At 34.1% G+C, this 266,636-nt stretch overlaps 38 protein-coding genes, 4 long non-coding RNA genes, 3 other non-coding genes and 1 pseudogene across 88 annotated transcripts; 24 read left to right on the top strand and 22 right to left on the bottom strand.

Annotated features, from left to right (window-relative positions):
* The first annotated feature begins 2,759 nt into the window (after positions 1–2,759).
* On the top strand, positions 2,760–6,925 carry LOC140823229 (phenylalanine ammonia-lyase-like). Its single transcript, XM_073184459.1, has 2 exons — positions 2,760–3,252; positions 5,102–6,925. Exons 1-2 carry the CDS (start codon positions 2,912–2,914, stop codon positions 6,852–6,854), a joined length of 2,094 nt encoding a protein of 697 aa, XP_073040560.1. The 5' UTR covers positions 2,760–2,911; the 3' UTR covers positions 6,855–6,925.
* A 1,754-nt stretch (positions 6,926–8,679) lies between these two features.
* On the top strand, positions 8,680–13,470 carry LOC140823227 (transketolase, chloroplastic-like; annotated as a pseudogene).
* A 4,418-nt stretch (positions 13,471–17,888) lies between these two features.
* LOC140823219 (endoglucanase 12) lies at positions 17,889–23,022 on the top strand. Its single transcript, XM_073184432.1, has 6 exons — positions 17,889–17,979; positions 18,156–18,639; positions 20,476–20,783; positions 20,998–21,595; positions 21,858–22,030; positions 22,535–23,022. The coding sequence occupies exons 2-6, from the start codon at positions 18,264–18,266 to the stop codon at positions 22,934–22,936; spliced, it is 1,857 nt and encodes a 618-aa protein (XP_073040533.1). The 5' UTR covers positions 17,889–17,979; positions 18,156–18,263; the 3' UTR covers positions 22,937–23,022.
* Positions 23,023–23,505: 483 nt separating this feature from the next.
* Positions 23,506–36,553, bottom strand: LOC140823210 (acetolactate synthase small subunit 1, chloroplastic-like). The gene is made up of 12 exons (XM_073184421.1): positions 36,234–36,553; positions 35,650–35,863; positions 35,331–35,414; positions 27,548–27,616; positions 27,363–27,446; positions 26,941–27,108; positions 26,182–26,265; positions 25,671–25,775; positions 25,420–25,542; positions 24,264–24,416; positions 24,062–24,127; positions 23,506–23,775 (listed from the first exon to the last, which is right to left on the bottom strand). Exons 1-12 carry the CDS (start codon positions 36,317–36,319, stop codon positions 23,692–23,694), a joined length of 1,320 nt encoding a protein of 439 aa, XP_073040522.1. The 5' UTR covers positions 36,320–36,553; the 3' UTR covers positions 23,506–23,691.
* On the top strand, positions 28,928–30,949 carry LOC140810490 (uncharacterized). Its single transcript, XR_012113256.1, has 3 exons — positions 28,928–29,148; positions 29,513–29,569; positions 30,379–30,949. It is a non-coding gene; the product is annotated as an uncharacterized lncRNA (long non-coding RNA).
* Positions 36,554–42,769: 6,216 nt separating the features above from the next.
* On the bottom strand, positions 42,770–48,472 carry LOC140823203 (leucine-rich repeat receptor protein kinase HPCA1-like). The gene is given in 20 exon segments (XM_073184408.1): positions 42,770–42,935; positions 42,937–43,341; positions 43,414–43,649; positions 43,736–43,955; positions 44,046–44,191; positions 44,276–44,413; positions 44,514–44,983; positions 45,067–45,198; positions 45,281–45,352; positions 45,474–45,548; positions 45,632–45,700; positions 45,790–45,861; positions 45,987–46,058; positions 46,142–46,216; positions 46,292–46,453; positions 46,545–46,616; positions 46,693–46,767; positions 47,187–47,258; positions 47,380–47,500; positions 47,981–48,472. Coding segments are annotated over 20 exon segments (2,880 nt in total). The 5' UTR covers positions 48,066–48,472; the 3' UTR covers positions 42,770–42,824.
* A 3,817-nt stretch (positions 48,473–52,289) lies between these two features.
* LOC140823189 (V-type proton ATPase subunit H) lies at positions 52,290–57,662 on the top strand. The gene is made up of 11 exons (XM_073184388.1): positions 52,290–52,444; positions 52,642–52,767; positions 53,356–53,458; positions 53,561–53,633; positions 54,073–54,138; positions 54,226–54,337; positions 55,050–55,211; positions 55,437–55,562; positions 55,779–55,904; positions 56,654–56,833; positions 57,179–57,662. The coding sequence occupies exons 1-11, from the start codon at positions 52,334–52,336 to the stop codon at positions 57,425–57,427; spliced, it is 1,434 nt and encodes a 477-aa protein (XP_073040489.1). The 5' UTR covers positions 52,290–52,333; the 3' UTR covers positions 57,428–57,662.
* Positions 54,216–55,052, bottom strand: LOC140823198 (uncharacterized). Its single transcript, XR_012116164.1, has 2 exons — positions 54,925–55,052; positions 54,216–54,394 (listed from the first exon to the last, which is right to left on the bottom strand). It is a non-coding gene; the product is annotated as an uncharacterized lncRNA (long non-coding RNA).
* Positions 57,663–58,000: 338 nt separating the features above from the next.
* On the bottom strand, positions 58,001–62,450 carry LOC140823170 (uncharacterized). Of its 3 annotated transcripts, none has more exons than XM_073184367.1 (8): positions 62,177–62,450; positions 61,263–61,332; positions 60,960–61,119; positions 60,263–60,344; positions 59,339–59,555; positions 59,149–59,213; positions 58,308–58,573; positions 58,001–58,137 (listed from the first exon to the last, which is right to left on the bottom strand). In XM_073184367.1, exons 1-7 carry the CDS (start codon positions 62,282–62,284, stop codon positions 58,319–58,321), a joined length of 957 nt encoding a protein of 318 aa, XP_073040468.1. In that variant the 5' UTR covers positions 62,285–62,450; the 3' UTR covers positions 58,001–58,137; positions 58,308–58,318. The 3 variants fall into 3 exon arrangements, with proteins under 3 accessions (XP_073040468.1, XP_073040476.1, XP_073040460.1); XM_073184375.1 differs by having other exon boundaries at positions 58,001–58,127; XM_073184359.1 differs by having other exon boundaries at positions 58,001–58,573; positions 62,177–62,444.
* A 516-nt stretch (positions 62,451–62,966) lies between these two features.
* LOC140808688 (F-box protein At5g65850-like) lies at positions 62,967–64,058 on the bottom strand. The gene has a single exon (XM_073166249.1). It carries the CDS (start codon positions 64,056–64,058, stop codon positions 62,967–62,969), a length of 1,092 nt encoding a protein of 363 aa, XP_073022350.1.
* Positions 64,059–71,224: 7,166 nt separating this feature from the next.
* On the bottom strand, positions 71,225–74,942 carry LOC140823154 (uncharacterized). 2 transcript variants are annotated; one of them, XM_073184340.1, is made up of 9 exons: positions 74,314–74,942; positions 73,497–74,017; positions 72,727–72,777; positions 72,546–72,653; positions 72,235–72,330; positions 71,986–72,084; positions 71,863–71,922; positions 71,702–71,770; positions 71,225–71,520 (listed from the first exon to the last, which is right to left on the bottom strand). In XM_073184340.1, exons 1-8 carry the CDS (start codon positions 74,810–74,812, stop codon positions 71,705–71,707), a joined length of 1,500 nt encoding a protein of 499 aa, XP_073040441.1. In that variant the 5' UTR covers positions 74,813–74,942; the 3' UTR covers positions 71,225–71,520; positions 71,702–71,704. The 2 variants fall into 2 exon arrangements, with proteins under 2 accessions (XP_073040441.1, XP_073040448.1); XM_073184347.1 differs by having other exon boundaries at positions 71,225–71,466.
* Positions 74,943–77,702: 2,760 nt separating this feature from the next.
* Positions 77,703–77,790, bottom strand: LOC140814813 (small nucleolar RNA SNORD24). Its single transcript, XR_012114172.1, has one exon. It is a non-coding gene; the product is annotated as a small nucleolar RNA SNORD24 (small nucleolar RNA).
* Positions 77,791–77,873: 83 nt separating this feature from the next.
* LOC140815368 (small nucleolar RNA R12) lies at positions 77,874–77,950 on the bottom strand. The gene has a single exon (XR_012114361.1). It is a non-coding gene; the product is annotated as a small nucleolar RNA R12 (small nucleolar RNA).
* A 281-nt stretch (positions 77,951–78,231) lies between these two features.
* LOC140814776 (small nucleolar RNA SNORD14) lies at positions 78,232–78,353 on the bottom strand. The gene has a single exon (XR_012114158.1). It is a non-coding gene; the product is annotated as a small nucleolar RNA SNORD14 (small nucleolar RNA).
* An 831-nt stretch (positions 78,354–79,184) lies between these two features.
* LOC140823144 (uncharacterized) lies at positions 79,185–84,670 on the bottom strand. Its single transcript, XM_073184329.1, has 14 exons — positions 84,535–84,670; positions 83,959–84,075; positions 83,541–83,675; positions 83,269–83,465; positions 82,690–82,893; positions 82,387–82,479; positions 82,209–82,247; positions 81,799–81,888; positions 81,618–81,720; positions 81,367–81,447; positions 80,963–81,039; positions 80,134–80,214; positions 79,919–80,010; positions 79,185–79,486 (listed from the first exon to the last, which is right to left on the bottom strand). Exons 1-14 carry the CDS (start codon positions 84,557–84,559, stop codon positions 79,363–79,365), a joined length of 1,458 nt encoding a protein of 485 aa, XP_073040430.1. The 5' UTR covers positions 84,560–84,670; the 3' UTR covers positions 79,185–79,362.
* Positions 84,671–86,819: 2,149 nt separating this feature from the next.
* LOC140823099 (uncharacterized) lies at positions 86,820–87,676 on the top strand. The gene has a single exon (XM_073184242.1). It carries the CDS (start codon positions 86,925–86,927, stop codon positions 87,501–87,503), a length of 579 nt encoding a protein of 192 aa, XP_073040343.1. The 5' UTR covers positions 86,820–86,924; the 3' UTR covers positions 87,504–87,676.
* A 59-nt stretch (positions 87,677–87,735) lies between these two features.
* LOC140823135 (chromatin assembly factor 1 subunit FAS1) lies at positions 87,736–94,199 on the bottom strand. The gene is given in 15 exon segments (XM_073184316.1): positions 87,736–88,212; positions 88,307–88,352; positions 88,524–88,661; positions 88,815–89,228; positions 89,587–89,724; positions 89,794–89,875; positions 90,569–90,880; positions 90,977–91,344; positions 91,605–91,619; positions 91,696–91,804; positions 91,878–92,025; positions 92,724–92,823; positions 93,348–93,395; positions 93,397–93,480; positions 93,482–94,199. Coding segments are annotated over 15 exon segments (2,511 nt in total). The 5' UTR covers positions 93,845–94,199; the 3' UTR covers positions 87,736–88,066.
* A 2,251-nt stretch (positions 94,200–96,450) lies between these two features.
* On the top strand, positions 96,451–102,174 carry LOC140823087 (phosphoglycolate phosphatase 1A, chloroplastic-like). Its single transcript, XM_073184219.1, has 11 exons — positions 96,451–96,787; positions 98,058–98,125; positions 98,481–98,573; positions 98,656–98,727; positions 99,165–99,236; positions 99,348–99,407; positions 100,034–100,086; positions 100,697–100,794; positions 101,341–101,440; positions 101,727–101,830; positions 101,913–102,174. Exons 1-11 carry the CDS (start codon positions 96,490–96,492, stop codon positions 102,017–102,019), a joined length of 1,125 nt encoding a protein of 374 aa, XP_073040320.1. The 5' UTR covers positions 96,451–96,489; the 3' UTR covers positions 102,020–102,174.
* An 838-nt stretch (positions 102,175–103,012) lies between these two features.
* Positions 103,013–107,942, top strand: LOC140823106 (ycf20-like protein). Of its 6 annotated transcripts, none has more exons than XM_073184265.1 (4): positions 103,013–103,233; positions 103,368–103,454; positions 106,964–107,140; positions 107,382–107,942. In XM_073184265.1, exon 4 carries the CDS (start codon positions 107,420–107,422, stop codon positions 107,780–107,782), a length of 363 nt encoding a protein of 120 aa, XP_073040366.1. In that variant the 5' UTR covers positions 103,013–103,233; positions 103,368–103,454; positions 106,964–107,140; positions 107,382–107,419; the 3' UTR covers positions 107,783–107,942. The 6 variants fall into 6 exon arrangements, 5 of the variants coding, with proteins under 5 accessions (XP_073040366.1, XP_073040379.1, XP_073040374.1 ...); XM_073184287.1 differs by having other exon boundaries at positions 103,014–103,233; positions 107,017–107,140; positions 107,385–107,942; XM_073184256.1 differs by having other exon boundaries at positions 103,014–103,233; positions 107,385–107,942.
* A 309-nt stretch (positions 107,943–108,251) lies between these two features.
* On the bottom strand, positions 108,252–114,084 carry LOC140823080 (phospholipase A(1) LCAT3). Its single transcript, XM_073184206.1, has 11 exons — positions 113,793–114,084; positions 113,544–113,635; positions 112,904–113,031; positions 112,612–112,747; positions 111,560–111,611; positions 110,616–110,716; positions 109,810–109,989; positions 109,485–109,642; positions 108,986–109,040; positions 108,646–108,699; positions 108,252–108,516 (listed from the first exon to the last, which is right to left on the bottom strand). Exons 1-11 carry the CDS (start codon positions 113,998–114,000, stop codon positions 108,343–108,345), a joined length of 1,338 nt encoding a protein of 445 aa, XP_073040307.1. The 5' UTR covers positions 114,001–114,084; the 3' UTR covers positions 108,252–108,342.
* A 2,565-nt stretch (positions 114,085–116,649) lies between these two features.
* LOC140823128 (large ribosomal subunit protein eL38z/eL38y-like) lies at positions 116,650–118,269 on the bottom strand. Its single transcript, XM_073184304.1, has 3 exons — positions 118,143–118,269; positions 117,107–117,290; positions 116,650–116,861 (listed from the first exon to the last, which is right to left on the bottom strand). Exons 1-3 carry the CDS (start codon positions 118,143–118,145, stop codon positions 116,839–116,841), a joined length of 210 nt encoding a protein of 69 aa, XP_073040405.1. The 5' UTR covers positions 118,146–118,269; the 3' UTR covers positions 116,650–116,838.
* Positions 118,270–119,425: 1,156 nt separating this feature from the next.
* On the bottom strand, positions 119,426–126,750 carry LOC140823095 (uncharacterized). The gene is made up of 12 exons (XM_073184233.1): positions 126,600–126,750; positions 126,423–126,478; positions 126,280–126,313; positions 125,111–125,209; positions 124,864–125,012; positions 124,236–124,274; positions 122,294–122,386; positions 121,910–122,008; positions 121,245–121,325; positions 120,625–120,708; positions 120,193–120,258; positions 119,426–119,811 (listed from the first exon to the last, which is right to left on the bottom strand). Exons 1-12 carry the CDS (start codon positions 126,700–126,702, stop codon positions 119,725–119,727), a joined length of 990 nt encoding a protein of 329 aa, XP_073040334.1. The 5' UTR covers positions 126,703–126,750; the 3' UTR covers positions 119,426–119,724.
* A 3,349-nt stretch (positions 126,751–130,099) lies between these two features.
* On the top strand, positions 130,100–133,195 carry LOC140823073 (acyl carrier protein 2, mitochondrial). The gene is made up of 2 exons (XM_073184193.1): positions 130,100–130,410; positions 132,800–133,195. The coding sequence occupies exons 1-2, from the start codon at positions 130,195–130,197 to the stop codon at positions 132,974–132,976; spliced, it is 393 nt and encodes a 130-aa protein (XP_073040294.1). The 5' UTR covers positions 130,100–130,194; the 3' UTR covers positions 132,977–133,195.
* Positions 133,196–135,996: 2,801 nt separating this feature from the next.
* On the top strand, positions 135,997–140,919 carry LOC140823066 (calreticulin-3-like). Of its 2 annotated transcripts, XM_073184174.1 has the most exons (14): positions 135,997–136,181; positions 136,689–136,796; positions 137,482–137,674; positions 138,099–138,357; positions 138,618–138,674; positions 138,762–138,809; positions 139,028–139,114; positions 139,208–139,265; positions 139,360–139,427; positions 139,737–139,829; positions 139,923–139,979; positions 140,060–140,158; positions 140,235–140,264; positions 140,660–140,919. In XM_073184174.1, the coding sequence occupies exons 1-14, from the start codon at positions 136,070–136,072 to the stop codon at positions 140,669–140,671; spliced, it is 1,281 nt and encodes a 426-aa protein (XP_073040275.1). In that variant the 5' UTR covers positions 135,997–136,069; the 3' UTR covers positions 140,672–140,919. The 2 variants fall into 2 exon arrangements, with proteins under 2 accessions (XP_073040275.1, XP_073040281.1); XM_073184180.1 differs by lacking the exon at positions 140,235–140,264 and having other exon boundaries at positions 140,060–140,188.
* Positions 140,920–141,932: 1,013 nt separating this feature from the next.
* Positions 141,933–149,542, top strand: LOC140823055 (U1 snRNP-associated protein usp106). 3 transcript variants are annotated; one of them, XM_073184156.1, is made up of 13 exons: positions 141,933–142,160; positions 142,588–142,640; positions 142,752–142,920; positions 143,001–143,064; positions 144,550–144,629; positions 144,721–144,868; positions 145,347–145,408; positions 145,612–145,674; positions 146,020–146,078; positions 146,385–146,466; positions 148,197–148,240; positions 148,333–148,563; positions 149,320–149,542. In XM_073184156.1, the coding sequence occupies exons 1-13, from the start codon at positions 142,014–142,016 to the stop codon at positions 149,336–149,338; spliced, it is 1,221 nt and encodes a 406-aa protein (XP_073040257.1). In that variant the 5' UTR covers positions 141,933–142,013; the 3' UTR covers positions 149,339–149,542. The 3 variants fall into 3 exon arrangements, 1 of the variants encoding a protein (XP_073040257.1); XR_012116139.1 differs by lacking the exons at positions 148,333–148,563; positions 149,320–149,542 and adding an exon at positions 146,206–146,252 and having other exon boundaries at positions 148,197–148,246; XR_012116136.1 differs by lacking the exons at positions 148,333–148,563; positions 149,320–149,542 and adding an exon at positions 146,203–146,252 and having other exon boundaries at positions 148,197–148,246.
* A 1,548-nt stretch (positions 149,543–151,090) lies between these two features.
* Positions 151,091–152,833, top strand: LOC140823052 (uncharacterized). The gene is made up of 2 exons (XM_073184144.1): positions 151,091–151,763; positions 152,447–152,833. The coding sequence occupies exons 1-2, from the start codon at positions 151,227–151,229 to the stop codon at positions 152,507–152,509; spliced, it is 600 nt and encodes a 199-aa protein (XP_073040245.1). The 5' UTR covers positions 151,091–151,226; the 3' UTR covers positions 152,510–152,833.
* A 905-nt stretch (positions 152,834–153,738) lies between these two features.
* Positions 153,739–162,528, top strand: LOC140823047 (membrane-associated protein VIPP1, chloroplastic-like). The gene is made up of 11 exons (XM_073184136.1): positions 153,739–153,955; positions 155,798–155,922; positions 156,018–156,128; positions 158,920–158,984; positions 159,061–159,142; positions 160,422–160,496; positions 160,699–160,769; positions 160,857–160,939; positions 161,560–161,624; positions 161,907–161,981; positions 162,329–162,528. Exons 1-11 carry the CDS (start codon positions 153,826–153,828, stop codon positions 162,443–162,445), a joined length of 999 nt encoding a protein of 332 aa, XP_073040237.1. The 5' UTR covers positions 153,739–153,825; the 3' UTR covers positions 162,446–162,528.
* A 3,742-nt stretch (positions 162,529–166,270) lies between these two features.
* On the top strand, positions 166,271–167,073 carry LOC140810472 (protein TIC 20-II, chloroplastic). The gene has a single exon (XM_073168325.1). The coding sequence runs from the start codon at positions 166,350–166,352 to the stop codon at positions 166,953–166,955; it is 606 nt and encodes a 201-aa protein (XP_073024426.1). The 5' UTR covers positions 166,271–166,349; the 3' UTR covers positions 166,956–167,073.
* A 558-nt stretch (positions 167,074–167,631) lies between these two features.
* Positions 167,632–171,398, bottom strand: LOC140823037 (biotin carboxyl carrier protein of acetyl-CoA carboxylase 1, chloroplastic). Of its 2 annotated transcripts, XM_073184129.1 has the most exons (8): positions 171,240–171,398; positions 170,890–171,064; positions 169,636–169,689; positions 169,408–169,574; positions 169,004–169,322; positions 168,686–168,757; positions 168,003–168,068; positions 167,632–167,911 (listed from the first exon to the last, which is right to left on the bottom strand). In XM_073184129.1, the coding sequence occupies exons 2-8, from the start codon at positions 171,058–171,060 to the stop codon at positions 167,888–167,890; spliced, it is 873 nt and encodes a 290-aa protein (XP_073040230.1). In that variant the 5' UTR covers positions 171,061–171,064; positions 171,240–171,398; the 3' UTR covers positions 167,632–167,887. The 2 variants fall into 2 exon arrangements, with proteins under 2 accessions (XP_073040230.1, XP_073040222.1); XM_073184121.1 differs by lacking the exon at positions 171,240–171,398 and having other exon boundaries at positions 170,890–171,233.
* Positions 171,399–173,557: 2,159 nt separating this feature from the next.
* LOC140823027 (disease resistance protein RGA2-like) lies at positions 173,558–177,343 on the top strand. The gene has a single exon (XM_073184094.1). The coding sequence runs from the start codon at positions 173,696–173,698 to the stop codon at positions 177,179–177,181; it is 3,486 nt and encodes a 1,161-aa protein (XP_073040195.1). The 5' UTR covers positions 173,558–173,695; the 3' UTR covers positions 177,182–177,343.
* A 4,509-nt stretch (positions 177,344–181,852) lies between these two features.
* On the top strand, positions 181,853–185,482 carry LOC140823032 (disease resistance protein RGA2-like). Its single transcript, XM_073184108.1, has one exon. It carries the CDS (start codon positions 181,993–181,995, stop codon positions 185,374–185,376), a length of 3,384 nt encoding a protein of 1,127 aa, XP_073040209.1. The 5' UTR covers positions 181,853–181,992; the 3' UTR covers positions 185,377–185,482.
* Positions 185,483–194,262: 8,780 nt separating this feature from the next.
* LOC140823019 (salicylate carboxymethyltransferase-like) lies at positions 194,263–196,926 on the bottom strand. 2 transcript variants are annotated; one of them, XM_073184082.1, is made up of 5 exons: positions 196,776–196,926; positions 196,467–196,619; positions 196,203–196,370; positions 195,842–196,099; positions 194,263–194,773 (listed from the first exon to the last, which is right to left on the bottom strand). In XM_073184082.1, exons 1-5 carry the CDS (start codon positions 196,848–196,850, stop codon positions 194,417–194,419), a joined length of 1,011 nt encoding a protein of 336 aa, XP_073040183.1. In that variant the 5' UTR covers positions 196,851–196,926; the 3' UTR covers positions 194,263–194,416. The 2 variants fall into 2 exon arrangements, with proteins under 2 accessions (XP_073040183.1, XP_073040174.1); XM_073184073.1 differs by having other exon boundaries at positions 196,203–196,619.
* A 3,030-nt stretch (positions 196,927–199,956) lies between these two features.
* Positions 199,957–202,135, top strand: LOC140823017 (uncharacterized). Its single transcript, XR_012116105.1, has 2 exons — positions 199,957–200,079; positions 201,435–202,135. It is a non-coding gene; the product is annotated as an uncharacterized lncRNA (long non-coding RNA).
* A 941-nt stretch (positions 202,136–203,076) lies between these two features.
* LOC140823007 (dihydroflavonol 4-reductase) lies at positions 203,077–205,179 on the top strand. The gene is made up of 5 exons (XM_073184059.1): positions 203,077–203,264; positions 203,398–203,762; positions 203,978–204,137; positions 204,236–204,428; positions 204,643–205,179. Exons 1-5 carry the CDS (start codon positions 203,144–203,146, stop codon positions 204,884–204,886), a joined length of 1,083 nt encoding a protein of 360 aa, XP_073040160.1. The 5' UTR covers positions 203,077–203,143; the 3' UTR covers positions 204,887–205,179.
* Positions 205,180–206,040: 861 nt separating this feature from the next.
* Positions 206,041–210,017, top strand: LOC140822987 (calcium-dependent protein kinase SK5). Of its 2 annotated transcripts, XM_073184042.1 has the most exons (7): positions 206,041–206,785; positions 207,728–207,871; positions 207,971–208,123; positions 208,238–208,353; positions 208,683–208,850; positions 208,944–209,168; positions 209,593–210,017. In XM_073184042.1, exons 1-7 carry the CDS (start codon positions 206,149–206,151, stop codon positions 209,743–209,745), a joined length of 1,596 nt encoding a protein of 531 aa, XP_073040143.1. In that variant the 5' UTR covers positions 206,041–206,148; the 3' UTR covers positions 209,746–210,017. The 2 variants fall into 2 exon arrangements, with proteins under 2 accessions (XP_073040143.1, XP_073040138.1); XM_073184037.1 differs by having other exon boundaries at positions 208,683–209,168.
* On the bottom strand, positions 209,974–212,619 carry LOC140823000 (uncharacterized). The gene is made up of 3 exons (XM_073184050.1): positions 212,359–212,619; positions 212,128–212,271; positions 209,974–210,349 (listed from the first exon to the last, which is right to left on the bottom strand). The coding sequence occupies exons 1-3, from the start codon at positions 212,530–212,532 to the stop codon at positions 210,206–210,208; spliced, it is 462 nt and encodes a 153-aa protein (XP_073040151.1). The 5' UTR covers positions 212,533–212,619; the 3' UTR covers positions 209,974–210,205.
* Positions 212,620–218,411: 5,792 nt separating this feature from the next.
* Positions 218,412–224,838, bottom strand: LOC140822972 (protein SUPPRESSOR OF GENE SILENCING 3). The gene is made up of 6 exons (XM_073184025.1): positions 224,688–224,838; positions 220,778–221,784; positions 220,382–220,676; positions 219,963–220,207; positions 218,902–219,059; positions 218,412–218,801 (listed from the first exon to the last, which is right to left on the bottom strand). Exons 2-6 carry the CDS (start codon positions 221,780–221,782, stop codon positions 218,597–218,599), a joined length of 1,908 nt encoding a protein of 635 aa, XP_073040126.1. The 5' UTR covers positions 221,783–221,784; positions 224,688–224,838; the 3' UTR covers positions 218,412–218,596.
* Positions 222,598–224,259, top strand: LOC140822980 (uncharacterized). Its single transcript, XR_012116084.1, has 2 exons — positions 222,598–222,893; positions 223,547–224,259. It is a non-coding gene; the product is annotated as an uncharacterized lncRNA (long non-coding RNA).
* Positions 224,839–227,439: 2,601 nt separating the features above from the next.
* LOC140810454 (uncharacterized) lies at positions 227,440–229,804 on the top strand. 3 transcript variants are annotated; one of them, XM_073168320.1, is made up of 6 exons: positions 227,440–227,804; positions 227,895–228,134; positions 228,467–228,550; positions 228,940–229,069; positions 229,243–229,438; positions 229,544–229,804. In XM_073168320.1, exons 1-5 carry the CDS (start codon positions 227,563–227,565, stop codon positions 229,411–229,413), a joined length of 867 nt encoding a protein of 288 aa, XP_073024421.1. In that variant the 5' UTR covers positions 227,440–227,562; the 3' UTR covers positions 229,414–229,438; positions 229,544–229,804. The 3 variants fall into 3 exon arrangements, with proteins under 3 accessions (XP_073024421.1, XP_073024414.1, XP_073024410.1); XM_073168313.1 differs by having other exon boundaries at positions 229,243–229,461; positions 229,544–229,803; XM_073168309.1 differs by having other exon boundaries at positions 229,243–229,803.
* A 1,807-nt stretch (positions 229,805–231,611) lies between these two features.
* LOC140822915 (PHD finger protein At1g33420) lies at positions 231,612–235,215 on the top strand. The gene is made up of 5 exons (XM_073183893.1): positions 231,612–232,243; positions 232,703–232,829; positions 233,126–233,341; positions 233,494–234,111; positions 234,222–235,215. Exons 1-5 carry the CDS (start codon positions 231,913–231,915, stop codon positions 235,048–235,050), a joined length of 2,121 nt encoding a protein of 706 aa, XP_073039994.1. The 5' UTR covers positions 231,612–231,912; the 3' UTR covers positions 235,051–235,215.
* On the bottom strand, positions 235,146–238,738 carry LOC140822922 (probable calcium-binding protein CML13). Of its 14 annotated transcripts, none has more exons than XM_073183977.1 (6): positions 237,514–238,738; positions 237,279–237,350; positions 236,980–237,131; positions 236,851–236,907; positions 236,676–236,778; positions 235,146–235,551 (listed from the first exon to the last, which is right to left on the bottom strand). In XM_073183977.1, exons 3-6 carry the CDS (start codon positions 237,058–237,060, stop codon positions 235,469–235,471), a joined length of 324 nt encoding a protein of 107 aa, XP_073040078.1. In that variant the 5' UTR covers positions 237,061–237,131; positions 237,279–237,350; positions 237,514–238,738; the 3' UTR covers positions 235,146–235,468. The 14 variants fall into 14 exon arrangements, 13 of the variants coding, with proteins under 13 accessions (XP_073040078.1, XP_073040085.1, XP_073040060.1 ...); XM_073183984.1 differs by lacking the exon at positions 237,279–237,350 and having other exon boundaries at positions 237,514–237,552; positions 237,647–238,738; XM_073183959.1 differs by having other exon boundaries at positions 236,980–237,552; positions 237,647–237,762; positions 238,519–238,738.
* Positions 238,739–240,546: 1,808 nt separating this feature from the next.
* LOC140822878 (ribosomal lysine N-methyltransferase 3) lies at positions 240,547–244,970 on the bottom strand. Of its 14 annotated transcripts, none has more exons than XR_012116060.1 (7): positions 244,865–244,970; positions 244,403–244,787; positions 244,120–244,316; positions 243,227–243,485; positions 240,986–242,950; positions 240,795–240,934; positions 240,547–240,587 (listed from the first exon to the last, which is right to left on the bottom strand). XR_012116060.1 is itself a non-coding variant. In XM_073183870.1 (7 exons), the coding sequence occupies exons 1-6, from the start codon at positions 244,876–244,878 to the stop codon at positions 241,541–241,543; spliced, it is 1,479 nt and encodes a 492-aa protein (XP_073039971.1). In that variant the 5' UTR covers positions 244,879–244,970; the 3' UTR covers positions 240,547–241,130; positions 241,497–241,540. The 14 variants fall into 14 exon arrangements, 4 of the variants coding, with proteins under 4 accessions (XP_073039971.1, XP_073039982.1, XP_073039963.1 ...); XR_012116059.1 differs by having other exon boundaries at positions 240,795–240,916; XM_073183870.1 differs by having other exon boundaries at positions 240,547–241,130; positions 241,497–241,561; positions 242,348–242,950.
* A 2,422-nt stretch (positions 244,971–247,392) lies between these two features.
* On the top strand, positions 247,393–252,505 carry LOC140822872 (uncharacterized). Its single transcript, XM_073183805.1, has 4 exons — positions 247,393–248,496; positions 250,340–250,749; positions 251,994–252,063; positions 252,154–252,505. The coding sequence occupies exons 1-4, from the start codon at positions 247,844–247,846 to the stop codon at positions 252,236–252,238; spliced, it is 1,218 nt and encodes a 405-aa protein (XP_073039906.1). The 5' UTR covers positions 247,393–247,843; the 3' UTR covers positions 252,239–252,505.
* A 487-nt stretch (positions 252,506–252,992) lies between these two features.
* Positions 252,993–255,759, top strand: LOC140822866 (uncharacterized). Its single transcript, XM_073183793.1, has 3 exons — positions 252,993–254,172; positions 254,268–254,416; positions 255,415–255,759. The coding sequence occupies exons 1-3, from the start codon at positions 253,248–253,250 to the stop codon at positions 255,628–255,630; spliced, it is 1,290 nt and encodes a 429-aa protein (XP_073039894.1). The 5' UTR covers positions 252,993–253,247; the 3' UTR covers positions 255,631–255,759.
* A 286-nt stretch (positions 255,760–256,045) lies between these two features.
* LOC140822855 (uncharacterized) lies at positions 256,046–262,272 on the bottom strand. 2 transcript variants are annotated; one of them, XM_073183772.1, is made up of 6 exons: positions 262,029–262,272; positions 260,553–260,656; positions 259,952–260,029; positions 259,732–259,803; positions 259,029–259,123; positions 256,046–257,283 (listed from the first exon to the last, which is right to left on the bottom strand). In XM_073183772.1, the coding sequence occupies exons 1-6, from the start codon at positions 262,050–262,052 to the stop codon at positions 256,700–256,702; spliced, it is 957 nt and encodes a 318-aa protein (XP_073039873.1). In that variant the 5' UTR covers positions 262,053–262,272; the 3' UTR covers positions 256,046–256,699. The 2 variants fall into 2 exon arrangements, with proteins under 2 accessions (XP_073039873.1, XP_073039881.1); XM_073183780.1 differs by having other exon boundaries at positions 260,553–260,667; positions 262,029–262,259.
* Positions 262,273–263,715: 1,443 nt separating this feature from the next.
* LOC140822845 (uncharacterized) lies at positions 263,716–266,296 on the bottom strand. The gene has a single exon (XM_073183763.1). It carries the CDS (start codon positions 266,093–266,095, stop codon positions 263,789–263,791), a length of 2,307 nt encoding a protein of 768 aa, XP_073039864.1. The 5' UTR covers positions 266,096–266,296; the 3' UTR covers positions 263,716–263,788.
* Between the last annotated feature and the right edge of the window lie 340 nt (positions 266,297–266,636).

Below are 266,636 nucleotides of genomic sequence, written 5' to 3'. Positions count from 1 at the left end.
AGAAAAAAAAAAGCGAGGCTAAAACATAAGAGAGACAATAAATTATTAAAATTTACGTGTACCGATCACGAGAAGACAAAGAGATACGAAAATGTTTTTTCTTTTGAGAAAAATCTCCATAACATTTCATGCAAAATTCCCTGTTATATTAATATGTCATTTATAGTTTTTTTTTTATTCGTGTGCAAATTTACTAACATAATGAAGCTAGAAAAACAGTTGTAATTTGACATATGTGTCAATCAGTTGTTAATGTAACATGAAATATTGTAGGCGATTTTTTTTTTCCCGTTTCTATTATACATGCATAGGCGGATCTAGAATTTCGAATCTGTGGGACCGCTTATAAAATACAGACAAAATATTAAAAGAGGAAAGACAAAAAATACATTAGTTATATTCAACTAAACATAAACAATACGTTTTAAAAAGAAAATTTCTAACCAAAAAGAATTTGACATTCCTTAAAATTTTCAAACTCTTCAATAATAACATCTATAAAAATATTTTTAAGCAATTTCTCTTTAAATAAAATATCATCAATACATCCGAGAGAAATCATCATTCATTTTGCTCTGAATCATAATTTTGACGATATTCATAGTTGAGAATAACCGTTCTATAATAACGATAAAAACTGAAAGAGTCAGGTATAAAAAGCTTTTCATAGATGATGCACTGCAGGCCAAGGTCTGCAGTGAGCTTGGCCAGACCTTGGCCTGTCGGTTTGAATATATATACTCCAAGCATGCATGTGGCAGCACAGGAATTCTAGGCCGAATACTTGTATAATCCATCGAAGTGGATCTCAGGCTACTTACATACATGTTGGGTAGCTAGCAATCTCCTTGAGCCTTGTGTAAAGAAATTTATAAATATTAAACTGAATATACAGGCTAGAATTATCCGACCATATTTCCAGGGTTGATCCAATGGCAAAAAATGAATCACATATGTATTTTCACGGATATTAATACATCGCATTACATGAAAAAAAGTTTCATTTTTTTAACTTTGGATCGATCTAACGTTGGTATACACCAAAATGGAGTCGAACTAACCATATAAGCTGGTATGTCTAAAAGCATTCCACAGTTAGGTATCTCCTGCTTGGGTAGAGGATATATAGCCAGTTGTCTTATTTAGGTCTCTTGGCTAGTAGGGTAGTTAACTTTTCCACATGCTCCAACTGCCATTACAAAATTGAATGACCAATTTGGTCGACCAAATGACCGTCGACCAACAATTGGTCACCAATGTTTTGTTTTGGTCGACACAGTTTAGGTAGACCCAAAACAGTAAGACCATAAATATTTGGTTGGTGTGATATTTGATTGTGAAATATGAGATATTTGAGTAGGGAGATATTTGATTGATGATGTGGATTATGAAGTCCACAAATATTTAAAGGAAATATTTTTATTATTGTAGATAACCTTATCAACGAATTAACCAATATGTACTTTGGTTTAATACCTCGGGATTTGATGTAAAATTCGATCTGTTAGATTTTGTTTTTTTTAAAAAAAAAACAAAAATGCCAAACCCGACATAATTCGGTAACCGAAAAGAAATGGCAATGCTCACAATGCCTTGTTGTTGCGTGCATTTAATTCTATACACTATAAGTAGAAACATTTTGATGTAAAATTTGATCGGTTCGATTTAAAAAAAAAATACAAAAAGGCCAAACCCGAAAAAAAAATACAAAAAGGCCAAACCCGACATAATTCGGTAACCGAAAAGAGGGCAATGCTCACAAGTCACAATGCCTTGTTGTTGCGTGCATTTAATTCTATACACTATATATTTAATTACAGATTTTTGACTATGGCACAGAAAAAAATACTTTATTTACTAGAGTAGTTCTTATTTAAGAAAAAGGCACATAATAAACCTACAACTTAAAGAAAACTTTATTAAAACAATTTTTTAGAGTATTTTGTTAAATAAAAATAAAGTAGTTCTAATATTTGATAAAAAAATAAAAAAATAAATTTTCTTTTTGAATTTTTAAGAAAAGAAGCTCAAAATCTGTCTTTTAATAAAGTATAAAATGCACAAAAATACTAGTTTTAATTTGTATAAAATTTAATAAAGTCAACATTAAAATTTATTTTAAATTTAATATATGTATATTTAACGTGTGCCAAGAAGATGAGCAAACAGTCAATGTTTCCTACTGCTAATTACTGCCTAGGCTCTTCCTAACAACCACCCACGCACTTTTATCCCTTTCCAATAGTAAATGAATAAATATAATATCATACTTAAAGACAAAAATTTGTGTGAGACGGTCTCACAGATCATATTTTATGAGAGAGAACTTTTATTTGAGTCCTCCATGAAAAAATATTATTTTTTATGGTAAAAGTATTATTTTTTATTGTGAATATAAGTAGGATTGACCCGTCAGATAAAGATTTGTGAGACCATCTCACAAGAGATCTACTCCATATTTAAACTTTAGAATATTCTTTTCTTCAAAATATAATAATACCATCTATAATATTTTCTTCAAAGTAATTTAAGAATAATAAACTTTGATATATCATCAAATTATTAAATTAACGATCATATCAACTCTCATTCACAACACTTTTAAAAATAATACATACACGTGTCGCGATAGCGGCACACGATTCCTAATCTCATCCAACGGCTTGGAGTGGTTTTCAACTAACGCATAAGACACCACTCCATGTCCAAATTTGCCTCTATTTATACATACCAAAAGTTAGCCAACACTCTCAGGAAATTCAGCTGCTCAGCTATAATATTTCATGAGCTTCGCGCATTTCCTAATTCTTGCGACATAATCAGCTAAAAATTTACTGTTTTTAATAAATTTTTATACAAAAAAAATAAGGGTTCTAGCTATTCCATCAAATTTCGTAACATAACATCGAGTATGGATTGTGTTGATCCCTTGAACTGGAATGCGGCGGCGGAGTCGCTCAAAGGGAACCACCTCGATGAAGTGAAGCGCATGGTGGAGGAGTACCGGAGGCCGGTGGTGCGGCTGGGGGGCGAGACGCTGACGATATCTCAGGTGGCCGCGGTGGCTGGCAGAGGGATGGGGGTGACGGTGGAGCTGGCGGAGACGGCGAGGGAGGGGGTGAAGGCCAGCAGTGATTGGGTTGTGGAGAGTATAGAGAAAGGGACAGACAGCTATGGGGTGACCACAGGGTTTGGCGCAACATCGCATAGGAGAACCAAACAAGGTGGTGCTCTACAAATTGAGCTCATTAGGTCAGCACGTAATTATATCATAAATAAGTTTCTGTTTATTTATTTAATTTTTTCTTTTATTAAATTATTGATCAAACATAAATTTATTGTTTTATTATATAATATCTACATATATGAAAGTGTTCCCAATATCAATATATATATATATATATATATGCAAAGAATTTCACATATTGTCTAAACCCAACTGTTGTTTTTAAATAATTGTTATAACGAACGAAAATGGATTTCTCGGTGGCCAACTCAAGATCACACGTGCCAAGTTAGGTCCATGCATGCATGTTATTTTCCGGCACCTCACGTGTACGGGAATAAAGCACATCAAAATTAAATGCGATAGAGGAATATGATTTTTGTGGAGAAGTTTCAATCGAATTTTGATAGAGGAATATGATTTTGTGGAGAAGTTTCAATCGAATTTAAACAAATTTGTGTGAGACGGTCTCACAGATCGTATTTGTGAGACAAATATTTTATTTGAGTCATTCATGAAAAAATATTATTTTTTTATGCCAAAAGTATTACTTTTTATTGTGAATATGAGCAGGGTTGACCCATCTCACATATTAAGATCTGTGAGACGGTCTCACGTACATGAGACTCGCTCTTTAAACAAATATATTTGAACTGGTTTAAATTGAGATGATGAATTTAAATTTCTTTAAAACAAAATCGTAATCAAAAGCAATTACATTTTTTTTGAGATCGTGATATTGAAATTCTTGATTTCCACCAGTCAATCTGAACGCAGAATAATAATTAATAGGATTGAATTAAAAAAAGATATATAATAAAATATTAATTTTCTAAAATTTTATACATAAATATTAAGAAAATAATTTTTTTTAATAAAAGTTAGTCGAGAACTTGAAGAAAAGCATTTTTTTTTTTTGTATTTCATCTTAATCGAGTGGTTATTATCACCACATTATGTAGAAAGAATAAATTTTTTTTTTGTTAAAATGTAAATATATCGACATATAATTGCTTTAAAAATATTATATATTCAGGGAAAATATCAGATAAATCCCATAAACTTATCTAATTCATTGGGACTGCTCGAGGAGGTGGATCTGATATATAAGTGATAATTTGTAACGATAATATATTATCTCGATCTTTGGCTTTCTCTGTGGCTCACCCCGTAAACGGATCTTTTTGGGTTTTCTAATACGACGTCAGTCATAAAATATCGTCACTCATATAATTATGGCAAAAACTTGTGTGAGACGGTCTCACATATCGTATTTTGTGAGACAGATCTTTATTTGGATAATCCAGTAAACAGTATTACTTTTTATGCTAAGAGTATTCCTTTTTATGCTAAGAGTATTACTTTTTATTGTGAATATGGGTAGGGTTGACCCGTCTCACAGATTGGGATCCGTGAAACAGTCTCACATGTGACCTACCCTATAATTATATCTCACAACTGAAAGGTTGTTTCTTTTTCTCTCCCAATACTGGAATATTCCACACCTGAAACTGATTTCTTTCGCCCCCAACACTCGAGCATATGATCTCCAAACTTAAATATCTTGATTTCTATTTCATATATGTATGTATATACTGAATTTTTAATATAAAAATATACTTTTATGTACAAGAACTTAGCTTGTTTATAATATATAATTAAACTAAAGTGTTTTTTTCCTTCTGTTTTTAATTTTGTGTTTAAATATTTATTTGACCAAATGTATGTAAGATTGTTTAGTTGGACTTGCGAATTTGAATTTTGAGGGATATATTTTCCACACACACCAAGATTATAATATCAAACCAAACAAATTTTCTTCTGAGATATCTTTCTTTAATCTGCTCAAAAATTGTGTGATTTTTTCTGCTTCAGGTTCCTCAATGCTGGAATCTTTGGCGATGACACTGAATCATGCCACACTCTGCCTCACTCAGCAACAAGAGCCTCAATGCTTGTAAGAATCAACACTTTACTTCAAGGCTACTCAGGCATCAGATTTGAGGTTTTAGAAGCCATTGCCAAATTGCTTAACAGCAACATAACCCCATGCTTGCCCCTTCGAGGCACTATCACGGCCTCCGGTGACCTAGTGCCATTGTCGTACATTGCCGGACTTCTACTGGGGCGTCCCAATGCCAAGGCTGTTGGGCCAAATGGGAAAGTCCTTGACCCCGCCCAAGCGTTCGCCCTTGCGGGTATTGACACTGGCTTCTTCGAGTTGCAACCGAAAGAAGGCCTTGCATTAGTGAATGGAACTGCAGTGGGTTCGGGCTTGGCCTCCGTAGTCCTTTTCGAGGCCAATATTCTTGCTGTTTTATCCGAGGTTCTGTCTGCTGTTTTTGCTGAAGTCATGCAGGGAAAGCCGGAATTTGTGGATCATTTGATACATAAACTAAAGCATCATCCCGGTCAGATTGAGGCCGCTGCTATAATGGAACATATTCTTGAGGGGAGTTCATATGTCAAACAATCACAAACGTATCATGAAATGGACCCTCTGCTGAAGCCGAAACAGGACAGGTACGCCCTTCGGACATCCCCGCAATGGCTAGGACCGCAGATTGAAGTCATTCGGGCAGCAACAAAGTCCATTGAAAGAGAGATCAATTCCGTGAATGACAATCCATTGATTGATGTATCAAGAAACAAGACCATTCATGGAGGAAATTTCCAGGGTACACCTATAGGAGTGTCTATGGATAATGCTCGTTTAGCAGTTGCCTCAATTGGGAAGCTCATGTTTGCACAATTCTCAGAGCTTGTGAATGACTTTTACAACAACGGGTTGACATCGAATATATCAGGCGGACGTGACCCAAGCCTGGATTATGGATTCAAAGGCGCTGAGATCGCCATGGCCGCTTACTGTTCCGAGCTGCAGTTCCTTGCCAATCCAGTTACTAACCATGTCCAGAGTGCTGAGCAACATAACCAAGATGTCAACTCTTTGGGGATGATTTCTTCGAGAAAAACAGCCGAAGCAGTCGACATATTGAAGCTCATGTCTTCAACTTTCTTGGTGGCATTGTGCCAGGCCATTGATCTGAGGCATTTGGAGGAGAATCTGAAAGTTGGAGTAAAAAATGCTGTCAGCCAAGTGGCTAGAAAAGTCCTGATCGCAAGCCAAAATGGTGAAATCCGTCCATCAAGATTTTGTGAGAAAGATCTGCTAAAAGTTGTCGACAGGGAGCATGCCTTTACCTATATCGATGATCCATGCAGTGCTAACTATCCATTGATGCAAAAACTAAGGCAGGTACTAGTCGATCACGCTTTGGCCAATGGCGAAAATGAGAAGCAGCTTAGCACATCTGTTTTCCATAAAATCAGTGCATTTGAGGAAGAACTGAACGCGCTTTTACCGGACGAAGTCGAAAGGGCTCGACTCAACTTGGAAAACGGAAAACCAAACATTGGTAATAGGATCAAGGAGTGCAGGTCGTATCCATTGTACAAGTTTGTGAGGGATGACTTGGGGACTACTTTCTTGACCGGCGAAAAGGCGCGGTCGCCCGGCGAAGACTTTGATAAGGTTTTTTCAGCCATTTGTGAAGGGAAACTGATTGATCCTTTGTTGGATTGTTTGAAGGGATGGGATGGTGCTCCTTCCAATTTGATCTTGTAAACATATATATGATCACTAACTTATTGTGCATGTATGGATTTTAGAAATTAATAAATATTTCCTCTTTTTTATTTTTATGTTTAATTTAAATTAGAAATCTGTTTCACCCATTCTTTTGTCAAATCTTATTCTTCTTTCTTTCATCTTCTTCTTCTTCTTTTTTTATTTATTTATAGATTAATACAATGAATTTTTCAAATCTTGTCAATTTAGAGTGGCAGTACAATTAATTGGAACTAATAATATTTTTTTAAACTCATGTAATCCTTACAATGTACGGTTCGATTTTTTGTCGTAAATTGAAACTAACTTGAACTACAAAAAATTATCAAACAGTATATTTTCTTAAAATTTTAGCTTAAAATTGATTTTTAATTGGATTTCATCGCTGCTTTATGGGACAAATATCTTGTCAGACGAGTTTATATGTGTGAGACGAATCGATCTGGTCTATATCTATAATGAAAATTAATACTTTTGTCATTAAAAATAAGAAATTTTCATCGGACAAATCTGATAGGATATATATCTCATGTAATTGACAATAAAAGTTTTGGAGAAACCACGAAGGTAACTCTTATAAAAAACATGTTGTATCGGCTTTTTTTAATTTAAAAAATAACAATGTGTCGGCTTTTAAATTTGTAAAGTCCATAAGGCCACGTCAATCTCCAACCACAAAATCTATTTTGGTATAAATTTTACACTAAAATAGTGCGATTTCTGCACCAAATACAACATTCATCTCCAATTCATTTACTTCAAATCTTAGAATATTATCGAAATATTCTTTTTATTTTCAACATATTTACTTCAATCTTTGTATTTGTATTGTGTTTCAAGTTGTATTTGTATTTCGATTATCTTTTTCAATTTATTTATGAAATGTACTGTTCTATTAATTTTTTTGCATTTGTATTAAAATTATATTAATTATTAATCATTAAATCAAATTAGTTCTTAATTAATAATGATTAACATAAATAAATAAATATTTTAAAAATCAACAATTATTATTTTAAATTTATATGATTAAATATGTAATTATTAAAATAATAAATATTATATAATTATTTAAATAATATTTATATTTTTAATACAAATATTTATAATAAATATAAATAAAAAATTAAAAAGAAAAAGAAAAAAAGGGGAATTTGGCGCCGGGAGTGAGGCTGCGCAGCCTCGCCCAATTTGGCGCAGCGCAGGGGTTTGTTTCTTTTTTCTTTTTTTTTTTTAATTTTTTTTTTAAAGGACAACTCAAAGGACAGCCCAAAACTTAACTGTCAAAATAAATTATTCGATTTTTTTTATATAGTTTATAAAATTCAATTGAATCATCCTTACATTTGAGTGAGTCTCATGTGAGACCGTCTCACGGATCATAATCCGTGAGACGGGTCAACCCTACCCATATTCACAATAAAAAGTAATACTCTTAGCATAAAAAGTAATACTTTTTCATGGGTGACCCAAATAAGAGCTCCGTCTCACGAATATGACCCGTGAGACCGTCTCACACAAGTTTTTACCCTTACATTTTGTTACACGTATGCCAAAGTTTATAATAATAATATTTATTAAAAATATTACTATGATAGATATGAGATATTATAAAATTTAAAAATTTCAAATAAGATCTATTTTTTAAATAATAAATTAGTTTGACATCTAATCTTATATATTTAAAATTTATAACCTTCGGGAAGTGATCTTCCACCTGTATGAACCACATCGTATTCAGACAAATTCAGTAAAATAAAAGAAATCCTTCATTTTGCTCTCTCGCCACGTACCTCTTTTCGTTCGATTTTCTGCTACGTAAACCTGCTACACTCTTCTTTCTATAATATAATATATGTGTACATACATATTCGCATAATCTTCTCTCCGAACGAAGATTTCAGTCTTGAATCTTGATCAAGAAACACTGAGTTGAAACCAACATGGCAATGGCTTCTAGCTCCAATCCCCTCCTCTTTCCCACAAAGTCGACCAAACAAATCACCAGAACCCCACGATTTTCATGCAAAAGCACTCTCCTCCACAGCAGCAAAACAACCCATCTCTCCACAGACCAAAACTACAAGCTCCTATGGAAGCAGGAGCTCCAAACAGCTTACCCGTCCCATTTCTCAGCTCTGGAGAAAGAGATCGAAGAAGACGACGAGAGATTTCAGGAGCTCGTGGACAGCAGGTGTGTGGACAACTTCAGAATGCTGGTGGTTGATTCCGTGCAGGAGGCGCGATCGGGGCACCCTGGAATGGCGATGGGGATGGCGGAGGTTGGATACTTGCTGTACAGGCACGTCCTGAGGTACAATCCCAAGGATCCCGGGTGGTTTGATCGGGATAGATTTGTTCTCAGTGCCGGCCATGGCTGTCTGCTTCAGTATGTTTGCCTTCATCTTGCTGGGTTTCAGTCTATTCAGGTTTTTTTTTTCGTTTTCTCTGTGCTTCTTGCTTTGATCTTCCTGGCCTTTTTTTTTTTGATTAATCATCATGATTGATATAGTGTTACGAATACATTGATTCACAGGAAGCTAATATAGAATATAGATAATTTTTAAAAGTAGATATTGTGAATGTTGCTGAAACAGTTATTAGTGTTATCGCATTCAACGTGATCATAGATGCATCAGATTTGGATGAAAAAGTAGTGTTTTTTGGGGTGGAAAGGTAGCAGAGGGCGTGATTTCGCCACAATGGGTCGCCTTTTTCCGAGTAAATTCCATCTTTAATACATTGAGAATAACGTTTTTTTTTTTTGCGTTTTAGTTACTTTTGCTTCAGTAATAGTTTGATTCAGGGATTTCGGAATTTAATTCTGATGTGGTTCCACGCTCCTTAAAAGAAGTCATTCTCCTTTATGCTTTCGTTTTGGGTAAAATGGTTTGTCTTGATTGTAATATCGTCTTACAGATATGGACATAGTTTTGTTAATGGGGCAATGAAATTCAAACAAAACATTTTCGAAATATATCGCTCTTCACTGCTCTTCCCAGTTTTTGGTGTTCCGTGTGTGTGAATTAATGCATTTTGAAGGGGTTTTCTAGCTATTCTATCTGGACTACGATGCTTACACCATGTGTGCAGTAACCTTTTTTAGGATGTACCTATTGAACAGTGGTGGCCGGTCCTGTTCTGCGTGACCTCTCTGTTCATGATAGTCGCCTTCCATTCAATCATGGAAATAATCACGACCATCGAAGAAGTGAGCCAAAGAATTTAGTTTAGGATCGAGTGTCTAAATCCATTATAATCACGACCATTGAAGAAGTGAGCCAAAGAATTTAGTTTAGGATCGAGTGCTTAATTTATTTTGGGCGACTCTTATATTTTTTCAATAGAGTGATTCCATCTAGCTAGGCCTTCATTTTGGAGTTTGGTAATCATGGTTTCTCCTGCGTTTCTCTCCATTTATTAATCTGATTCGGTGCTTTTCGATTTTATGTATTACCGAGAGGAGTTGCAAAAGGATATATAGTCTATTAAGTTGAGGTTCACCTTGATTAAAAAATTTGACTGTCTTATGGGCAACAACTATTGTACATATTAAGGATTTCATGAATTTTCGGATATTAGCACTGTTTTATAGGTCTTATTGGTACATATTTCTTTCTTGAAATGACTGCAACCTGAGGCAGAGTGATAATGTTTTCTGGTTACTTTTTCATCAACTTGTTTATTTGAATATCTATTTGTTCATTCTTGAATTGTCCAGATTGAGGACCTCAAACGGTTGTGTAAACTTGGAAGTAACACGCCCGGCCATCCAGAGAATGTAGTGACAGATGGAATTGAAGTCACCACTGGTAACGATCTAAGATGACCTAATTTCCTTAATTTTTCAGGCCTTGGGGTGGGTAATGATGTCGTGTACCAAGTACAATAATTAGAGTATTCTGGAAAAGACTCAATTGTTGGATTAAAATATGGTGCTTGAGTAATTGCTAAAACATCCATCTAGACTCATGTAAAAGTTTCTGCTTTTTTCTAAAAGAATGTTAATGTTCAAGAACTTGATTTTTGACGTTGATAGTATTGAAAGTAATAGTGAAAGTGAAGATCTGAGTGCAAACGGTAGGTTCGAAAACATTAGCTGTTGGAGGGGACGTGACGATTTCTTTGGCCATCTGAGGATTGGCCCTTGAGTAAAAAGGCAGAAGAGAATCTGTCTGCAAGAACCATCGGTCAAGCAGAGATGAAAGTTGAGCTTAGTGATTTATGGTGCTGAGGGCCATTTTTTTTGTTGACAAGTGTTTTTTTATAGAATTATATCAAGTTAAGTACAAAACTCTGCCTAATTAAAGTGTTTCAATGTTTTTTGTTAAACAACAGGGCCCCTAGGACAAGGAGTAGCAAACGCCGTTGGTCTAGCGCTTGTTGAAGCCCACTTAGCAGCCAGGTTCAACAAACCAGATATTACAATCGTAGACCATCGAACGTAAGCTTAAAACTAAGACAAAAACTAAATAATTTTGAGTACAAGACAAGTAGTATATTGCATTTGTTATTACAGGTATTGCATCATGGGTGATGGCTGTGCCATGGAAGGAATTTCACACTGAAGCAGCATCGCTGGCAGCACATTGGCGGCTTAATAAGCTTACATTAATTTATGATGATAATAGTAGCACAATTGATGGTTCCACCAACCTTGCGTTTTCTGAGGATATATCGTTACGATTTAAGGCACTGGGTTGGAATACAATAACCATAGATGATACACGTGGAGACATGAAATCCCTTAAAAACTGCTCTGTTGGAAGCTTACAAGGAAAACCGAAGGCCAACTTTTATACAGGTATGTGGTCAACTGGAAATCTTGAGTATATGTAAGAGTTCTTATCTTCGTCTTGAATCGACCATGGTTTCTTTTCTTTCCTATTTTTGTTTGATTCTACTGGTACCAACGGATAAACAAATGAATTTAGGTGAAGACGCGCATAGGAAAATTGTCGAAAAAGGAAGGAACTTCAAAAGCACACCATGGTGTCTTTGATGAAGAAGATGAGAAACAGATGAAGCAGAAGATTATGTGGGAGGATCGAGACCGGTTCCATGTGATTCCTATGACATATAGGTATAAATTACTGCGCCTAGTGTTACTTATGATGTATAAACTAAGATAATATGAACCCATCTGATCTTGCCTGAAGAAGCAGGGTATGCGATAAATGTCAAATTAATATAGTAACGTCGATTGTTTGAAACTGTGTGTATGCATTTGAAGGGAAATGCAAGCCCAAGGCGATTATGGAGAAGCATTGGAAAAGGAGTGGCATTCTAAATTGAGTTGTTACAAAAGCAAATACCCTGAAGAAGCAGCAGAGTTCCAGGTTCTTCTAAATGGAGGATTGGTGCCGGGTTGGGAAAATTCGTTGCCGGTATGAATGCTTGGATCCAAGATTTTGTCATGCTGAACGAAAAAATTAAGTTTTGAAATTATGTTGTCCTTTGCGATCAATTGAAATTATGTTTTATTTCCTTCAAAACGGTCCCTTAATTGAGTGTTGAATTTGTTCAGACATGGTCTGCATCCGACCCTCTCGATGCAACACGGGGCTACTCCGAGAAGTGCTTAAACCATCTTGCAAAAGTTCTCCCAGGCTTTGTCGGTGGAAGTGCAGATCTTGCTTCCTCTAACAAAGCCTATCTACACGGCTACGGTGATTTTCAGCTGCCTGCCTCTCCATGGGGTCGAAACATCAGATATGGTGTGAGGGAACATGCCATGGCCGGAATTTCAAATGGCATCGCATTGCATGGTAGCGGTCTGATTCCATTTGCGGCAACCTTCCTTGTCTTCTCTGATTACATGAAGAACTCGATCAGGCTATCTGCCCTAAGTCAAGCCGGAGTCATCTATGTAATGACTCATGACTCAATTGGGTTGGGAGAAGATGGGCCAACACACCAGCCGGTTGAGCAGCTCGCTGGCTTACGAGCTATTCCACGGCTTCTAGTTTTCCGCCCAGCAGATGGGAATGAGACCTCCGGTGCATACAAAGTAGCTGTTGCGAATCGAGACGTGCCAAGTCTGATTGCCTTGTCAAGGCAAAAAGTAGCGGCACATGTGGAAGGAACGGATGCTGATGCAGTAGCAAGGGGTGGTTATATAGTGAGTGACAACTCTGGGCAAGATTTACCGGACATCATATTGATCGGTACGGGATCTGAGTTGTGTCTTTGTGAAAGTAGTGCGGATGTTCTGAGGAAAGAAGGGCAGAAGGTGAGAGTCGTTTCGCTAGTGTGTTGGAGGCTCTTCGACAGGCAGCCTGTCGAGTACAAAGAGCACATCTTGCCGCGGAGCGTAACTAAGCGCCTTAGTGTCGAGGCTAGCTATCCTCTGGGATGGAGGGAGTATGTTGGACAAGAAGGTGTGATTCTTGGTGTGGAGGAATTTGGTGCCAGTGGAGCTTATTTGGACACTTTTAAAAAGTACGGTTTTACAGAAGAGAATATTACCAGGATCGCTCGGGAACTTCTGTCAAAATAATGGCCAAATTTTGGGTCTTCTAGTAATAATATCATCACTCATATACGTTGGATTAGGGAAATTAAGAGTGTTCAAAATAAATAAATTGCATGGATATATTATTCTTTTTGTCAACCGGAAATAAGGAAAGTGATAATATATACTGAAATAATTGTCATGCATATAAATTGTATATTTTGATTTAATAGGAGAATTATAAATGCAAATAATTATATTTTCAACCATATTAAAGTCATGGAAAATAACTTTTGTTTTTTTTTATTAACTTTTCTTACTTTGGGTGGAAATGGTTTATTAAGTTTGGTTTTGTTGTATTAACTTCGAATTTTAATTTTAATTGTCTTTATGTGTAATAATAATGGATCCAAAAACCCAAAAATTTATTTATTTCGAAATATGATATTCCATTCACAGTTTTCCACCCAGTGAAAAGATCGGTATACCAAAGTAAAGAAGCCAAAAGATGTGACACAGGACACAATAGGTTTGATTTATAAATAATATTACATGCATGTGGACTCTCGAGATTCAAGTTCGGATTTGGATTTTCTTGAATTTCATATTACAATAATAGTAGGTAAAATATTGATTGAAATCACAGATTTCGAAAATTTTTATTCGAATTTACATAGTCCAGATGCTGCTAAATGTGGGATATATATAATCAAATATTTCCACCCATGATCTTCATTGTTTAGGTAATCCGTAATCCCAAATCTTCTCTTGGAATTTTGGCCCCCATATACATATACATGCACATATATATATATAGATGATATTAATTTCAGATTTTCTGACCATCATCCCAAATTAACGTTATTTTTCCCCGCAATTTAAAAAAATCAAGGCGGTATGTAATAAAAGTTTAAGAAATCCGATTTTCCATATAAAACCCTATTATGATAATTCAATATTTGTCATGATGGTTGACTACATATTTCATTTTCCCACTTATTTATTTGAAGGATGTGCATGAAACAAAGTTAATTCAATACATAAACAAATAAATCAAACCTCATCGTCGTGGTATATATATACAACATGATCAAACTCGCTTTACTATCGCTCATCCTTTACGCAAATCTTGTCCAGACGACGACACTCGAAAAGGCGGCGACATGTTCTTCGTCGCATATGGTCACGGTTCATGTCGTCAGTCATCTTCCTCCGAATTCTGAAAAACTATTCGTTCATTGTGCCTCCTCGGACGACGATCTGGGAAACATTGCATTGTATCCTAACAAGGAATTTCACTTCAGTTTCTGCGTGATACCGTTTTCTACCTTGTTTTCTTGTGATCTCCAGTGGGGATTGTATTACAAGTCTTTCGACGTTTTTAATTCGGAACAGTCCGGCGGTCCGTGTAGTCAGGGGAAGTGCATTTGGTCAGCGGTGAACGATGGTATTGCTTTAGCAGGAAACCTAGTTTATCATTGGGATAAGTATTGAGAAGTGCTGATTATACATTTTGATTATCTTTGTATTCCATGTTACATACATAAATAAAATTTAATAATTTGGTGATTTTATGTTGCTTCTCCTGTAAATTCATGTTTCTCGTGTAATATCATTGTCCCACCTGAGTTAAAAATAAAAGTTTAATTCTTTATTTTAATTAATTTAATAACCTTTCACAATATTTTTTTTTTTGGTCAGGGATACTAGTATACATTAGTTATACATGTTTTGGTCAAATATACCGATTTTGGTTTGGGATTTTCTCCATGATATTGATTGATTATATATATATATATATATATATATATATATATATATGTACCGTGATCAAACTAGCTTTCCCATCGCTCATCCTTTATACAAATCTTGTCCAAACAACGACATGGATATTCGAGAAAAAGGTAAAAACTTGTGTGAAACGGTCTCACGGATCGTATTTGTGAGACGGATTTCTTATTTGAGTTATCCATGAAAAGGTTTTACTTTTTATGCTAAGGCATTGTTTGGTACATGAGATAAGAGAGAGATTGATAAATAATCCTTCTTATCCCATGTTTGGTACATTTTTAAAAAGCTCATGATAATATCATGGGCCCTTGATAAATAATTTTTTAGAAGGATAAATTATCCCTAATAGAAGGTGTGATAATTTTAATTTAATGATAAAATACACTACAAATGACTTAATTACCCTCAATTTATAATGATTTTTTATAAATCTATGCTAGTAGGTAGAAATTTAAATCAAATAAATATTTTATTTATTTTTATATATTATATAATATGATAATTATATAAATGAATTCGAGATAATTATATAAATAATTTTTATAAATCTCAATAAAATTATTAGTATCACTCGATTAACCTTAAAAATTGATATTTGACTTGACTCAAAAAATCAAGGGCTCAATTATCATATTATATAATATATAAAATTAGGTAAAAATAACTAAATCATGCAAGTACTATCGACACATGAACATATAGAAAATATGAACTCAAACATCAACTTTGAAATTATAAAATTTATTATGATAAGGTTAATTTTGTCATTACAATCTAATATATAAATTTAATCACTCTTATTAAAATCATACCAAACATTAAATATAATATCCTACATCTTATTTATCTTTTACTTATCCTTATATTATCTATCACATGTTTGTCTTATCATGTGTACCAAACTATGCCTAAGAGTATTATTTTTTATTGTAAATATGAGTATGGTTGACTCGTCTTGAGAAAATGGTTATTTTTTAAAAAAATTAAAAAAACATGAAATTTACAAAAAAATGACATTTTTTAAAAATTTGGAATCTCGAGATTATTTTTAAATTTGCGACGTATATAAAAAAAAAATTAAAGATGGCAAAACGAGTCCTTCCAAACCGATCAGCCACATCCCGCCATCAAATGGGTGGGCGAAACGAAAATCTTGGCCCAACCCAACCCTTAACGAGTTAGGTTGGGTTAACTCGTCAAAATGTTTTTTAATGAAAAAAAATATAAAAAAGAAAGTAAATGTTGTATGTACAAAAAAACGTTGGCATAAAAATAATATTTTCATGGGTTTGGTCGAGTAGGAGATGTGTAATGAAATTGACTCGTGTGACAGTATCACATGAGTTTTGTGTATAACACACATACACACTCTATATTATAAAGAGTAAAGACGAAGCACCTTAGAAAATTACCTTGATATGATCACTTCAAAGTTACAAAACCACCCTTAATTTTATTAATTACTAATTATTTATACGATAACTTATCCAAAAGCGAATGCTGCTATTTTAAATAGAGTAGATCTCATTTGAAACCGTCTCACGGATCTTAATCCGTGAGACAGGTCAACCCCACCCATATTCACAATAAAAAGTAATACTTTTAGCATGAAAAGTAATACTTTTTAATGGATGACCCAAATAAGAGATCCGTCTCACAAATATAACCCGTGAGACCGTCTCACACAAGTTTTTGCCATACATATAATAGATGAGTGACATAATGAATGAACATCATATAAAGCTGTATATAAATTATCTTATTTTACATAATTATCCTGACAAGTGAAATCTTACAAACTCCTATATCTGAAAGATTTTTCAAATATGGTGGAACCAAGAGTTTAAACCAAAATTTTCTAAAATGTGGAGGCAAACAAATATTTTTAGACAAAAATATACTTTCTTCGTCTCAATTCCCAAATGTAAACAACTATTTTTTTAATTATCAAATATATATTTCAGTTTCCATAATTTTTTACCAATCTATATCTATCGTTAAATACTTCGAATTTTTTTATTCTGTTAAAAAACTAAATACATAAAGGTAAATGATTTTTTTATATTATTTTTCCAATAATTTTTTAAACCTCCAAGAGGATATATTATAATAAGAAACACATTTATGTTTTTTAATTAATTATAATTTCAATTTAATAACATACCAGACCCTTATACAAATCCTGCTGGTGACAAGTCGAGGGGGCTTGGGTAATATCTGGTTCGGGAAGTTTTGGGTTGGGTTTACTTAATTTTGCTTTCGGATTTTGTGCTTTTTGACTCCTTTTCTCTTCCCCATAAAACTTAATTTTTATTTTATTTTTTCCCAATACTTTTGTCTTTCTAACTTCCCTTTCCTTGAACAAGGAAAACCTAGCAAAAAAATGTGAAAAATAAATAAATATGGTAAATACAAATTCAAAGCAATGTTCAATATTTTTGGGGCCATTTCCCATTTCATTACTAAATTAAGGATGTTTTCGTAGGAAAGTTCCTATCGACCCCCAAAAAAGTTTTATTAGCTGACAATTAATGTTAAATATTAGCTGTTCTACATTAATTCACAGTTCATCATCACTCCAGCTTTCAGTCAATATCCCAGTCTAGCACAAAACCTCATTAAATTTAATTTAATTAAAAAAAATCCACTAAAGTTCATATATATTATTGGTACAAATCCCATAGAAATGTCAACTTTCTACTATTATTTTATTATTATTTCTAATAAATATTTATTTTCTTTTAATTCTAAACGCGGGTTGTCTCTATATATAATGGTTTCACACACATATATACATATATATTATATATACACATTTACATGGAAGAGTAGCACATTGAAGAATGATGGATTCTCTCTAGATCATCAAAAATCCAGGTGATTGTATATATATACATATATATATGTATGTATGTATGTATGTATATTTCTCTGTGAATTTTACGTATATCATTAAGTCGATTGTATGCATGAATCTGCATTCATTATTGAGATCCAATTCATTTGATAAAATAATTAACAGTCAATTATTTCCTTTGTGTTCTTGATTTTAGGGGATCCCTTTTCACATTTCTCTTCACTCCTATGATTTTTCCATAGAAAAAAGGTGAGTCTATATATATATATATATATATATATATATATAATTTTTTTAAAAAAAAATGCAAAATCATTGGGGAGGAACGTTGGAGATCAACGGCGGAGATTCGACGGTGGCGGACGACAAGAGCAAGAACTTGGATTGGGACAGGGCTTCATATGCGAACCAACATTACAACAATCTAGATGAGACGCAACAAAGTTGGCTATTAGGACCGAAGGAGAAGAAGAAAAAGAAATATGTCGATTTGGGCTGCATCGTGTGCAGCCGAACCGTGTTGAAATGGACATTATTGTCATTTCTCATAGCCTTCGTGGTGATCGGGCTCCCGATCATCATAGCCAAGTCGTTGCCTAAGCACAAAGCCAAGCCTCAGCCGCCGGATAATTACACGGTTGCCCTTCACAAAGCCCTGCTCTTCTTCAACGCCCAAAAATGTACGTTTTCTCATCTCTCTCACTTTAATTCCTTTCTCACTTATAAGTCAATGTTAGATTTCCGTAATTTACTTAATTGTGCAACTTTATTTATATATATATATATATATATATATATATATATATATATATATATATATATATATATATATATATATATATATTAGACACATATATTTGAGTATCGATGAGATGATAAAGATCATTTTCTTGATCGATTTTAGAATTTATATTGTATGTACACGACAAAATAAAGTCTAGCCTTTTTGATCAAAATATATTCGATTTTTAACCTTACTTTGGTCCTTGTTTTAATAAATATTTGAATATTATTTTGTGATAATAAAAAAATAAAATATGTAAAAAAAGAATTGACCAAAATTATAATATACATCCAACTAACCCTCTCAACCTTATTTTCTCAATAAGCATGTCATTATCATAAAAAATATTACCAAAAAATAAATTGTAGCATGTAGTTACAATTTGAGCTGAGAATTGTATAATATTAATTTCAAAACAAGAGGTCGGGAGTCAAATTTTATATAGAAATTATTATTTATTTGTCTGTTTATATTTTTTTTTGAAAAGGATAGTTGACTTTCACTTGTTTTTTTAATAGAAACTTTAATTAATATTATTATATACATTCTACAATATATTATAGTTCTACGTGATAGGCACGAACAATTTAAAATGGATTGCTCACTTTGTACAATGCATTTGGGCTAGCGATACAGAAATGAAATCACCGATGGATCTGTTATATGTATCTATTATAATAATAATAATAGTAGGTCTTTTGTGACATTTTCTCACGAATCTTTATCTGTGAAATGAGTCTATCCTACTGATATTCACAATAAAAAATAATATTGTTAGCAACAAAAATAATATTTTTTCATGGATGACCCAAATAAAATATTCATCTCATAAAATCTGACCCGTGAACCGTCTTACACAAGTTTTTGCCTAATAATAATAATAACTGAAACTGCTAAAGGGTAATGTGTCGACGGGAAAACAATTAATGATATAGGGCGAAAATATATGTTCAGAGTTTAAAGAGAACATAAGAAATAGTAAATGAATTGGTCAAGAAACTTATACTACAATAATCTGCACCAATATGATTTAACTGTTAATTAATGTAACACAACATATATTCAATCATAATACCTTAAAAACCACACAAATCTATCAAGTTGTGCGCGTAGGACTATCATTTTGTTCGAGAAATGGCCGAGACCTTAGACCATCCCTATTGACACTTCGGATAGAAAGCCAAAAGCCGTGAGCTTACGAGGGTACCGATACAATAGTAGAAAAGCCCACCATACTATATTATATTATATCATAATTGATTGTGAAAATCGTATTAGTTTTGATGAGATGTTACTAAGTTCCTGTCATTGTCGGCCTAAACACGCTTTGTTTTTACTATCTCTCTTAAACGGATCATAGAAGTTAGTATGGGAAATTCTTGATTGATCTTATTACATAAATCAAACTGATCATTTAGACATTATTCAGTTGTCCAAATGTAATTTGTCACATGTCCCGATCAACTTTGGACCTTTAGATTGTATTAGGACATTACTCTTATGCAAACAAGAACTTAACCCTCCTTTTCCTGATAGTGTACGAGGTTTATTCAGTGTGTACTAAGACCACGACTGCGGTATATCAAAACAATAAATAAATAGTTCTTATCATAGTTTGTCCAGGCGGTCAGGCTCTTAAAGGATCTCTTGGTGTAAAATTTGTTAATATGTTTTTCAATAGTTAAAAAATCTAGGTAAAGCGATCATGACAGAACTTATAATTTGTTGGCAGCCGGGAAATTACCGAAAAACAACGGTATCCCATGGAGACGAGATTCCGGCCTCCAAGACGGATCCGATGCAACGGACGTGAAAGGTGGACTAGTGGGTGGGTACTATGACGCCGGAGACAACACCAAGTTTCATTTCCCGATGTCGTTTGCGATGACGATGTTGAGTTGGAGTGTGATCGAGTACGAACACAAGTATCGAGCCATCGGCGAGTATGACCATGTCACGGACCTGATCAAATGGGGCACCGATTATTTGCTCCTTACTTTCAACTCTTCGGCTACCAAAATCGACAAAATCTACGGCCAGGTAATTACTATGCGCATTGTGATGTATTTGATTTGTTAGAATATATCTTTGGATCTCCAAATCATATTTTAATTTGACCACGAGCACTTAATTCCCTTGCATTATCAATCTAGTAACAGACCAACACCAAACCAAAAAATTAAAAAATATGATATAATTCATCGTATACTTCAATTATGTCACCATAATTTCTCACTACATGAACTGCATACAGGTTGGCGGATCCCAAAACGGGTCCCAAACACCAGACGACCACTACTGCTGGGAGAGACCCGAAGATATGGACTACCCTCGTAAGTCCATATCTATCAGCTCCGGCCCTGAGGTAGCCGGAGAAATGGCCGCCGCACTCGCCTCTGCCTCCATCGTCTTCCGTAACAACCCCACGTACTCGAAGAAACTCGTCTCCGGCGCCAAAACCGTCTTTGCCTTCGCCCGAGACGGGGGCAGAAGGACAGCTTACAGCCGAGGGAATCCCTACATAGCGCCATACTACAACTCGACCAATTACTACGACGAGCACATGTGGGGCGCCGCGTGGCTGTTCTACGCAACTGGGAATAGCTCTTACTTCTCGTTGGCGACAAATCCGGGGATTCCTCGTAACGCCAAGGCATTTTACATGATCCCGGATTTGAGTGTGCTGAGTTGGGAGAACAAGTTACCCGCCGCTATGCTTCTCCTGACCAGAATTAGGCTGTTCCTTAGCCCGGGGTACCCGTACGAGGATATGTTGAGGAGTTACCACAACATTACTGGGCTCACCATGTGTTCTTACCTTAAGAGATACAATGTTTTTAACTGGACTCGAGGTACAATATTACTTCCCCATGCACGCTGTGTTATGTAGGATTCTTCGATACTGGCAGAAGGATAACGGATTGATTTGTTCATATGGGACACATCACGATTGATTTAGCTATCCATCTGTCAATGCTGACAGAGGGGTTCATCGAAAAAACCGTGTTATGGTTACTTAGATCCTAGCAGAAAAGTAGTGCCCTGCTGCCGGGTACAAAATTTCCGTGTAATATGTATTCTTGTGGAGATTTACTTTGAAGCGTGTGTGTGCAGGTGGAATGATTGAACTGAATCATGGAAGGGCGCAGAACTTGCAGTATGTGGCGAATGCGGCATTCTTGGCTTCTGTGTTTGCGGATTACTTGAATGCCAGCGGGGTTCCTGGTTGGTATTGCGGCGGGGACTTTCTTCCTATCTCTATTCTTAAAGACTTCGCCACTTCTCAGGTAATTTTTTCTATATGTTTGAGTTATGCTTATAATAATATCTATTGTTCTTGTACTTCATTTTTTTTTTCTTATTTTTTTGTTAGTAGTTTAATTTATTAAACTTTAATATCTAAAATTACTAATAACCTTTTACATAAAAGTGATGGAAAAAAATAAGTCAAGTGCAAACGTAGTATGTATTTTAGTGGTGATCAGTAGTGTCTCTCGTGACATATATAGACACAACCTGATATATAGGTGGTGGACGATGGACCTCCATAAAAATAGGCAAATTTCATGTATTGTGTTGTCAAATAAGAGTCATCGGCCAATTTAATACGAGGTTTGAGGTCTAATTATAACAAATATCTGTCCAATATGCCATTCGAAAACTTCGGATTCAATCTTGAAAACTCATTGCTTTATTATCATGTATTATTATCTTATTTTATATTTGTTATTGTTATTATTGTTGCTAATATATGTGTATGTTTTCGTGTTTTGATATGTATGTACACATAGTTGAACTACATATTGGGAGCAAATCCCATGAAGATGAGCTACGTAGTGGGCTACGGAGACAAGTATCCTAAACACGTCCACCACCGTGGTGCCTCCATCCCCAACGACAAAACTAGATACTCCTGCACCGGCGGAATGCGGTGGCGCGACGCTAAAACTGCCAATCCCAATAACATCGTAGGCGCCATGGTGGGCGGCCCCGACCGCTTCGACAACTTCAAGGATGTCCGCACAAATTACAGCTACACCGAGCCAACTGTAGCTGGAAATGCCGGCCTCGTGGCTGCGCTGGTTTCTCTCACTTCGAGCGGTGGCGATGGAGTGGATAAGAATACCATGTTTTCGGCAGTGCCGCCAATGTACCCTGCGAACCCTCCACCCCCGCCGCCGTGGAAGCCTTAGTGATCGAGAGAAATATATATTTTCTGAGGAGACGGATTTATAATTTTATAAATTCTCAACAAATAATCATCATTATATTATTATTACTACTCTTTGTACAAAAATACATTTTCTTCATGTAAACATACACGAACAGATTTTTTAATTTAAATGTCTTTTCTCGTCTACTGAGGATTTATCCAATTTATAAGCTCTAAAAAAATGTCCTATAACAAAATGTCGACATGAATTGTTTAAGAATTTGTGAACTACTTAAAAGAATTGGGTTATCATAATTTATTTTTTTAAGATTTTATTTCAGTGCTTTAAAGGATAAAAATATTCCATCTAGCTAAAATTTAACTATGAAAAAAGAATGTGAAGCATAAATCTGGATAGCGTTTATATTTCACACATTTAGATTGTAATAATTTAAATTGCAGCCAAGGAAATATTTGAAATCACTCAATAATATCAAGCTGAATTTAGTATGACTCCAAATTCAAAAAATAAATATTCGAGAATTTTTAAAAACTATAATCAAATTGATAGTCAATCAAACAAATGGATTAGATATTATGGATTCGATATCAAGATGCAATCTTAATTATATTTGTTAAGGCAAAAAACTTCGTAAGAACTACATTTTGAGATTACAAATATCAGACGTTCAAAGTTCAAACTCTCCAAACATAGGTAAATACTATGGTACGACACCAAGATTTCTGGTGGCCACATTACTTACAGATACAAGCTCTATATATGACCAAGAAAGCCTACAAAGAAAGAGAATAACTCCTGAGGTACCGGGAATCTACACCCGATTCACGCACCAGTGCCACTCTCCCTGTTCGTGCAACCTTCAAATAGAATGGTCTTGGATCAGAAGAATCACAGCACATAAAATGGTTCCATTCGGTATGGGTTTATTCGAAAAAATTAGTCACCATTATTGTACTTTATTCTTCTCATATGGCGAAGCAGCTAGAAATCTTACACCCAAACATGCCAGATACAACATTACACTAGTTCAAAGAATACTTTATATTCTAGATATAAGGCTCATACAGGAAATGTCTGAATGGAAGTAGGATAGTAGTAAGTTATATATTTCCTGCCAACAATCGCGTTTATCGGAAAACAAACCTCACAAATGCCATATGGTTCCAAAATTTTCTGGAGTGCAACCATTTTGTTGAAATCTCCAGTGACCTGGAAGTTAAAAGATGAGCAAATCACCTAAGAAATGGATTACAACATTGCATACTGCAAATGGCTGGAGCAAAGAGACAAAATGCAGAGAAACTAGGTGTGTGATGAAAAAGTATAACGTCCAGAGAGAATATACCTGTAATGTTATTGTATGATCAGACACATCTACAGGTTTAGCTCGAAAAATATTGGCAATGTCGAGAACATCCCTTCTAGCAGTGGCATTTACAGCAACCTTGATAAGCATCAGTTCACGTTCAGCAAATGGCAAATGCGTCATGTCCAGAACCTGAAGAATTTGACAGCATTTTCTTGTTAGCCTTTTTCATCCAAAAATGCATGCCCACAAAATGATGTTTTCCACAAATATATTGATGCTATCTAATCGATATGATGAAAACTCAGCATCTCAATTTTCAAATTTCGTTCCACTATTTTCATTGGTAGAATAAAAAAAAGTAATTCAAAGAACTATGGAAAAACGTATAATGATACACCCATAAAATGAGTGTCCGGCATCCCAGATAAGTCTACAATCACCCCAGTTGGTAATATCATGACCATCTTTTCTGTTCAATCATAGTAATACTTTTGAAGAGACGAGGCTGACTTCTTGTCCTCTCATCAGTCAGCTGCAGTGGTAGAATACAAGGCAGAATTTGTTTCCAAGCTGCCGAGTGCGAGTGAAAGAGAATAAGGCCTTAAGTTTAACAGACTTGCTGAACTGACACAACAGCTCGGGCAGTACTTGTATATTTTATATACAAGTGGCAATTCATCAAAGGACTTTTAGGTTCACAAAGATTAAGAAAAAGTCATCCATCCACAAAGATTAAGAAAAATCTAGCTGTGTATTATCCCTACGAAACTGTAAATCTTCGATTCCCAAAATCATCCTGCAATCAGCCAATCACTATCACTAAGGCTATTCTAGAGAAAGAGAATTCAGCAGCTTCATTATAAAAATACCAAATGTGATTGAGTTATTGATGAAGCTCCAATCAAACTGCCACAATGAACTAAACATCAAGAATAGGTTGCAGACGAGAAAAATAAGGAGAAAAACAAGCCAAAAGAATATGAAATGCTCCAGACAAATGATTCACGAAGAAATAAGACATGGCTGTTCCTAACACCAATTAATAAGCGGTGTCATACATAATCTTCCCCATTGTGTACTCTATCGTACATTGATCAATTTTTTAAAGACAACTCATGCGATTCTTACAAAGCAATAAATCTAAAGATGCAACAGAATGAAGCAAAACAATGTTGGAATCAATACCCCTGACCTCGTGAACATCCACCAACTTGTAAAATTGTTGAAGCAATTTGCCTATGGATTCATCAGTCCCAGGAACAACAGTAGTAATGCGTGAAACCCCTTCTCTTTCTGCAGGTCCTACAGCAAGACTCTGAAAAAGAAAAAAAGCAACCGGATGAATTGTTCAATATCAATCGAGGATAACATAAAAAAACTAAAAAGCAGCAACAAATCAAATGGTTAGAACAGAAAGAAAGGCATTAAATGGAGTCAAATGACCTGAATGTTATACCCTCTTCGAGATATAACCCCCGTGACCAAGTTCAGGACTCCAGGGAAATCGTTGACAAGCATGGACAAAGTGTGAGACTGAAGACCACTAGACTGTAGCATTGAAATCATAGTATGAAATTATGCATGGACAAGGAACAAAAAGTATTATATTGCATATAGCATCAAACAACAATGATTTCAATACTTGCTTGCAAAAATCAATCCGAAAATGAAGAGTTTTAATCTTGAAGATCCAAATTCAAATTGGAAAATGAATGGCACCTCATCATACATTATCACATTTTTCCAAGGAAGACGTAAAACAATAGTTTTTTCTTATATAGCTTCAAAATTCTGAACTAAGCAAGGGTTTGTAGTCGAGAATCATACTGGAAATATTTCCAAAATCCTCACTGAAATATCATTTGCAACTAGTAGAATACGAATTCCGACAATAAAAGAGCCAGGAAAATTTTCAACCGAGTAAATTAAACTTTAGAAGCAAATAGTTTCTTACATCTTCATCGTCAAGAACTCCCCAGTTAGCATCCAAAACTTGATTAGAGAAGCCATAGTCAGGCTCCACGGGATAAACATCACCCTTGAATGAAAAATATTCTTACTTTAAATGCAACAAATCAAACAAAAGGATATGAACTATGCGTAAGGTAATTAACTTCTCGTCATAAAGTATATTTCATAACAAAGCATAACTGATATGAATATGCAGATTTAACTAACTTAGATAACCAATAGCCTCATTAAGATACGGAACATCAACGAAAGGGTATCTGATATGATTAGTGGCAAAGGCAAACACAGGGTGAGTCGAATCATGGAAGGAGATAAGTATCTATACAAGATTACTTACTTTCCCATCTTCAAGGTTAGCCTTGTATGTAATATCTAGCGTCAAAATTGTAAACAGTTTGACTCTCAAAAACCTATTGTTAAATAAATCTATTGTGCAGAATGATCAATTCAGGAAAACAAAACCAAAGCCCACCAAGCAAACCTGATTTTATTTACAGTCAAATACAGCTTACTTCATGACAAATCATAAGACAGAGAAAATTCTATAATCAACACCAGTAGTCAAATTCTAAAAGTCTAGAATGACAGATGGAAACCTAACCTTAGCATAGATATGCCATAAGTGCATACAATGACCCACAAAAAATTGAAACCAACTAAAGGGAAATGAAAATTTAGAGACCATGATATAGGAAGAAAGGAAATATACATCATGATAAACAATAAATCAGTGTATATATACCTCAGAGACAGGAAAATGGCTGCCATTAGTTGGTTTCCCGTTGACTTGGTTCCTGTCATTAGTTGGAATAGCTTCAATGGCTGTAATTCCCTCTAGATCTGGATAAGAAGCTGCAGAAAATATCCAAAAAGGAGCTGTCTCGCCCATCTTTTCCCTTCTTAGTGCAATCTATATTTGCCATTAATTTTCAGAAGTTATAATCAGTAAATTGTGTAGCTATAGGATCACAGAAACAAACCATTGAAATATGACTGCATTATGTGATAACCCATTTATCCCACACCTAACCCAAAAGAATGGCACATTTCAAAATATCACAAGACGGTATTTTATAATCAAGAAGTCAAGAAAAAAGAATGACTCTATGTTTCCACCTAAAAAATTGTTCATCAGTTAATGCCGCATCACATAAACAGTTTTACCTTTCCAGTTCTCGCAAGTTCTTTTATACCAAACTTTTTAAGATTTCTCAGGACAGCCTCCATCTTCCCAGGATCTCCAGTGACCTAGGTCAACCCCAAGCAAATAATCTTACAGTTATAGCATATACTATAATAAATATAATAAAAGTCTTCCATCAGGCAACTCAGAGACACTTTATACTAACCTCAATGGTCAAAGAATGTTCTGATGTGTCCACAATGTTCGCCCTGAAGATGTCTACTAACCACATGATCTGAAAATTAGAGCCAAAATCAAAATAGTACAACAGAAAAGAGTAAAACCGAACAAATTCATCAATTTTCTATGTCTAGTTTTCAAAACTATTAAGACGGTAAGAAGCATATATAGCTGGATTTCCTATATAAATCCCAGAAAAAGCCATCCTTCTAAGTGGAAAGGTTATAATGTTGTTTACTGATAATAACAGTTACAGCTACTTCAACTGAAAACATATAATGGGAAATTGAGAGTTTGAAAGATTAAATTGTTGGTTTTCAATTCGTAAATAAATCTTTTCATATTCACGAGTAGGATTATAACTGAAGAAGATTGTCGTGAACAGAATACCATCCATGTTCTGTATCAGACCTTAATTGTAAATCTTTCTAGCTATCCATGGTTTATCAATCCATCAAGTTCGCAACTCATATGAATCAACCTCCAATATTTTGGCATTACACAAAATATGAATTTAAACAACTAGATGATTCGGTATTATCTCAAAATTGTGATTGAAATTATATATAATATGTATATATGGTTCAAAGACCAATAAATCACCCACCGGAACAATGAAAATTTCTCTGAATATCAAGCCAGATGAGTTTGTTATCCATACTCGTATCACTGTTTCCAGTTTCAAAATCTCCCAAAAAAAACTTAAATTATTTTCAATTTCAACACAAAATAACTTCATAATCCATATTATAAGCTCAAATACTTCATCTTATTAATATCCAAATACTTGAGAACTTAAGCTCAGCCACATGAAATTACCTAGCTTATTGAGATAAATTATAAAAATTATTTGTGTGATCCTTATTAGTATAATTGTATGCTAGCAATAAGATCACAAATCCTTTTGGTTTTTTACAGTCAAACTCCCGTACTCTTTGGCAAACATACCCACAATTTCTTATCGACCTATTATTCTTTCAATTATCAAATGTCTAAGTCAACTTTGGTTTAACCCATTGAATCATAATTAACACCTACCAAGCTTGCATTACAATCCCTTGGGTTGCTTTGGATCGATGTATTTGATTTAGGTGAAGGGACTTGAAGCATTAATTTCAAAAACATCCAAGATGGATGTATTTGAAATATATTACAATTATTATCGAAAATATTTAACTTGATATAGAATATATGTAAGGCCCGAGATTATATCATTTTAATTCGAGATTATTTAATTTACGAATTTTGGAATGATGAATTAAATTCCACAAATTTTGTGATTAATTAGGATTGAAATGGAATTAAAAAGAGTTTTGAGGACTGAATTGTAAATAGTGAAGACTTGAGGGACTAAACTGCAAATTAATGAAAGTTGAGTGGGACACTTGTCTTGCCATCATGGAACCACATATATAAAGTTAAAATCTTCAATTCCATCGAGACTTTCAGCAAAAGAACCGAGAGTTTCCTTAGCAAAATTCCTCAAGCTTCTTCGTAGAATAGAATTGTGGTTTGGCAAGATTCGATTATCCGATTTTCGATCCGGACACAGTACTGTACTCCTCTCATCGACAGCTACAACTGGACGTAAGTTTGATTGTGTTCTGTTATCATTTGAAATTATGCTATGGTCAGAATTTAATAGGATTCATATATGATGTTCTTGACATGTTAGACATCGTAGAATCGAAGTCAGATTGAGAAACGGACTGATTATGGAATGGTTATGGATTTTTAGGGTATATTGAGTTATACCGGACAGATTTGAATTATGACGGGATTACGGATTGTATTGGATATGAGTTATAGATTGTAACTGTTATCTGGTGAATTGGTATTGACGGGGATATTGAAATTATACCGTTATACCGTTAATTTGAATTAAATCCAGATTGATCAGATTGTTATGATATTGACTGGTATATTGATATGAGATTATTGATATTGTCAGTACCAGACAGATTGTGAGTTCAGGACTTCGACTGAGCCAGAAACCGACGAAGGAAAGGTATAAGTCAATGTGGTATTGGGAGATGGACTTGAGTCGGTTTAGACTTGGGTTTCCCTAAATCACATACTTTACTTTATTGCATTGATATTTGCATTGATTGATTGATATACTTGTTTTCTTGAGTTATAGATTACAGGTATTAGAAGAGTAATCTTATGACAGAAGTGCCGTTAGTGGTGGGATCACCACGGGCACATTGCACGATGTCATAAGATGGTGTATTGGAGGATGTGCCAAAGTCTGTCACTGGATGTTTGGCTATCGATGTGGATAGGATGGTGGCTTTTTCTATTACTGTTAATCAGTATTGTATCGATGTGGATAGATTAGTAGCTCTTCTATTACTGTTAATCGATGTCATATCGATGTGGATAGAATTAGAGTTGCTTCTATTACTGTTAATCGGTACTATATTGATGTGGATAGAATAATAGCTTCCTCTATTACTGGTAATCGATACTGTATCGATGTGAATAGAACTGGAGTCTTTTCTATTACTGTTGATCGATACCATATCGGCGTGGATAGAACTGGAGTCTTTTCTATTACTGTTAGTCGATATATGCATGCCAACTTCTGGAATCGGGATCCCTAGACTAGGATTGAGTCTAGTCTGAATGATGTAGCTACGAGTATTGTCGACAGTTTGATATTGATTATGTTTCAGACTTTGTTACATATATCTGTTACCTGATTACATGCTTTATATTGTTTATATGATTGCATGTTTCGTTGATTTATACTGGGAGTATATTCTCACCGGTTTATCCGGCTGTTGTCTTGTCTGTATGTGTACTTGACAACAGGTGGAACAGGATCAGGGTCCAGGAGACGAAGAGAGAGATCGTGATTAGAGTGGTGGCACCGGACTTGGACTAGAGATAGGGTTGAACACTTGATAGTAGTTGTCAAACCCTAGTTTGAATAAATGTGTTGTGATACAGGACTTGTATTTTTATATACGGAGATGTATATATGTGTTGATTTCACTACGTTCGCATTTTAAAAAGAAAAAATTTAGACCCTGTTTTATAATTGATTAATTAGTCTCAATTATGATAAAGAACTTGATTAGCGTCCGGATCCCCACAATATATTTTGAGATTCACTTTAAATTTAATATATTAAACAAGTAAAGAAATCTTAAATACAAAAATTGAAAATTCAGTTTACAATCCATCACCCTAGAGTCATCTAGATACAAACTTATAATTAAGGCAAGAACCTTAAGTAAAAAGTTCCTACATCTTACAATTGTTTCAACTCATATGTCCAGATCTGGGACTTGACATACCGAAAACCCGAACATGAATTCATAACTATGTTGCTGAAATATATATCTTAAACTTACTAAGACTCCTAGGGTCATGTAAATCTCAACCCAACCAAGTCCCACCATTTACCACTCGCAATTGCAAGAAAGCAATGAATTAATGTGCAAGATAATGTTACTGCGCCACTGTCCCAAGTCTGACCGTGAAAACTCGATATGAGCTCCGCATATATGTGGATTTTGATCTCTCATGACAGTGCCCCATGAGAATGGTATATTCGTTATGTTGGATCATGAGAATAAATGCTGGGGCACACTGTTGAATTTGTGTATTATTATTCGTTCAGTAGTTATGATAAAAATAATTTCTTTTCCTTGTTTTTAAACTTTAAATTATATTAGATTAGATCTCTTAATTTAGGCAAGTCCGGTAAGATAACCTTCTATAAATCTGCTTTGTATGTTCTGTTTTTAATTCAAGTTTGCGTTCCTTTTTACTTGCCTTGTTTTTTTTTACATGGTATCAGAGAGTTGGCATCAGCCATGACTAAATACGGTACGGCTACTCCTTCTGATTCTTCCAAACCCAACTCCAAGCCGGCACCAGTCACCTGCGGGCTGGGCGACGTCCTCCTCTCTGCCGATAACTTGCCATTAATTAAATGGGTAAAACTCTCTCCAATGGTCCCAATCTCTGATGTTCATCTGTGGAAGAGGCAAAGACGAATTATTGTTGGAGACATCTGCGATTCCGAAGCCCGACGATCCCAAATTTAAGGCATGGAGGTTAGAGAATAATTTGGTCATGTCATGGCTAATTAGTTCCATGGCTCCAGAGATCGGCGAAAATTTTCTTCTTTATCACTCGGCTAAGGAAATCTGCAGCACGAGATACTTACTCGTCTACGGACAACACTGCAGAACTCTTCGCAGTAGAGAGTCTTCTCCATGACCAACGATAAGGCGATTACTGTCACTACCTACTTCACTACCCTCATCCGTCACCTGTTTGAAATTCATGAATGGAAGTGCCCCACTGATGAGCAGAAATATAAATCCATTGTTGAACAGAAACGTGTGTTCAAATTCTTATTGGGACTCAAAAACAATCTCGATGAAGTCAGGGGATGAATTCTTGGCTCTAAAAATCTGCCCAGCTTACATGCAACCTTCTCTGAGGTCCGCCAAGAAGAAAGCCGCAGGAAAGTAATGTTGGGCCCTTCAAATTCACCATCACACTTTCTCTCAAATTGATACAGCTTCGATCTCTAATGATGGCCGATGTACGCAAAGCACTCAAAATTATGGCAAGCCTTGGCAGGGACGTTTTTGGTGCGGTTGGTGCAAAAAGCCGATACATAACCTCGACACTTGCTGGAAAATTCATGGCAAACCCGTAAACTAGAAACCATCTCGTGACAGGCATGCGCGTGCTGCCATAACTGAGACTAGTACATCAGCTCATTGATGTTACCTTCTTTGAGAATCAACCATTTTACCCAATTCCTCGATTCAAGGAGAGAGTGGCACACTATCAGCCCTATTGTAACCTTTCGAGAACCATTTAAAACCCCAATTCAGCTAGAATCTGCTTGTCATCCTGAACCCAACAACACACTAGATCCACCCACAAATAATGATCCATCTCTGACCAATATGCCTCTCTAGGTCTATTCTCCTAGAAAGGTGCCTCAACCACAGTGTCAACAGGACCATGCACAAAATCAGCAGGTCAATGATACTTTCCCACCGTCAGTTTCCTGCAAAATGAGCAAGGTACTCCTGAACTAGAAACTGTTTCTCATGAAGTCGAACACAGTAATCCAGATAATATACCTGTTGCACTAAGAAAAGGAACTCGAACTTGCACACAACATCCAATATGTTAATTTGTCTCTTTTCAACATTTATCTCCTGCATATCAAGCATTTGTGTCCATGATAGATCGAGTTCAGATTCCATTGCCTATCGAAGAAGCCCTCCAAGAACAAAAATGGAAAGCTGCTGCTCATGATGAAATACAAGCACTAGAAAAGAATAACACATGGGAGATTTCTGAGCTTCCCCAAGGAAAAAGGACGGTCGGATCTAAATGGACCTTCACAGTTAAACACAGAACCGATGGAAGTATTGAACGATTCAAAGCACAACTTGTAGCAAAAAGATACACACAATCTTATGGGATTGACTACGGAGAGACATTTGCCCCAGTTGCAAGACTCAACATCATCCGAGTACTTTTATCAATTGGAAGAAACCTAGATTAGTCGCTGTACCAACTAGATGTGAAGAATGCATTCCTTAATGGGGATCTTGAAGAGGAAATCTGCATGGATATATTCCACTAGGATTTGAGTCAGAAACTACTCTCAACAAAGTGTGTGAGCTACGGAAGTCATTATATGATCTAAAGCAATCTCCTAGAGCGTGGTTTTGCAAGTTCACCTCTGTTCTTATAGAAGATGGATATACCCAGTGTCAGTTTGACCATAATATGTTGGTTAAAAGCTCTGAAGGAAGAAAAATCATTGTGATCATTGTCTATGTTGATGATATTGTTCTTATTGGAAACAATGAGGAAAAAATGGCTCGTGTTAAAATCCTGCTTGCATGGAGATTTGAGATGAATGGCCTGGGACATTTAAAATAATTTTTGGGAATGGAAGTAGCTAGATCAGCTCTTGGGATATCAGTTTCTCAAAGAACATATGTACCAGACCTCTTGAAGGTGGGAAGCCGACCAGTAAAGACTCTGATGGATCCAAACATAAAGATAGGAGTGCATAAGGACTGTCCTTCGATTGACAAGGGAAGGTATCAACGCCTAGTTTGCAAACTGATTTACTTGTCACACACACATACAAATATCAGGTTTGTGGTTAGTGTTAAGAGTCAGTTCATGAATAATCCAAATAAAGAGCACATGGAAGTTGTTTATCGAGTGGTAAGATACCTAAAAAAGACTCTTGGAAAAGGATTACTCTTTAGAAAGACTTCACTCAGAAATGTCAAAGTGTACAATAACACTGATTGGGCAGGCTCCCAAATTGACAGACCTTCTGCCTCTGGTTATTGTGTTTGTTTGGGGGAAACTTTGTTGGGGAAACCTTGTAACTTGGAGTAGCAAGAAACAGCCAGTTGTGGCCCATAGTAGCGCTGAGGCAGAATATCATGCGCTAGTGGAATTTGTGAGGGAATTTTGACTAAAAGAGAACTCAGTGAATTGAAGTTGGAACATAAAATCTTCCTGTGCAACATATGTGTGACAATCAAGCGGCTATTTGTATGGCCAAAAATCCAGTCCACCATGATCGAACCAAGCACGTTGAAGTGACATTTTATAAGTGAGAAACTTGAGAAGAAAATAATTGAGCTGAACTACACTACTACTCAAATGCAACTTGCAAATATCATGACTAAAGCTCTCAATCGGCCAATCTTTGAAGACACGAGTTCCAAGCTAGGCATGATCAACATATATAGCTCAGCTGGAGGGAGAATGTTGAAATGTGTACTTTTTATCTGTTTAGTAGTTATGATAAGAATAATATCTTTTCCTTGTTTTTAACTTTAAATTAGATTAGATTATATTAGATTTCATAGTTTAAGAAATCTGGTAGGATAACCTTCTATAAATCTGCTTTGTATATTCTGATTTTAATTCAAGGAAATAAAGTTACGCTCCTCTCTTCTTGCCCTATTTTTCTTTACGACAGTAACTATAAATTTTCTAATCAATTAATGGGAACCGCTAAAAGAATTTAGGATGAGATTTCTTCGGTGAACTCATTTTGTAAGCACTTATCTTTTGTGTAAATGTCCTTATATATGTATTGATTAAACGCAGCAATGACATGACATAAATACCAGTCTAGAGTAAGTTAATAAAATTCTTATTCAACAGCAACTTATCTGAAGAGAGTCTACAGTCACTGAGAAATTTTTTCATTATTGCCAACCACTACACAATCACATTTCACATGATTAACAATCATCCAAAGAGTCTTTATCTATGCAAAATCATTGCTATCCAGATAAATGTTACCAAGCAAAATTACCATTGATTGAATAAATAGTGTTTTAGAAAACAGCTTTCCAAATCAAGTTGGTTAGTTGGGAACCTATTCTTACATGAATCACCCCAAAGAGAAAAAGCACGCCTGTCTTTTTATGTGAAACAGTTTTTGGAGCGCTTAATATTGTTGATAATGAAATTTTCTTGTATGAGTCCAGATATAGATCCACCACGATAGATGTACCTTCAGAAATGAAACATTGTTTGTACAATACTTAGTTTTTCATGTGATCATTGCATGTATCCAGTTCCTTATAGCAAGCCCTTGTTATATTTTTAGGGAACAAACTATTTTTTTGCAGTAGTTTGAGAAAGTTTTCTGCAGTTTATTGCACATCATCAGAAGGAAATATGCTTTACAGTATCAAGCCTTTCGTTTAAACCAGAGGGGGAAAGAAGAAAATGCGTACTTCGCCTTTAGTGCTGGAATCTGCATTGACTTTTATGAGCATCATTTCCCGTTCAACTTGTGGTTCTGTAGATAGATCTTCAACCTAACACAGGAAACACAACCGGAGCAACAAAAGAAAGTATATCATGTGTGAGCTATCATATGACAAGATATGGTCCATATAAACTCTCGTTATTTAGCCTTATTAAGTCAGCGCAGACTTCTTTCCACATGTTCTTGACAACTGACAAGTCCGACCGTTATTAATGATAAATAAGATCACATTTTGTGAGGCATTGGTGGCATAAAGAAAAGAGAATCCAATCACACAGCTATACCTTCAACACATTCACGAGCTTGTATAGTTGTTCAACAACTTGTTTCAGAACTTTATTTGTTCCAGAGACAACTATTGTAAACAATGCCCTGTCCTTGTTGAGACCAACAGCAAGAGACTCGATGTTGTAGCCACGGCGAGCAAAAAGGCCAGCTATTCGGTTGATCATACCACTTTCATCCCCAACGAATACTGAGATCGTGTGGCGTTTCGCCCTGAGATAATTGAATTCAAAATGTTGACAGTTAGAACTCCTGGTAAAATTAGGCGATTGGAATCTTACATGTACTGTAATGAAGACAAAATGCAACTTTCCCAATTCTCATATACGACAGTCTCATCTCTAACAGACAGAAAAGGGTAAACCAATCGTTTCTAAACAGAACATGGGAATAGAAAAAATACCAATCGAAAATAATTCACACCAACATGTAATGATACCCAGACAGGTCCGCACAACAACAAAAAAAAGCATAAAATGATCTAAAAATCACGTTAAAAAAAATCTCGCGACACCCATTAGCCTTGAAGTCATGTATACCAAAAACAAACATCTAAACCCTCAAAAAAGCAAGCGCCCAGTACCTGGAGTCTGCAGAGAGAGCCCGGGGAGGAGATGGCTGAGAGGAGTTCTGGGTAACCGAAAACGAATCTCCAGCAGCGTGCACCATTTGCTGCACCGATCAACAATAAATGCTTGCGGGACCTGTAACTCGAGCTTCTCACTCGAAGCACACTTCTCGAACACACACAATGCGGCGGCGTTTGCAAATTCCCGACGCCGGTGGCGGTGCAATGAGACCATGCTGCGGCCTCCATGGCTTTCTCTGCTCCAATGCAACAGGGATTGAGACGAAAATGGAGTCGAGTGGAATGGAGAGGCTAAAAGGGAGTTAGCATTGGAGAGGAATGATAATTAATAGGACCACCCAGCACCCACCCACCCTACCCGTATTAGCATGTAAAAACGTGATAGTCGATACAGCTTAAAACTTTATTATATTAGTAAATTGGTATATTACTTTACGGGAAAATTACATTTTTTTCTATATTTGGCATATATATTATTTCAATTTTAATCATATATCTTATTTTAAAAATATTATTATTTTTTATAAGAAGTGTTGATGTAGCACTATACGTGATAACATTTCATTGATGTCACATCAAAGGCAGAGCCACCGGCCCTTGGGCTAGGATAGGCTCGAGCCTCACCCAAATTTTACAATTTTTTGGTTTTTCATTATTATTTTTAGTTATGTTTTATTTTTGAGATTTTTTAGCTTTAATTTATTGATACAAATTTGAAGAATTTTTTAAAATGACCTTCTACAAATACTTATAATCGAATTTGACTTTTGCTCGTATTTTGCTTAAAAGATTGAAAAAATTAATGTAAGTTGATTTTTAAAATTATTTAAGTTTCAAATATATTTTTAGACTATATTTACAATAACACACAAATATATTAAATTGAACTAATATGATAATAGAATTACGCAGTTACTACATATTTTATTATATCTTTATTTAATTTATATTAATACTAAAAGTTTTATAGAATGTTAATTTTTTTAATATGAACTAGCATATGTTTATAAGAATTAATTTTGAGAAAAATAAAGTAATGATTTTGAGAAATTCTATTATCTTGATTTCGATTCACAAGATTTGCATCACTTGATAATGCAATTGGATCGCTATAAACTTGATGTTGCTGACCATGAAATATTTCATAATTTATCAACTATTTCTGAATTATATCGAAGATTAACTGAGATAAATAAGTCAGGAAACTATGATTTGGTTGACATGTGATTTATACATTTTTATCTATGTCGTTTACATATTTATCGAATATGATATATTTATTTAATCGACATGTTGATTTGTCTTATTTTAACTCTTCTCGTTTCTAAAGTAACAACGGAACGAGCATTTTCAGTAATGAAACTTGTTAAAACAGCTCTTCGTAACAAGATGGGAAACAGAGTTTTTCGGACATTCTATGGTAATCTACATCTAAGAGATTAGGTTGAAAAAATTGATAACGATTTAATAACTAATGAGTTTTATTCTAAGAAAAATCGAAGAGCACAATTTCGGAAGTGTTTTAGCTGGGGGTGATCAAATTTTTTTATTAACCGCCCGAACCGTCCGAACCGAATTGCACCGCACCGTTTTTCATAATATTTTATAAAAACCGCGATTAAAAATATTAATCATAAACCACACCGCAAACGCGGTTCGGTTATTTTTTTTTGCCAAGAACCGCACTAAACCGCACCGCCTAAACCACTTGCCATAATATTTGGCCTAGAATTATAATAATTTGTAAACAACATATTCAAATAAAGAAGTCATCATTCATTATATCTCAACTCTCTTTAAAATTATTATTCTTACAAATAAACTTATCTTTTTCTTAATTATTCTTCATATTAGTCATTTATTAAAGTATTTATTTTTTTTGTTACAATATTTTGTTTGTAGCCTGAAGGTAAAAAAAATGATAAAATAGTGTAAATGTCATTTTTGTTGTGAATGTGTTGTGTTGATAAATTATTAACTTAGTTTTGAATATTGATTATTGTTTAATCTATTTTGATCTTTATATGCTTTGAACTATATTTTATATTTGAAAACAATATATTGTTGTTGTTTTCAAATAAATTATAATATATGTTCTAATATTTTTCATTAAAAAAACCGTAAAACCGACTGCAACCGTATGAAACCGCTCAAAACCGCAAGGCTGATTTTTTACTTAAAATCGCGATTAATTTTTCAAAATACTAACCGACTGCATATGGCAATTCGGTTTGAATTTTTTTAAAAAAACCGCAAAACCGCACCGTGATCACCCCTAGTTTTAGCTTCATGTTTTTGAATCTATTAATTATTAAATATTCTTATTCTATGTTTTCATGAAGTCAATGTTTACATAATTTTATTTTAAATTTTTAGTTAATTATTTATTTTATTAAATATAGTATGAGACGAAGCGAGCCCCGGATAATTTTGAATCCTGACTCCGCCCATGTGTCACATCAATGTCATCTAAGAAAAAACCAAGTATCAAATAAACAAAGAAAATGATTTAAAACTAAAATTTGATAATATAAATGATGAAAAAAAACAAATAAACAGAACCAAAAATATATTTTCCACTTGTTTTATTGAACGAGGTTACGTGACCGTGTTTTAAATAATTTATTGATTATTTATTTTTATAAGTTTTTATATGAGTTCATAAAATATAAGTTCTTATTTTAATAATAAATTATTAAAATATTTGGATAAAATCAGATGATATTGTTTAAAAAAATTAATATATTTGATTTTATGATTTTCATTAATGTAATTATAAAAAATTATCATACATGAAAATAACACAAGTAGTTATTCTTTAAAATAATTTTATAGTACTATCATAAATATTAAAACCAGTTTACAGTGTAAAAAGTGGAGTAATTTTTTGTGTATAATTAAGAAAATTTTGGTTAATGAGTAATGTCACCTTTAACTAATTTTTTTGGGTAAAATTTCGTTAAAATGGTCGTGAGTATAAATAAATTATGATATTTTAAACTCCGAGCAAAAGTATTTATTTTGGTGGATTTAAAGTTAGATTGAAATACTATTCTATCTTATTCTTTAAAAACAATTTGTATTTTTTTTTTAAGAATGAAATTTCGAAATTTAAAAAAAAAATAGTGTGTGATTAGAATACGAGATAATAACGACAGCCACAATAATATTCATAATATATAAATACACTTAAATAATATAAATAATAGGTCTCTTATGAACGGTTTCATGGATCTTTATTCATGATACCGACCAACCAAGTCCATATTTACAATAATAAGTAATATTTTTGACATAAAAAATTATAATTTTTTATAGGTGACCTTAATAGGATATCAGTCTTACAAAATTGACATATGAGACTGTTTCACATAGTTTTTGTGATATATAAAATATGTACTTGAATTTTAACTTACTCGCATTATAGAGCTTAGATGGCTAACACCCTTTTGCCATGTAGGTTTTACCAAAACACCAATGATTTTTTATTTTTATTTTTTTGTAATAAGCAGTAAGCACTACAATAAAAAATTAGAAGCCCGAACAAAGCAAATACAAGAAAACAAACTTACAGCTCCTCACGAGTCTTTCAATCAAACCTAGAGACGACGCAACGACTGGAGTTGATTAAGGCTTGTCTGCAAATGAATATTGGTGAATAACTAGATGACTTGCTAAGCAAGTTCCATTTAATAAATACCTGATTTTGGGTTATCTACTAACTAATATTATATATAATAATTTTTTTTAAAAATTTTGGGCTCCAAAAAAAAGATGTGTCTGAGTCATTGGACTCATTTACCTCCTAATAAGCACAGCCCTGATAAACACCACCAATTTTTCTTCCTTTTGTTTCACAAATTTAATGCATGTGGGCTACTTTAGTGTAGTATTGGTATATTAGGTAAATGTTGTGAGCTAAATATTAATGAAATATCGAGTAGTTGAGTCATCGCATCCCATACCCATACCTATGGAAGTAGTATCAGTTGCACATTCCATATATGAACACGCAAATCGTGACGCGGCATAAATCTCTCTGGTAAGCTTTAGAGGAAAGAGAGTTAAAAAAACGATGGAAAAGAATCTTGCAAGATTTGCATTGTTATAATTAGCTATGACAAAAACGTTGTAGCGGAGTCAATGTTATATGCTCGATTATCGTAAGGACTGTGATTATTAGTTGGGATATTGTTAAAATACAATGACGATCACGGTAAGAAAATCGATCGATATATGATATTTAAGTTGTTTTACCATTTTAAAAAATAGATTTGCATTGTTATCATTAGCTATAAATTATTGTAAAGATACAACCGTTTGGTCATATATGTATGATTGTATGGTAACTTTTGTTTTCATTCCATATTGTTTGAATTCTAGCCAGCGATGACATAATATAAGAAATCGCTTGATTATAAATAATTGTTCCATATCTCCACAACACTATTAAGTTGCTAAATGCCATATGGTATATATGTACAAGGACTTGAAAATGATTTGTTAGGTTGCAATCCTTTAGTTTTGGTGATTGTCACGCCCCGAGACCGGTCTGCGGCTGCGTGAGTGTACAATGGGCCTCTATAGCAACTACTTCGTATTCGTCATCGCTTTACGAAAATGATTAACCCAAGTTGCTATAGAAGTCCATTGTAAGCCATTATAAACTCATTTTAATTCTTTAATTTTTCAGATGTGGGACAAGGGTATCACAATCACCCTTCCTTCAGAACGCGACGTCCTCGCCGTGCCCTGACCACTCGATCCACCAGTGCCGAGAATCTAGAGGTGGCTCCTACAGGTTCAAGATGTGGCTCCCGTTATGTAGCACTTTGTCCCGCAAGTTCAAGATGTGGCTCCATGCACGTAGCACTTTACCCCGCATAGCACTTATTTCTCGGTGTTCCATGCCGGTGACCGGCTCTGATACCATTCTGTCACGCCTCGAGACCGGGTCCGCGGCTGCGTGACTGCACAATGGGCCCCTATAGCAACTACTTCGTATTCGTCCTCGATTTACGAAAATGATTAACCCAAGTTGCTATAGAAGTCCATTTAAGCCATTATCATTTTAAATCTTTAATTTTTCAGATGTGGAACAAGGGTATCACGATAATAACAAATAATATTTAACTGTTATAAGATCCAATCGCCATTGTTATGTATTTACGAGTCTCGACCAAGATTTCAAGAAATCTAACCGCATTGTTATCTTGCATCAGATTCTTCGAGCTAGATCATATAAGTGCCTAGCCGGACAATCCATATTCCAACTAGACACTGTTTAGTTGGTGCAAAGTTTTTCATGTAATTGGTCTTCAAGTTGGATTTCACGAAGTTCAAATCAATATTATCTATCAGCCTTTTATTCTTAGAAGATATTTTTGACCAATCATACATAAGAGACGAGGTTGTCAGAATATCATAACGTCTTATCGATGCAGTCTTCTCTCTCTTCAAAAACCTTTTCAGAGCCATTGCTTTCCATATTTGGTTAGGCGTCAATGTTTATTTAATGCAGTGTATGATGAAAGAAGAAAAGACATAGACAAAGTTGTTTTGCATTAGGAAAAAAAAAAGTAGAACGCTACTTATAAATATATTTGAACATTGGAGACAATTCAATTATAAAAAAGAGTGATTTTATTAGCATTAAAGACACGTGAAACTTTATTAAGAGCACTTTAAGCAATAATCGTCTGAAATTCTCAAGTATTATCATTATCAAGATTTCGATCACAATTATTTGAGGTATCATCAAGCTGGTTGCAAGCTCTAGCTTTCAAGTTTCATCATGGCGACTTACAATGTCTCAAGCCATTCTTTGAAGACTAACTACCAAGAGTTGTTAAATGTCGAATCAAAGGATTCCACAATTAGAATTTGTATTATTTGTTAAGTTGTACTATGAGTTTCTATTTAGACAAGAAATGAGTTATATATTAAAGTGATTTGGTACAAAGTTATCAACGTAGTCTCTCGTTATTTCTTATAATTATCTTTTGATCTTCATTTTAATATAAACTAAATGAATTATAAAAAAATATTGTATGGTGCACTAATATAACATAACTCTTTATAAATTATTGATAAAAAATAGTTTCATTCACTCCAAAAAAAAAAAAAAAAAACCATTAGGACGGTCAAACCGTCGCTAAAATGGTAAAGTGGCGGTTTTAACGACGGTTTAATTTTGATTAATGACGGTTGTGTTAAAAACAGTTGTGCTAAAATAGCGACATAAACCGTGGCTAAAAATGCGACGGTTATTATTAAACCGTCGCTTATTTTGATTAGCGACGGGAAATGGAAACCGTCGCTATAATAGCGACGGATTCCGTAAAACCGTCGCTAATCTATCCGTTTTTTTGTAGTGAATCGTAAACACATTTCGATTTTTCCATAGTAAAGGAGAAGCAATTCAAGCAAATACTATTTAATTTTCATTGGATAGTGGATAGTTTACGATTCAAAACTTAAGAGAAAAGTCACACGCAGTTGCATGTAATTCTTCCAAAAGTACACAAATTAAATCAAAGAATTGAAATACATTATTATTATATGTAACGTTCCAACATTAAACATCTACTTGTGTTGAACTTTTGTAAACACTGAAATTCCATTACTACACTCGAAATCATCAGTTTCACCACCATCATTTCTTGGTAAAGACGCATCATAAGGATGCCTTTGTGTTAACATCTTTATCCGATCCAAACTCGGTCGCAGACGACGATTCAGACGCAGAATTTGTGTTTAGGCCATTATCCTGTAAGATGGATTCGAGGGCCTTCACAACCTCACTCATTGTTGGACGGTCTGAAGCCGATTCTTCGACACATTGCATGGCTAACTCAAGAAATCTTGAAAATCCTATTAGAACACTCGAAGCATCCCTTATCGACGGATCGATGATCTCCTTCAATCCAAAATATGTTTCATCGTTCTTGTCCATTGATATCCTGACTTCTCGTACAATGTATTTTCCCTTTTCGATAGGCTGCTTAGAGGTGATCAGTTCAAGCATCACGACACCGAAGCTATAAACGTCACTTTTCTCAGTTAACTGTTGTGTCATATAGTATTCAGGATCCAAATAACCCTACAAAACATGCAAATGTTAGCTTTCCCCCCAAAAATTCTGTGTAATAGTTCGGGTATTTTCACTACTAACCAGTGTTCCTTTTACTTGAGTGGAAACATGACCTTTTGAAGTGTCGATTACCAGCTTAGACAAGCCAAAATCTGCCACTTTTGCCGTTAGATTGTCATCCAGCAAAATGTTAGTCGACTTGACATCACGGTGAATAATCGGAGGATTAGCGAGCTCATGTAGGTAAGCTAATCCTCTAGCTGAGCCTAATGCAGTTCGTATCCTCCTCTTCCAATCCAAATGGATTCCCCTTTTTCCTGTGAAGGAATAAAACCCCCGAAAGTTATATAAAAATTTCAGAAGATGGCACAAAACAGTACTGTACTAATGAAAATGAGCTTACCGGATAAACTTTCCCTAAGAGTTCCATTTGCCATATACTCGTATACCAACATCTGTTCACCATGTTCGAAGCAAAATCCGAGAAGGCCAACGAGGTTTTTGTGGTGAACTCGCGAAAGCAGCTCTATTTCATTCTTGAATTCATCCCTGCCTTGCATAGAGCCTTCTTGAGCCCTTTTGATCGCAACTACTTTTCCACTCGACACTGTTCCTCTGTAAACCTGATTACCAAAAACATATAGATTTCTCTGTCTTACCAATTTATGGCATGTAAATATGTACATTGAGTTTGTTTGTCAATTATCAACAACCTTGCCATAGCCCCCTGAGCCAATCTGATTGCTATCAGAGAAATTATTGGTGCATTTTTTTAGCTCGGCGTGAAAAAACCAATGGGCCCCTTTTAGCTGTGGTGCCCCTCCATTATCTCTGCCGCTCGAAGGCCAAGTTACTGGATCTGAGAATTCAAGGAAATTAGTCAAGAAATGGACCATACAGTACACATGAATTCAGAAGAAATGGGAACTGTCAAATGGTTTACTTAATGATTCCGCTTGTTCAGCGCGTCGTTTTTGCCAAAGAGCATATGAAACTAATCCTGCTAGAACCAGGACTAGAAACGCACATCCGGTTGTTACTCCAGCTATCATACCCGTGCTAAAGCGACCTTTCCCATTTTCTTCTGAAACCATGATGTTTTTTTGTTAAAAATAAACAAGAAATATGAGTTTCATATGCAAAAATTCAACTATTTTAACTCACAACTACTCAAGTCTTACCTTCAAAATTGTATTGAGCTGCTATAAAGTAATATGGGCCAAATCCACTTGGAGGTTTATAAATCTGGTTACTTAACATAAATCCTAGCCTCCGAATCTCTGACCGGTTGAAGTACTTTGAATTAGTAGGAAAGAGCGCAAGCTCCACTTGAAGATAGTCATATATATTGAAAAATGGATTTTGTAAAGAAACTGATCCATAGGAAAGGCCTAGTTGTAACCAAAGTGTAGTTTCTAAAGTCTGAAACAAAGTAACATTCGACAAATCTCTAGAAGAAGGTGCTCTAAAATTCAATGTTCCTTCATATGGATAAGCACATTCACAACTTTGTGGATTGAGTTTTTCATCGGAGTCACATGATTGGCTTCCACAATTTGCAAGACTGGTGGAGTATGCCTTTTCTGGTTCCTGAATTTGACAGTAAACCGTATTCTCAAGAGAGGCCGAACATACGGGATTTCCATACAACCTATGGACATAAAAAAGGTAATCTAAGACGTGTAAAGTTCAATACTTTTGTAATGAAGTACGAGTATGTTAAAGTATTCTTACATTAAAGTACTATTGTATTCTCCTAGCGTTATGGATGGTATGCTGTTGTTCTGAAAGTCAATAAGCTGGAGTTGCGGGCTAATGTTGTCGGTCATGTTTAAATTCTTATCAAAGCCATTGTTACTAAGTTTCCTGTCAAATAGTTGCTGTTCATTTCAGTTATTGCATATTTCAAAAATATAATTGGTGAATTCGTGTAGGTTGGTAGACTCACACTTGTTGAATCTGAGGTAAACTGAACATTTCAGGTGGAACCGATCCTTGCAATGGTCCAAATTCAATCATCCTGAGGATCAGACAGAATTAGTTACAGGATAATTGTTCCATGATTCTTGACTTAGAAAGAGAGATTAATCCTTGTTATGAATGTTTTCTTGACGTTCATTTGTTTTTCATTTTATACTCACAATGTATTAAGTGACTTCAAAGTCGAGAACCAATCTGGAGCTTCGGATTGATCAAAAGAGTTGTTACTTAAGTCCCTGCATGGAAAGAAGGCAGCTTCTACACCGATTTTTCCATGAACTTTTGAGGAAGGACAAGACCAGAGAGGGCTATTTCTTACACATAATTGAGGGAGTCCAGTCCAGTTAGATCTGGTAATGGACCAGTCAGCATATTGTGAGCCAAATTCCTACAATAAATCACATGAATTTTCAACTCCTAGCAAACCGTTGTACGTAATGAGACTCAAAATTTCGTTGGACTTGAAAAAATACCCACAATTCTGTGATTTTAGTGAGATTGTTGAGATTTGTCGGGATGCTTCCATTCAAGTTATTCCGGTCAAGCCGACTAGACGACACATTTATCGTGAAAAAACAAAAAACAAATGAAAAAAGTGATTCACATACATCATATTAGATCAATGGAAGTGAAGATAAAACAAGAAACATAGTCAAGACTCTTAAGTTACTCACAGAACTTCGAGCGACTGAACCAATCCAACAGTAGATGGAATGTTCCCCTCGAATTGATTCCCATCAAACAATCTACAAATAGTTTGTTCATCGTTACTACAGTTCCTAAAAAGATTTCTGAGAACAGAACAAGATGGTCTTGTTCCTCGGCTTACACGTGTATTACCGCCATGTCAGGGCTAAAAAGGTCCTCAGGAATTACCCCAGAGAGCTGGTTTCGGTTGAAATGGCTGCAAATCTTAAAGATCAGAAACCTCGAAAATTAAAATGAACAAGATCAGAGATTCATAGCTAACCATACTCACAAATGTTTCACATTCTTGAGTTGGTTCAGTCCCGAGGGAAAAATTGAAGAGACGGGGATCGATCCTCTCAACTGATTTTCTGCCAGATCAAGCCAATATAGATTCCAGAGTTTACCAAGAGAAGGTGGTATTTCACCAGTTAAGTTATTCGTATTCAATGCGCTGTCAATGTATATGTGTTCCATTAAGTAAGATGCATGGACAAGTCCCATAAAATTTCATAACAAAATGTGACTAAACCAGATGTTCTTACAGAAAAGTCAACTCTGAAAGATTTCCCAATTCACTTGGTATATTGTTTGTGAAGCTACAGCCGGACAGAGTTCTGAGAGAAAAACAAGAAACTAATGAACCTGTTTCATGTATATGCAGCATGACAGGTAATTAATATTTGATCTTACAGTGAAGTTAGCTTCTGCAGATCTCCAAGTCGAGGAGATATTGAACCTGTAAGGCCAGGGTTATATGACAAGTCCCTATAATCATCAGCTCAGTCTTAGGCTTAAAGCATAAAATTAGGCAAGATATACATAAGGAGTAGCAGTTTAACTCCAATCTCTAAACTGAACAACTGAGGCACCAGATTTTTACAGTAACTCGACCCGCAGGCCTTGATGCCACAAGCAAATTGATCATACCACGACCAACTCATAGTTCAGTTACAAATTATATCATGATTGAAAATTCATCAGCGATGGATATTCAAATCTGATGAAATGAAAGAATGCCTTTCATGTTGTAAGCGACTGGAGCAAAACGCTATGGCTACATATGTTGTGTATAGATCAAAATATATATGGTGGTTGAACTGTTGTAAGATATTTAATTTCCACTACCAAACATTAGCTTTTGGTTCAACAGGAAGCGTTCAATCCTATGATACAAGAAAACTCACAAGGTAGTCAATTCACTAAGCCCTCCAATATCACCACTCATTTGACCAGTTATTTGCAAAGATGATAACCCTCTGCATGATGAAGGAGAACATATAATGAAATTTCACGAAGATTCTCCGTCCAAAGGGCGACTAACTGAGAAAAAATCCAGTGTCACCCTTTCGGAAAAATTAGAAACTATTATATTCTTACAGGGAAATGACTCTCGAGTTATCGCATGAAACTCCATCCCACGATTCACAGGGATCATCGGACTTGTCCCAACTCGGGGGCGTGTTACCCCATTGACCTTTTAGTGATAGAAGTACCGCAGCTGCAACCATTTACCAATTCAAGAAAGTACTCAAGCATTAGAATCCGATTCTACAAAAACTACATGTCCTATATATATTACGATTTTTACAGCTCGAGAACACGAAAAGGCCAAAAGTTGACATGAAAAACACAGTCACGTGACCGATTCAATCAGACAACTAGAGACCTATCTAAATTCTTTTTCAGACAACCTTTTGTTTAGTTTCAATGTTGATATTCGTTATTTTTTGCAGATTCAAAATTAATATAGGTTTATTAACTTTAAAAAAGTCACTTCATATCAGATACAAACACATTTGAACCAAAATTTTGAAACATGCAGGACCACAAAAGCATCCATTTACAACCACAACACACAAAAACACACTCAAACAAAAAATTTCGACAAGGGGATGGAAAAGACATTACTTATAAAAGCTCTGTTGATAACAACAAACATTCGAATATACACTAAAACTTTTAATAAAGAAATTCTTACCATCTTGGGGGTCTGTCACAGAAGAGACACCCCAAGTCCATGTAGATAAAACCAGATAGCAGAAGAGCAACCACAGGACTTCCATGGCTGCAGTGCAGCACCAATTTCTTCCCACAAAACAAAACAAAATTTCTTAAATTCGTCACACTTTCTTCAATAAGAAGATCATTCACGTAAAACCCATTTCCTAGAAGGTCGATTACCAGGAAATATTGATTAAAAACAGGGAAAAGAAGTTAGAAGGCGATGTTTATGTTTCATTTCCCATGAAAATCAATCCACCTGTTTTGTAACGACAAACGTTAACTAAAAACGAACCTTAGGAGGATGTGTTGTTTGGGACGTGGATTTGTTCGATATATGAATTTGAAGTGTTCTTTTCTGTTTAATTTTCTCCGCCTGCCTGCGAGCTTTCCAATGTCAACAAGAACCCATACGAGTATCCAAAAAAAGCGGCCATTTTTTATATTCAAGAACTCACTAAACTGCTGCATGATAGCTATATTATGGCCGGAGTCATATATGTTTCGAACACCAAGTAAAATACAAGATATATATGATATGTTAAATTTATATCAATATCATAATTAGATACTAATGTAATAACGACATCATGAGTGAGCCAATTGTTTGAGCTGTCATCAACAACTCCCAGCTTTATTTTTAGTGAGTGTGATAATACTTTATCTTATTATTATTATTATTATTATTATTGTTATTATTAGTGACTGTGATAATACTTTATTATTATTGTTGTTGTTATTATTATTATTATTATTATTATTATTATTAGACAAGAATGTCCTTTATTTTTTTTTTATAACAATAGGGATAAGATTTTTTTTTCACATATGATCGAATTCACACATCTTCCTAGATGTTAATTTCACTGGATCACTAGTCAAGGGTATAACTAAACTTTTTGTATATATTTTAAATTTTATAATAGTTTTTCTGTCATACATACACAGAATAAAGCAAACCATTGTATTTTTTTGTTGAAAATTAATATTCAAAATATGTGTATTGAATATTTGAATGTTGAAAATAAGAGTTGTAAAAATTAGAAATTTGTATGTGATGATGAAGGTAATTATGTAATTTATTATTTTGATTATTACCAAATAAATTCTATAAATAGCATCATCATTTGTGAAAAATTAACAATTGAGTTGAGAAAAAAATATTATAACGTGTTTGGTTTGCTAATTTTGAGAGTTTGATATTTTTACTTTTTTACCATAAATTTTTATTTTTTCATAACATTTTTAATATTATTCATATTTTATCTCAGATTTTAATAAGAGTAAAAATACTGGTTGGTTATTTTTGACAAATACATGAAAATATCACGGTGTGCAAAATATATTAAAATCGAGGTTACTTGAGATTTTTTCTCTTAATTTCTTTTCCAAAATTATATTATTAAGTATGAGACTCTAAAGTAACTACGTTAGAGAATACTAAAATATTTAATTCCATAATTATCATTTTTACCCTACTAAAACCTCCTCAAGTCACTACATGTTTACATAGAAAAAAGTCTAAACAAAACTTATCTTTTAAATCGTACAACTCTTCTAAATTTAAAATAATGATAACGCATGCAATGAATGCGGATCTTTTACTAGTATCTAATATATACAGGCTATCCACCGATGATTAATGACATAGTTTTTATAGCATAAAATGTTATTTGAACTAAATTTATTTTATGTGATAAATTGCAATTTTAATTATATAAGTTGGCTTGTTTTGGGTTTTAATTGACAATGTTTGGTTTTCATCCAATAAGATTTTGTCTTGTTTTGGTCTTCTTTCCGCCTGAAACCACTAAATCTATTCAATATTGCTTATTTGGAACGGATAATCTCATACATGTCTCATATACCAAGAATAAAACATGTATTATACAAATAAAATATATCTTAACAAATATATAGGTAATGACCATCCCATTTTTAAGTATTGAATGTCGTTTTGCTTTATTTTTTCATTTGTTTTTTGCTTATATTTATTTTTATGTATGTAATATAGATTTATTCTATTACATGAGCTACGTAGGAGAAGCATCGATGTCAAATAAACAATATCCGTTGAGATTAGTGACTTTTGACCAGAAAAATGATCAAAACGAAAAAATATCAAAGTTAACAGATTAAAACCAAAATATTGACAAGTTACGAGACTAAAACAAAAAATATGTCAACTTACAAAATTAAAATTGCAATTTTTCTAATTTTATGTTGATACACACTAAATATTCAAATTAATTTATTTATGTTTTATTTTTTATTGTTATTTTTTTATATAAAAATAAGTTATTAGAATTTATATTTATTTTTAAAGAAATTATTATTAAGTATACAGATATTTATAAAAGTTACAATAAAATAATAAGGAGATATGAAACAAAGTACTAAAGCATAAAAAGGAGTAAATCACTCAATTCGGAAATTGTGAAATAAAACATAAATTAAGAAGAAAATATAAAAGTAACAGTAATTTTAATTAATAATATTTTTAATATTTTTTTGTTTCCTTTTCTATATTTAAGGGTATTGAGAAATCTAATTAAATTTTTTTAGTAACTAAACTTTTTGGTAATACATTTTAGGATACTAAAAATGAATCTACTAAAATGATAGCAATCAATTAAAGAACCTAATTATCAATTTATATTTTAAAAAACCTTGTAAAATTAAATGCATTCCACAAAAAATTAAATGGAAAAACAATTCTCAAGAGATATTGCATTTTTGGTCTTTCATATTTATCTTTTTGTAATTTTGGTCTTTTATATTTTCAAATTTCAATATTAATGATTGCAATATTTTTTTTTTTTGAAATTTTAGTCATTTTTTCGACGTGACAAACATAATTAAAATTTTTGAGCAACTAAACTTTTAGGTAATACATTTTAGGATACTAATAATGAATCTACTAATATGATAGCAATTAATTAAAGAACCTAATTATCAATGTATATTTTAAAAAAACTTGTAAAATTTAATGCATTCAACAAAAAATTAAATGGAAAAACAATTCTCAAGAGATATTGCATTTTTGCTGTTTCATATTTATCTTTTGTAATTTTGTTCTTTTATATTTTCAAATTTCAATATTAATGTCCATCATATTTTTTTTTTAATTTTAGTCATTTTTTCGACGTGGCACTAATATAACATCAACATAGTGCTGACGTGTGTAAAAGAGCGGATTTACAATATTAGCAAAGGTGGACATTTGCCCGGCAGTTTCTTTGCCCAGAAATTGCTTTAGTGCTTCTGCATTCCACATTTTAACAATTGATTTACGGTCAAAACATCTTGTCTCATGGCCATATTTATTTGTCTCCTTAGATCATTCTGCTGGAAAATAATTTATTCCTTGAAAGAAATTGGTTTGTGTTGATGTTCCAGTCAAATAGTTTTAAAATAACATTTTTACATGTATGATTCTAATATAATTTTATTATCTAATTTAAGTGGTGTATGTTTCTTTTTTATGTATATATAATACATATTGGTTTTTTTTTTCGTTAACTCAAATATAAAAGACTAAAATTAAAATGATTAAAATCACAAAAAATTAAATATTTGAGATAAGAAATGATATTTTTGTCTTTCACAAAAATTCTTGTGTGACGGTCTCACGGATCAATTTCGTGGGTCAAAAAATGAAGAGCAGAAATGGTTGGTAAGCCAGCCACTAGCTCAATGTACGAATCGAGCGTTCATACTCTCAAACTTATAGAATATTATTATATATATTATTAATTAAATAATAATTATTAAGGATTTCATCGAACAACAGCTTGTCAAACAAAAGCTAAAAGAAAAAAAAACAGAGGTATAACTGACATCGAATCTCTTATTTGGGTCATCCATGAAAAAATATTATTTTTTATGCTAACAATATTACTTTTTATTGTGAATATCGATAGAATTGACCCGTCTCACAGATAAAAATTCCTGAGACTGTCTCACAAGATACATATTCTTTGTCTTTTTAATAAACCACAAAGTAGATGGCAGTCGGCACACGTGCCAAATTGAACCTGTCTGGACTGGTGAATGGTGACGAAACCCAAACTGTACTGAGGGGGCTGTTAACTTCCTCTGAGGCCCGTTTGAAATTCAAGCCCGTGAAGAGTCAAGACCCAGAATGAGCCCATTAGGCCCAAGGTAATAGCCCACTACACAAATTAATTTATATATATAACCATGAGCCAACCAACACATTGGGTTAATCATTCTCCCAGCCCACGCCATATGGCTCAATAGTACTGGGTTTAGTTTCTTGGGCTGGACGAGTTTTAGGCCTGGCCAACATTTATACCTGGCCTGCTTGATGCAGCTTTATTCTCTCTCTCTTGATCTCGATTCCTCATCATCACATAATCTCTCTGCTTTCCGATTTTCCGAAATGCCCACAGATCAGGCGGAGCTCTCCACAGAACAGGTAGATCGAAGAAATTAAAGGGATTCGGTGTTATCCTGATGAAATTTCAAGTTTAATTTACACCTTGAGCTCTAATTTAGTACCTGATTCAGTTATTTGAGTTCGCTTGTCTTTCTTGGTTTGCAGTTTATTGATTCTTTTATGGATTTTACTGGAATTTAATCTTTTTTGGATCTGCTATGGTTGATTTTTTGAAGGTTTTGAGGAGGGATATTCCATGGGAGACTTACATGACGACGAAGTTGATCTCGGGAACTGGACTTCAGCTGCTGCGGCGCTACGATAAGAAACCTGAGAGTTACAAGGCTCAGTTACTTGATGATGTAATTTTCAAACCGCTTTATTTATGTTGATTGCCGAAGGATAGAAGACATTATCCTTGTGTTGAAAATTTCTGTGTTTTGTGCTTTGGTTATTTAACCTGTTCGTTTTTCTTAATTTATATTTGAGTTGGACGTCAAAGTTTGAAGGATTGTGAAAGTGTTTGTAGTTCTTTTGTGGGAGTTATTGTTTTATGCTTCTTATGAGTTGTTCACCACTTTACCTGTTTATGCTGAAATACTTGTCTTATTAGTTTTGATCTTTCATCTTTATTTTATTCTTGTCTGGACTCTGGGAACTCAGAGGAGAGATATGAGAAAGACTTGCTGAAATTTTTTCTTTTTGACAACATTATAAAAAGAGAAAATATCCCTTCTCATCTGAGTTTTGTTATCTTCTGGAGGTTACTTGAAAGAGTGATTCGGTGAATTCTGATTACCCTTGAGTTGGTGTCATGAATTTCTGCGGGTGGATAAATTTAACTACCATGGATTTGTTTGGTTCGTCTCAAGTTCAGCTTATGTTTTTTAATCTTCAGATGGCTTCGATGAATCATTCTTGTTATTTAATTGGTGAAAGTAAATATGCAGGATGGTCCAGCATATATTCGATGTTTTGTCAGCATTTTGCGAGACATATTCAAGGAAGAAACTGTAGAATATGTGTTAGCTCTGATTGATGAAATGCTTTTGGGTAAGCAGCAAAACTTTTAGTCTTTTTTCTTAATTTTCGCCATTTGAAGTAGCTGACCATATATATATATATACACACATAATTGTAACTTTTACTCGGCAGCAAATCCCAAACGAGCTAGATTATTCCATGACAAGTCTCTGGCTGGCGAGGATATATATGATCCTTTCCTGAGGCAAGTATTATATCCATGCTAATTGCTACATAATGCATTAATGTGGATGAGATTAGTGGTCTGTCTCTATTTTCCTTGATATCCCTCCAAATCTTTGGAACACTATACAACTTTTGTTGCTACTTTTTTGGTTTATGTTAGTGTTTGCTCGTAGAGGAAACCTTTAATCTTTAAGTTGAAACTTTATGATTCTTGTTGCCTTGGACCACCAGTAAATAACTATGACCACCAAAAGCCCACTCGTCCATCGAGAGTTAAAAAGAATATGTAATAGTTTACAGTTGTCGATTCGGAAGTTAGAAAAGTTTGTTGTGAATTGTGATACCATAGTACTCTTGTATCAAAGCATTCACTTGTTAACTGACTTGTGAATCACATCACCCTATATTTTGTTAAGTTTCACTTGTAATGGTTGGAGATGCTCCTTTTTCTTTTGCAGGCTACTTTGGAAAGGTAATTGGTTTATACAAGAGAAGAGCTGTAAGATACTTTCTTTCATAGTAAGGTGCGAATGTTTTCATGTATTGGCCTCCTTATCATGACAGATTGATAGTTGCCTCCTTTAGGACATTTCTGCTTTCATTAATTTCAGTGGAAGGCCTAAAGGTCAAAATGCCTTTGCTGATTCAGCAGCCAAGTCGAAGAATGAAGTCATTTCTATAAATGATGTTTTGAAGGGACTGGTTGATTGGCTGTGTGCACAGGTAAGTGATCTTTCAGTTATTTTTTGATGAGGTTAATTCTGCAGAATGTGAATGAAACTGGCCACCTTAAATTTTGGAGGCAGTCGTAATTAGTTTTTGCTGTTGCTATGTAAGACTGAAAATTTCACTGATTCTGGAAGTTAACATATGTTACAGTTATAATGAATGGTAATCCTAAGACCTTTTTTTGGGGAGAAACCTTATTTAGAAAACGATAGATAATAAGTAAAAACTGATATTGTCATATCGTGATATATTTAAGAGGTTTCTTGTGACCGAAAATACTCCATTGAAACTTCCATATTTTAGCTTGAAAATCAAAGAATTCGTATTAAAAAAAGTCCAGGTGGCATCCCTCTGCACATTTGTGCTGTCGAACCAAATGGATCGCCAACCATTGTTGCCCATCATCCTTCTGACTGAGATGTACAACTATACTTCTTAGTTACTAGTTGGCGTAAAAATTATGTAAAATCGTATACTTCCGAGCATGCGCAGATACATTAATGAACTTTTTTCCTATATAACATAGATGCTTCCATGCATTTACAACTTGTAAGTTGTAACTGCTTCTGGAGAGAATGAACTGCACATTCCATTGAAAGATTAAATCAGTGGGCATATAAGCTATTTCATATCCTGAGGGAAAATATGTTAGAACTGATACGCTATATTTGCGAGCAATCCTAGCTCTTATAGTTTTCTTGTACAGCTGAAGAACCAATCTCATACTGGCCGCAGCATTCCAGTAGTTATTAACTGCCTTTCAACTCTACTGAAAGAGTCTGCAGTGCGATCTTCATTTGTTCAGGCTGATGGAGTGAAGTTGCTCATTCCTTTAATATCTCCAGCATCCACTCAACAATCTATCCAGGTAATCCCTATTCAGATTTCAAAGTAGAACGGCATCAAGTTTCTTGTTTTTTTCTCAAATACATCATGTAGAATCTAATCATTTAGCAGATGGGTTGGGTTCTCAGTCTGGTCTTACATAACATGTGGACTGTGGCATTACTATCATTGACTTTGGAGTTTTAAATGTTCGATCACCTACCATATAACTTGATATTTCTTGTCCCGGATTTTATCCTTGAAACAGCTCCTTTATGAAACATGCCTTTGTGTGTGGCTCCTGTCTTACTATGAACCTGCAATTGAGTACTTGGCTACTACTAAATGCTTGCCGCGGCTGATTGAAGTTGCCAAGGGATCCACAAAGGAAAAAGTGAGTTCATTTATGTGATAATTGTCAAGACCCAAGAGTAATATATACCTTTCTGGATGGATACCCTTTTATATGTACATCCCTGATTTTTCCTCCATATTGTCTATATAAGCTTTTAAACAGCTGAAGCTATATTTTACTTATAACTGGACTTATGTTGTTAATGTTTTCTACTAAACATTTATCTGAATATATCTTTCTATCAACTTGCGCTAGGTCGTCCGTCTAGTTGTCTTGATCCTTAGAAATTTGCTTCACAAAGGAACTTTTGGAGCTCAGATGGTAGACCTGGGCTTGCCGCAGCTTGTTCAGAGTTTGAAAGCCCAAGCATGGAGTGATGAGGTGAGGAACTTTTTTGGCCAATTGGGGACTTTTAGATTTGTTTGTCTTTTATTTCTTGCATCCGGTATAAGGAAAGTAAAGATGATGTCTCAAAAAAATACTTCTCCTAATAATCTGCATCAAGGAATAGTAGTTTACCGGATAAATTAATGAGCCGGGCATTTCCGTCCCAATTGGTAGAAAAAAACCACAACCCCAACAACAACACACTCATGCTACCACCGTTGTTAAAATTAGAGCGGATATCATATCTTTAATTTATTCATGTTATCAACAGCAACAAAATTCATACCCACAGTGCATCCATTTACAGGTGCAATATGTCAAACTCTCATATATATGTGTTATTATCAACCTAATTCTCAATGTTGAGTGACTGCATCATAGTTTTCTTTTTTCATTATTATTGTATTTGCCATGATTTAATTTCATTTTTCTAGTTTTGATTTTGCATATTTCCCTGGAGGAGAGTAAATGATCATTTTATGACATGGGAAGAGGCTTAAAAGATGACCGTTTTAAACTTAACTGAAAACTCTTGCTCATACGGGCTTGGTTAAATATTTAACTATTGTTGCTGTTGTATGCTTATTCAATTTCTTTCAGCATCTGCTTTATGCTGAGGTTGAGTGAAGCATAACCAACATTGCTAGCTCTCTCTGTTTCTCCTCTCTTCCTGGATTCCCTCAGCTCCGTTCTGTCACCCACAAATCCGAACTTCGAAGGCAATTTTATTATTTTTTTTTCAGGATCTGCTGGAAGCCTTGAATCAGCTCGAGGAAGGACTGAAAGATAACATCAAGAAGCTTAGTTCTTTTGATAGGTACAAGCAGGAAGTCCTCCTTGGACACCTTGATTGGTCGCCTATGCATAAAGATCCTATATTCTGGCGGGACAACATTACAAACTTCGAAGAACATGATTTTCAGGTTTGTTATTGCAGTTTTTTTGGATGGAGTTGCTGATTTTTCTGGACTTGGGACTTGTTTCAAGTCATACTGGTTTCTTTGTGCCGTAAAAGAAATAAGTGTTATTTTTAAATGAGTTTCTACTGCAGGGGCATTTGTGAGTATGCGGTGATATTTTATTTGAAACACTACTATGTATAGTAAGAAGAATCCCATGCCGTTTCAACAATTTGAAATTTAGTTGTGACTAGCTAGATTTAACTACAGTAGCAAACTTTCATTTTTTTGTTGAAACCTTTCGACTGCCTTTTTTTTCTTGCACCTTTTGTGTGTATCTCACATTTTAAGTTTGAAATGTCGTTACAGATCCTGAGGGTCCTGATCACAATTTTGGACACATCCACTGATCCTAGAACACTAGCTGTTGCTTGCTATGACCTCTCTCAGTTCATTCAGTACCACCAGGCTGGCCGTATCATTGTGACTGATCTCAAAGCAAAGGACCGGGTGATGAAGTTGATGAACCATGAGAACGCAGAGGTTACCAAAAATGCCCTGCTCTGCATCCAAAGGCTTTTCCTAGGAGCCAAATATGCGAGTTTTTTGCAGGCTTGAGTATTGTCTATGCAAGTGATTTATATTCCGTGTTTAAATGAGCATTTGTTGTACTCGTTGTGGCGCCTTTTTAATTTGACGTTCGATACTGTCATTGCGCTGTGAGTAATTATCCAGGCGCACTAGGTCATGCAATAAGTTGAAAACATGGTGGTGGTGTTATTATTTTTGCGATTCTATTTTGTATCTTTACCGTTGTTGATCAATAATAATAATGTTGATATTTGGTGCATTATGTCGGATTGTTGTGCGTTTTCTGCTATTTTATGTGTTAGATGGCTATTTTATGTGTTAGATGGTTCTCTTTTCAGTGGTCTCGCTTCTTTATCTGTAATTGTCGATGGACAAATATAAATTTTATTTTGCCCCAGAATAAAAGTCCTCGACAAAATTTCCATTTACTAGATATATCTATATCGAGGTCTAGTCGAACCCATACTCAAAAACATAACGTTAACTTAATTGAAGTTTTTTGCAGATTCTATATCAGTTGTACACCCAGAGTTTCTTGCCGCTTAATTATTATAACAGGAAAAAAAAAATCAACATGATTTTGACTTTGGTCGCCCAATATTAGCTCACGCAACGTGAGATATATGGTAATTTTTTTTACTAAACGTTCAGTGGTGCAGCCCTTGATGCTCTGAAGCAACGAAGTGCAATAATACAATTTGGAGATGGCTAATCTCATTCTGAGAACCTGCAACAGCCTAGAGGTTAAAGAAATCACATGGATCATTTCTGAAAGATGTCAAAACTACATGAACATCCGCTCTTAAGATAACTGTATTTTGATATGGAGATACACAGGGATGTATAAAATTCTGTTTAAAGTATGCGGTGTGGGTAACAAGAGGCAAAAAAATTATAGGGTGCTCACCACCATAGAGGTCACCATGTGAACGAGGGTAGCACATACGTTGGACAGGCTTCATATTTTGTGGAAAGAGAACGAACTAAGGAATCATCAGCAGTTTCTCCGAATTTTCCAACTCCAAGTTCAGTTGCGTGGATCCCACCAGTAATAAAAGCTGAGGAAATTCCAGCTGAATTTGCACCTTTTATGTCATGGTGGAGAGAGTCTCCAACAGCTATACAATCAGCAGCTTCCACGCCAACCAATGACATGGCTGAGTTATATATGATCTGTATTGTCGATTCGAGGAGTTGTTAAAGTTGTAAATTCCAAATCAAATTAAAAATGTGAATTCTATGGTGTGTCTTAAAACAAATATTAGTGTTAGTGACAGGCTACTTTAACACTCAAAAATCATAATCCAACTTCTATTCCAAGTGACAAACTTTTACATCAAGCCAAAAAGCTGAACAGGACAACTATTAGATAAACATTGGCAAACTTAGTAAACAAATGACCATAGAATGATATTTATTCCAAAAAAAAAAGACCGTAGAGTGATATAAGAAAAGTGATCAATCAAATCTACCAATACTGAGGAATTTGTTGTTAGAGCAAAGAGACAGAGAACTCCAATGTCATTGCGTTTGTGTATACTTCCCTTGCCATTTGCTTAATCTATTTTTTTTTTCTTTTGCATAAATTTCTGGTTTAGAAAAATCATAGATTGCTGAAAACAACAACATTTGAGAAGACGATCACACCAAATCATGAGCCCTGCTAGAGCAACACAACAATTATGCACTCGGCCAAATACATGCAATAACATTCATAATAAGATTTTCCAGTTCTCAAACCAAGTCACCTGGCCAGGCTTGCCCATCCACATTACTTCCCCACCAAGCTTCTCGTATTTGGCTCCCAAAGTTCCTAGTGGAATAATTGACATAGAATTGGTTCAGTACCAAATAGATACATGAAAGAGTGTCGATTGAACAATAGTGCTTTTGTTACCAAATTTAGAGGAGACATCAGACAATATACTAAATATTTACCAGGCATCACCCGCAGAGCTCTAACCTCAACGGTAACAAAATCAGGATTAGCCACCACCATAGGAATCTTCTTAGCAGCACATTTCTCTAGAATATTCTCAAGTTCCTCAAGTGTCCTGGGAAGAGCAGCACCGGAGGGAAGTCCCAAAGCTTCAGTTCCATGAGCCAAAACAAATTCAGCTTCTTCGACAGTATCCACAACTCGAAGCCCCAAACCCTAAAGCACCAATACACTTACAAGACCACAAAAACAGAAATTTGATGGTGGAGGTTAAAGGGATGCCTAATTGAAAACCAATTAGATTTGAGTACTTAATTAGTAGGCAAGGTCATAAAATGACATTTTATAATATTCAAAATTTAAAATTTCTTTCATTTCATGTTTCTATGGAGGATTGTAATGTACAAAAGCACTCTTAAAAAGTGCAAAGCAAACTTGCATAAATAAATGCTTGATAATAATTTTCTAGTTTTGTTTTTACCTGTAAGCTTTTGAGCCCTTAGTATTCAAAACTTCATATTTTCATGCAGGAAGATAATCATATTTAGTTGAAAATAATATAAAGACATAAATATATGTATGATAATAACCAATTTAGTCGAAGGAACTTGTACATTCCCAAAAAATAATATAGTCTTGTATGATAGTAACCAATTTAGTCGAAGAAACTTGTACATTCCCAAAAAATAATATAGTCTTGTATGATAATAACCAATTTAGTCGATTATCCAATTTAGTCGAAGAAACTTGTACATTCCCAAAAAATAACATAGTCTTGTATGATAATAACCAATTTAGTCGAAGAAACTTGTACATTCCCAAAAAATAACAGTCTTTTATGATAATAACCAATTTAGTCGAAGAAACTTGTACATTTCCAAAAAATAATATAGTCGGTGCCAATAATGATGACTTAAGCATACCTCAAGAGATATTGCACCTCTATCGTTCCAGGTCATGTGCATGCAGCACCTTCCCAGTCTAGCAAACCACGCACTATCTCTCCTGATTTTGATCAAGTAACATGATACCATCGTGAAGATAATTTTCAAATAACTTAGCATACCTCAACTCTCAAGAGATATTTCAGATTTGAAGGAAGATAATCATATTTAATATCAGAATCATGAGATATCATAACATCGATGAAACAAAATTTGCTTGAATTTGTATAGTTCTTACAGAAGGGTGTATTATTGGGGGTAAAGTTATATGAAGGTTTTCAAAAGTACAACTACAATGAGTTATTGTTTACGTGAAGCAGAAAAAATGGGTCCCGTGAATTAAAAATGATGAAAAGATTTAATCCAATTTATCAGTATTGTTAAGAGTACAAAATCCAATCAGCTGATAAAAATTATACAAAGGGAATTAATAAATACAAAAAGAATACTAAAAACAATGGAAATATAATTTGATCATAACGAATCAAAATGATAACCTCAACTTAGCTCTGAAAACAAATTCAACTTGGGAAACAAGAACCAAAGTTCATTCTACATGAGTAAAATCATTATCCAACTGTTACGAATCAGGTAAAGAGAACTTTAGAGAAGATCAGAAGAATTTTAGTAACAAGATTGCATTCTAAATTAATTACTGTGGAGAAGATTATTAAACCTTAGCAGATGCTGGTGAGTCAACTCCCCACTAGTGATGGCACCCACAAAGAGAGAGGGGTCAAACCCAAGGCTACATAACTTTTCTATAGTGGTTGATGCACGCCTCGATGAATTACTGATAACCACCATCTTTGCACCAGAAGCTGCTAACTTTTCTACTGTTCCACAAAACAAGAATGCAAAAACATCCACAAAAAGAATACAAAAACTAAGTGAATTTAGATACCAAAGTTGCTGAAAGAAACTATAAATGAAATAAACAGGCTTACCAAAATGTCAAAGCTAACAGATGAGAACATACATGTCATGACGGCCCCAGGGTATGGTTGTTTCCCATCGTGTAGGACTCCAAACTGATCCAAGAACCATGCCTGCACCACCAAATATCGATGGTATATGAATTATACCGACATTACAAACACAAATTGGATACTCGTTCATCGTTCGTGTAGGTAGCATACATATACTTAATCTTCACATCATTACAGTCTTGCAATCAGTGTTCTAAAATGCAGTAGGCGGTAGTCGGGCGACCACTCGCCGCTTAGCGTCTAGGTGGTGCCTGGGCAGTTTTTCTTTCTTAGCTAAATATCTAATTTTTCTTGTTTATCACTATATTTCTCTAATAATTCATCTATATTGTATTCTAACTCCAAATTAATAGCATGTCATCCTCTTTATTTATACAAATTGATTGAAAAATATATCATGCAATCTTTTCAAAAAAATAAAAAAATTATGTATACTACATTAGTCGACCGCCTAGGAAGATCTAAAAATCAGGTCGGTTGGCGACCGCCCAGCGCCTAGAAGGTGCCTATAACACTGGTTCTGATGAATGATTATCAATCTCGAAAGTTCCATCACCTCAATCCAGTCTCTCATTGTCATTAACCAACCCAAGAGTGTTCAAATCCCCAGTTCTACTTGTCTAGTCAAATGCCACATGACTATTCCAACCATTCCGTGTTATTGTTCGATTAACACATGGAAAAACACCTACTTATCCACCAAAGTACATGTATGACAACAGAGGAATACTATTTTAAAAAATAAAGATGAAGCCGTGTTGACTGAAATTAAACCAAGAGATTTAAACATAACAATTCGAAGATCACAAGCGACAGACTCGAATGAAAACCCAAGAAAAAAACAACAGGAAGAAGAAAAAGTTTCATTGGAGAGTTTAATATTGTGAGTAAGAATTAACAATGCCTTGAATCGGTTCGCTTCCGCGAGCTGTTGCAATCCATTGATGGCTTGAAATGGCTTCAATTCGCCTGGATTTAGCGATGGAATCGAAGAACAGCACCTTCCCAGCATCTTTGGACGGATTGGAAATCGAAACGGAATTGGGAGAATATCGTTTGAATTTGAGACTACACAGATGCGGTGATTGGGATTTCTTCACTAGTTAATATATAACTTTAAAAAAATTTAAATAAATTTTGAAAGTATTTTATAAAAACCTTAACAAATAATAGTTTTATCAAAATATTAATTCAATATTAATTAAAAAATGCATAAAGAAGGATCACTTAATTTGATTTCCATATGCACAGAACTTCTTGCTAAAGACTGAGAATTAACAGCGATACATATATTATGATCTAAGAGTGAGACATATACAAAGAGCATAACAGGACGACATATTTGTTGGCTAATGAAACAATGAAGTATGATCGAATATTCAGATTCATCGCGACCCCTCCGATAAACTTACAAGATATCATTGATGAAGACAAGATAGAGATGAGAGTTTGTATTCATTAGTTGTTATCGTTGGATTTCTCCTCTCTCGAATAAAAAAAAAAATTAGTTCGATATATCTTAAATCATAATATAAAAATATGTAATATGTAAAAAAAATAGAGCAACGCAATCACTATTTCAGTAGTTTGTCTTGAATTAGACCGTCCCATTATTAGTTTGACAAACGATCTTGGCATTCTCATTATCATAGAAAAATATAAAATGAATCCAAAAAAAAACAAACCAAAAAAAATCAAGAAAATAGGACATCAGTTTGGAGTTTCATATTCAGCGTATGTTTCAAATGTGGAATTCTTCTAATTTTTGTTACGACCTCATCTTGCTGCCTGAACCACCCCAGACAATCTCCATCACGAAACAACATCTCTCCATCTTCACCCGCCAAAAGCGGACGGAAACACCAGTCGAGCTTGTCAATGGTGTATCGTTTAATCCATGTCTGATTTGAAACATCATCGAGTTTCCACAATGTATAACTCCGTGACCTAAATATCCTGTCTCTCTCCCTCATCTCAGTCATCAGATGAAGATCTCCACTCAGTTCGTGGAGCGAGTACGAGGAAGTGCCTTCGATCTGGTCTCCGCATGCAACCGTGAAGAATTTTTCCTTGTACAAGTCGAAGCACACGAGACATTGACTCCTACTATGTGTGAGTCCGATCCAGTATAAAACCCCGTTAGCGAAAGCACCCCCGGGCGAGCCCGTGACCTGGCTGCATGTGCTGTCCAAAACTGGTTTCCAGCAGCCGTACCGCAAGCGTTCGAACTCGTTGCTCTTGGAAAAGGTGATCATCTGCCACTGACAGCGACGGTTTAAGTTGATTATAACGTAGTGGTTTCTGATAGGGAGGTAACAGAAACCATAAGCACCATATGTTTCCGAATATGGTGGTTGGGGTAGATAGATGATTCTCCTAACACATGGATTACACACCACGAATCCATTCGACTCGACGAAGAAGCACACAAGATTGTTCGGCCCCCATTGGGAGGGCAACATGTCTACGTATTGGGCGGGGGGGAACGGGATATTCCATCGGTCCAGCACGTCTCCTGTTAGGCTAAGGGTGGTTAGACCATAGTCCTTGGAAGAGTAATTACCTGACAAGAGCAAAAGGTTGGGAATATTTTGCAATTTCTCGTCGTGTAGACGCTTGAAACAACTAGTAGAGATCAAAGATTTCCACTTCTTGCAGACGATCCTTAGTTTCAGAAGGACTTTTGAGTGCAATCTTAACAGTATATCTTCGACAATGGCATCGGGCAAAAGGCACCCATCCCCGTCTCCGTCTCCGTCTCCAACTATTGCAGATTCCTTCTTCATCTCGTGTACCTTTGTATACATAGGTGTGGAAGATGGTATATTTATAGGAATAGAATTTGAGTTGCTCACGTTTTGTAACTTAAAATTTTAACTTTTAAAATCAAACCTACTAACAAAATTGTTGTTTTAAAATATAAATTATTTATCAAATTTTTAGTAAATATATTTATGTATCAAAATTTTTAGAAATAAAAAACAAAATAGGAATATTTAATGTTTTCTACATAATATAAAGATACATAATATAAATATACCTAAAATAATATCTTTATATTATAGAAATTATGACTTTAATCGGTAGGATAATCGTTTTGTATATATTCTTCTGTAACTTCATATTCTTATCCTATTTTAAAAACATAATCACATTGCATGGGACTAAGGGAACTCGATAATAAAAAATAATAGGAAAAGCAAGATTTTTGTTTTTTTAAGGAGAAAAAGCAAGATTTGAAAACACCAAATTTGGAGATTCAAAGCTTGAGATTGAAAGAGATCAAATATCTTATCTTTAAAATTTTGAACCCTAATTAAGTATTTGTTGTTATCCAGTATCCTCAATGAAATTTTCTAATATTTCAGTTGTGGGATATTCTCTGAGTGACGGTGTTTGAGCATGGGTTAAGGCATGCTGGATTAACTTACAGCTTATTATCAGTAGTGGTGCATGCGTATGAGTTGATGTTCATGTTAGGTCAGCCTAGCGTCTATGGTTCGAACCGACGCGATCTATTCATTCCAGTTTATAAAATTATGCTTGATAGATATATGCATATATCACTTCAATGACAGAAACATAATATGTGTGACTTAAAATAATATACAATTGTAATAAGAGTATATCTCTTGTTAGACGGTCTCACGAATTTTTATCTGTCAAACGGGTCAACCCTACTGATATTCACAATAAAAAGTAATATTTTTTCATGGATGACCCAAATAAGATATATGTCTCACAAAATACGATCTGTGAAATCGTATCACACAAATTTTTGTCTTGTAGCAAAAGTCATAAGGGATTTCACATTCAATTAATTTTATGTATGGTTTTACCCTTGTATTAAAAAAAAAACGCAAAACCTGTTATAGAAAAGATATTATAGATGATTATTGATATTGTTATCTATTCAAATCTGTAAATCTACTCTATAAATAGAGGTCTTCAGTGATGAATAAAACACACAAAAATCATTCTCTCTTCTCTATATTCTCTACTATTCACAACACGTTATCAGCACGAGTGCTCTTCAAGATTAACGATGAGATGTCAGGATGAATGCTTAGTGGATAGTGGTACAACACATACCATTCTTCAAAATAAAAGGTATTTTTTGGAGTTAACATTAGCTGAAAATAATGTTACAACAATATCGGGTGCATCAAAAATTATTGAAGGTTATGGAAAGGCAAAAATTATTTTACCAAATAATACAAGCCTATATATTGAAAATGCCTTATATGCAAGCAAATCCAGTAGAAATTTGCTTAGCTTTAAAGACATCCGCCGAAATGGATACCATATTGAAACATTAAATGAAAATAATTTCGAATACCTTTGCATAACATCTATTATATCTGGCCAGAAGCAGATAAAAGAAAAATTATGTGCACTCCCTTCTGGAATGTATTTTACAACAATAAAAACAGTCGAAGCAAACATTGTCACAAACCAGAAGTTTGTTGACCAACAGAGCTTCAAATTATGGCATGATCGACTTGGTCACCCTGGGGCAACAATGATGCGCAGAATAATAATTAACTCACATGGACACCCTCTAAAGAACCAGAAGATTCTTTTACACAATGATTATCCATGTGTAGCTTGTTCACAAGGCAAACTAATTATAAGACCTTCTCCTACAAAGATTGATGTTGAAATCCCAACCTTCTTGGAGAGAATTCATGGGGATATTTGTGGGCCTATACACCCACCATGTGGACCATTTCGATACTTCATGGTATTGATTGATGCGTCTACTAGATGGTCACATGTTAGTTTGCTTTCAACTCGAAATATAGCTTTTGCTAGATTACTTGCGCAAATTATTAAATTACGAGCTCAATTCCCAGATCACTCAATCAAGACAATTCGTCTTGATAATGCTGCTGAATTTAAATCGCAGACATTTAATGACTATTGTATGTCAATAGGGATTTCAGTTGAGCATTCGGTTGCTCATGTCCATACACAAAATGGCTTAGCAGAGTCATTCATTAAACGTTTGCAATTAATTGCTAGACCATTATTGATGAGAACCAAACTTCCATCATCTGTGTGGGGACATGCCATATTACATGCTGCATCATTGATTCGTATAAGGCCAACTAATTATCACCAATACTCACCCTTACAACTTGCTTATGGTCGAGAGCCTGATGTTTCTCACCTTCGAGTATTTGGTTGTGCAGTACAAGTCCCCCTCCCACCTACACAGCGAACCAAAATGGGCCCACAACGTAGACTTGGGATTTATGTGGGATATGATTCACCATCTATTATTAGATTTTTGGAACCTTTAACAGGAGACTTGTTTACTGCGAGATTTGCAGATTGCCACTTCGATGAATTGGAATTTCCAAATCTAGGCGAAATAAAGTTGTGTCCCGAAGAACAACAAAAGATTTGTTGGAATGAGAAAACACTATCTCATTATGATCCTCGAAATAATCAATGTGAGCAAGAAGTTGAAAGAATCATTCACCTACAAAGAATTGCAAATCAATTGCCCGATGCTTTTGTTAATACAAAGAATGTGACAAAATCACATATACATGCAGAGAATACCCCTGTCAAAATTGATGTCCCCATAGGACCAGCTATTATTCAACCTGCAAATGAATCTAAAATACGCCAGAAGCGTGGTCGACCAATTGGTTCAAAGGATATTGTACCTCGAAAAAGAAAGGTACAAGAGAAAGAAAATTCAAAAGCTCTCGAAGAAGAAATCTTGGATGATATAGTAAGAGAGATCAATGAACCAAACTTGGATAATATTATTCCTGAAGAATCAAATTCTCATTAAAATAATGAGATTTCAATAAATTATATATCATCTCGAAAATTGTGGGATCGAAATAACACAATTGTTGACACTGTCTTTGCCCTAAATGTCGCCCTTGACATCATACATGATGAAGGCCCAGAACCACAATCCGTTAAGGATTGTCAACAAAGAGATGATTGGCCGAAATGGAAGAAGGCCATACAAACTGAATTAGACTCACTAGAAAAACATAAAGTGTTTGGACCTGTAGTACGAACACCTGAAAATGTAATCCCAGTAGGATACCGATGGGTTTTTGTACGAAAGAAGAACGAAAATGGTGAAATTGTAAGATACAAGGCCCGACTCGTAGCCCAAGGTTTCTCGCAGAGACCTGGAATTGACTATGAGGAAACATATTCACCTGTGATGGATGCCACTACTTTTCGATTCCTAATCAGTTTAGCAGTATCAGAAACTCTTGATATGCGACTTATGGATGTTGTAACTGCTTATCTTTATGGTTCACTTGATAGTGATATATATATGAAAGTGCCTGAAGGATTCCAACTATCGAAAGAAAATGGTGAAGCACCCAAGGCTATGTTATCAATAAAACTGCATAAATCCTTATATGGATTAAAGCAATCTGGTCGCATGTGGTACAATCGTCTTAGTGAATATTTGTTAAAAGAAGGATACACAAATAATGCTATTTGTCCATGCGCTTTTATAAAAAGAACAGATGAGGGTTTTGCAATTGTGGCAGTATATGTTGATGATCTAAATCTTATTGGCACTCCAGAAGAGCTTACTAAAACTGCCAATTATTTGAAAAATGAGTTTGAGATGAAAGATTTAGGAAAGACAAAATTTTGTCTCGGATTGCAAATAGAACATTTGCAAGAGGGAATATTTGTTCATCAATCATCATATACAGAAAAAATATTAAAGCGCTTTTACATGGACAAGGCACACCCATTAGCATCACCCATGTATGTTCGATCACTTGATGCTAACAAAGATCCTTTTCGACCACCTGAAAATGGAGAAGAAATCGTTGGTCCAGAAGTACCATATCTAAGTGCCATTGGTGCACTGTCATATCTCGCAAATTGTACTCGCCCAGATATATCATTTTCTGTTAATCTTTTAGCGAGATATAACTCATGTCCAACCCGAAGACATTGGAATGGTGTAAAACACATATTTCGTTACCTTCGGGGTACAATTGATATGGGATTATTTTATTCGACAAAATCAAAGTCTCCTTTAGTCGGATATGCAGATGCAAATATCTTTCTGATCCACATAAAGCTAAATCCCAGACAGGTTATGTGTTTACACGAGGAGACACTGCTATATCATGGAAGTCGGTGAAGCAATCCTTAACAGCGACGTCTTCAAATCACTCTGAGATCATTGCAATGCATGAAGCAAGTCGGGAGTGTGTGTGGTTGAGATCTATGACACAACATATTCAAGAATCATGTGGACTCCCAACAGCCAAAGATGACCCAACAGTAATATTCGAAGATAATACTGCTTGCATTGCGCAGTTAAAAGGAGGCTACATCAAAGGTGATAGAACAAAGCATATTTCACCAAAGTTTTTCTATACACATGAGCTTCAAGAAAATGGTGATATTGACGTCCATCAAATTCGCTCAAGCGACAATGTAGCTGACTTATTTACAAAGGCATTACCTACTTCAACATTCAAGAAATTGGTGCACAAGATAGGAATGTATCAGTTGAAGGATATCAGATGATTGAGATCAGGGGGAGTATCTATTGTTGTACTCTTTTTCCTTCGTTCAGGTTTTCCCATTGGGTTTTACTGACAAGGTTTTAACGAGGCAGCATTTGAACTCCCACATCTCTTAGAAGTAATTTGCTGAGTAGATAATCATCTAAGGGGGAGTGTTATAGAAAAGATATTATAGATGATTATTGATATTGTTATCTATTCAAATCTGTAAATCTACTCTATAAATAGAGGTCTTCAGTGATGAATAAAACACACAAAAATCATTCTCTCTTCTCTATATTCTCTACTATTCACAACAAAACCCTTAATTTAATGATTTTGAATATTTTAACCTTTAATTTTTAGTTTTAATCTATAAAATTTAATGATTTAAAAAAAAAAAATCCTCTGCTCCATTATTCTCCTCATTAGTTATCCTTATTAACATCAGTTATGACTTTGCTTAATTAAGCCATCAAAGGAGGTAAATAAAATCTAAGCAAATCTCCTTTGATATCAACGAATCTGAAAATTGACAAATTTATCGCATATATATATTTTGAAATCTATGGCACAAACACCAAAAAAAAAAAAGCATTGATAATGTAATATTACTCTAGTCTCTTGTGAGACAGTTTCACGAATTTTTATATGTGAGACGGTTCAACCCTATCGATATTCATAATAAAAAGTAATATTCTTAGCATAAAAATTAATATTTTTTTATGGATGACTCAAATAAGAAATTCGACCCACGAAATTGATCTGTGAGATCGTTTCACAAGAGTTTTTGTGCTGTTACAAAAGTACCAAAAAAATGTTGATGGCATCCTATGAGATCAAGGTTTCAAATTAGGACAAGGTCTATGATTTGATACCCTAAAATTAAATTAAATTTTCTCGAACATATATCTTCTATAGCATCATTCTATTATATCATATTTTAAGAAACATAATCACATTCCATTGGGACTAACACTAAGTTTTTTTCTTGTAAATAAAGTAGTCTTTCTTGTATTAGAAACCTTTCATGTTCAAAGTTTTCAATAATTAAATCTAGTACTACAAAAATAAAATAAAAAAATCAAGCAATTAATCCATATTATATTTTTCCTGTCAAGAAGCAATAGAAACATATATGGATGACTCTTTGATGCTAAATACCATGTTTAAGAGGAAAAAAAGACATAGCTCTACGTCCACGTGGAGCGTCTAGCAGCAGTGAGAATTGTAATGCAGCTTCAAATGACGAGACAACAAAATTAAAATAGGATTTATCCGAAGCAAATGAGATGACTCGGGGACAAGCGAGGGAATGTTGACAGTCGGGCATTCATGGCCACGGCTCCTTCCACAGTGACCGCTTCGTTGCAGGATCCTCACACGATGGTAGATCCTTTCGTGGATACGATTAGGACTGCACGCTTTAAGATGTTTGAATGATAATGTTATTTAACAACTATATTATAAATATCTACCATCTACGTATAACTGATGATTGGATTTAGAATATTTATATTTATTTAAACTCTCACTTTATTATTGTACAAGTTTAATTTTGATTTAAACATGTGTGTTTTGGAATTATCAATGTGATTTGGTAGTAAACATTTCAGTTTATGCATTAATATATATTTAAATTAATTATTTGAAAACATTTTATATAAATATACATCGATTACCGTTATTTTTTTAAAAAATATTAATACTATAAAATCACACAAAAAATAATTTGTTGTCATTCAAAATATAAACTAATTTTTTTAAACTAATTTTTTTTAAAAAAACAATTACAAATTAATTTATCTGATGGAATTTATTGAACGGTCGTTATTTATCTACAATTTAATTAAAAAATCATCGTAACGAGACGATTTGGGAAAAAATACAAATTAATTTAAGAGGAAATTTATTATATTGTTTCTATTTTGTTTACCTACTATTTAATTAACATTAAATTAATGTACATAGGTTTGACAACGGGTTTTTTCAGAACAATAGCAAGCCTAGCGACGGTTGTCCTGATGTTGTCGCCAACGACAACGGCTCCTCTCATCAGCGGAATATTTCATGTCTGCAGGAGCAGATCCAAGGGTCAGAATTTTTCTAGCCCTTATATATATATTTTTTTAAAAAATTTCCTCCCATGAAAGAATCTTGACCGTTGATTGGGTGTGGGGCAGCCCCCACACCCAGGATCGACCTTTCACTCATCAGCGCCGTTGCTAGAATAGTGACGGTTTTATAAACTTTGCGACGGTTAACACCGATTTGCTAAAATCGTAGCTAATTATATTAGTGATGGTTTTGATCGTCATTAAAGTCTCCGTTTTTTTTTTGTTATGCGTTAGAATGATGCCACCAATCAAGATTCAAGAGGGTCGTCTTTGCAAGATGATAAATATTGGGAATTTTTCTTTAAAAAAAAAGGAAAGAAAACACATCAATAGATTCCATCGAATCAATGCGGCTCTGAATGATAACTCCAAATCTTAGGTGTTGGACTTGGGAAATTATACAACAAATGAAATTGACAAATCAACTTCTCAAGCCCAAAAATATTTACCTCCTTCAAAGAGAAACCATACGCATGCTTCTCTTCTTTGATGTTTTCGTGGCTACTGCAGCTGCATTCCCAATCGCTTCGCCACCACATTTCGATAAGAGGCAGGTCCTGTTGGTTCGGAGAGTTTGATATGGTGAGGGCAATATCATATCCGGTTGAAGCCTAAAATCAGGAGGAATTCATACATTTATGTTAAACTCTTGCTACTACGTAGCTGAAAGTGCCAAAGAAAAAGATAAAAAGTGCAGTTAAGTAAGAACAATGTGTTCCCTTATTAAGTGTGTAAAATTTTTCGACCAAATGGAAATTGCGAAAATGTTATGAGTGAACATTGTATGCTAACCTGTCAAAGTAAATATGACTCCACAACAGTTCGGCCAAACTTTTCTTGAACGTCTTTGGGAGTTTCAATCTGTTAGATAAATGAAAAAGAAATCCAGGAGTTAAATTATAGAGAAAAAGGTTTCATAGAGATATGTAGCTTTCAGTCAATCATTCACGTACAGCATTCAGCGCCTTGAAGACTGCTTTGACAGTGTTATGAGGATTCCTTGAACCAACAACCTACAAGATATTAATGTGAAGACCAGCTGGAGAAAAGAAACTATCGCAGTAGAATATTTATACCTTCGACTTCACATTCTTGAAACCAGCTAAACTGAGAATTGTAAGGACAGTTCTGCCAGCCTTCATTCCAGTTTGAGTACGAGCTGGCCAAAGATAGACCTACAGGTAGAAATTTAAGGTCGGACCGATAAACAAAGAAAAAATATTATTTACCTTCTCTTTTTTCTTCGACTGTAATCCAGAGGGGAATCTAACTTCACATACATACTACCGATTGGTAAACAAATTAAGATGGATCTTTTTCCGAACCTTGGTCTTTTTATACGATGTCTGAATTGCATGGGCAATTGTATGCTCCTCGTGTCGCTCAATATAATGGAGATTCTGAAAGCACTTCTCATACGCCTATGGAAAGCAAGAAGCAAATGCAATCATAATTCTACACATACTAGTACAAAAAACCATGATATCAACCAATCAATTCTTATGTGTGGTTTTAAATTATGCGCACAGTAACAAGAATATTATGCGCACAGTAGCCATGATATCAACCAATCAATTCTCAAGAGTCATAAATTCAACCTTACAAATCAAGGGCGAATAATAATATATTTTTCTACCTTTTGAAGGGCAACTGGGACTGCTGGACCCTTGGCTTTCGCAAAACCAACAACACCCTGATAATTTCCACAAGCTAGCATTGCCGTGTACTTAATAACTTGCCCCCCCTGCATCACTTATTAGTCATAATTGTGAAGATTCTCCAGAGAGGATAGTTACATAGGAGAGAGAGTAAATCACCTTGGTAACTTTACAGGTTCTATTGACATCAATTAGCTTAACATCGAAACCCTGCCACCATTTAGGAAAGATTGAATTAACAAGTTAACTTTGACAGCAAATAACTTAATGCTGTGATGGTTTAATGTAAAGAGAGTTGCTAAACCTAAAGGAAACAAGAAATTGATCCAATTTACCAAGGATTAGTTATAAAATTTATGTAAAAAAAAAGTATGCACTTTGAAAGGATATGTAATATGAGTCAATATGACTGTGGCCCTAAATGTCATGGGAATTCCTTGTAGATAAAAATAAATGGGTTGTGGCATGGCAAAATAACAATTTAATTTCATAATTGGGTGATGATTGCGCTATCCACTCAATTCAAAATAATATATCTTTTAATGAGTAATAACCCAATAAATAAATGCATCCACCTCTCTCGAGATGAATGACTACTACTTCTAGTATCTTCTTGTGTAGGGAACGAACATATTATGAATAAAAACAAACCAATTTTTCACCCACACAGGTACCTTATTCCCAAAACTGAATAAGAAAATGGTAAAATAAAAGAAAATCAAAAAAGAAACCCAACCAACTTCTTCGTGTACAGCAATCAGCGACTTTCAGGTTCCAAAATGACAGAAGATCCACTAACAGAAGATAAAGTTTATATTCACAAATTTCATGTGTCAACTTTGTCGATAAGGCGGTCATTAGTTAATTAGAAAGCGGTTTCAGCCAGAAATTGGCAGCAGATGCGAAAAATTACAAATATATGTACTTACTTTCCGATAGAGAGGCTTTCTCTTCTGCTCAGTCAATGAGTTTCTCTCCTCGGCGAGATCTCTAATTTCCTCCTCCAGTAATCTCCCCTTCCTCCCAAAAGTATGGTCCAATTCGGCCAATTTCTGCTCCAGTTTCTTATCTAATTCATTAAGTTTCTCCAACAAAATGCTATCCTTCTCCTTTAAATCATCGAACTCTAAGTCGTCGTCATCTCCCTCACCTTGCATAGCTCGCTGCTCCTTTTCAAGAGAATCCTCCAACTGATCCACTGAAGCTCCAGCTTGATCATCTTGAATGATTCCATAGTTGGCCGGATCATTTGGATCAAAGGCTTCCTTCCACTCCACCATCCTCACGGCCCTGTTCAATTTCACTTGAAGAAGAAATTTTTCCTTACCCTCAGCTACTTTCATCCTACTCATCAACTCACCAATAACCCGATACTCTGGCCTCAACCGCAAATGCTTTTCCTCAAATTTGTCTATTCTCTTCATCCAGTTATATGCATCATCAAGTGTCTCTGCCCAATGTTGTAAAATCAAACAGATATATAATTTGCAAAAGTTAAAATATAAACATATATAAGTGACAAATAGCAACCGCGATCTATTGCCGCTGACAACAGGAATTTGACACAGCAGTGTGTGTGTGTGTGTGTGTGTGTGTGTGTGTGCTGGAATCAACTCCGTTCGCAGATAGCACTAAATCCATAAATCTCAATAAACCAACAACCCAAAATAATTGTAGTACAATGATGTTATTTCACATAAAGGGCTCCAGAAAAATGCAGACAAAGTGTTGTACGAGGCAACAAACCAGCTTTTGTGAACTTATCAAGGAGCTCCTCATGCCTCTTGAACTTCTTCTCAAACTGATCAATACTCTTATTAACTGCCTCCGCCGAAAACCTCTCATCGTCATCAGACTCTGAATCAGTAGGTTCCTCGTACCTATTTCCGGACGAATCGCCTTTCTCTCTAGCCCATCTGTCAATAAGGGCATCAATTCCAACACGATCATCTTCGTCTATCGCATCAATATCAGCAGTATCCATCCCCACCTTCAATCTCTCCTCCTTTTCTCGAATTTTATCCCGCCCCATTTGGCTTGAAAGTCCCTTCACTGCACGGTCTGCGGCGGCGACGCTTTTGTTCAGGGATAAATTCTTGGAATTGGAGCTGTGATTTCTGGTGATTTGGGGAGATAAATAACTAGGCGCGGGATGAGGTTTTAGAGATGGAGCATATGGATAACTTAAGGATACGGAGGACAAGCGGTGGCGTAGAAGACGAGAAATTAGCAAAGACCTGCTCATATTCCCGGCGGCGGAGCGGCGTCGGCGGTGGTGGACGACGGAGTGAAGAAAGAGATGAACGGGTTTAAGGGTTTTATTTTTGTACTAATAATATCGCTAGACGCGAATCAGATTGATCCATTGAGGTTCCTAATACGACTTTTGGCATCATAAATCTATATATATATATATATATATATATATATATATATATATATAAAAGTAAAGTTTTCGCCAAAAATAATAATTTTTCGTCAAAATATCATTTCTAAAAAAAACATATTGACATATGTGTACTGTAATAAATTATCACTTCAATTATTGTTTACATTGATTTAAAAGCAATTCACTTAATTCAATTTTGAATCTAATTAATTTTTATATTAATTCAAATGTAATTTATGTATTATATGTTTTTTTATTTTTTTACTTAAGTAGTAAAACTAAACTCTATTAAAAACCAAAATTATATTAAAATTTTTGCATTGATTATATCAAACAGTTTAATTAAAAACTATATAAATAAATTTAAAATAAAAATGATTGCAATGTTCGGTATCACTCATGAGATAAATTTATTCAATAATACATTTTGCTATTTTAAATAATTTCTTACCCGAATTACTTACTAAAAAAGAAATACAACATTTAATTAGTTTATTTAACTTTTCTAAAAAAAATTTGGTTGAGCGTTAAAAGTTATCACTACACAAAGTTTTTCAATAGACATTAAGTTATCATTTAATAGTCATTTTTTTTTATCACAAATACATATTATTTCGAAATTACCTTAATTTGAAAGAATTAATGCATTGTAGTTTTCTTCCAAAACCATATGTCTTCTTAAAAATTCAAGTAAGAGAGCACAAAAAAATTAAAAAAGATAGATTCAAAAGAGTATCAAATGAATATTAAATTGCTCTCAATAAACATGTATAGTACACCTCAATAATAAAAAATGTTTGATACGCAATGCATACAATTCGAGATTTTCATAATTGGAAATAGTTAATGTATGATATAATTATGTAAGAAGTATCCAAATATAATTTTTGTCCCATTGTGGTGACTTATTTGAATTTTAAATTATAAATAATACAATATTGCATATTATATTAGAAACTAATTTTATTCTATTTATCTTACTAAATTTATCTACTCCAAAATTGAATTCTGAAACGACTTCTCTTTTCAGCACTATATATGAGTTAAATCATTTCAAGCTGTAATGTTCGTTTAAATTTAGATTGTTATTTGTTATGAACTACATACATATGAAACAACGAGGCATTAAGTTTGAAATCTATATTTCATGATCGAAAAGAAAAAAATATTATTTTTCTATTTGTACAAAATTTTAATTATTACATATTACTAATGTGATAATTTTCTTCTATATTACAAAGTTCACGGATACATGATAATATAAAATGTTTCATAATGGAAATGATTAAACCAATTCTAAAGAAAGTAAGCATCTTATTAGAAGAGACCTTATAAAATTTATTGACATTGTTATGGAATACACATAGTAAATGCTAATAAAATAAATTTTCTGATTTATACATAATTTACTTATGATCACAAGTTTCATTTTTAATTTGGAATAATAGGTTGTTGTATATATTATGAAGAGATTATGTAAATAAAATCACAACACATCTGGACAAAGATATCGATGAAACAATTATTGTTATCATTCAAATGTGTCAAACACATGTTATGTCACAAAATTGTTTGTGAATGTGGATTTAGACAAAATTACTGATTTGTTAAAAAAGTATTTCTCATTAATTTTATTGAATATGATTTAAAAATATTTTTTATCACATGTTAAAAAATAATAATATATAACTTATCGAAAATTAAATAATTAAATATGTATTAAGGTGAGTGGTCGACATCAATACACTAAACATGATGGACATCATGTCATTGCCTTAGACTAACACAATCTAAAATTTTGATATATGATAGTTATTATTAGCCAAAAATTTAATCGACATGCGTTATATTTAAGAAATTTTTTTAAATTAACGAAAAAATAATTTTTATTTTTATTTTTTATAAATATATTATTTTTTTAAATTTAAATATCTATTCATTTTTCACTAATTTTTAATAATATCATCTCGTACATCGCACATGTTAAATATTAATACTAGTAAAAAATGCACATGCACTATTATTATTTTTAATTTGATTAAATAATACCAATAATTAACATAAAATTATTTTCGATTTAGAAAAGTTTTTCGATTTAAAATGAATTTTTGTTTTGATTTTTTTATATTTAAAATATAAAATGACTTGAAAATATTTTTAGCAGAGTAAGAAAGATAATTATGAAATTAAATATTTTGGTGTCATCGAAGATAGAAGAAGCCAATAGAAAATGAGTTAAGCATCTATTCAGGAAACAATGTGTTTTTTTCAGCCATCTCATTTCTGTTTTCAAAAGCCATCTCATTTCTGTTTTCAAAAGCCATCTCACTTTTTAGTTCACTCTTTTTTCGGCCTCAACTCTCTTCTTTTTTTTCAAATGGTCCTCCAACACTTGATTCAAATTTCTTGTAAATCATCAATTACTATAAATAATTTAAGTCCAACTTCAATTATTTATTTAATAAGTTTGACTCCTAAGTTGATGCAAGCTCTAGCTTGTGTTCAAGACGACTCGAAATGAATCTAAACATGGCAACGTTGAAAAGGACTTGGATTATGTTGTGCTGAAAGATGCACCATCAAATTAGAGAGATAGGTATTGCAATTTAAACTCCAAGTTTAAACAGAATCATGCAGTTTTTATAATTCGATTTCCATGTACATGATCATATAACAACTTTTATTCACAATTTACCATATAATTGAATTCCTTTGAATTTTTCATACCATACAAAGAATGTGATGCGGCCTCAGAGATCTTGGTAGATAAGAATATCATATGGAGAAATTCAATTCCCATCAAGAGTAGCAAATAAAATCTCACATCATAAGCCCAGTCAAATTCTTATTCAAAAATATCATATATATCCAGAAAAATCTAATAGTAAAAAAAAACAAAGATTGAAAAAAGGCAGGATTGGGTCAGAAGTAGCTGGTTTTGAAATCATGCATAAAATCAGTTGGAATCCGTCTGATTTGTTTCATCATCCCCAATAATCACATCCGATCCTCAGAAATACAAATGAGAAAAACGAAAATAAATGTACCTACCTTGTCACCGAATATCCTACAAATCAAAAAAGGAATAATTCGGAGCTAAAAGGTAGACACGTATATACAGGAAAGATATATACGTGAACAGAAGAAGTTCGTTATAGCCTGATGATAGATCCATTGATCCACCCAAATAAATCAATGGATTGCAATATCAGGCTTTAAAACAAAACAGAAACAAAATTCAAGATGGACCGAAAAAACGCTGCCGGTGGTTGCGGCTGCTCAGACATCCGAGGAAGGAAAGAGTGCAGCGTAAGCTCTCAAGCCCGGCGACGGCGAAAGCACTTAGGCGGCCACTGCGAATTTTGAGAAGCATGCCTTCAATATATCATCTTTGCTAGAACAAGCAGCTAGGGCTAGGGTTTAGATGTAGTGAATGCGAAAGAAGATGGGCCGAAGAGCCCAAAATCCAAATGTATAATAAATATAATTAAAAACTAGTCAAAATGTGTGATTTTTTTTAAAAAAATTAATTAAATATTTTGATTTATCTAATGTTAAATTAGTAATTTTATTGTAGTTATTATAAGGAGTAAGTCTCATGTGCGACCGTCTCACGGATCTTAATTTGTGAGACGGATCAACCCTATCGATGTTCACAATAAAAAGTAATACTCTTAACATAAAATGTAATATTTTTTCATGGATGACCCAAATAAGAGACTCGTCTCACAAATACGACCCGTGATAACGTCTAACATAAATTTTTGCTTATAAGAGACCAACTCTCTTACTTAATAAAAGAGAATAGACGAGAGATCATTCGATTATATTGAGTGTTTGTTCAGTTTTTTAATATTTAATTTGATTTATATTCAAATATAGCTAATATATTAATTGTAAAAATTAATTAAGGGGTCACACTCTATTTGAAATTATTATCTATTACAATTTGATTTATATTTAAATTAGTATCATACCATAATTTCGAAAATTAGCGCGGGACTAAATTATAATTTTAAAATAATGAACTAAAAAAACAAAAAAGACCATGATACCAAATGTTTTGGCTATATTATGTCCAAACTTAATAAATAGTAAGAGATGTTTTATTATGTTATAATAAATATATTAAATTAAAACTAGTAATCGGAACAAAAAAATTTCAGATAAAACCTACGTTAAACACATCATTATTCACTCTAGCTCTATTTTATCTTCCCTTTAAATCATTCAGAAATTGTTTAAAATTGCTTGTTAATTAGAAACATGTAAAATTGCTTGTTCGCATCCTGCTACAAACAACGGTTAAGAATCAAGCTCTAAAAACAAGGGTGAATCTGTAAGAAATTACAACCTACATATCATTCAAGACGTGGAGCACAAAATGCATCTACATGTTGCTCGCCTCAATCGGCTTCTAGTTCGGATCCAAACTTCTCTAATCTATCCGTTTCTTCGTCCAAATCTCTTATCAAAGCGTGGTTGATAGTCCCGTCATCCTCGCTTGCATGTATCTGTCTTCCACCGAACCTTAAAATGTCGAAAGGAAGTATTATCAGAATCTTATTGCAAGGAGTGGGATCCAGAAAACATCTGGCATGATCCGAAAAATGACAAGATTTGTAAGATAAGAGTCATGAAGTTTTGTATGTCATGTCCTAATTTGATGCAAGGAATACTGTGTATTTGCTACACAGGCGTCAGATGTATAAACTCCATACCATCTGTAGATTTAGCCGGTGATTTGAAGTCAGGAGTAAAACAATTAATCGAAAACCAGAAAATTCGGTTTGGAAGTTCTTAAACCCAATCAACTATGTTGTTTGCCCCCAAACTACTTTGTTTTACTTTTATGTGCGAGTAGAGAGACGTTCTCTGATTCAAACCTTGTCAGAAGTCCCACAACAAATTTTATAAAGCAAATTACTAGAGCTAAAAAAAAAAAAACAAAGCGAAAATTACCATCGCCCATTCATCAACTCTATGCATTTACGAGCATCCTTCCTATCCTTGAACTTGACCAAGATAACCCCCTGTGGGTTACTCTCACAAAGCTGCAAAAAATAGACCGGCATATCAATAACGAATGTCAACAGACAACTGGAAGTCACGACACACGTTTATCTTTCCCAATTAATCTGTAGAGCTCCAGCATAACTAGAACATTTGTGTGATACCTTGACAGAATCCAATGGACCAAGCTTTCCACATTCATCACGAACATCTTCCTCTAATTCAGAACGCAAATTCTCATCAGCCTATTAACACAGTTTTTTAGGGTACGTCCAGGTTAGGATTCCGTGAAGAATATTCTAAAGAATGAAACGAGAGAGGGTCACAAGTCGCAACTCCACAAAAATCACAAGAACCAGTGCAAACATAGTTCATGCAATATTTGAAGAGAGATTCTATATACACTCTTTAACTTATTATTATTAAAATGGACCTACCTCTTGTAATATAATCAACAGAAAGTTGTAGGTTGTATCTACTTTAACGCTACAGGTCATAAATAATATACTCATTCCATGGGCTACTACAAAGGCTCATAAAAACAACTTTCAATACACCTAACATAGCCAAGGTCTTAATAATCCAGAATTATGTTATTGCTTTCTACAAAAAAAAAAACCTGAAGCGGGAAGAAGATTCGGGTAGGTCATAGGGGACAAATTATGTTGGCAGTGTCACAAGAGGCAGTCACAGTAGTCGTATTGTTCTTGGTAGAGAAAACTGAGGGGCTACAATCAGACACTAATAAAAAAATGGTATTTCCATGTAAACAGATACAATTAGACGGGGTATTGGCAGAAACCGCGAACGTACTCCTACGACACAGATACAACAGATACAATTAGACGGGGTATTGGCAGAACCCGAACATATTCCTACGACACCTTCCAGAACTAATATTCATAAAATCCACCACCCAACCATATAGCAGGTGTCTAACTTAACCACACAGCAATGAGCCTCAAAGCAAACACGAATGAAAAATTTGCCTACCCGCAATTCTGCAGGGGTGAACATGTAACGAAGAACTATAGTTGCTGGAATAGACACCTTTGAGTCATCAAGACCACCTGTTTGGCCACCACCAATACAAGAAACCACACCATAAAATTGTCAATGTTGGCATATAGAGCACGCTAAAAATAAAATCCAACGAGATGGAAGAGCTCGAGATGCTCCAATGTTGGATCCTTTATCAGTTCGAGAAGGACAAGGATGTGGCTCTATCATAGTAAATCCTAGTATATACTAGCAGACATCTTAACAGTATCAAACTATTTCCAGAAACAGAAGTTGAATTCACCATCTTCAACGCCAACGAGCACAGCTGTCTTTAGAATAAATAAGTGGCGAAATTACGATTTGGCACAGCAACATTTACAAATTTTAGGACTTACCCCAGCCAAGCATTTTCTGTTCGACCTTCTGAAGTTTCCTCTTCTTCTTCTTGTCCACTTGCCTTGATATAAATTTATCACCTGGATGTCAATCTTTGATTACTAAGATAAAAAATTCAACAATTGAAAATATCGTTATAATCTTTTATCAACCAAATCAACAGCTGATGAGTCAAACAATCATCTCATAAGCAGTTATATCACCCGAACAGAAAAAATGCAACAATGAACATAAAGCTCATGCATATTACCTTTCTGCTCAAACTTAGCTTTTGTCACTACCATGTTCACCTTGCCATCGGGTCTTAAGGGAGTCCCATCCAAAATTTGGATTGCCAGATCTACCGAAGGATCCTGAGGGAAAAAAATGTAGAACACGGTAAAACAAATTATGTCACGAGTCAAAACTTTAGTATTATAAAGAAAAAATACCTTTAGATATGTTACAAGAGCATCCCCCTTCTTTTTCCCAGTTTCCTTGTCAACGTAAACCTTCACTCGAGGCTTTTTTGTTTCAGGGTCCTGTGTGTTTCAGTAATAATACATCACATGGATCATTAATTCTCAAAAGAAATTACGGGAAGATCTTCCTGGATGAAAAATTAAATAAGAAAAACTTATGATTGAGTTTGAATCTAAATAGCTAGTCAAAAAATGTGAGAACAGAATCAATAACTTAGAGGGGAAGCGTATTATGGAAACATGAAACAGGAATCTAACTGCAACATTGTCGCCAGTAAAATTGATGGCCAAAATACAAATGAATGTCATATCATCAATTCATCGTCGTGATATAATTAGAAAGAGAAGAGGTGGGCGGCTGATAACAAGACATTGCATACCTCCTTTATAATCCCACACTTAGAAAATACTTCAACCACCTGCATCAATATATCAAATAAAAGACCTAAGCAACGAAAACACAAATGCACACGTCAATCAGTACCATACTGTCTTCTATGCTAGCCAAGAAAATCAGATGGACATAACCAAACGAACAGAACAAATACCACAACTGACCTCTTCAACTGTAACGTCATCAGGCAAGCCAGTCACGTACACATGTGTATTAACTTTCAACTCAAACCAAGTATCAGGAGGTTGATTACCTTCCTACACAAGGTTGCAATATAATTTGGTAAACAGAATTAATCTAAAACACCTGATAACCCTAAACAAGGTTTAAATTAAATTTGTATGACATAATTTATAATAATCTAAAACATCTGACAAGGTCCAGCAGGTGGACTTGTACGAGACTGTCAACAGATACCCAAGCAGGCAGACAACAGTACCATAAAAAAAATGAAATCACAGACGAACCCTCTTTTCCTCAGTTTTGTTATCAGATTTTTTCCCAGGTAACTTTCTCTTTCCATTTTTCACGTCTTCTACAGCTTCGCTGACATCATTAACCTCGTCCTTGACAGAAAAAACATCAGCACTAACTGCTGAAAATACTTCCTCTTCTTGCACAAAAGTCATATCATTTGGTTCATACTCCTCAATTTTTTGAGTGTCATTTTCCTAACAAAACCCATCAACAAAGCCCATATTAAAAGGAAGGCATGAAGCACTTGTTTACAACCAATCAAAAATTGAACTGTAGAAACCTAGGAATAAAAAAACGATATGAATGAGCAAATAGGATTCTTGGAGAAAAATTAGCATAAAAAACTATGTATGTACAACTAAGAGTCTCATCAGGTAAGTTAAAAAGCATATACATTTAAATTCATACTCGTACTGTTTACTAGGAAAAGAAAACATATAAATAACCAAGTATCTCATCAGAAAAGTAAAGAAGCATCTACATTTCAGTTTTATATTCCAATTGTTCTCCAGGAAAATTACAGATATAAAAAAGCAAATAATGACATAGTATACATATCAAACACCAACCTGAGGGACCCAAGCTCGAAGATTTCGGTCCCACTTATATTTAGTCCCATCATCATCAATGAATTCTTCCTCACCATCAGGTGGCGTGGCAGGCCTCTCTTGATCATCGTTTTGGTTAACTTCCGTTTCTTTTTCTGCTTCCCTAACCTCCCTTTGCCACTTTTCAAACTCATCTTCTTCATTAGTGGGAGCAAGAACTACAAAACAATAAAATAAATTTGGTAGCACGAGTAATAATTTGTAGTTCAAAATATTGTGCTGGAAAAACATACCTCCAATTGAACTCGGTGCACTTTCCTCAGGTGCATCTGCTAGCAATCCAGGTATAGAGGACAGCGGCTGCCAATCACCTAGTCCTTCAGACCACACAATGGTATCCTGTGTCAAGTATCCACTCGAATAGTGCGCTGCCCAGGAAAATCAAACATGGTTAAGCCCATAACTTCAAGTCACTTAACACAACCCAAATATATGCAGATTAAACATTTGTTATTAACAACAAGCCTGTCACTTGTAGAACTGAAAGTCATCAAAATACATTAAAAAGGCACCTGAGTACTCGACAGATTGACAAAATAAAAACCGCAAACTAAATGTTATGCTTTACAGAAACAAGGGCAAGCGAGATAATGGTGATCCTACCAATTCAGCAGATGCAAATTATACGAAAATAACTATGCAACTACTCACCACGCAATTCAGGGACTGAATAAGGGCCAATAAGCTGTTGTTCCTGGCCAAGAATGAACCATCCACGGCCACCGTCAAAGCTACATCCTGGATTTTCTTGAAAAGCATTTTCTCCGCCTGAAAATTTCAAAAACTAAATTTAAATGAGAACTGCACAAACTCACTATGCGCAAACAAATTTCCTAAACAACTGCACAAACTCACTATGCGCACACGTCAAATTCGCAAGATTCTAAGTCGAGAAAACCATGTACACTGTATCACACTAAACAACACTTAAAATTTGAGATGGCCATAGTAATGAATGATTGCACCACCCATTTCAACTTCAAGAAAAAAGTAAAAACCCAGTAAATTTAAATCAAATTTCACCAGGAAACACAAAAAACAAAACTTCTTGGCTAAAATAATGAAGATAGGCAGCTCTCTAGAAAGTGTTATTGAAAATCCAGAAAATCGATCTCAAAACTAAGCCGATAAATATAGGAAAAAAACAGCAATAAAATGCATCGAAAAGTATAATCAAAAAATGGATTTAATGATAAAACAAAATAAAAAATATAGGATGAAACCCACCTGCCAGTTGCGATTGGGACGACATCGGCTCCTCTCTTCGTAACTTCTCGTGGTTTCTCGACCCCTTCTTCCACCACTGTCGGAGAATCAGGAAAAAAGCAAATAATTCGGGCCAATTAGACGTGCATGGGCTTTTTTGTTAAACTACGCCTATTTAAATGGGCCACCTTTGGTCCTAAAGTCTTGCAATAATTTCGTACGAGGTAATTTACGCAGATTGATTGTTTTTATTATGTATCACGGAAAACCCACATCCTTTACCTTGCAAAAACATTATTTAGAATAACAATAAGAGCTTAGAAATAGCCTAACCATTTCACAAATAGTACATTACTCATTAGTACGGAAAACCACTCCGTTACCTTGCTTATTAGAACCGAGTTAAAATTTAGAAAAAACCATCAAATCATAATTACATTTAAGTCTTCATTCATTATCCACCATAAAATTATTGAAAAAAAATCAAAATCATAACTCAAAAACTCCATGAAAAAACTATGGATTATCGAGAAAAGAAGGGTCGTTGGTGGTCACTCAGACAGCCTGATCCTAAAGTGAATCGAAAATAGATTTACACTGATTTTCATCATGAATCCTCTCATTTATTCTGTTGATAAGAGGCTTGGTTTCAAACTCTGCTCCCATTTAATATATTATTTTACTCTGTCGATTGAATATGAGTTAAATAATCAATAATTTTTTATCAAACACCCCCAACACACACCCTTGCTATCTGAGTGTATCTGAGTGATCGATAAGACAAGAAAAACTTATTTAGAATAAATTGACTTTAAATTGTATCTTGAAATGCTTTAGATTTCAATGGAATATCACTTATATGTTATTCAACTTATGTTTCAAATATTTTGATTCTGAATCCTTCTTTTTATTGAATGAAGACGTGCTAAATTGTATTTGGATCTGTGAGATCTTAATTTTATGAATTTTTTGTTGGCCGGGCATGATATTCAAATTATATTTTAAATTTAATAGCTAGAAAATAAATTATTTTAGATTATATAAAAGACATAAATATTGATGTACATATATTTTATATTTATACAGGTATTACGATAATATAGCAATTTAAATTCAAGATAACACAAGATTTATATCTTATTTATTTAATTGGACAAAATAAATTTTCAGATTTTTGCAAAATTATTATTTTGATGGGAAATAATGTGCCCAGAACTTTGTTTCGGGTTTTTCTCACATGGAAATTTGTCGATCAATAAAGTCAACAATCTTATTTTATTTTACTGGATGTCCTGACATATTTTTTGAAGCTGTTAAATTCGTACCAACTCAATTAAATATCTTACATGTTTTCTTTGAAATTTATATATTTTTGAAATTTTATTTTTTGATGAATCTTCAATATATTAATTATTAACCGAATGACTATATATGACCGAGTAGCTACTCGACTAGACTCATAAAATATTCGAGCCCGGCTTAGCTTGATTACGAGCTCGAATGGAGCTACTCATTAGTAGCTAGCTCGACTCATTTCACCTCTAATCCCAATGTTATTGAGTAATATGAGCCATTCGTTTAATAATTCATATATTGATGATTCATCAAAAAATACAATTTCAAAAATATATAAATTTCAAAGAAAACATGTAAGATATTTAATTAATCATATCTTGAATTCGATGAGCTCGAGCTCAAAAATTACTACTTGAATCAAGTCGAGCTCGAGCAGTTGAATTTTTTTTAGTCGAGTACTTGAGCTCGACTCGATTCAATTGCACTTTCAATTGATATATAAATAAATTTACTCTCGGTAGAACGTAAACTAACTCGAAATTTTGAAATAGAATACTCAAAGGCAAGATTTAGAATAAGACTTATTTTCAGAATCATTTAAAATTGAAGTATGAATTGAATATTTTTTTATATAGATCCGACAACCTTTAGAAAGTCAAGATCCTATTTAATTTTAAATTAGATGCGAGTATTTAACAGTGTGTTTTAGGTATCCAATGCATCGCATTCGAACGGACTCGTGAATATGAAAATAAATTTCATTTCAAAATTCAAATATATATATATATATATATATATATATATATATATATATATATATATATATATATATATATATATATCTGTGTGTGTGTGTGTGTGAAATCTTGCTTAGAAAATAAATCAAATATGTGAATGACTCCCAAAGGCAACAGTTGCACCGTCCCTCATTTTTCAATTGCCTTTCGGCAACGGTCATATTTGATTGGAAAACATGACCGTTGTATCTCTCTGTGTATATATATGTATACATCGTATATTCTCCATTGTCCCGAAAGAAATCCTCTCCACGAGCTATTTCACTGTCTTTCTACAATCAGTTCTTCAGATCAGATAATCGAAATCACGAATTCGAAATGGGTTTTGCGATAATTGGAAGTTCCGCGGCCGATGAATCCTCTCACCCACGCACGCACAAAGTTTTCCTCCTCAGCAACTACATCCTCCTCGGCGCCGCCTCGAGCTGCATATTCCTCACCCTCTCCCTCCGCCTGATCCCCTCCCTCTGCGGCTTCCTCCTCATCCTCCTGCACATCATAACCATCGCGGGAGCCATCTTCGGCTGCGCCGCTGCCTCCAGGGCTTCCATCTCAGGCGCAAAGAAGTTCTACGGCGCGCATATGGTGGCCACGGTGCTGACAGCCATCTTCCAGGGCTCCGTGTCTGTTCTCATCTTCACACGGCCGTCGGATTTCTTGCGATATCTCAAGACTTACGTGAGAGAAGAAGACGCCGAGATGATCCTGAAGCTCGCGGGAGGATTGTGCATTTCGATCTTCTGCCTCGAGTGGGTGGTTCTGACACTGGCATTCTTCTTGAGCTACTATGCGCATTTGGAGAGGGGAAATAATGGAAATTCAACTTACGCCATGAGAAGTGGCAAGGTCCAGAATGAGGAGGATATCAAGAATTGGCCATGGCCATTTCAGGTCTAATTGAGATACAGGGTGTGGGATTATTGAATTTTATTGAATTTGTTTGTACTTGCATTATGCATATAATATAATGGGTGATGTATTCTATAAGCGATAACCAAGCGATAAAGGGTTATCGCTGTAATGCATTCATAATATGATTCATTTATTTATAATCGCTTGAATCTTTGCCACTCACCAAAGAAACTCTTCCAATGGATAGCATAGATTTATTGTGAAAATAAAGGGAAAAGATCAAAGAAATGTTTATTTTGCTGAGTTTAAACCGGACGTTTTACATATATTATGATGAACAACTTCGAAACATCCATCCTAGCACATGTATTTTCTCAGAGCCTTTAATAAGAGTATATTCTTTGCCATTTCATCACAACATATCATCAAAAAAACACATCTCGTCTGCCAAATAAGAGTATTTTCTCAGAGCCTTTAATAAGAGTATATTCTTTGCCATTTCATCACAACATATCATCAAAAAAACACATCTCGTCTGCCAAAACTAGCAAAAGATGAAGTACTAATAAACTACACATGCAATGCATAAATCAGTCTCACGTGAATCATTATGTGGTCGAATAAGGGCTGGAGCTGGTTTTTGAGATGCTGGTTGGAGAGGTCTCGTTCAAGTTCAGAGTTTTTATAGATGGAGGCAGGCATCTTTTTGAGAAGAATGTAGCAATGCTTGTTTTCTTCTCACAGCTCTTATTATCTGTAATAACGAGGAAAAAAATTGCTAGAAATTAGTATAAACTAAATTACCGAGCTAATATGATAGAAAGAAAGGTATGTACTTATTTTCGTACCTGGTGATATTGAGAGGCCGAGTTTGCTCAAAGTATCTTTCTTGACCTGAATCACATGAAATATGCAGCTTAACATCATCTCTCATATAAAATAACTGGAGCATGATTATTAATCTTATCGCTGCTCCATTTCATCGTATAAATCAGTGAAATACATCCACACTGAACAGATAACAAAAGTTTCACCTACAGGATGTTGAGACGAAAAAAAATTCACCTGCCAACGGTTGTCAGAAAACTCTGCTATTTCTCGCACTTTATTCCGTAATAGTGACTTTGTGGCTGTGGGAAATTTCATGTGCAGTGACTCCACTATCTTTCCAATACTATATGGGCATGACTGAATGCTGAGAATCTGTAAATTTTAAACAAGAAAACGATGTAAATGCATATACCACAACATTTCAAATGCACAAGGTAAATTGCAAGTTTGGACAAGTCATTTACACGAAGGATGTTGCTTGCTTAAATCAAAAGGCATATACAAAACAGGCTAGATATAACTTACCATCTGAGGCAAGTCCGCGTCTTGCAAAGCAACACCTGTTCCAAGAGGAGTGGTAATACTTGACTTGTTAGAAGAAGTTTCCAAATCCTTGGCTACCCCATCGCTCTCACTTGTTATACATATACTCGGGAGTCCAGGCATAGGACGAACAGAAAGAGTTTGCAAGCACATTCGTTCAAGCTTCTCTACACAAGTAAGTTCTTCACCTGAGAATAAAACTGTCTTTTCGTGCATAAGATTTAATATGATCAAAGGCTGGTTCTTTTTAAGTGCATGCTCAGTCAAATTATTCAGATACTTCTGCTGCTGAAGCATGGTAATGAAATCTTCACACTGAACTGGCTGTTCAGAACTAGGCACATTCCTTGCTTCCTCATAGTATTCATCAGAGTCCATTTCATCGTCATACATTCCCTATGTTAGGACAAGGAAATAATGTATAGTTAACAAATTTATGTATCCATAAATTGGAGAGAGGATTACTTCTACCCCAGCTTCTCTACAACACTCATTTCCAAATCTGAAAAATATCTCTTTCTCATATCATTCACGATGCTTCATAATATCATAACTACACAGAAACACGGCTTCACATTATATGTATGTGTATACAAAAGCATTCAAGAGAAATATACTAGAGAAATTCCTAGGAGAGTAGGAGTAATTTCTTATGTTCGAGCTACATGAGATTCATGAATCATGAAATGTATTAAAAAATAGAGGAGAAATTATGTAAATTTAGTAAGACGTCATGAAATGTCACATGAAGTACCTCATTTTCTGATAGATATCCATCAGGAACAAAAAATCCATCTTCGCTTTCATCATCTTCATCACCCTTTACTCGTGCTTCCAGGCTTTCATCTTCATCATCCTTGTCACAATCTGATAGGCTTTCACCAGGTTCATCCTGTGCAATCAAACTTTCAGCTCTGCACGACTTTATGATAATGACCATATTATAGTAGGGATAGAATACCTCTTCCCACTCCTCGTCACTGTCAACCTCATAGTCTATATCTGGATCCTTTGCAAAAGGAGTACATGCTCCAACAATTTGACTGGGAAATAGATGCGCATCATGAGGACAACATTATCAATTTAAATTAAATATATTTGGGGTAATGCTCAATGAATGTGTGTTATACTATCCCGTGAAAGTCAAATAGTACATCAATGGCAATTAAAGATGCAGAAAATCAGAAATTATTTGAATGCTCAAAGAAAATTTGGTAAAAACAAAGTATGAAAAATGGGTACACCAAGCTTAAAGAGCACAAATCCCACATCATTCAAATGACTCTCATGCCAAAACTTTAAGTATTGGATAGCAGGTACAACACCTAGTCTCAAACCGTCCCCTACATGTCACTTAGAATCTTATCCTCTAATCAATTTTAAAAACAATGGAGCCCATCAAAGACACGAATGATAGTCAGGTCCAGGCCCAAGAAAATTCTTTCACCACAGTTAGACCTAGGAACTGAGAAATTTCATAATAAAAAACAAATACACAGTTTAATGACTCAGACAAGATGAAAAAGGATGGTGATACATGACAAAGCAAGAATCCAGTTTACCACTACAATTCACAAAATGAAATATCTTGCTCTCAAAACTTTAACAATCGAAGTATCCTCCAAACTGGTAATTAGAGGTTGCAAAGTCACAGGTGCAGATGTCAAAAGTCAAGAAAATATACTTACAGCAACTATAAAATGGTGTGCAAGATATTATACAACGACATGACTCACCTTTTCCTGGGCCAAACACCATAAAAAGCAGGCCTGTGACTTTTATCAAACTGCAACAACTTTATAGTTCGAATCCTCTTCTGTCCAACGGGATTATCTGTGTTTATTTCAGACGATCCTCCAGAAACACCGGAGTCACCCCATCCATCGACAAACTTCTCTATGTTGTCCTCGTCACAAGTCAGTTCTTTGCTTGTAGTAAGCTTAAGCTCTTTGACCACTTGTGTCTTAGGTTTCTGGCGAATGCCCCAATGGACCTCCCTGTTTGAATTGGTCGAACGCCTCATGAGGCACCAAGAGTTCAAATGCGATCTGAAACAGTTACATAAATATTAAACTTTAAAAAAATCAGAAGGTTATATCCTACATGATATCCACATGAAAAGAGGAATGAAAGGAGTCTCCTACTTCCATATATCTTCTTCCTCAATTCCACCATTTTGGGATAAAACAGAGTCCATTGCAAGAGTAGCTGATTGAGACTTCCTCTCCATCATGCTTGAGGACGACTCAGATGTGGTTGTATTGTTTGTAGAACTGTCATTTTGAGGAGTTGAATCGGTTTTGTTCCTTTTAAGGAAACGTTCCATCAGTGATGCTTGTTTCTGTACAGAGAGTTGCTTTCTCAAATCAGCTTCTTCCCTTTCCTTACGTTTCTTATTTTTCTCTGCTTCCTCTTGCTGCTTTTTTAAATGTTTCTGCATTTCAGATTCATCTTTTTCACGTTGCCTCTCCTCCTTTTCTGCCTCATCATGCAACCGCTTCAGCTCCTTTTCCTGCCAGGACATTACAAACAAGATACATGAAACAGACACTTAAAAGATAATTGGATACACAAGAAAGGGAATTCATTTGACTCTAAAGCCACACAAATAGAAGATCCCCCTTCACGTTTTTAAATATGCATACCTAGATATTTAAAAGATGCTATATGTAATGTCAATTGTTTCTTTTGCTGTTACAATGAATGCACATAAAGTTAAAGCACATACTTCAAACATAAGAACGAAAATGAGAAGTTGTGTTGATAGCATACACTTTGCAACTTTTCCTTCTGAAGCTTGCGATCCATCTTCTTTCTCTCTTTCTCCATTTCCTTTTTGCTTCTCTCCATTTGCTTGATTAACAGTTTTTCTTGGCTTTCCTATCTTCTTTCTCTCTTTCTCTATTTCTTTTTTGCTTCTCTCCATTTGCTTGATTAACAGTTTTTCGTCTCTCTTGGCTTCCTTTTCAACCCTTTACCATTAAAATACTGATTAAGCTTATGGCTTGTAACATCGTCCAAAAAAACCATACCTGGTATACATACATTTCACAACCAGTTTTCTGGGACATGTTCTCCATTAATGACAAAATGTCTGCCTCGTTTAACACTTTAGCAAGTCTCTCCGAAGCTTTCGACACCTCCTGCAGATGGTCCTGACGGGCCTCTGGCTTTTCCAGCAGACTTATCATAGCTGAGACATACCAAAATTATTTAGTAACAGCAGCGTGAGCAAAGATCTATGAGACCTACTAAGATGAATCATCAAATAAAGCACCAAAGTTTACAACTATAAAATAAAATTATAGGACAAAAAATGACAAACTAGAATGGCAATTCAATTAAATCCAATTAAACAAGGGAAAAGTTCCAAGAAAGGAGAATTGCACTAGTAAGATTACACAAAACATGCGGCCATACAAGAATTCTAGTGTACTAAATGATCCTGTGTCATGAAAACTCAAACATTACGAATTGTGAACCCTTGAAGTGTAATACGAGACATATCACTTTGTTTCTAACTGAACAGATTTATCATATCATGATGTGCCATTGATTTTTCTTCGAGGAACCAGGCGCACGACATTTGTAAACTCAAAATTCAATTGATCTTGTAGCTTTCTATAATATTAAAATTCAACAGAACTGTACAGTCTTGAAATTATTCTGAGCGAAATAAATGCACTTACCAGAAACAGTTTATAATTCATAATTTATTAGGTTGACAATTATACACATACATATACCATTTTCACTACTTATCAAAATTCTGTTTATGTTTCCTATTTCAAAAGGAGAGTCACAGACACAAACTTGTAATAATTATTCACGGTCATATAGTTCAACACTGAAACATAAAAATACAGTTATAATAGGCGTTTAAGGAATTACCCAAAACAGCTGTAATTCTCTCCTGTATCTTTTTCCGGCAAGTGCGGCGAACTTTCAGAGACGAGCATGCCGATTTTGGCATCAATTTCAAATCTCTTGTCTACGACATGAAAATAGTATTCAATAAACTAACACTAGTCCGAAGATATGGAACACCAAGAGCCAGATAATGCATTGCAATAAGAAAGTATGCCATCAAAACAAAGATTAGCCGACGTTTTAACTTAAATATACATCTCAAGTTGAGTAAAATTTGAATACATTGCAAATATAAACTAATGAGTACACATAAGACTTGTACGGAAAGATAAGATCATGTAATTTAATATTATTAATTCATTAAAAGCCTAAAAGGTCATACATTCTATGCACCACCAATACCAGATTCAAAGCAAGCAAAAATGTGATTCAGGCATTATTTAAGAGACGCAAAACTAAGAAAAACGGGTACATGCCACTCGATTCGATCTATCTGACAAAGTTTATGTACATCAATAACCCATGAATTCTGTAAATCACCCATAAAAATGGCAAACCAACATAAATTAACAAATCCCTCCATACAAATCCAGTATACAATTTATAACATAGCATTAGAGGTAGTCAATTTGCTGAAATTTGTACCTCCCAACACCAAAGAGCACAATCAGCATCATTCTCCAAGACATCCGCAGTCTGCATCCGTGACTCCATAACACAACCTCTGCCCAATTAAAAGCACAATACTCTTCACACTAGCCTTCGTAACACTGTCGGTAGTTTCCAATTTTTTCAACAACTTTATCGAAAACCTCATCCACGAGCTTGGACAGAGGAAGATCACTCTCTTCCAGCGCACATGCAATCACACGATTCAACGCCGCAGAAGAACTCCCAGATTTCTCCACATTTTCCAGCAGAGCCACCCTGTTTTCAAGTACTAATTTTTTACCAAATCTAACTAGACTGTTGGTTTCCTCTCGCAGAGCGTCGATCTTTGCCTGCTTTTCCTCCGGATTTTCTAGACAAGAAAGTGGAGCCACCCTCTTCCTCTTCATAACCACCTTCTTATGATCGGAAACGTCGATTTTTGTCTTTCCCGCGTTCGGGCCGTCGATTACCACGGGTGAACCCTTCTCCATTTTTGCATGCAATCACTGAAATAAACGAAACCCACTTCACAAAACCGCCCTAATCGACTGAAATGGTTTAAAAAATGGAGATTTTCAGGATAACCAAATGGCAAAAAAAAAATCCTCGCTGTCAATTTGCTGATATCTGGAAAGTTAAAAAAATTGGCAAATTATGGGATTACATACGAAATGAGACGAAAAGACGGGAAGAACAAAACCCTCTTTTTTCTTCTCCTGCCATTTTACTTGCACCGATTAAAAGATTATGTTAATTCGGAATATTTTTATGAATGCCCGCCCTATAGTCTCAAAAAATGGCTCCAATTGATAGCAAATTTCGGGAATTGGCGCTTAAAATTGGATACATTTGTCCGCCACTCTACGACATTATATTATTCAAATTCACATTAGACGAATATCTTATCGGGTCGGGTTCCAGCCTGATTCGAGTCGGTCGGTTTCGGAACTTAAACTTTTCTGGTTCCAAGGTATCCAAGGTTCTATGATTTATAGACCGATTTCGGTCCATGTTTGAATAAAAAATTTATTGATAGACCATTTTTTTATTCAATCTTTAGAATGAAAACAATACTGATTAATCATAAAAATAAAATAATTAATCATTGATTTTTATAATAGAACATCTAAAATTTATCACGATATATTAAAATATATTTTAAATACTTCGAATTTTCATTGAAGCTTGAGCTCTGAAAATAATGATTCGGAACAATACTTAAACTTTGAACGATTAAGATATCTCTTGCAATTGTCTTTAACATTGGATAAAGTTGATAATTTATTTTGCATCAATCAAGAACATTGGATTAGTAGCCTCAATATATAATAAATTTTGATTTTATTGTAGCTTATTGTTGTCATCGATTTTTTTTTTAACTCTTGTCGTTTCAAATTTTGAAATAAGTTGAGTGTTCCACATTTGCTTTTCTCTGTCATCCTCTTATCTTACTACGCACTCTGTTCACTAGCATACAAATGAAAAATTCTTTAAGATAATGCATGATTGACTTATTTTATCGTCAATATTCTTCCAAATAAATTTAGCATGTTTAACTCATTTTGACTTTGAATAGGATAGAGTAATGTTGCGAATCAATGCACAATTGAGCTATTATAAAAAGATTGACCACATTTCGTAATAAATTTAACGATAGTTTTTTCGAGAAATTTATATTATAATTGTAAAAACCTTACCAATTGAAGGATTGATTAGTTGTTTGGTTGGTTATCTACCGAATGGTTGCAGAGTATCGAGACCAAGTTTATGTATCTCGACTAAATGTTTTTTCAAAGTATCGGTACCACCGGAACAACCACCCGTTTCATATGAATAGTTGGTTGTGTAAATTTTAAATATGACAGAAGAGTTGTTCGCATCTTGTTTTCAACATCGAAGTGATGAAAAGCTTTGCTTCGCTTTGCTCGAGCTGTTGTCGTGGTCGTTGCCATCGTGTTGCTTGATCAGGCAGACGATGATGTCCCTACATATTTGTTGAAAAGTTCCATGGCTTTTTTTATCCTTGCGACCATGTTCGACTTATCAGAGTCGGGGATGAAGCAAAAATGTTTACCAAAGTTGATAATTTATTAACATCCACCACTACCACGATTTGAAGACGACATCATTGAAATTCAAATGATTTGTATGAGTAAATCGTGAAATAGTAAGTAAATAATAATAAAGAGAATATTGAGTATAGATAAAAAAACAAAACATTGCAAAAATTATTAAATATATGTTGACAAATTATAGCAAATAGAAAAAATTGATTGTAAAGAAATGTAGACTTGAGAAAATATTGTTTTGTGAAAATGTTATAAAACAGTCTTGTATTTACTGTTGATTTGTGGGAAAAAAATAAATGTTTGCAATTTGACTCCCAAATTCGAGGGTCAAATTGCAATTAAATGATCGTTCATTTATTTATTTAAAATTTTCCGGTTCCGGTATGGTTCTGGAACGGATCCGATAAAGGGCCAGATCCAGAACTGGTTCAATCCATTGGGAAGTGGACTGAAGACGGTTCCGAGTTCTGTTCATTCATATTGGTCCTGGGTCTGGGCTTAACAGACCAGTTTAAGTCCTATTCCCGTGGAACGGCCCATTAAAGCATGTCTAATTGAATCTAAAAAGTTGGGTGTTTAAATGAGAAGATGAAGCAAAATCCACAAGAGAGTTGGGCTTGATGAGAATTTGAAAAGTCGAAGATCTGAAATCTATATTTATTTTATATAAACATATGTTTTTTTATAATGAAATAAATTTTCATAAAAATTTTATTCCATAAAAAAATGACAAAACTTATGTGAGACGGTCTCACGAGTCGTATTTGTGAGACATATATCTTATTTGGATCATCAATGAAAATTATTATTTTTTATGCTAAAAGCATTACTTTTTATTGTGAATATCGGTAGGGTTGACTCGTCTCACATATTAAGATCCGTGAGACAAGCTCACATGAGACTCACTCTCGAAAAATATAACAAAAAATAAAACTCTAGCTTGCAAAATTATGTAACACATGTATTGGATAAAACAAGCGCAATGCCAACCATACAAAGCAAGCCCAACCAAAATATTAATTAAACAAAATTCAAAATCCAACCAAAAACAACAGCCATCGAAAGAAATGCTGACTGCCAGATTGTCATCCGCTGTAGCAGCATCCGCATCTTCTTCCTCTACTCTGCTCCTGAATCCTCGAAACGGAGCAAATCTTACCGGGAGAACCACTTCCATCGCGAACCCATTATTCTATAATTCCCTAAGACCCATAATCGAATGGACTTTTGGCAGTAAATTTCGTTCAATAAAGAAAATGAATGCATCTGTTTCAAGAATTGCGAGTCCTCGTGCTTCTGCTCAGCAGCTGAAGGACCCTGATCAGCTCATTAACTCTGTTGAGACATTCATATTCGATTGTGATGGTAACTGTTTCTTATTTCATCGGTGATCATTTTCCATGTTTCTGAGTTCTGATAGTAATGTTGGACTATTTCCGGGATTTTTTCCCCTCATTACTGGTGAAACTAAACTGTTCGAGAATATGCTTGAACTAGTGTATGTAACTGGAATTTTGAAGTCCAAGTGAGCTTCAATGTTCCTGTGACGGGATTTAAGCAAATTGAGAAAATCATTCTTCCCTGGGCCATGTTCAACCCATTAGGATATCTCAGTACAGTATTTTCACCAAATTGTATAATCCATGCACCGAACATAAAACTTATCTCTTGTCACATCGTTCTATGGAATGCAGTAATCGAGCAACTGTGGGATTTGTATAGTAATTCAAATCATTTATTCGATATTTACGTTTCTTATTTATATATGATCTTTGTTTTAAGATTGTTATCATGTAAATTATTTATGTCATTATGTGTTGTATGTTAATTACTATAATACTTAGTTAATATGAAATTAGTAACTAATTATTAAATTGAAAATAAATTAATATTTGAATTAATAAAGTATTCTAATCAAATTAATTACATAAATTATTTAAATGTAAGTTTAACGTATTGATATTTTAATAAATATGTAAATAAATAGTTAGTGGAATAAAATAATTGTTGTAAATTAAAATAGAACGGAATATATCAAGAATATTTTTAATTTTTTTTCGAGTTGAGTTTGGAGTAGACTATGAGTTTTACATTTGGTGCTGAGATTGCATTATCTCGATCCAAAATCTGAGCTAAAATGAAGTGGGGGATGGAGATGGCTTTAGCATTGGCACTAGTCTGGCGCAGGACTGAAGCTGCTCCAACCCTGCATAGAGAATAGTGTCTGTCGATGAGCTATTTTGGCGTGCTTCGGTTTGATAGACCCTTATTGGCAAATAATTTGTTTTCTTTCCTGCTCTTTTTTCTTATAAATAAATGTTTTGCCAGGATTATATTGTGAAAAGTCTTAAATAAAAGGACACACATCACATATACAGACATACAGTGCAAGATTCAGAGACTGGTTTCCAAATCTTCCAACTGCATCTTCTTTGTAAACAAAATTTTCTCTTCAACATAATAAAACAAGTCGACATAAATGACAATTTAAATGGATGCAATATGTTTAGTTGAAAAATATAGTGTTTTACACTTTATTGATCAAAGTCATTCTCGTTCAAACTCTATAAAATTGTCTGAAGAATTCAGTTTCTATCATGATCCTGCCAATACATTGCTGCTTAATACTTTCCAGGGGTCATATGGAAGGGAGACAAATTGATCGATGGAGTCCCAGAAACTCTTGACATGCTTCGATCAAAGGTTAGCACTTTAGTACTTTTCAGGACTCTCTTATACATTACTGTGCTTCATGCTAGCAGTCTGTTGCCCACTGCTACAGTGGTGGAGTCACGGACATGATATGAGGGGAAAAATGAAAATCAATTTTTTGTTATTAATTTGGGGGTGGGACAAATCCATTATATTTCTTCTTATAGGAAAAGGAATGTACATTTTTTTATATTAAAGTTCCGAGAATGGGCAATCTGCCACTGCATTACTGCCTTATCATGCTAGCTACAGATGCTGTATAGCACATAATCTTTAGGCTCATAGTACCAATTCATTGATGCTTCTTCTTTTGGTAATGTTTAGATTTGAATGCATCTTCATGTAGGGGAAAAGATTGGTTTTTGTCACCAACAACTCAACAAAATCTAGGAAGCAGTATGGGAAAAAGTTTGAAACACTTGGTCTCGACGTCAAGGAGGTGGATAAATAGTCATTTTTTATGCATTTCCCGTACTATTGAGAAAAAGGCAGTTTGTCTATTTGGCTTTTGATGTTTTCAGGAAGAAATCTTTGCATCATCATTTGCCGCTGCTGCGTACTTAAAATCAATTGATTTCCCCAAAGATAAAAAGGTAAGAAATGGAGTATCCTTAAAAAACCATTCCATAACTGAGATGCTAATCAATAATCATACTTGTTTTGTTAAAAAATCCGTTTCATTTACCTCCACATAATATGTATGAAAATCTTATGTAAACAGCTAGTTATCCCCATGGTTTCCCTGGTTCTGAAGTTAATTTTCTTTCGATCATCATAATAGCTGATACATGCACTACACATGTCTTTTTATTAACTTAAGGGACTTTATCTAAGACCTGTATGGTTCTCAATATTCTGCACTATTAACCTTGGTACCATGTAATACCAATTATGAGTTTTTCTCGAAAACAGTTTAAGAGTTTTACTCTTATAATGTCATATGTCTGCAAACTTGAGAATGGGCATAGAGGCATGTAAATCATGGGATGTGAATAACTGACGACCAGTTTTCATTCTGTCATACCTCAAGGTTTATGTTGTTGGTGAGGATGGCATCTTGAAGGAGCTTGAGTTGGCTGGGTTTCAATATATTGGTGGGCCAGTATGTATTAGATTTTCAATTATTTTCATTCCACTCGAAATATACAAAACTTTCTATTCCTTCTTGATTATCCCATCAAGTTCGACAATGATGTAACTTTTAATCTTGCAGGGAGATGGCGAAAAAAAGATTGAACTAAAACCAGGTTTTTTGATGGAACATGATGAAAATGTATGCATTCATCCTCTTATGCTTCTAAATCAAATCAAATGGCTATTCGATAGAAAAAACACAGTGTGGAAAAAAATTGTTATTGGTGGAATGCGGTGATCTAAATTCGTGTAGTTAGGATTGAATTGTTCGCTGTGGGATAAAATTTTTGAAAGACATTTTGTGGGAAAAATAGAGGTATATGGTGGTAATAGATCCCATAGCCCAGCTATGACTTCATGTTGGTGAACGGCTCTGACCAGTTTACTGTTAGGATTTTTCTTCTCTCTCACACACACACATACAGATATACACTCATTTATATGTTTTTATTTTCTAGGATTCCAAAGAGCGGGCAAATAATTCACATATATATACACTCATTTATATGTTTTTATTTTCTAGGATTTCAAAGATCGAGGAAATAGTTCTACCAGATACTTAGTCATCTTTATATGATAGAGTTGAAGTTTGCTTCTTTGAGAGCTGTTTTCACCACACGTAAATTGTGTGTCCCCAAGTGTACTATATCTTTTGTCATAAGCTTTGCATGTTTCTTACAGTAACAATCCTTTGAAGCATCACCATATGAACTATTGCAATGAAAGTAGTCAACTCACATTAAAATATCATGATTTATCGATCAGGTTGGGGCTGTTGTGGTTGGATTTGATCGTTATTTCAACTATTACAAAATCCAGTAAGTTTCCTGACAAGGTCTTTCTTCCTTTTTTCAAGTGAGATGCATGGTTTCACCTTATAGTTTTTAAACTGGAGACGACAACAACTAGATACTGAGTTGAAAATTTTTAATGGTGGAAGAGTATTTATTTTCCTTTCGTTAAGTTCATTGGAGGGATGGATCTAACCTATTGGTATTATTTTTTCAGAATGCTGTATTCTCCTCACAAATCATCTTATTTTCTTTCTTTTCTACTTTCAGTCCTTTGTTGGGATCTGAAACACTACTCCACCTTTCTTGAGATTGAAATTATTAATCCAAAGTTTATTCACCGTTACTGCCATTCAAGTTAAGGCAAAATGGTAACATCAACTGGGAAGAAAATAATAAATTCCTACTATTTGCTAGTTCAACTATTCAAAAATTTTGAATACTCAAATATACTTAATTGTATCATTCTCCCTCTCCTTCAGTGATGTAAAGGAACATATAGACTTCACTGACATCAGCAAACGATATTGAGTAAAGGAGGGGAAGGAGTAAAAAATTTCCAAGAATTATATGTGCATAAACTTGAGTCACTCGGTTAACCATAGAAGTATGATTTGTTTTAATTTCATTTATGAAGGTATGCAACTTTGTGCATCCGTGAAAACCCTGGCTGTCTTTTCATTGCTACCAATCGTGATGCCGTCACACATCTTACAGATGCTCAAGAATGGGCAGGTTACTATATTCTGATTATCTCAGTTTGAAGTAATGATGTTCGTTTTAAAGATATTTTACACAAGTCCGTGTCTGTTTGAAACGATTACGGTAGTTATTTTTAAAAAGTTAGCACTTTTGGTGACAATATATGAATATGAAGCAGAAAATCGGAGGTTCTCTCTGATAATATTGAAACATGTACGTCCAAATTGATCTAACCTGCAAGTTTGTAACATTTTTGTAAGTTCACATTTTGGCAAAGTTACCAGGGCCTTGAAGGACTAAGTTGACTGCATCGGAAATGAATAAACACACGTAATTGTTGTCAATTTTCTGGAGATATGAAAATGTTAATCACTAGGTGTGATAACTGTTACTCATGACATCACGAGAATGAACTACATTGCAAACCACTACTGTACTGTGTAAATCAGGAAATCAATTTATTCAAGGTGCTTATAAGTCCGTAGGAATGAAACTGCATCTATTACTTTGTAACTTACGTATTAAATATATGTCTCTCCATGATTACAAGATGCCTACCTCGTTTTTGCTTGTTATCAGGTGGTGGTTCAATGGTAGGTGCCGTGCGTGGATCCACTCAACGCGAGCCACTTGTTGTCGGAAAGCCTTCAACTTTCATGATGGACTATTTATCAAATGAGTATGTTACCTGAAGGTTTCATTACCCAGCCCTTGACTCCATAGATAAAGGATTAGACTCATGAATCGGGGAAAGAAGGATGGGATTTGGGGTGGGGAGGAGATTCAGTATATTCTGAAACACAAAACTGGTTATGAAAAACTGATTAAATTTTAATTTATTTTGTTTGAGGACGCACCCTCCAACACAAGCTTTAAAGTAATACGAATTTTTCAGTTCATGTCATGTATATGTATTTAGACGATTGACTAGATTCTAACAGAATTTCTTATCCCAAATTACATAGATTTGGCATTACAAAGTCCCAGATATGCATGGTTGGAGATAGGCTAGATACTGATATTCTTTTCGGACAAAACGGTGGTTGCAGAACACTTCTTGTCCTGTCAGGTATGTGATCCAAATGAACTTGCATTTCAGTGTCTAAACTTATGCACCATACCACATTCAAGATTTCTGATGTTACTTTTAGGTGTGACAACCCTGTCAATGCTACAAAATCCTGAGAACTCAATACAGCCTGATTTTTATACAAACAAGATTTCAGACTTCCTATCTCTCAAGGCTGCAACCATATGAGAGCGATTATTTAGCGCGACAGTGCCATTCTTCGTTCTAGATGTATTATTACAAACGTTTAAAATTTCTTCATTTACAGAAGGTGAAGAGCTGGTGAATTCGGAAATGCCGTACCATCCTAGCAACAGAATAAAATTCTCTATATTTTACTTTTACTCACAGGGTTATTAATCTCAATTAATTAAGTGTTTACTTATAAAAATACTAATTTTCTTAAACTCAAAAGTCCGATAATAATTGGGTTTAAGCATTATTTTTAGTCGTCAATAAGCATAAATAATTTAACATTTTTATAAATTGAAAGAAAATGAAAAAACTCTTAATATACCTTTCCTTGTATTCTCTTCTATAGTAGTGAAAGAGTAAAATTGTGACTCCAGCTGCATTAAAGAAAATTAATATTATTTATCATGTTCTTCTATTTCATATCTCATATAATATTTTAATAATCATAGTATAACTTAGAGAAAATTGTTTCTGGTCCTATATATTTCTCTTTGTGATTTTATTCAAATTTCAATTTTAGTCATTTATTATCTTTGTTTTTTAAAGCAAATTTAGTTTTTTTCCCCAATATGACACTACATGAAACAAATATTGTGCTCATATGAAGATGCCATTTGTAGTGCCACATCCGTCGATGCGGATGAAAAATGATTATGAAAAATTAGAAGATACAAAAATAAATATGAAATTGTATAACATGTAAGAAGGCCAAAATAATAAAAAAACATAATCAAAAAATCAATTTTTCCTATAACTTATTCATATACTATATATATATATATATATATATATATATATTAATCAAACGATAAAAATCTTAAAACTCTTAATTTTAATATATAATTTTCTATTTTTTACGCAAATTGCACCACTTCAAAAAATACAATACAATATTAAAAAAATATTATATGTAAAAAATTACACAGCATAAAAAAAAAGTACACACACAAAAACTAAAGAAATTAATAAAAGAGAGGATTGAAATTCACGAGAGTCCGAGGAAAGCGGATAAAAGAATGACGATAAAGCGTGCGACCAACAAAACGCGACGTTAGGGACCCTGTACTGTACAGTTTGTGGACCGTGTTTCGTCTGCGGCTTGTCAGTCGCAATTCAATAAATAGGATCCACAGCTCAAAGAATCTCTCTTGTTTTTCTTTGTTTTTTCCCTCTGCATAGAGTTTTGGATCTCACTGCAATTCTTGCTGGTGGGTTTTGGATTCTGAATTCTATTACTTTTTCCTTCTTTTGTTACTCAATCGAAACATTAAGTTGTGTATGAGCATCATTGCTTTGAAATGTGTTCACCTTGGGATTTTGTTTCTATTTGTGCATTTTGCAGGAATCTTTTTCATCTGGCGGAGTTTCCCTTTCTTTCTTTTACCAAGAGTGGAATTTATGTGTAGCTGCTGTTATAATCGAATTGCTGGTAATTTTATTATTTTTGAAGTATGGATGCTTATTCTCTTAGATGATTCCAAGGTCGTGTAATTTTGTAGGTAGCCCTTGTATTCGAAGTTTAGTTGATGTGATGATACATTGACAATTCAGCATATGGAGGGAGGCATACTTGGTAAAATCAAAGATTTAGAATAGTGCATAATTAATTGAAGAACCAAAGTGATTTCTGAAAAATGTTTGAAAGAGGGACACTTTTCTTTTTAGCTTTGAGAAGAATGTATGGTTAAGAATATGAGTAGTAAATAACAGGACAAATAATTTGACACAGCACTTAAAGTGGATAGGGGTGTAGTTTTACTACGTGGTTAGTTAGTTACTTCAAAATTGGGTTTGCTTGCATGTTCTGATTAACTGCTCATGCTCGTGTGCCCCTAAGGCGCGCTAGTGTGTGTAAGTTTTACTACGTGGTTAGGTTAGTTACTTCAAATTGGTTGCTTGTCATGTTCTGAGTAACTGCTCATGACTCGTGTGCCCTAAGCGCGGCGATGCGTGGGGGGGGGGGGGGGGGGGGGCGTAAAAAAATATACAAGGCCCAAAACCTTCAGAAGCACATACGCCAAATGATGAAAATGGGAATGAATGTTTAGTTTCTATTAGATAAAAATGTTGTTCTATGGTGATTAAATTTCAGTTAACTAAATATTTTGTACTATTGTTGAGTTTTCTTTGTTGATCAACTTTTTGCTTGAAATTGAATGCTAAAGTTTAATATCCATTTGCACACTATGCACTCGATATAAGGTGCCAATTGGGAAATCAATTTTTAAATCATTTAATTTCAGAGAAGGATTGTTGATATAATGTTTATTATTATTATTATTATTTATTTTAAAGTTTAATGTTATTGGTTTTCTGATTTTTAATATCCTTTTTTTTTTGCTCGAACTAGATCGTGTAATAAGAGCTTGAGATTTCTTATATTAAAGGCGACTTGTTGCAATGATTAACATAGGCACAGTAATTACGTATTGTTACGAGAACGTCGTCAAGGAAGGACAAAAATTCCCAGAAATCATCACTTGAAAAATGAAAGAATTAAAGATTACAAAATTAAAAAATTCCCAGAAATCATCACTTGAAAAATGAAAGAAGTAAAGATTACAAAATCGAGCTCCATGCATTAATGCCAAAAAATACACAAATTTATAGAATTGTTACTGTAGGAAGCCTTATATCTAAAAATGAATTCTTGAAGAGGGTGGGGGAGGAGAGGAAATTGTTGTTTGTCTTCATATTGAATGCTAATGTTTGGATCCATTGCCTACCAACTGTTTAACTCAACGTCTTACCAAGAAAACCATATTATCATGTATGCTTTGCCTTATGCATTGCATCTTTGTTCTTCTTAATCTGATATTTATTTGATTTGTACGGTGTAGGCATAATATGTCACTCAAATTTGATTGCATGTTAATTTTCTAGGTTTCCATTATTTCAAGCTCTAGTTTTAGGTTATTTATTTAAAATTAACTACACGTTTATAGTACAAGTGGAATTTAGAAGTCGGGATTCTTGATTTTTTTAAATTAATTCTTTTTCTTAATATTTTATCGTATTTTAGTGCATGAATTACATTATATCAAACTTAATATATAGTTTTATATGGGATTGGAATGTAACCTTGGTGAACTTTTATGAATTACGGCTTATATTGCTTTTGAGCATCTTTTTCCTCTTTTGATTTTTTGGAGCGGGTTTGGGCATACTAAATGGGTCATGGGGTGGGTCTCGGGTCCAATTTTTCAGACCCGTCTGGATATGGGGCGGGTCATGGGTCCTATAATACTCGTCCCATACCCGCCCTTATATATGTGCATATAAATATTTTAGGGTTTTAGTTTTATTAATTTTCATTTTTTTAGTAGCTCACCTCAACTATAACGATCTTAGCTATTCTTATGTCAACTGTTGCATTTGAATCTGCTTTTAGCAATAGTGGAAGAATAGTTGGTCCTCATCTTAGTAGACTTAAATATTGTCTACTCACTGATTTTATATTGATCTGTTTAAATAATGTTATGACTTTTTTGGGGGATGTCAAGATTTTTTTGGAGAGCTAGTAACTTTTTTTATGTAATTCTTTATGTTGTGAAAATACTTTGTTTGTTATTATTAAGTGTGATCGAAGACATGAAATAATTTTCCACAGAGTTGTATTTAGATGCTTGTCTGTTTCATAATTCAGTTTAAAATTCTTTTTTATTTTATTATTTTAGTCCATTGACGCCCATTCATTATATAAGTTTTAACGGGTGAGACGTAATGGTCAATTTTTAATGGGAGGCCTGGGTTTAGCAACCCGCCCCTTTTCGAGATTTTTTTAATAAGATATTTTCTGCCATATATAATAATAACACATAATAATAAACAAATGATTATGAATGTATAATATTCTCATTTTCATAATAACTAATATATTAGTTTTTAGTTATATATAAGTGAAACTTTAAAAATTATGAGTTTGGTATTACTCTATATAGAAACGATTTGGATTTTTTAATATCTATAGCTATAGATCACATAAGATTGATGTATTGTGTCTAATATGAATGATATGAAATGATTGTTTAAAAGCTCATGACATGAATTCTATCAAAGGATTACACAAGCTATGAAAATGACAAGATCTGATTAATTTCAAAGCTTAGTATTTCTACATTGTTGATGTCACCTGCAAAGTTGCAAAAACCTGTAAATGGGATTGACAATTTTTTTGGTGATTATCACTGTAATTTTCTTCTATATAAAATTTGTACTATATTTTGCAAGTGATATGTTGACAAGATACATGAACAACTTGAATTATGATTTCATATTTTCTTCTCAATAATAAATGTTTACTAGATAATATGTATTCCATATTTTATAAAAACATATTACTAAATTTTATGTCCCATTTATTTTGCATCGTACGATAAATAAATTGAATACTTAAAAATAAAAATAAATCATGCATATGCAACACATGATATCAATATATGTGCCACAGTTGCTAGTACTTGTAAAAGGATTTGGTTTTGTTATGTTGGTATTTGGGTTTCTCCTATTTCCTGGCAGTTTTAACTTTCACGGCTCTAAGATGGTGCACACAAGATTTTTGAATTTTGTCACATAGATGATTTGTTAATATTTTGGGTCTCCAGTTGCTCCTTGCACTCCAGGACTAAATAGTTCTTTTCCCAGTTATTGCTCATCACTTGGATGTAATAGTTGGAGGTCTTTGTATTTTTATAACGTGTGCTGGCCATCTTTAAAGAATGATAAATGCAGGTAAATAGCATTCATAATATTCACGGGTATCAGCAATATATGGAATAGGCCTGGTGATTTTACATTAATCACCTATACTCGTGTCTTGTCAATTTGAGGGGAAATTGAAAAAGAAATGTATTTTCATCAGTGTATTATTTTCTATTTTAGCTTACGTTGGCCTAGGTTCTATTTTCTTATAGGCCTTAGTTGTTGTGTATTTTGTAGTTTAAGGGCCTCCAGGATGGATGTTTTAATGTTGCAGTCTTTGTCTGTCATAGAGAAGGAACGCCCCGAAAGATCATACGAGTTTCTCAGACATTATCATGGTATTCAAGATTGTCTGTACGCACTGAATTTCTGTAGACAGACTTCAAAGCTTGATATTCCTTCTTATAGGAACAGGTGATTTCTGTACTAAATGGATTGTAATTATTTGAGATATCACTGATTATCCGGACATTTAAAATGTGATTAATTATCTACGTTGAGTTTGGTTGAAAGGTATGTGATTTATTTGGTCTTTTGAGATTATATAAAACAATATTTAGAGTATATTGTTGTTAAACATTGAGAATTGACTAGAAATTTCATGCAATTTGGGCTGTTTTTTGACATTTGTTCCGCAAAATGGTTCTTCATCAAGTAGACGCAGCTTAAAAATAGCATTTGCTTTAAACACCGATGGAATTACAACTGATAACATCCAAGGTAACCTCAATGGAGACGACAACGTTCAGTGCAGGTGGCAGGCAGCTATTGAGCAAGCTAAACTCAGCTCGCAAGAATTTTCCCATGAAGGTGTTTCTTCTGCTCCTGGGTTTCTACACTGCTAACGCCCTTGCTACCATTCTTGGTCAGACCGGTGACTGGGACGTACTGGTAGCAGGATTTGTTGTCGCTGCCATCGAAGGTATTGGTATGCTAATGTACAGAAGAAAGCCTCTACCTTCCGAAAGATTGCAGGCGGTGGTGGTGATGGTAAACTATTGGAAGGCCGGCGTTTGTTTAGGCTTGTTTGTCGATGCTTTTAAGTTAGGTAGTTGATTTTAAGCTTTTCTAGTTTTCCTCCACAAATGTCTCGAAAGATTGTCGTGAAACCATTTAGAAGCTTATTGCTAGCTAGAAATGGGATATGTGAACGTGTAAACTTCTGTAACATTTAAAGAGTTCAGAAAATAAGATATTAATTAATCTTCACTAAACCTTTGTGCTAATTCCCAGGCATTTCCTTTTTCTTTTGCATCAGCTTTCCAGCAACAGGACGAACTGCATTTTTAGCTCTGAAATCTTGGTTTCTCATTACTGCTGCATTGAATTTCTCTTCCATTTTATGATTATACGTAATAATTATTCTATATAATTTTAAACTTTATAACATAAATAGATATTTTAATTTTCTAGGTTTATTATGCTTGCCTTCATGTTAATTATTTTATTTCATGTCGAAAATCCTTTTCGAGAAACACATACATTTTTATAATGTTAATAATTTTCCATACATTCTGAATTCAGGTTGAGAAATTCCATGCTTTGAATTGTAAGATAATCTAAATATAGAGCATAATACACAGATTGGATTGCACTTTTCAAATGTAGAGTTCCTCTTAAGGTTGATTCAAACACACATCCATTACTTTCGACGTTCTTGAATACTTCACCTTAACCTCAGAGGAGACGCCTAACCAGTTCTGTATGAGCTGAAACACTTTCTTGTCTGCTAACAATCCTCGATGAGTAGCAGCAACTCCCACTCTTTCCACAGCATCAAATTTATCAGCCTGCATGATATACATGTAAATAAGAGAATGAGTTTTCGAATTAAAGAAAAGTGATTAGGCAAGAGACATTTGACGGTATACCCATATCTCGATATACGAGGAATACTAAATAAGAAGAAATTATTCTACCATTGCTGATTCAGCAGGGACAGTTCCATCACCGTCTGTGCAGGAGTATTCAGGCTGCGAATGACAAAATTATACCGTAAGCACCACCGTGGCAATTATACTGTCACGAAGTTTTCTATCCAAAGATGTTCCATATGGTTAATGTTAAAAAATATGCACATAACACGGGGTAATTCACACTGTCATGTTCTCATGATCTTTAGACGTGAAAATTAATACATAGCAAAAGAGCATGTAAACGAGATACAGAGGTGCTGTATGCTTTTGTACTTCCATATAAAAACACATGGGATTCGCTCAAATTCCCATAGGTAGGAAATAAAATCCAAGCAGCAGTTACCATTGTGTGGCATATTTCAGATACTTCACTTATGGGAGAACTTTCTGAACCATAGCTGCAAGAAAAAGAAGTATGGACACCGGTCAAAGTTGGTGACAGATTTATTGCTCAGAAATTTCAGAACACCAATGCAAAATTTGTCAAATATTATGCAAACTATTTTCACTACAATAAAACTAGCCCCTCCCAGTTCTGCAACTCTTACAGAAAATCTTAGTTATAAAGATATGGTTGTTTGATTGATGTTTCGCATCTCTCTTCTTTCGGGTTAAGTTTATTAAGTTTCCTAATCAAAGAAGATTTCATGATCCGTGCTTGCATGGTTTTCTTTCCTATATATAATCAAATCTCACTGAAAAGTCCATATAGATGGCAGTTCATGTTTTCATGACAATTCTCATTTCTCATTATGGCTGATGGAATCAAGAGAATCCTTGCAAATCAGAACTTCAACTTCACTGAAAATCAAAAAGAGATGAACAACTAATAAGCCACCAACCAAACATCAAAAGGTGTGTCGAAAGTTGTTCCATAGATGTTGTAGAAGGAAATTCCTTGGGGAAGTTGAGCTTCATTGAGAACCTTCCGGGTACCAGTAGCCCACTCTAAAATCTTAAAGTTGAAAGGGAGAGCGATTGTTTTACCATCATAATTTAGCTGCAAGATGTAAGAAAAAAGACTACCATAACATAGGTAACGTAGAGTTGCAATTAAACACAAAAGGTCATAGAAATGTGAAGAATAAGACACAAAGCAACACAATAACTGGCATTTACATGTTCTATGTTTGAAACATTTTCTACTGCCAAGGTTAGAGGATTTACCTCGTTGTTTCTTAATGCTTCTTCAAAAAGAGTCACACATTCATTGCAGCCATAGGATTCCTTTTCAACTGAATTTTCTCCGTCCTTGGATTGCTTTCGCCAGACATGAATTTCTGGTTGTTTTTTCCAATTAAATTCAGGGTTTGGCAACATCTCATAAATGGATGGGCACTCTACCAGCTAGCAGAAATCAAAGAAGAACATAAGGTAGGGAGAAGAGGACAAGGCGATGTCTGACAATAGGAAGTGTATAATTAAACACAATACAAAACCGATAGATATTCTAGAGAACCAAATAAAACTGGTAGATTGAGAAAGTCTTGGAGAAAAAAGTCAAATCATATTTGCATCAACAAACTAACATTCAACTATTCACTGAATGTTATGGGAAAATGTAGAACTATAAAAGATGAGCGAATGAATTCGGCATTCACTTCAACAGGATCATCCTTACAACTCTAGCTGACATTACCATAAAACTCAAAGGATAATGGCAAATCTCATATTTTTCATTACATCTTAGTGGTTCATGGAATACTAAGCATACTATACTGTGCCCAATCATCTTCATGTTTTGGTTCATCCAGACCTGCTTTGAAATGATGCAAACATCATTTTAATGGGCAGCACATTGTATTAAATAGGTATGTGATCGGGAGGAAGGAAAACAAGAGTGAAAGGACAAAAATTTGCTTATTTGCCTATAAACCAGAAAGAGTTGAATCGAAAGCCTAAGCAAAAATGTACAGCAAATGGTACATTATTTCATGAGGCAACACAAAAAGTCCTTCAACCATGAAGTTTACCAGTTGATGCATTGACCATCTTGACACAAAAAAGAAGCTTTCAAATCCTTCAACGAACTGCAATCCCGTAAGCAGAGAATCATTGATGCATCCTGGTGCACCTGCTCAAAGATATCAGATCTCTATTAAGTTGATTTAGTCAATGAATGCAGATGATCTACTTGATCGAAAGATGAATCTAACCATAAGAAGAAGCACTCTGCCACAAAAATAAATGTAATCTAGCACAAGATTTACATGGTTCAGAAAAATAATATGTACATCCATGGAAACCCATTCAGTAAAACCATCAGTAGATTCAGCATAAACCGACATTCTGACTAGAGAGAATGGACTTTAAATCTCCTACCAAGCTCCAGTATAGCATTTTTTACTTACAGCCAAACTTGATATAAGGCTGACTACAAATGAAATGCTGTCCATTTTGATTTCTATGAAACAAAAATAATGGCATAAAGAAAAAGAAAAACAAAAACAAAAACAAAAAGAAAAACAAATGTCATATTTTGCCACCTGGAGAGCACCTCTATTTAAAGGTTAAGTACAATAACATCTCCTGCTCTACAGTGCAAGCAAAATTGTTTGGGAAAAAAAGAAGAAAACATATGTAAGGAATAAGTGGTGGCACTATGTTATGCTTCAAAAAACAACTGGCATCAAACGAGGAATCCCTCCAAAGACACGATAGATTTTCCCCTTAGATTCCTTAATTCTCCAAGATCCAAGGATTGGTCCAATGCTAGAATCGATAAACATAAAATAATTGGAATACACTTCAACTTTTAGTACGACAGCTTGAAAATTAATCAGGTTTACGATCAGTAAAGTAAAAAAAATTTGGTTGGTGCCATTTTTCAACTTTCCTTCTTAGTGGAGCAGCATTTTCAAATCAAATATAGTTTGTCATAGTAGTGTGTCCAGCAATGATACAAAAGATAGATCACCTTGGAAGGGAGTGGCAATGGTAATCCACTTATTAACATATTTGGAGAAAGTCTGCAGCGAAAATTAAGCTTGTCGTCAAGCCTCCATTTCCAACAGCATAAAAATGAATGAGTTAATTTGTTCTAAAACAGGTACTGAAATATTCCATTGGAAAGAAAACAAATGTAACTAATTAGAAACTAAACAAGTGAGGAGAAAATAAATCGATCAATTTCCACATATGAGGTCAAGAGAAAAAATCACAAAAAGTAAGAAAAAGTGTGGTCAGGTTTTCATGGCAGAGAAATTAAAACATTGAGCAACTCAGGGGGAGCAAACCAAAGTACTCTTGAACTTTGCATACAGCAACATAAAAAGCTCCTATAAATTATCTTTTAATGCAAAGGAGTGACTACTATAAACAAAGGTATGGTGACGACTTTGCTGATTATTTCACACGCATGACGCATGAAAATAATTTTATTCTTGTTGAGTGTCGATTGGTGTTATCTTACAGATACAAGCAGGTGCAACTTTTTCACTTGCAACAGTGAAGAAGTATGTGTGGATATATGCACTATGAGGGTTGAGTGTCCATTTAAAAAAAGAGGACTTTGCACCGATATACATTCAAAGACATCATATTCAACTTTTGATGGCCATATAAGGCCAAGTATTCTCAAGATTAGAAAATTTATCATATCAAACTAAATTTTAGAAAATAATTAACAATACCTGTGCAAACTAACAACAATACCGTAATTATCTGGAGTTCACAGTGTTCAGGAACTTGTAAGGATGCACGTGAATTTCTAGAAACTAAACATCAATATTTGGAGCAAGAAGCAACTTATATGTTAATATCTGAATGGTACAAGTCAATTAATGGAAAGCTATAGCTAGTTAGATGCAGATAGTGTTCCTGACAATGAGTTACCAGGCTCTCTCATGTGCTCGTGATTCTGGTATTTAGACGCAACGTGATAGTTTAGTTTAATTCATTAATTACCTGAAAGAAATATGATATGAAGGTAATTAAGGACATGGAAAACCATAAAAGAACTAAACATACATCACTATTAAGAGATATAAAACATGACACCAGCAGTCCACCCATTGAGTGAGAAATTATATTGACTTTCCTTCCCCCAGAGGCCTTATACGCAGCCTCCAATTTCTCTTTTAGGCCATCCATTAACTTGTCAATCCTGTAAAGTAATAAGCACAAGAAGTAAATATATTTAACTAAAGCTTTTACGACAGAAAAAGGATGGAATTTCAAAAAGTACTACTGTAATAGTAATCTGCACATAAATAGAAAAATGAAAAGGCGCCATGGTGGAAATTTTGAGCAGAAAAATTACCTATTGCTTTGCCGAAAATCATAACCATATCCGAACAATGTTGTTCCTTTCTTGTACCCACATCCAACAAGCATGTCAATCATATCATGGAAATGGTACACGTCGGTCAAATGTAGACACTTAACAAACTGGAAAATCAAAAAATAAAATCAGTATCACAGAGAGATGGAAAGAGAAATTAGGACACTAAAGAATGGCTAAGCAATGGAAACAACTTATAGCTATAGAAAACGAATTTTCTTGCTGGGCTCATGGTAATCGACAAGGGGACAAAAGAAATGTGAACCCAGCATTTCTCTCGATCAGAAAAGGGATGGCACTGGAACTAAGTTTGGTAGGCCCAGTTAAAGTAAATTGGTCAAGAAAACTTTTGTTTACAATGAGATCATGGGCAAAGCACACGCCAGAAAACATCTAAAACAACAATCTAGGAATGCCACAAAACGGGCATGTGTAGTTTAAGATATCATTCGTATCAGCAAGCACACACATTTTGTATCTCTTTCTCCTTTTCACTAGGTAGCAAAACCATCTGTCTACCCGTCTTGTACAATGTCAGTAAATTAGAGAAACATCACGGAAAGCACGCGCGAAAGAACGGGCTAAAAAATTCAGAAAATCAAACAAGTGAAAAGCTTACAAAAGAAGGGTCCAAAATATCAATGGCATAGAGCCCGTAATCATCTTGCGGCACAATGATCTCCGTAGCAGTATCCAACGACTCCGTATATCCTGAAAAAACGTGTTACTCCGCACACTTACCACAGCAAAAACGAAAGACAAACAAAAAAAGCAGATAATTTTCAACGCACATACCCAACATATAAAGCAAAGAAACACTAAACAAAAGCATAAAAAGAGAAAAAGAAAAACCCAGGAAAAAAAGAACCTGTTTTTGAGTTGTAAACGGACCAAGCCTTCTTCTTGAACTCCAAGTCAGCCAACATTATCCGAACCCAAATCCGGGTCTCGAACCCGAATTTCTTCCTCTTCGAATGAAGGATCGAGCCACCGATACCCGACACCAACAGAACCGGGTCACGATCAACGGTATCGTCTGTGTCGGAGCTCCCACAACAGCAGAAGTCCCCAAGCATTGTCACAGAAAAATCCCAAGAGTTGAATGTGGGTTGGTTGTGGATTTTGGGATGGTGATCAATGCTGGATGTTGAGATCACTACAGATATAAACTATTATTTATTATTTTTTTCCAAATTATATAATAAATAAATAAATTGATTGAAAGAAAGAAAATATAGATTATATTTTAATTAAAATTATAATAATAATAATAATAAAAATAATTTAATTTTAAACAAATAAACAAGTCACATTGAGATTTGAGCAATATGTATATTATATTAATAAAAATAAGTAGATCTTACAAATTCGTTAATCGAGTAAACTCGATTTATATTTATTGTGAAAATTTATATTTTTAATATAAAGATATATATTTTCATGAATTTAAATTTTATCGTATATATATATATATATATGTTTAACAAAATGGAAAAATGATACAATTTCACAACAAAATTTATGTTTTTATAATCACATATCCCCCCATATCGTTACAACATATATACATATACATACAAAATTTTGGGCAAAAACTTGTGTGAGACGGTTTCACGGGTCGTATTCGTGACTCTTATTTGAGTAATCCATGAAAAAGTATTACTTTTTATGCTAAGAGTATTTTTTTTATTTTGAATATGGGTAGGATTGACCCGTCTCACAAATTAAGATCCGTGATACGGTCTCACATGAGACCCACTCAAAATTTTGATATTAGATATTTTTTTGCAAAAAAATTAGAAATTATGAAATTTTTCTTGTAATTATATTATATATGGTGTTCTATATTAACTTTAAATTTTTTTGGAGCAGAATTAAAAAACAAAAGAAATTTGGAGTAGGGACATAAAATCATGCCGCGAAATTAAAATGGTAACTTTAGACTTTTCCATTTATGATTATTATAATATATTATCTTATTTATGATATAATAAAATGATCGACGTGGGTAGCTCAGCATTTAACATTCACTAACTTGTCACCACGTGTATAGTAGGTGAAGATAAATATTTCATTAATAATAATATAGAGAGCGGTCTTATGTGAGACTGTCTCACGAATTTTAATCTGTGAGACGGATCAACTCTACCGATATCCACAATAAAAATTAATACTCTTAACATAAAAAATAATAATTTTTCATAGATGACCCAAATAAAAAATTCGTCTCACAAATACGACCCGTGAGATCGTCTCACATGAATTTTGCTCAATATAATATAATAAAAGCTCTTAATAAACAAATATATTTATGAAATCCCTTCCACTGAAAATAAACAAAAAAACAAACTCTAGAAAATTCTTATTTATTTCATAAACAAAATGCGTGTCCAGTTTTTCTCAAAGCCAGCCTGGCGGCCTTGGTTTGTTGGGATAAATTGGAAAGTCTTATCAAATACCATTAGGATATGCTGCATATTTGTAGTTAAGTGATGGTAACAAATCACCATCAGCCAAATTTGTTTTCTTTCTTTTTAAAATTTTGGAAATAAAATTCAAAATGAGATGCGAAAGCATAAACCTTATAACATTTATTTTTAATGTAATTTTTTTAAATTTTTTATCAAAACCTACAAAAAAATGTCGAGATTTTTCTTCAAATTTAATGTCAAATATTCAGATCCGAATAAGATGCCGATTTAGTTAGATCAAGTTATAATATCATCACAAAATAAAGATTCAACATTAACAAATAGATTTAAACGATCGTTTCTATGGATGTAAACTTGATTTTTGAGTTTTCCAAATTCGATTTATATTCATAGTCCATAGCTTGCACGACGTGTTTAACTCATAGAAAATTATGTGTTTTTTTCAAGATCGTCATTTTCAAATGTATTTGACAATATCATCATCCATCAAGCAAGTTCTCTCTTCAAGAGCACCTATAATAGACTTCAGAATTCAAAACAGTATTTTTTAAGGAATATTCGGAGAATACATGTGCAATTGTTGAATAATTTATCTTGAAGTTGCCCAAATAATGGCACGGGGACAATAAGGTCCTTATCAAGACTGGAAAATTGAGCATTCGTGCCTACATTAGGGTGCAACGGCCCAGGCGGACCCAAAGACAACGATTAAAGGACCTTCATTGGGAGAAACACACAAAAAGTAACATGGCAAAGAGCGATCATTTTTTTAAAATAACTTAATTCCATGATTATTTTTTGGAAATATTTATTTCCTGATTATGGACACTACCTGAATGGTTGATTTTGACTGCATATGAAAAAATAAAAGACTAGAAGCCAAAAATCCCATATTCGAATTTTTTTAGAACTATCGGTATAAGAGCAAGGGGGTGTAACTGGAGTGTCGAGATGCCTCGATGTGCATGCTCGCCCGAGGTCTAGTTGGAAATATCTCCATATAATGAACTCAACTAACAGTCTTAACATTTAACGTATTATCTATGATTCTAGTTAGAAACCCAAGTACGATGGTTATCAGTAGTTGCTTCGAATTGTGAAACCAAACTTCTACTTAAGGCACAATTGCCTGTAGACTCTGGTTGACAAACCCGAAGATGAATCCTTAACTATAATCTTTTGACCGCTTTCAGAGAAACTTTGAAAGAGATCCATCAGTGTCGATCTGAGGGATGGTTTCTCTATATTTACTATAATATCTTTTGTTCTTTAGCTTTATTTTACTGCTCGAGGTTTTACGACAACAATGAATTCCCTTCATAATCCATTCAGCTTTAACGGGGGAAACCACGCATAGAATTTAACAAAATGACAACACATAAACTATGAGAAAAAGGGTATCTGTAACAAAACCAGAAGAACACAACACCCCAGACTCCAAATGCCTATGTTGAAAAAATTGTCAACTCCAGCCATCAATCTCTACAGGTCTTGTACAGTCAAACCTACACACGACAGTGGAAAATTCAATTACTCAGTGTAAGCTGCCGAGTTGATGAAAGTGAAATGACAATTAAAAAGAAGCACAAAACACGGACAATCTACAATAAAAGTTGTCAAAATGTGGGCAATCCTCTAGTAGCAAGTTTTGCTTCAATAAAACAGAACAGACTAGAGTTCATCCTCAACACAAACTATTATTTAAGAACTGTCCAAGACTAAACATGACTTGAGGAAAAAAACAGCATACCCGGTGGGAGTGATTGCTTCAACTTGTTGGCCTTCTCAGTGTCGAAAACACAAAGTGTGTAAAGGTACTTAGAGCAACGAACCTTAAACTTCACTGCATCCTTAGTCCTCTTAATTTTCACCGATCGTGCGTCCTTCCTTCTCGCAGTAAGAAGGAAATCTTTGATCTCATGGATTTGCTTAGGCTGGAGATTAACAATGGCCACAATATTTCAATTGGAAACCCACACACAGTACTATAAGCTAACTAGAAGCAATATAGTTAAGGCACACGAGAACAAGTTATTTTTGTGTCAATTAAACTTTATCTCTGATTTTAAGACACAGTTGAATCACAAAAAAAAATCGACTCATAACACTGGATTTTTTTAACGTTTTTTAATGAGTTTGAAGCAGAAGATTTAACATCCGCGTGGGTTATAATTTTATGGGTTTTAGTTTATTCTATTAACTTGAAAATCAACTATATTGCTAATTTACTAATTCAAAAACAAAGAATTTGTAACAAGGAGTTTCATTCAGGAATTATGCAATAGACTTTAAACTTCTCATCTATACCTTTTTATGCTGATAACGTCATTGCAGAATCTAAAACATCCACAACAACAATGGTTCTGAATTCTCTCCTAAATCATATGCTTAATTATTATAACATTAAATCAAGCCCATTCAATATTGTCAATAATACTCCTTGTTGTGGAACGAAGTCAAATTCCATAATCATATTTAAAACATTTAGAATATCACTATTTGCACAAAACCTGAACAGCTAATCTTTCACCGAAGAATCATGAAAATGAGGTATTGTTCACAACGGCATTGCTCTAAAAGCAGTAAATCACATCATATAAGCATGAAAATTCATTCTAAACATAAGCGCAGTCCATATTCTCAGCTCATTTCACACAAAATATATCACGAAAACGTAAAACATTTACCACAAAGATTCAAGACATCACAGATAGAATATTCTCCGCCACAAATATCGGTTAAACAGATCAGAATAGCTTTTCAATGGGTAAAATGAGCACACTTACCATTGTCTCCGACGATCTTAAGCTTCTGTCCTAGCTTGCCGGGAGTACCTGAAGGAGCAAAAACCCTAGATCTTGAATTTGCATATTTATAGCAAACGGATTCAGTTATCGGCTCGTTCAAAAAAAATTAGTTATGGGCCCGAGTTCGACCAACCTATTTGTTCAGCCCATATAATTTGGGCCTACAATAGAAGGATACTGTTTTTGGGCGTGGTTTTATGATAAAAATATTGGTGAAATGAATTATGCTGTGTCAGCTGGAAATTTTTTATTTTTTTTTGGGGAAGATGTTTGTCTCAATCTCTTCTCAAACCCCAGATTATATATAGAATTTGAGAATTTGGTATCAGATAGACTGTACGTCATCCATGTATAGGATTGAAATTTGACTACTCGTTATAATTTATATATGGAATTCTTGGTTTAATTTAATATAAAATATAATTTGTAAGTTCGATACATTTTTATATAAATAGGAATCGTGAGAATTTTTTTTTTTCATTTCAATTATGTGTTTTATTTTTTCTTATTTATGTATGTTGTTTTTTAAAAGAAATAAGAATGCTACGAAGGGGGTATTCGGACTTTAAAAATTGGAGTATTTTGGAAACCAAATATGATTAGTTGGTTAATACGTGGTTCTCTCACTTATTTTAGGTTACAGATAATAATATAATATGGATATATAAGTCTAGTATTCACGTGGTGTATGAAATTAATCATATTTGCTTAACATATCACTAAATCTGAATACTAAAATTTGTATATAATATAATAGATTTAAGGCTTTTAGTTAAATTTATTTAAACTTTAGGTTGTACGTTTGTTTCAATTTATCACGTTATATTTTAAAAAAGCAAAACAATACAGCATTTAAAATAAAATAAAATATTATTATTTGTTGGTAACGTCGAGGAACATTTAAATTAAGATGTTATAATTGCAAATAGATGCAATACTTGAGAATTGAAAAAAAAAAACTAAATTTAGTTTGTTCATTTAGGTTCTTTATATTGGGACTATTGGAATGATAAAATTGGATAAAAGAGAGTGACTGATATTAATAATATAATATTTTGTGAGTTTTTTTTATTTAATTCGAAATAAAAAAAAAAATGGGTTGCAATATCAGATGACCTTCGTACCATCCATCTAATATTGAAATTACATGATCTAAGAACTTAATGATATTTTCCTTCTCTCGTCCTAATTATTGCGGGATCTGGTTTTCAAAATAAAACAAATGATCAAGTCCAAATAATTTTCGCGAATATTAAACATGCATCCGAACACAGTAGGAATCGGATGAAGAGCAAAATAAATCAGCCCACAAGCGTATCCAAGTGCTCCAGTCAAATTCGAAAATGTTAGCGTCGGAGTCATGTTTATCTAACATACGTACAAACACGAGAGAATCGGATCTGTAGGCATGACAAAACAAAAGCATCCCAAAAGAGAAGTGGCGATCACTTGGATGACCAACTTCTTCTTCCTATATCATTCATGCAACAGGGATTCGGAGGCTCTTATTCCTATTTCCTTCCACATCCCACTAGTTCGGATTATCTACAGTCATGATCAGTCACTGTGCCTTGTTCTTCCCGAAAAGCAAATTTATCGAGTATGTGTTCCCTTTCTGTGCTGCAGTTTCTACGCGCTTTGCACCAATCTAGAATCATTTGCACAAAAATTTAGACGGGGAGAGAGGATATGAAAACTTGATATAATCATACACAAAATAACTCATCTTCAGTATGCCATACATTTTAACTTAGACATGAGTAGCCAAAAGTTCTCTTAGGACACTAGAAACATGGATCTTTACCCAAGAACAATCGACTAATGAGTTATTTCTTGTTAGATATGGATTTGGCAACTCACAGGAGAGTTATATGATCAATTCGATTGGGTATGGTTCGAAAGGGGTTCCGGGGAATGGGAATATTATGAATCAAGTTATCAATCTCTGCAGTTCTGACTTTCGGTTGGTAGCTAGACAGTGAAGACGACAGATGGTAAATATCAGATAACAACAGCTGGTAAATGATACCTTATCCATGAGCCAGTATCCAACTGTTGGAATATACTGCATCAGGTACATGACAGCAAGCACAGGCTGCACTAAGAAAACCTTAACATCATTCTATATTGTATATTTCATGAAAACAAAAAATGAAGAAAAAATATTGAGAAATGGCTTTGCTATAATTCACATGTGCAGGACGAAGAAATATTATAGCCCATCTAGTGAAAATCACAAATAAAATAAATACAACCCGAACATATCCCTGATTGACTCCATTCCAGTCTGGGCCCTCCAGTTCCAAAACAAGATCAAAATCAGATTCGGATTCAAGACCTGATTTTTTCTCTTCTTGCTTTCTCCTTCTTTTATCCCGCTAGCCACATGGGCGACAAGGAGTCCATGTGTGTGGAATTCAAAATTAAAATACGAAATGGAACTACACCTCAATTAACGAACCTGATGTGAAATCCAAGCTTCCTTCAGACCATGAGTTGCAGCAATTATTGTGAGCTCTGCACACCTCTCTGAAGACACTCGTTTCTGTAAAGTAATAAGTGAACACTTCAGAAGAACTTCATCAAGCCACTTTCCAGCCAAAAGTTGTGCACCAACAATAAATGAAGTAATAAAAGGCTCAATAACATGGTTTCTTTAAATTGATGAAACCAGAATCTGAAGTGCCGCTTCCCGCAATGGAAGACTAATATTGAAAATAAATCCTACTTTAAAAATCAAACAAGAGCGTAGAAAGACTGCATAGGCAATATGTGATGAATCGACATTAAAATTTGATTGGCCGTTAGCATTAGTAGATGCTTAAAATATCGATGTACTGCAATAGTATAGTAATTCGCTTAGCATTATTCAGTGATTCCTGATTCTACACAAACTAGAATTCCGATGTGAATAGCGATTGAGATATCGATACGTCGATTTCATCCTTTTATCTTACGAGCCAGAAACAACAGTAGTCAACAAGGTAAAGTAAACAGAATGGACAGGCTATTAACAAATTTTTAATAGCATTTGGTGGATCCTTAAAATTTTATTGATGGAGTAGTACTTTATGTGTTTACCTCAGAAGAACTATTTTCTGAGGTACTTGTCATTACAGGCCCAGGATAAACGACAGTCACCTTGATTCCTCTCGTATAAAGCTGAAGAAGAAAAAAAGGCGAATGCAGAAATAAGAGTTAATATCTAGGATTCCATGTTTGAAGCTTACATACTGGTTTTGTGAATGTCATCATGCATAAAACGTAATTTCTTTGTCAATTTCCCTTTCAAATGTCGTAACCCAAGTTTTTCAAAAAACACGGTGTTCAGATGATTAAGAAGTTTGCTCCTATATTTAATGCTATTTCATGTTCAAGAATATCCAAGTTATAGCTTGGATTTAATAGGATGTTATCTTCCTGGTTTTTCCAAATCCTTAAGATTACAGGATACCAAATGTTGTTTATACTCACTGCAGATGTGCAAAAACAAACAAGAGATTGATAATAGAGGTATTTTATTTTCCTCCACTTTTACGGTATCAGAGCAAGTTCATTAAAACCTTTCTCCCATGGTTAAAAGGCGATGACCAAAGCCAGAAAAGGAGATTCATCTGTGTCCCCGAAGGCATATTACAAAAAAAGATTGACATACTTCAAATGAATAGTGTTTGGAAAAAAATAACACCGAAATAGGGTATATACACTTAAAGAAAAATAGTATAAAATATGAATGAAAGCCACACCTCAGATCGCAGTGTATGAAAATACCCATTCACAGCAAATTTGGAAGCAGAGTAGACAGCCTGTCCAGGAGCGGGCGCCTTTCCTGCAGCACTGCTCATCTATGCAAAGCCGTGGAAACAAAATTTTAAGGGTGAGAGATGGATACAACTTGAAAACAAAATTTGTAGGACATTCATACAATCCAGTCAGGCATGTGACATTCTGAAATGGGAGAATGAAGAAGTGTAGAGGCATGGAAATCTTGGACTTCGATTTATAAAAAAAGACGGTTGAGAAAAACACAGTTAAAAGCTAATGCAGTGTATTTGAATGTCAAAGCAGTTTCAGACACACAAGATGGACCACCTGCAAGTCTGCGAAATGAAACATTGCATGAAACATACCACAACAAAATGTCCACTGCCCCGCTTCAACATGTGAGGTGCCAAGAATCGCGTTAGAGAAATTGGCCCCAGTACATTGACATCAAATGTAGCCTAATAAGAATGCATATATTCAGATGATTAATCTCCGTGAGCTCTCCTGGATTAAACATAGGCAACATAATTCAACTCTTATAATAAACTGATATAAATGGGGAACTAAATTTGATATTCCTTTAACGGAAAATAAATAAATGTAAGTTGTGCATGTCAGTGAGTCAGCTAGTGATGCAGAACAGTAGAAGTAACAATACAGATACTGTACGGATATGATATGCAAGAGTACATATTTTTGACAATTCTATTCAGTTATGAAGCATGCCACAGCAAACTATGACATTCATGTAAGAAAATACTTGCAACCAGTATCCATACGGACATTTTGAGTCTAAAGACAGAAGAGCTCTAAATAAATGAGGTGTCATCTAGGGGTGCAAACGAACCGAATCGAGCCGAATAATAGTAAAAAAGTCAGGCTCGAATTCGGCTCGAAATAGGTATATTCGAGTTCGAGCTCGATTCGAAGTTCGATAATTTCAAATATTTGGGCTCGAGCTCGGCTCGAAATGAAGTTCGAGTTCGAGTTCGGCTCGAAATATTCGAATATATTCGTGAACTATTCGAATTATTGCTCGGATATTAAGGTTTGAAAGCTCGAAATGCTCGAAATATTCGAAATGTATATATATATATATATATATATATATATATAATTATATTATATTAATAAAATATTAAGGCTCGCGAACTATTCGCGAGCTATCGAACAAAATAATTTGGGCTCGAGTTCGGCTCGAAAAAAAGTTCGAACGTATTCGAGTTCGGCTCAAATTCGATAAGTTCGAATACGAATCGAATATTTATCGAGCCGGCTCGAAAAACTCGCGAACATGTTCGGTTCGTTTGCAGCCCTAGTGTCATCAACTTAATTCATGCAAATTACTTTCCTAATCAGAGAACATACTCGAGCATCTGCTGCCATCTAATTTTTTCCTCTTCCATGACAAAAATTCATATACACAGAGATCCAATCTTATCTAATTTTTTCCTCTTCCATGATAAAAATTCATATACACAGAGATCCAATCTTATAACTACAATCTTACGTCAATATAAAACAAGGACTTTTAATGAGTAATCTCACTTTCACTAGAATAAAAAAATCAAAACATATCGAAACAAATTTGTCACTGTAAACTACCTACGTAGTTGAAGGCTGAAGTGAAATAAGTAGAGATGAAAAATGGGTGAAGAAAAATGGCTGAGAATTTCAGAAGCCTATTAGATACATACAAAAAATATAGTAATTTTCAGTTGTCGTTCAAATGTTGTGTACTTCCCTTTCTACAAAGTTACACCTTCATGCACCCGGTGTGTTCCCCTACTATCTTCTCATAAGAAGTCAATTCTTCTACCACAAGAATAACTTGGTTGGCCAAGTTTCGTATATAAAAAATTCTCAAAAGCTTGATGTTATTAAATTTTTTTTATGTTGCATTTGAATGGATGGATTTTAAATCCATATATTTCAAATATATTTTTGTAGTTTTGGAGAATAAATATCATAAAGATTCACTCATGCATGTTTTATAAAGTGTTTCATATTAATTAAAATGGATTTCAAGTTCACCCAATAATGAATGCATTTGAAATTTGTTTTATTTTGTGTAACTAATGTGTAAATAAGCAGTTATGGATTTAATATTTCATCTACTGTTCAATGTTAACAATAAAACTACAATTAAAATCTATCGATTTCAAATTCATTCATCCAAATATTTTAGGTTTCTAATGAAACTGTCAAGCTAGACCAAAAATATCAATTGGAAGAAACAAATAAAAGCAACATTCGTGACAGGTCACTGGTAAAATAAATAGGAAAGATTTTAACCCCATGCAATACCTTGAGACTTTCTTCTGTCACATCCAATGCCGTTGTTTTCTGCTAGGAGAATAGAGTCAAATAACTATCCCAAGACAATTCACCACTCTGGAAATACTCAAAACTTGTTTCATCATAAAAGACTACAAAGTCCAAATTACATTGAAGAGTGGAAAATTAGCTGGATCTCGCAAGTTAATAGGTCTATATATCTATATTTATACGTTCGTTCTAACTCTCAACTCGCTTTTCTAGATTCGTCGATATTGAATCAATCGAACGCACTTCTAACACCTGTTCCACTTTTGGAATCCCTTGGGTTATATCACCAAATCTCGATTTTTCATATATAAATGAACCTTACTTATATTTATTCCTCACAAAAACATTTTGTAAAAAACCCTTTCATCTCTCTATTCATTTATTCTCACAAAATCGCTGTTAAAATTCTAGAAAAAACCAATGGGTGTTGCTTTAGTCTATGATTTCTATCCATATAAAGTCTGATGTCAAAAGTGATTAATTTTTTGTATCTCAGATAATACTTCTGTCCGACACTTGCATAAATATAGTATTATTTCAGGAGCAATACACTTGCGTATATAATCTGTTTCACTTAAGTTATTGTGCAAGAGACATATTCACATACAGGGCGTTCATATGCTGCATTGTGGAACATGTAATCCACACCAGCATCACCAAAACAAGATTCTGCTTTCTGTACAGCCTCTCTCAGATGTTCTTCGCCTTGAGACAAATCCAAAGGTAATATCATTACCTCATCTGGTGCATGTTTTCCTGTCATAGCCATTAAATGGTCAAGATAAGAGAACGCTAAAGACATTTTCACATCAGTTCTAAAAGATGTCAGAAAGGAAGTAAAAAGGATCACAAACCAGTCAAATTTTTCTTCACTCGCTCCAATTCCACTTCATTTCGAGCAGATATGATAAGCTTTGCTCCAAAACTAGCAACTTGTCTAGCAAGCACTTCCCCTTTTCACCAAACACGTACATATAGAACAAGTCAGCTATCAATCATTCATGTCTGTGAAGAACAGCAATAGCAGGTTTACATAAATGCATTTTGGGGACATGTAATGACATAATTGATCCAAGACCAACCGAACACAGAGGAATAACATTTCAAGTGTTCTCATTCCAGCATTAATTTCAGAAACCATTGTTTACCAACTTACAAAGTTGAATAAATCATGGCTATTAGTTACCACAGCAACTGCTTTCATGTATTATACAAACCTTTAATATATAGCTAATGATTTTTGAATTTTTCTTTTTGGCGCACTTTGTAATCCTGGGAGACTCGTGTTTCAGATATTGGGTGCTCTTGGACTAGTGCCCCTCCCATGTACATTGTTTTCTAGTGTTCAATAAAAATATCCTTGCTTTAAAAAAATATATAACCGTTCATATCAATTTATAGCTAAACAGATAGGAAAACCTCAACTAAAGGGCTTTAGTTACGTAACATAACAAACTTCAGGGATATTCCTGTTCAAACGACAAAATCTCATGGAATCTTGAACACCGCTGCTAGACGGCCTAAATTTTCAATTGCAGACAATTACGAGAGAAGATATCTATTTAACAACCAAGTGAAATAATTATCACAACTAAGAAAGGTTAAAATTTCAACATTCAGAAAATAGTTTTTTCAAAGTTTTCAAGAAATCTATTCTCACATTTTGAATTGACAGTTCAGAATAAAAGTATCACGTTTTCCCCGCACCTTGTTCAAACATGTCCTTTCATTTCACCTTTCTAATTCAATCATCACAAAATATCCCTCACTCACCATATACATTTCAATCCATGATCCACTCGTTATCCCAAAGATAATAAAATCATTTTTATACAATTTTTTTAACTCGAGTTTAGTACAGAACCCCAGCAGACTTCTTATCTAAAATCTAAATGTCGATGAAAGATTGGCAACACTTAAAATGATGGCATAGCGTATAGGCGGCTAGGCAGAGAGTAGAACCACCAGTTTATTACATCCTAACAATTAGAAAATAAAATATTAACATTTTAAAACCACGTACCAATGCCGCGGCTGGCTCCTGTAATCCACACAACCTATGCATTCATGCGAAAGAAGCAAAAATTAATAATAATTTAAAAAAAATAAAGAAAAAGAAACCACTTAAATTCAACAGTACAAACAAGGAAACAAACGTTTCCTAACCTTATCCTCAATCTCTTCGCGCTTCACCTGCTTCCTTGACATCAAAGTAAAATCCCCTGTAAATTTCGAGAAAGAGATGTGGCTGAAAATCCCATATTTCGCAACAAAAAATGCAGCAGCAGCACAGCGATAGCTAATTCATCAAGTTGAAATCAGTTAAATAATCATCAGATGTACCATCCGCCTTCAGGAATTTGAAGAAGAATGCAAGGGAAAACACGGCGAGTATCGAAGAACATATCAGGATCAGCATGTTTTTTCGCCTTTTTCTGATCAGCATGTGAATGATCTATAGCGATCTAAGTTGCTAAAGTTGTAATTTTACTAGATGCGACTTTCTGGTGCCTTCCATAAAATCGCATTAAGGGATCTGTAGTTTTTAACTTTAATGAGTATATAATCATGTATTCGGAATACATTGTGCTCAAACTTTGATTTATATCATGTATGTATGTTGCTAGATTCAATCAAAACTCTAAATAGTTATACTTCTTTAATTGTGATGATTAACAGACTGAATTGATCGAGGATCGACTCGAAATGAATATGAGTAAAATTCGTTTCTAATCTTAAATCGATTTAATCGGACTAGTTTTTTATAAGCTGATCATGAACATATTCCTATGTGATTCAAATTTGGTTTGTATTATAAAAAATGAGAAATTAGTTTATATAATGTATCTGGTTTTTTAAATGATTGATGTTGTTTTATATATAAAAAATGGTAAATTAATATCAAATAAATATTCACTTTGTTATTTCAAATTTGGTAGATAATATTGTTGTCACATGTTAATTTGCAAGTGAGGCAGGCACGATGTGTGTCAATTTGTGACTAAAATTGCACAAAATCTAACTTCTTTTTTTATCGACAGTGAGTTTCAGTTCGATTATCTATTAATCCAAAAAAAAAATTAATTTACAAAAATTGTTACATCTGATATGGAGAATGGAGATTCAACAAACGACTCGATATTTAAATTTTTCATTATGATTGAATAAACACACATAAATTACATTAAAATGGGATAAAATCTAAACATCTTGAAATAAACTAGAAAGTTAGAAATGATAATCTGAAATTTACATTGTAAATTGAAATAAAGCTAAGATTTAGAGCTATGATATTTGAAGAATGTTGCATAATTTGTTGGGCCATACAGTTTCCTTGGTGGGCTTTGATTCCTTCCTTCTTTCCTTAACCGAATTGGGTTTATTTAACTTTAATTGTTGGCCTACCAATAGTTGGGCCAGACCTATTTATTTTGAAACCAAACAATTTATATAAAACTTTTGAATACGTTGGTGGATAAAAGATGATATTTTATTATTTTTAGATGTCTACTAAAAAAATTAATTCAAATTCAACATCCACTCATTTCAATTATGTTGCAATTCGATCGAAAATCCAATCAAATTCTCGCATCTCTCTTTTTTTGTTTTTTTTCTTTTTTATGAATAGTGAAATCGATCCAGTAATTTTTTGGCAAAAATCAAATTCCTTGTATCATGCTTGATTTCCAGAAATTTTTTTAAACATTAACTGGTGCACATGAGATAGTCATCTATTTGAGTGGGTCTTACGTGAGACCGTCTCACGGATCATAATTTGTGAGACGGGTCAATCATACTCATATCCACAATAGAAAGTAATACTCGTAGCATAAAATGTAATACTTTTTCATGGGTGACCCAAAAAGAGATCCGTCTCACAAATACGATCCCGTAAGACCATCTCACACAAGTTTTTGCCCATCTGTTTATAGATTGAATTTGAAACATTGACAATTTTACCTACTCCATATTTACAGATATTTGCTCCATAACAATAATAAGTTTTGGTTTGAGAAAATCTCCAAATCCGTCATCGTCGTGCCATGTTAATATTTTTGAAACGAGGGTGGTGGCGGGGATGAGAAGTTGATACCCGAAATTTCGGGTTGGGGATTCACCAAACCCGAAAAAACGGGGATCAGGACGTCACTGGACGTGTATGGGGGTGGGGATAGAATTCGGGGACGGGGATGGCAAGCCCGTCCCGCCCCATTGTCATCCTTATGCATGAGTTGAGTCGAGTCCGACTTCCATCGTACTTGAGATTGACTAGATTAAAGATGTGTGCTCGAAATCGATCAGGTAATCGATTTCAATTTCGAGATCGACTCGTGTACATATCGAGTTACTCAAGCTCGTGTTTGAAAAGAAGAAAGTATTTCTAACATATTGACAAATAAGTTTAGGGTTGAAATTGCAGGCATAAATTAACAAATTACTTCTAAATTTATATCATGTAAAGTAAAAATTAAAAAAATAAAGCCATGTGAGTAGTTTGAGATCTATTCAAAGTATAAACAATTAAAACTCAAACTCGATCAAATCAAGCTGCTCACATACTATTTACGGGTCGCTTGACTCATTTTCTCTCGTACTCTTCCCACTACGAGACATTAATATTTGATTTCTCTATCATCCGTGATAAGATAAACATTGGGAGTTAAATAAATATGTTAATGTACAATAAGCTTAATAGCTTATAATTCAATTTAGAAAAAACTAAAATGGTAGTCATGTAACTTGGTTTGTTATGACTTCAGTCCTACAATTTGTCAAAGTTAAATTTTCATTTAGAAACTTTGGTTTTTTTTTTAAATCTATTTTTTGTTGGAAGCGGCTTAACACATTGAACATTGTTTATTTTCGCCGACTCTCTTACATGACTTAAATGACAAAAATATAAGTTTACGTTACATAAATTAAAATTTATTTAAGCAAAAAAAATAGACATGATAAATGAAGCAAAACAACACTTAATATTTCAAAATTGTAAGAAAATCTTGTTATTTCCATTTATATTTTGCATACATATATTTTAATTTTTGTACTATATGTTTATTATCGGAACATGAGTCGTGCAGGAGATCTTTGGTATTTACCAGATTTTTAGAAATTACATGACTAAAATTAAAAATATCAACCTAAATGACAAAAATTAGTATTTTTCTTTAAATTTAATCATGAATTTAAATTGTCCAAATATGGTTTCTTATTTCAATTTCAACCCATTTTGATTCTTAAAAAATCAAAACCATGCCTCTCACTTACATAAATCAAAATTTTCATATACATTTCATCAACCGTGAGAGTTGGAACGATTAAGGTAGGGCAATTCATATAACCAAGTATGGAACAACAAATGCGGAATAAATTTTTTTTTTTTTGAAAAAAATGCGGAATCTTTTAAAATACGTTATTGTAAATTATGTAAAAAATATGGTTGATTTAGAATTTTTTTTTTAAAACCCAAAACCAAAACAAAAAGTGAAAAGTCAAGTAAAATAAACGAATTTGTAATTATTTCTTCGATTATATCCGAAGCACGAAAACCATGCAATCTTACACAATAAAAGTCTATCTTTCAAAATACATTGTTGAAATTATACGACAAATATATATTTTTTTTCAAACTACGTATTTTATGAGATAATCTCGTGGATATTCACGAGACATATCAATTTGATTTATATATAGAATGAAAAATAATATTCTCTACGTAAAAATTAATAATTTTTCGAATTTTATTTCACTAAAATTTAGTTATTATGCGATCTCTGGAAAAAAAAGCGTGTGAAAACTAAAAAGTCGATTTTTTTGGACATCGGAAGAGTTGTACATCAGAAATTGTACATTCGTGAGGCGGATATAGAAATATCCCAAAGTATTTCTCACGCACCGAAAACCCCAGCTCATTTCGTCAACAGAGGCATCAGTCACAATGGCGGCGGTGAGGAGCGCACTGCTCAAGTACCTGAGAGTGAACGTGAGTCCCCTGCCGCGGCTTCAAAACCCTAGAGCCGCCGCGGGTGGGCTAACGCACCTCATCCGACGCCATATCTCGGAGGAGGCAAGGGGCTCCTTCCTCGACAAGTCTGAGGTTACCGATCGTGTCTTGACTGTTGTAAAAAATTTCCAAAAACTCGATCCGTCCAAGGTAACCCTATCATTTCCCTATTTTCTGATTTTGCCCTGGACGCGTTCATTTTTTCTTTGTGTATGTGAATGTGATATCTTAGAAAGTCGGGTAAATGTTGGTTTTATGGAGGTTATGATGTTTAACGTGTTATTTTGTTTTTCGCTACGCACTGATAGTAGATACTTGATGTACGTGAAAGACGTGATTATAAAAGATCGGGTTTTAGTACACTATTTTTTAAGTCGACCTATATGATTACAACGGAAGAAAGATGTATTAAAAATGCTATGTCCGACTAAGAACAATGTTTGAAGAGAAAAGCGTTGAATTATTTTTTGGAGCTGCAGCGACACAGCTTGAATTTGATTGGGACTTTTAGTGATTGCGGCATATTTGCTCTACGATGACCATGAAAACAGTGAAATGCTCTAAGATGACCATGAAAATAGTGGGTTTGATGTCAAGTAATTTGTTCTTATATCGACTGGATATTTTTTAGTTATTTGTAGTATTTGATGTGGTGAAGGGTTGAGAAACATCATGGTTGTTATAGTTTTTAATTTCCGGTAGAAAGCACGAGATTTGGTGCCGTGCTGCATACAGTTTGCCATTCTATTTGTGCAATGCCCTAGCAATTGCAATCTTATGCACTACAAATTCATCAATGTACCCAGAACACAATGCAATACAGGTAGTTTTTGATGAAGCTGATTTTATTTCTTTGGGCATCGTGCTTAAGATTTTAAAAGGTTTTGGTCATGCGATACACTGTTTTTGCTTTTAAGAAATTGGGTGGTAGTATGGCACATTGTTTTTATAGCTCATTTGAAGATTTTCCGAGTCATAAACTTTGGTATTATTGACAGAATCATAAGAAATATAACAAGGTTTTACTGAAATGTGCCAGGTTGTTTGTTTCATGTGGAAACTGATTGGACCTTGAAGACCATTTTACTTGATTCTTCTGAACCATGATATCATTTATATAATTATCAAGAAATTTTGATAATTTCCAAGGTTGTAAATGGCAAGAGGCGGTGGCGGGGCGGTCAGTGACCGCCTCGACCGCCTACCGCCTCGACCGCCTAGGCGGTGCCCAGACAATGTCTAGGCGGTTGAATTTTTTAAGCAATGTTTTTTATAGATCATCATAGATCATCATCGTTCATGTAAAATGTGTAATTAAATAATGTTTAAGCACAAACAAGCTTCATCCAATATAATATCTTCTAGATAATGTGCAATTAATAAAGATTCATCATCATATTAATGCTATTATACTAACAAAGTAATATAATTATTTTTACCAAAAAACTTAGTTTAAATTTCAAAGTTTCCATCAATTATATATCATTAGAACAAGTTGTAGACTAGACATTACTAATCTTCCAAATCATCTACATATGCACCATATACTACATCTATAATCCTCTCATCATTGGACTCAAAATTGTCGACTAAGTTTTAAAATTGTTGACTAAATTTTTAAAATTGTTGACTACAATTTAAAAATCTTGACTATCCGCCTCACCCGCCTACTCGCCGTCTAGCCCGCCTGCTCGCCGGCTCGACCCGCCTCCCCAACGCCGTATAGTTTGGGCCGCCTAAAACATCCGTCTCATGCATGATAATTTCACATAGGATACATACTAGTTTTGAAAAAGTAAGAGAACTCTAAAGTGCTTGTATACAGTAAGAAAACCAGTCATGTTTCTGTTCTATGTTTCTTCACGAGTTAGATAATTGAATTGATTGGTTCATTACTTCTGATTCTGTATTTGGTTTTCTATATGGGTGGATGATAACATGCCTGTGCGTGCAAGCACGAGTGCCTTTGGGCTTCCACAGAAAGGTCCTTATTTCTTTGCTGGATTGTTTGGTAGGATTTGTATATTGATGCAATGCAATTAGGGTACATTAAGTAGTTACTGATAGGCTCTTTCAGAAAGCTTTCTTAAATTGCTGCTGCCTAACTTCTACCTGTCCACAGTTCCTAACCATGTCTTTCTGTTCTAATTCACTCTGCTTTCCATCACCCAATACAGTAATAAAGCACCCAATACAGTAATAATGAATATCCATTTTGCTTGGAGGCTGCATGATTAGGACAATCTTGAGAATCTTTGATATTAATCATAGGCCGGGACAAAGATTGGAGAGTATAATTGAATGTTGAAGCCAGCAGTAAGATTTTGGAGATGGTTTTATTGAGATTGCAGGAACAGGATACACAGCACGAACAATGAATCATGCATCTATGTATCCCTTGTGTTGTACTTTTACTTGTCTAATTGCTTTCTGTATCTGGATAGTTATATTTTTTCTCTCGTTGAGGGCATTGCTTCTTTTTGTTGCATGTAATTTTATTCGATTACTGACATCGCGTACTATTCTAAATACCTTTCAGGTTACACCGAATGCTCATTTCCAGAATGATCTTGGTCTAGATAGTTTAGACACTGTGGAAATTGTGATGGCTCTTGAGGAAGAGTTTGGGTTTGAGATTCCCGACAACGAAGCAGACAAAATAAACTGCATCAATCTTGCTGTTGACTTTATTGCATCTCACCCGCAGGCTAAATAATGAATCAGCATAGGCACAGGTTCTTATTTTCTTGCGAATTCTCGGGCTAGTTTTTTGAAGTCGAACATATATCATCTCTTTCCTTTTCAAGAAAGCCAAATGCTTGTAAGTTGAACCAAGTGTTTTTTTCCGTTACTCGAGCTTCTTTGCTCTCCTGCATAATTCCCTGTATTGGAAACTACTGGTCACGAAGTTTAATCTTGATTGGTTAAATGCATATTTCTTTGTGTTTTTTATTTACCCGCAACATTATATAAGTGACACACACACACACGTACGTATATATATATATATATATATATATATATATATATTTGTTTTATGATACTGGCTGAGCTATAATTACTGGTTATTAAATTTGATTTATTTTTAAAATTGGAATAATGATTTGCGTGCGATATGAGAAACACTAGTAAAATATTTGAACTTTTGATGCTAACAACTCATGATCGCAACCAGAAATCTCCCTATTATGATACTATCATTGTTTAATGGAAAGATAAAATATAATAAAGTATAACAAGAGTATAATATTTCATGGGAAAATATTCCAATATGTAATAATACTTGATATAAAACTTTAGTGTGCTCGAAATTATATTTTATATTAAAATTTAATCAATATAAATACATAGCCTGAACTCTAGATAGTATTTCTATATATTATTATTATTAGAAAATAATATTTTTTAACTAACATGTTCTATTTTGAGTTTTGTACACTAATTTTTAATTTTCGATTATTTGGTCAAATTAGTGAATAGCAGGTCTTTCATAAGACGGTCTCACGGATCTTTATTCGTGAGACAGATCAATCATGTATACTAGTACAACGAAGCACGCAACGCGTGCTTGTACGATATGTTTTTATAATTTATTTGATTTATATTTAAATGAGGATCAAAATATATTTATAAAAAATAATGAATGACTACATTATAATTTTGATATATGAACTAAAAAATAAAAATAAAAAAGACCCAAGCAAAAATAGAACCTACAACCTCATGATTAAGAAACATAAGCTTTATCCACTAAACTACATGTGACTTGATTTTATTTTTAACACTATTAATATATAATTAGTAATGTAGAGAGTGGGGGTGAAGGGTATTTTAGGTATTTTAAAAAACAGACCAAGGAAGTTACTCTAAACTACTCATCCTTAATAAATAGTAAGAGATATTTACAATAAAAATAATATATTTGACATAAAAATAATATTTTTTCGTGTATGACTCATATAGAATATCTGTTTCACAAAATTGACCTGTCAGACTATCTCATATGAGTTTTTGTGAATAATGAAATGGTGCCGACAAGACAACAATTTCAAGTATCATGTTAGCATTATGGCGAAATCAGACGAAAATCGAAGAAATCAAAGTTACTAAATCAAAATAAAAATTTCAGATATTTAAAGAAACAAAACTCAAAATAAGATAAACTAGTGGGAAAAAAATAATTCTCGATTGATATTATTATATTTGGAAAACTCAAAAAACTAATTTTTTTTAACATCTGAAAAACTATTGTCAGTATGGAAGAAAAGTTGACTTAGCTTCCAATCGTAAGAGTCTTTAATAGAAGACTTCGACGGCCTGAAACTCAAAGTTAATGCAAGATGCAGAGACTCTTTTAATCTTACTCTAAACCCAAATACTTACATTTGTCAATATATTACAAAACCATCCGATTCTAATATATTCAATTAAGATGTTTGACTTTAATTATCTGAAAATTCAAAATTTCAAACTGATAACTCCAAATAATTTTTTTAAAATTATTTGCGATTTTTTTTTGTTTTTGGGAATTTTCATTATTTTCATTTTATTTCTTTCATTCGATAATTGTAATAATTAAAAAAGAGATTTTAAGTTTAAATAATTATTTTATTTGAAATTTATAGGTGACGCATTTCTTCAAACCCAAATTCTTCCATGTGTTATTATATTCTTGGATGGTGATACATATATTTATTTTTCTTAAATTAAATAATCCGAACCATCACTCTTTAGTTATATAATCCAATTAATCTAATAATATTTAAAATATGAACGAAAAGTCATTGTTGTCCCTATTTTTTTTTTTAAAAAAAACAGTACCGAAAAATCGTATACTTAAATTCGTAATAATTATTAATTTCTGATTAGTATGTAAGAATTAGAAATCACTGATTATTCTATAACTAAAAAACTGAAATATTTTGAACAAAAAATGAAATTACTAGGGGTGAACGAATCAAGATGAGGATTAATAGTTTTTCGAGCCGACTCAATAAATATTTGATTTATCTTTGTAATTATTGATCTTGAATCAAACTCGAACATGCCCATATTTGTTTGCTAGTTGAGCTCGGATTCAATTATTTTGTTCAAATTTAATGAATTGTTCGCGGATTTTAATATTATAATAGTATAATATAAACTATATACTAAATAAACGAACTTGAAGTTTTTCTAGTATTTATTTTCGAGAAATATTTTGAACCGACTCAACTCGACTCAGGAAACAAACTCGATTTTTTTGAACTTTTAATAAGTTTTAGCTCGAACGTATCTATTTTAAGCTCTATTATTTTATTGACATTCGAATCGATTTAGTTCACCCTATTATATAGAATTTATTTATATATGTGTTTGATACTCGATTACTTGTGCCAAAATATTGTTTCATGTTTATCATGATGTATTCGTAACTTGATAAATAAAGTGTAGATTTGTATATAATATTTTAGAAAAAATCATTCAATACCAATATAATTTTTTGTATACCAGATCTTATTTTAGTATGAATTTTTTTCCTCTAAATAATTAGTTAATAAAATTTAAATTTTCATTACTCATTGTTTAAATTACTAATTATTTTAGAAGTCTTAAATATCATAAAATAAAAGAGAATTGCCATTAAATGGAATTTTAGCCATTAAAATTAAATATAAAATTTCATTTTATTACAGTTTACGAATCTAAACGAAATTAAAGTACAGCAGGGGTATCACTGTAAATTCTTCAAGACATGGGGTCAAGCTTTGAACTAAATTTCCGTAATTAGCATTTGCCCGAGAAAATCTGAAGTTCACTCGGCCAAGAAATGGCAAAATCTAAGCATAAACCTCTTCTGGTCTCAAAATTAGTAATTGGAGTGTTCTTTTCATTCATCCAATCTTCAGCGGCTGAAATCATCTTCGAGGAGCGTTTTGATGGTAAGTTTTCTGTTTCTTTTGCATTTTTTCTGGTGTTTTTGAACTTCCGATTTGGGTTTGAAATACTCAATCATGTGCTAGTTGCCTGTGGCTAAATGGATACTGGGTAGCCTGAATATTTGGTTTATCATGGATTTCAGTTTAAATCTTCGCTGGGTTTGCAAGCTTTTGGGTAGTGATCGTTAGTATACTTTTGAAAAGATCTAGTGATTTTTTTTTAGTTTGTTATTTTGAAACAGATTAAGTTTTGTGATTCTATCATATGCTTGCAGTTTGTATTTGTAGAGTAAGTGAACTTGGAGAGTGAAGTCAACTTAATTATTATTTCTTTTGGAGCTTATGTTAATGAATTTGCAGGAATAAATTTCTCAATTCATATTAGAAATTTTTGGCACCTCGAATCTCTTTAAGATATCATGTTAACAATCTGCAACTTTTTTTTTTTTTTTCATTTTTGGATTTTGGGTGTGTATAGTGTGTTAATATTCTTTCTTTTCTGTGGAAAAGATGGATGGCAGCGTGGGTGGGTGAAATCTGATTGGAAAAGAAGCGAAGGGAAAGCCGGATCCTTTAAGCACACTGCCGGGAAGTGGAATGGTGATCCTGATGATAAAGGTTTGAGTTCCTTTTTGAGTATATTTACTCTAATAATAATGGATTTTCAAGATAATTTGGCTGGAAAGAATTGTGTTATGCATGTGAACGTATTGGTGCAATTTGTGTTTCAAATAATGCATTTGATTCCGTTTAATAAATTTGAAGGGTCAACTTAATATACTAAGTTTGAAGCAGTAATATAAGAGTAACATTGTTGTTTCTCTCGTTTCTGGGAATGTAAATATGCAATCTCCAACACTCCCAAGTTCGTATGATTATAATTTTCTCCGGAGACTAAAAAAGTTGAAAATTTATCAACATTTTGAGCAAATATTTTAGTCATCAGATAGGTGAATGGGTCTAACATTTCTGGCTCCACCTCTTCTGAGAGAACTTTTCTCAAGGTAAAATCTCCTGCATCTCTGCGCCAGCAAAGTGAATCATTCTCCAAAAAAAAGGTATAAACTGAAATTATCACAGCTTTCTGGTCATGACTTATGGATAGTATCCTTTAAAGGTATTGCCTCAGCATGAATCTTTTGGTGACTTGATAAATCAGTTTTATCCGCCTGTATGGTTTTGATGTTTTATGTCTTTTTTATTTTCCCTTTACGCATTAAATTTCACTCCATAAATGTGATATACGACACGATGACCCATCAACGGCTTGTTTCAGATTGTCATAATTCCTCATTTCTTTCAGGTATTCAGACGTCAATTGATGCTAGGCATTCTGCCATTTCTGCTAAGATACCAGAATTCAGCAACCAGAATAGAACCTTGGTCGTTCAGTATTCCATTAGATTTGAGCAGGACATAGAATGCGGTGGGGGTTACATAAAGCTTCTTTCAGGTTATGTTAATCAAAAGAAATTTGGTGGGGATACGCCATACAGGTATGATAGCATAAGGTTTTATTAAGACGCTGAAATATATACAATTTTGTTGTTCTTCCTGAAGTGTTTTCTAATATTGTACCTTTTAATTTCTCAGTTAAAAAACTCATTTAGTTCGTATCTTAAAGTATTATTCGACAGTCTAGGCTCTAAAACAGCAGCAATTGGTACCTCATGGATTTCACCTGCTTATTTCAGTTACTCAGAAATTTTGGACGCACTTTTTATGTTTTTAATTGTTATCTTTATGGTTGTTCAATTATCTTTTCTTGCATCTATTACGATGTAATCACAAGTTGCTCGCTTTACTCATTAATCTGTAATAAACGGCAGTGCTAAAAAATAGAGTCCACTATTCTTCTCTTGTTATGTTTGAAAAACTTTTCTGGTATATTAATCATTTGAAACTTATATTTGTCTTCAGTTTAATGTTTGGACCAGATATATGTGGCTCACAGACAAAGAAACTTCATGTCATACTTTCCTATCAAGGTCAAAATTACCCCATTAAGAAGGATTTGCAATGTGAGACAGACAAGTTAACTCATTTTTATACATTTATTCTTCGGCCTGACGCCACATATAGCATTTGGATTGATGGTCGAGAAAGAGATTCTGGAAGCATGTATACAGATTGGGATATCCTGCCTCCCCGCAAGATTAAAGCTGTGAATGCGAAAAAGGTACTTTCATCTCAAATCCTCCCAGTACTTTTAAACCAAATTATTTCATCATCGATTGCACATCGCCTTTTGCTTTAGACCAATTTGAATTAAGTGTATTTATCTCTGCATAAAAATAGCTACATATTTTTCATTTGGTTCAATCTGAATTTTGAGTTTCTTTCTTGTAGCATCTTTTCAAATAAATGAATGAAAATAATATAATTTGATAGTATTTTGTTGTTATATGCACGTCTTTTTATTTTAAATCATTGTGACAGCCTGCAGACTGGGATGATAGAGAATATATTGATGATCCAGATGATGTCAAACCTGAGGTAGCGTGACTTTGTAGCATGGAGTTCAATTTCAGCAGAATATAGTTTTTTTGCTAAAAATTATGTTTTATATCTGTCATGTTTCAGGGATATGATTCCATTCCTCGAGAAATACCTGATCCAAAGGCAAAGGAGGTACTCTATCTAGTAAAAGGCTAGCTTTAGCTTCCACAAACTTGTTACATGCCAACATAGTTGATGATAATTGTCATTGTTATTTGGCCATCATGTGTGGTGAAGGGCGGCATGCACAGGCGCTCCCTCTACTTGAAATTGCAATCAGAACTGACTATTCAAGTATTTGTGACAGGATTGGAATACTAAATATATTTGTTTTATTTTTTCATGAGCAGCCCGATGACTGGGATGAAGAAGAAGATGGAATATGGAAACCAAAAAAAATTCCAAATCCGGCATACAAGGGACCATGGAAGCGTAAGGTATCATGAAATATTATCAACATCATTCTGCAGAATGTAGTCACACTCTTCAGTGATCACATTGATAACTCCTTTCTTTTTTTAAAAAAACAGAAAATCAAGAATCCTAATTATAAAGGGAAGTGGAAGATTCCTTGGATTGATAACCCTGGTAAGATTGCAAATTTTTTACTTTTGCTCAGTCACCTCCAAATATTGTAAATGAATTTTAAGATTAGTTTGTATTTTTGGCTTTTCTCAATCAGAATTTGAAGATGATCCAGATCTTTACGTTCTAAAGCCCATCAAATATGTTGGTATCGAAGTTTGGCAGGTGATCTTAGCTTGCAGAATACGGTGTTGCTTTATTCAGCCTATGTAACCTTTGGAGAGCAAAACATATATACTAGAATCAGATTTTAAATTATAGAGACAGTTGTATCTTCGCTATGATTTTATTATCATAAAATTTTTCCCAGCAAATGGGTTCTGATATATGTTCATTAATATAAAAAGGTGAGTATTTATGGATGTGGGCCGTCATGGTTGAACCATCTAAAGCGCCACTGTTTTATGTTCTTCGTTTACTAGTGTTTTGCATTTTTTATTGTTGACCTAGTGTTCCATTTCTTCTCACGTTCAGGTGAAAGCAGGCTCTGTTTACGACAACATTCTGATTTGCGATGAACCCGACTATGCAAAGCAAGTCATAGAGGAAGTATTTTCCAATAGGGAGGTGGTTACTCAGCTCCTGTCTAACTAGAAAGCACCTCTACATCACAAACCAATCTAACCTACCATTATATATTGTTGTTTTCTTGTAAATTAGATCGAGAAGGAGGCATTTGAAGAAGCTGAAAAAGTGAGAAAAGCAAAAGAAGACGAGGTTTGAGCCAAACCCACTGCTCTTTTCATTCGTTTCGAATTGCTAGATCTAGTTCTGAAATATTTTGACCTTGTATGCAGGAAGCCCAAAGAGCAAGAGAGGAAGGTGAAAGGAGGAAAAGAGAAAGGGGCTATGAGAGAAGGCACCGTCACAGGGAACCACCCCGAGATAGATATAGGGTTAGTCTCGCTTACTCAGCTATTCGTTTTGTGGTATAACATCTAATTTCTCAGTGTTTTCCTTCTTTTTGTGCAGCGTCGCGATGATTACTTGGATGATTATCATGTAAGTTTCTCAGTCTTTGCATTATATGGAACTACACAATGATCATTCAGTTCGCATTGGTTATCAATCCAACCTTTTAAAAAAACACATACTAACTATTGATATTTTCATACTCCAATAGATCCAAATAGGAAAAACCGGATTCACTGAATCATAACCAAAGAATCTTTTGTTTCGATTTTGGTCTATTCAGTTAGTTCAATCACTTTGGTTTACAAAGAAAATTCAAGCAAACTGACGATTTTAAAGATTGATGACCCTAGTTATCGAAATAACCGAATCAACTTACTAATTTGGCTATATCGGTTACTTCGGTTGAACTGAAAACTAGTTGACACATTTAGTAGTTAGTGTGCTTGAACTCAGTAGTTTTCTGTTTTTTTAATGTTTTGCAGGATGAACTTTGAGATGGCGCCTGTGGCTCATTCTTGTTTGAGGCCTTTCTCCAATTACTTATTTTTCCCCTTTCAATTATATTTTTCAGAACTAAAGTCGACCCATTGCATATGTATTGTAGTGCCTCATTTGAAATCAAAGCAAACAAGGGGGGGGGGGGGGGGGGGGGGGGGGTCATATTTTTCTGTACTATCAACTTTAATATCTGGAATGAGGCCTTTGGTATGATAATAATAATGATAGAAACTATCTATTTTGACTTTTTCCCCATTGATTAATAAGGTGATTCAAATGGGTGCAATGGAGTCGAGTTTATGATCCTCCCGAAACTCGGGACGTAGCTCGACCGATTTGGGTAAGAATAACCTCGAGTTCATGTTTGTTTCGTTTAGTTTCAAGTCCATCTTTGAGGATGATACGAACAATAGACAAGGTAATTTGCGTTTTACAATCTTCTTAAATTTGTGAACATCTATACATTAAAAGATTGTTATGAGAACTATTTTAGTAATTTAATACTCACTTATAGTTGTCATATCTTATATATATTTTAAAAAAAAATCGAGAAATAATATAAAGTTTTAGATAAATAATTAATTATGCTAAATTTTTCTATGTCCGAGCTACACCATCCAGTCCATCCTCATTTACGGAGGATTCATTTGAGATAGACGTATTATTAGAATATGAGGTAGTTCCATCTCAATTATTTTTTATTAATTCAAGTAGGGAGCTCAAGCCAATATACATTTCAGTATAAATATGGAGTATAATTGTCGTGTAAGTAGGTAACGAAATTCTCGTGAACAATGTATATTGGTGCTTTAGCCTTAGTTTCATGAGTTAATTTCTCAACTAATTTCGTAGTATATAAATCACATGACTTGATTGCTATCTATAAAATGTTAATAAATAAGTTTGGAACAAGTTTTATCGAAAGTAATTTTGAGTGCGTTTTAATTCAGAAAATGACATTCGTGTTGGTCTTACACAACTTTAAAATATGATCTAAGGAAGAGTTAGAATGTAAATTTGAACTCAAATTCAAACGTTTTGATAGAAAAAGCTTTGTATACTTTTTGGAGTGTAAGATCAAGTAACAAATTAATGCTTTTATGGTCAAATCTTTAAACACAGAAAATAAAAGGATGGGAAATGAATACTATCATTTTATAGTGCCAATTAGTAACATGGAACAAAAGTTTAGGGGCTAAGATGTAATTCCTCACAGGCAGCCAAAATAATAATCAATTAATTTATTTTAATAAACCAAACCAAACCCTAACAGCTGATCCACGGTCCACCTCTGTTGAGGTAGTTCTGGGAGAGTGAAACTAGGTCGAAGAAGAAGCCATGGATGCGCTGAGGAAACAGCTGGACGTGCTGATGGGAGCGAATCGGAATGGCGACTCGAAAGAGGTGACACGAAAATACTACGATCGAGATGTCTGCCGGCTCTTCCTCGCCGGAATCTGCCCTCACGAGCTTTTCCAGCTTACGGTAATTTTTCTATTGCTTTTTTTTTCTTCTCGTATTATGAATAATGTGCTGTGACCTGATTTTGCTTCTGAAAGTCTCGAAGTTAGTTTTTACGCATTGCTGCTACTGCCTTTTATTTGTTTTTTTTTTATCGCGGCTATATATTTGTAGTTCTGCGCCTGAATAACTTTCGAAGATTCGAAGAAAATTAAATGTGCTGTGACCTGATTTTGCTTCTGAAAGTCTGGAAGTTAGTTTTTACGTATTGCTGCTTCCGCCTTTTATTTGTATTTTTTTTTTATCGTGGCTATATATTTGTAGCCGCGCCTGAATAACTTTCGAAGATTTGAAGAAAATTAACTAAACGACTTGTCTGAAGTTTGAACTTCCTGCGGTTTCTGATAATTCAAGCGTGCATTTTTTGTTTAATTATTTGAATTCGATGCAGAAAATGGACAAAGGACCATGCCCCAAGATACATTCTTTACCGCTGAGAAAAGAGTATCCTTTTTTTTGTACTTTTGTAATCTATGGTGCACCAGTTAGAATGCTGTTATCACATCGTCCTACCTCTAGTTTGGATGTCCTTTTGTTACTTTGACTTCTACACAGATACGAGGAAGCGAAAGCAAAAGGTCTTGACAATTATGACAAAGACTTGGAGGATACTATAGACAGGCTTATTGTTGAGTGCGATCGTAAAATCTCCAGGGCTTTGAGGAGACTTGATGAAGAGGATGCTAAAGCAGCTATTGCAATCTCTGTAACCGAAGTCACCCAGGTATATATCTTTTTGCAATGTTTTTTATGTCTGACCCATTCCCTTGAACCTTGTAATTATTTAATCTTTTGTCACCTCAGACACCAGAGAATATTGAGTTGTCTAAGCAAATCAAAGCGAAACTAAAGGAGGCTGATCAATTTGGTAAGTCTAATTGTGTTTGTAATTGGTATTCATGGTCATTTGTGGATCTTAGTGGGGACAGTGATTCCCAATCTTCATCTCGTGATTTGCATATAAGCCGGAAGGAAGATCTTGAAGGATTTTCCAGTAACTCAGTATGATGTATGAAATCTTTTGCATTTCAGTGACTTTCATATTTTTCGTTATTTTGAATTTGAATCGAGGCTCTGAGGTTTTAGTAGTGTTTATGTGTTCTTGATGAAATATTTAGCTGTCTTTGTTTCTAACTCCCCCTTGGCCTTGTGAAACGAGATTTTATGTCTCTCCCTTGAGAATTTAGTGTGTTCATCTTACTTTTTCAACAGAAACTGATGGAAGCTACTTTTTTATGTCCATGCGAAAGGTATATTTGTATTGTTTCTTCATGAAAACTAAAAGTCTTAGTTTGTAACAATTTGAAAGAATATTTGATAATTTGAACTAGAACATCTAGGAAACTTTAGATTGGTGCCAAAAATTTGTGCTGCTTGGGTAGTGCAATATCTTTTTGATTCTCTGTTAAATTCTTCCTAGTGGTTTCCATAATTTGACTGTAGAAACTTTCAACATTTATTTATCTGGGTTGAGAGATTGATGGATGTTCTTATTCTTGGGAAATAGATCAGACTATGATTTCATAATATTTTTTGTAGTGTATTTTAGTCTCTTTCTGCAAGGTTCTGTCTTTTAGCAACTGATTTTCTGCATTATTTGGTTCAGTCTCAAGTCAACATGTTAAACATGCATTTTATATTCACTATTAAACTTGGATTTGAATTCTTTTGATATGGCCGACTTACAAATATGAAGAACATGCTATGAAAATATATTCAGGCATTTAAGTCGTGATTTTTAGAGTTGATTATACGATGTTTTTATTTTTATTTTTATTTTTATTTTTGAGTACTGAAAATGCGGTTTAGTTTTACCAACTAGTTTGTTGTAAGATTTGAAAACCAAGACAAGAAGAACCTTGTGTGGGATGCATATTGTTCTGATGCCTTTATATTATGTCTGATGAAAAGAAATGACAAATGTTAGTGCCGTGTAATGGTGACAACAACAGCTATGCGTGTACTACTTCAAATCTTGAATTTTCCATTTGTGACTCGTAATGTGATGTTATATTACTTGTGATTGTAACCATGGGGTAGACGTATAGTTATTTAGTTGAATGTCTATTAATTTTTTTCTTGATTGTGTCAAAACTCAAAATGAGCATTGAAGATTTGATAGGTTGATAGAAATTAAACACAGAGAATCATCAGTTTGTGAATAATCCCATCATGGTTTTCCTCTCCTGACCTAAAATATTCCTTTCTAACTTGATCATATGTATAAGTGACTCAAAAAATTACCTAGAATCCAATGAAGAATATGTGGAGCACAAGGAAGCTCCCTTTTTTTCTCTCATTAAGTTGGCTGTCCTTCTGATATTCATCTGATGGTATTGATCTGATTTTATAGATCTTGAAGGCAAGACAGACATGAAGATTCGAGCTCTAGAAGAGGTTGAAGAATTAAGAATTAAAAGAGCAGACAACCAGGTTTGTATGGTTTTAATATAATCCATTTTTTTATTTTAAATAGTGATGGTGAACATGGGGTGGGTAAAGTATGAATATTCTATGATGACAGTCGATGCTTCTTTTGGATGCTTTCAACAAAGATCGTGCATCCCTTCCCCAACCCCCCACGAACACTGCGACTTCCTTGCCTGCAGCTGTCTCAGATCCTCGCATTCAAGAAATGATCAACGAGAAGTTAAAGAAAGCTGAAGATCTTGGTAAGATCTTTCTGTCAATCAAAACATAAATACTATGAAGGTTGACTTCAGAGAATGGACAAGCTGTAAAAATCGATGACATATACTTGATGGTTTATATTTCCAGGATTTCTGAATTCAATTTTCTTATGGTTAACTATACTTCAAAGATCAGAAGTTTTTTTTCTCATTTAGAATGAAGATATGGCAGATTTCCTTGGCATCTACTCTTGATCTCCATTTTTCCAATGCTAGTGGAACTTACTTGTTTTTGTGGGGACAAAAAAAAACGATGCTTTAGTTTTTCTTTAATGGACGTGCTTGAAGGATCCTTTAAGTTATCCAATTTATAATGAATTATGCGAAATGATAGTCATGCTGAGAAATGCCCCCTCTCTTGTTTTTGTCCTTTTTTTTAAAACATATTTTTCAACCTTTCGCTATGAGCTGCACGCATTAGAGACTGTATTGAATACCAATTTGTTTGTGCATTGTTCAGGTGAACAAGGAATGGTAGATGAAGCGCAGAAAGCTTTGGAAGAGGCTGAAGCACTTAAAAAGGTTTACTTGTACTTGATTGAATATTTGAATTTTTTGTGGTCTGTAGCTCACATACAAAGATATGTTTATGTTATCACTCTATTATGCTTTTCCTCGCTGTTATGTTTGCGACTTACTATTTTCATTTCCATTTCACCTGATAAATTTTACTATTTTGATATGTGTGCTCGAATTTGATTACTTTTTGGTTGTTGTTTAACCAGCTTCCAGCACGTCAGGAACCTGTGGCAGATCCTTCAAAGTACACAGCTGCCGATGTGCGAATTGTAAGTTAGTCGTATCCGTGTTCTGAATATTTTGTTTCCTTATCTGTTGATGTCTCCTTAATTCTTCTTTGCTTCTGGGTGAATTATATGAACCAGATGTTAATTGTTAAAACTCACGAAAAAATTGATGGAAAATTCTGGACAAAAGATTCTTTTCCATAATTACGAATTTGTTTGTTTGTTCAAACCTACAAAATTTTGCTATTGTGTATTCACTTTCTAACAAAGCATTTCAATTTTTTTTGCATATTTACCTGTTAGGGCTGCTGTTTCGATTTTGAATATAAAAAAACAAGTTTTATGTAAAAACATATGTGATTGTTATGCATTATTGTTGTTTTACAGACTGATCAGAAGCTTCGTGTCTGTGACATTTGTGGAGCATTCTTGAGTGTTTATGACAGGTATATTTTTTCTCGAACTTCTTTGCTGTAGAATGCGATTTGTAGCTTTTAGGAGGAATAAGTAGTTATAAGGCTTTTGGGTGCTTCAGTGTTTGACCTGGAAATTATAACTCCTTGTCACCAGCAGGCTTATGGGCCCAGTTTTACGCGGATAAACTTTTGCAGCTACAGAATGTGCGTTATTTTCTGTTTCATGTTTGTTGATCATGCTATTGTAGATAAAGATTGACCGGCTTCTGTTTGCATCTCCATGACATTGTTGCTTAATCTTGTGACAACAAATGGTGGATCTTCTGTGTCTTTCAGTGATCGTCGTTTAGCAGATCATTTTGGCGGAAAGCTTCACTTAGGTTACATGCAAATTCGGGAAAAATTGGCTGAACTCCAGGTATTACTATCAACTTAAATCCACTCTTTTTTTTACTTGAATAAATGTGTTGTGTGATAATCAAACATGACATCTTAAAGTAAAAAATTAGTTTTACTATATTCTTTTTAGCAGTATATAATGTGTTTTTTTTCTTGTCAAATATAGAAGTTATGTTCTCTATGCTTGTGCTTTTAGCAATCTTATTAATTCTATAAAAAAGATGCTCCCTGCTGCTTTACTTAAGATGTTATTCTGAACATTTTGCTTCAGTTGCTGATTGGATCTTTCAACTCTTTCTATAGAAAATCTCAGTGCAAGGCTTTTGTGAGTTTTTGCTTAAATGACGCCATGATTATTTAAATGATAAATTCAGGCAATTTTCGCTTTTTAATGTCATTTTGCATGTTCTAGTCAGCTGCTGAACAATATTTTGAACAAGCTCAAGACATGATGTAGTATCTTTAGAATCAGATTGTCCTTGCTATTTGCATGATAGAAATCAAATCAGGTTCTTCACGTTCATTTCATCTCAGTGCTTCACTTCATCATTACCCCTTACCACTGACACTTGTGGAGCCTACACTAGACCACCATGGCACATCCACATGGTCCAATGAGTAGGCTTAGTGGTCAAGCCTGCGGCCCTGAAAGATGGAAGTCACAATTTTCTATTTGTTTGGTATATTGTCACATTGGCTAATTATTTTTGCTCCATCCTCCGTAGATCATTACAATTAATTAAAATTTTGTATTCTATCCTTCAATATTTATTGCCGCATCTGTGTTTAGATTAGATTTTATCTTTGAATATAAACAGCTTGCATTGAAACCATTAATTACTGACAATGCCTATAGAACAATGAAAATATTAAATTTCTCCTTTTGTTGAATCTTAAAGTAAAAGAGAGGGGTGAAGAAAGTATTGATGAATGGTATGCATGCTGGAAATAGCAAGGAATTTGTCATTGATTGAGTATGCCTGGTCTTGGTTTAATTTTCTTCTTTAGACAAGTGCTACTTGTGAACTTGTTAATTGTTTGTTAAGTTTACATGAAGACCTGCAGAAGAGCAAGTTCTACTTGAGACAAAACCCATGAAATAATGATGGAAATTGGATTTTGTTGAGGAAAGTGGAAGTAACTATTTTAGGACCGAGATTATGGAAAAGTGTCCCAATTTTCGGATACCATCATCTGCATTTTTCAATTTCTGATACTCATACCAAGTACCATCATGTCATACACACTACGGCAGTGTTGCTGCATATGGTCTCAGTTTTGATCATGTAGTGAATCATAGGTTCATATTAATCAAATCATTCTAGTGTCCCTTTTGGTGTGTATGCATCAATCACCAGCGAACTTTATCTTTTGCTTGGGAGTTGGTATTATTCCTTATTATCTGTCGTGAGTCATGACCATGAATTTTTGCTATTTTGGTCTACAATTCCAAACTGTTTTGCAAAAGAAAAATACGTGTGATGAGTTAATTTGTGTTTTTATGGAGTAATAGGAACATATTCTTTTGCAGTTGGGTGTAGAAATATTTGTTTTATCTGATAATTTGGCTCGTCTTGATTATGAGAAGCAGAGGTTGAACGAGTTCAGTACAATTATTTGTTTGAATTTTTAAAATTGATGAAGGAATGACTTGTTTTATGTGCATTGATTTGTTTAGATGCCATGTCTAGTATCACGTGTGTGGAATTTAAATTCTATGAAATGTGTTTCTTTGTGATCAATTACCAGGAAGAGAGAGACAAGAAACAAAAAGCCTATGAAGAAGAGAGAAGGTTGATTTCAATATGATCTCTGGCGTTTCAATACAAAATCACATCTGTTTCTTCCTCACTGGTTGAGTAATATTTTTCTGGTATTGATTCAGATCCAGAGATCAGAGAAGCAGGGAGCGTGAAAGGGAATCTAGCAGGGATCGCGATAGAGTTGATAGTCGTGACCATGGAAGGGATTACGACCGCAGAGATCGTGATAGGCACCAAGACCGTGAGCGAGAGCGTGAAAGAGATAGAAATGTTTCTCGCAGCTATGATTCCAGGAGTCGCCGAAGGTCTCGTTCTCGATCAAGAGAACGATCAAGGGATTATGATCGCAACAGGTTCTCTACACGTGCCTTGTCTTTGCTTGTTGCTTCTGTTTGCTTCACTCCTAAATATGCCTTGTCTGGGGATTAGCCTGTCATTACATTGTTGATTCCTACTCTGCTTATGAACTGTCTGGATGTAACTTATCTTGTTTATATATGAATCTGAGGTTTACTTCAATGAAGCGTATTTTTACCCATGCTATTATATCTCGGAGGCATCGAAGTCAATTTTTCTTGTGGATCGTTGCTTTTTGGACAGTAATTTTGTTGCCAAATTAAATATATATGGTGCTTGGTCCCTAATTAATTTTTTATTTTCTGAGTCAGTTTCATCTCGGCTTATTTTAGTATAACAAGTTAGCTTCTAAAAGAGCCATTCTTGTGAAAAATATCAACCTACAAATACTTTGCATTCTCGAGGAAATGGCAGACAGAATTAAACTTCAGGTCTCGAGATGCACTGATTTGGGCTGGCCATCATAGATCTTTTTTTTACGTTTAAAGCAAAGATAGAGTAGCTTGTACAAAAACCTGGGTGTCTGCATGATTCCCTAAAATTTTTGGTTCCTCTGTTGTAATTTATTTCCCTTGTGTGACTTGCATTATCTCGTCCAAGAAAGGTAAATTCTTGCTGTACCTTCACTTTGTTTCACATCCCTTGATTGTATATTTCGTCAACCTAGCAATATATATATATATATATGCTCTTCTTCCTTTTGTAATCAATGAATTTTTTGTCTGAATGTGCCATTTTTGGTTGCTTTGCAGGCGTCACGATCGATACTAGATACTAGGCGGACAAGCGAAGCCCGATTTCTTGTACGGAAGGGATGTGAAATTTAAGTCTTAGATTATTGGACAAGATGGTTATTATGCGAAGATAGTGCTTTGTTTTACCTGTTTGAGCTGTACAACTAACTGAGATTGGTTTCGTGCGTATTGTCGGATTGAGTTGCATTATGATTACTAGATGATTGCAATTTATTCTTAACTGGGAATTTTCATGTTTGGAAAATGGCTTCATCGGTATATTGAACTGGCACACAATGGACATGTTGACGCGGGGCGGGTGGGTGGGATAGGGGTTGAGTTTTACCATCTAGGGGAACAAGACAGGATAATAAGAGGACTCATCCGTCTAGTTATACTCATTTCGTCCTACTTATTTAGGTTATATTTTATTTTAAATTCGGCTAGTTTCTATATTTAATGTTATCTATTTTATTCTTTTATCAATTTATTTTTATTAAATTAATATCATTAATCATATGTATATATATTTTATTATATTAAAATCTTTATTTAGGAAAATGAAAAAGTGCTTTACAAAATTTATTTTTCCAAACACTCTTTTAATATGTGTGAAATATATACAAGTCTAAATGAGTGAGAAAGAGTATTTTTTTATGTTCCAAATATATAGGATTGTTATCTAACATAGATTAAGAAAATAAATTTTTAAAACAAAATTTTATTTTATTTTATTTTATTTTATTTAAAATTTATTTATATGAATTTTAGCTACATTTTTACTTATTTTTTTTTATTAATATACTCTTATTAACTTAATATCTAATTTATGGGACTTTTTTTTTTTTTTTTAATTCCTAATCCCAAGTAACGAGTCGCATACTAAGTATAAACAATTATATCAGAAAGCGAATCGAATTTTTATTTAACCTGATTACGTAATTATAGATACATTAGTATTTTTAAATATCAATCTTTGTATCATATTGTCTATTAAATAAGAAATATATTGGGAATTTGAAAATAATTCGAAAAATTAAGATACTGATGAAATGAAATATGAAAGAATTACGACATACTATTATTAAATGGATGAGCATGTAAGATGATAGAAAATATAGTATAAGAGATACAAAATTTTAATAATTTGATAGTAAACAATTTTTTTTATTCCATGGAAACACGCAACTGCTACTCTTTGACATACATTGAATAAACCTTGGGCTAATAAAATAACCTGCAAATTACGCTAATCAAGTAAACCACGTTGAACAACCTTTGTGTGATAAGCTCATCCAAAAAAGTGTTAGTAAGAAGAACCCGATTCTTGACCATTGACAAAACACTTACTCTACCAATTTGGATATCCTTAGGAGTTGAAAATATACATTATTATTTACTAGATAGTACATGGAGATGAAGCCAAAAAAAAAGTTTAATTTTTTCAGAAAATGGTTGATGAATATATCAATTGTTTTTTTAATGGCTAGTTTTGGATTATCGAAAATGAATTCGATTCCTCAATGTAATAAAATGTTAACTAAAATATTAATGCTAAAAAATATCTATATTTTTTATTTTCCGTAATGATTTGTCATCTTCAATAATTTACTATGATTTTCTCTCTGTTTTTTTACGTAGAAATAAAATATGCTAACATTTCAAAAATTATTTTAACCTTACATTTTAAATAATATATCATATAGAAAAAAATTATAATTTTTTAAATAAAAAAAATTATTGATTTTCGACAAAATATTATAACCAATATTTTCCTCCAACCGTTTTAAAATTCCCGAAACATGTTTCATGAAAGTGGGAATCCCTAATTTATCTCGGCATTTGTGGAGTTTAAACCCTAACCTCAAATCGAATCCTTTTCCCAAAGTCCCTAAATTCCCCCCTTTTCCACGAACAATTCAAAAATGTCTACGCTCAATCACCCGTTTTTCATCGCATCGTCGATGATCTTAGCGTTAACCGTAGTCATGGCTGGCGAAAAGCTCTCTCCCAGCGATCCCCACTCCTCGACGGCGAGGTCTTTTTACGACGTTCTTAAGTCGAACGGCCTGCCGATGGGCATCTTCCCGAAGGGCATCTCCGATTTCTCTCTGGACCCCGCTTCCGGCCGGTTCGAGCTACATTTGCTGCCTCCGTCCCCCTGTGACGCCAAATTCGAGACGCGTGTCAGGTACACGTTCAACATTAGCGGCTTCGTCAATTACGGGAAGATTGCTAATTTGTCTGGGGTTGCAGCTCAGGAGCTGTTTTTGTGGTTGCCTGTGAAGGGCATCCAGGTGGATGTTCCGAGCTCTGGGTTGATTTACTTTGACGTTGGGGTGGTATTTAAGCAGTTTTCGCTGTCGTTTTTTGAGGAGCCTAAGGATTGTGATGCTGTTGAGGAGGGGGAAGGACGAGGAAATGAGGTCTTTTTCTTTAATGATCATGGGAGGATTGCTGAGGTTTGTATCTCTGTAGATCAGATATTCCCACCGTTAGCAAATTATCCTTTCATATTTTTAACTTTCTGGATTAGGATTTTCAGGGTTTATGCAAATCGTGCCATTCAATTTAACTGCTTAGTTGTGAGCGATTAATTTATCAATTAGCATATGCAATTAATGTGGCCATTCAAAAAAGAAAATACAATGTTTTGTGGTAGTTAATGAATTGCTCGACCCCTGAAAGTTGCTCTCGAGTTTTCATTTTTGCTGAGGATTTCGTTGATCTAGGAATAATATTTCAGGCACATCATCAATTTTTAAGCTTAATAATCTTATCTCCAAAGAATCCCATTTCGTTGTATCTAGAATAACGAAATTTTGCTGACCATTTGTGACATATATCAAGAAAGGGTTTGCTGTTGTGCTGGTTGACGCAGTACGTTTGAATTTTTCGATAAGATGCATGTTTCTTGAAATAGGTACACAATCTCTGTAATACACAAATCCTTTAAAGAAGTCGAGTAAATCTACAAGCCCCCAAACCCATGAAAATGATTTTCTTTAAGAGGCTTGAGATTTATTTGGTAAAGTTGTCAGCCAGCTAGTGAATTTCCATATAAATATCTTCGTTTTGATTACCATTGGGTGAGATGTGTAAGCTATATTATTGTATTTATAAAGTATTCACTTTCTTATTGCAGCATGAATCTGGAAATTTGTGGAGAAAACCTTTTGCAGGTGAGGAGCGGATAGCTGATTCATAAGGCAAACACTTTCGATCCAAGTTGAACTTTAACTTGAGCTTTATGCTATGCTAGAAGAGTTGTGGTGATTCACATTTGCATCATTGAGATTTGAAGGACATGGAGTAGATGCTGATGACATGGTTTGTGTGGTTTTGATGTCTTGAGTTGTATAGTAGCAAAGATAAATGTTTGCGTTGCCCTTTCTTTTTTCTTACTTTCTTGTGTATAGGTGTGTGTCCCTGTGTCCAAGTTTTATGCAATGTGAAAAGGTGGATTATATTGTTGAACTGCAAGCTAGCATCATCATTTTTCTATAAGCATGGACAGTTCATGTTTCTTACACTTTCGTTTTTGGGATGTCAAAGTTCGTGCCCTTAATTATCAGGGCTTCGTAGCTCGGTTCGTTCGATCTTGGGTGTGGGAGCAGTGCACACACCGCATATGAATGGTTGGGATTCCACTTCATGGGAAAAAAAAATAAAAATTGGGCCAGAAAAAATTCCGGCCCTTGGATTGTGTTGTGTCATTAGTTGGTTGGGATTCTGAGGTAGGAAGAAAGAATCGTGTCAATTATTTTAATCCTGTTACATGCAATCTGGCATTAATAGAGGTTGGGATGGGGCTGAAATATAATGACACGTGAAACCACAGTTTATTTCATGAGATAAGACGTGATACGGTTGGATTGCTCCTATTTCTCAATTTACCCAAAAAAACAATGTTTGTTTAAACATTTGTTTTTAATATCGAAATGTTCTCTATCTAATATATTAGGGTTGCAGAGTAAAACTGCCTTGGTATATGGCCATATTGGACCTAATCGAATCAAAGAAAAAAGTGCAAATAACCGCAAAATTTGAAAATAACAAAAGGTTGTCCTACCCATATGTTTATTCTTGTTATTTATTAAAAAAATCGTACACAAAATCAACTTTTGGGTTTTAAATTTAAATATAATATTAATATTTTTTATTTAAAAATTATTTCGTATAATTTTAACATAATTTCTAAATTTTTACGAGGAAATTACTTCATATCATACATAGAAATATAATTCACGAAAAAACTAATTTCCACATATTGGAATATTTTTTGGAATGATCCACATACCATTAATTAAATATGGATCAGCCCAATAATCATCGGATCAAGTTTGTGATAGGCCCAATATTTTAATAAACCACAAAAACAAATGAGGAAAGAAAAAAATATTCTTAAAAAGAAAAAGAAAGTATGGAAGAAATACAAATTAAAATCAAAAATCTCATCCATCTCTACTTTCCTTCCTTCCCATTGAACCACAAACAAAGAAACAAACTAATAATCACGGAGCAATGGCAGTAAGAGCGCCAATCACAGGGATAAACATGGCTACTTCTCCTGATACTCCCTCCTCCAACAGAGGTGTGATTACTGTAAAGCTACAATCTTTCAGTTTCAGGCATGCTTTCTTTGGCCATGGAGGTAACTCTTCTGCATTTCGGTTGTATGGCTATTTTCTTTCGCAGTTAACTGTGAAATTTGAGTAGTTTGATTTGAAGTTTTGGCGATTTTGACTAGTGGAGTACTTTCGATATTGTTAATGGGATTATGGAATATGGGGAGAGTTGATAAAGAAGTACTGCTTTTGTAACTATCATATGCTTTAGCCTTTTGTTTTGGACAAGAATTTTATTTTTCGTTTACTGGGAGGTTTGTTTTGTAAATGATCGTTGTTTGTGGGTTTTGGATTGATTTTTTTTGTTAAGATTGGATGTTTGTATAGACTGCTATGAGTCTATGACTTGAATGTTTGTGGGTCTCCCATGTGGTATATTAGTTGTAAATGTACATCTGATTGAATAATGGTGAGAGAGTTCTAAATTTGCTTATCCTCTGAGGAATATTGCACGCGTTCACCTTCTTGTGCTGCTCTGCAAGAAATAAATTGGGTTGTGTTTCCTGAATCTTGTTGTCTTTAGTTTATGATTTTCGACTGTATCCACAGTGGATGTGGATTAAGTTCAAAAGAAATGTGCAGGCTATAGTCTAACTCTGGTTTGAGTTTCTAAGGTCTATGTTATGCGAAATTTGAAATATCCATAGCAGCACTCATTCAATATTCATCCCCTAGTTGCCTAGTTGGATTGGCCAAATCACCCCCTACTGTAATGAAGTTTCAAATCTATGCATGTGCAATATCCCCTAGTTGCCTAGTTGGATTGGGCCAAATCACACCCTGCTATAATGAAGTTTCAAATCTATGATTTGCAGTTTGAGTTACTGGCGCACACACATTCTCCCAACTAGATCATAAATTTTCTCATCCTGTATTACAGAAACTCTTGGGAGTCAAAATGGAACGAGTGTTGTGGTTTATAACAATAGAATTCGTGTTTGCTTGTTCCTTTAGAGTCTGTTTGCATTGATAGATTTGAAATCGAAGAATTAAGATTCGTGATCAAAATTCATTATGTTTGATGCTAATCATAATTCAATGATTTTTCCAAAAGAAAAATTATAATTCAATGATTTTTTTTAAAATAATAGAAAATAATTCATCGAATATTAAATTCTTCCGCTGCCTTTTTTTAAGCCTTTATATATCTCAAATTCTCATCTATCTATCAAATTATTATGTAAATTTCAATCATCCCGTCCAAACGCATCCCTAATATATCAAACTACAGGCTCATCATATACTGTTATAAGATTTCATTATCGATGAAAGCTGTTACCATCTTCACATTATTTGAAAATTTTGAATAATATTGGTGATAATCAGATGCCCTGGCTTAGCTAGTAAAATGTTATCGGCTGATCTACTCTGTTGAAAGTTCATTGACAACTTTGATATATAATTTAGGATGATTTCTTTTATGTAACAAATGGACTGTGCTTGACTCCACTGGTGTTTTTCATTATCATAGATCGAGGTCATGAAGATTTTCTGTGTATGATCTGCTGTATTTAATCTTTATATTTATCCCAAAATTTTGCATGAATGTACGACCTCTGCTGGCCCTCTGATTTTGGATCATCTTCTACTTCCTTGGTTTTCAAGACCTATATGACACATTTTATTTTCCCACTTCGTGGGCATGATGAGTTGTTTGTGTGTGTGTGTGTGTGTGTTGGGGTTTATGAGTTGTTCTTATGCACACCTTCCTTTTGTTATGCAGGTATAATTTACGTTATTATGATTAAGTATTCTCGATTGCTTCAATGATTATGTTTGTATTTGATCTCTAATTGTGTTTTAAGGTGTTACACATATAATTTTAAACTATCATGGAGCTAATTCATTTTTTCTTTTCTTTTCTGCAGTGGGTACTCCAAAATATTCTGGAATACGTCTACGTTGTTCTAGTAGATCTAGATGTAGGAGTGGTAGAGTGGGTGCTCTTGGTACTCAAATGAACCTTTTTGATCGGTTTACTAGAGTTGTCAAGGTTGTTTGGCATTCCTGTGAATCTAATCAGTACTTCACCTTTGCGTTTATGTTTCTATTATGTTATTGACTGTATTTTGTCTATTTTTATCATAGTCATACGCAAATGCTGTCATAAGCACCTTCGAGGACCCGGAGAAAATATTGGATCAAACTGTACTTGAAATGAATGATGATTTGATCAAGATGCGTCAAGCTACAGCACAAGTATGTCGCAGTTCAAAATTACATTTTGATTTTTCAATGTTTTCCCCAAAGGAGAAGTAATTCGTTTTGATAGCGTCTGAACATCACCCTTTAGTTCTCTTTCTTTTTCTACAATGTGTTGGAGATTTTGCTAAATATTAAATTTTTATACAAAGCTGAAATTTAGACATATTACTGCTAGTCAATCATTAAGCGTCAATATTGAACTATTTTGGGTAAAGAAGTTAACTTATCATTTTTTGTTGATACATTCATCTACAAGACATAACATATTTATAGGTGAGGAATAACTATTCTGTCCCTATAAAATAAGAACAAAACTGGTAATGAAAAAACAAAATAAAGTATTTTGGAATTTATTCTTATTACTGAAAGTTAGGAATTTATTACTAAGAAATGTTTTTATAATCCATAACTTTCTGACACACCCCCTTAAGTTGGTTCTTGGATATTGCTAATGCCCAACTTGCTAATTAAATGTTTGAATTCAGGTATTACAAGGCTTTTTGCTCAAAATATCGGCTGTTTGTTGTGCTGTTAGTACGAATGGCAAGCATGCTGTTCTAGTTTCAATTTTCTCCTTTATAAAGTGAATGTTACTCTCTATGTGTTTTGTTTAATCATGTTGGACTAGATTATGAGTGACATTTATTGCTGTTTGTTGTTGAAGGATCGTGTGCTGGGTACTTTGAGGTGCTTCAAACACAATATTTTTCAAAAGCTGCAATAGCTCGAGTTCTAAGAATATAAGCACCGATGAATTAGATCGAGTTTGGTTACAAACCAAGCGGGAACACTCGAAATAATCATTCGTTAAGAAAACTTATCGATTTTATTTCTTGTTCTACTGGATAATTGAAAATTACATGGGATCAGTTCTGGCTTATATCAATTCAGTTATGGACAGAACTGAACTGATATAAGCTAAACTTATCAAATCAGTTAAGAACAAAAACAAGCAGTTAAACAGAAATAACAAAAGATATGTTTATGGATGTTCAGAGATTTCAACTGTTCTTACGTCACCCCTTCTACCACCTCGGGTAGGATCCTTTAAAAGATTTTGATTGATTACAACAAGTGTAATAACCTAACCAGCTTAAGACTTACCCACTGCCTAACTGAACTCCTAGTCTAGACTGAAGGCATCACCTTCCAGTGAACAGTTGTTTGACGTCTGTGTGTCAAAGACTACATACACAAGTTTATTGTCTTTGTGCAAGACTGTATTTGAGTAGTGATGGTGTGTGTGTGTGTGAGGACTGATCTCTGAAAACTACGCAAAAGGTGTTCTCACACACTGAGGGAAATATGCTTATTAGAAACACGTATAAATTGAGTTACCACGATCAACAAACAACAATCAGGACGTGTATGAGATAAGTAGATTAGTTTACATACAACATGCTAATCATTGGTATCTTCTAGTATCATTGTATTTAGTTTTCGAATTGAAGTAATGAACACCATAGTTTTGAATTAAATCTTTGACCACAAGTCTCTCCTTGTATCTTTACAATGATCCACCAATCTTTATATTTTATGGTGAATCCATTTACAACCTACATTGTTTTTGGTTAGCAGCATCAATGCACTCCAAGTGTTGTTATTCCCAAGAGCTCTCATCTTTTGAGAGCTGCTTCCTTTCATTTTGGAATTTTAAGAGCTTCCTATACATTATGAGGAAATTCTTCATCAAACGGTTGTGAGGAAAGATACCTTTTCATAGGGGATAGATTTAGACATGGGATTTGTAGGACCGAACGCTTGTCGCTTTAACGAAAGTTATAACTATTGGTAATGATGCAACTCAAATCTTTTAAACCATATAACAACTCAAGCACCATGTTTCAGTTTCTCAACCCATCAAGGACAATAATGCACCTAACAATCTTTTTTTTCCAATAATTGCAATCCTTGCAATCAATGAAAATCAAACCCGGACTTTGGGTCTGATACCAATTGTAGGATTGAACGCTTGTCGTTTTACCCAAAGTTATAGTTAGTGGTAATGGTGCAACTCAAATATTTTAAACCGTATAACAACTCAAGCACCATGTTTCGATTGTTCTACCCAACAAGGACAATTATTGCTCTCAACATGATGTTTGGCATAGGGTCTCATACCTTTTTTATGAACAATTTGAATCCCAAGATCAGGAGATTTACTGATTTAGTCTGAACATTTGAAGGAGAGGAAGAATTATAGAATTCAGTTGTTGATTTAATCTGGATTCAAAGTCATGACCGCGTGACAGTGTAGAATATTTCCACTTTCTCTATCTCTAATACTGTTCCTCTATGTTTAAACAAAAGCAATGCATTAGATTATCAAAAATTCTCTAATTTTGAAATTAGGAATGCTGTTTATCTAACAATAAACCTAGGATTTTGAGAAAGTATCACTATATATCCTTAGGTCATCAATTGCAAAAATAAAATAAAAAAAATAAAAAAAATACTTCCATGTCTACTGACATTTTTTTGTGTTTGGGTCAAAGCATTTGTAACTTTTTTGAGTTGGAGAATATCAAATAAATACACATTCTTTTGCTCGAGGATCCAGCTTTCATTTGTTTTGTTATTATGGAACTAAGGTTATCAACCAAATATTCTTGGACGTAATTTTAGTCTCTCCCCAGGATGCCCCCTTGTCCTGACCGGATAGGTTATCCTCTTTGTTTTGATTATTTCTAGACATGCATTTCTTTATGATTACATAATGAATCTAAAAGTTTACAAGAAAGAGAAACAAGTAGCGCAAACTTATCAGAGCATGTATTTAATGTAGGTTTTGGCTTCTCAAAAGCAGTTGGAGAACAAATATAAAGCTGCCCAACAAGCTTCTGAAGATTGGTAAACGTCAAGGAGTTTTCATTTTTACTTCTTGCATCTCCTTGAAGCAGTTGCTTCATTGTTGGTCTGAACACAGGTATCGCAGAGCGCAACTTGCTCTTGGGAAGGGTGATGAGGATCTTGCTCGTGAAGCTCTTAAGCGGAGAAAATCTTATGCTGTAAGGGCAACCCATCTCTCCCTAAAATTGACGTTTTAGAATTTCTTGGTTTGTTAAAAATCTGGAAGCAACTTATTTTGAGATGTTTAACAATTTATGTTATTGTATTCTAAGTTTATTGAACCGTCTACCATCTAAACTGCTAGGATCAATCTAAGTTCATTTGCGAAAGCTGGTTATTTTTTTAGTTCACGATTCAAGCAAACCAACTATTATTCAATGAATTCAAGGTACATGCTATATTTCAAGATCCCATTAACTAATTCTAGATGGTTTGCTTTCTTCTCTTGCTAAGTTTTTTACCATGGATATAAGATTTAATCTAGCTCTAGTGAAAATAGAGAATCAATAGAACTTAGACCATATTAGTCGCGACCAAGTGCTTTGTGTTCTTAGTTGCTTTTTTGCACTTTTTAGTTTACACAGCTGATGAATATGTTTCAATTGCATCCCTGATAAGAAAAATTGTGTTAACACATAAATAACCTCAAAAGAATGGTAAAAAAGTAACGTTAAGCAAATCTATATATTGCCTTAAAGATAACATTGGTGCCGTGGATTAAACATGACCATGACTGAGGTGAACTTTTGTTGGGGAGAATATACTTTCAAATTGAAATATGAAAATTTATGATTAAAAACCTAGCCGCCCTTGGTCTTAATTTTAATAGTGTAATTGGATGGGACATCTAATCGGACCGTGTGATAATAGACAGGACCTTTTTTGTTCTCCTTTTTTTCTATTTTGGTTTATTGCATGTGTTGGGTTGGTGTAGAGGTGAGGGTTCTGATATTTTAGCTTATATAAATATAATCTTTTAAATGTCCGTCTGGAGTTGAGTGTTGGACATAATGTGTGGGGGATCTGTTATATATGTTTATGGTAATCGTATAGTATATATCATGCTTATTATTTTCTTTTTCTTCTTTTTAAATCTAACTCATCTTACTCTATGTTTTTAGTGAGAAGTGAGATTGTATCTTCAGATCATGTCAGCTTGAATTTCTGTCTGATGTGTTATTTTAAATAAAATTCTAGTTGTGGTCTTAGTCCGTCTGCAGATGCCATTATCATACATTTGAAGGATCAATATCGTTAAGCATTTAGTCCCTCTGATCTCTGGGTTAGGTTTGACAACATAACACAGAAAGTTACATTTCTTCATTATTTTCTAGTTCGAGTATGTACATTGTCTTTGTAGTGGATCAGAGCTTAATATTATGCAACGATAATATGTAAGTTCTTTTTTGACTCACTTTGTTGTGACCAATCTTGCAGGATAATGCAACTGCATTGAAGGCTCAGCTAGATCAGCAGAAAAATGTAGTTGATAACCTTGTCTCCAACACAAGGGTAGGTGACAATATTTATTATTGTGTTACAACGATGTCGATTGAATGGATATTTATCTTACAAATGGTTGTTCCTTTTTTAAGTTGGTGACAATTTGTATAGCCGTTTTCTTGTATTCATGATAACCGAACATTAGATGTTATTTTCCATCCATGAATGTGCCCGTGCTTACATCTTGATACATATAATTCTTGTTTGCCAGCTACTGGAAAGCAAAATACAAGAAGCGAAGTCTAAAAAAGATACGCTTAAAGCAAGAGCTCAATCTGCCAAGTTTGTTCTTACCCTTTGTTGCTGTTGCCTGTTCATTTTTTTTTTCGATTTACACTGATTGACTGTAGCTGGCTACCTTCTCTGTAGGACTGCAACAAAAGTGAGTGAGATGTTGGGGAATGTAAATACAAGCAGTGCTTTGTCAGCTTTCGAAAGGATGGAGGAAAAAGGTAAAGTGACCTTCACACTTTTGTTCCAAGAGATTTAGGCTTCTATTATTCTTTCCAAATGTTCGTTCTTGGATTAAAAGCTAGGTTCTTAAAATTGACTCACTCATTGAAAACAAAGAATTCTGGTTGGTTCAGAAGTGCAATAATTTACCACAAACTCGTCCTTCAATGGGATTTACGAAGATGTTTGTTTGTAGGGCAATAATTTACCATATGGTCGCATCTAGATTGGAGGATTTCAAATCCTAGATTTAAATCCATCTCACTCATTTTAGCACTATTGAAATCCCTCTCTTTACATTTTTAAATTGCTCGTTAAATGGAGTTTGTTGAGATCCATCCTAAAAATCTTTTTATCATTGCAAATAATTCCATCCAAATGCAACCTAAGTTGTCCTTCAGCTGGTTTCAGACAGGTGTTCTTATCGATTTCCCCAGCTGACTATTTTTCTCTGAAACGCAGGATATTTTGTTGGATCAATTCTAGTTGAATCTTATTTACTGGAATTATAATTTGCATATAATTCCTTCATCGTAGCTTTTCCATGGTATGCTGACACCGATAAATAAAAATTGAAAGATTTAGTACCTGAGAAGAATAATTTTTTTCCTCTCAACAGTTTTGACATTGGAATCTAAGTCGGAAGCGCTTAACCAGCTTACCAGTGACGAACTTGAAGGAAAGGTAGCTGCTGTCTTCTGTATTTATCTATAGCTCAACTCTCAAAGTTAACATTTCTTCATTCTCTTAGCATCATAGTGAATTTGTCGTACTCTAACATTCCATGTGAAACGATAATGCGTTCCCCTGTAGTCCTGTACTCGTCGTGCTTGGTTTGGCCAGTCGCGTGACGCTGATTATAGGCTATATACAAACCAGAAATGTGATATCTATGTGGTTCTGAACTGTGTTTAACTTTTTATCAGCAGAATTTGGATTTCATCGATTAAAATCATCATTTTGCAGTTTGCCATGTTAGAGACTTCTTCGGTTGATGATGATCTTGCTGCCTTGAAGAAACAATTATCTGGAAGCACAAAGGTATCTCAAATTCTCACCCCGGTTTCTTTTTCTTCTGGTGATAAATTATTTGTCAGAAATCTAATAAACTTCAAGATATGATGACGACACATATGTATTCTGAAAGATTTACCATAACGATCCCACATATTTTCAGCTACATAAATTGGCGATGATAAATTAAAAGATATTAATAGTCTGTCTTCTAGGCACTGTCATGTTTGTAAGCGTCCGTGACCGAACCACATTGATTTGATTTCGTGATGCATCCCATTCTCTTTTCACCTCCGAGACACCATCGTCGCTTTTGTATTTTGATCAGAAATATTTGAATGATTGAACTTTTTTTGTCATTTGTGTTTGGGCAGAAGGGAGAGCTTCCGGAAGGGAGAACGGCGGTGAGCACAAGCTCTGCATTAAAGTTTCAAGATCCTGAAGTTGAAAAGGAGCTGAATGAACTAAGGCGAAAAGCCAAAGAATACTAGTAGCTTGCATATGGTTTCTCCTTGTTTCATGCATTGTTTATATTTTATAATATATCTTATTATATATAATAAATATTTTGTTAGATTTCTCTAATTTTCAGAGTATTTGTTAATATGTCCTTCATGGTTTGCATCATTTCATGATATGACTATGTATTTTTTGTAAAAAATGTTTTCTTTTTTCTGATTTTTATATTATACTAGATAAATGCACGTGCGTTGCACGTTGAGAAATATAATAATTTGTATATGATAATTTTATATAAATATGTTTAAATTATTTTTGAAATAAGAATAACTTTTAATAGATAAATAATTAATTATTTGGTTACAATCGAAATCATCACATTTTCTTGTCTTTGATTTGAAGACTTCTTGAAATTTTTGTGTGTCTGTCGCTTTTATCTTCTTATCTCTTTTTTTTTTGTACTCGGCAATTGGTTCTTCATCTCGAATCTCTATTTCATCTTCGTCTTCATGGATCTTCATGTTTTTGTTGATGTTTATTTTATTTGATTTTTCTACCTTTGGTGCTACACTGCCTTGTTTAGTTGTCTTGATAATCTTCTGAGATCTCCGTTTCTTGATATTGACATTTGTTGTTGGATAATTGTCATGTATCTCAATAGCTTCTGCCACAATTTTTAACATTTCATCACGTTTCCACTGAATTATCCAACTTGAACAAGAATGTGTGGAGTTTGGTTGATTTAGCGAATCTTTATATGGGTTATTTGGTAAATTCTGCATTGAAAATTTTTATTGTTAGATGCAATATTTATGTAGATATAAAGTTATTTGTTTGTTTTATCTTATATATGGTCATGAATTTGAATGAAATCTTCAATAGAACATCCATCAAAAGACGCTGAAACTTTTCCAAATAATGTTATTATTGCGATCTCATTCTCATCTTCAATTGCGATTGTTATTCTATACATTTAACATAAAGAAGTAAAGTAATGATCACATTTTTTTTTTATTGTGATCTAAAACTTGGGTTGTGTATTGGTAATTTGTTTTACATAAAAACGATTTGAATTCATTTTTATTTCTCTTTTTCTATTCATTTGATGTATATAAGAGTAATTATTACACATAAAACTAATTTAAACTCATTTTGATTCTTTTGAAGTGTTTTCTTATTGTACCAAACTATTATTTGTGTTTGTCATGCATAGGGTTTTACAATTTGGCAAATTGACAGACACGTCAATGCAATCCTCATTATGTTCACCATTTCCTTAGTATAGGGCTTTGCACGATAAATCACAATTATAATAAATAAATATTACGTCGTGGGTAACAAATATAACTTTTAACATAAATATTCGAACTAAAAGATAAATCTTTCACTATCATTCAGTTTTGTTAGGTTAAGCGTGCAAGAGTGAGAGTAGCATTGGGATGAGTGAACTCCTGTGAAGTTTTCGTGAGTTACGCTGCTGACATTGTGTCGCTTATTTTAAATTTTATTAAAGATATAATTTTTTTAAAAAAACTGTAAATTTCATTCCAAAAATAAAATCTCATTTTTCTTCAATTATTATAAAATTCATTAATACCTGAAAACGAACAAAAAAAAGACATTTATTTATTAATATTATTTAACGAAAATAACGACATAAATGTAAATTGACACAATTTTATTATAATTTTCAATTTTATTAGTCGTGTTTATTTAAGTTATTAATGGATATTAATTTACTCAAGTTTAAAATAAAAATTGCATAAAAACTCCTACGAGGCTGTTTCACAGGAACATGTCTCATATCCTACTCTAATCATGAAAAATCATTGTTTTTTCACTCAAAAAATTGACCGGTGACCCATCTGAATGATATATCCTTGAGACCGGCTCACATAAAACCAATTCAAAAATTGGAGAACTATAAAAATTCATAAATAAAAAAAAGAGAAGTTAAACAAAATAATTATTTTTAAAATAAGTATATAATTCATTCTGTGAAAATATATTGTAAATTTTATTATTCTTCTATTCATTTTAAATTATATTAAAGATATATTTTTTAAAACAAATAAAGTATAAATTTCATTTCAAAAAATGGTGGCTAAATTTAATTTTGTTCAATTTTATTTAGAATTAATTGATAGTTGGGAAAAAAAAAAACAAACAATAGAATATGTATTTATTATTATTATTTTAAATTTTATTAAAGATATTATTTTTTAAAAAAAATGATGTGTAAATTTCATTCCAAAAAATGAAGGCTTAATTTAAATTTCATTCTAAAAACTGGTGGCTAAAATTTATTTTTCTTTAATTTATTTTAGAATATATTAAATAATAGATAGAAAAAAAACAAACAAGCAAAGAGAAGTATATTAATTATTATTATTTACGTTATTCATAGATGTTAATTTATTTAAGTTAAAAATAAAATTGATACAGAAACTCCTATGAGGTTGTTTCATGAGTGAATTTTGTGCAACATGCCTCATATCTGACTTGAATCGTGAAAAAAAAAAGTATTTTTTCACTCCTGAAATAACTGGGTCAGCCCCTCTCAGGACTATATAAATGTCTCATATAAATGGAGTACAAATTTCATCCCAAAAAATGAAGACTAAATTCATTTATCTTCAATTTATTTTAAATTATATTAATTAATAAATGAAAAACATATAAAACCAAAAATAATAATAATAATGGAGTACAAATTTCATCAATAAAATGAAGGCTAAATTTCATTTTTCTTCAATTTATTTTAAATTTTATTAATTAATTAATATATGAAAAAAAAACAAAAAAAAAAACATGTATTACTGAAAAATGAAGGCTGATGCTAAATTTTATTTTTTTTATTTTTCTTCAATTTAGTTTAGATTCAATTAATTAATAGATTAGAAAAGACTAAAATTCATTTCTCTTCAATTATTTTAATTTCATTTTTCTTCATTTTATGTAAATTCACAATTCACATTTACACACTCCATATTTAATTTTATTTTAATTTATTTTAAATTTCATTAATTAATAGATGAAGAACATGAAAAACAACAAAAAAATTAAATATGGAGTGTGTAAATGAAGGTACGGACATTTATGTAAATTCATTTTATATTAATTTATTTTAAATTTTATTAATTAAAACAACAAAAAAATTAATATGGAATGTGTAAATGAAGGTAAGGACATTTATGTAAATTCATTTTATTTTAATTTATTTTAAATTTTATTAATTAATAGATGAAAAACATGTAAAACAACAAAAAAATTAAATATGGAGTGTGTAAATGAAGGTAAGGACATTTTTGTAAATTCACAATTCACATTCATATATTTATATAGATATAGATAGATATCATTTACAAAACTCTATTTAGTGCAAATTGTCGACTTTATTATATATTTGTAAATATAGATAAATTCACGAGGAAAAAAAGTTACCCCTATCTCCATATCTTGATGTTCTTTCATCAATTACTAAGCAACATATCTATGATATATACAATAAATTTAAACTATTTTTATGTCTAAAGCATTTTGATTCACATATGATTTATTAAACATTTGACAATAAAATTTTATGTTTTGATGAGATTTTGAGTTCGAAATTCAATTAATTGTAACAATTAACAAATTTTCATTAGCTGATTTAGACCATCTTAAAACCACAAAAAAAGTAAAAAATATAAAACAAAAACAAAATAAATCTTACTAAGAAAATACAAAAAATCCTCAAGTACATTAAATAACAAACATAAAAATATTAAAATATAAAAGAAATATTGTATTAGTTTATACTTCAATTTTTTAAAACTAAGTAAATAACAAGTTAAATAATTATTTCGGGCAAGAGTAAGATATCAAACAACGTGAAAATTGAAAATCAATGAGCATAATCCTCACAGCCTAAACCAAACCAAACCAAACCAAAACATGGCATCCCTCCCAATCCTCCGCCTCGCTCACACCCCACTCAGCCTCCTCAAGCCCACCGTCCGGAGTTTCCCGCCGCCAACGCACCTCCGCCACCATTCCAAGAAATTCTCCACCACCACGAAGTGCTCCTACACTCCCACCCCGGCCACCGACCGCCTCATCTCCGCCGCCTCATACTTCCTCCCCTTCTTCAACGGCCTCCAGTACGGACGCTTCCTCTTCAGCAAATACCCCTTCCTCGCCGTTCCCATGGAGCCCCTCATCCCTCTCCTCTCCCTCTACCATTCCTTCCCTTACGCCAGCTTCGTCACCTTCTTCGGCCTCTACCTTGGCGTCGTCAGGAACCCTAATCTGAGCCGGTACGCCCGGTTCAACGCGCTGCAGGCGCTGGTTCTGGATGTGATGCTTGCCGTGCCGGTACTGCTACAGAGGATATTTTCTCCCGGGAGGAGCGGCATCGCACTGAAGGTGACCGCGTGGGCCCACAGCGGGCTCTTCATGTTCGTCACGTGCTGTTTCGTATATGGGCTGGTGTCCAGCATTATCGGGAAAACTCCATATTTGCCGTTTGTGGCGGAGGCGGCGGGCCGGCAACTAGACTGACTGAGGGCACCGCATTCCGCCGGTGCTCTGTTTGTGATTTTGTTCCACAGAAAATTGAGAATACATTTTTGTATTTTGGTGCTATTGGAAAAAGAAATGTTAAGTCTTATTAAATTTATTCCATTTTTTTTTTTTGAATTAGAAATTTATTCCATATTCATTTCAATATTTCATCCAATCGCTATTTTTAATTATGCAGTTGAAAATCAAAAGTTTGAGAGACGTTTTTGGTTGTAGAAAATGGACCAAATTATTTTGTACTTGCAAAATAATATGATACAATGAAAAACGTACTTTTTGTTTGAATATGGGAATTTAATTTGAAAAAGATATTTTGCAAAGTTTGAGATGTCATTAATTTGGCCATTTCCGATCCCCTAGCAAAAATACCATTGTTCATTTAAAATTATTAAATATTCTTGACTATGCCAATGGTATTAAGCACTATGAAATATCCTTTCACCCTCTTTTCCCCCAACAGTCTCAATGACACGAGTGTGAAAATTAGGATGCATAGAATTCTAATATTGAAAACTAGGAATGTGAAAATTTTAGTGAGTTTTACAAAAAAAAATACACAAAAGTAATTTGAGATCACACCAAAATCAGGGGATTTCTCAAATGAAAAGAGTTGAACAAGGTGCTTTTAGAAAGAGAATCTTAGTACTACTCGGAGTATACAATAGTCAAACTATAATAATCATCAGCAGGAAACAAAAAATACACTCATAGATGATAACTTCTTAACTTGATATCACAAAAATAATTAACCAAGGCTCGATTTAGTTCAACTTTCTAACAAAAAGTTCCATTCTTGCAAAATAAAAGCCAATGTGTGCAATTTTTTTTTAAAATAAATAAATTTGGCCGTGATCCCACGTCGAACACACTCATATTGCACCTGTGATGTAGGTACCTCGACTGCTTCTGCTCTAGGGTTCAATCACAAAGAGGGGCTGTAGAAAAAAGTATAAAAGTAATTAGATCATGCATAGCAAGAATGAAATAATCGGTTTTGTTATTAAATGATGCTGTTCGATCACTTACAGTGTCGACACTGACTGGCTTGCCGTCTTCTACAAGGATCTCGACTATTGTTCCAGATTGATCAGCCTGCATATACGTGTTTCAGGCGATTGTGAGACATGTATGAGAAGGATGATAAATTTACCACAGAATGATGCAAGTCCTAAATCGGTAGTAGCATATAAAGAATACAGTAAAGGTATGAACACGGTATGCTCGATTTATTTAATGAACTGGCATAGGTGGCTGGGGGATTAACAATGGGAAATACAAGAAATATCATGAGATATTGATTGGAAAAGGTAGCATTTCATAAAATCTACTGTTACTAAGCACTTAAACACAATATGTAAAAAATTCTTTACACAGTTTATACTATGAGGTACTGAAACTAGATACTCTTTAGAAAGACCATGAATGGAGGAAATGGACCATGTTATATAAGAGATCAGGCTGTGCAAAGATTGATAACTATGTATTCAAGGAAATTTCACTTAAAGGAACAAAGAAAATATAATAATCCAATGTCCAAGTATGTAAAGTAACCAATGTTTCGAACCTAATACCTTTGAAGTTTTTATGAATTGAGAAGTCCAGGAAGCCGAAACTATAGTTTGATTTTACTTGGCTAATTCAAAATGAAAAGTAGAAACAATAATAGCAGTCGAGGCAGTATCATATTATTTGCAAAAATGAAAGCTTACTTCTATTTCATTCATCAATTTCATGGCCTCAATGATGCACAGGACCTGTCCCTTCTGTACCTTAGACCCAACCTGTAAAGGGCGTATTATGTATGAAGATAATATGATCATAGCAGCAGGAAATGCATTGAGTGCTTTATCTACTTGTCTTGTCATGTACACACATAACCGTTTTTAGTTGAAGTAAATCTATGTTAAGATAAAATTAGAAGACACTTTTGAAGAATGCGGTCTCGCATTTCTTACGGTAAAGACAAAAACCACAAAAGTTGTGTATCATGGAATTTAAGATCTAATGTCATCATTGACATTAGTTACCTGAACAAATGGTGGTTCACCAGGTGCTGAACTTCGGTAGAGGGTTCCAGCCATGGGAGATTTAAGAGGTGGATGAGATGACTTGGATGGTTGAACTTTAGGTGGAGTAGGTACTATTGCTGATGCTGGTGCTGGTACTGGTGCTGGTGAAGGAGAGGCTGAAGCTGGGACAGGAAGCGGTGCAGAAGGCTGAGGTAGTGATTGAATGTACGTGACAGGAGAAGAAGGAGGTGGAGCCAAGGCCTCCTTTTTACGTATTAAAAGTTCACAGTCAAGTTGTTTCAACCGCAGCTCCATGATATCCTTAGAATCAACCAACCTGCATGAGGAAAATGAGGAAAAAGTTGCACGCAATAAAAAGTTGAAAGAGGCACCCACAGGCATTGGGAACTGAGAATCCGTACTTGACAAGATTTGAAACTTGATTCATAAATTCAGATATTGATTCTTCTGATGCCAATGAGGCAGATGGAGCTTCCTTTGATAGCTTCACATCCTTGGCTTCGACAGGTGAAACCTCTGGCTTGACAGGATTTGAGGATGCGCCTTTTGAGGATTCATCCACGGCAACCTTGAACGCAAAAGAAATTTGAAAAGAGTTCCTCAAATGAAATCCGTGAGGGAAACCTTACCTCATTCGATTGTGCTCTCACTACAGTAGAACAGTTCCAAGCAGACCGCAAACCCTAGAGATCGTAAATCAACATCTGAATCAGAATTATTGTGAGTCGAATGAGAAATAGGAAAAGTGTTTTACACTTAACCAGGAATGTGAAAATAGCAATAACAAGGTAACATGAACTTATTTTCCTCTGGCTGAAAGACTGGAGAGTGAGTCTCATGTGAGACCGTCTCACGGATCATAATCCGTGAGACGGGTCAATCCTACCCATATTCACAATAAAAAGTAATACTCTTAGCATAAAAAGTAATACTTTTTCATGGATGACCCAAACAAGAGATCCGTCTCACAAATACGACCCGTGAGACCGTTTCACACAAGTTTTTGCCAAGACTGGATTGAGTTAGTCTAAATAAAGCAAGTGCGACGACAAAGGTAAACTTAATGTTTCTCAAGTTTCTAAATTCAAGCAGAACTAACATATTGGGTCCTTCAATGCCAGTACATGGACCATTTTTATCAAAATTTCCTTTCTTGATACATTTTCTCCACTAGAATTGTGAAGGTAATACCAGGGTGGTTATGTATTTTGATTGGAATCGTGATGTTCAACGCTGAAAGAGTTCTTCCGTATATTACCTAAGATATCAAATATAAAAACGCACATAACTTCTTACATTTTTGTTACTTTTTCACAGATCAACTCCACGTTTGGAAGCCTGCAATTATCATTAACATAATATGACACTAGTTTGATAACACCCCGTTTCACTCAATTTCGATAACAATGGAGAATTTTTGGGCTAAAATAGTTCACAGAGCCGCCACTTGGCCACGTCTCCGATGAATGTGGCTTTTAGTGTTTATTTGGTATATTTTCAGAGACTATTTTTTTTAAAAAAAAAAAACAAACATTCGACTCGAGGAGTTTCGATCATTGGACAAAACCCAACCATTCCATTATGGGTTATTGTGCATTCATGAGCCACGATCACGTTGAGATTCATCTTTCTCCTAACTTAATTTCCATAACAGATATAAATTGATTTTCCACTCTAGACAAATCGAACACCGAACAGATCACACAATTAATAAAATAAAATGTAATTCTGTCACACTCACAGATCAGAGGAGAATCTCGGTTTCTTTCACAAAGCAAATCACGCAATTTCGTACGGTACAACATTAATATTTCAGGAAAAAAACGATAAAACACCATGAACTACTCAAACATTGTCAAACCGAAAAGACCAAGCATCTGTACCTTGGAAGAGAGACGGAGCTTCGGTTTGGCAGAGAAGCAGAAGGAAACCTTGACCGAGGACGCACTGTGGCACAAATGGCGGCGGCATATCGGCAGATAAGGGGAGGATTTACGCGCATTCTCCGCCACAGAGGCCGCCGTCGCATTCGCTGCTCCAAACGACGTCGCCATTGCTCTCCACGCAACGAACAAAAAAAAACAAAGTGAAAGACAGATTCAACACAAGATAAAAAGCAAACCAAAACCACACACACACAGTGCCTCGCTGTGTCCTGCGCGTAAATCCGCCGCCAGAGAAGAGTGGCTCAGCCGCGTCGATGATGCCGAAGGAAGGGGATTGAGGATAATACCTGCACGTGACGATCAGCTGGCGCTTAGGTCCCGGAGATCCGGACGAATAATGAGGTGGGACAGAGGGGTTGTACGTCGTGCTGCGGACCAAGTACGTTGCCCCCTAACCAGAAAGTTGAACTAGGGGTTTAAAGTCGAGTTAGGTGTGATTAAGGTGGCGGTGAGAGGTTCAACTACAATTGCCAGCTCAGCATCAATTTTTGTGCCTATCTCTCTAACTCTACTAATTGTCTTCAAAGTAATGTACACCAAATTCTATATTAAATGCCATCTAACACGTGGATTTCTATCTTTTCTCGGAACATTTCACCCTACTTTGTGGGACACTGCTCCACTAAAAGATCAAATGTCCAATTTAACCACGTATATGTGAAGTCCACCAATTTCTTTAAAATCAATGACTCAGATCATGTGGAAGCACTACCCCACATGTAGCATCGACACTACCTTCTCCTAGTTACTTTTTTCGTCTTAAATTTATAATTTTTTATGAAAATTTATTTAAATTTTTATATATATATATTTTTCTAAAATTCAGTAAATAGAGCTATATCAGTAAAAAAGAGTAGAAGAAGATATGTTAAATATAAAAACTTGAATATATATTTGAAATAATGTTAAAATTATATTAATAAATCGTTACATCAATATTTATAATCATCGTATCGCAATTTTTTTATTTGATATATCGCCAGATTTTAAATAAAAGTTTTTTTTTTCAATTTGTGTTATGCTCCCCAAATAGAAGATAAATAAGTTGACATTTTATTATACATAAGTGTATCATTTGTATCAATTTTGTGAGACGGATATCTTATTTAGGTCATCTATGAAAAAATATTTCATTCGAAAGAAAGTGTGTTGTTTTGCTACAGAGTGATTTTCAGAAAATTATGGAGTAGGTCTTTTGGAAGACGGTCTCATGAATTTTTATCTGTGAGACATGTCAACCATACCGATATTCACAATAAAAAGTAATACTCTTAGCATAAAAAATAATATTTTTTCATAGACGACCTAAATAAGATATCCGTCTCCCAAAATACGACCTGTGAGACCGTGTCACACAAATTTTTGCCAAAATTATGTTGTAATTGTTTGATTTTTACGTGGTAGTTCAGTTATGTTATAGACGAGTGTAAGAATTATTTTATAAATACTTGATGTATATATAACATCACTCATACATTTGAGATATCAAAAAATATATACAGTCAATATATTTGAGATGAAGATAATATTTTATATTATAATTTTTTATTTGGTTTGAATATTATGACTATCAGTAGGTAAATCATATTTTAATTATAATTATTAAAGCAGTTGGCTAGAAATATATTTGTTTTTATTGATGAAGACTACATTTTGATTAAATGAAATATTTCATTTTTTAATTATCATTTAATCATGATAAATAAGATTAATTTTGATGTTGTATTAAGATTCCGATTACTATTGTGATTGAATTTGAATAATATTTTCATCCTTCCGCTATAATAAATATAACTATATTCGTTTGGGCTAAAAGTAGGTCTTTCATAAGATAGTCTCATAAATTTTTATTCGTGAGACGAATCAATCTTGTTCATATTTACAATAAAAATTAATATATTTGACATAAAAAATAATATTTTTTCGTGGGTGACCCGCATAAAATATCTGTTTCACAAAATTGACCCGTGAGACCGTTTCACATGAATTTTTGTGTTTGACTAATTAACTTAGCAATTAAATAAATAATTGTACAAATGAGTTATATTTGTTTCCCCATATTTACAAACTTATAAATTATATTTAAAAAATTGAAAATAAAATTAAAATGAATATTCATGACCGAACAATGCGCTTTTGCTTCAAAAATTATAATATTTTTTCATAAATATATTTATTATATTTGTATTATTATATAATAACATAATCTCACCCCATCAGAATGTTTCTTATGTAATAGATTTTATTGACGAATGAATAAGCAAATTTTTTTTAACTTATACGATAAAAAAATATCTCTCTTTTTAAAAAATAAATAAATTTGATCATCAGAAAACTTAATTTGATTGGAGTTCCGATACAATCTTGAAACGACATTTAAGAAGTAAGTATTTTTTAGTAGTTGAAAGTTTATTACAATTAGGTCTCCGATTTCATCATATTTTTTCAATTTAAAAAAAAAATTAGAAACTCAATAATTCATAACGTGTGGAGCCCGATAAGTAGACTTGGTCAATAGGTATTATTAATCTCAAGTCTTATGAAGAAATATTAACTTTTTATAATTTTAGATAAAAAAAGAAAAATAAATTCATATCTGAGGCGAGGCTCAATAATTCATTTACGCGTGGAGCTCAACAGGGAAGCCTCGAAGTTGGAGGAGACTTCGTTTCTCTGAAAGATAATATCTGTCGATCCACGCATCTTCTTTGCGATTACATCTCAATATTGCAAGAATTTAAATATGGCGGAAGCGCTGGTTTCAGCACTTGTGGGAACAGTTATCGGAAACTTGAACTTAGCGGCGGTGCGAGAGATTAAGCTCCTTTGGGGCTTAGAGGATGAACTCGAGAGGCTCGAAAGTGTTTTTAGCACAATCCAACTTGTGCTTCAAGACGCTGAAGTCAAGCAACGAAACAATGATGTGCTGCAGAATTGGTTGCGAAAGCTTAAGGATGCTGCATACGATGCTGATCACGTACTGGACCAGATCGCTACAGCGGGCCTCAGACGAAGATGGATTTCTGAAAGAGGTAAGCGTGGTTATCTAACTACACTAACTTCATTTTTCTCAAAAAAAAATCAGTTTTCGCGTCGTCTTGAAATAGCACACAAAGTGAAAGATATCAGGGGAAGGTTAGATGCTTTATCAGACGAGAGGCTTAGGTTCCACCTCAGGGAGGGTATGATGAATAATCAAGTTGGAGTTGTAGAAAGCCGACATACTAGTGCATTGGTGAACGAATCAGATGTTTTCGGAAGAGATGAGGAGAGGGAAATCATAGTCCAGAAACTACTTTGTGACATGGCTGATCAAGATGATCTTTCTGTCTATGCTGTGTGGGGAATGGGAGGGATCGGGAAAACCACACTAATCCAACTGGTCTATAAAGATGAAAGGGTAGTGAATCATTTTGAATTGCGAATCTGGGTTTGTGTCTCGGAAGATTTCAGCTTGCAGAGGTTGGTTAAAGCAATTCTAGAAGATGTACAAGGAGTTGGCTGTAGTCTCACTGAGTTAAATCCATTGTTGCGTCTTCTTCAAGAGAAGTTGAGGGGAAATAAATTTTTACTTGTTCTGGACGATGTTTGGAATCAAGACCAAAGTCTGTGGGATCCTCTTAAAGAAGCGTTAAGATGTGGGTCAAAAGGCTGTGGGGTAATGGTAACAACTCAAAATGAAAAAGTTACTCGAATGATGGCTACAACTGAAATCATGTCACATCGAATTGGCTATTTATCATATGCCGATTCTTGGTCTTTATTCAAGAGAAGAGCATTTGCATGTAGAACAGAAGACGAAAACCTAGTCGGAATTGGTGAGGTGATAGTGAAGAAATGTGGCGGTGTGCCTTTGGCTATAAAGGCTCTAGGGAGCTTGATGCGATTTAAAAGCCACGAAAGCGAATGGTTGGCAGTTAAAGAAAGTGAAACATGGAATCTACCGGATCATGGAAACAACATCTTTCTTGTATTGATGTTGAGTTATGACAATTTATCCCCACAAATGAGGCAATGTTTCTCGTATTGTTGTGTGTTTCCCAAGGATTATTGGATGGATAGGGACGAGCTAATACAACTATGGATGGCAAACGGCTTCCTTCACGAACAAGGCCAAAATGACTTGTATCTCATTGGCCAATCGATCTTTGAAGAGTTGGTTCGGAGATCATTTTTGCAAGATGCCGAGAAACACCAGATAGGGAAAATGAGATGTAAAATGCATGATCTAATGCATGATTTGGCAGAATCAGTCATGAGACGAGAAACTTATAGGATGGTGGATGACAATGTGCAGAAAATTCCACCTAGAGTTCGTCACTTGTCATGTGATTTGCGGTCACTTGGGATGATCAAAGAGAAAAGGGATAAGCTCCAATTATTGAGCGTGGATACTGTGCACTCGCTTATTAACACGTATAATTATGTTGATGATGTTGAACATGAACGATTTTTGTTATCCTTTCTCTCAAACCAACAACATTTAAGAGTGTTGGACTTGAGATTTTGCAGGATAATGAATTTGGTTGACAAATGGGAACATCTTAGGTTCCTTTCAATGTCATGCATTGAGCTCAAGACGCTGCCTGAATCCATTACTCGTCTCCACAACCTTCAGACCTTGAAACTTACATTTACGCGCGAGCTTCGCAAGTTGCCTGAAGGTTTGAAATACATGAAAAATCTTTGGTTTGTGGAAATTGAAAGCCATGATTCACTTATCTGCACGCCACCTGGACTTGGAGAATTAACTTCCCTGCAAAGTCTAAGCATTTTCATCGTGGGTGAAGACTCGGCACACCAAATCATCCAGCTGAAGGAATTAAATCTTGGAGGGAAGTTGTGCATAAGAGGACTTGAAAATGTGAGAAACTTAGAAGACGTCAAAGCCGCCAACATGATTACGAAGCGGAACTTGGCATCTTTGAATTTATCTTGGGCAAGTGGAGCAAACAAGATCTCCACGGAACATTTCGAAGCGACTCTAGAGAATATCCAACCACATCATAATCTAGAGCAGATATGCATTTCGTCATATCAAGGTTCGAGGTTTCCAAATTGGATGTCTGCTCCAGCGTTTATTAATCTAAGTGAAATCACTTTGGAAAGATGTGAAAAATGTGAACACCTTCCACCCCTCGGGAAACTTCCAGCTCTGAAGATTCTTAAACTTGTTAGATTGGATACTGTAAGAAGACTGGTTACTGAATGGTGTGGCGATGGAAAAAGTTCATTTGTTGCATTGACACAGCTCTGGTTAAGGGAAATGCTGGAGTTGGAGGAATGGATTATACCAAATTCACATGAGAGTTTTCTTCGCTTACAAGATCTAGAGATAAACAGATGCCCCAAATTGATCAGACTGCCCTTTCTACCAGTTCTTAAAGATTTCCATGTACACACCAACCCAGCAATCCTTGGATCCATGATTGCTACTTCAATCGAATCACTTCACTTAATGGACGATGCTGATGAACTTCGTCTCCTTCCAGGAGGTTTAGTGAGCGCTCAAAAGAATCTAAAGAATTTGGAAATCATTGAGTGTCCTAATCTCAGGAGTCTATCAATCATGTTGGATGGCCTATATGGTCCGAAGAATTTGAGTTTTCTTTTCTGCAGAAAACTTGAATATCCACCGGAAGGACTCAAGTTTCTAGAGGAATTAGGATTCTACGGCTGCGATAGCCTTAAATTATTTCCGGCAGCTATTTTGGAAAATATGCTTTCCCTGAGATCTTTGGCATTCGTAAATTGCAAGATACTGGATCCATTATCTGGGCCGCTACAAAGAGCCGTCAGTAGCCTCCATGAATTGGTGATACATGGTTGTCCAGAGCTCAAATGTTTGCCAGAGAGCATTCAACAATTGAGTGCCCTTAGAAAGTTGAGTATAGGTTTTTGTTCTGAATTATGTTCCTTGCCTGACTGGATCGGGAATCTTCAGTCATTGTCAACATTTGCTGTTATGTCTTGTTGGAAATTGACGTCATTGCCAGATAGTTTCGGGAATCTTCAGTCATTGTCAACATTTACTCTTTGGGGTTGTAGAAATTTGATGTCATTGCCAGATAGTTTCGGGAATCTAAAATCACTATCGGTGCTTGATGTTTCATACAGTCCAGTTTTGGCGAAGAGATGCGAGAGATCAGAGGGTGAGGATTGGCCTAAAATCTCACATATTCCCCAAATATACACGACACATTCTCATTTCAGCCAACAGATATTGTGAGAAATCAAAGGGTGGCCTAATATATGAAATGAGAAAAATGCGACATGTACTCTACACATTACTCTTGTAATGATATGTATTCGGTGATATCCTAGTTAACTAATAATTATGTGTTTCTTTTTTTATACCAGCAAAATATATGAAATGACATGTGTTGGTATTTGTGTCGTGTACATTTATGTGAAATTCATATATTATATGTGATGAAAAATAGAGGTGATATCGTAATTAAAATTTGTATATTGGTTTTAAAACAACAACAATATGTGATTAATTTTGAAAAACTAAACCGAGAGATGTAGAAAATAAATTAGATTTTTTAATATGTTAACAATTTGAATACAAATAAGGGTGTTTAAAAATCAAATTAAGCCGATATGTTTCAACATAGAAAAAAATTGATTGAGGGAAATTTAAATTTTTATGATTTTGTTAAATAGATCGATATGAGAGTTGACATAATTGATCTTTCGTGTTCTTATCGTTACCTTAATCTCTGGGTATTCGAGTTTGATTTGATTTTATAATGTTAAAAATTCGATCCAAGACAAATATATCAATTATATTAAAAGTTAATATACCACGGAAACTGATTTTTTTTTTTTAATTTTCAAATCAAATTTCAGGTTAACCATATTTTCTTTACCCACATTTTATTAGATTAATTTAAAATTTTAGTGTGTGTATAAATAAATAAATATATATATATTTAAAAAAATGATCAATTTCTAACTTAGTGGTTCTTTAGCTTAATTTTTGAAAGATAGAGAATCTAATAACTAATTACTATTTTATAGGAAGTTTTGTACGTACCAAATATGAATTTTTCAAGGAGGCTGAATGCTATTAGTACAATCGTTCTCTTTCAAAGTTTATATCAAGATAAGATATTTATTATATTCGACTAATTAAAATATTTTTTAAAATAAAGTATTTTATTTGCTATTAAACTTGTGTTATAGAATGAATGTGGGATCTACCATCAATATACTAATACATTGGCGCATGCAACACAATTTTTTATAATAATTTTATTTGTATTATCACAAAAACTCTTTTTTACTAGACATTCTCACAAGTCAATTTTGTGAAACGAATATTATAAATAGAGATGTAAACGAACCAAACCATTTGTGAGCTATTCGAAGCTCGATTCAATAAAAGCTCGTTTGAGCTTGTTTAATGAGGCTCGTTAAGATAAACAAACCAAACTCAAGCTTTACAGTATTCGGCTCGTTAGCTCGTGAACTTGTTCGTTGGTAAGTTCATGAGTAATCTTTTAGATGAAAAAATAATAGTTTTCATATTTGATTTATTGATTTTGCATATTATTTATGAAATATATAAAAAAAATCTATTAAATTTATTTATTATAATAAATTTACAAATTTTAATAAGAATAATATATTTTTCTTTAAATATATAATTTACTTTTTAATTAATTTAACGAAAATTTAAATGTATAATTCATATTTATTAAGGTTGTTTAGGTTCGATAAAGGCTTGAATAAGCTCGTGTGCCATGCATATATTCGTTAAATAAAGCTCGAGCTCGGCTCGATTATAAACGAACCAAGCTCAAACATTCAAGAGTTCGGCTCGGCTCGATTACATCCCTAATTATAAATCATGAAAAAAATTACTTTTTATGTCAAAAATATTATGTTTATTTAAAATATGACTAGATCGATCTGTCTCACATGAGACGTCTATTATCAAGTGTACAAATAGTTACTCGATTTGATTTATGTTAAAATATGGATGATATCATAATTATAAAAATTAATGAAGAGACATACTGCAATTTGAAATAATTATAATCAAACAAAGGTCATAGCATAATTGAAAAAATTAACGAGAGACTAAACTATAATTTAAGTTATAAAATGGCAAAAAAAATAGATCAAGATATTTTTTTTTGTCTCAGTTATAAAAATATATTATAGAGATTCTTAATAATAATAATAATAAATAAATTTTAATTCGAGTAAGAATTTATTTAAGTGAAATGATATTTTTAATTTTCTACTAAAAAAACCAACTACTATGACAATTAAAGTGTTGTTTATGGTGAATTGAAAATATGTTTAATATTTAGTTTGTTGAATAACTAATAAATGAGTTTTTTTTTTTTTTTTTTGTTACACAATGACTTCCAGAAAAGTATGTTGTAATTGTTTGGTTTTTACATGATCGTTTGTTCATCGCAAAATGAGTGTAATAATTGATGTACAAATACACAAATACTTGATATACATGTTACATCACTCATATATTTTAAGACATCGAAAATATATACGATAAGAGTACATGTGTGAGATCGGGAAAAAGACACTTTCCCAACTGGTTTTATAAGAGTACATATGTATTTTGTATTGCGAATTTGGGTTTGTGTCTCAGATGATTTCAGCTTGCTGAGGCTAATTAGAGCAATTTTAAAAGACGTAACATCTCACCGAGTTAAATCCATTGTTGCGCCTTCTTCATCATGAAAAGTCAAGAACTTAAATAACTTTTTTCTGTGGCTTTGTTTTTTCTTTTGCGTTTGTTTTATTCTTATCATCATTTTGTATTTCGTTGATGCTTCGAGTCTTTCTTTTCTAATTATCGGTAACATTTCTCTTGAGTTCGTTTGGTTACTAGAAAATCACTTGTAAGAAAGTATACACAATAATTAAATCTTTTGATTTAAGCATCTACAGTTGATCATAATACAGTACCTTGGACGATCTTTATATCCAGCTTCACAGAATTCGTGCAATTAAACCCATCAGGTGTTTTGGTAACAAATTTGTAACAGTGAATGCATATCTCGTACAAAAACAATGACAGTGTCGACTAACTCCTGTATCAGACGTGACAATAATATTCTAAAAATTTAATCATTTTAAAAGCTATTACTACATTTTTCTCATATATTTAGTTTTTTGTAAAGATTAAGAAAGTTTTTGGAAAAATAAATTTTAGATGGAAATTTCAAATTTTACACATATTTAATGAATGTTTTAATGAGATAAAAAATATGTTAAAAATAGTTAATGTATTTATTGATGGTGATAGATTGGTAAAAATAATAATATTAAATATGAAAATGGACTATGTATTTGGGATAAATAAAAAAGTAAATGCGATTTTTATATTTTAGACGGAGGTAATATTTAAAATTAACTAAAAAACCAACGTATTTATCACGCTCATGCTTAAAAATATATAATTATAGATTTATTTTGTTTTTTGCTACATTTCTTACCTCCAAAACAAATCATTTCAATAAACAAATGTTCGTATGTCTATTAGGAAGTTAAAAATAGTTTGGGTTAGAAATAGAAACACATTAACTCTCTTGTTGAGTAAGTAGTCCAAAATAATTATTCATAATGTAAAATATTATTTGTGTAATAAAATCGGCAATAATACATTACTTCCGCAGAGGTTATTTAGAAAGAATAGGCAATATACTAAATTTCAAGGGAGAATGACTTGACAATTAAAAATAAAATAATAATTTTATTTTTAAAATTTTTTGACATGTTTTTATATCTTATATATATTATATTTTGATTTTGATGGGAAATCAATTTACTTGGAAACAACTTAATATAAAAAAAAAAAATCAAACAAATCAATTTTTTTAACAAGTTCTATGTCTGTCACTACCTAATTAGCGTTTTCCGACGAAAATCGAATATTTTGATGGTTGATGAACCGAATTAATCGAAATTTAGAAATAATTGCATCAAAACCAAAATTTGATAAGCCAGTGGACTAAAAAAACAAGTTATGGAAAAAGAAAAAACACATTTTCCCTTTTTGAAATACTGTCTTGAGCTTGAAATTATATTGAAATCGATAATTACAATCTATTTTTTTTTTTTTACGGTAATTATTACAATCTATTCTTAAATAGTTATGAAATTAAGCATTTCAAAATAAAATATTATATTTACTATCAAAAAAATAGTTATGAAATTAAGCATTTCAAAATAAAATATTATATTTACTATCAAACAACGCAAATATATATAATGTGGTACAGCTAATTAATATTTATTTAAGACAATACTGAGGACTTGGTGAAAACTTGTCAGTTTCGCTTTACTATTCTTTTAATATAATATGAACATTACAAGACTTTTAAGACAAAAAAAAAGGAATAATAATTGCTAAAAAGGCGCAATAAATTTTAAGCATCAAAGAAAACAAATTCATGTACAGTAGGTTGGATTTATGTATTTAAATAAAATAAAAATTCTTGTTCCATAGTTTTATGGATGAATTTTGTAAGACGGGTTTTCTACTGAAGTCACTCATAAAAAAATATTATTTTTTATGTCAAAAATATAACTTTTTTATTGGAAATATAGATAAAATTAACCGTTTTACAAGATACCTACTATTAAAATAAACTAGACCATGATATCTTTTCATGTGAAATTGAGAACAAAAAAAATTATGTTTTCATAAATTTCTTCCTAAAAAAAAAAGATTTTGAATCTATTTCATATTTTGTATAAAATATGTAAAACAAATATAGAAGTTTTGTCATAATTTTTCACTTTCCCAATAGTATTTATCATTTTTTTGGGGATTTTCATTGGACATCAGAAAATTTATCACACTGTTTTAAAATTAAAATACAAATCAACACCAAATAGTAGGAACTCAATAATGGAACAACGAGCATGTGGAGCCTTGATAAAATAAAAAATAAACAACTTTTTCGACAATTCGTCTTTAGATGTCAATCTAGACTCCTTTCATTTCACTTTTTTCGCAGAAATTTTCCTTCTGAAAATCTTGAGCTTTGAAATATGGCAGAAGCACTTGTTTCGGCGATTATGCACACAGTAATTGTAAACTTGAACAAAGCATCGCTGCGAGGTGTTGGGCTCCTTCAGGGCTTGGAGGATGATCTCAGGAGACTTGAAAGTGTATTTAGCACAATCCAACTTGTGATCCAAGATGCTGAAGTCCAGCAAAGAAACAATTTGGTGCTGCAGAATTGGTTGCTAAAGCTCAAGGATGTTGCCTATGATGCTGATGACGTGCTGGACCTGATCGCCACCAAGGGCCTCAGACGGAGATTTAATTCCGAAAGAGGTAAGCACGGACATCTAACTTCGTTTTTCTCGAAAAGAAACCCGTTGTTATTTCGTGTTGAAATAGCAAGAAAAGTGAGAGATATAAGGGGAAGATTAAATGATATAGCGGATGAGAGACATAAGTTCGAGTTGAGGGAGGGTGTTATGAATAATCAAGTTGGAGTCGTAGAGAGCCGACAGACCAGTTCCTTGGTGAACGAATCGGAGATTTTCGGAAGAGATGAGGAGAGGGAAATGTTAGTCCAGAAACTGATCCATGACATGGCTGATCAAGATGATCTTTCTGTCTGTGCTGTGTGGGGAATGGGAGGGATCGGGAAAACCACACTCGCCCAACTGGTCTATAATGATGAAAGGGTTGTGAAGCATTTTGAGTTGCGAATCTGGGTTTGTGTCTCGGAAGATTTCAGGTTGCAGAGGCTGGTTAAAGCAATTCTAGAAGATGTACTAGGAGTTGGCTGTAGTCTCACTGAGTTAAATCCATTGCTGCGTCTTCTTCAAGAGAAGTTGAGGGGAAATAAATTTTTACTAGTTTTGGACGATGTTTGGAATGAAGACCAAAGTCTGTGGGATCCTCTTAAAGAAGCGTTAAGATGTGGGTCAAAAGGCAGTGGGGTAATGGTAACAACTCGAAATGAAAAAATTGCTCGAATGATGGCTACAGCTGAAATCATGTCACACCGAATTGGCTATTTATCATATGCCGATTCTTGGTCTTTATTCAAGGGAAGAGCATTTGCATGTAGAACAGAAGATGAAAACCTAGTCGGAATTGGTGAGGTGATAGTGAAGAAATGTGGCGGTGTGCCTTTGGCTATAAAGGCTCTAGGGAGCTTGATGCGATTTAAAAGCCACGAAAGCGAATGGTTGGCAGTTAAAGAAATTGAAACACCGGTTCATGGAATCGACATCTTTCCTGTATTGATGTTGAGTTATGACAATTTATCTCCACAAATGAGGCAATGTTTCTCTTATTGTTGCGTATTTCCCAAGGATTATTGGATGGATAAAGACGAGCTAATACAACTATGGATGTCAAGCGGCTTCCTTCAAGAAGAAGGCCAAAAGGACTTGTATCTCATTGGCCAATCGATCTTTGAAGAACTGGTTCGGAGATCATTTTTCCAAGATGCCGAGAAACACCAGATAGGGAAAATGAGATGTAAAATGCATGATCTAATGCATGATTTGGCAGAATCGGTCATGAGACGAGAAACTTACAGGATGGTGGATGGCAATGTGCAGAAAATTCCACCTAGAGTTCGTCACTTGTCATGTGATCCGCGGTCACTTCAGATTATTAAAAAGAAAAGGGATGAGCTCCAACCACTAAGCATGAATACTGCACACTCGCTTATTAACATGAATCTTTATGCTGATGATGTTAAACGTGGAGGATTTTTGTTCTCCTTTCTCTCAAACCAACAACATTTAAGAGTGTTGGACTTGAGATTTTGCAGGATAATGAATTTTCGGAGTTTTGTTGACAAATGGAAACATCTTAGGTTCCTTTCAATGTCATGCGGTGAGCTCAGGACGCTGTCTGAATCTATTACTCAACTCCACAACCTTCAGACCTTGAAACTTAACAATACAAACGATCTTCGCAAGTTGCCTGAAGGTTTGAAACACATGAAAAATCTTTGGTTTGTGGAAATTGATAGGCCTGATTCACTTATCTGCACGCCACCTGGACTTGGAGAATTAACTTCCCTCCAAAGACTAAGCATTTTCATCGTGGGTGAAGACTCGGCACACCAAATCAGCCAGCTGAAGGAATTAAATCTTGGAGGGGAGTTGAGCATAAGAGGACTTGAAAATGTGAGAAACCTAGAAGACATCAAAGCCGCCAACATGATTACGAAGCGGAACCTGGCATCTTTGAATTTATCTTGGGCAAGTGGAGCAAACAAGATCACCAGGGAACATTTCGAAGCGACTCTAGAGAATATCCAACCACATCATAATCTAGAGCAGATCTGCATTTCGTCATATCAAGGTTCGAGGTTTCCAAATTGGATGTCTGCTCCAGCGTTTATTAATCTAAGTGAAATCACTTTGGAAAGATGTGAAAAATGTGAACACCTTCCACCCCTCGGGAAACTTCCAGCTCTGAAGATTCTTAAACTTGTTAGATTGGATACTGTAAGAAGACTGGGTACTGAATGGTGTGGCGATGGAAAAAGTTCATTTGTTGCATTGACACATCTCCGGTTATTGGCAATGCTGGACTTGGAGGAATGGATTATACCAAATTCACATGAGAGTTTTCTTCGCTTACAATATCTAGGCATAATCGAATGCCCCAAATTGATCAGACTGCCTTTTCTACCAGTTCTTAAAGATTTCCATGTACACACCAACCCAGCAATCCTTGGATCCATGATTGCTACTTCAATCGAATCACTTCGCTTAATCGATGATGCTGATGAACTTAGTCTCCTTCCAGGAGGTTTAGTGAGCGCTCAAAAGAATCTAAAGAAATTGGAAATCAAGGAGTGTTCTAATCTCAGGAGTCTATCAATCATGTTGGATGACCAATGTGCTCTGAAGAAGTTGAGTTTTGATTCCTGCACAAAACTTGAATATCCACCGGAAGGACTCAAGTTTCTAGACGAATTGGAATTCTTTTGGTGCGATAGCCTTAGATCATTTCCGGCAGCTATTTTGGAAAATATGTCTTCCCTGAGATCCTTGACATTCTTACATTGCAAGAAATTGGATCCGTTATCTGGGCCGCCGCTACAAAGAGCCGTCAGTAGCCTCCATGAATTGGCGATAATTGGTTGTCCAGAGCTCAAATGTTTGCCAGAGAGCATTCAACAATTGAGTGCCCTTCGAAAGTTGAGGATAGGTTTTTGTTCTGGATTATGTTCCTTGCCTGACTGGATCGGGAATCTTCAGTCATTGTCAACATTTATTCTTACGGGTTGTAGAAATTTGACGTCATTGCCAGATAGTTTCGGGAATCTAAAATCACTATCGGTGCTTGATGTTTCATGCAGTCCAGTTTTGGCGAAGAGATGCGAGAGATCAAAGGGTGAGGATTGGCCTAAAATCTCACATATTCCCCAAATATACAATGAAGTCTGATTTCAGCCTAAAGATGCGAGAAATCAAAGGGTTGCCTAATATATGAAATGAGAAAAATGAGACATGTACTGTACACATTACTCATGAAATGATATGTATTCGGTGATATCCCCTTGTGCTTCCTTTTTTATACAGATAAAATATATGAAATGATATGTGTAGTTATTTGTGTCGTGTACATTTATGTGAGCACCGATCAGGTTTTAACGCTTTATTTTTGGACAGTTGAATTTATTCATTCTTTAATTTTTTTTAAGTACTACTTGTCAATGCCGAGCTTCTCTTAATTTTAGTCATATTCTTATAATTATTATTAACGGTTAATTTATTATATGTGAGTTTTTAAAGTTTATTTAGAATATTTCAAAATTTTAATCTATTTGAAAAACTACCATTATCGGCAATATATTTATTTAATTGACATCCCATTTCTCCATAACATTAATGATCTTTCGTGTTCTTCTCGTTGTCTTAGTGTCAGGGTATTCGAGTTTAATTTGATTTTATATTGTTAATAATTCGATCCAAAACAAATATATCAATTATATTAAACATATATTTACCACGGAAACTGAATTTTTTTTTTCAAATCAAATTTCATGTTAATCATATTTTCTTTACCAACATTAAAATTTTAGTTTGAAAAAAATACTAATTCTTTCTTATAATTACTATTTATTCATAATGCGTGCCTCTGTGTGTGTGTGTATAACGTATTCAAAATATATATTATACAGAATATTTTGCTGATGTTATTATAATTTATTTACTATGTCAATTTTATTAACTGTCATTTATTTAATTATTTTTTACATTATTATTGCTACTATATTGCTAAATTTCATATTATTAAATCTTATTATTCTTTTGAATAATATTATTTTTATTTAGTTTATTATTTTCAATAATATCATTAATTATTTTAATTATGTAATTTTAAAATTTACAAAATAATAAAAATAACATGTTTGATTAGCAAGTTGGTGAGTTCATTATTTTAAATAGTAGTCTTTTCAACTTTATAATATTAAAATTTTAAAATAATCCAATCAAAAATAATATGTTCGAAACACACCTTAACAAATACTATATTTAAAAATTTGAAGGTATTTTTGTCATTTGGGTTAATAAAAATTTAAAAAAACATGATCAATTTCATTTTAAGCACGTGTTACTACAATTTCTAACTTAGTGGTTTTTAGCTTAATTTTTGAAAGATAGAGAATCTAATAAATTATTAATATTTTATAAAAAGTGTTGTACCATATATGAATTTTTCAAGGAGGTTAAATGCTATTAGCCCAATCATTCTCTTTCAAAGTTTATATCAAGATAAGATATTTTATTATATTTGACTAATTAAAATATTTTTTAAAATAAAGTATTTTATTTACTATTAAACTCGTGTTATAGAATGAAGGTTGGATCTACCATCAATACTAATACATTGGCGCATGCAACATTATTTTTTATAATTGATTTGATTTATATTCGCACAAAAACTTTTTCTTACGAGACAGTCTCGTAGGTCAATTTGTGAAACGGATCTTCGAATTCATGAAAAAAAATATTACATTTTTTTGTCAAAAATATTATTTTATTAAAGATATGACTAGGTCGATCTATCTCATATGAGACGTCCATTATCAAGCGTACAAATTATAACATGTCAAGGGTAGTGAATGTCAATTACATAAAATATAGGATAGGTGTACAAATTACTCAATTTTATTTATATTAAAATATGGATAATATCATAATTATAAAAATTAATGAAGAGACATACAGCAATTTGAAATAATTATAATCAAACGAATGTCATATCATAATTGAAAAAAAAAATTAATGAAGAGACATACAGCAATTTGAAATAATTAAAATCAAACGAAGGTCATATCATAATTGAAAAAAAAAAATTAATGAGAGGCTAAACTATAATTTAATTATAAAATGGAAAAAAAAACATATAAAGATATTTTTTTTGTCTCAGTTATATATAGAAATATATTATAGATATTCTTAATAATAATGATAAATAAATTTTAATTCGAGTCAGAATTTATTTAAGTGAAAAGATATTTCCAATTTTCTACTAAAAAACCAACTATTACGACAATTAAAGTGTTGTTTATGGTGAATTGAAAATATGTTTAATATTCAGTTTGTTGAATAACTAATAAATGAGTTTTTTTTTTTTGTTACGCCATGACTTCCAGAAAAATATGTTGTAATTGTTTGGTTTTTACATGATCGTTTGTTCATCGCAGAATGAGTGTAAAAATTGATATACAAATACACAAATACTTGTATATATATTACACACCACTCATATATTTTAAGACATCCAAAATATATACGGTATATAAGAGTACATGTGTGGATCGGGAAAACGACACTTTCCCCGTGTTAAATCCATTGTTGCTCCTTCTTGAAGAAAAATCAAGAACTTAAACAACTTTTTTATTTTGATGTGGCTTTGTCTTTTTCTTTGAGTTTGTTCTCTTCTTATCATCATTTTGTATTTCGTTGATGCTTCGAGTCTTTCTTTTCTTATTATCATCTGTAACATTTCTCTTGAGTTCGTTTGGTTTCTGGAAAACCACTTGTAAAAAAGTATACACAATAATTAAATATTTTTAATTAATTATCTACAGTTGATCATAATGCATTACCTTGGAACGATTTCTATATCCAGCTTCACAGAATTCGTGCTATTAAACCCATCAGATGTTTTGGTAACAAATTTGTAACAGTTAACGCATATCTCGTACAAAAAATCTACATCCAAAGATGTGTATTATAAAGTTATTAAAAATTTACTCAAAAAAATCTACACAATTCTCTAAAATAAAGTCGATAAATTAATTGATATAGCAATATATTGTCTATTTATTTAAAAGAAATATTTATTTTTTTCTATAATAATTAATCTATTATCTATCTATTATTACTATATGAATTTGGATTGTGAATTTACATCTATGTCCTTATTTTCATTAAATAATATTCATTAATGCATTTCACTTTATTTGTTTTGTTTTCATATACTAATTATTGAAATCTAAACTAAATTGAAGAACTATTATAAATATATGAGTTTGAATTGTGAATATACAACTATGTCCTTATCTTAATTAAATAATATTCATCAATGTATGTCACTTTATTTGTTTTGTTTTCATTTATTAATTAATGGAATCTAAACTAAATTGAAGAAAAATAAAATTTAGCACATATATAAGTTTGGATTGTGAATTTACATCAATATTTTTTGTACAATAAAAAATATATTTTTTTGTTCGTTTTTTTAAATAAAATTTAGCATATATGTGAGTTTTGTTTTCATCTATTAATTAATGGAATCTAAACTAAATTGAAGAACTATTATAAATATATGAGTTTAAATTATGAATTTACATATATGTCTTTATCTTTATTAAATAATATTCATTAATGCATGCCACTTTATTTGTTTTGTTTTCATCTATTACTTAATGGAATCTAAACTAAATTGAAGAAAAATAAATAAAATTTAGCATATATATGAGTTTGGATTGTGAATTTACATCAATGTTTTTGTAACAATAATAATATTTTTTTTGTTCGTTTTTTTTTAAATTGTGATGTTACTATCTTGTCCACAAATTGTTGGTTGTTGAGATATTTTGATCTTAATTGAAGGAAGAGTAGGTCTCATGTGAGACCGTCTCACGGATCTCAATTTGTGAGACGGGTCAACCCTACCCATATTCACAATAAAAAGTAATACTCTTAGCATAAAAATAATACTTTTTCAGGATTATCCAAATACTCCACATACACCTGAACTCTTTCATGGATTTATCCAAAATTTTTTTTAAGATTTCGAAATAACGTCTCACGACCATAAAATAGCCGTGAAAATAATCAAATCATCTTTAAAATAATCATATTTATTTTTAACATTAAAATATTTAAAATCATTAACGTATGAAAATATTCATCTCCTCTCAATCTCATAAATCGTAATGCGGAAAACATGTGGTCCTCGGGTCATGTCACCGCACCAGGTCTGCCTACTCAGAGTTCGGAACCTCCAGTCCCCTCATCATCAAGCTCACCTGCATCACACATGCCTAGTGAGTCTAAAGACTCAACACGCCTGTACCAGGAATAACAAGTACATATACATAGCACACAGCAGTGAAAAATATCATACTCAACATATCTTTCATGAACTTTAAAAGCATAACGTAAACGTGTTGTGTAAAATCATATCGTATTAAAGCATTTCATGTCATCATATACGTAAAAGTTTCGTGTAAAATCATAATGCCAACACACCTTTCATGAACTTTGAAACATGACTATAAACATGTCCTATAAAATCATGTCGTGTCAAATCATGTCATCTCATATCATCATATACGTGTCAAAACATGTCATCGCATGTTATCATATACTTAAACGTGTCGTGTAAAATCATATCGTATTAAAGCATGTCATCTCATGTCATCATATACGTATACATTTTCTTTTTAATTGAATTCAGTTCATTAGTTGTGACTTTCGTATCAGCTCTATCGTATCAGCTCTATCGATGGATCCATCTATAAAAACCGTGGTACCCGGCGGCGGGGGACATCAGCGACAGCATTACCCGCCCACTGAGCCCGGGCCTCAGCTCATCATATCTCATGTCATCGTATACATATACATCGTCAGTCACAACCAATTCCCATCATTCAAAAAAATATCATCATTTTCATCACTTAAGAAAACATGCGTATGCTTAACTTTTCTTTTAAACCAAGCATACAACGTATTTATCATAATTGAGTAGAAATCATAAAAACGATGCATAAACATTTAAAATATCATATATTTGTGCATAGGGCGCTGCCAAGACCAAAATCTCACCCCGGGTGCAAAATGACCATTTTGCCCTTGGAAACCCGAAAATTATCGTTTCACCCCTAGACTTCTAAAATTGACCCGAAACTAACCAAACTCCTTAAAATGTCCCAAAAACGTAATTATAAGCATTCCTAGACGTAAACTTGAGCCCATAACACAACTTATCTAATTCGTTTTAAAACTTCGGCCAGGGTCCCGGTTTTAACCCGAATCGACCCAAAATCTAACCAAATTTTCTCCTACTTTTTACCATATTTTAAAAAAACTTAATAGGTCCCAAAACCATGTCATTAAGATGTTAATCCATGGCTGAAAATTTTCAGAACTTGACAGTAACTCTCGGTCCTATCCCATTACCACACCTCATGTGCATTTATCTCCCAACAACTCACGTCCCAAGCTAAATCGATTCTCCAGCCATGAACCAGCCTACTAAGGACCTCGATCAGACCCTCATGCACCTAACAAAACCAATCCAGTGACCCCCTGCACGCTCCCAACCACTAGGAATTAAGAAGACGCAACAAGCTTCCTACCGAGACCAAAATGCTTCTCCCTAGCTTGTTCGATCGTTCCCTTGTTTTCAGCATGGCTCAAGCCTCACTAAACCGTGTCTCAAACCTAGCAGGGCCTGGTCCAGGGCTTGGTTCAGCCCTCACACCGTCGGCTCGGCCTCTCCCCCATTCCCTACCAAAAAACGTGACTCTAAGCCACCACACCATCGACCCTACACACCAACAGGAACAGATCGAGATATCCAGCAATATTGACAGCACTAAACCCACTTCACACAGCCCCTTCTCAGTAAGAAAATGGCAGCCCTTTGCACAACATATCATCAAAATTATGAGCAACAACCGAAAAATGCAAACACTCACAGAAAAACCGAAAATCGTGCATGTACAAGGCTGGATCAATAAACTTTCATGAATTTTCATAAAGATCAGTATACTATTAGCGTGTATGAAGAGAAAAGGGTGATACATGCGTGCCTTAACGATTGAAGAACAAGAACGATGCAATGGAGACCCGGGATGATTTTTCCTTTGAAGAAATGGTGAGACCGATGAAGCCTTGAGGTTGCTTGTGAGGAAACTGATGGGAAAAGGATATGAGTGGTTGGTGTCGGCTGGTTCAATTATCGGAGTGGGGTAGGTTTAGATTAATGGGTACTTAAGAGTTAATTAAATAGATACATAGATAATGGGCTTTAAAATAACGATTAGAGGTTTTAAAATCTAATTAAGCCCAACAAGCCTAAAAGTAGGCCCATTAAGTCCAAACGTACTCCCGAAAAATATTTCGTGTTGGAAAGATTTTGAAAACATTAGCCGAAACCTCAAAACGTCCCCCGATTCGATAAAATTTGCGTACTGTTAAAAATAAAATCATGCGGGTAAAAATACCCAATAAATCCTAATTCTTGAAAAATACCTTTAAAACATCTTATTTTAATTAATAAAAATTAATCATGTAATAAAATAGTTTTTTTCCTGAAAATTCTCCGGTCTCCGATTCTCGTAACCGTCTTAAAGCATATTCACAAGTTATGTTGGCACTTGAAGGCAATTAAACTTTAAAAATTGTAAGAAGACTCCAAATAACCGTCTCACACAAGTTTTTGCCTTGAAGGGAATCTAAACTAAATTGAAGAAAAATAAATTTATCATATATCTGAGTTTGGATCGTGAATTTACATCAATGTTTTTTGTTTTTTCCCTAGCTATCAATTACTTCTACAATAATCGAACAAATTGAAATTTAGCTATGTAGGATCAAGCGCTTGCTGTTTTATCAAAAGCTATAGCTGGTGGTAATGTGCAACTCAAATATTTTAAACCGCACATCAGCTCAAGCATCACGGTTCGATCGCTCTACCAAACAATGACAATCAATCTCCCTCCCAATAATTGCACTTCTTGCAATCAATGGGAATCGAACTCGAAACCTTGGCTCTGATACCAATTGTAGGGCCGAGCGCTTGTCGCTTTACCAAAAGCTATAGCTGGTGGTAATGATGCAACTCAAATCTTTTAAACCGCAAAGTAGCTCAAACACCACGGTTTTTGACCGCTCTACCAAGTAAAGACAATTATTGCACCCAACAAGCTACCATTTTTTAGAATGAAAAATTTAGTTACTATTTTTAGAATGAAATTTAAAATTATTTTTATTTTTTGAAATGACATTTGCACTCTATTTTTTTTTTTAAAAAAATATATCTTTAATGAATTTAAAATAATAGTAATGATCCATTTTCTGAAAAAATTTATATCTATAATAAAATTCAAAATGATAACAATAATAAATATATGCTTTTTGTTTGTTTGTAATAAAATTGTGATGTTACTATCTTTAATGAATTTAAAATAATAGTAATAATCCATTTTCTAAAAAAAACTTATAGCTTTAATAAAATTCAAAATGGTAACAATAATAAATATATGTTTTTTGTTTGTTTTTTTATAAAATTGTGATGTTACTATTGTGGGGACCCGAACGCTAATCATCTTTTAAATCGTCATTGAGACTAATCTAATCAATTATAATAAACAGGGTCTAAATTTTTTTTTTAAATACGGAAGGTAATGGAATCAAACTCCTATACATATCAGTACAAAAGTATAAATCTGATACAATATACAATCATACACATCTCAGGTTCAACAACTAACTCTCAAGTGTTTAAACCCTATCTCTAGTCCAAGTCCGTAGTCTCCACTCTACTCGATCATTCTTCACCTCTGTGACCCTGTACCTGTCCCACCTGTTGCCATGCACACATACAAAACAAGACAACAGCCGGATAACTCTGGTGAGATATAAATATCCTAGTATAAACAATGTATTAAATGCAATCATATAAAACATATATAAAAGCATAAACAAACATCAAAACATGTATCTAATCTGACTACATGAATCAATGACTCGTGATCTAATCTTATCTTATCTCAAATCTAGGGATCCCAATCTAATTTAGACTTTGGTATGCTGTATCGAGTGTCTACGATAGACGTCGATCTACATCTAAAGCTCATCGATACACCGTAAGTCTAGAGTCTTATCGGTTCTGAGAAAGACTCGGCGGTTCTGCTCTAGCTAGGCTGGTCTGCCCTAGACTCGGACTCTGACTCTGCTCTAAGTCAATATATTAACATATCAATCTGATAACCTGCAAATATCAATGCAATAAAATAAAGTATGTGATTTAGGGAAATTCAAGTCAAACCTCACTTGAGTTGTGCAATCCTGAATCAACATTTATTTATACCTTTCTTGCTGTCGATCTGATACAATCAAAGTCTTGATTCAAAGTCTATCACTGTTCAATCTGGCAATGACAATATCAATATTATGCATCAACATTTTAATCAAATCACAACATCTCTGTTTAATCAATTTCTGACGGTACAGCAGTATAATCTTTGCAATACTGGTAATACCATACCCTATACCAATTCCAATAATTTACAATCAACCACCGTACAAATCTGATATCAATTCTAGTCAATAAATTGTTGGTTGTTGAGATATTTTTGTATTGATTAATAGAATCTAAACTAAATTGAAGAAAAATAAAATTTATCATAAATATGAGTTTGGATTGTCAATTTACATCAATATTTTTTGTTTTTTTTACCCTAGCTATTAATTATTTCAACGAAAAATAAAATTTATCATATATATAAGTTTGAATTGTGAATTATTTAAATTTTTTTTGTTTTTTCCCTTAGCTATTAATTACTTCTACAATAAATCGAAAAAAAAAATTGGAAATAGCTACTATTATTTAGAATGAAAAATTTAATTACTATTTTTTAAGAATGAAATTTAAATTTAATTTCCATTTTTTTGAAATGACATTTCCACTCCATTGTTGTAGGTTCATGTTCCATCTTTATATGATCCACAAGTGCAATGCACATGCCTGTCTTCTATTTAGATAAAATCTGCCAGTCTTGTGATGGTAAACACAAAGCTTTCAAATATTTGAATATTAAATTTTTCCACTCGCTCAGTGAACAAAACAATACAACATAAAAGATACTTTTAACCACTCGAAAGGCAGAGAAAAGCTGAGAGGACCAAAGGTGGATCACACACTAACACATATATCGTAATAATATATGTACAGTACTCTTTAAATTCTTGTCATGGAGACAGTGACACTGACAAATTTGGCCTCCTCTCCATTAGCCATGCGATGGCAGAGGATTTTGCTGTACTTGTCGAATAATGGATCCATTGTGGATGCTCCAAAGTGTTGGACTAGTAATGGTTCCACCACGGATCTCATGCAACTGCCCACATCGTAGTACCTGTCCTCGGCCCCGGCGGGATAATGACCTTTGCCGCAGGCGGCCCACGGGATTTCCAACGTCTCTAGGTGGTCGATGCTGAAGCTGCCTTCCTTCTCGACCTCTTTCCTCACTTCTGTGGGGGATGGTGTGTATTGAGGGATGTTGAAAGACTGCAGCTTTTCTTCTTCTATCACTCCCTATGTAGAAAAATCAGATATTCATGTGCATGGGATGAGAGTCCATGGTTCGCTGGAACGGCCGTTTCGGAACGAGAACGGCATTCATCGAGTCAAAGTTCCGGGCAAAAACGTTCGATGCTTCGTAACGCCGTTTTTCGCAATATATCGGTGATATATCAGCGATATGTCGGTGGAACAGAACGGGTCGGTGGAACGGAACGGTTTTTATCCAATTTTTTGATATTTTATGTGGCTTGTTTTAAGTATTTACATTTTTATATTTTTGTGTTATTTTTAACTTTCCTAATTTATTCATTATTTCTTCATCTAAGTTCAAAACATAAAATTGAAATTATGACAGCATCTACTTAAAAATAGTAAACTATTTAATTAATTTATTCATATGTATTTATAATAGAATATTATTAAGGCTAGTAATATTTGTGTTGTTTTTACTAATTTCTGAAAGTTTTAATTTTTTTTATAAATTCGTGACCGTTCCGCAACCGTTTCGCAACATAACATTGGAACTGAAACGGTGGTTGCTGTTCCAAACACCGCAACCGTTCCGGCGAACCATGGATGAGACTTTAGATAATGAACTTTCAAGGACTTGTACAAAACTTAGTCAATCCAAATTGATATAAGAGGTTTCTGTCATAAATTACCACAAGATGTCCCGTTATTCGTCCCTCTTTTGCTTTGGCATGTCCCAAGCCGTTCTAACGACGGTTTGCAGACGTGAGAATTTGATGGACGAGCTCCGATAACAACTATTTCGTTCATATCTCATGAAATGAGCAATCCAAATTTCTTGAATAATCAGTTACACCTTCATATAGTCCTCATGTATGCTCCCTTTCCACACGAAATTTAATGTTCTATATATGCCATGTTATTTTATACGAGAATATTTGTGGGATTTTTCATTTTTTTTTGTTATCCCTTGTTCTACTGAAATTGGTTGGCCTAAATTTGCGGCAGGATATAGCTCTCACGTTCTTTACATTTTGTTTTTCGCCAATTATTCATGCTTATAAAGTTATTACAATTAAGAATTTAATTGTAACTTTAATAGATACGTACCTCAGCTACCATTTGTTTGAGAGCGAGGGCCAGCAGCTCCCAAAGATAGCAGCAATCCTTGCTACAAGCATCCTCACTTTTCCTACCCAGAATAGTTAACACCATTCTTCCACCGGATACTACTTCCTCCGAACGGCACCTGAGGAAAGTCGAAAAATCTGTTCGAAATTGATTGTAGTATGCATCGATCACCTGTCGTGGGCTTGCACTAGCCATGTAAATATTATCTTTGTTCAGTAATTCCACCTCTTTTGGAATCTGATTAAAAAATATATATATTAAACAGTTGGAAATTATATATATCAAGGGATCACGGTTCCGGCTTGTTGATATTTAAATGTTTCATGGGTTCGAATCGAACCTTGGAAAGCCACATAAGACTATAAGAGGAATGGATAAAATGCAGAGTGCGCGAAGGAAAAAGCCTGCCATAAAATGATCCAGGAACCGCAGACACAAAGCATGGACTGACTCGGCCCCGACTCGTTTCGTGATCTTGTAACTCCAGTTGAAACATAGGCAAATGGACCTGGAAAATGGAGTTGAAGTCATTCCCGTTCAGATCATTCAAATGTATCTGAAACTCAGGAGGCTGCTGGCCGAGTGTTCGGCATAATTTGAGAACCATTTTGACAAGCTCCGTCGCGACAACCATCGTATTTGGTCCGCTGGAACAACCCAATTCAGCCATGCACAAGTTCTTGGGGGCATTCATACTGATGTAAAGTTCAGTTATGGCTTCCTCTGTTATCGGCTTTGTCATGGATATCACCTTTCTCTGCACTCATGCATGCCAAAGTTAACTTGATCACAAGCTATTTGATTCTTAAATTATGCTGAAATGGGGTTTTCAAATTTAGAACGAAATCGCATTTTATTCGATATTTATTTAGAAAAATGGGGTGACAGATTTTGGATGAAGAATTTCATGTACCTGAAGCAAGGAGTTATTGGCGTAACTGGTGTCTCCCAAACCTCCATTCATGTGAAGCACTTGCTTTACTTCCATTTTATTCTTGATTTATATATATAATTTCTCTCTTGTTTCTTTCGTTTTGATAAATTGGAAGGAGGAGGGAATGAGTTATTTATAGGCGGATGTTCCATGGGGGAATAAGCGATTGAAAATCAAATTGTTAGAATTTCAAAAGTATGTAATAAAATTCATTAAAAAGGGAGATGATTGCTACCATATTATTAAAATCGATGATCCAATAAATGGAAAACAAATTATTCAAAAATATATATCTATACTATTATCTATACTATTATATTAAGTGTGAGGGCCTTAGAATAACTACCTTTGAGGACACCAACTTTTTTCCAATTTTACCCTTATTTTTGTTTTTTGTTTTTTTAAAATTACAACACAAACTTTTATTTTTATTTTTATTTTAAACATTCAAATATCAATTTAATCCCTCCATAATTTGTCGAATTTCACTTTAGTCCATCAATAATGATAAAAAATTATACACACACGCATGGCATGTGCAAAGTAACTAGTTGAAAATAAAGGAATTGATCAATTGGTATTTTTTTGTTGATATGAATATAATTTTTTAGAAAAATAAGAGGGAGATACTCATAATTATTACAGTGTAAGAATTTAAAAAATATATAAATTTGCATCTACCAATCGATATCCAAAATTAGATGACTTAATTGGTTCAAAGTCTGAAAAGAAACAACTAAGTGGTTATCGAAATAGTTCATGTATCGCAATTAGATCAAAATTAATATGAATCACAAACAGATGTCGAGTTGACACAAAAATATATATTTGATCTCCGAAATTATCGAATACAAGCTGAACTCAAACCAATCGAATATTTTTCAACCCGGACTTAAGTCAAAATCGTTTTATTTGATAGTTTGTGAGACACTCACAAACTTGAACTTTAACATTAATCCGGACCGAACTCGAACATTATTATTATTATTATTATAAGCAGTACTGGAATTTTGTCAACTTGAATTCAAAGTAGTCCATTTTTTTTTTAATATGCCCTTCATTTTGTGAAGTCGAAACAAATTTGCGCAGAATCTTTCAGGTAAAAAACAGTGTATTTGAAGTGGTCGTAAATGCTAGCTGGTGCTCGTCGCCAAACTTCAAGTAAGGCGACGCCTTTCACGTTACTGGAAAGTGGGTATTCGGTCGTATCTTTCATCCTTTTATGTGCTTCTACAATACATCTCGAGCTAAATTTGTTTACTGCCACACAAAGTGTTAGGAGACTACATGAATTTGGTATTGTTTCAACCTGCCTGCACTGCACGGGCAATGAACGGCCCAGATCACTCCACATGAGTGATCCGGGCCCACCTCTATGTAAAAAAAAAAAAAAAAAATTGATTCGGAAAAATCCGAGCCGTTGGATCGACTCTTGCGAGCACTGGGTAAGGTCGAGTGAACCATGAATTTGGTACAAACATCAGTATGTTAATTGTCCCTTTCACACGGCGATTATATTTTTTGTTCTTTTATAATCTCAATTCAGAAGCTAGCTAGCAACTTTAATTTAACGGTTCAATCGTGAATTATTATGATCTTGAGTTTCAAAAACATTTTCTTTTAGTTTTAAATTTGATTGAAGGACAAAACCCATAAATTAGGGCTTAATGAAATTCGGGATTATAGATACTGATAGTTCGATTTGACCGCAAAGCATAGAGTCATATGGTCTCCACGTGCTTCGGTCGTCAACTCTTCACGCTAAACTAATAGTTGAGACGAAATCAGGAAATAATCTAAAATCTTAGATATATAATTAACACACGCAGAGTTCAGGAATACGATTACAAATAATGGCAAATTATAAAAAAATATATCAAATATGGAAAATGGACTATATAGTTGGTATGGATTTTAGGACGTTTGGAATAAACTAAAGAAATGGTAACAAAAATAATAATAATAACCTACTTACAAATTCCGATACCCTCCAAATTCGAAAAATAGGTTGGATCATCATCGATAGATCGTCAACTTTAAAAAAAAAAAAAAAAAAAAAGGAAAACTAAAAAAATTAACTATATATATCTAAAAAATTCTTAAATATGAACAATTGCATAATGTTTGATATTTGTCGCTATCATATGTTTGATATTTGTCGCTATCAAATGGACATTTTGCTTAATCAAATTGGCAAGGATACATTCATTACTTCCGCTGGGACATCGATCGGTTGTATATCAAATTTCAAGGGGATGGTACATGCATGAAGTGACGTCAATGTTGTGGTTCCGATTGGAGATGCTGCAAATTAAAATGAATTTCGGATTAGTTAAGGAGGCAATTACAAGTCAGAGGCTTAAGAAAAATCCATCTAAACTGAGTGAAATTTTGTTTTGGGACTCTAGATTTTGGTTAATTAATTAAGTTAATAATTAAACCAATATTAATATGAATCACAAATAGATGTCGAGTTGTCACAAAAATGTATATTTGATCTTTGAAATTATCGAATACAAGCTCAACTTAAACACATTCGAATGTTTTTCGACCCGGAATTAAGTTAAAATCGATTTATTTGATAGTTTGTGAGAAACTTGAACTCGAACTTTAATTCGGACCAAGCTCGAGTCATTCATTCTAGCTCGACTTCGAGTTTTACAATTTTTGTCATATTAAGTTCGTATACACACCAATATAGGATTAAAAAATAATGATTATTATTTTCTTTTCTTCCTTAGAGCTCGTTTGGTATCAAAAGTTTTTTGATTAAAAAAGTGCTTTTTAAAGTTGGCTTTTAAAAGTGTTTTTTTAAGTAAAAGTTGTGTTAATATTGTGTTTGGATGAATAGATAAAAAGCACTTTTTTTATTAATAAATGTGTTTGGATACATATCATTAAAGTGCTTTTTTAACTCATTAATTTAGGTTATTGAAAAAGCTAGTGGAAAAAGCTCTAAAATAGGGCTTTTAAAAAAGCTCTATTTTCAACTTAAATAAGTGCTTTTTTAAGCACTAGAAGCCCACCCAAACAAGTTAAAAATTAAAAAAACACTTTTTTTAAAAAAAAAAACACTTTTTTAATTGTAGCTTCTTATACCAAACGGGCTCTTAATTAGAGGGATATATTGGTAATATGGTGTTAATTTCGACGATTTTATGAACTCTCCCCAATTACACCAAGTGTAAGCCAATACGCTAAAATTTCTTAAACCCTTTTGCTCCGTTTTTTCTTGATCCTCAGTTTCGGCCCCGTTGTCACTTTACTGTCTGCGATTTTTCAGGTATTTAATTTAAATACATTTGTCGATTAATTTCTTGATGTTAATTTGATCTGGGATTTCGCTTTCCAGTTTTTTTCTTGATTCCTTCCCATTTTGTTTGTTTGTAGTGCATTGCTTTTTATGAATATTTATGGTAATCGTATATGAAACCGGTGCGGTTAGTTTACTTTCTGGTGTATTTGGAGAGATTTGATTGTGGGATACACTACTGGTGTCGTTTTGTTGGGTTTTCTCGTCGCGTTATGCTCAGATGTTGGTGAATTTTGCCATTACTGTAAACCCGATTGGGGTACAAGCAAAGGAGTACATAATCGAAACAGAAAGAAAAAAAGCACAGTTTTTAGGGAAAATGAGAAATTTGGCTGTTCTTGAGGGAAATAGGTGAAGAGATTGCGTTGATATAAAAGTTGATCTCGAATTATTGATTCAGTCAGTATATCTCTGTACGGAAATTACTGAACTGAATTTTCTGTATTCATGCACCAGTAACGTTGAGAATCATACATCTCCACAGAAATAATAATTCTCTGATTTAGCTCGAGAATCGGTAGCATCATGAAGCTACATTCGAAGTAACGACATTTCATGTTTTTGCCGTTCATCGTCGTTCTCTGAGTGGCTGTCAATCGGCATTCGCGCTGTTGTTGCGTCTGTTGGTGTCCGCTTTTGTGTTTTCTTTGCTTTCCTCTTTTTTGATATAGAATCACTCAGTATCTAAATTCTTGTTGCGTGTGATAAGTATGATCGTCGCGGATTATTAGCTAAACATGGACACAACCCGTCCACTCGGGAGACACTTTTGATCGTCTTATACAGACTTAAGCTTCAATGGAAAGTAAATTTTGTAAATGTATTGTATCAACTATACTATACTGAGATGCCTCAGTCCCAGTGCCTCTTTTATTCAATCGAGCTCTTTCATGATTTTCATAAGTATTAATGCCCAAGACTCGCTACTCCTTTAATTATTAATTACAGAGAAGTGCTTATGTTTAAGAAATTAACCTTTTGAATTTTTTCCCTTCTTCCACTTTAGTTGGGGGGAGCACATTTGGGTATGATGTCTGATTCTTCTCCAATGTTATTCCAGTACAAATCAAATATGCCTCTCTCTTTGCAGTGCTTGGATCTTTAGAGGATAGGTTGTGTTAGTTTTTAGACCATTTTTGTTTTCTCACAGAGTTTTAAAAGTTGAGCATAATACTTATTCTATTTCTTTCTATTCCGAATGTAGTATTGCTTTCCTTATTTGTTTTTTAGATTTAGATGCTTTAATTGAAACCCGACTTGGTATCTTTAAATTTCTGAAGTACTGAATTGATTGTTCCTTTGTTGCTATTCTGCAATGAAAGCAGTTGGAAACAAAGTCCTGTCTCGTTTGATGTATGCTAAGAGTCTAGCATGTCTGGTAATGTTGCTTTCATAAATGAGGATGCTTCTTCTGGATCAGGAGAGGACACAAACATGTTAGACGGGAACAGTAAACATCAGCATGCAACTCCGAATTCAGGACATCGTAAGAGAAGTCGTAAGGTTACAGGAGATGCTATTGTCGATGCTATGCTTGAATTAGCAGCTGCTTCAAAAATGAGGACAGCTGCAATAATGAGAAACGAGGAGCGGTTCACAATTAGCAAATGCATAAAGGTATTGGATGAGACACAAGGAGTTGATCAAACTCTCTACTTCTATGCTTTGGAATTATTTGAAAATCCCTTGGCGAGAGAAACTTTTTTATCGCTAAAAGATGAGAGAAGGTTACCGTGGTTGCAGAGAAAGTTTAGAGCTTCCTCGGGTTCAACATCATGAGGAATTTGATACCTTTTATGGGCTTGTTTCTTTGGGAGTTTTCGATTTTTATCGAATATGTAGTTAAGATCCTTGTTAACAGTTTACTTGTTGGACTTTTTGTTCAAGATTTAGTGATTCAATAGTGTTTTTAACACCATATCTGTCCCAAAAGAACAACCGCATCCACCTTCTGGGGAGTGCTTGTAGCCGAAAGCTATGAAATTGTGCCTGCATTTTATTATTGGGAGCAACTTGTGAGTTTTAATGTGTTTACTTAAATAAATATAAATCATTACTTGTTGGACTTTTTTGTTCAAGATTTAGTGATTCAATAGTGTTTTTAACACCATATCTGTCCCAAAAGAACAACCGCATCCACCTTCTGGGGAGTGCTTGTAGCCGAAAGCTATGAAATTGTGCCTGCATTTTATTATTGGGAGCAACTTGTGAGTTTTAATGTGTTTACTTAAATAAATATAAATCATTTAAATTATAAAATAAATAATTTGAACATTCATTCTCATTGTCTGAAAACTGACGAATTAGACTTAGGATTTTTGGGAAAAAAAAAATTATTATGTTTTACTTTTTAAATAATTTGGTTTCTAACTGATTACCTTATCCGACCTTAAACTATATGTTCATTTATTTGATTGCAAGTAAAAAATAATAATTTATGCTTTAAAACATTTAACGGGTGAATTTTTTTTTTTTTAACAAATGGTAAATATTTAATGTCACCTTTAATTTATTTGAGTAAAAATTAATAAAAATAACTTTAACGAATAATTTTCCTTTGAGGGTAATTACGATGAATAATAAATAAAATTAATTATAATGAATAAAAATATCGTAAGTCTTGTTCAATTATGGAAGGGCAACATTATCAATTGATCATCTAGTGTGTCCACATATTTTTATTTTGAATTCAGACGATCAAATGAATATATTAAAACATAGAAAAAAAGTTACTATAAGTGTAACATAGACTGAGCATAGATATACATATGATAATTTATTTTTTTCCAACGTATTATAATATAATTTGTTTTGTTGATTAGGTATCCTCACTCCCCCAGCGATCTTTCAAGCCAGTGTGACTGAATGGTACGTAAATCACGTGCCGCCCAACCTACAGAAAGACACACCTAATTAATATTTACTCCTCAATCATTATAATTTTACTTACATATATATATATATATACCACCAAATATATATACTTTAGCCATAAAATAAGTTATACAAGTATTAAATAAGTATATGAATTAACATGGAATGTGGCCACGGCCGTGTCGTATGTGTCACCGGAGCTGCCGGATTCATTGGCTCTTGGCTCGTGATGAGGCTTCTTCGACGTGGCTATATCGTCCGTGCAACCGTTCGCGATCCTGGTACTTATCTATAAATTTTATTCGATGATATATGAATATGATGCGATGTACAAGAGATTAAAAGTTGTTATTATGTGGTACGTGGTGAAATTTTAACATTCATACGATGACATTCACTTGCATGTCGTGCTAGAAAATATGAAAAAGGTGAAGCACCTAGTGGAACTTCCCGGAGCCGACACGAACCTGACGCTGTGGAAAGCGGACATGATGGTGTCGGGGAGTTACGACGAGGCTGTGCAAGGTTGTGAAGGAGTGTTCCACATGGCGACCCCGATGGATTTCGAATCCGGCGATCCGGAGAATGAAGTGATAAAGCCCACAGTGGAAGGTGTTTTGAGCATCATAAGTTCGTGTGCAAAGGCCAAGACTGTGAAGAGGCTCATATTCACTAACTCGGCTGGGACTTTGAATGTTGAGCCACAACAGAAAACAGTGTATGATGAAGAAAATTGGAGCGATCTCGACTTCATCAACTCTACCAAAATGACAGGATGGGTACTAACTTTTTCCCGATATTTCCGTATTATAAATATTCTGGCGGTGATCACATTGCTATCAGAATCCATTGCAACCCCTGACAAAGTAAATCAAGTATCTCTTGCAATGCAAACCAATGCAAGACAAGAATTTTGTATATATAGTACTGGAAGAATGGTGTTTTGCTCTACTAACAATTAGATTCATTCTTTTCATTTTCTTAATGTGTGTAGATGTATTTTGTATCCAAAATCTTGGCTGAGAAAGCTGCAATGGAAGCTACTAAAGAAAACAACATAGACTTCATTTGCATTATACCACCAGTAGTGGTTGGCCCCTTTATTATGCCTACTCTCCCTCCAAGCCTGATCACTGCACTTTCTCCAATAACTGGTAACTCATATTTCCATTTGCTTCAAGTTTATGTCGATCAACACACGTATATCTGGTTGGTACTAACACATATTCTGTGGTGAATCTTGCTTGATCAGGAAACGAGCCCCACTATTCGATCATAAAACAAGGCCAGTTTGTGCATGTAGATGATCTATGTGAGGCGCACATATTCTTGTTTGAGGATCAAAGGGCACAGGGAAGATACATCTGCTCATCTCATGATGCAACAATTTATGATTTAGCCCAAATGATCAGAGACAATTGGCCAGAATATGACATCCCAACTGAGTAAACCACCTTCTCTTCTGATCTCTGATCATGTATAATATTTATGTTTGATAGATTTTTTGCGAGATCAATTTTACATTTTTACCTTAATCTTTCTGCTTCATCTTGGCGTGGAAAATTTATTCAAGAAATGATATTTCCAAATGTAAAGCTGATTTCTGCTTAGCCTAAACCACTCGTGATTTTTATATATTATGGCCGGGAACATGGGTAGATTTGAAGGGATTGACAAGGACACGCCAGTGGTTCGTTTCTCCTCCAAGAAGTTGACAGGAATGGGTTTCACATTCAAGTACAGCTTGGAGGACATGTTCAGGGAAGCGATCGAGACGTGTCGCGAAAAGGGTTTGCTCCCATATTCCACCCGAAGCTGCGGAGTCGAAGAAAACAAGGGAAAAGAGCAACTTCCGATTTCGAATGAGATAATTGCCAATGGAGAAGTGAATGGAGTGCATTAGGAAATCAAGTAGAAGTTTATGAGAATATTGGCAAAATAAATTTGAAATCATGTTGCTTCGTGATCCCATGTTTCTTGAAGGTATGTTTGGCTATTTACATAAAAGAAAATTTGATAATACTAAATTCTCTCTGCAATGGATAAAATAAGACAGCTTGGTCCTGATCCCATACAGTAAACGCCAGCTGTCGGTGACGTAATTAGGGAAAAAAAATACAGTGTGCTTGTACCCTGGTTTTCAAAAATGTGAAAGCCACGATGTTTGATCCATTCAACGTTGAAAAAAGCATGCAAGCCAAAGGGTCAACTTCATTTTTAATATTATATCAATAACTTGTTATATTAATTATTGTAAACTAATAACATTAAAACTCAAATGATTTTCACCCAGTAATTGCACTTCTCATAATTCATTATAATCGAACGGATACATTTGGCTCTTTTATCAATTGTAAAATCACGTCGATGATAATACTACAAATCAAATCATATGATAGTTCAAAGATGTGTGAATCGTTCTTCTATGTACAAATAGTTATTGTTCGAAATCTTTGGTAGACAATATTATGCGTGTTTATATTTAGATTAAGGAGCACCGAGTGACAGAATGTGAAGAAACAAAAATGTATATATGTTAAATTATTTAGACTAATGCTGTTGTATGTGTATAAATTATTTTTATAACTAATTTGATTTATAGTGAAATAAAAATAACCTATCCATAAAATTGTGGTACTATGTCGTACAAAATGCGGTACACTTCATGTGGAAATGTGGTACAAAAAAAATATCCAAAGACTGAACACAAAAAAAATCGACGGCTGAAGACTAAAGACGGATAATCTGGAAAATAAGTTGAAAGATCCAAATCGACGAGACGCCGAATAGATCGGTCTGACACCTTCTCGCTTAATAGGATAGTAGATAGGTAGATGGATTAAGGAGCATCATCGGTTGACTGATTGAACCGGAGACTTGGACCGAGTCAATGCTTTGAATCCAATGGACTACAGATATGTACCCAAACAGTAGATGATCCAATTATAAGGCATAAATCGAACCGGCCCAGGCTTTGACATTGTTCACATGAACAAAGAACAGAAAAAAAGTAAAGGCAAAAAATATATATATAATATAAATAAATAAATAAATAAAAGGATCAATCGAAGTCAGCAGACTCTCTTTCCTGGAAGTTCTCTTCTTCTTCTTCTTCACCCACATCCAACTGTAAAATCGACATTCACAGAAGAATACCCCATAGCCATGTCCAACTCAGGTCCACCAGAATCACACAACCACAAACCCGTCAATGAAAGCGAGAATGAGACCAAAAAACCCATGCCCGATAAAATCAAGAAACCGACTTTTCTTGCCCAGCGTCCGCCGAAACCCATGTGGGTCCTCCCCCACAGAACCCCTTCTCTTGAGGGTCTCTACACCGTGGGAAAGAGTCTGGGACAGGGCCAGTTTGGGGTCACCTTCCTGTGCACGGAGAAAACCAGCGGCATTCTCTACGCCTGCAAGACTATACCTAAGAAGAAACTGATTTGCGCCGAGGATTACGATGATGTGTGGAGGGAGATTCAGATCATGCATCATTTGTCCGAGAATCCTAATGTAGTGAGGATAAAGGGCGCCTTTGAGGATGTGGTGTCTATTCATATAGTGATGGAACTTTGTGCCGGTGGGGAGCTTTTCGATAGGATCATTCGGAAGGGGCATTACAGTGAGAAAGAGGCGGCGAAGTTGATCAAAACTATTGTGGGGGTTGTGGAGGCTTGCCATTCTTTAGGGGTAATGCATAGGGATCTTAAGCCTGAGAATTTCTTGTTTCTTAGCTCTGATGAGGAGGCTGCTCTCAAAACAACTGATTTTGGTCTCTCTGTCTTTTATAAGCCAGGTTTTTTCAACCCCTTCAACATTTTCTTTCTTCTCGGATTCTTTATTTTCAAGAAAATGGATGGTCATGTGTGTAGTTGTTGCTCATTTGAGAGAAATTTGATAAGATTTGCTCTCAGCTCGAATTTTTTCTTCTGTTTTTTAATTAAGTTCAAAGATTGTACATGTATGCTTTATTTCTGTGGGTGTCATGCTTTATCTACTAGTTTTAAATTTTATCTACTTTACATGGAGTTCTGCATTTTGAAAAGTCGGGATAAACTCAACTTAATTCTTTATTCTTTGTTTGTTAACCTATGTTAGCCTAATCCGTTCGATTCATTATTTGTTTGTATCGAGACTATGTATTCAAATTAGGCTGTCAATCTATAATTTCGAAATATTGATTCTTCTATTGTATACGGTTTTAATTCTCTCAAACAATATTATGCTGAATTTTTGGTTGCTTCAAAGTTTCCCGTTCAGTGAAGATATTTTGTTCGTGAGATGTGGTGGGAAGAGAATCCCTTTTGACTACTCTCCCCGTCTCTTGATGCCTTAGACTGCCATCCAGAGGAGGAACTAAGACCAAATAAAAAGGGACCAAATTCAGTTGTTTGTTACACCGCACGAATCGGATTTTTTGATGATCGTTCTCTCGATACGTTCCTCAAAAGGTCCATATTTCTTGAGGAAAAAACACCCATGTTTTTAGTTTCATCTTTCATGACTGAAGGATTCCCGAACCTCGTCAATTTATGAATGCCTAGTTAAGAAAAACTTGCATGCCTGTTTGAAATAACCAAGTTGTTAGTATGTGTAACTTAGCTAGTATTCTACTGATAAAGAACTCGAAAGTCCATTACAAAATCTAGGATTTCTTTAGCTTGAGATATGCATGAAAGCTATGCCTCTGATACCTTTTTTGTGTGTTTTTATTAACTAAAAGTGGCTTAGCTAACAGGTGAAATGTTCAGTGATGTCGTGGGAAGTCCATATTATGTTGCACCCGAGGTTCTTCTTAAGCATTATGGACCCGAAGCAGATGTATGGAGTGCAGGAGTTATTTTATACATTTTACTCAGTGGTGTTCCGCCTTTCTGGGCAGGTACTTGTATCCTTTATTCGATTCTTCTTCCTTTGGATCAAATCTTCTCATCCCATGCCTGAGATAGAAGTGTAATTGTCGTGCTTCTTTTGACTTCAGAAACCGAAGTGGGAATTTTCCGCCAAATATTACGAGGAAAATTAGATTTCAATTCTGAACCATGGCCTGAGATTTCAGATCTTGCTAAGGATTTGATAAGAAAAATGCTGGATAGGAATCCAAAGACTCGGTTAACGGCGCATGAAGTTCTGTGTAAGAAATTTTCGTGATTATAATTTGAGTTTTTCTTGGTTTCACTTTGAAGGGGCTGATCTTTCTAATTTTGCTAAAATAAAATGGTTTTGTGGCTTTTCGTTTTTCTGTCAGGTCATCCATGGATTGTCGACGACACGTTACCCCCAGATAAGCCTCTCGATTCTGCAGTTATATCACGCCTCAAGCAGTTTTCTGCAATGAACAAACTAAAGAAGATGGCTTTACGAGTAAGGATTTTCTCGGTCTTTGTGTGTTATTTTCCTTTTCGCCTTTTTATTCGATAATTGCATGGCATCGCTCTATATTTGAATGAACTTTCAATTTTTTTCCCAAACAACATTGCAAAACAATATCTCAAATTATTTCTCTAAGTCTTTTGAGTTGAATAGATTTGAAAGCCCAGCCAAATGCCATCTCAGTGTATTATTCCTTAAATCTTGTAAACAGTGTGGAAGTTCATGAGCTATATTTTGATTGTTGTACCACCATTATGCATGTCAACAGGACGATTGTTGTCTCTAAACTATGATAACCTTAAATGGTATGTCCATTGCAGGTCATCGCAGAGAGATTATCTGAAGAAGAAATTGGTGGTCTAAAAGAGTTGTTCAAAATGATAGATACAGACAACAGCGGGACTATAACTTTCGATGAACTCAAAGTGGGTCTACGGCGAGTAGGCTCCAAGCTTATGGAATCTGAAATAAAAGATCTCATGGATGCTGTAAGACTCTCTGTTTTATCATGTTGTTCCATTTTTTTCCTATTTTTAGTACTCACAAACGTATGTCTATTGCCTTCTCTATCGACATGGCAGGCAGATATTGATAACAGTGGAACAATAGATTATGGGGAATTTCTTGCAGCTACAGTTCACTTGAACAAGCTAGAAAGAGACGAGAATCTGATCTCGGCTTTCTCATTCTTTGATAAAGATGGTAGTGGTTATATAACCATTGACGAACTTCAACAAGCCTTCCAAGATTTTGGTCTGGCTGAGACTAACCTTGATGAAATGATTAGAGAGATTGATCAAGATAATGTGAGTTTTCTACAAAAAAATCCCCCTTTTTCCCTAAAGAAATCTGGTACCTATAACATTAAGGAACATTGTCGAGTTTGTATTAAAATTATAGATCTATGTAGGTCCTCGAACGAGTGAGCTCGCTGTCTAACCAAATAGTGAAACATTTAACCATGTTTTTATCAAGTAGGGCAATAGCCGAGTTGTTGCTTTTCCGATACATACTTAATTTAGTTCGATTGCACAAGGGATTAAAGGTGTGAGTGTTGATTGAAGAAAGAAAACAAATACAAAAATAACTGTATATACCAAGCATAATTCATGTCGAACTGCACAAATCAAAATCTTTTACTCAGTTACTGATCTTATTTCAATAGTTCTGCTTAATATATTGGTGCTTTAGCTAACTACTTATGTACTTAACTCGCCTTTAATCTTGCAGGATGGACAAATAGATTACAGGGAATTCACGGCAATGATGAGAAAAGGAGTTGGAAGTGGTGTTGGGAGTAGAACCGTGAGGAATACTATAAACTTGGGAGAAGCCTTCGGACTAGGAGTTGTTAAAGATCAAAGTGAAGGATGCAGCAGCTGACACCAGGGAGTTATTATAGATAGCTGACACCAGGGAGTTGTTAAAGAGAAAGTGAAGGATACAGCAGCTGGATTCAAATTTATGGACGTTTATGTGAAACTGGGCTCTGAAATGTTCTTATTGGTTGTACCTCAGAAATTGATGCTAATTCATGTTACTTTTGTCGAACTTTTTCTGCAATCAGAACTTTCAACCAAAGTCTGTATAGAACCAGAGAAGTAATGCAAATGATAATAAACAGATCATTATATGTTACGCAAGAGTTGAGAACACCCCAGAGAATGGATCACATATTGTTGCTTTTATGTCTGAAATATATCTAGTGATTTATACATGCAAGTGTACCCGGTACAATAATTTCTTCTACGAAAATATAAATAACGGTTTCAAGCATTCCAGCATCTAAACGTAAAGAGACCTTTTTCCATTTCTGCCACAAATAATAGAGTTGTACTCATAATCACATCTTGCTGGGAACTACAAGATACTTGGTATGGCGACCCTGAGCAATTATTTTTCCTGTTTTTTTGTTCCTAAGCTCGACGCTCACGACAGCTATAGCCTTCCCGACACGCAGCACCTTTGATTCTATCTCAATCTCCTCCTGCACAAAAGAAAATCACTCCAATTTTTTGATTTTGAAGGTATAACAAAGCAAACATTCCATCCTAGTCACTATTAATCCAAATGCAGAAACTCAATTCCATACATGCAATCTCAGAAAATGTGACACTTGATGATAAGTCAACTTAGCTAGCTACTTCACGTTATACAAATAACTACAGCAAAACAGGCCAAGCTGCTAATATCTAAGAGACTGATTTCGGTAATAAGGCTGTTAAAACAAGGACGGCATAAATGACCTGATGACCACACATCTCTAAAGATGAAACATCCAAACTCTCAAAGTTTTAGATAAAAATACAAAACGACACATCTAATACTACATCAGGCAATTTTCTATCGATTTAATTCTATCATAAAAGTATGCCTGAAAAGCTTCAACATAATAGATTTTAGAATTTTCGGAGCCTGCCGTATTCTTTTTTTTTCTTTTCTATATCAACCAAGATAGTGAAAAAATAAAGTTATATGTTAGGTTAGAAACTCAAGACGTGTTTCATCCCAAAATGCTTGTCTATTGGGCAATATAACCTCAAGGGTTTATGAGTTATTATTTATTAGTTTTATTACTCGATGTGAGACGTTTGTCATATTATCGACCTCTTGAGAAACCAACGTCTGCCCACTTTAGATAGCTTTCACCCACCTTTCAGTATCAGTGCATCATGCAACCTCAATCCAGCCTATAATTATGTCTTTTTTTACATAATTATCGACATTGATTCAAAGATAGTTTTTTTTCTAGGCCGCCTCTTCCGTTACGCCGTTTCTCAACGAGAGCACCAATATTAAGCTATAAACCCAAGAGGTGTTTCAACTCAAAAGACTTGACTATTGGACGAATAACATTATTGGTTTATAAGATATTCTTTATTCGTTTTATTGTTCGATGTGGGACATTTGTAACATTACCGACCTCTTGAGAAGCCGACGTCTGCGGTGGCCCACTCTAGACGGCTTTCACACACTTTTCCGTATACAGTGCATGATGCAATTTAATCCAACCTATAGGTGGCCTTTTTTTAGGTCGTCTCTTCCGCTACGCCGACTCTCAAAGAGAATACCAATGTTATGTTATAAAATAAAGAAGTGTTGCATCCCAAAAAGTTTGTCTATTGGGTGATATAACGTCGTGGTTTTATAAGTTATTCTTTATTTGTAACAATATCTTCAAGCATTACAACCATTTTCGATAGATGGAGTGGGAACTCTATTTCAGGCACTTTTTCCTACAAAAAATAAGTCATCTGTACAGAAATTTCTACCTACCGTCCTACCCTTGGGACACTACCTGCCCTTAGTGCATCTAAGGAAGAATATTTAATAATACATATGGTGTCAACTGAAAAATCAATGGAGCTCGCATGTATTGATAAATGTCCACTCTTAAATGGACCCTTGGAGTAATGTCATATGGGTAGTAGTGACTACAAATTAATGAATTATAGTAACTATATCTTCCCAAATCAACAAACAACTCAGAGGGTTATTTTCTGGATCATAAAGGCAAACCACTCAAACGAGGAAGGATCCAAACAGAAACTAGGCTGCAATGTTTTCAAAATTTTATAGCACCTATAGCTCGATTCTTGCTCACCAATGAGCTGCATATAGCCCAGAAATCAGAAATTCCACCATTGTCTACAGGAAGAATTCACTAAAGCAACAGATGATAAAAAGAATAGTCTGATTAGAAGAATAACAAATTCTGAAGCAACAGAGCACAAGTAAAAGAAATTAAGGGAATAAACCAATTACACCGACAAAAGCGCCATCCAAGTAGGAAACGTTGATCTCCACAGAAACGCCAGAGGTGGGAGCTCCCATGGTGAAGATAGCAGCTGATCCCACTATATCAACAAGGGCCGCCGTGGCGCCGCCGTGCAACGAGTTGCCAGTGTTCTTGAGCCACAACAAAGAAACAAGTGAATCTTTCCAATAACAAACTTAAAAAACTGAAATCAAATGGCAACAGAGGAGGAGACCCACCAGGAGACGAGGAGGAACAACTAAGGAACACAGGAGAAGACCGCGTTCAATGCGATCGACTTTGAGGCCTTGCATCACAATTGGATCGATAAATTTCGTGGGCATCGAATCCACCGTGAACTCATACGGGCCACCTTGCTTCTCCACCAACTTCTTCACCCACTCCGGCTCCATCCTCCCCACTTCTCCACCGTGAACTACAACGAGAGAAGCAATTATTTGTATTTTTTTAATCCCGACTTAAATTTGTTTTTAAAATCCATTTTCGGCTCTGATTTTGATGTCAAATCTATAACAACAATAAAAAAAAATGTTTTCAATAATTTTTCGTCAGTAGTTCGAGTTCGTCTGATAAAATAGAAGAAAAATTTATAAAATAATATTTAAATATTCAGATATGATATATTTTCTTAAAAAATAATTAATAAAAATTAAATAAACAAAACTTTTTTAGACTATTAGATATATTTAATTGGGTCTCATGTGAGACGTCTCACGGATCCTAATCTGTGAGATGGATCAATCCTACCCATATTCACACTAAAAAATAATACATTTAGGGTGTGTTTGGTTGAGTGGATTAACTAAGGATAGATTAATAGTCCAATATTTATCGTTAAAATTTTAAGTTGTTTTAATAATCATTTTGACCCGGTTTAAGATCCAATTTTATGGATAATTATTTGATTAATAAAATTGGATCTTAAACCGGTCAAAATGATTATTAAAACAACTTAAAATTTTAACGATAAATATTGGACTATTAATCTATCCTTATTTAATCCACTCAACCAAACACACCCTTAGCATAAAAAATAATACTTTTTTCATAGATAGCTCAAATAAGAGATTTGTCTCACAAATACGACCCGTGAGACCGTCTCACACAAGTTTTTGCCTTAATCCTAAAACTTTTTTAACCAAATCAAAGATTCCAATAATACCATCTCCTATTGATACATATGTATTTGAATGCACTGAAATACATTAGAAAAAAGTTATTTCTCAAAGAATAAAGTTTGTCCGATTTTATTTTTCCATATTTCCCAAATTACAACATTTCATATATCAATTTGTCATTTTATTATATCAAACTGTTTTTCACTCTTTTAAAAATATTTATCATAATACAAAAAATATAAAATTAATATAAAATGTTCAGGTGGTTGTGTTTGTATGAAATTATTTGATTTGAATAATTGTATTTGATTCTGATGTTGATTTTGAACCATGAGTTTTAAATTACATCAATTTTAGATGAATTTGAAACAATTATAATTATTACAAGTTGATAGTTGGTGAATTTAAAATTGATTTAATCAGAAATTATCTAAATAAATATAACTAAAATACAATAGTAAAACCGTATTTAAAATGATTCAACCAAAACAAATTTTTAAACAACTCGTAAATTTCATATGAAAACTTTAAAAACCGTGCATTCACCTAATTCAGCAATGTAATAAAATATTATAAAGTCCGGCGGTCGGAAATTGTTAAAAAAAATCGATAAATTTCCAAAAAATACTTCTGCCAATATTTCAATTAAAATTCAGTACTTAGTCATTATTTTTTAGAAATCAGTACCTGACAGATCTATATATTTAGTTTTAACTACCCAAAATACAAACTTTACATTTTTACCATTTATTATTTAAATAAATATATTATTTTATATACAAAATTATATTATTTTTCTCCATTTAAAATATAATTTTAACAAAGTATTGTTTCTCAATTATTATGAAATAAAAGTAAATACTTATTTTGACATACCAAGTACCTATTATGGAGTTTCAGATACTTGATTTCGCTCTTTGAATACTCTAAATATATAAGAAAATACTATATTTTCGAGCATTCACCATAAATTTAGTCATTGTTGGTCTTTTCATGAAAAATGCATTAAGATGACTTATTCATGTCATTTTATTTTTTAAAAAAAAACATAGGTCATCACTCATCATGAAATAAGATTAAATATTTATTTTCACTAACAAAATGCTTATTTTGGAGTTCCAAATGCTTGATTTTACTATTTGAATACTCCAAATGTGTAAAAAAATACTGGATCTTCGAGCCATCACAATAAATTCAATAATTGTTGGTATTTTCATTGAAAATACATTAAGATGACTTATTCATGTTATCTAATTTTTGAAAAAACACAGTTTCTCACTCATTGTTGAATTAGAAAAATTACTTATTTTGATCGATAAAATACCTATTTTCGGGTTCCAAATATTTGATTAGGCTATTTAAATACTTCAAATGTGTAAGAAAATACTTAAGTTTCAAGTAATATTAAAGTGACTTTTGAAGATAATATTGAATATTTTTTTATGATGATATTTGTGAATAAAAAACGTGCTACCTAAATTGGTACAAATGGTACCTAATTTGATTTCACATATACTTGATTTTACCCTTTTAAGACTAAATTTTGATTATTTTGGGATATAAAAAAATATAGTTTCAAGTAATATTGAGTGACTTTTGATGTGTCATTTGTGAAGTTAAAATGCGATGCCTAAATTAGTACAAAAAATATCTAATTTGAGTCTACATATATTTTATTTTTTTTACTCCCTAAATGAGAAATATTTTAATTTGAGTTTTCAGATACTTGATTTCGTAAATGAGATACTCACAATATGTATTAAAATACTGGATATTCGAATAAATAACGTAAGTTCATCAAGTGTCGGTATTTTTATGGAAGATACATTTAGATGACATATTCATCTCATTTAATAATTTTTTAAAAAAAACAAATTCTCAACTAAGTATGAAAATTTTAAAGTATTTAGTTTTACTTGAGAAGTACCTAATTTGAATTTGCAAATACTTGATTTCGTAAATGAGATACCCACAATATGTATTAAAATACTAGATATTCGAATAGGCAACATAGGTTCACCAAGTATTGATATTTCCATGGAATAAGAATTTGGATGACTTATTCATATCATTTAATATTTTTTCTGTAAAAGAAAAAACAAATTTCCAACTAAGCATAAAATTTTTAAAGTATTTGTTTTTATTTGTGAAGTATCTAATTTGATATTGTAAATATTTAATTTGTTACATGAGATACTCATAATATGTAATAGAATACTGGATATTCGAATATGTATCGTAAGCTCACCAAGTGTTTATCTTTCCTTGAAAGTGCATTTGAATGACATATTCATCTCATTTAATTTTTTTTTTTGTGAAAAAAAAAAAACAAATTATCAACTAAGTATTGAAATTTTAAAAATACTTATTTTTACTTGAGAAGTATATAATATGATACCTAAATTAAAACAAATAATACCTAATACAAGTCCACAAATACTTGATTTTATCATTTAAATACTCAAATTCGATTATTATTTGATGGTGTCAATATTGAGCTTTGAAGATGATAAGTAAGTCTAAGTGCTCAAATCGACGTTCGTATATAGGAGAATGTAAACGTTGTTTCGGTAACCTATAAACGATGTTGATCTTGTGTATTTATAGAAGTCTTGAATCCAACGTCTATAAATAAAACGGCTTCTTTGACATCTGATAGGATCAGCTTTATTACCTAAAAAGGTTCCTGCAAAAAGCTTCAGAACAATAAGTCGTGTTTCATACCACATTTGGTAAAAAGTATTAAATGACTTTGTTCAGCGTTACTAATGCATTTAATACTCGTACATGGTAAAGTAACAGTAACATTTAATATATGACTGATAGGTTTTGATTTAGCAAAAGTCAAGTTTTGCTTCTGTTTTTCTAATCTGATAAGTACACGAAGAGTACTGCTTTGTTAAGACGATACGAGAACTTCTGTTTTTATATGTTCTACTGGTTTATAAAGAAACCAATCGGTTTTGACTATCATCACCACAATTAAATTAATTCTATCTGAGAATTTGTTTTTTCCTTTTATAAAAAAATATTAAATGAGATGAATATGTCATCCAAATGCATCTTCCATAGAAAGACCAACACTTGGTGAACTTACGTTGCATATTCGAATTACATATTATGAGTATCTCATGTACCAAATCAAGTATTTGCAATATGAAATTATGTACTTCTCAAGTAAAACTAAGTACTTTAAAATTTTCATGCTTATTTGAGAATTTGTTTGTTTGGTTTTTTTTTTTACAAAAATATATTAAATGAGATAAATATGTCATCCAAACGAATCTTCCATAGAAAACCAACACTAGATGAACTTACATTGCATATTCGAATATCCAATATTCTATTACATATTATGAGTATCACATGTACCAAATCGAGTATTTGTAAACTCAAATTAAGTACTTCTCATCTAAATGCATATTCCATGGAAATACCAACACCTAGAGAATTTATGTTACATATTCGAATATCCAATATTGAATACATATTATAAAGATCTCATTTACGAAATCAAGTATTTTCCAACTCAAATTAGGTATTTCTCAAGTAAAATTAAGTACTTTAAAATTTTCATTCTTATTTGAGAAATTTTTTTATTTACAAAATATATATTAAATGAGATGAATATGTCATCCAAATGCATCTTTCATGAAAAACCAACACTTGGTAAACTTACGTTGCATATTTGAATACTCAGTATTCTATTACATATTATGAGTATCTTCTATATCAAATCAAGTATTTACAAACTCAAATTAGGTACTTATCATCCAAATGCATATTTCATGGAAACACCAACACTTGGACTCTTTGAGAACTTCCGTTGCCTATTCGAATATCCAATATTTTCATACATATTGTGAGTATCTCATTTACGATATCAAGTATTTGACAACTCAAATTAGGTACTTCTCAAGTAAAACTAAATACTTTAAAATTTTCATGTTTATTTGAGAATTTTTTTTACTAAAAAATATTAATTGAGATAAATATGTCATCCAAATGCATTTTCCATTGAAATACCAATACTTGGTGAATTTACTTTGTCTATTCGCATATCCAATATTTTAATACATATTGTCAGTATCTCATTTATGAAATCAAGTATTTGCAAACTCAAAATAGGTATTTCTCAAATAAAACTAAGTACTTTAAAATTTACATGCTTAATTTGGAATTTGATTTTTTTTTCACAAAAAAATATTAAATGAGATGAATATGTCATCCAAATACACCTTTCATGAAAAGACAAATAATGACTGAGGACAGATGTATTTTTTTCAAATTTACCCAAAAAAAATTCCCATAAAATTATTTTCGTAAACTTATTGTTTTTTCCAAATAAAATCTAATTAAAAATACATCGGCTCACATGGAAAAAAGTAAATATGACATAAAGAACTGAATTAAAAGCTCAACTTCCCCTAATCATATCATATCATATCAATTTTCTAAAAATGTAAATAATGATATTTTTATTAAATTTTAAACATTTTACTTACAACATTTGAGCATTTTATTTATTGTAAGATAATTTATCGCATGTGTTATTTATCTATTATATTATATTAGAATGTATTTACAATACCAGATCCTTTTTTTCATATGAAAAAATCATAATTATTTTTATCTTTATTAAAATCCCGAGATAATTTTATATCATCAAAAATTCTAAAAAAAAATTCCATAAAGAACAACAGTTTATTTAATTATTCTACTTGAAGTTCCTATATTTCCCTTTGACTAATGGAGTTTCGTAGAAAATGAATGAGAATGACATGAAAATCTGTCCACCTTGCTGGAAATATTTAGGAGGAATGCCTTCCCTTGCTTAATTCAATTTTAAAAAAAAACCCGAGGAAAGAAAAAACGAAAGACGTGAAAGTTTTCATTGTAAACCGAAATAAACTATTTTTAATCCGGGTCAATTAATTTTAATTAAAATAAAAAAAGCTTAATCGGTTTGATTTGCTCAAACCTCCTTTATTGTCCACATGCGAAGGGGCAGAAGACTAATATATATAAGAGCTGAATAGCTGATAACATAAATTATATATTTTTTTAAATCATTAAAAAAAACATCACTAGCAGACAGCAATCGATTTGAAATATTTCTAAAATGTGATGATTTTGGACGGCAAAAGCAGCAGTGATTTACCAAACTCAAGGCAAGAAAGCATGTAGTTCTAAACAAAGTCTACTTGTTCATTGAAAATAGAAACGGGTTGAGAATAGAAACTGCAGCATTATCTAAAGTTCGATGATAATGGGCATATCCCACAGAGAAATTGTTGTGATGTCCTCTCCGATGGATATTAGGCAATTGTTTTGTTGATTAATTTGGAAGGTGTGTGTGTTTCTCCATCAATCTGTTAAACTCATCGTCAAATTCCTTCTCAAGAGCCATAATTTCCTCCCGGTGCTTGCGCATCAAATCAGCCCGTCGCTCTCCATGCACCTCCATCAACTTTCCCCTCTCCCTCTCGAACTCCTCCATTTCTTTATCCTGCGACTTGATGAATTTCACAACTTCCTCCCGCCTGAAATTAAATTACAAACAAGTTATGAAATACAATCAGACTATCATCTGATGAAACTCTAGGGAACAAGTGTCAAACTTTTAGAGATGAGGCATGTCACCTGTGTTGACGTTCCTCAGCAGAATACACATTTTCCTCGGAGTTAGCCACTTTCTCACGTTGATCTTGCATGATTCTTTCAAAGTTCTCCTCCTTTGCATTTCTGTCGTCATAAAACTTTTGCATTTGCTCTCTGAAAAACGACTCTTGGAAATCCATCTAATGTTCAAGATCAAGAAAAAACAATGTGGTTGATATCAGTAGGAGAAAAAAGGACAGCTGAGCTGAGAAAGAAATTAATCTTAAAGGAATTCAGATTAAGATAAAGCTACTTGCAGGAGGAAAATTGTAATTAAAAGAGCAAGTTCAATTAAAACGACATCAAAAAAAGCTGTCAAAAGAGAGATGTTCAGTCACTCGCGAAAGAGATGAAAGGACAACTCATTTGAAAGGTATCAAAAGTCACTTCAGAATTGAACATAACTTATTAAAGTACAGAAAATTGGCTTCGAATGAAACCCCTTCATTTTTTTAAAAGTCTCGTATACGTGTAATCACTTCCTCACCCCCCCTCAACTTATCAAGTCACCAGTTAAAAGGTTAGCAAATTGTTTTCCATGTGATATTATTTCACACAAAAGAACAGCATGTGTTATTTTTATAACAGCACACAACAAACAAAAGAATCTGCCACATATTTTTGTACAGAGCTCCTACACCACCTGACTCTGAGAAGAAACATCAGATAGAAGGATGGAAATAACCGCAGAACAATGAACTAACATTCAGCAATAAAATATCTACCTAAATATAAGATAAAGGTAAATGATGGCAGAGTTAACACCAAAAGATATACAGCTACTGGCCATTTGATTTTAAAAAGATCGAGGTTCAAGACAAACTAATACAATTACATATACATACTCCTTAATATGATTAAGAGATATCTCCAACCCACAAGAAAATTCACGAGTCAATTCCAGATTCACTGGCTTCAAAGACAGTGAACCAAGAAACTGAAGTAGGCTAAGTATCCATGAAAAGAGCAATCAAGTTTATCAAACACCATCATACTTCAATACATCACTTTGCTCCAAGACATGCATGCATTTTTAGCCATACCTCTTCTTTATTTTGTTCATGATGAGTTTTGGTCCTCAATTTTACAACACGGTTCTCTTCCATCGTCTGCCGCAACTTCTCAGATAGCATGCTATTGGATTCTACAAGAGCCTTCTTACTCACCTGTTCCTTGACAACTTTGTTTTTTAACCAAATGAGCTGTTGATTATCCTCACTCATTTGCCTCATTTGATCCACCACCATTTCTTGATAAGATCTCATCTCATACTTTAACCTAGATTTGCCTGAGTATTTATGCAGCACTATATAAACTAACAATACGAGTGGCAACATGGAGTTCCTTTGCAGCCACAAAGAGATAAAATCGATGATGCCAAATAAATAATCAACATATATCAGAAAAAGTGTGTGTGTTCATTTATGTACATGTTAAGTGTGTACGGAGAAAGAGAGTGCACCTCGTGCGTGTTGGTTGAAATTGTCCATATCTTGCTCCAATGCAATATATCCATAAAGTTGGCGCTTGCCTCCTGGATAGAACGGCACTCTGTTCTTCTCCCAAGCTAGCCTATCTTTATGATTGTCTTCAAAATGTTTGGCTAGCCGTTCAGCCTCCGTATATCCAACTGCTGATGTCTCAAAAATCAAAAGACTCATTCCTCGATGCCCCTGTGGTCCATATGAATGGCGGGCCTTCAATGCAGAGTATGAGCTGAAATATTCAAGAAGCTCTTGATTTCCCATCCCAATCCACTGCAGAACGCAGTTCAGCAATAAACAAGATTTAGCATTAAATAAACATATAAAGCTGTATACATCAAAAACTGAGTAGACTTTAAAAAAATGTCATAAACCTTGTCATTTGCATCTTTTTCTAATCTAGTGTTCATGATGATAACCATGGGTGGCCAAACAATTACTTTGTCAGCTCTTTCTCCAAGACCCTTCCATTTCCCAAATACTTCACCAGCTGGCACTGCTGATGTTCCCCTCCTTTGAAGTTCCTCCTCCAAAAGTTCAGCAAGCTCCCTATGGAGCTTCACCCTTTTGGATCTCTTGGTGCTAGCATGTGTAATAAGGGGTTGTAAACCCTGATACCAATCAATAGCTCCAGGACCTCCATGGCAAGCCGGGCAATGCCATTGTCTTTCTGGCTCACTGATCTGCTCAACACTCAATCCATCCAGGCACTTGAACAATTCTCTAAACCACCTGTTCTTCTTCCTAGTCTCGTGGCTTTTTTGGCTCCCATCTGAGTCAAAATCATCATCCAGAAGTTCATCGTCTGTGTCATCCAACTCTCCATCGCTGTCACCACTGTCATCAACTTCATTAGCCTTAGATACCTGGTCATCAGCTGAGTAAGTTGATTGAACATGCTGCTTCAGGCGCAAGCTATCTTCTGGAGATTGAGAGGCTATGTCAGACCATCTCCATCCATTCTTCAAAGGAGCAGAAATTACCATGTCAGGATTTTGGTAAGCTGATTGGGGCTTAGCATAACCTCTGCCAGCTGGTTTTCTTGAATCAGACGACTGTGTGGGCCAGCCTGAACCCCTTCGTGATCCACCATGATTTATAACTCCCTGTTTTTGCATAGTATCTTGAGGACTCAATGTCTCAGAATGGGAATAATGAGGACCCAATTGTCTTGAACCATTGCCCCCACCCTTGTTTTTGGATTTCTTTCCACGCACTTCCCATCCATCATCTTGTGCAGAATCCAGACCCATATTCGAGATTCCACTGGTTAATTGATCAAAACCAGGACCAGAAACATTCAAGGCACCTTTTCCCTTAAATGATGAATCAAAGGTACCATCTCTGGAAGGATTCCCACCTACTTTTCGGGAGTTCATGTCTGGGATATCACAATGAGAATAAGTGCGGGAAGAAAGTATCGCTCACAACTGTGGGTATAAACGTCAGAGGATTATTACTGTAATAACTTATCATGGCTATAATAGATCATCATTTAGCACCCAGCCATTTTAAGTTCCACAATATAATCAACGATATACTGTGAAAAAATGTAGAAACATACAAGTAAACAATAATATAGTGCTGAGTGCAGATAAAATTAAATGACATGTTTTAAGTCATGGAGCCACAATTAGGCCCTCTTCACCTACAGTTACCCTGAGAAAGTAAGTAGAATAATCACAAGTTCATGGTACTTTTTCTGGACTAAATTGAATAATGTCACCGTAAAGTTCAATTTGCAGCAGTAGCATCCATGAAAAGACTGAAAAAAATACCAAAAAATATGACAAAAATTTCAATCTTCATCACATATGCACTAAGTTAGGTAAAATTTATTGGGAAACATCAGAATTGATAAATGCAAAAATATTTAAATATATCAAACATAGTTTCTCATCATACAAAAAAAAAAATTGGTCAATAAATCAGATAAAAACATGAATTAAGCAAATTAAGTCCATCCTTTCCCTATAAAAAAATTCCAGCTGCCCTGTAAAAACGGTAAAATACTAAGTGGCCGCGGTGGGAGATGTGATAGTTGTCCAAGAAAAGATGATGCTATGAATTCATTCAAAAAATGAAAAAGAACGTGCCATATACAGCTTTACCTGTTTCTCAGAGACTATGAATGAGAAATGCAAATTGGATCACCGTAGAAATCTCAGAAGTCTCACAACAAAAACAACTGAAATCAGGCAAATTTCAAGCACAATTATTCTAGGAGTTAAAGAAAACTATCAAAAGATATAATCAGTTGCAAATGTTTAAAACTTTTTGTTAGACTCAGTACAATGCAAGTCTACATTTCTGTGTGCACATACACACACAAAATACACAGTTTGATTTGCACGTCCATTGAGATCTACAAATGCACGAACAAAATAAAACAATAAACAGCAACTATCAGCCACCACCTATTATCTAAACAAATTGCACTCTCTTGAAATTAAGTCATGCTCGCACATGTCAGATGCATGCCAAATAGGGGTGTCAATCGGTTGGGTTGGGTTGGGTCGGGTTTCGGGTCAACCCGTGAAATTTTTTTTACTTTTTTTTCAACCCGAACCCAACCCGAACCCGAAGCAACCCGAAAACCCCCAACCCGAACACGAACCCGTATAACCCAATTCAACTCGTCTAACCCGCCTAACCCGAATTTTATTAATTTTTTTTATATTTTTTTTTTAAAAATTAATGAAAAAAATTCAAAAAAATAAAAAATAATAAAAGTATTTTAATTTAAACACATAATAACAAAATTTTCGATTTAAATTTGAAAGTTTAATCGTAGAAAATTAAAATTATATTTATTAAATCAAATAAAAAATTGTTAAAAAAATAAAAATATGCAAAATAAATATCAAATGATGAAAATTTATCACATAAATATACAATAAATTTTGTTCAAACATACAATATATAAAAATATAGGTAATATTTTCAAAAAAAAAAGTTCGTGGGTCAACCTGCGACCCAACCGACCCAACCTGAAACCCGCCTAACATGACACTAACCCGAATCCACTCAACCCGAACCCAACCCGAACCCGAAAAACCCCAACCCGAACCTGATTTTTTCGTGTTGGGTCGTGTCGGGTTGACGGGTCGTGTCGCATTTTGACACCCCTAATGCCAAACCAGTTTATTTTAGATAAAATTGCAGAATTTTTGGGAAAAGATCGACTGAGAATAATTTAATGCATAACTTTTCCATTTATAATTTAGGAAAATTTTCTTAAAACCCCATTCCAAAAGTTTTTCATATATACAAAATCCCATTTTTTTTGCCTTACAACCATTCAATGATTTACGCCAAAAATCTCAATTTTAACTTATATTTAAACCAACTAGTAGTAATATTTACATTCAAATACATTATCTCTATCTAAGTTTTCAATCAGCAAATTAACTAAAGATTATTCTTATCACTGAATTTATTAATGATATATTTCATTTAATTTAATTACTTTTTAAAATAATTATCTGGGATATTGGAAAAAAAATCACGAAATTTGGCAAAAGTAGTATAAAAATAGTAAAACAGTTTTTTGAGATTAAATATGACTAGGAATTTTAGAAATGAAACATTTTCCATTTTTTTTATGTACGTAAGTACAGGAATTTAGTTTTACCAATATACAAAATGGTTTGAAACTGTCGATTTTATTTCAAGTAAAATTTCAACCTCTTTTATCAATTTTATTATATTTACTAGAGGGTGGACAAATTAAAATCTACAACAAAACCAAAAGAACAAAATAAAACACTAACATATCTGAACTTTTTAAGGATTTTTTTTCCAGAGTTGAGGGGTTAATGTTTCATCAGACGGTGGCTTTTTCCATGGACACAAACATCGCCGTGATCATCGGAACTCGGAAGGGTATCCAAAAATTTATCTAACAAAATAAAAATCAAGGAAATCGACATTTCTAGGATCCTACCAGCCGATAAATTATTTTACTCTATACATACAAAAACGTCGAATATAAGTTAAAATAATCACTCATGCTGTTCATCACTGACTTTACACAAACAAGCACGAAGCAGAAGACAGCAAATAGCACAAGAAACAACATTCCAGAGCCAATGCACGCAAAAAACTTGCAAAAAAAATTCCAGATTCAAACGAAAACACACCATAAAAAGCACAAATACGTCATCATCGAACAAAACGACAGATTGAAAGCATTAAGATTTTAAGGCCGAAAAAAATATAAAATCGATGTACGCGCGAGACGGAAAATGAGTGCGAGAATCAGGCAGGAGGAAGACGGAGCACCTCACGGCGGCGATGGCGCAGCAGCGGGCCACGGAGATCGGAGACGGAGTGAAGGAAGCGATATGATAAGTGTACTATGAGACATTGTTATATAAAGTGAAGTGGATCCCAAATCGGATTTCAATTCGCTTAATAAAACTGTAAAAAGCAAATGTTGATTGGTAAGTCAGTAGGGTTTTGGTAATTTGAATTACAGATTTATTTATTTATTTATTTTAAAAAAAATATATCAATTTATGGTTGTGTTTGGGAATTGTCGTAATTATTGTCATAATTCTTAAATCTCCTACCTATTATTTTATTTTAATAAGGATTTTGTATTAAAATATTGCATTTTTGTCTTCAATTGTGTTGACTTGACCAATCATAGTCTTCAATTATTTTATTTTGAACATTTTGTATTAAAACAGAGCAAATTTTTTTATAAAATCCTAAAAAACAACTCATATTTACATCATCAGATTCACATGTTTTTAATATATTTCTTAGACTTTATTTACGACGGCCTTTTATTATGACAATCTACGTATACATTTGAAAATATCATTTTAAAAAATATAGTTTATCAAGGTTAAATTTTTTGTAAGTATTGAAAAAATCTAAAAACAAATTTAATTTTTTTTTTATTTTTAGTAAGTTTTTCTGTAAAAAAAATTATTTAAAGATATTTTTTATTCCAAGATACATATTTTGAGTAAACAATTATCACATGGTTGATGTGATTCTACTGGATAACTATTTTGTCCTTATTATTCAGAAATTGAATAATAATATTATTATTATTGAATTTTATTTATTTTTGACAGATAACATTGTTCAGTTTCATATTTTGATAATAAATGACAAAAATCTAGCTTTTGCTTCTTCTTTTTTTATTTTGTTGTTAGACCAAATTTGTTTATATTGTGACAATAAATAGGGTTGTCCCCATAATCTGGTGTTCAGATTATTATTCATTAAATGATCTGCACAAAATTAATGTAAAATTCCACATCTTGTATTGATATTATTTTAATTTGTATGCACCAAAAGAGTGATTTTCATTTAATATCTTTTTCTATTTTATTAAATCTAAGCAACATATACAAATTGGTTGTTGTGTCAAGGTGATTTTTCACCCGATTTTTCTTTTTATACTCCTAAAATATCTCTCCATCCTTAATATTTCTCAACAAATCATCTCACTCGCAATTCTCAACTTTCTCATCATTGCTTATGGTTTCCGGCATTTTCAAACTCTCTCAAAGCAACAAATTAAATAAAAATATAACCTAAAATTAACACACCCAAATGTGAAATAGAAATTAACCAAATAAATCTTAAAGGTAATTTTTTTTATTTATTTTTTAAATTCATATATTAAAATTGTTGTGTAGTCACTTGTCTTATAATTACATTTTGATCTTTTTTTTAAATATAGATCATGAGTGACTACACAACAATTTATTTTGATTTTTATTTTAATATAAATCAAATGAATTATAAAAAGTATTGTACAAATACACTAAGGTTATGTTTGGTAGCCATGATAAGAGAATGATTATTAAATAATCATCTTTATCTTACGTTTGGTTCATTTTTTGTTTAATCTATAGGTCCTTGATTATGCTTGAAAGCCATCACCATTCATGTTATTTGTGTGATTAAATATCCCTCTAAAAATGTGTGATAATTTATAATTATTGAATAATGATCATGAAAAGATTTTATATTGACCATAATACCCTTGAATTGTCTTCTTCAATATAATATGACAATTAAAATTATTGAAAATTTAATAATTAATTTAATATTCAAATTATTATTATTATTTTTATTAATTAATTTCATAAATTTTTATTATTTTCAATCATTTTAAAAAAATAAATTGTAATATAAATCTATCTTAAATTAAATTTTTTAAAATTTATAATCTTGTTAATTAATTCTTTTTATGAAAATAAATATTTATTAAATTCTATTTTTTTTAATTATTACCGTAATATTTTCAAATATATTTATAATAAATATATAAATTAATTTTAATAAATATAAATTATAATTATAAATATTTAATTATCTATCTAATTGTTTTAAGAATATATATTTAATTAACACTTGGGGCATTTTGATCATTACAATAACATTTACAAAATTAATCTATCATTTTAAAATCATACCAAACACCATGTTATTTATCCCACGATATTATTAATCAATATCTCTTATTTTTCAATCACTTTAATTACTAATCATTTACTTATCACATCGCACGTATCAAAATTTTATATTAATATGTTTTCAGCATTCCTTTGAAATTTTTTTTTAATTTCTTTGAGTCAAAATTAAAATATACTGAATAATTTCAAGATATATTTGAAATCATTATTTTACATAAGTGATTTTAGCTCAATTTGATATATTTGAATGCATTTATATTTCGATGAAGTTATTTGGATATAAAAGATTAATTCGATGAACTATTACGAATTCATCTGCAATAACTCCATTCGAACATAAATTCAGATTGGTATATATTGATATACATGTTATATGTATATGTTTGTACACTGTTTTTTTATAATTTATTTGATTTATATTTAAATATAAATCAAAATATAATTATAAGAAATAGTTAGAGATTATACGATAATTAATATGAATTAAAAAATAAATTAAAAAAGAAAGAAAAAAATAACTTAGGTAAGAATAGAACATAATTATATATTTTAAAATATTAGAATTAGAATTGAATAGAAATATTGAACGAATATTCAACGTGGAGCCGAAGCTTTCCGCGCGCGGGAGGATTGCGAGACCCAATTCCCCGAAATCCAGCACGGGGACACTCTGTAATCGCATTTCGACCACTCCAACAGATTTCAAGAATCAAGGAATGGTGAGCACTCGTAGCAGAGGGAAAAGTGACGCCAACCCACTCACGGAAGAAGATGGAGGTGGAAAAGGAGGGGAATACGAGGAGTCTCGAGCCCAAAGAATCAAGGAGAACAACGAGAGAATGAAGAGCCTCGGCATTTTCGAGCTCTCCAAGAACCTCAAGCCGTCCAAGACGCCTCCTCTGCGCGCGATCAAGGCCCCACGGCCTTTGTCTACTGACCCTCCCCGGCGCTCGTCGCGGTAAAGTGAAGAACCATCGATTTTTATTGTTGTTATTGCTCGAAAATCCTAGTTCTTGATGTTTGTTTGTGAATGGATGCGTGCGTTTAGGTTGAAAGATATGCCTCGAGTGATGTACAAAGACGAGAGACACCCGAAGAAGGAGAAGCTTGTAGTTGAGAGGGTGGAAATTTGTATACCAGAAGGCGAAAACCCTGAAGTTTACACAGAGGAGGACGAGAAGCTGTTGGGGGATTCTGTGGCCGATTGGACTCTCTATGTTGATGGGTACGATGAAGACGGGCAGCGCATATATGATCATGTTGAGGGAAAGAGTTGCCATCAGTGCAGGTATCACGGTTTTGGGTTTGATTTGCTTGCTTGTTCTTGTCGAAGATTAAATTTTAGCCACGAGAATTTCAGATGGTTTTTGGGAAATATGGAACAAACTAAATTCCGTACTTATCTCGTTTATATGATGTTTTCTGTTCATAGAGGGTATATTTTTCCATGATTTATATACATATAACGCGCTTGAGGAGCCTTGAAATGTTTGCATAATAAGCTTGGCGGCGCAACTCCTTGAATGTTTTCCCATTATTTTTCTGCAACTCCTCTTAGCCCATCCCTTCTTCCCTGTGTCCATTGTATTGGATACATATGAGATTGATGAGCTTTTGCAGGCAAAAAACTCTGGGACACCACACTGAATGTAGCAAGTGCAAGATGGTCACCGGACAGTTCTGTGGAGATTGTCTTTACACGAGGTATTGTGTAAACGATACCAGCATTGCTTTTCTTTTATTCTTGCTATTCGGTTGACTTTTCTTTTTGAATCTCCAAGTGTTGAATTTTGATTTCCTCACACATAATTTAGTCAAAGCGAAAGCATTAGAAAGAAGTTGTCAGAAAGAAATTTGATTTTCCTCCTTTTGTGCTTTAGTTCATGCACTAACAAGTTTCTCTTATGCATTGAACATCGAAGACTCTGGTTTTGTGTCTGTTTTTCCTCGTCCCTAAGCTGAAATAGAAAAAAAGATTGCATAAACGGTCATTTTGCACTCATTTAGTGGGAAGCTAAATTTGATGCAAACTAAATGAAGCCTGCTACCATCTGCTTGGAATGTTGACTTGGATTATACATAAAAATTTGCAGGTATGGGGAGCATGTACTTGAAGTGAATGCAAACTCAAATTGGATATGTCCAGTTTGTCGTGGGATATGCAATTGTAGTCGCTGCAGAAGAGATAAAGGATGGGCTCCTACTAATTCAATCTACAGGAAGGTATATTCATCAAGTTTTTCTTGACTTTTATGTGCTGATAGCTCATCCAATCTAGCTATATTAAAAAATGGTCTTTGATCATCTCTGCTACCTGACTTAGAAAGAGGCAAGGATTCAGGTTGTTGGATTGTTGGTGTTTCTTGGCTAACCAAGATATGATTTTCCGAGTTCAGGTGACGAATCTTGGTTACAAATCAGTGGCACATTATCTCATCCACAATCGTCGTGGGCCTGCAAGTGTTGAAGTTCCTTCGTTAAGTGAAAATCAAGTTTTTTCGGATGGAAACGAAGAAACCTCATCCAGTGAAGATGATATCGAACTGGATGGTTCTAATATGTCCTAGCAGATATCGAGGAGTCGATCATATGGTTTGAACTTTGAAGACAGGCTGGTGAAAATAATGTTGTCATTAACGTACTATGATAAAAATTGTCTAATTTCTGTCATCCAAATTGCTTTTGATCCATGTGTAGGTAGAGAGTTAGAGGCCTAATGAACATGCATGGTCTACTTTTGAGTTTTGAATGATCAAGAACTCTACTGATCAGGCAAATGCAAATGCAAATGCTCATTTTGTATCAAATTCTAACTATGTTACCATGCCACATCCGGAGTATATTTTCCGATGGAACATAGCCTTCACCGATATGAAACATGGGGTGAGCAGCGTAGCACGTGGAATGGTAAAATTAGGGGAAATTGTTTTCCCGTTACTATATTTGAAGTTTTGCTATTTTTGTTCATTCTGTTGTAAGAATTGAGTTATAATCTTATATCTTCGAATTTATGACATTTTTAGTGCTCTGTTTTGTAATTTTAGTTTTTGTTTACATTAATTTTTTTTTATTGGACACGTCAATGCAATGTAAAAAATTATTAAAATTGGTAAAAATAACGACAACAAACTAAAATTGAAATTGGATTACACATCGAATATCAAAATAATAATAATAATAAAAAAAAACAAACATAAAGAACTAAAGTTACAATTTTTCATGTGGTATATGCAGGAAATTTGATTTTTATAACTAAACTATTCATTTTATATATGTAAATTATATTAGCCACTAATTTTATTTCTTGGTTAACAGAAATAAATATTCATAATAATTTGTAATATAAAATTAATTTAATGGAAAAAATTGTGTGAAACGATCTCACGAGTCGTATTTTGTTAGACTGGTGGATCTCTTATTTCGATCATACATAAAAAAGTATTACTTTTATGCTAAAATATACTTTGTGAATATCGATAGACTTGACCCGTCTCACCGATAAAGATTCGTGAAACCATCTTACAAGATAACTAATCTAATTTAATTATCTCAAAAGTTATAGCATTATCCCCTTAATTCAAAATTTCAATAAATAAAATTTTGATTTAACAAGTCACTAAATAAGAACAAAAACCAAAGCCATTGTCCAGCTCACAAGTATTTTGTTTCTTAACTTTAATCAATTATTTATTTAAGAAAATGATATCTTCAAAAATTATCAAGATTATTTTACAAATTTCTCCCCTACAAAAAATAGACAAATTATTGCTCAGTTTATTTAACTTAATTTAATTAATTAGTTGACTATGGAATTATAAATTTAATCCTTATTAAATTCACAATCAAATAAAATAGTTGGACGGGGAAACTACTGGAAATATTCAGAAACTAGATACGATCTGTAACAGAACTGTGTTTTGCCCAAATATCGATTAGTTAGTTTAATCAATTTCAATTATGATTAATACTTGATTACATGGTGTCATTAACTCTAGATACAAACTAATACTGTCAAATAAATGTGCAGATAATATCAGTGATTTTAAAATCTAAATTAAATATTCAATCTAGTTATAAAACTATTTTAGATTTTTAAAATATAAATAGAAAGAAAACAAATATATCCCTCTCATTCAATATTTAATAATATTTATTTATGATAATCTAATATAATATAATATAGTATAACTACACTGAAAGGAACTTATGAGTGAGGTGTCCCTTTAGCCGTACGACGTAATAGATGAGATCAATCCAACTAAGCTCACTCTTTTTATTATATATTTATTTTATAGATATAATATAATATCCAAAAAAATGGAAGATGAAATGACTATAGAACCCTTACTCTGACAGCTGGCATTTCCATTTGAAAGTTTCGATTGGGCGTACATGAAAATTTGGATGCAATTTCTCTCATTCTTTCGAAATATTCAAATCCCAGAAGGCCATTTTCGCCAAATCACACCGCCCCTATAATTTCTATTTAGTATCGGCTTTTTTTCCAAAATAAACAAGATTAATTTGAGAAGTCTACTTATATACTTCCCTACAAAATATTTACATTACATCAAACATGTCGGTATACGACGTCGTCATTAAAAGTTTTGGTTGAACCGGTTCGACCGATAAAAGATATCGAGTTGACGAACTTTCATGAAAAAGAAAAGCGTCTCGATTTGTTATACTTCGACGAACCGGCCGTTTTTATTATTTTTTTTAAAAAAAGAAACATAGAAAGTCTATTTATCGTATATAATATTTTTGTATATTTTATTTCTATTATTATTAAACCGAACTTTAACTATCACGAGACCCGAGGAAAAAAGCAAAATAATATACAAAAGGACAGAAAAGCCCTGAAGCTTCTCGCCTTCCCTCCCAAACACCCTCGGTTCCACCTACCCCTCTCCCTTCCATATTTTTCTGTAAATTTTTTTTCCTCCAATTCTTGATTTTAATCTCACGCTCTTCAAATTCGGTCGTCCGATAGGAGACAGACCCCAGATCCGAGACTTTGGTTCTAGGAAACGTGAGTCACGCGCCGAGATCTGACCGGAGAAAGCATGGTGGTGAACGGGAGGCCGATGAAGAGGGCGGTTAAGAGAAGGGTAACGGCTGACCTCAGCGATTTTCTAACCTTCCCAACCGCAGCCGAGAGAGACTCGCTGGCGTACGGCGCTCCCTTCAGAACCTCGGTCAGGGAGCTTCTGACGAAGAACGCGCTCCTACCGCCCCCTTCATCTCTCTTCCCCCACCTGCTGACGCGGCAGGTCCTCTTCCGCGTCGGAGACGTCGTCGCCGACGACTGCGGGCCGGCCGTCGTCCGCCTCGATGTCGTGGAGGAGGACGTCGCCAGATCCAGATCCGTTTACTGTGACCAGTGCCGTGTTGTGGGTGAGTCTCCACGCGGATTCGAAATTTCTCGATTTCTTAGTATAGTGACTTTAATAATTGTTTGTATAAGTTCTAGAAAATGTGAACAAAAAATGCATAATTGTTTGTATAATTTCCAAAATAACGAGGACAAAAATAATAAATTAATACTATATTTTTATGAAAACAATAATAATATTTTGTTATAAATAACAAAAGAGTGTTGTAGTTAATTTTTAATTTTCGTAATTTATGAAATTACATTATGAAGTAGAAGGGTAAGAAATCGCCTTTCTGGGGCCCAATACTGACATCGTATATATGTGGATTGGCCTTTTTACCCTCCAAATAGTCGCTTGTGACCTGTCCAATCTTTGACTATTAGTTTTCATTATGACAATGACTAAATTAGTAAAAATATAATGTGTATTATTATTATATTATAATTAAAATGGTATATTTGTTTTTGTTTTTTTGCAGGATGGAGCCGCAACCCAGTTAGCGCCAAGCGATACCATTTTATAATAAAAGCAGATGGGAATTCAATCGCTGGCTATAATAAGACGTGTGCCGGTTGCGGGGATGCTCTTCTTATGACAGATTCAAGGTTACAACTCCTCCTTTGGATGTTGTGGACGATTCTTGGAAACATAGTTGTCGTGAAAACTGCTTTATTAATTAAGTTGGATGGTTTTTGGAGTTTGTTTTCTACTAGTGTGAACCCTTTGTGGAGCTGGTTTGATTTGGTTTATGATCTTGATTAGTCCCATGTTGTGTATATTGTAGGTTCTTTTTAGATAAAATGATTTGGTTCCGTTCATTGGATGATGTTTCTTGCCATCATGGTGTTTATTGTGGTCATTCGGGATACTGATTTAGTCTTGAGTTGTGTTATTCCTTCAGGTGTAAGTCGTGCAACCATGTGATGACTACTGAAGATGTCGAAGACTGGATGTATCACCAGTTGGAGAACACCTCGCATCTGTTACATGGTGTCATTCATGTAAACGGCTATGGGCATCTACTTAGAGTCAATGGTAGAGAAGGTGGCTCCAGGTTGCTTTCGGGTCATCATATAATGAATTTTTGGGATCGAATTTGCGGGATGTTGGGTGTAAGGTTTGGATACCCTCTTTTCGCCATTCTTTACTATGACAGCATTTTGATTGCTTCAAATGCAAATTTTTTTCTGCTTGGAAGATCATTTGTTTATTTAAATTTGTCTTGATGCGGCATTTGTAACTTGGTTTCCCTCATGTATGGACAAGCAGAAAAGTGAGTGTGATGGACGTGTCAAAGAAGCATGGGTTAGACTTCCGGCTGCTTCATGCTGTAGTCAAAGGCCATCCATGGTATGGAGATTGGGGCTATCAGTTCGGTGCTGGTAGCTTTTCGCTGACTATGGATGACTATAAACTGGCTGTCGACCACCTTTCATTTTTGCCTCTATCCTTGTTTCAATCTCAAGGACGTAAACCTCGAACACGGCTGCAGGATTTGATTGCATTTTATCAGTCCATTTCAGAGCGGGAGCTTGTAAATATTAGAGATCTCTTCTGTTTTTTGATTAGCTTGATCCATGATGGCAATAATACTTTTCATGAGGCTGACGATTTTCCTTGCAAGAAGCCCAAAACTATAGACTCTAGAACTTTGTGTTCATGGACTATTGTTGACATTAGGCGAGTAGAAGAAACCATGTTCAAAGTGTTGCGCGCTGTTAGTGCATCCACTTGGGTGAGTTGGCGTGCTCTTAGAGGTGCTGTTTGTAAAGTGGGCAGTCCAGAGCTTTTGGATTACTGCCTTAAAGCGCTCAAGGGAAAAGAGGCCGCTCCGGGCATGGTTGTCAATGCCCGGAACATTGATAGTTCTGGCGTCATGGAATACAGGTTAGCATTCTTCAGTTTCAGTTTTTTCCTGTTATTAAAGGTATTGTTTTTGTGGGTGTATATATGGGTTGGGTAAATGAGGATCAACTCACCCTCTTCATTTGATTCAGGCTCGAGCCAAGAACCCCACTCATTCTTGACGACAACACGTCAATGGACGGATACCGAATCGCTAACCAACCTTCAAAGGAATGTCTTTTGCGGGATCTCAAATTTTTTTACGAGTGTATGCTTCACCCTGAAACAATGGTGACTCATGTGCCTCCAGCTCGAAGAAACCTTGCATGTGCATCAGCTACGAAGATTCTCGACTGCAAGCAGTTTGTGAAAGATTATATACCAGAGGGTATTGTATCTGTCCATAAACCAAATACCATCATGATTTTCTGCCAGGTGGACCTCATTGAAGAAACCGAGGAACAGAACCCCAATCCGCCACCCGAATTACTACTACTCTCTTCTGATGCCACCATTGCCGACCTCAAGCTTGAAGCAACGAAAGCCTTCCAAGACGTATATTTGATGTTCAGAAGGTTCCAGGCTGATGAACTTGTGGGATATAGTGGGGTTGATGAATCCACCCAAATCAAGCTATTGCTAGGATCTACTCAGTTTGTTCGGATTCGGGGACATTTCCATGGCAAAAGTGTATTGAATAGGTTTAGGACAGAAAAGGGAGTTGAAAGATGGACGGTGGACTGCTTTTGTGGTGCTAAAGATGACGATGGGGAGAGAATGCTAGCTTGTGATGTCTGTGGAGTGTGGAAGCACACCAGATGTTCGGGGATTCCAGACTCAGTTGCCGTTCCCGCCAAGTTCTATTGTCATAGATGTAGACTTTCAGCACGAACTTACAAAACAAACGGATGTCAGGGCCAATTCAAGGAGGTGGCGGATGATGCTGCAACTGCATTCAGGACAGTTTGGGATAAACTTTAATAGACGATGGATTTCTGTGACATGTAAATGTATGTTTTTTTTATTCCTTCACTCTTGGTCTGGTGGAATTTTGTATATACAGAAAGGACAGGGCCTTGAGCAAGAGTACACTCGCTGAATGTTGGCTTTTCCCCGTGAAATTATTCCCCCCGTCATTATATTGTATACACTATTGTATCGTTTGCACTAAAACTAAGCATGAAACAAATACAACAATACCGAGGCGATAGTATCATCGTTGATAACAAAAAACGATGAGCATTTAACTTACAGGCATAACCCTAGAATAAAGCCACGACACCCGCATATAAACTTAACATCGTCAAGAAACAGAGATGGATTATGGTGGTGATGATAAATTTGAAACATTGACTCAAAACTTACCCCAGGAAAGCAGTCCGTCTCAAAAGCTACGTCACTATGCGCTTAAATTACATCTCCGATAGCCACATGAAGTACTCATGATCCTCAGAAATTCTTCGGCATTAACTTCACCGTTACCTGTGCATTTCACATGAAATAAACCAATATACATTCAACAAGAAATTAAAAGCTGAAATAATAAAAGTACGGAGCCGGCATCTTATACATCGACTGCAAAGTAATTTTTATAAACCACGCAATGAAAACTTATACACGAATTTTAGAGCAAGAGCATAGACGAAGTATTTATTGAGGAAAAAACAAGTTATTCTTTCTTTTTTCTGAGGATTGTTCAGAAAATTTTCATGGAGTGTGAGAGGGAGGGAGATAGAGATACAGCAGGAGATAGAGAGATGAATGTACAAAAAGTAATAAAAATAAACAGCAATGGACTCATCCAAGAAGAATATACCTACCACCTAAAATTAGAAGAAACCAAAAAATAACCTTTACAATTACCCAACACCCTAGGGACAAAAGTGCGTGAATCAGCTGAACTCGATGTTTAACTTTGAAGCTGGATTGTTCAGAAAATTATCACACACACAAGTTAATCCATGTGCGTGTGAGAGGGAGGGAGATAGAGATACAGCAGGGGATAGAGAGATGAATGTACAAAAAGTAATAAAAATAAACAGCAATGGACTCATCCAAGAAGAATATACCTACCACCTAAAATTAGAAGAAACCAAAAAATAACCTTTACAATTACCCAACACCCTAGGGACAACAGTGCATGAATCAGCTGAACTCGATGTTTAACTTTGAAGCTGGATTGTTCAGAAAATTATCACACACACAAGTTAATCCATGTGCGTGTGAGAGGGAGGGAGATAGAGATACAGCAGGAGATAGAGAGATGAATCTACAAAAAGTAATAAAAAAAAAACAGCAATGGACTCTTCCAGGAAGAATATACCTACCACCTAAAATTAGAAGAAGCCAAAATATAACCTTTACAATTACCCCACACCCTAGGGACTACAGAGCATGAATCAGCTGAACTAGATGTTTAACTTTGAAGCTGGACTTCATAAACTGTGGAAAGCAACGAATCCAGGAGAGAGTCCATGTATTGATTCATATATGAATGAAAAAAGGGGGGGGGGGGGGGGGGGGGCGACTCTAAATGGGCAAAGAACTGAGATACCAAAATATTTCAAATTCAACTCTGCAATGCAGGTCGAATAAACCAAACTTACGGTCTCTATCTGCTTCATCAACCATGTCTTGAATCTCGTTCTCCTTGAAATTTACATTCAATTCCCTCCCTATGCGCTGAATATCCGCAAAATAAATCTTCCCCTGCATTCAGATAATGAATAATTATTTATGAATTGGAAGAAGTATCACAATGTAAAAAACCCAGCAACTCACGTTTTTATCTTGGTCTATCATATGAAAGACCTCCGTGAGTTTTTTTAGATACTTCCCCTGCATTCAGATGATGAATAATTAGTTATCAATCGTAAGAAGTATCACAATGTAAAAACCCCAGCAACTCACGTTTTTATCTTGGTCTATTATATGAAAGACCTCCTTGAGTTTTTCTTTGATACTAATTTCCACAAATTTGGATGTGATCATGTGAAAGAATTCATCAAACTCGATTGCACCATTCCATCCTTGTCTACTTCAGCTATAATTTCATTAATTTCCTGAAAAAGCACTTAACTGTTCAAAAACAATCTGTTTTTCGATAAATGTTTAACATCAGGAGAACTGTCGTTTCGGGGGTGGGAGTGTCGTATCAGTAAAGATCAAGAACACATTCAGAAAATTAACGCAAATCCGAAGGCCACAACCTCCCTCGTTTCTTTATCAAGAGGATCCATTCATAGATACACATCAAGTAATGGTTATCCTCTACCTTCCAACTGCAACAAATAAATATTTATCCTAAAGAACATAATCATTAAGTCAAATTAGTATTATATATTATCTCTTCTGACATTTCAAAACCAAAATCCCTGAAAAGAATCAAGTCAGTTTAATTTCACTTCCAGCATATTCAAAGTATTGTTACGTAAACACTCGTACCTCATTGCAATATTCAACTCTTTGGCGCGTCAATGCTACCTGTGGAATGCGATGCCAATGTTCATAAGAAAAAAAAGACAAAGACTTGAAAAAAAATTGCATTTCTCTCTTAATTCTTTAGTTACTTCATTACCGGAGCCATAGGTATCGACATTGGCAAAAGCTTTCTTCATCTCCTCTATTTTGAGTCACCCCGTGATGGGATCCTCTGGGTTTGTCTTTCCTGGACATCACTTTGTAATTTGCTGACTACGGGAAAGGGTACCAAATAGAGTTATAGAAATACATGAACGCATGCGGTGAGAGAGAAGATGGGAAGAAGTGGTGACATAAGATAAGAGATGAGAAAGATTCCGCCCATGATGAGACCGGGCAATAAAACTTCAAGTCCCTACATGTTACATAAGTATTAACAGCAAGCCGCAAAAAAAACTTGCAGAAAATTATGGCAGTATCGAAAGCAATCTACAATCTCATCAGCAGCCAATTCCCTTTAAGTGTTGTCCAGGCAAAACATCCATCGTATGGGTGATGACCCATCACAAGCCTCGACAATTAGTTCTCAGTTTCTCAAGCGTAATTTCGTTTTTCTGCTTTTACAGGCAAGTAGCAAAGCTCAGAAAATGACAAATGTTTCAATAAACATAGATGGATTTAACTTTCTTTTAGTGATTCACATAATCGAATCCACATCCATTAAACCTAATTCCCCTCACTGGTATAACATCCCATAGTTGCCAAAGTGAACTTAACTTAACATCAACTTAGCATTAGAAATCATTACATGATAACTATCCAATCAGTGAAACATCTCTCTTGTATGCAGGAAAACTAATGACGATCTGATTTGGTTATTTCTAGGAAATCCACAAAAGCAAAAGTACCCAAATAATAAGCAATGAGAAGAAAAAGACTGTAAAATAGAAGCAAGAACCGCATAAATTTGAAAAATCCCATAAACCCTAATCAAGATATTTAAAAAAAACACGACAGATGAAAGTTGACCGAAAACTATGCAGCGTGAATATTCTATTCTGCCATGAAAGATCGCAGATGGTACTGATGGGTTACCATATCGATCCGCTGTAAGAAAACGATCTCCAATTGAGGAAATTTGTGCAAGGCCTCTTCACAAATTGATCGAGATTCGAGGATCAAAACCGTGTGGCTTGGCACTAAGTTTGCAGGTTGAGATAAGCGCTATTTTATAATTTATATTAAGGAGTATTTAGCATTAGTTTTTTGAGCATGATATTGAATCAAGTAGTTTTTACATAAAAATTTAAAAGTCATATTAAATTAAAATATCTTTTTAAGAATTCTTTTTTATAAATAATTAAAAATAAATTATATATTTTGTTTTTTTTTGTTCTTACAAAATATTTATAATATCCTTGAATGATTGCCTCATACTCCAATTAATACACACACGTATATATACTAGTTATTCTGTGCGATGCGTGTGTGTACAATCTTTTTTATCATTATCGATGGACTAAAGTGAAATTTAACAAATTATGAAAGGATTAAATTGATAAATTGATAACAAATTGATGCATATATTATTTGTAAAAGACTTAATTGATATATGATCAAATTTTAAAGTCACTTTTATTATTAACCATAGATTATTTTCAAGTCCAATTATTGTTATTAGAATCAATTAAGTACTCATTTGTATTTTCGATATAATTTATTAATTAATTTTTATGAAGAGAGTATACTTATCTAAAAATAATATTATGATAAATATCACAGTCTTTGTATTCAAATATTAGAACTATTAGTTAATACAATAAATTATATACCCAAATATTATCAATATTTTAATTATACATAAAAAATATATAATAAAAATAACATTACTTTTCATAATCAATATCATAGTTGTATCCTATTGAAATATAATATAATAAAATAAGACACAAATTTGTGTGAGATGGTCTCACGGATCGTATTTATAAGACGGATCTCTTATTTGGGTCATCCATGAAAAAGTATTACTTTTTATTGTGAATATGGGTAAGGTTGACCCGTCTCACAGATTAAGATCTGTGAGATGGTCTCGCATCAGACTCACCCATAAAATAAATATATGTTGCAGGAGTCCACCCCAATCACTATTTTTGTTTTTTTTTTTTTGAAAAAAATTGATATTAATTCGTTAAGAATTCGAAAAAGATTTCAATGTGAAATTTGTAAACCACACAAAAACAAATATATCGGAAAAGAACGACTTGAATATACGACAAAAGAATCTGGAGTACCAACACCATCTGTTGTCCCTAGTTGTGTGATTTTGACGGTTAAAAGTTTATGTATTTGATTTGAGAATTTTGTTTCAGTTTCATTATTTTTCGACTTAGTAATTTAACTTTAATATGCATTTTTTATCAATATATTAAAATATATTTTACCCGTGTATATGATTGATTTATTGAGTTTTAATTTTATCGATATATACACATAATACTATAATATAGATAGAACAAAATATCATCTTATTATGTATTTATTAATATTTTATAATATATTATTATTCAATATATAATTTATTATTAATAATATATATTAACACTTGTACACAGAGTCTCAGACCACAAAATGAATGATCAGTGCCACCACAACACAAGTAATTTTGCTCGAAAAAGGTCCTTCTATGCAAGTAAAATGGAAAGATGGAAAACAGCAAGTTTAATCTAAAAACACAGAACATAGAATAAGGTGTTCAGTGTTCGAGATATCCAAGAAAGATTACACACTATATCGACGAGAATCCTATTTCATGGGAAACAAAAATCAAGTGCGGGGGATCAACAATATAATGACAGCTCCACATTCAAAATGTATTAGTTTCTATAGCAGCCATACGAAGGCTAGTTATGCTACAAAATTTTGGAAACAGAAAAAATGCATCCACTTGCACATTGAATTGAAATCTATTTATCAAAGTTGTCTCCTGCATAAACCTCCAGTGATTTGTTTAGCCAACCTCAAATTAAAAGATGAATAAGGAGAAATAATCACCATATATTAATCAGAAAATGCATGAAAGCACTTGTTGCTATCGGCATCTAAATGTTCCAGCAAGAATAAACAAAATCTAAATTAGATGATCCAGCTATCCAGATTGAACTAATTTTATACATATTACAAAAATTGACAGGCTCAAAGCATTCAGGGGTCACATCAAACTAATAAAATTTTGTGAAGAACAGGGACAACGAAGACAGAAATCAGTTTGTGTAGAAAAGGGGGGAAGGGGGGAATTACGGTACGACCTAATACGAATAAGTTGGCGTAGCACACCAAGCTTCAAAAAAATAATTGAGGTAGAATAGAGTCTGCTCTGGATTCATTTTCCTCTTCATGTGGAGATGTTCAGGGTAGAATACTTCGATACCTTAAAAAAAACAATTTCCTGAATGAACAGTTAGTGTCAAATCACAGCACGCGGTTGAAATTTAAATACCTGATATTTACGGACACATTCTTTGTTTTTGAAAGAAAGGAAAGAACGAATAATGACACATTCGTCTGCAAGAACCATTTGCACATCCAGTACTATTTACGAAAGACTACTAGCCCATTTGATAAAATCTTCATTGTATCCTTCACTGAAAGAACAAAAATACTATGCTTGAGGTAAATGATCTCGGTTCCAGGCCTTTTCATACAGAACATGTAAAATCTCCAATCACCATTTTTATGGCCTTTATCCTCATACAATTTACAAGAAACCAGACTGATTCAAGCCAACTCAACTAATTTTTACTTCCAGGTCATAGGAGCATGTTAACAACGCTTACCTTGCCGGAGTGCTTGATGCTAGTCCAATGTTAATTGCAGACACTTGTGTTATTCACAAAAGTAAGTTGATGAGTGATGACTAAATTGAATAAAGCAATGCGACATGGTCATGACAGAAAAAATGGTCATGCCAGGAAAAAATGGCAAGATCATTGGTAAATACAATTTAGAACCTTAACAAAACAATCACACCCGCTTGCTCTTTTTCTTCTCCAAGCTATTTAAGACCAGATGCAGCCAAGGTTGTAAATGGCGGGAGGCGGCGGCGGGGCGGTCGGTGACCGCCTACCGCCTCGGCCGCCTAGGCGGTGCCCAGGCGGTGCCTAGGCGGTTGAATTTTTTTAAGTGTTTTTTTATAGGTAATCATGCAATATAATCATTTACATGTAAATGTGCAACTAAATAATGTTTAAACACAAAATATAATATCATTTAGATAATGTGCAATTAATAAAGATTCATCATCATATTAATTATCCAAAAAACTAAGTTTCAATCATCATATTCATCATCATATTAATTAATAAAGATCATTTACCAAAAAACTAAGTTTCAATCAATTATCCATCATTAGAACAAATAGTAGACTAAATATAACTAATCTTCCAAATCATCTACATATGCATCATCTACTACATCCATGATCCTCTCATCATCGGACTCAAAATCAACATTTTCTTCATTCTCCTCCTCCGATGTATGTAAATCTTCGTCAAGTTCTCTAATGGGGATGTTCCTTGCACTCCTCCTTGGATGTAGCACTTCAAGTTCTCTAATTTTGACTGAATGCCTCGCCGCCGCCTCGCCCGCCTCACCCGCCTCGCCGCCGCCTCGCCCGCCTCGCCCCCGCCTCGCCCCGCCTGCTCGCCGCCTCGACCCGCCTCGACCCGCCTACCCACCGCCGTACCGCTTAAACCGCCTCAAACAACCGCCTCATGCATAGGCGGTGCGGTCGAGGACCGCCTACCGCCTAGGCACCGCCTAGGCGGCCGCCTCGACCGCCATTTAGAACACTGGATGCAGCATAAGATCTAAGTTTCTTGAGGATTCTCCTCTCACAAATACGGAGCCTCAGAGAATGATACAACTTATGCTCTGTGGCTTGACAACGCTCATCAAATGACTTTATATCATCCTGCAAAGAATTCGAACCGTAAAATTGTTCTCGAGCATCTGCGAGTGACAAAAGAGCCTGGCAAACATTTCGTGTTAGTAACAACTCCTTGCTTAATTTCGCAGCTTTTACAATTAGAAAATTATATTTTTCCAAAACGAGTCTGCTTGTAATTTGTTTCGAGTTTCCCACAGCCAATAATGCAAGCTCAAGTTCATGATAGACTTCCTCAGGTAACAAGATTATGTTGAGTAAAACTAACAACTCTGCTTGTGGTTCCCCATGGAATGATATTTCAAAATATTGGGAGTTTTGACTATCACATCCAGAATAGCCCAACTTCCTCCATAAAGACAACCTTCTTCTGCTATGGCGACATGAAAACACTGACGAACTCCACTGAAGTACAATTTCAAGATCCATGTTCAGAATGTCAAATGGGTTCTCGGGTTCCGTAAACCCATATCTATGCAAAAGCGCAGCATTGCTCAAAGATCCATAGGTATTAAATACCTGAAATGCAGTCAACAGAAGCAACATCAAAAAGTAAGCGAAATCCCAGATTATAATAAATGAAATAAGCATACGAATAAAAACTGCTGCATTCCCAGGTTTGAATTTTATTCGACACCAAGTACAGTAGAAAGTAAACAAATGTGTGGACAAGGCTGAGAAGCTGGGAGTGGAAATCTTATGGATGTGGTGTTCAAATTATGGAAAGTTCAACTTTAGCCTCAAAATAAATCTATAAAAGACCAAACGAGAATAGCAATCAGCGGTAGTCCCTACCTCAGATCCAGAATTTACATCTTTACAAATGATCATTTGCATAACCATCACGTCATTTCCTGAAGTTGAAGATGATTCAAATTCTAGTTCGCTCCTAAAACCTCCCATTTCCGAATGAAAATCCTGAACCATGGGTTCATCATCTCCGTTATTTTCACCATCAGAATCTCGCTTTTGATTGTCAGAGTCAATATCAGATTCTGAATAATAAGATACAGATGTAAAATGTACATCCTCAGCCGCTGTCTTGTGATTAAAGCTGGTCATGGCACATAGCAAACTCATTCCATTAACATAAAGTTCTTTCAGCTTTCAAGGCAATTCTAATAGATGAAAGACGTGACTAAGCATATAGAATTTAGCACCGGGTCTAGAACAAGAGAACAAAGAAAACACTATCTAGGAAAGCTGTACATTAACTCAACAAGCTCTTAATATTTTGGTATTCCTTTTCTCGATGTCAAAGTATTTTGCTAGTTTGAAATCGTTTCTTCTTTAAGTGAAATTAATCCAGTAATGAACAGGTTTAGAGAAATCTCACAGATCGATAGTTGTGCAAAATCTGTAGACATTTAGGACTTGGTGATCATGATTGCAATAGCATGGTTAGATTCTTCTGAAAGTACATGAGCTATATGTTGGTTCTGTGTTACTGAAATAAGTTACCGAAATATATCATGAACTGTTTGTTGGACAAGATGTTATATTCTTTTATTCCAGAAAGCATCAAGTCCCACTATATTCTATTTTTATATATAAAACATCGGAATGTGAACTTTATTCTATCGAACAAGCCTTTGAAAACCACACTAGCAGACTCACCAAACATAATTTCTACATGTAATTCATAAATATTGTATTCAGTTGTGCTTGCAATTAGTAAAATAACTTACAGATCTGCCAGAGGAACCATTCCATAACCATGATACTCATCTATCTGGAAGGACCTTGAAGCAATCAGGCTCTTCGCCGCTAAGTATTCATCCACTGAGAAAAAATCGGGATTCAGTTTCAGGGAAGCTGAACCCAGAAGGGGTTTAATACACTCCTTCCAATCTTGATACACCAAAGCCTTGTCTTCTTTAACTATCTGCCAAAAATTTCACCCCACAATGAAATCGGTAAACTGAGAAGCATGTACGCACAATGGAAAGCCGGAGAGACACCGCCGCTGACCTTGTGTATCTCAGTGCCGCACAGGAGGGAATCGATTTCCGCGAGGGACCAAAGCAGCGGAATGGGCTCTCTGGAGGGCAGTATCTGTAGGTATTGGAACCATTTGGACTGTGGACCGAGGCTTCTCTCGTACATCAGGGCCACGGACAGGCCCAAATAGCCGCCGAGCTGAGCTTCTTCGATGATGCGGCTGGCGGCCGAGGTTCTGACGGTGAGGCAGCTCCGCTTCGGAATGGTGGCGACGACGTCACCCTCCATCAAATCACACGATGCCTTGACCGAAATGGACGGTGCTCCTCCGCTCTCGACTGATAGGGAGATGTGAAGTGCGTCACTGCATTCCACTTCCTCGCGCTTCATCCACCGCTTGAATCCTCTCATCCTTCTGCAATTAAATGATTTTCAGGTTTGACAAGCATACATTTGAAGAGCTCCAATGTATACGAAACACTGTCAGTTTACCTGGCGGCCGCCATAGCAAGCGGGGATGTACGGCGGAGACAGCAGTTGACTAAGGAACGTTTGGGAGAAAGCCTGCGTAGATACAACACAAACCGGATAGGGATATAATTGACTCGAGCCGAACTTTGAATGTTTGAATTTGATTCATTTATAATCGAGTCGAGCTCGAGCTTTATTTAACAAATATATGTATGACTCACGATCTTATTCAAACTTTTATCGAATCTAAACAAATTTAATAAATATAAATTATACATTTAAATTTTTATTAAATTAATTAAAAAATAAATTATATATTTAAAAATTAATATATTATTCTTATTAAAATTTATAAATTTATTATAATAAATAAATTTAATAATTTTTTTTATATATTTCATAAATAATATGCAAAATCAATAAATCAAATATCAAAATTATTATTTTTTTATCTAAAAGATTACTCATGAACTTACCAACGAATATGTTCACGAGCTAACAAGCCGAATATTGTAAAGTTTGAGTTTGGTTTTTTTATTTTAACGAAGCTCATTAAACGAGCTTTTATCGAATCGAGCTTCAAATAGCTCACAAATAGTTTGATTCGTTTACATCTCTGCCCACACACACGTGTACACATAGGTGATTATATGGTACAACTGATAACTTTTCATGTGTATTTGTACAAAACCGGTGAAATCAAAATAATACTCATCGGTCTCACTTATGTCTTGAACACCGGTGAATACCTTTGAATTAACTTTAATTAAATAAAGGGTCTCCCTTCATTTTAGAGTAATGTTTTAATTAGGGGTGTCAATTCAGGTGTGTTGAGTTGAGTTGAACAATAATATTATTCAAAAATTGCTCAACTTGAACCCATCCCGAATAAGAACCAACTCAAAAACTCTCAACCCAAGAGACATGCTCAAAATATTGTTAGTTTGTTTATTAAGTTGATTTGGGTATTCTGTTTTTCAATAATCTCACATTTTTTGCCTTTCTAATATATGTTATTGTTTTTTCAGTAGATCTCTAGAGATTCAGTCGATTTCTTGAGACAGTTTCATAAACTTTATCCTTAAGACGATTCAACACTACTAATATTTATAATAAAATTAATATTTTTGATATTAAAAAATAATATATTTTTATGGATATCTCAAATAAGAGATCTGTCTAATAAAATTGACATTTAAAACCGCCTCACATAAGTTGTTGTGTTTTTATATTGAGACAAGTTAGGCCGAAAACAAATCACATGTTATAAAATAGTAAAGATATTAAAAATTTTCAAAATATAGATCATATTCTTTAAAAATCTAATAAAAAATAAAGTCAATCAATGGTTCGTTTGGTCTGTAGGATGTGATAATTGAGTGATTAATAATTTGATTGATAAATGATTGATATGATAAGATATATAATGTATGGTGTGAAATTAATGAGATGGATAAAATCATGATAAATATATTAATGACCAAAATACCCTTCATCTTAATATTTAATTTATTTCTCATTATCGTTTCTTCCTCCCAAAACTACAGCCTGTTTTCCGAAAAACCACACGCCAATTGTAAACCATTTCCTTTTTCTTCGTCCCTGAAGATTGAAAGCCGATGTGAAATCCGTGAAAGATCTTAAGCGAAGAGCCAACAGAAACCTTGTGTGAAGCTCTATGTATCGATAAATCAGACCCGAAAACACCCCCTGATTCGGAAATCTATCCGGTTGCTTCACAAACTGAGACAGTTCCTTCCACCACATACGCATCCAGCGCGGAAAACATAGCTCGTTTGCTCGAAAAATGGACTAAAAAAATATCTGAATACATGGAAAGCCGGTATAAATGAGAGCGATTAGGGTGCTTCTTTAGCCCACAACCTTTCCATTGGATCAAGTTGGAGCCCGAGTGAAGGAACAATCTGCACAAGAATGTTGAGTTTCAACTCATCAAATTATTCAGATATCTCTGTGTTTTCAGCGGACGAGGATGCTAAGTTTGATGCTGCGAATTTCACACCTCAAACACATGAGCAAGAAACGCAAATTCCCCTTGGTATGCTGGAGAAATGGCTGTTTAATGATGCAGCTCCGCAAGGGCAGGAAGCTGATTTCATGGACTTGGCTTTGGGGGAAACTACCGAAGAAATTAGAACAATGACGTTAAAAGACCCAGTTGCAATTTTGATATTTAAAATCAAGGGTATTTTGGTCATTACTTTTCTTCGGTGTAGTCTGATAGTTTTTATCCTTCTCATAACATGAAATGATTTGAACTCAAGTTTTGCCCACGAACTATTTGATTAACAGTAAACCTAATCGTAATAGGTTATCCATGAATCATAACTCAACCGTTAAGGAAGATTATAATAAATCTCGAGTTTTTTGAACCATCGAACTAAATTTGGAACAAATCATCATGTTTAAAATAAGATAAATTAAAAGATAAAAGGATATATATATATATATATATATATATATATATATATATATATATATATATAGAGCTGATATATGTATATATAATTGAATCACGGTGGCTCACATTTTCAAATATAAATCTTGGAAGAAAAATCTAACCATACACGCCACAAATCTCTTCCCTCTCCTTCCTTGTGTTGACTACGTCTTCGATCTTTCTTGCAGCTTCTGTAACCCAACGCCGCACCCATCAATCGCCGCTCGTCGCATCAGCCGTCGGGTGATATCTCAATTCGCGCCACCGATACGGCCTTCCCCCTCTCTTACTGTTCTTTAATTGGTAGCGTATGGTCCTGCTGCTTATTTTTCTTTCAGATTTGTCCTTTGTTATCTTGTTTAATTTCTCGCATTGGGAAATACCTATAGTTTATCCTCGCGTAGCGTCGCGTGAATTATTATAATCCTTTCCTGATATATGTTATTTGATTGAGGGTGTTTCATCAAAAGTCTACGTCTTTTAGCGGCTAACTGTTGAATGTGGAACGGCGATGTGTTTTTGATCAGAAGAGTAAGGGGATGGATGTTTCTTCTAGTGAAAGCCATGGGAATGGCAGTAAAAGAATCTCAGGTTGGGCAGAATTTGACCTCAAGCAACGGCGGAGGCAGCAAGGGTTTGAATGTGAAGTGGATGCTGAGCCTTATCCCGTACTGGGTGCCTCTACTCGTGCACGAAGCTTATTGAACAAAAACAAGGCCCTTGTAGAAAAACCCTTTTCATCTGCAGTCACAGCTTCCATGAATTTTCCCTCCTTAACTAATCCTGATAATCACGACTCTATAAGACCGGTAGCACTTAGCGATTCGAGTGATCGGAGCCGTGGGACTTCTTTCAAGGATCAGACTGATCATAGACTTGAAGCCTTTTCACCTTTGATGAATGAGAGCTTTATTGAGGATTTATTGGCTGGTTTAGATAACAATATCAATGAATTAAATTATGGGAATGGACACACATCTTCTGCCTTTCAAGATGTTCCTTTTGGGGAGAGAGTTGATTTGGGCTTTAGTAATAATGAATATTTTGAAGACAGTAACATAGGATGTAAGGCTGATGCTTATTTCTGTCCGTCGCTGGATTTAGCTAGATTTTTACCTATTGAACCTGAGAATGAGCTGGAAGAGGATGATGTTTATCTATTTCATAGAAAAGACGCAGTAAGAATGATAAGGTAATCATCTCAACTGATCCCTTTTTTTTTTTGGTTATATCACGTTGTGTGCACATCACGAATTGACTATTAGTTATAGGGTTTACATCATATATAACAATATGAGACTCAGGGCTGTTGTTTCATTTGTAGTAAGGATCTGTACCCATTATTTTCTTATCCTATATTGAGCAGTATAACACATATAAATATTCCTCATCAGCGAATTTCGTTTTCATCTGCAGTTCAAATGTCATCTTTTAATATTCCATCACTTGTGTGGTGTTCCTCTCTATTACGAGCCTGTTATAGTTCACAATATGATGCATATATAGTTGTTTGAAGTGCAAGGACAACTAAGGCTCATGAGTATCAAATTCATAGAGCCTAGGGGCAAGGCAAGACACACACTGTGCTACAGTGAAGCGCCATAAAAGATGATATGCTAGAATATAAATATTGAAAGCATATTGCTTACATATAATCCAATTCATTCTATAAATGATAGTAAAATGAGTACGCATTATGAGCAAAATATAACTGCTACATTTTGTATTCCTATTGAATTTACTATCCCTATACTTGTCCCGAGCCTTTAAAGCATATTAGGACTGGGGCTTTAGGATTGAATCACTTGTTATCGTACACCTCAGATTGCGTCGAGGGCTTGAAGCACATGAATTGAGCCTTGCTGAGCCTTAGGCCTTTGGTACAAGTCTTGTAAAGTTATTGATAACCATGAAATGTAAGAATAGAGCTCTGATCCTTAGACCTCTGGGACAAATCTTGTAGATTTCTAATAACCACAAATCAGTTGACGACTAAATTTACTGACAGCACCCACGATCGTCCCCAGTCAGAAATCACTGCTAGTTACCCTTTTCTATTTTAACTCCGAGGGATTTATGTGTATGCACGTGATAGGTCTCCCGTTTTTCTGGCCCACGTTGCTAAATATTTGAAGCTCGTGAATTGCAAGATCTGGGAGTACATCTGTCTGCATGCAACGTGATATTTATTTTATCCTTGTGGACATCCATCCCCAGTCGTAAGACATAAATAACTATCAAAATCCAATACTTTGTTTTTAGTGATATTTATTTTATCCTTGCGGGCATCCGTCCCCAGTCATAAGACGTAAATAAATATCAAAATTCAATGCTTTGTTTTTAGTTTTCCTACTTTAACGTAAAGCAAATGTGGTTTAAGTGACCCTAAAAGAAGTCAGAAATATTCTTAAACTGATTTAACCATTTTGTAGTTTTTTGGTACTTCTTCCAAATCGTTGACTACCCTGTACAGTTTTGAAATGTTTTTTAGAATAAATTAACATAAAATAGTTTTGATGTAATGGAATGCAGGAATTATCCATATAGTGGCGCTAACTTGACTTAAAATTAGTGTGAATAATTCATCTTATTGATCAAAGTATACGAGCCATATATTGCCAACTATATTGACACAGAGGCTGAAAGTTTTTTCCTTTTATGAGTAGGGGAGAACTTCTACAACAGACTGGCTTTAAAATGTGTCCCTTGTTACGGTCATTGCTCAAAGTTCCCTTGTCTTTTTTAAATCAGATCAGCATCTCATTATTCTAAGGCTTGCGAATGATGCATACCTTAAAGGAGATCAGGAATGTAGGAATTATCCATACAATTGCGCTAAATTGACTTGAAAATTGGTGTGAATAATGCATCTTTTTGATCAAAGTATACAAGCCATATATTGCCAATTATATTGACACAAAGGCTGAAAGTTTTTTTTTTTTATGAGCAAGGGAGAACTTCTACAACAGACTGGCTTTAAAATGTGTCCCTTGTTATGGTCGTTGCTCAAAGTTTTCTTGTCTTTTTTAAATCAGATCAGCATCTCATTATTCTAAGGCTGCGAATGATGCATACCTTAGAGGAGATCATTTATCCGCACGTCATTTCTCTCTCAAAGCTCAAGAACGTTGGACTGCTGCGGAGAAGCTTAATACAAAGGCAGCGAAGGAAATCCTAGCGACCAGGAATTCTAAAAATGATCTATGGACGCTGGATTTGCATGGTCTTCATGCAACGGAAGCTGTTCTAGCACTGCAGGAGCATTTACAAAGTGTGGAATCTTTAGTGTCCTCAAATTTCTTAGCCACTCTGAGTGATGTCAACAAGGAGTCAAGCGTATTGCTCCCTGAATCTCTGCAATCTTTAAATCATGTGAAGAAGGAAAAGTTTGGGATGCAGCACCAGCCATTGAGGCAGAGGCCAGTACTATTACAAGTGATTACAGGTATCCTTTCCTGGGGAATAAATTGTGGTTGCTACTATTTTGGTAAAAATTATTTTCTGGATTGTATCTCCATGCTGCCAAATCTATCCCGAGCATATAAAATCGTCTTTTTTTTCACCACATCTGAGAAATGGGATTGTGTTAAACATTGATTTTCACTTTTTCCAGTAGTTCTGTTTGTCGAAACACCTCTTTCAAATATGCCCTCAGGGAAAAAAACATCATCTTGAACCTTTGACATTAGTTTGTTTGGCATGAAAATTACTTTTAATCATGAATTCACAATAATAAAAGAAAACTTCCGGGCAATTTGTCAGGGAAAAGTTTGTGTTGTTTGCTCTTGACCACATGTTCTGTCTGTAATCTAAATTGAAAATGCTAATGACTTGTTTTTGATGCGGAGGAAATCATACCCTCACATTATTTCAATGTCAATTAATAACCTTAAAAAGTTTTCATCTGGATTTTTGTTACCAAGGACCAAGTGTAAATCCAGTAGCCATCCTCCCCGTAGCATAGAAATATTGGTTTTGCAATGACATCCAAGGCTCTTGTTTTATTGCTTTAGCCAATCAATGATCATGACTATCATCATATATGACTCAACTTCGAGACAAAAGCGTGCTTCGATATACATCATGTTTTTAAACTCTTCTTTGTCATTTAAAATATCTAAAAGCAATGTGCGTCCAAGATAATTATTTCCATTGCAATCTTGGTCCAAATTTGATGGTGACCTACATTGGTAAGAGTCAATATCGCCTCAATATTTATTTCATTGTCTTTCCAATGAATTTAGTGTTATTTCTGGATACGCTATTTGTTGATTGCATATCAGGGGTTGCTGGGAGATTTTGTTCTCACTACTACATAGATGATTCAGAACCAATTTATTTGATTCTTGAAGCTAGCATGTCTAGCATTTATGTGTTGCACGAGAAGTTATGCCATGAGCTTGTAGATGCACTACAGTATGATTTATGCTTCTAAATTATCATCTCTACTTTAAGCTGAGATGAACTTTCCATAATGTTAAGCCATTTCGAGATTATTTGTTTATGCCAACATGTGTTGCTTGTTCAAATATTGATGATATGTGGATATACCGAAATCAATTACATAAGAGCAGAATCAGCAACTTTTTTTTTCCTTTTTGGGTGTTGTTTGCAATAAGGGGAGCTAATTGTGTAGCTCAAGATAAGGCCTAGATGAATAACAAACACTAACACTTCAGCTTATCCCAGGTAAGGGTAATCACAGCCGGGGAGCAGCTGCTCTCCCGTCAGCTATCAGAAACTTTCTCAATGAGAACAGGTGAAACCTCTCGTTCTCTTTTGTATTGTGATCTAAGGGAGTTTTTGACGCATCAGCTTGTGCCGAAATCTCGATGTCTTTATTGTGTAGGTATCATTTTGATGAAACCAGGCCTGGTGTGGTAACGATAAGACCCAAGTTTCGGCAGCAGTTGGCTACTAGTTCACTGAAGTAAGAAGTCCCCGCGGTTTTATTTTTCTTTGTGTACATACGTATATCCCACGGAATTCAATCCTTACCCTGATCCATTTTCACAAGCTTCTGCACTGTTGCGTAAGTTAGGCGACAAACTTGTTACACCTTTTATTTTAAGTTGTATTTATGCGTGCTTGCTCCAGTATGGAGTCATTGTCGCATCGAAATATGACATGCCGAATAGCGTGTATCGACGTCATTCCTCTTTCGTATACGAAGCTTTGTGTAATGATTATTTGGGCTGTTATCGACCACTTTGGTTGTGTTCAGATGAGATATCCAATAGCTCCAGTGTATTGCTAATAGCTACCCTAGACTAGTAACCATTCAGGTTAGAGCATACAAGCAACAAAAACCAAATTATCACTTCTCATATAGTACAAAGGTTCACAAATTTATTATATAATTAATTAACTACCGTCTTCTCTCGTGTATATCTATTATAATAATATTTTAGATTATATTACATATAATATGATCATTTAAACATTCAAAATAATAGATGAAGGTAAAAGAATGCTTTATTAAGATATGTTGGTTACAGGTAAACTACAAATTTATTAAAGATATTATCAAAAAAATTTAATATTTAGATCAAATATTATATTATTCTAAGACTTTGGGATACGCACAAAACCAAATAACAAAAAAATTATATAATAAAATGTTTTCTCAAATAATAATTGAAATGAATTGACCAATTGAAATCACTGTTATTTTATATTAAAAATTAATTTATAACAATATACTAAACAAAGAACAGAGACGAGAAATGCGATGGTAGCAGGCCGCTTGGCCTCTCCACACGAGCTCATGCAAACTTCTACGTTTCATTCTGCAACGCGTGTCTCCCTGAATGTGACCCCACATGCAGCGTCAGATTGAAGATCATCACCTACAATCAGATGAATGAAATTCAAGATTTTCAGCTGAATTTTGGTGTTCATGAATTGTAGTCATTGTTCTTGAATCCAAATCTGCTGATAATCATGGAGCTCAATCCACCCATCGAGCCGGAAACCCAATACTTTTGTTCTTATTCAGAGGAAGAAGACGGAGGCTCGAGTGAGAAGAGTACCAAAATGGGTTATGTTTTGGACAAAGGACTCAGCCTCGGGAAGAAGCTTGTGGTCACGGGCTTTGTGGTTTCATCTGTTCCGCTGCTTCTTCCTCCTCTTCTTGTTGTTTCTGCACTTGGGTTCACTTTCTCGCTGCCTTTTGGATTCATTTACGCTAGTTATGCCTGCACTGAGAAGCTCATGAGCAAGCTGCTGCCGACTCAGGTCATGATAGACTCTGCTAATGAACCTTTACTGCTTGAAGGAGATAGTGGACCAGAAGAGCTGAAATATACAACTGTTGAAGAAATACGGGGTCTTGAGGATGTAGAAGAAAATGTGAAAGACAGTCTGCCAGTTGTTGAAGTTAAGGATGATGAGTTAATGGAGAAAGAGAGTGAAAAACATGTCGCGAGTGGGGAAAGTGTAGAAGCTGAAAATCCAGAGGACCTGGACAAGAAACATCTAGGTGATATAAGGGGAGATGTCACTGGTCCAGAGGAAACTGAGAAGGGAGGGAAAAGGAGAATTTGGAGGAAACTGAAACCTTCTAGAAAGAGGAAAGCACACTCAGGGGGAGATAAGAAAGTTGAGGATTTCTCGCAAGAATCTAAGGCCAGCTCTTCCGATATTGTAAGTCCAGAAGTCGTCGCAGTAGAAAATATTGCAAATGAGAGAATGGAATCTTCTAGAGAGGAAGAGCAAGCTGTTGCAAGGGACTCTATCAAGTCTAAAGGTACCGTTACCGATATGGGAAGTCTTGAAAGCTCGACAGCAGTCGGAGAAGTAGAAGTAGCTGAAGAAGAAGAAGAAGAAAAACAAGAAGAGAAACCTTCGGAGTTGAAGGAAAGTTCAGGTATGTTTTACAAGTGAAAGGGCTCAAGTAAGGTTTTATATGTTGTTTCTTTTCGATGTCATTTTGGCTTAATTTGTTTGTTGATTTGTTCGCAGAAAATAAGGAGCATTCCAAAATGGTATTATCAGATGGCAGCAAACATTCTTTGGATGAGGCAGCTTTAGTTGACATGCCTGAGTTGAAAAATGAGGAAGCACACCGTTTGGAAGGAGATAGAATTGTTTCCGATGCAGAGAGTGTTGAGGTCAGATTTTCAATAATTTTTAGTATAGCTTCATTGTGAAATAATTGTTTGCATTAACTATCTGCTGAAATATTCGTTCTATCACGATGATGAATGAATGAAACTATTCTTGATAATATATTTCTATAGAAATTTATAGGTATTCATGTTTCTTGGCAGAGTATTCTGAGCTGGTAATGAAACTGTTCTTGATAATATATTTCTATTCTCACATGCATTATTCATCTTGTGGTTCACTTTCGTTTATGCTCTAGTGCTGTGTAAGTAGATGTTGTGAATGGAGAAGTTCTTGATTGGGTATGGGAGACGAGTTCTGAGGTCTGAAGTTTTATCATGCCAAAAATTGTGGATTCAACTTGTTAGTCAGTTAGTAAGACTGTAAGAATGGATATATACACCAATTTATCAGCTATCAAAATTGCACTTTCAAGAATTGTGTAATTTGAGGATAATAGTGTGTTTGCGTGATATTCCTACGAGTCTCTTGTAGCAGTGCTTGATTTACAAAGTACCCCTTGTGATTTTTTTTACCCCCGGCACTTCTGTAGGTTCAGAAACACATGAAACAAGGTGTAGTTTTACATTGATGTTGGAGCATGTCTCGATACCTTGTTTTCACCTCTCAATACTCCGTGGACTTGTTTTGCTTGTGTAATTTGGATGTCGTGTAAAGATTTATGCATTCAAAAGGTCGTGTATGTCGTCCAAAACTTTGGAAAACTAGAGGAGTCTGTTTAAATTGCTTCGAACTATGTGTGATGACTTGATCATTGGTCTTGATGAAGCAGCACTGTTCTTATGTTATGATGCACCAGTAAAATTCAACCCAAAACAAGGATACCAGTGCACTTATTAGAGTGCCTTTCTTGGACGATTCTTTTATGCAATTTGAATATTGGAAAGTTGAAGTGCCTGGCTTTTCCCTTCTACGGAATTTCTCTTTTTTTGGCGAGCCTTCCAGGATCTTATTATCATGAGCCATGTATTCTTATTCACAGGGATCATCTGAAGATGAAAAGATTTGGAGAAAGATTGATTTGATTAGAGCGATAGTTGGGTTCAAGACCCCACGGCATCCATCGTACTTTGAAGAACTTAAGGAGTTGTATGCATTCACAGGGATTGAATGGCCACCATTAGTCAAGGATCCATCAGAACTCACGGAGTTCAACAATAAGCTTCGGTTTCTCATGTCTGTGATTGGTGTAAAATAATCAACCCCCCTCCCTTTTCATGTGGTACTAGCTTTGAGTTGGATTGTGTGGTGTGCGTGCTTCGTACTTTTATACACGTACTTCAATATGATATGTCAAAGCATCGCATGAATGATCGTTTTAATTGTAGATAGTCCGAACCTATCATGTTCTTGATTCATTTGAAAAGTAGTTTTGATTAGCACCGCTTTGCCGGCCTTTGGAAGCAAAAAATAGGAAACAACACTTTTTAACAGCATTGGGACCTTTTTTACGTCCGGCATATTTGGTTCAAAAAACCACGAATACTTTGTTGAAGAAAGTGCATTCAAGCACCCAGTCAGGGTCATTATCTGCCAAATTACAAGCATATCATTTGGAGAAAATGATGGAAAAGAAAAGAGTTGAGAAAAAAGAAGGAAAACATTTCATACACGAGTGAAAACCATTACATAAAACCAAAGTGGAACATTTTACAGAGTCATTTCTCTGACAAACGACACCAAAAATAACTGGCTAGTAAAGACACTGATATTAAACTTGTCTACGTAAAATCACTCAACAAACCAAGGACCAACAACTTGTTCACCCCTATCAAACTTGGAGATCTTCTTCATATGGGCTAATGAGCCTATCTATACCTGGAACAATAGCTGCAGGGGTGGAACCTAGTAGATGCAAGTGTCAAATGGAAATATCATGTTACAATTTTCAAAATATTCAAGTTTTACCATCTTCTCCCAATCTTGCTCTGCTCCCTAGATTCCTGGATCTGTCTCTGCACAGCCGTATAGACTATTTCTAGCTTACTACATATGACAAAAGGTAGAAGTTGCAACAGATGGATACACATTTTCATGGAAGAAATCAGTAAAATGTAAATCTAAGTAGAACATTCCGGAGGAAGAACTCGTTGTGAGCAAGCATTATCACACAGGTATAATCAACAAAGAACACACCCCACCTTAGCTCTACAATTGGATTTCGTCACAACCTGGATACGTAACCCAAAATCTAACTACCTGCAAAATCCTCCAAGCACCCTTGAACGTCATCCAGTTTACAGTATCAAGTTGGACGTCAAGTTAGCTCAGCTGTCGGTTTTCTTGGTTTCATTATAGCTGGATGGATTGGCATCTTTTCGATGAATCCCCAAGGCATTAGCAAATAATCTCTTTGCAGTTCCCACATGCTCATTTCTCAAGTTTCTTTCTTGGGCTTGATTCTCTGCTCTCCCAACTGCAGAACCTTCCTCCGTTTGAACAAGTTTGTTTGTTTGCAGCGACACCTTGCTCCTTGCATCTGATAATTTAGATCCACTTGACTTTTCGACCTTTGACGTTGTCTTTGACCTTGGATGTTTTTTGGCAGACGGTAATTTTGTTTCCAGCTCAGCGCTAGAATTGATGACCCCCGCTTCATTGAGTTGGCTTTTCACATCCTTTGCTGCACGTTCATACTCCGCATTCAAACTGAATTCATGATTAGCTGCCTTATTTGTTCGGCCAAGCGCACGAGTTATCATACGGCGAGCAACCACAGGATCATGTCGTGGTCTATTCTTTGCCAATTTCACGTCACACGCATCTTCTGAAAAAATTCTTTCCCGGGCAGCCAAATAAGCTGTTCTTCTCTCCTCAAGTGAAGACTCCGTCACAGAATAATCCCTTTGATCTGAGAGAATACAAAAACTAACATTGACAATAATGTCAAAATGGTAGTGAGTAACACAAGCACAATGAATGAATGATGCCGCGACAAGAGCTACCGGAGTGCTATCCCAGGCTAATTGTCTATACGTGAAAGACAAACATCTACCGTAATGATATCTCATCGATTCATAATACGGGAGCTAAAAGATTCCAACTTTTCAAAAGAAGGAACATTTTCTCTTGGCACCACCTTCTGTCCTTTTGCCAAATTAACTTGATGCAAACCATTTGTGTAACTTTGGGAGCTATTCACTCATTATTCCTCTTTAGCACAAGTGCAGTCATTCAAACTCTATGGCAATTATGAGTTTTTGAGAATTTTATCAGATTATAACAAGCCCACAAAAGGGGCAACTTAAAACTGCCCCTGAAAAGTTACATTAAGCACCCAATTTCTAAACAATGACAGACAAGTCACTAGACGCATACCCATAAACTGCGTCTGTGGAAAAACAAACATGTACACATCTGATTAATGACTTGAACAAATAAAATAAATTCAAATTTCTCAACATAATTATATTTCACTTGGAACTTACTTTCTTTAGAAAGTATACATCCTGTTTGAACAGAGGAGAATTTGTTACCAATAGCCTGTGTAGCACGAACACTTTAAAAAAAATAGAAGTGTCAGACACGGACACCACACAGATACGGATAAGACACGTCAATACGTGTGTCGTCAACATTTTTAAGATTAGACAAGTCAGATACGTTTTGGACACGGCGAGGACATGCCATGGATATGGCTCAGATACGTTTGGGCAAAATTGGAAATATTTTTAAAAAAATTAGGGGTTAATTGAAAAAAAATCGAAATTTCTTAAGATTAATTGGAAAATATTTAAAAAGGAATTGGGGTTTGGGTGATCTTAGTCATGTCATATCTTATATTTTCAAAATTTCTCGTATCACCGCATTCGTATTTTATTGATACAATCACCATACCCATATCTATGCAACATAGCCAATAACCAACTTAAGATCAAAATTGTAAATATTAGACCTGACCACATTTACATCATGGCTAAGTTCATCACTTGGAGATCAGTGGACTCGAATAACTGACACCCACCACAGAATTTTCAATGCCGCCCAACCCCGAGAAATCTCCCATGTTTACCAGCTTTAAGAAGCATTTGCGTTTGGTGGATGTTATTTATAGATCCTTATTCAGGATCTAGGGGGATTTACGCACTTTCGGCATATCAATTGGAGATGAAAATTTTCATTTGGTACAAAACTTGCTTAAATCTTGCAAATTTTACTAAATTGAACTATTCACATCCCAAATGATCTTGCTCGAGTCTGCCGTACTTCCAACAAAAGTGCAACAATGATATATATATTTGCTCGCTTTATCAGTTTAATTTTAGCATATTCAGATTATACATAAGAGAGTATATCATACATCAATGAATAAAATCCCCCATACGAAATATCAGAAACAGAAAATTATAGTTGTGAATAGTATCTGCCGGAGTTTAATTTTGAAAGTATTTGATTTTTTTATCCTTTCAAAATTATTTCAAATGTTTTTTTTTTTAAAAGTCCATAATAGATTGATTTTAAAAAATTATATGTATATAAAAAAATAGTTTTGAAACTCTGTCCAAGATATGGTTGGACATTTCAGAAGTAAAGATTCCACCCAAAAGCCAAACCAAACTAAGCCTTAGCTTTTGCTGCGAGAGACAGATACTTCACCTTGTATAACAACCTTCTGTTTAAATATGTCCAAAACCATTGGAGACTGCACGTCAATGGAATGCCACAATAAATCACTCACGAGGATGGAAGGTCTGCAATTAGTTAAATAGATCATGAGCATGTAAAAAGGCCACCCCACAAAAGTCATTACTCCACATAATCAAGTTTCGCAATCTATGTATGTGGTCTTCTTTGTCATTAAGAAAATAAAACTATTCCCAACAAAGAGGCTTCACTAGACAAAACTAGTTATATATTCAATTTAACTGACTACAAATCAATAATAGCTTTATCATAAACGGAACAATGTAAATAGAAATACTAGGATTCCAAAGTTCGTTTATACCTACTTTGTCAAACAAGAAGCAAAAACGAAATATAAACAAAATAAGATAACATGCATGTCTATCAGTATCCACAACCACCACCACCAAAAAGAAAAATTGTCCGACTATAATTGGTACAACTCCGGTTTCTACACTTTAGTTCAGGCAATGTTAATGTTATCAATTGTTTCAAGTCTTTAAAAGTAAAATGGATTTAATCACAAGAAAATAAAAGGATTACAGCATAATTTAGTTCAAATTTTAATCAACTAATGCATTTATTTACAGCACGCAAAAGTCCAAAACTGATGTCAAAATACGACCAAGACATATTAAAATGAACGCACAAAAGATGAACATTTCACTTCACGTACATCGATGTCTCTGGGCAGCGCTCCAAAATTAAGTGCCTGTCTTCCCCTTCACCAATAGAGTTGTGAGAAAATCTGTCATGGTAATGTACACATTATGTATTCCCCATAATCCTAAACTGGGGTTGAAGTTCATCATCTCTAGCAGCCAAATAAGATGCCCAACAAGAAAATACAAATAGAAGGTTGATTAAAACATTCAAAACTTCACACACAGAAGTACCCGAAGATCTCAGCAAGACGGTGTATGAGCAGGCGGTTATAAGGATTCATTGGTTCCAGCTCAAGCACCCCATCTAAACTGCATACAGCATAGTTCACTCTGCTCAATATTTCTGAATAAAACCGAAATTTTATGCAAAGGTTGTGCAACAGTGTGTGAACGAGATGAATAGGAATTGCAACAAGTTAGAGCCACTCTCATGTTGATTTATGAATGACAATGAACTATAAGTTTAGCGACTTAGAGGAATGATAACCTCTCAAAATGCTTGGTTGAAATACAATAGCAAGTTCAAGAAATAATAATTTAATGATATTCACATTCTTCAGGCCTAGAATTTTCTTTTAGGAGGAGGATGCTGAGGAAATGAATTGGCAAGATTCAAGAAGCAAAAGTAAATTGGAGGGAGAAAGTTAGGAATGCAGATGATCACATCTTTATCGCCCTTTGACTCGGGAAGGAAGAATATTCACCAAATCTTTTGCTCGAGTGATTTCGACTACATCCAGATTCATCTTCCAACACATCATGAAGTAAATTCAAAGGAAATTTGAGATTTCTGTTTCCCAAAGTATCCACTAGATACATCAACTTATTTTACCTTGTACCATCATCCTGAATAAAATTGACCAACATCTCTTCCATTGACAAAATAAGATGTTTGCAAGGAATATTATCTCGAACGAGAGAAGCCAACTCTTCAACCTACATTTGGGCTATTATAAGAAAATCAAGTAGGAGGGTAAAAAACATTTCAACACATGCATGTAAAAGTAAGAATGTTTGAGACAAGATAAATCACTTTGTTAATCTCCATACAGATGTTCATATATCATGCTCACTTATGTTTTAACAACTTTTCGAATAAATAATTTCAACCACGATTCTTAAACACAGCTGCACATAGTGTTGATTTATTCTCTTTATGAGATTCTGTGGCTCCCAACATCCATAGGCATTGTTTCTAGTATCTATCTATTAGATTTTGAATATTAGGAACGTCAGTAAAAAGAAACATGATACAAACTTCAATCAAATCTGTCTATAAGACATCGTCCATGACACGGATAACCAAAAACATAAAATAGTAATTGTTCTCAATGAGTTTAGAACACAATCATTGTTTCTTTATGTGGCTGGTAAGATATACACGGATAAATACAATCTGAAATTGGTCCAATTAAATCACTTTAGAGTCATATAAGAAATTTATTGTAATTAAGATTTTAAACATGATTCTAGCAATCATCATTAGTATACAACACTCGCCATCAAGTTGAACATGAAAATATAAAATGAGGTTTTCAGTTTAAAGTTCATAAGATTCCATCGTCCATCGAGCAGCAACAAAAGATCTTCATGATTGGGCAATAAACTATACAAATAGAGATCATGTCAATTAAAATGTGATAGATTTAACACATAATCACGATATCTCAAAACAACCAGAGAACAATTTTACTCTGTTAAACTGATCTAAAGTATGCGAGTATGTCAGGTACTACGTTGCAACCACTGATTAAAATGTCAAATCTTTGTATGATTTAATACTTACGAATACAAATCGGCTCGTCACAAAAAGTATGAATGCACGTAAGCAACAATTTTTTTTCCAAAAGTAAAAATTTATAATTAATAATGAATCGTTCCATGTAAAAGAACAAAGTTCCAAACATTTTAACCCACCTCCCAGGAAACCTTAGATGGATGATGCCAAAGGTCACACAAACAACAATATTAAATGAAAAATGAACCCTAAAAGCCATGATAACAATAAGTTTAGATAGAACCTGGCCAGACTGTGCTGCTGTTTTCCCCAGGTATATTGGGTTGGCTCAAAATTGAAATTAAACCAAAAAGAGCACCAGTCTTAGCCCTCAAGATTGTTCATACAATCCAAATTATCAAACCTAATTCTAAAGAAAAACAAACAACAAAAAAGTCTCCAACAAAGCAATGTGATTAATACCATGAACCAAGGAAAATATGCTAAAGACAATGCCCAGAATTTTATTTTCAAAGATAATTTAAAAACGAAGGGAAAGCAAAGCATTTATGTGAGATATTGAGCGCTGACCATCGCAAATTGGGTGTCACTCATCGAATTGAACCTCTGGAACTCTACAGGTGAATTTCAGCCCCAAGCTCCGCCGACAACTCAATTCTGACCTATCAATTCGCAATTCCGATGGCCGGATGAGCGTCAATTTCAGTCGATCAGATTCCGTGATCGATAAAATTGGATTAGGCTGGTATCGTATTCCTCTCCACTTGGGTTGAATTTAATTTTACTCGTTCCAAGTCAAAATTCTTGAAATTTTTATTTTAAAAAAAACAAATTTTTTTGTGTCAATAATAAAATTACCCAATAGGTAAATATTATTAACCATCAATCCTTTAAATTTATTTATTGTTTAGATTTTTTATCAAATAACTTTTGAAAACACCAAAATAATTTTGATATTTGATTATATACAAAAACTCTTGTGAGATAATCACATGTTAATTTTGTGAGACGATCACAATCTTCTATATTATTAACTCATAAAAAATATTATTTTTTATATCAAAAATATGATTTTTTTATTATTATAAAAATTAGAAGACAACTACTCGTAAAAATTAATAAATAATGTTTAAATTGGACGGTGGGTTTGGTAATCTCAGCCCAATGAGAACCATTAGCCAAGCTAAGAATTCAGAAAATGTTGAACCACTTACTTTGAGTTTGCTTATTTCCTCCATCACCTATTTCATGCTTGTTTGCTTCTTCCATGCATCCCATAATGCGCATCGTCGAATTCATCTCCTTCGTCTTCTCTGTGGCTTTGGACTCGAATTGTTGAGTATGAACTACCACTATTGACATTTTGTCATATTTTTCACCTTCTGTTTAAACATATTTTTTAGTGTTCTTCAAAATCTGGTGTACAAATCTTCCACCGGAACAACCTCAATCTGTTAGTTCCTTAGACATGTTTTCCTGCGACGACAGTGTCATCGTCTTTATCGACATTTCCTCAAGTTTTCGGCGGGATGTATTTGCACATTAAGTTATAATATCTTCATTAAAGCGTCGAAAACTAATTTGTAAAAACGAATAAAATGCAGCTGAAAAAATCAATAGTGAGAGCTAATGATCGAAATTCGCAAGTTTTCTGTGAGTTCTTGGAGTTTTGTTGTGTTGTTTTTATCAACTTTTTCCTGTTTTATATGTCTTTTTCAGCAACAGGAGACGAGCAAGTATCTTCTCACGTTTATGGGATAGAGCAAAGCCCATGTTTAGTCCGTTTTTTATAAACTCATTCCATCAACCATACCAATTATTAAGTGGTATTAAATATAAACCACATATACCAAAAGGACTGAGAATCCATATTTTAATTTATCAAAAAATGTCCTTTTGTCCTACCCAACAAGCCCAACTTTAATAAATGTTGGTTAAATTATTTTAAAAAAAATAATATTTTAATAAAATAAATACAAGAGCTTAAAAATGCTGATAGATTACATTACATACAGTAGATATGGGATATAATGAGACCAAAGCATTTGGTCCAGCGGCAATCTCTATCTATGTTATTAGATAAAGAATGTATCAGTTAAATTCAATAATTGTTAGTCAAAGTCCGTAATTTGTGAAAAATAACAAGTATAATTTACATAATTTTGAAAAAATAATACAAAAATCACATATTGTACCTCGAATGGCTGGATATATATACTTGAATACGAATATAAAATTAATACTCAAAACTCAACTGGATTAAATCTGAATATTTGCACTTCACTAGGAACACTACAAAAGTGCGTTCACTTGTAATTCAAATACAAAGTTTATGTTTTTGTCCGCAAAATGTAGCTTCTGGTTTGTGCTGAACAACACAGAGCAATCACACCTACATAGAAACTAACAAGTGCACTTAAACAAAAAATCCATACTGATATCAGTCCTTGCTCGTTTTCACCAGAGAACGTTTTTCTTGGCGCCGTTGCAAGACACCCGCCATCAGAGGTGGACGACATGATGCACAGGTCAGGATTGCCACCGAATGCTCCGGGGAATCTCCAATAACCCTGCCTCGTCGTGACTATCCCCGAAAGACAATTGTAGGACATATTCAAGAATGTTAAGTTTCCGAGACTGGTTATGTTTTCTTGGATAGGACCAGAGAAGGAATTGTGTGATAGATCCAGGGCCTTTAAACTCTGCATCTTCGCTAAACCGAATGGGATTTGACCATCGAGATTGTTATACGACAAGTTTAGGTATTCGAGACCTTGTAATCCAAATAGTCCAGGAGGGATTTCTCCATGTAGTAGATTATCAGAAAGGTCAATTCCGATCGCCGTCGAAAGGTTGTAATTGAAGCTCAGTTCGGTTTTATCAGCCATCTTGACAGAAACTAGCAAGTCAAGATCAGTAATCGAAACAGATGGCTGTATAAAATCTGCTTTAAAAAGGCCACCAGTATTAAAATTTGAACTAGTATTGAGACTACCATTTGGGATTTGGCCGAAGAATTTGTTACCCGAAAAATCAATTGTTCTGATGGATTCAAATGTGAACAACCAACTCGGTAGAGCTCCATCAAACTTGTTACCAGAAAGGGAGAGAAACCTGAGGCTAGACCATTTGGTTATCGCGTCATTTAAAGCACCGGAGAGGTTATTCGAGCTCAAATCTACAACTTCCAGTGACCTGCATCCAGCTAAAGTGAGAGGGATCTCCCCAGAGATTTTATTATTACTCAGAACCAATATTTTCAAACAATTTAGGGCATCTAGCTCAGGTCGAATTCCACCAGAAAGATTGTTGTTGTTCAGCTTCAATGCTAGTAACTGAAAACACCCCACAATGTTCAAAGGAATGGATCCGGATAACATGTTGTAGGACAGATCAATCATTTGAAGATAAGTCAAATTTCCAATACTCTCTGGTATTTTCCCGGTAAGAAGATTGTACGAGAGAAGCAAGGCCTGCAAGTTTTTGAATTCGGTAATTGTTTCGGGAATATCACCAGTGAACTGGTTATGAGACAGATCAAGGAGCAGAAGTCCCGAATTTTCTGGCATCCCAACAATAGTTCTCGGGAGATTTCCAGACAATCTGTTGAAACTCAAGTCCAAAGTTAACAACTTGTCTGAAAAAACTAACCTTGGGGAAATCCCATATTGCAGTTCATTGAAGGACAGATTGAGCTGAGTCAGTGCATGACATCCAGAAATGCAAGCCGGTATTCCTCCCATAATCGAGTTATTCGCTAAATTAAGCACCAAGAGACTCTGCGACGAATCCAAGAAACATGGTAGAGTACCAGACAACCAATTGAACTCGAGGTTCAGATACACTAAACTTTGGTGAAACTCATTAAGAATCCCCGTCAAGTAGTTGTGGGACAAATCCAAATACTTCAATGACATCGAGTAATACAAACTTGCCGGTATCTCACCGCTAACATGATTGAATCCAAGATCAAGTTTTTCAAGTTGGAGAGAAAAATTCCCAATCCAAAAGGGAATTTTACCTGTGAAGTCATTATGGCTAAGATCCAACTGAACCAGATTTTCGAGCATTCCAAGTGCTTGTGGGACAGCACCACCAAAAACATTATAACTAAGATCCAGAGCCTTAAGGTTCCTCAATAGGCTAAAACACAAGGGGACAGAGCCATTGAAATGGTTGCGCGATAAAACGATGGTTTCAAGAAAAGAAAGGTTGCATAAAGAAGGGTGAATGTCTCCAAACAAGTTGAGGTCATAAAGATTAAGGGCAGTGAGCCGCCCACTCTGGCTGGAGATGGTGACACCAGTCCAGTTACCATGAACGGAAACTGAATCATCCCAACTAGACAAGCTGCGAGAAGGGTCTTGGAGCTCAGATTTGAACTCCAAAAGCGCACTTTTATCCCGCGGGTCCAGCCCCAGACCCACCATCTCCGCGCTAACACTATTTACAGCAGAAACTGTACAGGCTACTAAATGTAAGTGCAAACAAACCCACAAAAACAACAGTAAAAAGGAGCTTCCAGCACGGGTAAAGATTCCTATATCCCGCCGCCGTTTACGGAGTTTCAGTTTCATGGGCTCGCAAGCAAGATTCAAGAGAACAATGGCAGAAAAATGAGTACCTCGAATCAGCATAACAGCCCAGTTCCAGCTGGAGAATGATGATGAAAATGGAGAATCTTTACCTGTCCGGACATTCTTTCTTGTATCTTGAATTCTTTGAGAAATGGGGGGAAAATGGAGATAATCAAAAGGGAATATCACAAGAATCAATTAAAGGAGCATAGGAAATCGTGTGCTAAAGCGAACTTTGCTTTATTTCTTAATTATTATTCTTGTCCCTTCTCTTTATCGATCCTTTTTTAACTTTTCTCGTTCTCTTTTTGATTATTTGCAATCTTTTCATGCCATCAGTAAATACCATTTTTCATGTTGATAAGATATGAAATCTAATGGACGGTTTCACTAATCATGAAGATAATTTTTTTATATTTTTTCCAAAAAAAATTATTTGATTTTAATATTTTGTACGGCCTATAGATTCTTAGCTATAATATGCTCTATTATATATAAAACCAAAAATTCTCCCTTTTATTTTTTTTAATGATAATGTAAGATATGGTTGATTTGATAAATTTGAATATGAGAATATGGTATGGTTCGATTCAATCGGTTC

Source organism: Primulina eburnea, chromosome 1 (genome assembly GCF_022965805.1).
Source record: "Primulina eburnea isolate SZY01 chromosome 1, ASM2296580v1, whole genome shotgun sequence".
In the NCBI taxonomy this organism is placed as follows: Eukaryota; Viridiplantae; Streptophyta; class Magnoliopsida; order Lamiales; family Gesneriaceae; genus Primulina; species Primulina eburnea.
The sequence above is the reverse complement of the archived record's forward strand: the minus strand, read 5'-3'. Positions and strand labels throughout refer to the sequence as shown.

What these genes read in the sequence shown, in the direction of transcription:
- LOC140823095 (XM_073184233.1), bottom strand. Translation starts at nt 126,702, where the DNA reads ATGCTGATCAGAAAAAGGCGAAAAAACATGCTGATCCTGATATGTTCT. An exon ending in CAAATTCCTGAAGGCGGATG is followed by an intron (nt 126,479 to 126,599) that starts GTACATCTGATG and finishes CGAAATTTACAG; the next exon opens with GGGATTTTACTTTGATGTCA. An exon ending in AGTGAAGAAAAATTTGACTG is followed by an intron (nt 125,013 to 125,110) that starts GTTTGTGATCCT and finishes TGGCTATGACAG; the next exon opens with GAAAACATGCACCAGATGAG.
- LOC140823007 (XM_073184059.1), top strand. Translation starts at nt 203,144, where the DNA reads ATGGAATGTGGCCACGGCCGTGTCGTATGTGTCACCGGAGCTGCCGGA. An exon ending in TGCAACCGTTCGCGATCCTG is followed by an intron (nt 203,265 to 203,397) that starts GTACTTATCTAT and finishes ATGTCGTGCTAG; the next exon opens with AAAATATGAAAAAGGTGAAG. An exon ending in CTACCAAAATGACAGGATGG is followed by an intron (nt 203,763 to 203,977) that starts GTACTAACTTTT and finishes TAATGTGTGTAG; the next exon opens with ATGTATTTTGTATCCAAAAT.
- LOC140823106 (XM_073184278.1), top strand. Translation starts at nt 107,420, where the DNA reads ATGGAATTACAACTGATAACATCCAAGGTAACCTCAATGGAGACGACA.
- LOC140823047 (XM_073184136.1), top strand. Translation starts at nt 153,826, where the DNA reads ATGGCAGTAAGAGCGCCAATCACAGGGATAAACATGGCTACTTCTCCT. An exon ending in AGCGGAGAAAATCTTATGCT is followed by an intron (nt 159,143 to 160,421) that starts GTAAGGGCAACC and finishes CCAATCTTGCAG; the next exon opens with GATAATGCAACTGCATTGAA. An exon ending in AATTATCTGGAAGCACAAAG is followed by an intron (nt 161,982 to 162,328) that starts GTATCTCAAATT and finishes GTGTTTGGGCAG; the next exon opens with AAGGGAGAGCTTCCGGAAGG.
- LOC140823052 (XM_073184144.1), top strand. Translation starts at nt 151,227, where the DNA reads ATGTCTACGCTCAATCACCCGTTTTTCATCGCATCGTCGATGATCTTA. An exon ending in ATCATGGGAGGATTGCTGAG is followed by an intron (nt 151,764 to 152,446) that starts GTTTGTATCTCT and finishes TTCTTATTGCAG; the next exon opens with CATGAATCTGGAAATTTGTG.
- LOC140822866 (XM_073183793.1), top strand. Translation starts at nt 253,248, where the DNA reads ATGGAGCTCAATCCACCCATCGAGCCGGAAACCCAATACTTTTGTTCT. An exon ending in GGAGTTGAAGGAAAGTTCAG is followed by an intron (nt 254,173 to 254,267) that starts GTATGTTTTACA and finishes ATTTGTTCGCAG; the next exon opens with AAAATAAGGAGCATTCCAAA. An exon ending in CCGATGCAGAGAGTGTTGAG is followed by an intron (nt 254,417 to 255,414) that starts GTCAGATTTTCA and finishes TCTTATTCACAG; the next exon opens with GGATCATCTGAAGATGAAAA.
- LOC140822872 (XM_073183805.1), top strand. Translation starts at nt 247,844, where the DNA reads ATGGATGTTTCTTCTAGTGAAAGCCATGGGAATGGCAGTAAAAGAATC. An exon ending in ACTATTACAAGTGATTACAG is followed by an intron (nt 250,750 to 251,993) that starts GTATCCTTTCCT and finishes AGCTTATCCCAG; the next exon opens with GTAAGGGTAATCACAGCCGG. An exon ending in AACTTTCTCAATGAGAACAG is followed by an intron (nt 252,064 to 252,153) that starts GTGAAACCTCTC and finishes TTTATTGTGTAG; the next exon opens with GTATCATTTTGATGAAACCA.
- LOC140823087 (XM_073184219.1), top strand. Translation starts at nt 96,490, where the DNA reads ATGCTGACTGCCAGATTGTCATCCGCTGTAGCAGCATCCGCATCTTCT. An exon ending in ATTCATATTCGATTGTGATG is followed by an intron (nt 96,788 to 98,057) that starts GTAACTGTTTCT and finishes AATACTTTCCAG; the next exon opens with GGGTCATATGGAAGGGAGAC. An exon ending in AACACTTCTTGTCCTGTCAG is followed by an intron (nt 101,831 to 101,912) that starts GTATGTGATCCA and finishes TGTTACTTTTAG; the next exon opens with GTGTGACAACCCTGTCAATG.
- LOC140823019 (XM_073184073.1), bottom strand. Translation starts at nt 196,850, where the DNA reads ATGGAAGTAAAGCAAGTGCTTCACATGAATGGAGGTTTGGGAGACACC. An exon ending in GTCTTATGTGGCTTTCCAAG is followed by an intron (nt 196,100 to 196,202) that starts GTTCGATTCGAA and finishes TTTTTTAATCAG; the next exon opens with ATTCCAAAAGAGGTGGAATT. An exon ending in TCAAACAAATGGTAGCTGAG is followed by an intron (nt 194,774 to 195,841) that starts GTACGTATCTAT and finishes TTTTCTACATAG; the next exon opens with GGAGTGATAGAAGAAGAAAA.
- LOC140823080 (XM_073184206.1), bottom strand. Translation starts at nt 114,000, where the DNA reads ATGCTTGGGGACTTCTGCTGTTGTGGGAGCTCCGACACAGACGATACC. An exon ending in ATATTTTGGACCCTTCTTTT is followed by an intron (nt 113,032 to 113,543) that starts GTAAGCTTTTCA and finishes TTGATTTTCCAG; the next exon opens with TTTGTTAAGTGTCTACATTT. An exon ending in AAGCATTAAGAAACAACGAG is followed by an intron (nt 109,643 to 109,809) that starts GTAAATCCTCTA and finishes TACATCTTGCAG; the next exon opens with CTAAATTATGATGGTAAAAC.
- LOC140823189 (XM_073184388.1), top strand. Translation starts at nt 52,334, where the DNA reads ATGCAGCTTTATTCTCTCTCTCTTGATCTCGATTCCTCATCATCACAT. An exon ending in CGGAGCTCTCCACAGAACAG is followed by an intron (nt 52,445 to 52,641) that starts GTAGATCGAAGA and finishes GATTTTTTGAAG; the next exon opens with GTTTTGAGGAGGGATATTCC. An exon ending in AGGGATCCACAAAGGAAAAA is followed by an intron (nt 55,563 to 55,778) that starts GTGAGTTCATTT and finishes AACTTGCGCTAG; the next exon opens with GTCGTCCGTCTAGTTGTCTT.
- LOC140822845 (XM_073183763.1), bottom strand. Translation starts at nt 266,095, where the DNA reads ATGCTGATTCGAGGTACTCATTTTTCTGCCATTGTTCTCTTGAATCTT.
- LOC140823055 (XM_073184156.1), top strand. Translation starts at nt 142,014, where the DNA reads ATGGATGCGCTGAGGAAACAGCTGGACGTGCTGATGGGAGCGAATCGG. An exon ending in TCTTTACCGCTGAGAAAAGA is followed by an intron (nt 142,641 to 142,751) that starts GTATCCTTTTTT and finishes ACTTCTACACAG; the next exon opens with ATACGAGGAAGCGAAAGCAA. An exon ending in CTGTAACCGAAGTCACCCAG is followed by an intron (nt 142,921 to 143,000) that starts GTATATATCTTT and finishes TTGTCACCTCAG; the next exon opens with ACACCAGAGAATATTGAGTT.
- LOC140822972 (XM_073184025.1), bottom strand. Translation starts at nt 221,782, where the DNA reads ATGAACTCCCGAAAAGTAGGTGGGAATCCTTCCAGAGATGGTACCTTT. An exon ending in AAAAAGATGCAAATGACAAG is followed by an intron (nt 220,677 to 220,777) that starts GTTTATGACATT and finishes TGCGTTCTGCAG; the next exon opens with TGGATTGGGATGGGAAATCA. An exon ending in TTTCAACCAACACGCACGAG is followed by an intron (nt 220,208 to 220,381) that starts GTGCACTCTCTT and finishes ATAAATACTCAG; the next exon opens with GCAAATCTAGGTTAAAGTAT.
- LOC140822855 (XM_073183772.1), bottom strand. Translation starts at nt 262,052, where the DNA reads ATGAGTGACACCCAATTTGCGATG. An exon ending in CGCTGCCCAGAGACATCGAT is followed by an intron (nt 259,124 to 259,731) that starts GTACGTGAAGTG and finishes AACTAATTGCAG; the next exon opens with ACCTTCCATCCTCGTGAGTG. An exon ending in ACAGAAGGTTGTTATACAAG is followed by an intron (nt 257,284 to 259,028) that starts GTGAAGTATCTG and finishes GTATTCTCTCAG; the next exon opens with ATCAAAGGGATTATTCTGTG.
- LOC140822987 (XM_073184037.1), top strand. Translation starts at nt 206,149, where the DNA reads ATGTCCAACTCAGGTCCACCAGAATCACACAACCACAAACCCGTCAAT. An exon ending in TGTTCCGCCTTTCTGGGCAG is followed by an intron (nt 207,872 to 207,970) that starts GTACTTGTATCC and finishes TTTTGACTTCAG; the next exon opens with AAACCGAAGTGGGAATTTTC. An exon ending in GAGAGATTGATCAAGATAAT is followed by an intron (nt 209,169 to 209,592) that starts GTGAGTTTTCTA and finishes TTAATCTTGCAG; the next exon opens with GATGGACAAATAGATTACAG.
- LOC140822915 (XM_073183893.1), top strand. Translation starts at nt 231,913, where the DNA reads ATGGTGGTGAACGGGAGGCCGATGAAGAGGGCGGTTAAGAGAAGGGTA. An exon ending in CTTCTTATGACAGATTCAAG is followed by an intron (nt 232,830 to 233,125) that starts GTTACAACTCCT and finishes TTATTCCTTCAG; the next exon opens with GTGTAAGTCGTGCAACCATG. An exon ending in TCTGGCGTCATGGAATACAG is followed by an intron (nt 234,112 to 234,221) that starts GTTAGCATTCTT and finishes CATTTGATTCAG; the next exon opens with GCTCGAGCCAAGAACCCCAC.
- LOC140823032 (XM_073184108.1), top strand. Translation starts at nt 181,993, where the DNA reads ATGGCAGAAGCACTTGTTTCGGCGATTATGCACACAGTAATTGTAAAC.
- LOC140823210 (XM_073184421.1), bottom strand. Translation starts at nt 36,319, where the DNA reads ATGGTGCACGCTGCTGGAGATTCGTTTTCGGTTACCCAGAACTCCTCT. An exon ending in AGCTCGTGAATGTGTTGAAG is followed by an intron (nt 35,415 to 35,649) that starts GTATAGCTGTGT and finishes TTCCTGTGTTAG; the next exon opens with GTTGAAGATCTATCTACAGA. An exon ending in AACCATATGGCATTTGTGAG is followed by an intron (nt 23,776 to 24,061) that starts GTTTGTTTTCCG and finishes TTCTATTTGAAG; the next exon opens with GTTGCACGAACAGGGAGAGT.
- LOC140823170 (XM_073184367.1), bottom strand. Translation starts at nt 62,284, where the DNA reads ATGCTGGGAAGGTGCTGTTCTTCGATTCCATCGCTAAATCCAGGCGAA. An exon ending in CCCTGGGGCCGTCATGACAT is followed by an intron (nt 61,120 to 61,262) that starts GTATGTTCTCAT and finishes TTTGTGGAACAG; the next exon opens with TAGAAAAGTTAGCAGCTTCT. An exon ending in ACTCACCAGCATCTGCTAAG is followed by an intron (nt 60,345 to 60,959) that starts GTTTAATAATCT and finishes GATCAAAATCAG; the next exon opens with GAGAGATAGTGCGTGGTTTG.
- LOC140823037 (XM_073184129.1), bottom strand. Translation starts at nt 171,060, where the DNA reads ATGGCGACGTCGTTTGGAGCAGCGAATGCGACGGCGGCCTCTGTGGCG. An exon ending in CAAGTTTCAAATCTTGTCAA is followed by an intron (nt 169,323 to 169,407) that starts GTACGGATTCTC and finishes TTCCTCATGCAG; the next exon opens with GTTGGTTGATTCTAAGGATA. An exon ending in AATTGATGAATGAAATAGAA is followed by an intron (nt 168,069 to 168,685) that starts GTAAGCTTTCAT and finishes ACGTATATGCAG; the next exon opens with GCTGATCAATCTGGAACAAT.
- LOC140810454 (XM_073168320.1), top strand. Translation starts at nt 227,563, where the DNA reads ATGGTGAGCACTCGTAGCAGAGGGAAAAGTGACGCCAACCCACTCACG. An exon ending in CCTCCCCGGCGCTCGTCGCG is followed by an intron (nt 227,805 to 227,894) that starts GTAAAGTGAAGA and finishes GCGTGCGTTTAG; the next exon opens with GTTGAAAGATATGCCTCGAG. An exon ending in AAGAGTTGCCATCAGTGCAG is followed by an intron (nt 228,135 to 228,466) that starts GTATCACGGTTT and finishes GAGCTTTTGCAG; the next exon opens with GCAAAAAACTCTGGGACACC.
- LOC140823229 (XM_073184459.1), top strand. Translation starts at nt 2,912, where the DNA reads ATGGATTGTGTTGATCCCTTGAACTGGAATGCGGCGGCGGAGTCGCTC. An exon ending in CTACAAATTGAGCTCATTAG is followed by an intron (nt 3,253 to 5,101) that starts GTCAGCACGTAA and finishes TTTCTGCTTCAG; the next exon opens with GTTCCTCAATGCTGGAATCT.
- LOC140823144 (XM_073184329.1), bottom strand. Translation starts at nt 84,559, where the DNA reads ATGTCGTCCCAATCGCAACTGGCAG. An exon ending in TTCAGTCCCTGAATTGCGTG is followed by an intron (nt 83,676 to 83,958) that starts GTGAGTAGTTGC and finishes TTTCCTGGGCAG; the next exon opens with CGCACTATTCGAGTGGATAC. An exon ending in TGCACCGAGTTCAATTGGAG is followed by an intron (nt 83,466 to 83,540) that starts GTATGTTTTTCC and finishes ATTGTTTTGTAG; the next exon opens with TTCTTGCTCCCACTAATGAA.
- LOC140823128 (XM_073184304.1), bottom strand. An exon ending in GAAGCAATCACTCCCACCGG is followed by an intron (nt 116,862 to 117,106) that starts GTATGCTGTTTT and finishes TGTCGTGTGTAG; the next exon opens with GTTTGACTGTACAAGACCTG.
- LOC140810472 (XM_073168325.1), top strand. Translation starts at nt 166,350, where the DNA reads ATGGCATCCCTCCCAATCCTCCGCCTCGCTCACACCCCACTCAGCCTC.
- LOC140823066 (XM_073184174.1), top strand. Translation starts at nt 136,070, where the DNA reads ATGGCAAAATCTAAGCATAAACCTCTTCTGGTCTCAAAATTAGTAATT. An exon ending in CAGATGATGTCAAACCTGAG is followed by an intron (nt 138,675 to 138,761) that starts GTAGCGTGACTT and finishes GTCATGTTTCAG; the next exon opens with GGATATGATTCCATTCCTCG. An exon ending in TTGGTATCGAAGTTTGGCAG is followed by an intron (nt 139,428 to 139,736) that starts GTGATCTTAGCT and finishes TCTCACGTTCAG; the next exon opens with GTGAAAGCAGGCTCTGTTTA.
- LOC140823099 (XM_073184242.1), top strand. Translation starts at nt 86,925, where the DNA reads ATGGGTTTTGCGATAATTGGAAGTTCCGCGGCCGATGAATCCTCTCAC.
- LOC140822922 (XM_073183906.1), bottom strand. Translation starts at nt 237,060, where the DNA reads ATGATCACATCCAAATTTGTGGAAATTAGTATCAAAGAAAAACTCAAG. An exon ending in TGATAGACCAAGATAAAAAC is followed by an intron (nt 236,779 to 236,850) that starts GTGAGTTGCTGG and finishes ATCTGAATGCAG; the next exon opens with GGGAAGATTTATTTTGCGGA. An exon ending in TGATGAAGCAGATAGAGACC is followed by an intron (nt 235,552 to 236,675) that starts GTAAGTTTGGTT and finishes TGAAATGCACAG; the next exon opens with GTAACGGTGAAGTTAATGCC.
- LOC140822878 (XM_073183819.1), bottom strand. An exon ending in ATGGTTCCTCTGGCAGATCT is followed by an intron (nt 243,486 to 244,119) that starts GTAAGTTATTTT and finishes TGCCATGACCAG; the next exon opens with CTTTAATCACAAGACAGCGG. An exon ending in ATGTAAATTCTGGATCTGAG is followed by an intron (nt 242,951 to 243,226) that starts GTAGGGACTACC and finishes ACTGCATTTCAG; the next exon opens with GTATTTAATACCTATGGATC.
- LOC140808688 (XM_073166249.1), bottom strand. Translation starts at nt 64,058, where the DNA reads ATGAAGAAGGAATCTGCAATAGTTGGAGACGGAGACGGAGACGGGGAT.
- LOC140823027 (XM_073184094.1), top strand. Translation starts at nt 173,696, where the DNA reads ATGGCGGAAGCGCTGGTTTCAGCACTTGTGGGAACAGTTATCGGAAAC.
- LOC140823073 (XM_073184193.1), top strand. Translation starts at nt 130,195, where the DNA reads ATGGCGGCGGTGAGGAGCGCACTGCTCAAGTACCTGAGAGTGAACGTG. An exon ending in AAAAACTCGATCCGTCCAAG is followed by an intron (nt 130,411 to 132,799) that starts GTAACCCTATCA and finishes AATACCTTTCAG; the next exon opens with GTTACACCGAATGCTCATTT.
- LOC140823154 (XM_073184340.1), bottom strand. Translation starts at nt 74,812, where the DNA reads ATGAGCAGGTCTTTGCTAATTTCTCGTCTTCTACGCCACCGCTTGTCC. An exon ending in CATCGTATAAAAAGACCAAG is followed by an intron (nt 72,085 to 72,234) that starts GTTCGGAAAAAG and finishes TTCTACCTGTAG; the next exon opens with GTCTATCTTTGGCCAGCTCG. An exon ending in TCAAGAATGTGAAGTCGAAG is followed by an intron (nt 71,923 to 71,985) that starts GTATAAATATTC and finishes AATATCTTGTAG; the next exon opens with GTTGTTGGTTCAAGGAATCC.
- LOC140823000 (XM_073184050.1), bottom strand. Translation starts at nt 212,532, where the DNA reads ATGGAGCCGGAGTGGGTGAAGAAGTTGGTGGAGAAGCAAGGTGGCCCG. An exon ending in TTGTTCCTCCTCGTCTCCTG is followed by an intron (nt 212,272 to 212,358) that starts GTGGGTCTCCTC and finishes TTGTGGCTCAAG; the next exon opens with AACACTGGCAACTCGTTGCA. An exon ending in TGGATGGCGCTTTTGTCGGT is followed by an intron (nt 210,350 to 212,127) that starts GTAATTGGTTTA and finishes TCTTTTGTGCAG; the next exon opens with GAGGAGATTGAGATAGAATC.
- LOC140823219 (XM_073184432.1), top strand. Translation starts at nt 18,264, where the DNA reads ATGCAAAATCATTGGGGAGGAACGTTGGAGATCAACGGCGGAGATTCG. An exon ending in TCGACAAAATCTACGGCCAG is followed by an intron (nt 20,784 to 20,997) that starts GTAATTACTATG and finishes AACTGCATACAG; the next exon opens with GTTGGCGGATCCCAAAACGG. An exon ending in TGTTTTTAACTGGACTCGAG is followed by an intron (nt 21,596 to 21,857) that starts GTACAATATTAC and finishes GTGTGTGTGCAG; the next exon opens with GTGGAATGATTGAACTGAAT.